Source organism: Triturus cristatus, chromosome 2_1 (genome assembly GCF_964204655.1).
Source record: "Triturus cristatus chromosome 2_1, aTriCri1.1, whole genome shotgun sequence".
Classification (NCBI taxonomy): domain Eukaryota; kingdom Metazoa; phylum Chordata; class Amphibia; order Caudata; family Salamandridae; genus Triturus; species Triturus cristatus.
This window is the reverse complement of record NC_140581.1, coordinates 702,488,785-702,777,142: the sequence shown is the minus strand read 5'-3', so window position 1 is coordinate 702,777,142 and position 288,358 is coordinate 702,488,785.

The following is a 288,358-nucleotide window of genomic DNA, read 5'->3' as shown; positions in this document are numbered from 1 at the left end:
AGAATAGATGACAGCACAGGCAGTCTTTGCATGAAAGGATGACTGCCTGGCTGATTACATCAGCAACATGACAATAGTTTCCAAACAATGTAAAGGATCAACATTATATTAGAAACAAATAATATATAAATAAACTTGAAACTTTTTTCATGTTATCATCCATATTATGTTATGTAATTTACATACATTACTCAGTAGTATTGTGCTAAACAGCATTAAAACTTTTTTCAGACTTCAACAGTAGCTACTATAAACAAGAAGAAAAACTGTTATTTAATGTAATGTATTACAGAAATTATAACAATATATTTTTAAGAACATAAATTTACAGTTTCCCTTTTTTGCTGTTCCCAGATTCCACATAACTTCACCATACACAGTGATTTCAATGTAGTGTCATCATTGAACAGCGGGAAAAAAAACAATCAAATTGATTGTAGAACAACACATCAGCATAGAGCATCATTTTCACTATGTGTAGCTATGTGTTTTTCTATGTACACTTTGTTAATTACTTCCTTCATCTACATTAACTCTATTATTTATGTCAAATACATTTACCAAAATGTAGACTCTCATTTACATCTGGTACAATATACACAACAAATATATAAACTATTTCCTTTTAAACACAATTTTCTAAATGCAGTATCAATTGGCGCAAATAACATTCCAAACACTAATTATAAATACTAACTGTTTGCATTGCTGTCTACTTTCTGTTCACATCTTCCCAATAGGCCGAATGATGGATTCAAAACTAGGCCTGGGCGGTAAATTCCGTTCCGTCGCGGAATTTGCGGAATTTGTGTAATTTCGCGTTCCGCGGAGAACGCGAAATTGCCCAAAAATCTGCATTCCGCGACTTCGTGTAATTTTTTGCTTGTTCGCGTTCTCAATATGCGTGTTCGCGAGATATTTCACCCCGACCACGCAAACAGCGATCGCGAACAGGAAAAAAGTATCGCGAACAAGCAATTCCGCGTGTTCGCGGAATTTCTGCGTGTTCGCGGAGATTTTTTCCCGTTTCGCGGAGATTTGCGTAACGCAATTACGCGAATTCCGCCCACCCCTATTCAAAACCTTGCCTTCAAAAATATCAAATACGAATTTGGTAATTCAGAAGGCAATCTAGGTTAGAATTCGAAGTGGGCATCATTGCAATGTGTCCATCCTTATTACACTTTCAATCAATCATCAATCATAGGCATTTGTATAGCGAACTGCTCACCCGGAGGGTCTCAAGGCGCTGGGGGGGGGTAACGCTACTGCTCGAACAGCCAGGTCTTGAGTTGCTTCCTGAAGGCGAGATGGTCTTGCGTTGTCCGGAGGTGGATGGGGAGGGAGTTCCATGTCTTGGCTGCCAGGTAGGAGAAGGATCTTCCTCCGGCGGTGGCTCTGTGGATGCGGGGGATGGTGGCGAGAGCGAGGCTGGCAGAGCGGAGCTGGCCGGTGGGCTTGTGGAAGGTCAGGCGGCTGTTGAGGAACTTGGGGCCCAGGTCGTGGAGGGCCTTGTGTGCGTGGGTGAGGAGTCGGAACGTGATTCTTTTGTTGACGGGGAGCCAGTGCAGGTCTCTCAGGTGTCCGGAGATGTGGCTGTGTCGGGGGATGTCCAGGATGAGTCGTGCTGAGGCGTTCTGGATCCGTTGGAGTTTTTTTTGGAGTTTGGCGGCGGTGCCGGCATAGAGGGCGTTCCCGTAGTCCAGCCGACTGGTGACGAGGGCCTGGGTGACCGTCTTCCTGGTCTCGGTGGGGATCCACCGGAAGATCTTTCGAAGCATGCGCAGGGTGTTGAAGCATGAAGACGAGACTGTTAAATGGTAGCGGCACTTTCAATCGATAACCTTTCAAGTATTTGCCCGGCGGTTATCGCCTCTCATACCACTCGATAATTTACCAATGAAAGAGGCAGGCGCCGGAGACTGGAAGGCAGGAAACAAAGTTTTATTCCGTCGGAGCAGAACACATCAGATCAGACAGCAAGGTATCGTCACGAGGTGCTCTAACTGCATCTCTGAGACCTGGTCTCTTATACACAGGTTTATTGCTTTATTACACATAGTACATTCTTGAGATTCCCTTGATGCATGAGAGAACATCCCCTGAAGCCCCGGCTCAGATCCGATCCCACATATAGCTACAGTAGAAGTTCCCACCTTACCCGCAGTAGGAGATGGCTATCGCGCAGCAGGGTATTCCGCCAATTCCCGGGGGTGTGTGTGACCGGTCGGGTCTCAGGGGGTAGGGGCTTTGATCTACTGTAATCCCTTTGATGTGGGGTGTTTCCCTTACAGTAGGGGCAATAAACTGCATCCGCAGGGCTAGGTGATGGCCTGGGACCAGTTCGGACAATGGGGCGCAGAGGAAGGGGGTTATCAAAGGAGAGGCATGACCATGTATGGGATGTCGGTCGGATGTGGTTCCGTAGCAGGGTCGCGCAGAAGGAGAGGGTTTACGGCCTGTATGAGAGAGCGGGGGTGGCCGGCGCGCGGGGGATGTTCGCAACGCCAGGGGAAAGCGCTGGCGATCGAGAATGAGCGGGGAGAGAGTGGGGTGCCTAAAATGGCGGCTGTGCATTCGCTGTGCATGGCGCTGGGGAGAGGCAAGATGGCGCAGATAATGTTCAGTTTGCAAGCTAAATTTCCACAGTCCTCCCTTTTAACATATCTCGCCAGCTTGCCTAGTTCGGATCTATCCCCATAATACTCCGAACTTCCACCTCAATGTTCTGCTTGGGTTTTCGGATCAGATAGAACCCGCTCAGCAGAGCCTCTCTAACCCAAACCAGAACGTTACCCCCTCCCTAGGGCCTATTTACACCTAAATAACCACATATATGTACCACCTAAGGACAGGGAATTCCTACTATATATACCAAGACCTACAAGTCACAGCCTCGCGGTCCCAAACGGACCCAGGACTTCCTGCCCAGACGGCAGCCACAGACTTCCTGCCCAGACGGCAGTCACAGCCTCGCGGTCCCAAATGGACCCAGGACTTCCTGCCCAGACGGCAGCCACAGCCTCGCGGTCCCAAACGGACCCAGGACTTCCTGCCCAGACGGCAGCCACAGCCTCGCGGTCCCAAACGGACCCAGGACTTCCTGCCCAGACGGCAGCCACAGACTTCCTGCCCAGACGGCAGTCACAGCCTCGCGGTCCCAAATGGACCCAGGACTTCCTGCCCAGACGGCAGCCACAGCCTCGCGGTCCCAAACGGACCCAGGACTTCCTGCCCAGACGGCAGCCTTAGACAAGTCACAGCCTCGCGGTCCCAAACGGACCCAGGACTTCCTGCCCAGACGGCAGCCACAGACTTCCTGCCCAGACGGCAGTCACAGCCTCGCGGTCCCAAATGGACCCAGGACTTCCTGCCCAGACGGCAGCCTTAGCACGAGTTCATCCTATAATTACCACGACATCAGGGTTACTATATATCAGATCACACAAAGACAGCTAGTTGAGCACAACTTGTTCCCCAGTTCGAAGGGCTCCTTTCTCCCTTATTCAGTTACCACCTACCTGATCAGGATTAACATCTGTTCATGTTAAGTCACAGCTGACTAGAAGAATAGGTTACCCTCTTACACAAGAACACGTAGCACATATTGCTTTACTACAAACTGAATACTTTATTTAGTTATTACATGCACACTCACGGAACATAATACATATCACATAACCTGCAAAGAAAAGTGAAAGAGTAAGTTGTACACTCTAATAGTAAGGGGTTGACATCACCTTGGTCGTATGTAGCCTGCACTCAATGGTCATCTAGGTTCCCTTCTCGTCTGCGCCTCGGCTTCGCCTGGAGGTCACACCTCCGCAATCACGGGTTTACTCCCGTCTCCCTCTCCGAGTCACTGGGACCTCTTCCTCATCGGCTACTCTCTTCTCTTTGGAATATCTATCTCTCGGTTTTTCTCCACCTCCAAGTTTGTCATCTGTCTTCCCTGGAATAAGTAGCAGCTTTACTACTAACGGCCAGGTGCCGCCCATGGACAAGAAGCAAGTGCCAGTATCTGCCTCAAACTTTCACTAATATAGATGTGCATTTCCTCATGGAAAATTCCAGCCCGTAACCTGCCGCCCACCAAATTCTTGTACCTCCCCGTGCCAAGGACACGTTCCCAGCCGGCCGGCCTGATGTAGTGTCTTCGGCATGAAGAAAAATACAATCCTTCGATAAGGGCCGGCCTGAACCGGTTCTCTCCAAGCGAATAACACCTCCTAACTAAAACACTGCCTATGACCTAGAAACATCCCGAGCTGCCAGAGCAGGAGGAAAGATGGAGTCTCTCCCGTTTAAGGCCTACCAGGCCTGAATTCAGCACGGCTCCATGAAATACCCTCACTACAGAACAGATTACCCCTAATGCTAACGAATCTATCCCCTAGGATATATATGCAAACCCTGATCTATGGGGAAGAACACAGGATCATGTCGAAGTGCCTAATAAATAGGCTCTATACACTACTCTAACCCTTAGACTTGAATGGAAAGAGACTGAAGTCACCTAAATCACCCTTCAACACAATAAGACCGGAAAAATCGAGCAGTACATTTCACCCTTGACTTCAGTCTATTATACATTCATTAAATGGAGCTAACATCTGTGGAAGAATAATATGAAACAAAGCTAACTGATCTATGTCTAGTACCAAGTGTGCAGAATTGAAATAATGAAGGAATACACTGAATAAAGCAACAGATAGAAATCAAAACAGCAACAGCAATCAAAATACCACCTAATATTTGGCGTAGCGCGTGTATATCAGGTAGCAATCATGTCCATGTTTAAGCAAAAGATAATCAATGGCTGCTCTATTTTGCAAAATGGCCCTACGTTCACCCTGGGCGTCTAATAGCATGTCAGACAAAATTGTAGAAGTATGATTAATAGATTTCACCATCCAGCAGGCCATTTTCCCAATAGATTTGGCATTATAAACCGCCAAAGCAGGAACACCAATAATTGAAACAGCTAAGCTAAGGTATTCAGACTTGGAATATAAATGCAAAGATGGGTCACAATCCTCCTGTAACATTACAGTATCTCGAAGCACACGAGAGTTGGCATTCGGATGCGATGCGAACATCAACAAACTGAGTCTCGTAATGGCACAAGGGCCTCCGGAAATGTTTGCAGGGACAAATGGCCAGGAAGTATTACCACATGAGAAAAGCCATCCGGCAGGTAGTAACATCGTGCGATAGTGACTGGGGGTAACTACCAAACTATTACAAGTCATATTGTTCTGAACTGAAACACATGTGGTCGGTGTCCTTTGAAAGCACAAAGTCCGTTCGTGAGTTGTAAACGAAGTGGCGCCTTTTAGTTTTAGGCGCAGACATTCAGAGATCGCACTAGGATTACACGTAAGAAAGAAGCACAAATCACCTTGTGTGATATTATAAGTAAGTATTTGGGACTGGATGGGTGTTTGCTCGTTCGGCAATTCAATACATAGAGGGCAATATACATGGGTAGCAAAATCACCCAGGAGAATATTGGGACGGGCCTTCGAGACATTAAAAATATGAGTTAAAGTTTCCAATGAGGCGGGGACAGCAACCAGGCAGGTCGCCAGAATGTCATGTACAGATCTCATCGGTGTCAAACAGAAGTGAGGGGCGTCAGTCACCCTTTTAGCAAGTGCGGTCCAAAAGTTCGATGATGAATCCCATGCAGCGAAGGAACGCAACACTCGGGTTCCCAGTTCATCCCGGGTTGATAGTATCCCTCCTTTCTCGTCGTACCAGTCCGAAAACAGTCCGGCTCCGACACATCCTGCAGCAACAATCCAAAGAATGATCTGAAAGAGAACCAAATAGAGGCATTAATCATTCTCGTAAATAACATTTATCAGCCGGGACCGCTTCCCAGCTATCTTTCCCTGGTCTCATAACCAAAATGATATTATCCTGACCGGTGGCAATGACCTCTGCTTGTTCAGGGGGATTCTTAGGCGACTGCACCCAAACTCTGGCCCCAGGATTATCCGTGGAGCCAAAACCTTTCTGGCCACGTACAGTTAGCAACGTTGGAGCAGTGCCTTTCATTAATACACCACTGAAAACAGGCATTATGAGTAATTGAGCCACTCGGTCAGTGCGATGTATCAGTAAGTCAACCTCACTGCTATTCAGCAGGAGCACCTTAATCTCTCCCTGATAATCACTGTCGATAATTCCTCCAAGCACCTGAATGCCTTTTACAGCCAGCCCCGATCTAGGGGCGATCAATCCGAAATTTCCAGGTGGTATCTGAACACCAACACCTGTCTCTATGATGACTCGATCTCTACTTTTTATAACAATGTCATCCATAGCATGCAAGTCTAAACCTGCCGACCCTGGGGTCGCTCTACATGGAGCCAAAGCTCCGGGAGTAATTTCCCAATACATCACAGTTTCTCTGATTTCATTAGGCATAGCCTCAGCATTCGGGGGAAACAAACGCATGAGTGGAGATTCAGCATTTAAAAAAGGACGATTATTCAAAATCAATAGTGCTTGGGGCAAAAAGTCTCGCCAATTTTTATACTTGTCATCCGTTAACTTACGCAGCTGGTCCTTTAGCAGGCCATTCAATCTCTCCACCAGGCCCGAGGCCTGTGGGTAGTAGGGGATATGGAATATCCATTCAATATTGTTTTCCGCACAGAACTCCTGTACCAATCTTACACGAAAATGGGATGCATTATCAGATTGAATTTGGAATGGCACACCATAGTACATCATAATTAATTCTAATGTTTTAATGGTATTCAATTGGGTAGCTTGCTTACAGGGAAGGGCTACCAGCAGGCCACTGTATGTATCAACAATAGTGCAAACATATTGACAATTCCTACTCATGGGAAGTGGACCAATGTAATCGATCTGCCAAATTTGAGCGGGCAATTTGCCGCGATGTAAATGACCTTTAACAATTTGGGGCACCTTACGCCGTCTGATATGCTGACAAACGGGGCAGTGTAAAATAACATTTTTGATTAAATCTAAGGGAATATAAATTCCTCGATCAGCAGCCCACCTGCTAGTGGCCTTCTCTCCAAAATGTCCTGCCTTCTGGTGTGCCCATTTCGCCAATCCCGCAATATCAGAATCTTGCCTGTCCACCACTGCCTCAGCAATTTTAGACTTCTCATCTGCAATGTTATGAAAAAATTTGTCAAGAGAATCTATCGGGGTGTGAGCGTCCACATGGAAGATTGTAACAGTACTCTGTGGGAGCATCTCCCAAATTTCTTGCCATAACTCTTTTCCCCATAATTCTTTGGAATGTAACTTCCAATTATGGGAATGCCAAGTTGGCAACCAAACAGCCAGTCCATTGGCAGTAGACCAAGAATCAGTGAAAATATGACATGTACCAGGTAACTCTTGTTTCAAAACTTGGTAAACAGCGTAAAGCTCGGCAAATTGGCTGCTTTTACCTTCACCAGTTGTGCTCAATAATTTCTGTGTGATCGGATTATAGGACACCGCCTTCCAGTGCCGTGTCATCCCTATAAACCTCGCTGAACCATCAGTGAACCAAACATGGTTTCTTTCCGCTGCGGACAAATCATCAAAAGGCTTACCCCACTTGACAGGAGACTCCTGTGCTAAAGGTACGGAACATTCACTCTCAGTCTCAGTCGATGGCGCTCGCGCCACCTGCTCATGTAAAGAAGCAATGCCTTTCGGGCCCACACATGCCCTGTCTTGTATGTACCATTTCCATTTAATCACACTCGCCTCTTGAGCGTGTCCAATTCGGTGAGTTTTCGGCGAACTCAGAACCCACTGCATGATAGGAATTTCCGGACGCAGAACTATATCATGTTCCAAAGTCAATTGCTCGGTATCCACCAGAGCCCAATAACAAGCAAGTAACTGTTTCTCAAAGGGTGTGTAACGCTCACCAGCATCAGGTAACTTTTTGGTCCAAAAACCTAACGGTACTTTACTCCTGCCTTGTTTCTGCCACAAACTCCAATTTGCATAAAGGCCCTGTACAGACACATTCAAATCCACGTCACCATCACGTACAGGCCATAAATCCAGAGCATGTTGAATTGCCTCTTTTGCCAGACTAAACGCATCTTGCTGTGGTTTATCCCATTCAAATGCATTCTTTTTACGCGTGACCCGGTACAAGGGGGCCAATATTTGACTCAAATGAGGAATATGCTGGCGCCAAAAGCCAAACAGACCAATGAAGCTCTGGGCTTCTTTCCTATTTCTAGGAACTGCAAAATCAAGAATCTTCTGTTTAACCTGAGGGATCACTTCACGGTGCCCTTCATGCCAATTAATACCCAAAACTTTTACAGCCTGGGACGGACCTTGCAATTTATCTGGGTTGATTTCCCAACCTTTCTCACGCAGGCACTCAATGACTCTGTCTAATTGGGTCTGAACTTCCTCTTGTGTTTCGCCTTGGATCAAAACATCATCAATATAATGACATATCTGAATTTGGGGATGAACCGGTACCTCAGCCAAATGCTCTGCCACCAGCCGGTGACATATCGTAGGACTATGCACATAGCCCTGGGGAAGACTTCTAAACGTCATCTGACGCCCGTTCCACGTAAAACTGAATTGTTCCTGACACTCTGGGGCAATCGGAATTGAAAAGAAAGCATTAGCAATATCAATGGACGCATACCATGTACCTGGATGCTTTTGGATTCTCTCAAAAAGTGTAATAACATCCGGTACTGCAACAGTCAAAGAGGGTGTGTGCTTGTTCAATTCTCGATAATCAACGGTCATGCGCCAAGAGTTATCACTCTTACGCACCGGCCAAACAGGATTATTCCAAGCAGAAGTAACTGGGGTTATGACTCCTGCATCCACTAACTCCTGAATAGTGGTACTAATCTCCTCATGACCACCTGGAATACGATACTGCTTCTGACAAACCACTTTTGTCGCATGGGGAACTTGTATGGGGGCATTCTTAAACGACCAACCCGTATAGGTCTGGACGATATATAATGCGTTGTTCCAAATTGGTAACATCCGTCATCTAGATGCAAAGTCATTCCTCTCAAAATATCAATCCCAATTATGAATTCTAGAAGTGGCACTACTAGTACAGAATACTCTTTTCTAGGAATTCTACCTATTCTCATTTCAAGCAAAGTTTGAACTGCAGGGGTTTCTTTTCCACCTAATCCGGTAATAGTAAAAGGCTGACCTGTAAACTTCTTTGATTTTCCATGAATAAGAGTGGCCTCCGCTCCTGTATCTACCAATGCTCGGGCCCTTTGGATATTACGATGTCTCCAATAAATATCAATATCTACATAGGGTCTATTATCTCTGTGAGCCCATCTGTGTACCGGAGCTTGACCTATTTCCTAGTCATTCTTACTACATTCTGTGTACCAGGATAAATCAGGATAAAGACTCTCACGTTTCTTAGGTATCGGTACCTCCTGTTCATATCCATTCCCAGTACGGAACGGATTCGTATCTTCTGCATTATACTGCGGGTTACGATCGACCAAACTGTGACGATCCTCTCTCCTCCTCAACTCAGGGGATTGATCCCTATCATCTCTACGTCTGCTGTAAACATAGTCAGTTCTCCCCCTTTCTCTTTCCCCCTCTCTCTCCCTGTCTCTCTCTCGACGGGGGGACACATCACGTGCAGAACGTCGATCATCACGACGAACAGAGCGCCCACGGCGGTCGTCATCACCGCTACCGTCAGAACCACCACGATCACACTCAGTGGTCCGAACACGCCGGGCACCCTCCTTTCGATCCAAGCCACGTTTGCGAAACAACTCCCACAAACGAGCGGTAGTCTCACCATCAATGTCCTCCCTCCGCACACCATCAGCCAGAAGACCAGAAAAAATATCACGTCTAGTAAGTTTATTTTCACCAGGAGTACGAGTGTCAGGCCGGGACTGACGTTCAGGTTTAAACCACTCACCCAACTCACCGAGTTGGCGCACCGATTCCAAAACCGTAGATAATACGTTACCAGTCTGATTAATCAATAAAGTCATCATGACCTGCTTATAGGCAACAGGGGAAGATCGAATGATACGGTTCCGCACAGAAGATGTCAATGAACCATCAAGCAACCTGTCAGCAGTACCCAGAAAAATTGCCGTTTTCATCACCTCCTCTTTGAGACGTTGAGCAGCATCACGCAAAGTATACCACGGCTTGTCATTCACAGGCCAGTCAGATTCAGTAGGATATTTTAGATTACAACCCTCAGTCGCCAATTGGAGTAAAGAAATCTGACCAACACCATTATAGTTACGAAAATGATCCTGCACAGTAGAATCCAAACTCAAGGAACAGAACTTTAAACAATCGCCAGTATCCAACATAATACCAGCAGCGCCCAGTTCATAAAGGCGCACCATCCATGTGAGCAAGGACTCACCAGCTCGCTGCCGAAATCGCTGCAAAATATCACTAATTTCCTGCTGAGTAAAGTCTTCTAAACAGTCCAAAGAAATACCCTGCGGAGCATTGGGAGACTGCTGCAACTTCCGACGGAAAACTGGATGCGCAGAAACCGCGGGACGAGCATCACAAGGAGCCCGATCAGTACTCGTAGAGGGACAACCAGTGTAAGAAGCATTGATCCCACTCGAAGAACGAGCGTAATCACGGGGTGCACCATCAAAGGTGCGAGAAGCAGACTTACAATCATGGCGGGAGCGAGAAGACTCGCGCTTGGCAGACTCCTCACCCGAGGAACAAGAATCAGTCGAGTTCCAGATATTACCATCCCATTCATCAGGATTCCAATCCAGCCCGGCTGTCGCCACGACCAGACGCACCTTTCGCGTCGAAACCCGACCGCGCCTGTTCTTGTATTTATAACGAGCAATTCGCACAGCCGCCCGTTCGGCAATAGTTTGGTAAGTCTCAAGTTTATCAGCAAGCAACTTATTTTGACACCGCAACAAAGTATGAGAATTCTGAATCTCAACAAAGTGCGCTTCCACATCTTTAAGAGATATCTGTAACTTCAACAATCTCTCATGCAGAATCCTGTATGCAGACAAAAGAATCCAACCTCTGCGCCCCAAAATGGGAATCTCCTCACCCTTCGATACGGGTGCCTTCTGCAAACAAGCAATCACATCAGCCGGCTCTGCCAGCTCCAAAGAAGAATTCCAATTCTCACTCAAACCAGTGGAATCAGCCCACTCACGGGCCAAGGCTTCATAAGGCGTTGAATCCCATCCGGGAATATCAACGGGCAACTTAAAAGTAGATTTAGACCTTCTAGAAAACATCGTGAAAAAGGAAAAAGAAGAAAAGAAGAAAAAGAAAAGAAGGAAGAAAAATAAAAAGTATACACAGAAATATACAAAAATAAAATGCAAACAAAACCACGCACGCGCCGAAAGCAAACACAAGACAACCACAACGCACACAGGTTTCGTAAACGGTTCGTGACGCCAAATGTTCTGCTTGGGTTTTCGGATCAGATAGAACCCGCTCAGCAGAGCCTCTCTAACCCAAACCAGAACGTTACCCCCTCCCTAGGGCCTATTTACACCTAAATAACCACATATATGTACCACCTAAGGACAGGGAATTCCTACTATATATACCAAGACCTACAAGTCACAGCCTCGCGGTCCCAAACGGACCCAGGACTTCCTGCCCAGACGGCAGCCACAGACTTCCTGCCCAGACGGCAGTCACAGCCTCGCGGTCCCAAATGGACCCAGGACTTCCTGCCCAGACGGCAGCCACAGCCTCGCGGTCCCAAACGGACCCAGGACTTCCTGCCCAGACGGCAGCCACAGCCTCGCGGTCCCAAACGGACCCAGGACTTCCTGCCCAGACGGCAGCCACAGACTTCCTGCCCAGACGGCAGTCACAGCCTCGCGGTCCCAAATGGACCCAGGACTTCCTGCCCAGACGGCAGCCACAGCCTCGCGGTCCCAAACGGACCCAGGACTTCCTGCTCAGACGGCAGCCTTAGACAAGTCACAGCCTCGCGGTCCCAAACGGACCCAGGACTTCCTGCCCAGACGGCAGCCACAGACTTCCTGCCCAGACGGCAGTCACAGCCTCGCGGTCCCAAATGGACCCAGGACTTCCTGCCCAGACGGCAGCCTTAGCACGAGTTCATCCTATAATTACCACGACATCAGGGTTACTATATATCAGATCACACAAAGACAGCTAGTTGAGCACAACTTGTTCCCCAGTTCGAAGGGCTCCTTTCTCCCTTATTCAGTTACCACCTACCTGATCAGGATTAACATCTGTTCATGTTAAGTCACAGCTGACTAGAAGAATAGGTTACCCTCTTACACAAGAACACGTAGCACATATTGCTTTACTACAAACTGAATACTTTATTTAGTTATTACATGCACACTCACGGAACATAATACATATCACATAACCTGCAAAGAAAAGTGAAAGAGTAAGTTGTACACTCTAATAGTAAGGGGTTGACATCACCTTGGTCGTATGTAGCCTGCACTCAATGGTCATCTAGGTTCCCTTCTCGTCTGCGCCTCGGCTTCGCCTGGAGGTCACACCTCCGCAATCACGGGTTTACTCCCGTCTCCCTCTCCGAGTCACTGGGACCTCTTCCTCATCGGCTACTCTCTTCTCTTTGGAATATCTATCTCTCGGTTTTTCTCCACCTCCAAGTTTGTCATCTGTCTTCCCTGGAATAAGTAGCAGCTTTACTACTAACGGCCAGGTGCCGCCCATGGACAAGAAGCAAGTGCCAGTATCTGCCTCAAACTTTCACTAATATAGATGTGCATTTCCTCATGGAAAATTCCAGCCCGTAACCTGCCGCCCACCAAATTCTTGTACCTCCCCATGCCAAGGACACGTTCCCAGCCGGCCGGCCTGATGTAGTGTCTTCGGCATGAAGAAAAATACAATCCTTCGATAAGGGCTGGCCTGAACCGGTTCTCTCCAAGCGAATAACACCTCCTAACTAAAACACTGCCTATGACCTAGAAACATCCCGAGCTGCCAGAGCAGGAGGAAAGATGGAGTCTCTCCCGTTTAAGGCCTACTGAGGAAATATGAATTTTGTGATCAGTTATGTCCCCTATCGTAGACCCCAACGGCTCCATGTGCATGCTATAAGTACATGTATGTTCCCTCCAGTTCCAGCTTTGAAGACGCAAATACATGTGCGTCCACCGTCAACATGTCCTCTTTCAGATCCGCCATGAATGGGTCAGATATTCCATTCCTAAGTATGAAAGGCCACCGACTTTATGTGGTTCACTTTCCACATTTTACAGATTCAGGCGAGTAGGCCCTGAATTCTGCCATCGAGCCTTTTCCTGCCTTCTGCCCCTGAAAGCTCCAGTTCGAGCCTGCATCTGTATCCATGAACTTTGTCCTACTCCCTGCGCGGCTAACGGTGCCTGATCCAGCCTGTTGCCTGCCAAAAACTGTATTTCACCTTCAAGATTATCTGCTCTGCTCCTCATCTGATGCATTCCTGTCTAGTAGTTTAGGTAAACATTCTTCCAGCTACCATGCAAAGGGCCAGGCCTCGCTGTCCTCATGCAAGTAATTCATAGCCCCTGTCACCATGGAAGATTCCTGCCCCCTCGCATCTCATGTAGACACTTAGACGCTTGTACACGCACTAACAGTCAGTATAGAATAGATTCCATCCTAGAGACCTTTCATTTTGGATAACACAGTTCTTTAAACATAGGATATTAGATATGATTTGGGATTAGGTTGACATGACCCCTCAGACTTCTGTCTCCACATGTAGAGCTAAATGTCAAGTCCCCTTCACCCTCTAGTTGCACGTCAATCACACGTCATGCGGCTGCGCGCGCATCTCTGCCAAATATTTCTGCTGACATTGCAGGATTCTCTTATGGATCCACCCACTTGTGACATCATGTATAATGACGTTTTATAAGTTACGCCTATATGTCCGCCTTTTTTAGTTACGTATGCCTATTTTATCTGTATTATCAGCTGTTACTCCTCTTGCATCTGTCTTAATGTAATGCTTTCCATATAAATACCATTACCTGTCAATAATGTATGCCCTTCCTTCCTGAACTCTCGTGGTGATGGAATTTGAAGCCTGCAATTCGAATTGTATTTCCTTTGTAAAGGAATAAAGCCTTTTAGAACCTCTAATACCACGGATTCTGCCTCTTATATTTACTGAGTTATTCTTACTAGACTTTACCGCATAAAAAATAGTACCGGTAATGAAATATTTACCACACTACCAGGCCTGAATTCAGCACGGCTCCATGAAATACCCTCACTACAGAACAGATTACCCCTAATGCTAACGAATCTATCCCCTAGGATATATATGCAAACCCTGATCTATGGGGAAGAACACAGGATCATGTCGAAGTGCCTAATAAATAGGCTCTATACACTACTCTAACCCTTAGACTTGAATGGAAAGAGACTGAAGTCACCTAAATCACCCTTCAACACAATAAGACCGGAAAAATCGAGCAGTACACTCATACAGAGCTTTCATTCGCTCTGTTTCAAAGTCCAAAGTCTTAGGGCAGATGCAGTTCATAAAAAGCGAACATAAAGGTGGCAGACACTGAATCCCCAAGCAACATCCACATAGTATCACAATTGGTATGAGGATAAATGAAAACAGCCTCCATCCCCAACTTTTAATAGTGTCCCAAAACCAACTCCCCAGTGACCATTCTCCTTGCTCTTGATGGACCTCTGCGGACAGTCTGTGGAGGTGTTCAATTGCTTTGTAGACTGAGGGTGAGTTATCCGGTACGTAGGTACAACAGCTGGACCCAATGATGCGGCATGCTCCTCCACGATCAGCCAGAACCACATCTAGAACGAGGCGGTTCTGAAGGGCCACTAAGCGGACGGCCTGGAGCTCGGCGGTGTTGTTGGCGAGGGCGCCAGCCGTAATGTTCATCGCCGTTTCGACTGCCTGGGTTAAGTGGCGGATGGCACGGCTGTTTGCCATTGGACCCCAGAGTGGAACGAGGCCTTTCACTGCGTCCATGAACTGTGCTCCGGCGGAGTCGGCTTGCACAATGTCTTTGGCCCGTTTCTGTCGGTGATGGTTTGCTGGAGCCACATATGTCGGAGGAAGGACAAAGGCGATGTAGCAGGTGCCTCCCCAACCTTTCGGAAGCCAGGTGTAGGCCTTAGTACCACAGACGAAGTACATATTCGGGGAGGCAACAAAGGAGGGTGGGTCAACTGAGTCCAATGTTCGGGTGATGAGGCAGGAGCTGTGGCCCACCAGCTGTGCCCCCAGGCCTTCGAGGCACACAAATCCAGTGATGTTGATGACGGACAGGGCCACTGTTAGGGTGGCGGCCGTCCGTTTCCGGAGGTAAGAGAAGGTGGGTCTGGCTGGGTTATTGAACACTTGCATTTCAACTCGTTCTTTGGCAGGGATGTCCATGTGAAAGGAAGTGTTCGATCTCAGAGGGCAGAAGAGGGCAGAAGTTCTTCCAGTTTTGTTCAGCCAGAACCCATGGTAGAAGTGTGACATGGTTCTGCCGGAAGTGGCATTGTCCTTGTAGCTTTCTTGCAGGAGGATTAGCCAGGCGAGGCAGGAACCATGGACAGAAAAAGGTGAAGGGATGAAAGGGATAGAGTGTCCAGTGGCATGTGGTAGCAATCCACAGATCCAGCAATTAGTGCCGTTGGCAGCAAGATTGTGTTGGTGGAGCAACTGCACAAAAGAGTTATTCCAGAACTCCTTACGCCTTTCTCGGAGTTGGGGTGAAAGTGAGATCAGATGGTGTTCTTTCGTGGTGGTAGGTTGAACGGTGGTCAGCAATATCTTATGAGCGGGTGTGCCTTCCTCCATGATCCAGAAGGTGACCACGAGGAGAAGGCAAAAGAGAAGGGTAATGAAAAGTGCAATAGTCTTTAAGCTGTGCATTCGGTCAGTCTTTGGGTTTTTGTAGTGGGTCTTCGGACGTCCGGTTGCTTCCATCATCTTCATGTCGGGCGCTTCCATCACCTTCAAGAGACTCGGTAGCGGGCAGAACCACAGACTTCGCTTAGTTTCTCTCCTGGTGGCCTTTGAGGTGACTAGGCTACCGCTCTGAGATTTCCACTTAGCCTGCGGTCTGCTTAGCCGAAGTTCTCTCCTTTCGTCGCAAGTTATACCCTTCCTTGGATGGCACGGTGGGATCAGGATATCTTACTAACTCGAGTGTCTCTGTATCTGGGCAGCGGCTCAGGGATGGTCGGTCTTTGTCCAGAAGTTCTTCTTGGGCGGTGATGTTGTCCGTGGTTGTCAGGGTCGGTGATACCTTCTTGCAGTGGTGTGCATGCAGCCAATTGCGTTTCCCCCCCACTCGAAGAGCTGTTCGGGTGGTGATCAGGACTTGCAGGGGGCCCGTCCACCGGGGCTCCAGACTCTTGGTGCGCTGGAAGTTACGCACTAAGACGAAGTCACCGGGTTGGATGTCGTGTCCGGGGCACCTGGAAACATCGGGAATGGCGTGCAGCACCTGCTGATGGATAACAGACAACGTTTTAGTTAGATTGTACAGATAATCAGACATGAGGACGTCCGGGACGTCGTGGATGGATGTTGGTTTTGGTGCAGTCCAAAGGTTCATGGGCTGCCCGAAGACGACCTCGTAGGGGGTTAAGTGGTGTTTGGTGGGGGTGGAACGCATTGATAGCAATGCTAGTGGGAGAGCGTCTGGCCATCTTAGTCCTGTGGTGGCGACTATTTTTGCTATCTTAAGCTTCAATGTGGCATTGTGTCGCTCAACCAGGCCTGCAGATTGGGGATGGAAGACCGCATGGAATTTCTGTTTTACACCCAACCCTTTTAATATGAGTTGGATAACTTCGGCTACGAAGTGGGGGCCGTTGTCGCTCCACAAAATTCGACAAAGGCCGTATCGGGGGAAGAATTCCTTCAGTAGTACTTTTGCGGTAGTCATGGCAGTGTTGTCGTGGGTTGGATAGGCTTCCACCCACTTGCTGAAGGCACACACGACGACAAGTACGTACTTCAAACCTTGGCACCTTTCTAACTGGACATAGTCCATTTGTAGGACTTCAAAAGGGTGATTGGGGACCCCAAACCCTCCCCGGGGTACAGCAGTTCCTTTCCCAGGGTTGTGTTGGAGGCATACTAGGCATTGTTGGACCAGACGTTTGGCTGAGTCTGGGATCTTGTCGTTGTGCCAGACTTTGGAGATGAGTTCGATCATGGGGGCAGACCCTATGTGTGCGGGGGAGTGTGCCATGGTCAGCATGGGGATCAAGTATGAGTCTGGTAGCAACCATTTGTTCGAGTCTTTAGTCCGCCAGCAACCATCATCGTCCTTCAATCCCACCCGTGCCCATTCAGTTAACTCGTGTGGTGTACTGGCTAATTGGATGTCCCTAATCGTTTCCCTAGCATCCTTCCATTTCTCAGCTTGTGACCTGGTCACGTATATACGGGTCGTGGACCTATTCTCGGCTGTGGTTCGGGCAGTAATGTCAGCTAGTGCATTTCCCTGTCCTATAATGTCTGTCACCTTCTTGTGTGCTTGGCATTTGATCACAGCCAGCCGTGTGGGGAGGAGGACCGCTTCGGTCAGGGCAGAGACTAGATCTCCATGCAGGATGGGTGTGCCATGAGAAGTCAAGAATCCCCTCTCTTTCTATAAGAGCCCAAAGTGGTGAACTACCCCGAAGGCGTACTGACTGTCTGTGTAGATGTTTGCGGTTGTCCCTGCTGCCAGGATGCAGGCTCGTGTGAGAGCAATTAGTTCCGCCGCCTGTGCGGATCGCTGTGTGATGCGGGCTGTCTCAACAACTGTTCGGGCCGTGGTGACTGCATAGGCAGCTGAGGTGGTGCCATCGGGGAGCTTGATGCATGAGCCATCCACCCACAGTTCTCCGTCAGGGTCCGGGAAGGCAGTATCTCGGAGGTCGACCCTACTCTTGGTCTGTTCGTCGGTGAGGGTCACACAGTCGTGTATAGGGGACGCATTGGGATCCGTGTCAGGGAGAGGTAGTAGAGTAGCTTGATTCAGAGTGGTGCATCATTTCAATGTGATATGGGGTGCAAGCAGAGTCAGTTCGTAACCGGTCAGTCGTGCGCTAGTCAGGTGTTGAGTCTTGGTTTGGTTCAGGAGGGTGTCAACCGCATGGGGTACCAATACTGTGAGGGGGTTTGAGAGTACGATCCCCTCGCTTTGCCGGATAGAGATAGCCGCGGTGGCTACTGCTCGAAGGCATGCGGGCAAAGCTCTGGCTACAGGGTCAAGAGTGGCAGAGAAGTAGGCACAAGGGCGTTGTTTAGGGCCTATGGACTGGGTTAGGACAGACAACGCACATCCCTCCCTTTCGTGGGTATAGAGGGAGAAAGGTTTAGTGTAGTCTGGGGTTCCAAGGACTGGGGCCGAACAGAGGGCGTCTCGTAATTCTTTGAAGGAGGATTGACATTCGGGTGTCCAGGGGAGGGGGAAGGGGACATCTTTAGCCAGCAGGGAAAGCAGAGGTTTTACGATAAGACTGAAGTTTGGCAACCATTGTCGACAAAAGGAGGTGAGGCCTACTAGGGACCGCACTTGCTTCTGAGTTTTGGGAACAGGGGTTTCTATGATGGTCTGAATTCGGTCAGGGGTAAGTTTCCTCCCGTCTTTGGATAGTAGGTGGCCTAGATACGTTACTTGGGGCTGGCAGAATTGCAATTTCTTTCTGGAGACCTTGTGACCGTTCTCCGCAAGGAAGCGGAGGAGGTGAATGGTGGCTGTGACGGCAAGTGGAGTGGTGTCGGCCGCCAAAAGAATGTCATCGACGTACTGTATCAACACCACTCCATCGGGTAGTTGGACTGCATCTAGCTGCCTCTTGAGGGCTTGGCTATAAATACTGGGACTCTCAGTGTAGCCTTGGGGTGCCCTGCAGAATCTGTACGAACGGGCTTTTAAAGTGAAGCCGAACAGGTAGCGGCTGTCTGGGTGGATGGGGATGGAAAAGAATGCGTTTTTGAGATCAATAACAGTAAAGGTGGTGGCAGTGGATGGAATCAGGGTGAGGATGGTGGTGATGTCTGAGACCACGGGGTACTGGGGTATGACTACTTTGTTAACCTCTCGCAAATCAACAATGAAACGGTAGGCTTTCTCATCTCCCTCGCCTTGCTTCTTTACAATGGGTAGGATAGGGCTGTTACAAACATTACTGACTACTTCTTCCACCACTCCTGCCTCGACTAGGGACTCGATGATTTCCACCAATGCCTTCTCGCCTTCGGGTGATATCCGATACTGTGGAAGCTTTGGGAGCATTGCGTCCGGTCGGACGGTTATGTGTACTGGGTCAATCACCATGCGCCCTACATCTGAGTCGGTTTTAGCCCATAGATGTGAAGGTAATGTGTCGAGTAGGGACATGTCAGCATCGGTTATAGAGAGCATACGCCGTGTGTGACAGGGTCTGGACAGATCTGGGTTATCGTGTAGGATGACTCGAACTCCGTCTGGGGAGCATCTGATGGTAGCTCGAAAATGTTTTAGCAAATCAAGTCCCATAATAGCATCGGGGGTGTTGGAGGAGAGCAGAAAGGTCGTGTCAGTGGTGTTATCTTCTAAGTCAAAGGAGATTGGTGCTGATAAGGGGTTAGTGGAGGGCGTTCCATCGAAGCCTATTGAGGTTACATGTGAGCCAGACAAGGGTGCCCTAGGGATCAGTCGTTTGGATAACGCACTACGTGTCGCCCCAGTGTCTACCAGGAATGGAGATTTTGTGCCCAAGACCTTAGCAGTGACGTAAGGACCTTGCTGGTCAACACGGAGTTCGACTGGATCCCTCCCTTGCCCCTGGCGGTCCTATGCGAAGTCATGGGTGCTTTCGTAGTCGGACTGCTGACACTGGTTTTGTCGGGGGCGATCAAAGGTGTTTGGTCTGCCTGGCCTGTCGTTGATTGCGTCTTTCGTGTGCCCTCGTCCCTGTCCTCTATTTCTGGGGTCATATGCTGTGTCTCTGGGATCCCTATTTTTGTTCAGTTCCAGAAGGACCGGGCACTGGGATTTCCAGTGTCCGAACCCTCTACAGAACGCACATTGGTTCCCATCTAAGTCTCTCCGTCCGTTGTAGGGTGCAGGTGTATGGTCTCTAGGGGGTAGCTTTCTAGGGGCGGTTGGTTGGTAATTCCCTTTTGGGGGTTCCCTTCCTATGGTCACCCCTTGCAACTGTGCTATCATTACCCTCTCCTTCAGTTCCTTTTTCTTCCTCTCTGACGCCCTATCGTTCTCGTTCTTCTGGTTTTCGTAATATTGGGCCATCTGGAGAATTGCTGCGGGTTTGGAGGCTGCCCAACTACTCTCGCTGGTCTGTAGCTTCTGGGAAACTTCTTGTGACAGACCCTTCACATAATTCTGGACAAAGAGGTGATGTCCGGTTGCAGTGGTCATGTCCTGGCCACTATAATCGGAAAACACAGTCTCGAACCGAGAGAAATATTCAGACACATCCTCCTGGGGTTTCTGGCGACAAGCCGTCACTATTGACCAATCTACCTTTCTTTCCGGGATTAGAGTCTTCAACTTAAGTACAATCTTGTCTGGGAGCTCTAATATGGCTTTCGGGGGTTTCTGTCCCGGTTCTCGCTGTTTATCTATGGTATCGAGTTGTACCCAGGTATATCCGAACGGCTCAGCGTGGTCAACTTTCCGGATTTGCTTCCACACATCAGCCGGCAGACATAGCCCAAAGAACAAGTCGATATCTGCTAAAGTCATTATCGTAGAACCCAAGGCTGTACCCAGTTCAGTGTAAAAGGCAGTCGGGTTCTTTCTCAAGTCGGGTAGGGTTTTTCTAAAGGTCAAAATATCTTGTCGGTCCCATGGCTGGTAGACCCAATTATATACAACCCTTCCCTTCGCATCTTGGTGGTTGATGTCGTCATGTGTTCCCTGACCTCGTGGGGGGACCAAGTAGGGGGCAGCCTCTTTGATGGGCATCATGGTATCAGCCCTTCCTTCTTGGGGCTTAGTCGCTATGGGGGTTTCTGCTTTGGTGGTCTGCCTGTGTTCTCTAAGGTGTCGATAGACCTCGAGTGTACGAGTGAAGAGGTTCGTTACATCGCCCTCTCCTTCTTCCCCAATGTCTACCTTCCTATATAGGGTCGCTAAGCCTTCGGGACCTTTATCGCGGTACCTATCCTCATATGCATTTAGGGCATGATAACAAAGTCGTACGACAAAGTGTCGTCTGCGGCTGTCTGCATACGAGTTATATACGTCTGTTATATACTCCTCACTTTCCTTACGCTCCACTAGAGTCTTTACTATTTTGTCGATTCCTGCTCGTTCATCCTTCGTTAGTCGATTCATTCTGGTGGAATCTTTCTTTCTCATCTCAGGGTCATCCAACGTTATTGCCGACGTTGTGTTCAGTACAGGAGGCTCGGCCGGCGCGGAGGCCGTGAGGACCGAGGCCCCTGTACTGCTTTCGTTCGTGTTTGGGGGTTGTGGGTGTTGTACTATTGATTGGGAGGGTGCGTATGGAGGGGGCATGTAAATGATCGGGGGACCTAATAGTAATTCATCATTCGTTCGCTGTTTAGAGGATAACTCAGGGTAGAGCAAAGAAGGGGTCCTAACAGCGTACTGGCCTGATGTTTCGGGCTCCTGTCTTAGTTTAGTTTCCCTTCTCTCCTTTATTTCTTCTTCTAACTTTCTAGCGGCAAGGTGAGCTGCTTTTCGTAATTCCTTTTCTGCTTTTACTTCTTCCCTCTTTTTCCGTTGCGTTGCTTCTTTGCGCCACATGCCGATGCTGTCAAGCATAGTAGGCGTTGTCTTATTGCTACGCAGAGCTATTTCTAGCACTTCTATCTTATGGTCGTCGAAGGATCCCATCAGTGGCCACTGACTCTCGGGGTCCTTCTTGGTATATTTATGCCACAGCTTGCTATAAGCTACGGCGACTAGTCCATATTTAGTGAACATGTCCTTATTAGGGGTGCCCTCCAGTGGAGCCGGATGGTTCACCTCTAATAAGCGGTCCGGGCAGAACCAACTACCAATCAGTGGGGAGAAGATAGGCATGACGGGTTTCAACGGGGACAAAAGTCAGCACTACCTATCTTTTCACTGCTTGCAAAGACTAGACAGAATATCTCTATTCCTCGTTATTTGTAAGCAGAGAATACCTCCAAAAGAACCAATATCGAACAACTAGTGTTCGGACAATCAATCAATCAATCAATGGGGAGATAAAGATAGGCACGACGGGTTACAACGGGGACAAAAGTCTGCGTTACCTACCCTTCACTATTTGCAAAGACTAGACAGAATATTTCTATTCTACGTTATTTGCAAACAGAGAATATCTCAAAGAGCACTATTCTTCAAAACAATCAATGTTCGGACAATCAATCAGTGGGGAGATAAAGATAGGCACGACAGGTTTCAACGGGGACAAAAGTCTGCGTTACCTACCCTTCACTATCTGCAAAGGGAGAGAGAGAGAGTATTTCTACTCCTCCCCATTTGTAGACAGCGAATATCTCAAAGAGAACAATCAATGAGCACAATCAATGAGCAATACTAGTATTCCAAAAGCTTCAAACAATCAATCAATTATTTCGCAATTTGTCGTGTATCACGACCTTACCCGGACCGCGTGGACAGTTTCTCGTCTTCCGCCTCCAGCGCCCGATCATCCTCTACTCTCCGTATTTGCCGCGGCACTCCTGATGGTTCCCAGTCAGGACCGTAGATCACTCGAGAGAGGTCTGCTCGGAACCAGTGAAGTTCGGATGATCGGCTGCCAGACGAGGGTCTATTGGGCAGGAGCTCTCCCGATCGTTGCAGTCGTTCACTCTGTCGTCGGGACCTCTCCCACTGGATCCACGTGTCGCTGATGGGCCCCACGTTTGGGACGCCAATTGTTAAATGGTAGCGGCACTTTCAATCGATAACCTTTCAAGTATTTGCCCGGCGGTAATCGCCTCTCATACCACTCGATAATTTACCAATGAAAGAGGCAGGCGCCGGAGACTGGAAGGCAGGAAACAAAGTTTTATTCCGTCGGAGCAGAACACATCAGATCAGACAGCAAGGTATCGTCACGAGGTGCTCTAACTGCATCTCTGAGACCTGGTCTCTTATACACAGGTTTATTGCTTTATTACACATAGTACATTCTTGAGATTCCCTTGATGCATGAGAGAACATCCCCTGAAGCCCCGGCTCAGATCCGATCCCACACATAGCTACAGTAGAAGTTCCCACCTTACCCGCAGTAGGAGATGGCTATCGCGCAGCAGGGTATTCCGCCAATTCCCGGGGGTGTGTGTGACCGGTCGGGTCTCAGGGGGTAGGGGCTTTGATCTACTGTAATCCCTTTGATGTGGGGTGTTTCCCTTACAGTAGGGGCAATAAACTGCATCCGCAGGGCTAGGTGATGGCCTGGGACCAGTTCAGACAATGGGGCGCAGAGGAAGGGGGTTATCAAAGGAGAGGCATGACCATGTATGGGATGTCGGTCGGATGTGGTTCCGTAGCAGGGTCGCGCAGAAGGAGAGGGTTTACGGCCTGTATGAGAGAGCGGGGGTGGCCGGCGCGCGGGGGGATGCTCGCAGCGCCAGGGGGAAGCGCTGGCGATCGAGAATGAGCGGGGAGAGAGTGGGGTGCCTAAAATGGCGGCCGTGCATTCGCTGTGCGTGGCGCTGGGGAGAGGCAAGATGGCGCAGATAATGTTCAGTTTGCAAGCTAAATTTCCACAAGACGGCGTTGACTTGTCTGGTCATCGAGAGGGAGGAGTCCAGGATGAAGCCTAGGTTGCGTGCGTGGTCCGTTGGCTTGGGGGTGGCTCCCAGGGCGGGGGGCCACCAGGAGTCGTCCCAGGCGTAGGGTGATGATCCCAGGATGAGGACCTCCGTCTTGTCTGAGTTCAGTTTCAGGCGGCTGTTCTTCATCCATTCGGTGACGTCTTTCATCCCTTCGTGTAGGCTGGCTCTGGCGGCGTCCGGGTCGCTGGTGAGGGAGAGGATCAGCTGGGTGTCGTCGGCATAGGTGATGATCTTGAGGTTGTGTTGACGTGCGATGGTTGCGAGGGGGCTCATGTAGACGTTGAAGAGGGTGGGGCTGAGCGATGACCCTTGTGGAACGCCGCAGATGACGTCGGTGGCCGCTGACCGGAACGGGGGGAGGCGGACTCTCTGGGTTCTTCCTGCGAGGAATGAGGTGATCCACTCCAGGGCCTTCTCCTGGAAGCCGGTGTTGTTCAGGCGCTGTACCAGGGTGCAGTGGCAGACAGTGTCGAACGCTGCGGAGAGGTCCAGGAGGATGAGGGCCGCAGTTTCCCCATTGTCCATTAGGGATCTGATGTCGTCTGTGGCTGCGATGAGGGCAGTCTCCATGCGGATTGCGAGTGGTCGAGGGATCCGTTGGTCTCGAGGAAGGCGGCTAGCTGTCTGTTGACGGTCTTCTCGATGACTTTGGCAGGAAACGGGAGGAGCGAGATGGGGCGGTAGTTCTTGAGGTCGGAGGGGTCTGCAGTTGGTTTCTTCAGCAGGGCACTGATCTCGGCGTGTTTCCAGCACTCCAGGAAGGTGGCGGTGTTGAAGGAGGCATTGATGATGTCGCGGAGGTGGAGTGCGATGATGTGGTCGGCCGTGTTGAAGATGTGGTGTGGGCAGGGGTCCGTAGGGGATCCGGAGTGGATGGTGTTCATTGTGCGTGTTGTGTCTTCGGTGCTGACTGGGGTCCAGGTGCGGAGGGTGGCGGTGGGGGGCATCGGTTCGGTGGTGGGGTTCGTGGTTGGTGGGCCGAAGCTGTTGTGAATGTTGGCGATCTTGTCGTGGAAGAAGGCTGCGAGGGAGTCGCAGAGGTTTTGCGAGGGAGTGATGTCATTGTTTCCGGCGTTGGGGTTGGAGAGCTCTTTGACGATGCTGAAGAGTTCCTTGCTGTTGTGGGTGTTGTTGTCCAGTCGTTCCTTGAAGGCTGTCTTCTTTGTGGCGCGGATCAGTTGGTGGTGTTTGCGGGTGGCGTGTTTGAGGGCCGTCATGTTGTCTGTGGTCTGGTTGGTGCGCCAGGTGTTCTCCAGGGAGCGGCAGTTCTTCTTGGAGGTGATGAGCTCTTGGGTGAACCAGGAGGCTTTCTTGCTGCCACGTCTGCTGGGGGGTTCTTCTTCAGTGGTGCGAGGGCGTCTGCGCAGTTGGTGATCCACTGTGTGAGGTTGTTGGCGGCTTCGTTGGGGTCCGTTGAGCTGGTGGGGGGGTTCTGGCTGAGGAAGGTGGTGAGCTGGTCGCCGGTGATCTTGTTCCAGCTCCTGCGGGGGGCTTGTTGAGGGTGGTGGTGGGTCATCGTTTTACTGAAGCTGAAGTGGACGCAGCTGTGGTCAGTCCACTGGAGATTGGTGGAGTGGCTGAAGGTGACGTATTTGCTGGATGAGAAGACTGGGTCAAGCGTGTGGCCGGCGTAGTGGGTGGGGGTGGTTACCAGTTGCTTGAGTCCGAGGTTGTCCAGGTTGTCCAGCAGAGCAGTGGTGTTGCGGTCCTTGTTGTCCTCCAGGTGGAAGTTGAGGTCCCCCAGGAGGATGTAGTCGGTGGAATTGATGGCGTGCGGGCTGACGAAGTCTGTGATGTCTTTGCTGAACTGTGTGCGTGGTCCCGGTGGTCTGTAGACGAGGGTGCCTCTGAGCGTGGTCTTGGGGTCGGTGTGTATCTGGAAGTGGAGGTGTTCGGCGGAGGTGAAGGTGTCATCGGAGTTGGTCGTGATGCGGATGGTGTTCTTGTGGATGATGGCAATGCCTCCTCCTGTCTGGTTGACGCGGTCCTTCCTGGTGATTTTGTAGCCTTCCGGGACGGCGATGGCGACGTCGGGCGCTGAGGAGGCGTTCATCCAGGTTTCCGTCAGGAAGGCGATGTCTGGTGCTTTCGAGTCGAGGAGGTTCCAGATTTCGACGGCATGCCTGTGAACGGAGCGGGTGTTGAGCAGGATGCACATCAGGTGTTTGTTGCTGGGGCTCGGTTTAGCAGGTGCGGTGTTGGGTCGGAGGCTGGTGAAGTGGCAGGTCAGGCAGGAGAAGGGTCCGTGGGTGCGTCTCGGGGTGGCTCGGTAGCAGGCGGTGTTTCGGCCGGCGTTGAGTGCGTGGAGGGTTTTGGCGTCGTAGATGTGCAGGGTGTGCTGGCGAGGGCGAGGACCAGGGGGTCTGGCGCTGGACGCGGTCCAGGCACGGACGGGCGCAGACGGGCTTACCTTTGGCGCACCTTCGGCACTCAATCGGCGCTCTCGCTGCGCGCGTCCGCTGCGCGGTCGCTCTGGGGGCGTCATAAGTAAGGAGCCGGGAGGGAGGAGCAGCTGGGTGGCGGGAGCGGGGCGGCGAATGGAATCACAGGGGGCAGGGCCGCAGGGAGGCAGCGGCGGGAAATTCCAAGAAGCAGCGGGCAGCGGGAAATTCCCAGGAGCAGCGGGAAATTCCCAGGAGCAGCGGGCAGCGAGCGAAGGAATCTGCAGGCAGGAGGCGGCAAGGCAGGCAGGAGCGGCAGCAGTGAGTGGGGCGACCAAGCCCTGTGGAGGGCTGAGTGGTCACACTTTAAATACACAGATGTTGTAGTAGGTCCATCATGGAAAATAACAGCCACTGCTATATAAGTTCTTCATGAAATAGATATTTGACTTCCATTAAAAGTTTTAAATTAGGTTTCCCATTTTCTTCCATTTACTCTACAACGTTGTGGCATTAAAATGAGATATTTTCCAAATCTTTCTATATGTAATGTAGACAACATCTCTGATCTATAATGTGAACATTTCATGTCTGATTGGCTGTTTTTATCAATTTGTTAAAAGGTACTGATTTGCATTCTGGTATTGTCAAGTATATGAATAGTTCTGTTTGTATCACAGTGGTGGAAGTAAATGAACACTCTTCACATTTATGATCCCATCTGTAACTTAGTCCAAATAAGTTTTCAATCTGTATTCCTTCATGTTCTAATACTCCAAGCATAAGCATTAGGAATTGTTGTGCATCTTGTTGTATATTGAGAGTAAATGTCAAAGAACAGGAACATATATTAAAAAGATGCCGAATGCCAGAAGCAGTATGGATTTTACTTCTGTCAGTTACCAACTGTTGAAATACATGATGTAGTAAAGAACATAATCTTTTTTCATGATTTCCCTTGGTTTCACAATGAAGATCTTGTAGATAAAACACAACATTCAGAATCACATTAACATAACAGTTGATACCGGAACATATTTCCAACTGGTTTCCTACAATGTCATCAATAGTTTCTATTTTCTTTTTCTTTACACATTCAAGTTTCTCTTCAAATTATCTTCTTTTTTCCAACCTCAGTTGAATGTTTGACATATTTCTGTTTTGGACACAATCCATGTTTCTGATATATGGCATATTCACCTAAATCAGGTGTATAAAGTCTTCTTAAACAATTATACTCTCTTACAAAATTTTCATCAGCACTAACCTTTTTCTCATCAAAATCTTTCAAACCAGACAATGTTCTTACTCAAGATAATGCTACATATGCCATTCCCTCTTTGAACACTCTTTGAACACTGTACTTCCGATATTTACAAAAGCACTGTCTGTACTTAAACCTTGAGATTTATGAATAGTTACTGCATATGCTAAAGTGAGAGGAAACTGTGTTCTCGAACACACAAATCTTTTACAAGCACAAAATGTACAACAGAACGCCCAATCTGTTTTACCTCTTTAATCTGATCAAATGTAATAATCAAACATTTTATCCATCTTTGTTCTGAATCAACAACTTTTCACATTGCTCCATTTACTAAACCTTCTTCTATATAAAAATTACACCGTACAATTACCTAACAGTTTATACATGCATGTTAAGTCTTTTCTAAGCATGCAGTTTTTTTCTCCAAAGAATGCAATTTAGCCTGTAGTTTCTCTGTGAGACGAATAGTCACTCTCTGGTGTTCAATTTTATCAATAGCTTCAATTTCCACCATTTGTTTTTTTTCCAGTTTCAAAAGTTCTTAATTAAATGTAGAACACTCTTGCACTGTAGGCATTTGGCAAACTATAGACTGCTTTTCTCCAAGCATGTTGTACATTACTTTAGCTGCTGTGTTTCCAATTGTAAACACGTTCCTTAATAGACGACTTTCTAAAGCTTGTTTACCATGTTTCGTCAAGACACCAATTCTTATGCTTCGAAGAATATTTCCGTAATCTTCATCACTTGCTTGTCGCATATTCTTAATAAGCTCTTTATACTCAAAATATAACCAAATGTTCACATTCTCAATACTTCCCAAAGAATTCCTAGTTTCTTCATGGACAAGTGTTTTAAAAACAGGTTGTCCTTTTACAGGAGTTAGTTGTAGTAGATCTCCGAATACAATTAAATGTGTTCCTCCAAACCAGATAATCATAATCTCTTTTTAAAATCTGTTGTATTCTCAAGTGTACGAAGCCGAACTTCAAGTTTAAGACCATGCTCACCTCATCAATGATTAAAAGTTAATTTTCTTCAGTACTCTTGACACTTCATAACAAGCTTTTACGAACAGCTTCTGATATTCCAAATTATTATCATGTTCAACTGGTAGCATAATTAATCTACGTAAAGTAATCTCTTTAATGTTGTTTGCTGCTAATACAGTTTGAGCTGTTACAACACAAGATAAATGTGATTCTGTAGTTTTCTGTAGATAACTGGTCAAAAGTTTAATTAAGAAACATTTTCCTATTCCAGCTTGCCACTGATGTACATTAGAATAGGTTTAAATGCTGAATATTGTCATTCTTTTTTTCATGCAGCAAACCATGTTGTATCTGTTGTGTAACTTATAGACATATTTCTTTTTGTTCAATATTTAGTTCTTCTTCTAACTTTTCCAAAGGGATAATATCCTGTTGTGCTTGTTGCATTGCAGTTTCTACCTCATTCATGGCTACTGCTGCTTCATTTTCAATAATTGGTTGTCCCAGTGGATCTTGACTTAGTGGACCAGAACTTTGACTAACTTGAGAACTGTCTTTAGCTATTTCAGCTGCAATAGTACTTTCTTGTTAAATCTCATCATTTAACATTTGTAGATATGTAGAAAAAATTGTGCATTGAATTGTATCTTTACTTGCATTAAAAGAATCTTCATAGCAGTCGACATCTCCAAGTAATTCTATGTCACTACACCATGGCTTGAACAGTTGCAGAAATGCTAAATAGAAACATTCCCTCTTATCTGGACTTTCACAACTGAGTATTCTGTGGTTAAAAAGATGTCCTTTTCTTTTATATTTTCTGTAACTTTTCTTTTAAAGCTGTAATGTTGAAGTATTTCATACGGACATAGGTTTTCAAGGTATGGATTCCTTTTGGGATAGTATGTATTCAACATATTAGTTTTCACAATATCTGTACTTTTTGGATTATTCAGTGCTAAGTATTCGATTTCTTGTAATGTTTTCAATACTCTATTTCATGTGGAAGCAAGACCTAAACTTACCCAAATGATTCCTCTTGACTTTGAATATAAACTAGCAGAGCTCAAGCGATCCGAACATTCATAGGATCCAATCTCTCGATGGGAAAGCATTTTCAAGCTGAAGCTGGACAATTTCTTGCTAAGACTCTTCTCTTGTGAAATTTCTTCCCACATTTCTTTCATCGCCGTCTTTTCAGACATGGTTATATTTGATGTAGCATAGTGAGCAATAGCAATTGAATTATCTGCAACATATTGAATATCTATGTTTGCATTCCACATTTTCAAAATCACTAGATTGTAGTCAATAACATACTTTGAATCTTCGGTTCTTTTTCACATTGTATGTATTCTTCGGAGATTTCTGAGTTATTGTATGCCTTACTGCTGACAAAAAACTATTTACTCTTCCTTTAGAAATTATTGGACATGGGAATCCAAAACAACATTTTGTATAACATCTCCCTTTAGACTTGTATTTTCATTGACAGTATTTTCCACATCGATGACTTTGAAACTGTAAAACGTATTGCCTCAAGCTCTTCGTTCTTTTGGAATGGCACAGGTAACATACTGTTCGATGAAAGACAAAACACGTTCATCAGTATCAGTTCCAAATTTTGGAGCATTCTCCAAGAGGAAGAATATTTTTATTGCAGATAAATGACATCATACTTTGAAACCTATGGTTAAAATACCTGCAGACATTTACAGGATCCAAGGAACAGAGTTCTCCAGGTGTCTTCAATTCAATATTTTTTACATTTGAATTTGCTTCTCGTAGATATTCAAGTAAATCTTCACACACATATTCAGCACAGCTAAGTGTTACAAACCATGTAGGTGTACCTAAGTTTCTTAACATATATTTTTTAAGTTCACCGTGACGATGAAACCAATATTTATTGGTACCACGTTGGCATGCCATCAAATTAACTGTGATTCAAAATTTTAATCTCTTTTTTGAACTTTTTCCACAAATTCGTTTGCAGAAACATGTGGAAGATGAACTCCTGTTTCTAATATGTGGTTCACTGCATATGAAAGTGCAGACAAATCACTTTCAAACAGAAGATGAAATATGGATGGAATGCACTGTCGAAATCTTGGATATTCAGAGTACAATCTTGTCAAGCGGCATTCTGAAGCTGGAACCCGTACAGCTCGCTCATCAAATCGTCCACCTTCTCCAGTGGGGAACAACTGTGGAAAACAACAAGCTTCTAAACTTTTTTCCCATACAATCATGGGCGTTCCCTTTGCTTCCTTCATTTTAAATAATTCAATGCTATTTCCTATCACTTCTTTTGAATGTAGAGGATGTACAGTATGATGTTCATAAATCTCTTCACTCGTAGACTTATCCACTTTTTCTATTTGGCCAGTTTAATTTTTTGTTTCATCTTCTAAGCATATTACCTGTTCATCATCATTTATATTCTTATAATCAATATTATTCCGTACCAGATATAATGCAGCCTTTTGAAGTTTATTACCATCTACAAACCCTTGCCTTATTTTTTGTCTCATTTTCCTCCCTGTCTACACCAACAGTATCATTATTTTTCTTAAAATCTATAGGTAAGTGCACAACTCTTCCTTTCAGAACTCTTTGCAAATCTGTTGGAGGCAGCTTACCTGTTTTAGGCTCCATACAAACTATAGCCTGAAATGGGTACTAAGATTGAATAAGAATGGACTCATATGCATTCAAATGTGCCAGTTCTGGCTGGAATAGCTACCAACTGTTGTTATGTACTGCTCTAGCTGGCATTTTGTTCTCTTCTAAATTGTTGTAAAAATATTTACAAATAACTTGATCAATAGCCAACTGAAACCGACCTTCGACCAACAAATAAGCACCAAATTTCTGCCACTTATCATTGTTTTCCTTTTCACTTTTTAAATATAATTCTACATTCCTTGTTTGACTTCTATAATGAGTACGTCGACAACAAATACAAACATAGTTCGTTTTTTCACATGAAACTGTCTTAAACTTTGTCATTTCTTCTGAAAACTCATCAACACTGTCTTTCCCATGTTCTTTCTCCACACTCCTCTTGTGAACCAAAAAACTGAAATTGTATATCATCACAAACTTTTTGTACATCAGAAACTGAACCATGAAAAAAATCTGTGTTCATTTCACTTAAACATAAAGCATGAGTTTTTACATAGTAAACTCTCCTTACAAACGTCCGCATTTCTGAGTGGTGTACTGCTAACATTCTTAAATGATGAAAAGTACTTTTACACACTTCTCTTGAAAGACAAGCCAGAGAATTACCCTGCAACTTACTATATTTTCTTATTTTACATCGATCTAGTCAATGTGACATCTTAATCTTCAGTTTAAGACTTTTTTTTGCATACTCTCGTAAAACAATTTGCAATATGTTAATGGATTCCTGTTGAATACTGCAAATACTGCTACAATCCCACTTATATAGAGGACCTTGTGTACGCTTCCCTTGAACTTCTTCAGCTATTACTTCTTCCACACTCCTAACAATCATTTTTCCTTTAGGAATGGGAAAACCATCTTTCATCCCATACCGTTGAACACTAGTTTCAACTGCATGCACTAATGTGTTCTGTTGAAAATAGCTTTCTTCATTAAAGAAAGGCTCAGTAGTGGAAGTGTGCTTCCTTTGACCAGTAAAGGTTTTACAAAAGTTACTTCTATTAACTAGTCTTTTTCATTTGCTTTTCTCCTTCATAAACACCATTGCTTTATCCAATGTTTTCATTCTCTTCAATATGAATATAAATAATTTTTGTTTCAATTAAAACGCATTATCTACTACACTTTCAATCTCTTGCTTCTTCTTATATGCTGCTGATCATTTTTATACTTTTTACAATGTTTTAATACATTTTGAATGACTCTACTTTGAAACCTTCATACACGTATCTCCTTAAATTGCTTTTCTCTTGTTTTTACATGTGTTGTTTTTCCAAAAATTTATGTATTTTTACCATGATATAGGTTCTTCTCCTTCTGCTTTGTTGTAAAACTTTCCTTTTTTCTTTGATTATTTTTCTCTTTCTTGAATCTCTCTGCAACTGTGTTAGGAAACTGTTTAGTGCTCTTACCTGAACAGCCTGAATCCTTGGCACAATTTTTGTCTTTTTCTAATACACGATTTTTACTTTTGTTTAGATAGATCTGTATTTTTGTTGTTTTCTCTTTCCATATTTTCTTGCCATTTTCAATTTGTGACCCAAACAAAATCATTTTCTTATAAATAAAGTACAGTTTCAATGATTTGTTACATGAATTAACAATTTTAAATTAATTTCATATCAATATTCATATTAACTAGTAAACAATCACTTACAATTACATTGCTATTCTCTTTAATGCAAATAAAAAAACTATAGAAACAAGCAAGAGAACTGCAGAAAGAGGGAAAAAGGTGCTAAGGAGAAAGAAAGGTAGAGAAAGAAAAAAAAGTTTAGAAATACCAAAAAGAAATATACAACGAAAAACACAGCTACTAACAAATGTGAGAAATACAGAAAGAGGCAATACAGGTGCTCAAAGAGACAATCAAGGATGCACAATTAAACAACAGAGGTACACAAACATGCAAGAGAAGGGCACAAAGAGACAAGAGAGATGCAGAAACAGGCAAGAGAAGTGCAGAACAGGGAACATGGGTGCACAAAAAGGCAAGGGGGTGCAAAAGGAAGGAAGAGAGCTGCAGAAAGAGGAAAGAGATGCTCAAACAGGCAAGAGAAGTGTAGAAAGAGAGATGAGGGATGCAGAAACAGACCACATGTGTGCAAAAAGAAAGGTGCGGAAAGAGAAGACAAGTGCAGAAAGAACCTACAGACGTGCACAAACAGGCAAGAGAAGTACATATAGATTGAAGAGATGCACAGAAAGGAAACTGAGGTACATAAAGATAGAAGACAAGTGCAGAAACACGTAACAGAGGTCTAGAAGGAGGCAAAAGAGCTGCAGAAAGGGGAAAGAGGGCTGCACAAAGAAGCAAAAGAGGTGCAGAAAGAAACAAGAGAAGTGCACAAAGAAGCAATATTTGTAATGTTACTGCTGTAAGTCTCTGCATGTTCTTGAAAACATACATGCATGCGTCTCTACCTGTTAGTGGTCGCATCATACAAATAATAGTATAGCAGTACTACACATGTATAGCATGTTCAGATGCATAACACATATGAGAATACGTTTGCAAGTAGACACATACCTCAGTCACAAGACCATGCAGTCCTTTCAACTTGACAGACTGCACTTCCCATTTCGAGCAGATACCTACATTTATATGGCGTACTTGAAATGTACCTTTACACAAACTCATACGAAGTATCCTAATCACTAATCCCTCTGCCAGCATGCCTTAAACCTCACTTTTATCTCACAGCTTCACTATTCAGCGACTACTCAAAGCGTTGGGCCTAACCAAATACAAAGCAACAACCCTTCGTATCTATCTGTTGTAAGTCTCACCATATTCCTGAAAGCATGCAGATATGTGTCTGTGCCTTTTGCTAGTGGCATCAAACATAAAAGAAACATACACATAGATGCATACCTGTGTTTTATAGGTCTAGCATCTTCAGGTGCATAACATGTGTGAAAATACATGTACAAGTACAGTCACACCTCACTCACAACTCCATGCAATTCTTTCAACTTGACAGACTGCACTTCCCATTTGAAGCAGATACCTAAATTTATATGGCGTACTTGAAGTGTACCTTTCCACAGACGTGTTTTAAACCTCACTTTTCACTTGCAGCTTCACTATTCAGCGACTACTCAGAGTGTTGGGCCTAGGCAAATATAAAGCAGCAACCCTTAGTATGCCTCTGTTGTAACTCTCACGATATTCCTGAAAGCATGCAGACTAGTGCCATCATATATAAAAGAAACATACAAATAGATGTATACCTGTGTTTTATAGTTCTAGCATTGTTGCAGGTATTCTGCACAAATGCAGAACTCTGCGCAGGAGTATCAATCAATCAATCAATCACTGCATTTGTAAAGCGCGCTACATACCAAGGCGTGGGGGAGGTGGGTGCTACTGGTCGAAGAGCCAGGTCTTGAGGAGTCTTCTGAAGACCAGCAGGTCCTGGGTCTGTCGTAGGATGGTGGGGAGAGTGTCTTGGCGGTGAGGTGCGGTGAGGTAGGAGAAGGATCTGCCACCGCGGTGGTTTTTCGGATGCGGGGGACTGTGGCGAGGGCGAGGTTGGCTGAGCGGAGGCTTCGGGTGGGGGTGTGGAAGCTGAGTCGGTTGTTGAGGTAGGTGGGTCCGGTGTTGTGCAGTGCTTTGTGTGCGTGGATCAGGAGCTTGAAGGTGATCCTTTTGTTGACGGGGAGCCAGTGCAGGCCTCTCAGGTGGAGTGTAATGTGGCTGCGGCGGGGGACGTCGAGGATGAGTCGGGCCGAGGCGTTCTGGATGCGTTGGAGTCATCTCAGGAGCTTGTTTGTAGTTCCTGAGTAGAGGGCGTTCCCGTAGTCGAGTCTATTGGTGATGAGGGCCTGGGTAACGGTTTTTCTTGAGTCGAGGGGGATCCATTTGAAGATCCTGCGGAGCATACGGAGGGTGTTGAAGCAGGACGCGGAGACGGCGTTGACTTGCTTGGTCATGGAGAGAGTGGAGTCGAGGATGACCCCCAGGTTGCGTGCGTAGTCCGTGGGTTCCGGGGCTGTGCCTAGTGACGTGGGCCACCAAGAGTCGTCCCAGGCTGATGGGGTGGGTCCGAGAATGAGGACCTCCGTCTTGTCTGAGTTCAGCTTCAGTCTGCTGTCCATCATCCAGTCAGCTACGGCCTTCATTCCTCTGTGGAGGTTAGCTTTGGCGGTGTGGGGATCTTCAGTGAGGGATATGCTCAGCTGGGTGTCGTCGGCGTAGGAGATGATGTTGAGGTTGTGTTGTCGTGAGACGTGGGCGAGGGGGGGCCATGTAGATATTGAACAGCGTCGGGCTGAGGGAGGATCCCTGTGGGACGCCGCAGATGATCTCGGTGGTTTTGGAGTGGAAGGGTGGGAGGCGGACGCTCTGGGTTCTGCCGGAGAGGAAGGATATGGTCCAGGCCAGGGCCTTCTCTTGGATACCGGCGTCATGGAGGCGTGCTGATAGGGTGCGGTGGCAGACCGTGTCAAAGGCTGCTGCTAGGTCCAGGAGGATGAGGGCGGCTGTTTCTCCTTTGTCCATCAGGGTCCGGATGTCGTCAGTGGCAGGCTATGAGGGCGGCCTCGGTGCTGTGGTTGCTGCGAAAACCGGATTGGGAAGGGTCCAGGATATTGTTAACTTCGAGGTAGCGGGTCAGCTGTTTGTTGACAATCTTCTCGGTCACTTTTGCCGGGAAAGGGAGCAGGGAGATGGGCCGGAAGTTCTTGAGGTCCTTGAGGTCCACCTTGGGCTTCTTCAGAAGGGCGTTGATCTCGGTGTGCTTCCATCTTTCTGGGAAGGTTGCTGTCTCGAAGGAACAGTTGATTGTTTTCCGGAGGTGGGGCGCGATGGTTGCGCTGGCTTTGTTGAAGACGTGGTGAGGGCAGGGGTCCGATGGGGATCTGGAGTGGATGGAGTTCATGGTTTTGATGGTGTCTTCGTCGCTGACGCTGGACCAGACGGTCAGGCGACTGATGCGAGTGGTAGTCGTAGGGGTGGTGCACTCGGTGGTGTGTGCGGGGGGGTCGGAGTTGAAGCTGTCGTGGATGTCGGTGATCTTGCGGTGGAAGAAGGTGGCCAGGGAGTCGCACATCTCTTGAGATGGCAGGATGTCGTTGGTGTTGGAGCTGGGGTTGGAGAGTTCTTTCACGATGCTCAAGAGCTCTTTGGTGTTGTGTGCGTTGTTGTCTAGGCGATCCTTGAAGGCGGTCTTATTGGCGGTCCTGATGAGTTGGTGGTGTCTGCGGGTGGCGCTCTTGAGGGCTGTGTGGTTGTCTGGTGTTCGGTCGTGGAGCCATTTCTTCTCCAGCTTCCGACAGGTGTGCTTGGAGATACGGAGGTCCTCGGTGAACCAGGCGGCTTTCTTGTTGGTGTGGTTGGTTGTAGAGGTATGGAACCTTGGTGTATAGGACTGGGTCTTCCTACCATCTTAGTACCCAGGAACCCAGGATGGACTAGCTATAGTGTCTCACTTGCACTTCTACACAATTCCCAGGGAAACAAATCATTAGACACCTCAGAACCCCACATGCCTAGATCTCTCAGGAATCGCGGTATCAAGGCACACCCTTTCGCTCACACTGTTGTACTTGTCCACTATAAGATCTGACTGAGACACAAAACAGTTTAAACTATTTATGTTAACTAGCGTGCCCTGACATTCAGTATACGTGCCACAACAAGCAGGAACATGCATAATAGAAATATAGTCAGCATACCAGTCCATACATCATGAAGGGAGATGTCATCATAAAAAGACAATGGAGAAAACGACTATGGTGCCTAACCTCCCTCCCCTTGCTAAGAAGAAGTATTATTATATAATACAAGATCTCTGGGCTTCGTCAGCAGGCCCCATGCCTTATCCTATAGATGGTATATGTACGTCATAGGTCTTCTCCCTGGAAAGGTCCCTCTTCAAGTGTGTCTCACCTCTTCATGTACCCTACTAAAATACCCAAGCACGCTGTCCAGACAACAGATCCATTACTATGTTTTCTCTAAGGCCATGACAAAATAACAAGGGGCATTGTTGTTCGACCTTGCACATAATGTTCAGTCAAAATCATAGGCACTTGCAGAGACCGAACACAGCGATGAGTTCCCATGTGAAAGCAGTCATTGAAATATTGCAAAAATAAAGATGTGTAGTAATGTGCGCAAAAGCAGCAGGCAAGCTGCAAAGTGTCCATGCTAACTTAGTGAAAAACTACAATGTCCCTATGGGCCACATGACACCTTACCCTTGGCCAGGGCATTAGCCATATGTGGAATCAGAAATCAGAGATAAGCAGAGGAAAATTGTCTGTTGGAGTTCAATTGAGATTGGCAAAAAGGCCCAAAACTTTTTGTAATTTCAAGAGTATATTGTTTGGAAAGACAACATTTTGCTGATTGGGCGCTCAAAAACCCATCCATTACATCTTGTCGTAAGTGACCAAAACATTGTGAGAAAAGCAGAATGCCGTAAACTCCAGAATGTGGTCTGTCCCTTCTATTGCAAAAAGGTTTGTCATTTAGTTGATGAGATCAAACAAACATACATGCTCCTCATATCCAGAAGCTCTTAGAAGCATTTCAGGGCAACCTGCATCAACTTCGATGAAACTCTGAGAAATGAGGCGCTGCGCATGGGCGCAGTTACTCAAGTCTGCCGTTGTTCCAAACAAAGGATCGCACAACAGGCCTCTACCCATGGCACATTCCTGGTCTTGGGCCTTTAAGGGACCCATTAGCAGATCATAATCCAGGGTGGCTTGTGTGGTACGGAAGAGGCAGACATTCAGGGCCCATTCAAAGGGGCACCAGAGGCAGTGGAACACAGGTTGCACGCTGGTGAAGTAGGCATAGCGGACGGTCAGCCAATAGGCGATGACAAAGGACGTCACCGGCATAGAACCAAAAAGCTGCCACGTCCGATCACTGTACAGCTGCAACTGAACCGGGCCTGGCAGTTCCACAAATTGAGCAGCCATTGCAAAGCAACAGTATAAGAACCAGCATGCCGCAAATCAACAGGAGCAACAGGGAAAACCCTCCGAAGGTGTTGGAAAAAATAGAATGAATAAAGGTTGGTATTACTCCAAAAATAGTCTGAAAGGAAGAAACAAGGCCAGATCCCACAAGTGTAAATAAGTGAGCAAGGCCTTCCATATCAAATGCATTAACTATTTGATGTATTAATTCTCCAAAATGGAGTGGGAGATTCATGTTTAGAATTGAGTTTATTTCACTTGCGTTTCTCCCCACCTGCAATTCGAAGGTCTCTCTAGCTGATCTGAGAGCGACGTCTTGTTGAAATAATAGTGCTTTGAGTCTGTCTAGTTTTTTGTACTCTATTTTCAAAGTTGGAATTGAAGGCCAAATGGAACTATCTAAAATTCCATGTGGGGGCGGAAACAGGATGTTGCTGCAACATGTAACTCGTTCACAAACAGTTACTATATACGGGACACCAGCCCGTAAGCCGCAGCAGTCGTGGCAATTCAAAATAAGATAACTGCCATTACAAAGCAAAGTAAGCGTGGGAATAATAGCTGGGACTGAAATACCTTTCAAAAAACAAAGCAGATTATGAGCCGAAAAGTTACAAGCCCTGTGCAACTTAACTTGTTTGCATACTAGGGAATGTCTTACTGACCAATCGCAGTCCTCCCTTGTAAGAAAGACTTCAGTTTCCTCGTGCTGACATCTATGGGTGAACGTTAGCGACCATAATTCGTGAATATAATTATTGCCAAGGAGTTCATATCTACCAATTGGGTAGTGTTTCATGCAGGGCGTGAACTGAAAAAGTGAGATGGGCAGTGAAATAACCCCATGTATTAACCAAACAGCTGCATCAGTCTCTGCTATGGAAAAAGGTAACTGCTAATTGCCCAATATGTAATAATGTGTAAGTACAGAAATACCTCACTCACAAATCCATGCAATTCAACTTGACAGACGGAACTTCCCATTTCAAAGAGACACCTAAACTTATGCTGTGTACTTCAGCTGTAGCTTTCCACAAACTGATACAAACTACCATAATCACTAGTCCATCTACCAATGTACACATATTACTATGCACAAACTATTTCAATCATCATTTAAGTATAATTAAACAGCCTACAATACAAATCTGTACATTTTCTAATCTATTTCAAACATCACACCTCTCTAATAATTTCAAAACGTTTAAAATAATGCTTTTCAAATCTAAAATTATCACCACAAAGAGTGAAGCACTACTACATAATACATAACAAACCTTCCATATGTGTAACTCACCTCTGTAATAGTTTAGCCAAATATGAAATATCAGAAACTCATAAAAGATTTTCTTTCTCACACAATAAATATAATGCAGCATTCTAAACAAGGTAAAACCAGTAATGGCAAACTTTCCCTCTCTTTCTCCACACAAATAAATGTAAGTAACAAATCAAATTGCTTTCTACATTATTTAAAATTGTGAAGCACATTTCTATTGGTTAGACATATTAACCCTTTCTAAATGTTACCGTGCCAGAGTGTAGCATTCCGATGGAGCCTCAAACCCTTACGGGATTTCAAAAACCTATTTTCCGATAATACTAGTATTATTTTTTTAACATCACACTACTTCTAAACATAGCACTTCTTTTGGAAAACTTACTGTAGCAGCATATCACTTTTATATAAGTTAGCATTTCATATTATAAAACCACAGTTAAGTTTCAACCCTTACCCCATTCTGCATACTCCTAATTTCCACAGTAACACTTTTTGAACAATGAACTCTACCAGAAGGTCGCAAGTTCACCATATTCACACTAGCTTACTAAAGCAAATAGCAGGTGTGGTTGACTTTTGCAAAATATTAGGTTATCCTATCTATCGTGCCTTTCAAACATTTTCCTATAACCAATCAGAAACATGCTTCTTGAGCAAAATAATACGCATCCTATTTTTGAGTGCACAAAGTTAATAAACAGCCAATCACTTATCGGCTTTTTCAAAAACAGCATCTAATCCACCATTTTAGATACCTCTCATTCTACCAACTGACTACCTAAGCTACAGACATCTTTTCATTCCTCTCAGACATCCCTTCAAGATGCTTACAGTATGGATTGTAGGGCACCGCTAAGTTTTCTGGTGCAAAAGGTTGTTGAACACAGAGGTCTTGACAAAGACCTAGGTTTGGAAAATGTGGATATTAAATGGTTTGCACATAGAGGACAAAAGTGACACCAATTGATGCCTTTAGTTAAAACCTTTCTGCATCTCCAACCCTCTGACTTCATGATTGTGCACTGTGGTGGCAATGACCTAGGTACATTGACTGGGGTTGGGCTGGAAATGCTAATGAAGGATACCTTTTCACAATTGATATTGCTTTTTCCTCAAACTGTATTTGCATATTCTAATATATGCCAAAGACAAAAATGAAAGTGGTCAAATCATTTATGTCCACAGATTGAGAAAGCTAGGAAGAATGTCAATAAAGCTGTTTCTGCTTACCTCAGAGATCATAGCATGGGCTCCTTCTATAACAACAATCTACGTTTTGATATGCATGACATCTACAGAAGTGATGGAGTTCATTTCACAAATGAAGGAAACAGAGTTTTTCTCAACAACCTCAAGCTGTGCATCCGCACTTACATGTAGCTCAAATAGAGTCATAATAAAAAATAACGGCTCTTTTTAGAGCCTACCTATAATCCAACAGTGAAACTTATTTATATTTTAACATAATACTTCAAATATTTTCCGAATTCGCAAACCCGGGGCGACTTCAAACAAAAAGCACAAATTCAATCTACTACAACACAAAACACTTTTGAAATGTATCTTTTAGCTTTCAATTTTTTACATTATGTCTAACTCTATCAAATGTGATGTGATTATTAACTTCAATCTCACAAGCTCTATAAAAAAACTACATAAATGCAACAATACCTTCTGAATTATATACTATTATATTATTTATTTAAGGTGGTTCCAAAAATCCACCGCTACGTTACATGGGAGGACCGCATTGAGAGCTGCGATGGGGGTCGCGACTCCTATCACAAAGGAAAAAAATTATGATTACTTCCTTGTTACATTGCCTGATATTGGCCCCGGCGACTACATCCCCCGTGGACCAGCCATTTAAAAAAAAAAAATTAAAACAAAGGAGAGGCCTCCTGAGCCATTTTGGGCCCCGGGGACCCCATCCCCCGGGTCTTGCACAATTCTTAAAAAAAAAAAAGAAAGAATAGGTGGGCCAGAGCATCCCCCCTACCAGGGCCATTTTCGGCCCCAGGGACCCCATCTCCTGGGGTCTGGCCTCTACTTTTAAAAAAAAAAACATTTTGGAGGGGGGCCATGCAGCCCCACTCCTGAGGCCTATATAGCCCCGGGGACCCCATCTGCCAGGGTATGGCCATTACTTTTAAAAAAAATAGGTAGAGGGGCCTGCACGGCCCCCCATCCCGGCCCTTTTGGGCCCCAGGGACCTCATCCCCCGGGGCTTGGCCTCTTAGTGGAGACCAAGGGGGGAGCCCCAATGCCCCTGCGTACCTGCCAGCTCCCCGCCTCCAGCGGGAGCCGAAATTGCTTTTGGGCACAGGCAGCTGCTGACATGCAGCTCCCTTTGCCCAAAAGCAAATCTGCTTCACTTCATGGAAGCAAGGGCAGTTTTCCTGCTCTCGTTTCCATAAATCAAAGAAGAAGTTTGCTATGGGAGGGCGGGAGCACTGCTCCCGCCCTGCCATAGCAAACTGCAATGTCCCGGGGATGGGCACCCCGGGACATTCCTGGGGCTGGCCCTGGGGGGTGGCAGTACGCAGGGCCAAAAACAGCTCCTGAAGGGGTCCGAGTGGCCCCCCCTTCCATCTAGTTTAAAGCCCCGGGGAGGTGGTGGTCCCTGGGGCCGGGTGTCCACAACTAGGTCCTATCTATAACTACCTACTGGTGACCATTGCCATATAAACAAAACATAAACTTATTTCCACTACAACATTTCAGCTTCCACCTTCCTTGGGTAGTACAGACATAACTCTGGAAGAAGTGACTGTTTAGGAATACTGAAAATTTCTGTGTATACCTATCTGTGCCCAAATGCCCTTGCAAAATTGCACCAGTGCATTGGTGAATTTCGGTCTCTCGTTTTTTGACATGTCCACATGTCCTATCAATAGTATGAAAGAGTGTCATGCTGTCTCCTGAGATGTATAACAACACCCTCAGGCATTTTTGAACTTTTAGAATGGTCTAGGGAGTAAAGGACTTTGAACTTCACCCCACCATGGGCTCATTGATGGATCAGCCTCTAAGCTAGCAAGCAAAAACTCCTTCATGCATCTAGTAACAGGAATAAATATAACTGCTTTTAGGTCTAAATCGCTTTCCTGCGATAATTACATTTACATGAGAAATTCTGTTAGTCATTTTCAAAGACACAGACAATAAGTAACTATCTGCGCCCCCGATCTGCACGGTTCCTCTCCTCCCAGCTGCTCTGTTATGGCTATGCTCCCAGTTCCAAAATGAAGACGGTTGGGCTTTCTACAAGCGATTTTTCCCAAGATGTGTTCAAATTGCATGACAAACAACCTCTGATAAATGTACAGCGTTTCTCTCTCCTGCAGTCTTTTTGGCTCTGGTGGTTCTACTTTATTTGAGCTGTCTTCCTTCTGTTTTTGTTTCTTTGTGCATTATTGGTGCAAAGTTCTCACGTTCCTCCTAGTTTTCTTCAGGAAATTATTGCAATCACATGTAATTTTTGGAAAATGACACTTTTTAGCACCTATTGGTTGCTGTTTTTCATTTTCTAGCATAATTGTTCAGCATGATGCTTGGTGTTTTCGCTCTCTCATGGTCTGTGACACCTGAGCCCGCTGGCGACACCTCTTTCCCATCAGCGGTCCAGCAGGGAAGGGAGCAGGTGCTGAAACCTGCTGCCAGTTTCGAGCATGAGGTCAGTTCTGCGCTAGAGTTAATGTCCCGTCCGGCTGGCTGCTCCGGGCACTCTGTTTTCGGTTTCTGTGCAACACAGTGATGAGACGGCTGAATCCTTCCAAATGGAATGTAAGATTCAGCCAAATGTACCAGCGCTGCTAGAATAAATTATCATTTAAATGCAAAACCAAGGGTTTCAGCTGTTGAGTGGCATTAGGTTTAAGATGGTTACGCCTACACAAATCTGAGAAGTCCAGAGTGAAATTGTGCAAAACCAGCAGTCCAGGGAAGGACAAAGCCACTTAGGACACTGCTGCATCATTGGCCTTTATACATAGTGACAGACTGTAGCCGAAAAATGTCATTTTCTCCGCAGTATTATCAACATCTTGGTCTGGCACAATTCACGAACGCTCTCGTATAAGACTATCCCCCATTCACCTCACTTGTAGAACCCATCTTAACAGTACAGGAACATCAGAGCTGGACAGGGTGCTCAAGGGAGCCATGGAGAATAATGGAAACAGCAATGCTAGATTGTACGAAGTGTTGAGTGTAGTGAGCAATGCGGCCCCCAGGGGAAGTGAGGTCGACAGACCAGTCTTCCCCTGGGGAATTTGCGCGAGACCTCAGGACAGGGCTTTAGTTAGTTTGGGGGGTGGGGTCTTAGGAAGGTTTAAAAGGGGGCAGGAGAGGAAGCTCTTCCTCTTCCTGTCCCCAGCGCCTTTAGGGAGGGTTAGGGGAAAGTTTTTGTTGTCCACCCTACTTGTTTTAGGAGTGGGTAAGGGGTGTAATTGAATAAAGCGTGCCAGTTTAGGATGGGTTGAAGTGATTTGCTGGTGGTACTTGGGGGGGGGGAGTCCATGACGGGCATACTCACCCTACCGGGGAGGGGGATACAGGTGCAAGGTGGGGGTGCGTCATGCAGGAGTGCGATGGCTGGAGATGATGGAGGAGGTTGAAAGAGAAGTGAGGAAGCAAATGGGGTAAGTGAAGAGGTCGCTGGGTGATGTGGAAGTGAGTAATTGGAGTGTGGGATCGAATGGAGGGATGAGAGACATGAGGTTGTGGATTGTTAAGGGTTATTGATGTTGTGTTGTATATTTGATTAACCCTGTCCTAATAGATGGCTTTTACGCTAACTAACAGCGTGGAGTGGTTATTGCGCGATACCACTCTATATGGAGGTAGTTGGAAGTACTCTGTCTGGAGTTCATTTGTAATCAAAGAAATGTTGGTAACGTGTCAGTACAATTTATTTTTCATGTTACAGATGATTCCGAAGAGGAACTCATCAAATAGTGCCGTGTTTTAGAGTCTGGTACTGTACCTGGCGCTACTATTTCTCTGCAGCATCAAATCTTGTGTAATCCAAAATAACTATGTGATGCCACTCTCTCTGTGCTACTTTCAGTGCCCAGTGGGTCAAGGATCCCTCATCGTACTCTGCCCTGAAAGCAGCCCACAGAACCCCTGAATTGCCAGCAGGTTCACTTTGTCCCATACAGCCAGTCTGGCACTGGGGAAGAGGAGCTTTATAGATTGTATTTAATGATCCAAATTGCCTCCAGGCATTGGGCGTCATTGAGGCTTTGTGTCAGGAACTACCACCAACGACGCTGTACCCATTGTGCCTCACATTGAGTCCTAGATGAAGGGCAGGGTGGTGTACTAGCATTCATCATTGGTTCACAGGAAGCTTGACAGTATAAAAAGTCCCATTCTCATAGGCTTAATACCTGGCAGGAGTGGTTGGTGGATTTGTTCTTACACTTAACTATGTTTCCACCTGCTCTGGTGTGCCTGTGCATTGATTTTCTTTTCTCTGGTGACATTTCTGTGTTCTTACCTTTCTTCACAGTCCTCAACTCATGTTCAGACTCTTGTTCAATATTTAAACTTACCTCTCCTTCCATGTGGCAGCAGCTGTATTCCACTTCTGAGCTTCCAACTAAAACCCCCTTTCGTTTTGTTTGGTTCTCCAGGTGATTCCAGGTGGATGTGGGACTACTTACAATAACACGTATTTGCTCACGGTGCTGGCAGTGTGTTTCCTTTGCAATCTTGTTATTTACCTCGCTTCCTTTTAGCTCTAGACCGTGATTACTGCTCTTGCGAACCACTCAGACCATTTCTCTACTCCAAAGCTCCTGGGTTGTTTCTATCTCTATTCAATACCTCACCCTCACCAGGGGTACTCCCATGAACTTGATTAAAACAAGCATTGGATTGTTACTTAATCTGGAATGAGTGAGATTACCATTTGTATCAAGAGCTACTCATGGTCTCTATTTCAGATCCCGACACGTTGAAATGCTCTGCAACATCACCTCAGTCTATCCTGAACCATTCAAAGTCTTGGCCTCTTTATATTATCCTACTTATTTTCAACTGCAGTTCTGTGGCACCATTACAGAAAATATTTACTAATATATCACAAGTAATACACCGGAAAAACTACATTATTAGAGAAAAGTAATACCAACTTTTGATATGTCCGAAAAAGCAAAAGGTAGCATGATACAGCTGATAGTGAAAGAAACAAGAGTTGGTTAACAACATTTTGAGGCCTAGGTTTTAAAATGTTAGAAGAAAAGTATAAAACATTTAGGTGCCGATTCCGATCCTGTAAAACCCGGGTACAAATGGTCGTACGGAGCGTTTTCTCCGTACGACTCGTACCCGGGAATTCCACCGTACAAACCAGCAAGTACGATTCGTACAGAAATACCATTTCCGTACGAATCGTAAAAAACACTGTAGGGCTAAAAAATACATACAATTCTGATCCTGGACAGCGCGTACGCGACGTCCGCACGGAGTCAGGCAGCGTTTTATGGACCAGCAAGTATGATTCGTACCCACAGCACTCCGCACGGCTATAATTTTACGGGAGCCAAAAAGTGACGGAAAAGCTAAGTATGCTGCGAAGCATGAGGAAAAGGGGGCCCGCTACGCAACGTACACGCCATCACCCACATCGTACGTGTCATGATGTACGGTGCGTACCCCAACATTGCATATGTACGGCCCGTACCCCCCACACCCGTATGTATGGCACGTACCCCCAGCCCTGTATGTACGGTGCGTACCCCCCACCCCCTGTATGTACGGCGCGTACCCCCACCCCGTATGTATGGCGCGTACCCCCCACCCCCGTATGTACGGCGCGTACCCCCCACCCCATATGTACAGTGCGTACCCCCCACCCCCGTATGTATGGCACGTACCCCCACCCGTGTATGTTCGCACCGTACCCCAGGCGTACCTCCCACCCGCGTATGTTCGCACCGTACCCCAGGCATACCCCAATCGTCGTGTATGTACGGTCCGTACATACGCGAGGATTGGGGTACGCCTGGGGTATGGTGTGGACATATGGGGGTGGGGGGTACGCGCCATACATACGGGGGTGGGGGGTACGCGCTGTACATACGGGGGTGGGGGGTACGGTGCGGACGTATGCGGGAGGGGTGGTAGGCTGGGCGGGGCCGTACGACTCGTACCCCGGGCACAAGTGTACTCGGGGTAGGGCTCGTACAAAGTTCGCTCCGTACGGAGCTTTTTCCATGCGCTTGTGTTTTCGGACGGGCGGTACGGATCGTACTTGCGCACTCGGACTTCAGTTTTATGATTTGTATGTGAAACTGTCCGGGGACGTCTCGTAGACTTTTCCCGAGGTGATTCGTATGTATTTTTCACGTACGAATCGTACTTCGCCATTTGTACGGGACTTGTACGATTCGTACGTAAAAAAATACGGATACGAGTCATACGGGAAAAAAAAAACAGGATCGGAATCGACCCCTTAATGTGGGAGGAAGCTTACAGAGAATGAAGATAGAAAGTAGGAAGAGATTAGGCAAAAGGTATGTCTACAGTTTAAAAGTGAGGTTTTGGGATTCCAACAGGATCCGAATGAAGTGGATGTAAATATCCAAAAAAGAGAAAATGACAAGGACCTTCATTTTCTCAAAGAACGTTTTTAAAATATTTCCCCAAATAAAAAGAAAAGCTTTCACAAACTATTTCATAACACAAGTGTCACAGGGTCAAATTCCTTAATACAAATTCAAAGGTTCTCTGACAATTTTGATTTCCCTTTGTGGAAGCAAGCATTTTCCTTACATAATCATTGTTTTAAATGACAGAAAAAACAGTATCACTTTTGAACCCCCTTTTTTGACACAATCAGCAATAGCTCAAGAATCGGGACTAAGAACTGGTGACTGCTTTAAAGTAGGATGATGCACAGCTTACTTTTTACAGTGATTCTCCCGAAACTGTGACTCAGTGATGTCTTCAAATATTTTTACATAAGCATAATTTTTTCTGGTGTTGCACATCCTTGACGGATTTTACTTATATAACTTCAAAAGATGCAATCATATCTATTGTTGCTAATGCTGTGAAAATTGCGGTATTACTGGCAGGTTAAGTACTTGAGGCCTAACCGCAAAGATTGCGAGCGGCATCTTGAAAAATACATTCGAACAATATCCCCCCAGGCATTATCACAAGAATATACTTCTTTGAGGACAAAGAAGAAACTTATTTGCTCACCAGGAAAGACATAACCAACCAAGGCCAAAACCTTCAGTTTCCAGGAACTATTTGCATCTACTTTCTATAGACGTCACTCTTTCAGAAGCATCACCAATCACCTACAAAATAAAAACATACCAAACCAGTGGCACTATCTGTAATGTCTCATTCTACTGGCAAGACAAAAGGACTATTGTTTGCACTCTGACAGAAGTAACAAAAACCTTGGACCTGGAAGACTCCATAGAGATATAGGAACCTTTGGCCAACAGGTCACACCAAAGACACAGAAAAGAGAAAAATAGCTGGAGGAAAAGCAGCAACTCAACTTATTTGAGAAACCAACCACAGAGGAGGTCGAACAAGGTAAAAGCAATCTATTGCAAAACATATGAGAAAAGGATATTTGGAATACTAAACAAAGCAACAGATACTGACCGGGACTAAGAGAACCGACAAGAGCAAGAATAATCCAAAGTAAAGGGTGATGCACTCAAATGTATAGGACCTCTCCAGTGCTGAGTCAGTAGAATGGGAAAGGCCCTCACAGGTCATAACCCAGACCTCACCACATTGCTTGCGTGTCACTCAAAAGGGAGGGTGAAAAGTGGAAGTTAACTCAAACAGGACCAAACACTATTGGGAATAGTTTGTTACATGTTGAATTTGTTTCAGTTGTATCCGTCCAACATTGCCACCACTAACATCATCCACGATCACCAATGTCAAGAAGAAGCTAGGTATTTTTACATTACTTTGGAAAGCAATGGACAGTTTTATAATGTTAGATAAGCAATGTTAAATAACGTCTTGTTCAAAACTAAGGACTCAATGCCCCAGAGAAAAGTCTAGCAGACCTGAACCTACTATATAGCTCTAAATATGTAAATGTTTACTCCAAGAAATACGCTTATTAAAAAAAAAAAGACAGGCCCACTTAAATCGCAGTGTTTTTTCTACCAAGTTTTATCATCTGGGCCAGCAAAATCAGAGGGGGTGGGAGGGGCAATCCTGATTGCTAACAAAGAACAACACAGAGCCCTTCACACACTAATGCTTCATTGCACTTACGCCAGTGCTGAAGGGCATCACTTTCACAATCTCATTAACTTACACTACTAACTCAATACAGCAGCAGTTTATTAAAGCTACACAGCTAAAATTGTAGAATTTGTAGGGGCAGCTAAAAGGGGGATATTTAAATCTAGTTTCATATGGGGATAAAAATAGCCTGTCCCAAAGAACAGCACAGGTGGGATTCATGTCCCAAACACGGAAAGATTGGCTTAGGGACCCATGCCTAAGAATGATATGGAAATCGAGATGCATTTTATAGTGGAATATACATATTTATTCTGCCTCCCATTAGACATGTGGAAGACGGTATTCAGTCAAAACATCGACTTTGAAATGTCGACTTACTCTAATATCGAGTTTTAAATATTGTGACACAGAAATATCGACACAAGACACACAATTGATGGACGGAATGCAGAACAAATCAATACATTCACCCCCAGTCAACAGATCTGCATTAAATGCATCATTCTTTTGCTCGCTATGCCACCCAAGTTTAGACCTGCCCATATGCAAATCAGTCTTGACCCTGTGCCTTATGGGAACAGTCCAGCCCGAACTGCCAAGCCAGGTCCTCCCTAGACCAGAAACAAGCATCTTAGGACCGGTTTGGGGGTTTCACCCCTCATCAGCCAGGATAACTTGAATCCAGTGGCACAGTGAGGCTGGGACCCACATCTGGGCATACCTGGCGCACTTAGGGCGAGAAAGCAAAAGACACACAATTGATGGACAGGATGCAGAACAAATCAAAACATTCACCCCCAGTCAAGAGATCTGGGTTAAATCCATCATTCCTTTGCTTACCATGCCACCCCAGAAAGGATGGGAAGTAATTTAATTATAATAAATTACTAAATATATATTTATATATATATATATATATATATATATATATATATATATATATATATATATATATATATATATATATATATATATATATATATATATATATATATTTTTTTTTTTAAATTAAGATTTTATCATGTTAATTGTGTTCTTAATTTTACATTTTAGGTGCGGGTTGTGGGGTTTATAGGGGAAAAGGGTGGGAAGTAATTTATTTTTAATTATTAATAATTAGTAGTTCATTAATATTAATTAATTGATTGACATTTAATTATGGTAATTGTGTAATTAATTTTATGTGCTGGTTGTGGGGTTTTTATGGGTAAAGGGTGGGAAGTAATTTAGTTTTATTAAATTAATGATTAGCTGATAATTAATATTAAAAACTTCATTGATAATTCATTAGTGTAATTGTTGATTTTTTGTTTGTGTGGGTTTTGCATTTATAGGGGTGAAGGGTGGGGAGTAAATTAATTGTACTTACTTTATAATTAGTTGTTTAATGCTATTAGTTATTTCATTTACTTTTTTTTCAATTGTGTAAATCATTTTTTTACAGTCTAAGGATATACATTTGTTGTTCCTACCTTGAGTATTGAATGCTAGTAGTTCCTCTCTTGAGTCTACCTTTCTATGATTGGTATGGGGGTAAAAGGGCCAGGGTTTCTGGTGCTCGACGCAATCCAGGCACAAACGGTTGAAGACGGCCTTGCCTTTGGCCCACATAGTGGTTTGTAAATAGTGTTCCCAATTAGGAGAGACAGGAAGGTTACTGGTATTCCCATCGCTAGAGCGCTAGCCTCGCAGCACTCATTGTGCCATCCACTGCAGTGGCAATGTAAGGCATGTCACCAGACATAACATTGTAGCCTGGCTGTGTAGTTTGGTTATAAAACTGTGTATTCAATCTGTCAAAATAACTCCTTTCGGCAGGCCTAAACCTTCCTTTTAAATATTAATAAGTCACACCTAAGTAGGCCTTATTGCCTGTAAGGCAAGGTTCATGGTGTTTAAAAGTAGGGCATGTAAAAATGTAATGTTAAACATGTCCATACAGTGCCTAAAACCTCAAAACTATTTTTACTGCAGCAAGGCTGGTTGATCCATAGGGAAACACAGGGATGCAATATTATATACTAGGCCTGGGTGAAAATTCCGTTTCGCTTGCGGAAATTGCGATAATTTGACATTTTCGCGTTCCGCGGAGAGCGCGAAAATGTCAAAATTTCCCCAATCCGCATCTTACCACAAATTTTTTTCTTGCTCGCGCTGTAAAAAAATACATTCTCGCTTGCGCGTGATAGCCTTACCTGAATCCTTGCGTTCGCCGACAAGTTTTTCCGATCCGGTCGCGTTGTCCACGAGATGTTGGATTGCTGGTAGCCATTTGCGCTGTCTCGCGACAGTTCGCACCCGCATTGACATCATTTGTCGTGCGATCACGTCATTCGTCGTGCGATCACCTCTTTCTTCTCGCGATCATGCACCGCGAGAGTATGAGATGATTGAGATCTCAAACACGTCATTCTCCACCGCGAGCGAGAGCGTGAGGACACGGGCTCGTCATATCGAACGCGAGCGGGCGGGATAAGTGAAAACAAGATGGCCGCGCCCATGAGCAACCGCATGGGTAAGTTGTCGAGCCGCGATCACGCAAAAAATATCGCGAACGGGCGGGAAATAAACTTCCGCGTCTTCTCAATATTTCCGCGTGTTTGCAGAGATTTTTAACATTTTCGGGATAGATCGCGAAAGTGAATTTCAAAAATTCCGCCCACCCCTATTATATACTAATAGGGTGTCTTGAGGATGGGTCTAGCTAGAAAAGTAATTAAGCGTCTAGTTTTTAAAAATTACATAAAAGTAACTTTTAGAAAGTTACCTTTGCCCTGCTTTATTTCCCTGAAAGCTAAATCAGCATTTTTGCTCCCCTACTTCTGCCAGCCAGTAATTAATATTTAAGTTGGTGCGAATGAGGTGTGAAATTGCTCACAGGAACAAATAATAGGCTGACCTTAATAAGAAGAGATGACTCATCTGAACCTGAAAGAATATGCATGGGGGAGGTTTCTTTCTGAGAGACCTGCTTGAATGTCTCATCCATGAGACTTGGTGCACACTTCAAAGAAATCTTCTTTGTCACAGGCAATTGTGTAAGGACCTTCTTTTGTCTACTCAGCCAGTCAGGCCCCAATCACAGTGGGCCTCTTTTTGATATTATAGCGTCACAGCCTATCTGACAGGTCTGACAGGTTTTCATATAACATTTAGGGCGCGCTTCAAAGGAGGAGAAATAGAATGCAAATGCAATTTTAGTTTATCCACTGTTTGTTTGCTGAAATCTCTAGGTTTTCTTTTCAGACTTATGTTTCTGAGTTTGTTGGGGGACACAGAAATTGCCTAAACCTGGATTTTGGTGTTAGAATAGATGTGGGAGTGCATTGGGATTACCATAGTACACTCCCCACACACAGCTCCAACCCCCAGGGCCCATATTTAGTGTGCTTACTTAGGCAATCTTAAAAATGGCCACAGTGAATAGGGTTGGTCCCAGGAACAACTTCACTATTTAGTATTGTGTCCCTAGGGGTCATTCCCGCACACCAACTTGTACTAGCCATAAATATTGCATCTCCAGGTATCTACTTCAGGACCTGGGGAAGGTCAGAAGAGGTCTGAGCCTTCTGTCTGTCACCTGAGAAGAACTTTGAAGGACTGGATCTGCTCTCTCTCTCTCTTGCATCTAGGACAAATAAGTGGAATGCAGGGATCATAAGCCTGATCACCTCTTCATGCTACAGGGACCTGCCCAGATGACCAGTGGAAACTGGACCTGGACTGTACCTTCCGGTACTCCTCTGTCTGCCACTGTGTGAGCCTTTAAGTGCCTCTCCTGAGATACTGAGGGCATTAGAAGCATACTCCTGTGGTGGATTGGGACTTAAAGTACTGAATCAAGAAGGTAAAGTCTTTGACCAGGACAAACTGGTTAGTGTATCCGACCCACGCTCCATTGGGTTCAGAGTCAAATTGTGCCTAGGTCCTGTTCTACCGAGACCATTTGGCTATCATTGGCCCTTTGTGCTCCTTGGTGCTGTTTCCACTCAACAAATGTAAACGTTCATATCTCTGGTTCCCCTGATTGGATCTTTGTTAATTTGGTTCCATTTTGTTTATTGCATTTTCTGTTTTTGGATTTTTATTGTTTTGCATTTCAACCTTATTGCTGTTTTACTACAGCATACATGTGTTACACATTGTCTCCAGGATAAGACCTGAGTGTTCTACGCCATAGCTGCCAGGGAGTTGAGCTCAAGTTAATTTAGGGACTTTAGAGTTCACCCTCACAAGGATTGTGATTATTATTGAGGTAGGTACTCACATCCCTCAACTAATAACCTGTTTTCTTACTGTCACAACATGCCAAATACATATACTAGCAGCAAAGACATGGAATAAGCTACCCTTTCATCTACGGACCTCCCCATCTCATTCAGGGTTCTGAAAGTCCCTAAAAACCTGGTTATTCGACTAATCAACTGGGCCCTGCCAGCGCCTGGATACCCTCACAGGTGACAAATAGCACTCTACAAATCTAAAAAAAGAAAGACACATTATCTCAATCTTGAAACCACTTATATCAACCTTGCAATCATGGTACTTGTTTGTATGGATGTCAACCTTTCTGAAATCTCCATTACCCTAGACTTGAACAAAACAATGGGAGCCAACTACACACCTTTATTAAGAGATATACAGAGCGATCTGCAAATGTGACGTAAAGGATACTTGTCATGGCCTGGAGATTAGCATTGGTACAAATTACTGTTTTGCCTACAATAATCAATCTCTTTCAAACCATCCAACTACCAACGCTGACATTTCTTATTCTAAAAATGCTTAGTTTCGTCTAGAAAGAAACCAGGATTTGCTTGATGGCTGGTTACGCTTGCAAGCATGAGTGGGAGCCTGGGATACACGGGCCTGTTGAAATATTTTCAGGCCACACAGTGAGGACATCTTTGGCAATGGAAAACAAACAATGTCAGGAAAATAATGTTGTTTTATCACAGAAACGATAGACGTGAGTAACACATGTAAGGCCCCATGGCTGCCTAAAAAACACCAAGCTGGGGCTTATACTCTTCTCCAATCAGAGACATAACATTATCAATATGAGGTAAGGTAGCAAAGGAGAAAGATCTGACTACTTTCCCCTTCCCGTTAACTCCAAAAGTGGACAATCCAGACTTCATGCCTGCAATGCTAGACCCATCATTCAAAGGATGAAAAAGGGAATAGAAAGAAAGAATAGGAGGCCTGGTCCCTGAACAGAGCATTAAAACATGTAAAAATAGGAAAACACAAAAATGATCTAATGGAAACTGACTGATTTGAATATCAGCGAATAAACATTGGGTCCTTCAACCCACTATTCAACCATATTACGAGTAGTACCATCTGGATAATGGAGACTACAGACACCAAGATCTGAAATATCTAGAAGGCTGGTAACACCCAAGACATTCAAGGAATACTAGGACAGAAAAGATGGGGCAAAGACTTGGAAAGGACCCTGGGCCAGATGTAGGAACAACTCTAGCTTGCGTAAACGGGTTAGGGACCCGTTTCCGCATGCTAAAATTGTCATGGCCATGTCCCAACACAATTTTGCGAGTTGCAAATGAATTGCCACTCGCAAAAAAGTGTTTAGACACTCGCTATTTGGAAGGGGCATTCCCTTCCAAATAGTGAGTATCAAAACCATGTACTAATGTTTTGCAACCGCAATTGCGGTCTCAAAACACTCGCAATTACCACCTACTTCAAGTAGGTGGTAATGCATTCCTCTTTGCAAATGCATGCCAAATTATTTTTAAGGGCAGGCAGTGGTCCCAGGGACCACTGCCTGCCCTTAAAAAATTTAACGAAAAATGTCTTCTTTTTTTTTAAATGCATCCGTTTTCCTATAAGGAATTTTTATAGGTTTTTTTTTAAAAACTGCTTTATTTGAAAGCAGTCCCAGACATGGTGGTCTGTTGAGCCCAGCAGGCCACCATCCCTAGAAGGGCCTGTCATTCCCAATGGGGTCGCAAATTGCGAGAGGCTCATTAATATTAATGAGACTCGCAACTTGCGACCCCATTGGGAATCGCAAACAGTGTTAAACACATTGTTGTATCTTTGATTTTGTGCCTCGCATTTTGCGACTCACAATTTGACGCAAATAGCGAGGTGCAAAATCAAATGGTCGTACATCTGGCCCCCTATCTGCGGAGAAGTGGAGGAACATCACAATTACAGCACACAAATCAGCAAGGTGGGCCTCTGCAATGGACTACATGTGCAAAACTATTCTTTGTTGATTTTACACTCCAGTCAGACCACAGACCTGGGACTCAGAGAGGGGCAATAAATGCTATAGTGGCTGCGATCAGAGAGGCACTCTAATTCTTCTTTAGTGTCCTTGTCCAAAAGTACACACCTACTGGGAAGAAGTGCTTAAAGCCATAGACATAATGTTTGACACGTATCCCAAGATTTCCTGCATACACAGTTCTGGGCTTGCAAGACAAGCTGACATTTCTGCTGCATTCAATAACTGGGAAGAAAATTGCCACGCCTTTATGTAAGGCAACATGTGCTCTCACCACATTGTGGGGCAAAAACTAAAATGCCAGACTTGGTAGAGTGATACCTCAAGCCGGGCGACAATGGTAGAATGGCATAACTACTGGGTAGAAAAAAGTGCATTATTTATAGAACAAAATGATGACAAATTTATTGAGCTGTGGGCACCGTTCATAAGGCAACTCTGTGAAGAATTCAGATAATTGTTATGCCCACAGAACCTACAGGTTTTATGCATCATCATCGAAGAGAAGTCACAGATGGCAATGAGAGCTCAAAAGGCAGCTTCAAAGAGAATGAAATAGGAAGAATGGAAATAAACTCATTACTGAGAGCTCAGAGAATGAGACTTTCTTGCTGGGAAATACACACTACAAACGATGGCTAGAGGGAGGGAGGTGGTTAAAATTTGGGTTTTCATTTTGCTTTACTCCGCGGCCAATGCATAGAGGTGAGTTATTTGTAGTTTGTTTGAAAAAATAATGAAGAGATTAAAAACACGAAATAAACCAGAGTGGTACTGTTGAGTACATTCCCTAGACAACCAGGGGAGTACTAAAGCTAGAGTGACATGCATGAACTACCTGACTTTCAAAGTGATTGTATAATTGTTGAAACCCAGGAGTCACAGTAATCTTGGTATAGTCTAAAAATTGAGTCCACATAGCAAAATAGTTTACAGCAATAATTATTTAATGATTAATAGAACAACTGGCGTGATTTGCTCAGGCAGCATTCTTCTGAGACTTTTCAAAGTTGGAAAAACATAAATATAGCAATATGGCCATCAAAGATGGGGACTGAGTTTTAGAATCAGAAAATGGCACCAGAACGGCACAGCTATCTATCCACCTTGTAACTAAAAGAGCAGAAGCACATACTAATAAACAAACATTGGCAAAACCAATAGGTCTCGCCTATTTGAGAACTATAGGCTGTGTCAGTATGTTTTAATCATATTGTACAGCGTCATGGCTGCTGTGCAGCATGGTCAAAAGTATAGAAAAAAGCACTATGGTGCGGTCATAGATTTTTTTTCCCTCTTTACTTTTAGTATTGCTGCACAGCAGTCGCTTTGCTGTACAGCATGGTTAAAAAAAATCAACAGCTCTTGTGCTGGCGAGACCTAGAGGCTGAGAAATAACAGCAGAGAGGGAAGGCATTCTTCTGAGCCTCGAGGGAGTGAGGTACCAAGGCATGCCAGGGGGCAAATCAGGCAGCAAGATGATTATAAATTTGGTATGTACATTTTTTTGCAAAAAATCCCGATCGGAAAACAACCTTTTTTTGAAGAAGTTTATTGAAACCATAAAAGAGATACATTCATTGAAATACATGAAGACAACATTGGAAAATGAAGTAGAGAAGAGCAATATCAATCAATTTAAAAATAAGGGAGAAGGAAGAAAAAGGTGAACTTAAGTACATATGAAATATCAATATATAAATGTCTGACTGTAAGCATCATAAAAAAGCATTGAAATATGGTTCAAAACAGTAATAGTTAGGTAAGAAAACCAATGCAAGTAGAAATGTAATCAGGGGAGTTTAGGTACTTCTTGAATTGCAGGTGAGACTATAGAAAATCTTTTGGCTGAATCATCTAAAAACTGAGTAAACTGTGCCCAGAGAGCATGGCGTTTCAAAAACAAGTGATATAGGATGCAAATAGGCAGTATCCAATCTATGGTTGTGACAGACTGCATACCACCATGCTCTTGAGGAGGAAAACAAACTTTACACTAAGGAGAAAGTATTAATGTGGTAAGATTAAGAATACAGGCGCATACCTAGACATGTGGGCTGTGAAGGTTCTAGTACAGGTTATTAAAAAGGCACACAAAAAACATAGTAAACAAGACAAGGGGAGTCCAGCAAAAAGGGGGTAAAGGGCTGACCTTTAAAGCGAGATTACCAAGTGCATGTAGGGAGGCAAGAGTTCCTGTGTGAGACTGCTTGCATGGGTTAGAATATAAGGAAAAACAGATAAATTCCAAAATAAGCAAACATGACATTTATATGTGGCAAAATTAAATGACTGGGTGTGGGATGGCACGTGTGTGGAATTTAGAGTTGTTCTTTTGGGTAAGGAGTTCCAGAGGAGAGAAGTGATGGGAGTACTGGCAGCCAGACAAAGCTGGAAGCAGGAAGAATCAAAACACACACTGAGGCTAGGGATTTGCCCTTGCTAGAGCAGTTGGGCCCTTAGTCCAAATCTCCCTGCATCAGAACTTTGTAGGTGCCTGAAGAATAAAGAGGAGTCAGCATCATCAATAAATTCAATTTACAGTGTAGCCCAATTGACAACACAGTGAGGACTCAAGGTTGGTAGATTGGATTAAGTATAAGCTTTTACAAATTCAGAGCCAAACTGGCATACACAAGGATTAAGAATATGTTAGAAAAATACAAAATCACTACTGTCAGACCAAACCGTCTGACAAAATTAAGCTTTAACAACATGAAACAAGAAATTCCATGATGGCAATACAAAAAATTTGGAACAGAATTCGATGATCAAATTAAGATTTGCATTCTCCTTGCCTATGCATGAGTAAAACCAGATTATCTAAGTCTAACCTAGTTAGTGTGATTGGGGAAACCATACGCAGATCCATTAAAGCAGAATGGAGAGCTTCTGTAGAGGTTTTCTCAATTCAAAGGTATTGTATAGCATAAAGCCATATAACAGTGAAAAAGCAAAGAGGTCTGTACCCCTCGAAGTCTAAAAGGAATCTGTCTGAAGCTAGGATGTGATCATCAATTAAACCCACAAAGAACATTCAAGAATCTCAGACCACGTCTCATGGCTCATCCACCTTCTCACTGTAACATTTTTGGCAAATACACTTGAAACTCCCTTCTTCTGATCTCTGATCCGCATTTAGAACATCCTTGGATTCCTTCAGCCTCCAGATACAACACAGACAGTGGTCCATCCTTTGTTCGTTAGCACTTCTTGTCTTTGTCAATGATTCTCCTTTCAAGCCTGACTATTTCTCATACACAAAAAGAAAAACATTGAAACCAAGCAAGTTTTCAAGTTGAAGACTAAACATTAAAATCCAAATGATTAAGGCCTTTGTTCAAGTTAATGTAGCAATTATTCAGTACACGTTTATATATGGATAAATATAGAGTCATAATGTGAATGCTGATTGCAATTTAAATGAATGCATGACTATACAGAAATTGGCAATATCATTCAAACGACTCCAATGCAGATATATATGAAAACTTAAATTCGGCAATACTGTAAAGAAAACATTACTATGCACACTCATATAAATGTCGAGATTATTCAGTAAATGCACTTTCTGTCTATCTGTTGAAATGCACTACATTATATTGATGAAATTAAATCACACACATACACAAGAGCATGTGTATATGGCATGGTCAAAACAGAAAAGTGTGGAGCCAAAATTACACTGCTCCACCCTTCTGACTGGTTTTCAGAAGGACAGGCTCCAATCTGGTGTTGGAAACAGTGAGAATGGCAGTGGTCATGAGAGTGATGGTACAGGCTTACAAAGCAAACATTTGGCGAAAGAATATGCGGGCTGACAGGGCACAGAGCTACAGGGAGAGGCTTCATGCCAGCAAGCTGGCTGCTTATTGGAGGTGATGGCCTCTTGAGATGGAATGGAAGGGCATTTATAGAGTGTATGGCTACACGGAGGCGTCCCAACGCTGTGGAAGATTGGGGACATATGTCCGATGGAGAGAAACAGAACCAGCCATAAACCAGCAAAAAGTTCCCCGAGCAAGAGAGAGAGAGAAAAGTAGAAGGAGATTAAAAAAGACAGCAAGGATAAAAAACAAGAACAAAAGTGCAAGTGCTATGGAGCTAGCAGTGGAGTGGGGAGAAATAGTACCCAAGTCATATCGGGAGCTACCGACAGGCACTGATTACCTTTAATCAATCTGTGCTTGGTCCCTGCTCCACAAAAAATAACTGGAATTTACGTTTCACATGCACTGGCCAATTACAGAGCTGATAAAGAAGTGTGGCGTGAAGACAACAAATGGTACGTAATGGGCAGGCTCCAAGCACTTTTCTATATACAAGAATGTCTCACAAGCGAGAGGCCTACACTAGCGCATGCACTTGCGGTCTCTACCCTAAAAATTGACTTTTTGGATTGAGAACACATAGAGAGCTATGGGTAATGAGACATAAATAATCAGCACACAATAAAGAGTTTGCTTAATATAATAAAATGTCCACATCACTAGTAAGTAGATCTGTTGCTAATAGCATTTTAAGTTGCTTTAAAAATGTAAATATTCTCTATAGATGGAAGACAGATGCACTAAGTTGGTCATTGTTGACTGGTTCAGTTACCAACAAGTTATCCAATTCTTGTTGGGTGTAGTTTGATTCTGTTCAGTATCTCTAAGTAAGTAGGGTAACTGTAAAGAACAAAATTGCAGAGTGAGATTTGTTCATTGAGCTATTAATTGTAGAAAAGGAATGGGTATGTTAAGCTAGGCATGGGGAAGCAGGTATATTTGCTTACAAAACTGGCATTCGATTCTATTAGTGCTTCACTTTAGAATGCCCTAATGGTGTTCCACTGAAAATCCGAGTTTTTGTAATGGGGAACCATTTTAGCTCACGTGTCATACATCAGCAAACAACAGAGTGGGTCTCTTGTTTCAAAATATGTAAAGCGACTTTGGACAACAAGTCATAAGTTAGAGAACCTCTCTTTCAAACTTACATTTGTAAGTAATGCGGGCGTCAGGTTGAAAACATAACTTTATTGAGACGGTTATAAGGAAATAAATTCTTAATTTCATATGCAGCACATATAGAAAGAGAAAAAAACACTGCAGCACACATAGAAAGAGGAGATGTCTCAGAGGTTTGTTTTATGTGCAGGAAGGTGTCCCTGCCTACGACGCAGGCACCCTTGCACTATGACGTAAGGCACTATGACACAAGGGTGCATGCATTGGCGCTAGGCTGGTAATTGTGCGCCAGCACAGGCAGAGGACAGGAATGGGCCATATCTTGATAGATATGGGACATTCCTGCCCTTCTTCCGTCATGCAGTACAGGTGTCTTGCTGCATTGCACCGCGTGAAAGTTGGATCGATATGACTCTTAGATTTTCTTTTGGTTTATGAGTATATTGATGCTGATTTAACTGACTTATTACCTTTTTAGGTTTCGCCTGCAAGGCATTTGCGTTGTTCTTGTGAAATCTCTTGTGTTTAATATAGCGTTATAGCTCACCGTAGCGGGCTATACTGGCTATTAAAGGCCCGTTCCCACGTTAAAGGCCTGAGCCGAAGATCTCTTCCCATGGAAAAGGCAGACAGCTTCTAATTGTATGCTGGAATGCTTGCTTTTTATTACTTAGTTGTGTAAAGCAGATGCTTTAGCCTTAGAGCGTTTTTGGTATTTCCCATTCATGCCTCTGTACTGTTCTTTGCACTTGGTAGGCATTATCGGATAGATTTTTTCAAATTAATCTATTTGGTCATTATGATCAAATTCTAAATGTTGCAATAAACATTTCATGTTAAAAATAAAGTGAATATACAAGAGCTATGCTGTATTTAACTAGCATCACAAAATAAAATGATGGATGGAGTGTTGAAACTTTTCAAAAACAACCCCTTCCCAGTCACAGATCTGGGTTTAATCCATCATTATTTTGCTCGCCACGTCACCCCAGTTTGGACCCAGCCATATGTAAATCAGCCTTGACCCTGCTCCCCATGGGAATAGTACAGCCCAAACTGCCAGACTAGGTCCTCGCTGGTCCAGAAACAAGCATCCTGGGACTGATTTTGGGGTCTCACCACTCATCAGCCAGGCTAGCTTGAATCCAGTGGTGCAACAAACAAGGGACCCATGTCTAGACATACCCTTAATCACTGAGGGTGCACATAGCAACATCACAAAATTAAGTGATGGACAGTGTGTTGAAATTTTTCAAACACTCATCCCCAGTCACAGATCTGGGTTTAATCCATCGTTATTTTGCTCACCACGTCACCCCAGTTTGGACACAGCCATATGCAAATCAGCCCTAACCCTGCGCCCCATGGGAACAGTCCACTCCACTCCAAACTGTAAGGCAAGTTCTTCCCTGTTCCAGACACAAGCATCCTGGGACTGGTTTCAGGGTGTCCCCCTTCATCAGCCAGGTTAGCGTGAATCCAGTGGTACAGCAAGTAAGGGACCCTCGTCTGGGCATACCCTTAGCCACTTTGAGCGGACATAGCAAAATCACGAAATAAAATGATGGGCAGAGTGTTGAAAATGTTCCATCTATGATTATTATTTTGTGATATTCTACTACTAAACAGGCAGCCACAAGTGCAGTTACCTTGCAGACAACAGGGTCATGATTTGAATAATGCAGCAGGTGCAATAGCACAGGGCCCAAACATTGTCAGAAGTCCTTTAGACACATATTATTGCTATATTTGACTACTAAACATGCAGTCACAATTGTAGTTTTCTTGCTGTTGAAAGGGACTTGATTTAAATCGTGCAGCAGGCGCAGTGGCACAGGGGAAAAAAGTTATCATAACTCGACTAAACAGCAAATCTTCCTATATTTTACTACTAAACAGGCAATCACAAGTGCAGTTATCTTTCAGGCACTAGGGTCATGATTTGAATGGTGCATCAGGTGCAGTGGCATCCGGCCAAAACATTGGCAGAACTCCTCTAAACACCTAATATTGCTATATTTTACTGCTGATCATGCAGTCACTACTGCAGTTACTTGCAATTGAAAGGGGCTTGATTTATATGGTGCAGCACGGGGCCAAAGGTTGTCATAACTCCACTAAACATCAAATATTGCTATATTTTACTGCTAAAATGGAAGTCACAAGTGCAGTTATCTTGCAGGCAACAGGGTCATTATTTGAATACTGCAGCAGGTGCAGTGGCACCGGGTCCAAAAGTTGTCAGAACTCCTCTAAACATATAATATTGCTATATTTGACTACTGAACAGTTAGCTTGCAATTAAAAGAGACTTGATTTGAATGGTGCAGCAGGTGCAGTGGCTCTGGGGCCATAAGTACTAGGGACCGACTAAACCCAGATTATTGCTAAATTTTACTATTTAGCAAGAGAGTCAGAGGTGCATTTATCTAGCAGGCAATAGGGTCATGATTTGAATGGTTCAGCAGGTGCATTAGCACCAGGACTAAAAGTTGTCAGAACTCCATTAAGCACCTAATATTGCTAAATTTTACTAATATACAGGCAAACACAGTTGTAGTTATCTTTCAGTTAAAAGGAGTTTGATTTAAATGGTGCTGCAAATGCAGTGGCACTGGAGTAAAAAAGCTCTAGGGACCCCACTAAACGTGGAATATTGTAAACATTTACTACTATTTAGGCAGTCACAAGTACAGTTATCTAGCAGGCACTAGGGCCATGATTTCAATGGTGCTGCAGGTGCAGTGGCAACGGGGCCAAAAGATGTCAGAACTCCTCTAAACACCGTAGAAGCAGTCACAAGTGCAATGAACTTGGAGGCACTAGGGTCATGATTTCAATGGGTGCAGCAGGCGCAGTGACACTGGGACCTAAAGCTATAGAAACCCCTTTAAACACCAAAGATTGCAATTTTTGACTGCCAAACAGCCACTCACAAGTGCAGTTACCTTACAGGCAATAGAATCATGATCTGAATGGTGCAGCAGGTGCAGTAGCACCCAGGCCAAAAGTTGTCATAAATCCTCTAAGCACCAAATATTGCTACTGGCTATTATTTCCCTCTTTCATTGAATTTTTCAAAATGTTGCTATTACTTACCCGAACTTTACCACTAGTAAAAGCACAATATATTGTTTTTTTTTACATAAACAAGTATTAACACTTTAACAGACTTTCTGTAACTTATATTGCACAACTACTCCGCAAGCTACAACTTAGAACAAAAACAGCTTATAATTACCCACATAGGCGAAACCTAATGCATTTACCAATGCTTGTTTCGCTCTTCAATGATTCTTAAGTTTGAATAAGTCTTCATGGTTTTGATATTGAGTACTGTCCTGCATTGTTTTTTTATATTTGCTTTGAGCTATAGTCCTTTGGGACTCGCACGGCCCCGGTCCTAAGTATCAGCCCTTTGAAACTTATAGGTGGGAAGTTGTGACATGTACATCATTACCAAACTACAGGGACTCACCTTGAGTCTGCGGCAACTGTGTTAACATGCAGGTGTAATTTTAATCTGGCACGGTGGCAAAGCAAATACTTGGCTGTACATTTTTTTATCAGGGGACTGGCAGATCGGCCACAGGAAAAATAAACAAATGTGAGCCAGGTGCTCTACAAATGTCATATCTGCAAAATAATCACACCGTCTAGCAGTTGAGATTTCTAATTTCGATGGCAATTACTTTGCAATGGCTGGCTTAGCTTTTTCGTTTTCTTTAATGATACCCACAAATGGTTGACTGTTTTCAGCCGAAGATGGAACACAAATACCTCTGCGTTTTACCACCATGGCAAACATTTTGTACAATGTACTTTACTATCTATGTGATGAGTTGTTCATTTTCTATGAAGCTAATAAAATGCAATTCCAACCATTTCTAAACTTACTAAAAGGTTGTATTAAGGCTTGGGCCGTGGCCATTTTCCAAGTTTTCTGTTCCTGGAAGCCTGTTATCTTTGCAAAGACAAAATAGCAGTCAAGTAAATAATTACTGTCAGATGCCATCTCCCCATCAAATTACTGTGTAAATGGAACAGGGAAATGCCAGCATGCTTTTTTTAGGACTTCCTGTCTTTGTCAGCGTCATGTGTTACCTAGCAACGGCCTGGCAGAGAATCAAAGAGTGCATCTGATGTTAAACAGTACATATTTTTTTACATACTTTGTTTGGTAAATGAAATAAATGAAATAACTGTTTGGAGTTTGAAATATACATATCTATCTATCTATCTATCTATCTATCTATCTATCTATCTATCTATCTATCTATCTATCTATCTATCTATCTATCTATCTATCTATCTATCTATCTATCTATCTATCTATCTGTCTGTCTGTCTGTCTGTCTGTCTGTCTGTCTGTCTGTCTGTCTGCCTAGACAGACAGACAGACAGACAGACAGACAGATAGATAGATAGATAGATAGATGGATGGTTTAAAATATGGTAATTAAATATTACTTAATGTTAAAAAAAACTATAAATTCACTGAAAAAACAAAGGTTAGGGGGAGGTTATAGTTAGGAAATAGATTAAATAATATGGAAATTCATTAAAAAAACAAAGGTTACAGGGACATTATAATTAGGAAATAAATACATTTTAAACTTAGAAATTCACTAAAAAACAAAGATTACAGGCATGTTATAGTTAAGGTCAGATTTTACACACTAAACCATAGAAATGTACCAGCTATAGTTTAATTGTAGTTATCGCAAGTAACTATAACTCTTGCCCTATGGTAACTATGACTCTCACCATGCACTACACATTACCTCGCATATTACATCACTCATCACTTCTTCTATGACATCTATACTATCTCTGCAACATTTGCAGTGAAATTATTGATGAGAAAACTGTGCATTGCGGGGGAACAAGTTACAGTTACCTTAGGGTACGAGTTATTGTTACTTGAGATAACTATAATATAACTGTCAAACGTATATGGTTTTGTGGGTGTAAAATTTGAACCTCACTATATCATCCCTCGAATCTTATATATACACAAAACAAAACCAGTGTGTCAAATCCTCGCACCAGAATACGACAGAGCAATCCAAGGTAGATTTCTCCAAATTAGTTTATTGCAGATTAAGGGCTATGGCGTGTTTCGGCAGGATCCCCTGTCTTGATCACATGTAGAGCCAAACTCCCAACATGAATTTAAGTGCTTTCCTACCACCATGTGATACAAAAAGACATAGACAAAACACTACACAACATCGTTAACTTTCGCTTTAAAGTTCATTGTTACACAACTCATTTTTTTAGTTTTTCAGTTTAATTCAGTTAAAACATGCTGGAGTGTACTAATGCTTTTGTTGATCTCAGTGCATTTCAATGTCTGTTGTTTCAATTTCTGCTCATAAATTCTCTCTCCATGCTCATTTACTTTTTTTTGTAAATTAAAGTCTATGAACTTTATTGTTCCTGAAAGACAAGCCCTTCCTGAGTGTTTAACTACCAAGTATCCAAATAATGCACAGATAATGCACGATGGACCGGGTATAGGCATTTAAATATATATATATATGCATTATATTGATTCCAATCCGGTCTCGATGGCAGCACGCTTAAGTAAGTGGTGCTACTATGGAACACAGACTGAGTGTTCCAAAATATTTTTACCCAAAGAAAGCTGCTGCACTCCGTGGGCTTGTTGAGGTAAAACACATTTAATTGGGGCACACAGTGACAACAAAATGTTTCAAACACAAATGGGCTCCATCAAAACCATTTTGGTCGAAACGGGTTGATGTCACTATATATATATATATATATATATATATATATATATGAAACACCACACTTTCTAATCCAAACGTATTCACGGACACCAAGGAGATTTGCAGTTTAGAGTTGGTTTATTGAACTGCAAACACAACGCGTTTCAGCTTTCGCCTTGTTCACGCTTAACGCAAAGTTTTTTTGTTAAAGTTAAATACACTTCAATATCCACAAAACAAACAACAGACTCATCAAAACACAATAGTGAATGAAGGAGAAAGGAAATTGGAAAAATGGCGGCCATCTTAGCACTGTACTTGATTCAATACAATGGCTCATAATACTGAGCAGCACATAGTTTGAAACTTGAAAATCAAGGCATAATAACGTTCCTCTGATCAATTATCCAAGGTTACTTAAGTATTCAGTACAAAAATACTCCAAACCTGTGCTTGCACGATTATACCAACGAAGATTCGCTGCACACATTTGTGATAATGATACAAACTTGAATAGTAATACAAAATTGCGTATGGCGTGTGATTCATCGTAACCTCCACAAAAATATATCAAATATATCACAATAATGCCCTAGTGGGCAAATGTAATAAAGTCCGGTCTTACTTAATCAATGTGCACGGACATAAAAATTACAAATCATGCAAAGCAACAAGCCCATAATAAAGCCCCAGTGGGCATTATGGAAAACTGTACGAAACTGTAACAAATTAACGACGTAATATAGTTTACACATAGCTCAACTGTTCAAGTTCATCAATGGCCACTGCAAAAATCTTTTTCTCGATACCAATCCCTGAAAAATACAATAAAATCTAATTTTAGTGCAAAGTATGTCAGATTCACAACAGCAACAATGTGCACAACACACAACAAATTAACTCAATTATGTACAGATAGTTCTTCACTGGAATTTAGCCCTTTGGGGAACCTTGTTTCAAAGTCGACAATATATCTTGACTCCAATTGTCTAAGGTGGAGCAATTTATTACCTCCACATGCATTCTCAATGACAGCATCAATTACCACCATCTTCAACAGCCTTTCATTCTGCGCATGCTGTTCAAAGAAGTGTCTTGCAACAGGATATTGTCTATTGTTATGGCGTATTGCCCTAACATGTTCCAGCACTCTTTTTTTGGCACGATGAATTGTGCTGCCAATATATGCCTTATTGCATGGACAAATCAGTGCATAGACGCAGTACATAGTATAGCAGGTAAGGGCTTTTTTGATAATAAACTCTTTACTCATGCTTAAAAAATGTACCGCAGTGCAATCCACACTATTTCTGCAAGCTTTGCAGTTTTTGCAACAACGAAAACCGGATCGACGACCACTTTTGAGAGTTATCGAGCTAGTTACCATATTGGGACTTAACTCGTCTCTTAACGAGTTACTCCTCTTAAAGGTAATTTGTGGATGATTGGTCAAATATTTCAGCAAATTACTGTCGGTCAGCAGAACATGCCAATGTTTCTCCAGAACACGGCGCAAATCATGCGCCTGTCCTAAATACATGGTGATGAACCGCAGACCCTCCGCTTCCGATACTCGTTGCACAGGATGCAGCAGCTTATTGCGTGCAACCTCATCTACTTTTCTGCATGCTTCTTTGATGGTACTCTGATGGTAACCCCTATCTCTGAACCGTTGCACCATGTTTTCCTTTTCTCTTACATAGCTACTCTCAGTGCTACAATTGCGTTTGGCGCGTAGTAATTCCCCATATGGGATACTCCACACCAGTTTGCGTGGATGAGAACTGGAAGCGCTCAAAATGCTGTTACCGGCGGTCTTTTTTTTTTAATAAGTGTGTATGCATAGATTGATCTTTGATCTCCACGGTAATATCAAGAAACTCAACAGCGGTCCTGCTGACGTGTTCCGTGAACACCAAATTGTATGAGTTGTCATTCAACTTATTGACAAATGCACTGGCAGAGTCCATGTCACCATTCCAAATTAGAAAGATGTCGTCGATATATCGGAGCCACAGGACACAGTTAGAAAATTCCTCCAGCTGAGAGGCCACCTGCTCCTCCCACCAGCCCACAACTAGATTGGCATAACTGGGGGCGAAGCAGGTGCCCATCGCAGTGCCCTGTTACTGCCGATAGACGACATCATCAAATAGGAAAAAATTATTAGTCAAACAGAATTCGATCATAGCAATGATCATTTCTGAATGATGCAGGAGAGAAATGGAACGGGTCTTGAGAAAATGCTGCACAGCCCTTAAACCTAGCTGATGTTGTATGCTGGTATACAGGCTGCCAACATCAAGAGTGACCAAAGTGTATTCTGATTCCCAGTGGATCCCATCAATACTTGTTAGAAAATGGGTAGTGTCCCGTAAGTATGCTGGCAAGTCAGCTACAAAACGTCGTAAATAATGATCAATATAACGGGACGTATTCTCCAACAAAGACCCAATAGATGAAACTATAGGTCTACCGGGCGGGTTGACTGGGTCCTTATGTAGTTTCGGAAGCAAGTATAAGAGATGTCCTCACCCCAGGATACCTGTGTTATACTTGCTTCCGAAACTACGATCATTATTTACGACCTTTTGTAGCTGGCTTGCCAGCATACTTACGGGACACTACCCATTTTCTAACAAGTATTGATGGGATCCACTGGGAATCAGAATACACTTTGGTCACTCTTGATGTTGGCAGCCTGTATACCAGCATACAACATCAGCTAGGTTTAAGGGCTGTGCAGCATTTTCTCAAGACCCGTTCCATTTCTCTCCTGCATCATTCAGAAATGATCATTGCTATGATCGAATTCTGTTTGACTAATAATTTTTTCCTATTTGATGATGTCGTCTATCGGCAGTCACAGGGCACTGCGATGGGCACCTGCTTCGCCCCCAGTTATGCCAATCTAGTCATGGGCTGGTGGGAGGAGCAGGTGGCCTCTCAGCTGGAGGAATTTTCTAACTGTGTTCTGTGACTCCGATATATTGACGACATCTTTCTAATTTGGAATGGTGACATGGACTCTGCCAGTGCATTTGTCAATAAGTTGAATGACAACTGATACAATTTGGTCTTCACGGAACACGTCAGCAGGACCTCTGTTGAGTTTCTTGATATTACCGTGGAGATCAAAGATCAATCTATGCATACACACTTATTCCGGAAAAAGACCGCCGGTAATAGCATTTTGAGCGCTTCCATTTCTCATCCTCGCAAACTGGTGTGTAGTATCCCATATGGGGAATTACTATGCGCCAAATGCAATTGTAGCACTGAGAGTAGCTATGTAAGAGAAAAGGAAAACATGGTGCAACGCTTCAGAGATAGGGGTTACCATCAGAGTACCATCAAAGAAGCATGCAGAAAAGTAGATGAGGTTGCACGCAATGAGCTACTGCATCCTGTGCAACGAGTATCGGAAGCGGAGGGTCTGCGGTTCATCACCATGTATTCAGGACAGGCGCATGATTTGCGCCGTGTTCTGGAGAAACATTGGCATGTTCTGCTGACCGACAGTAATTTGCTCAAATATTTGACCAATCATCCGCAAATTACCTTTAAGAGGAGTAACTCGTTAAGAGACGAGTTAAGTCCCAATATGGTAACTAGCTCGATAACTCTCAAAAGTGGTGGCCGATCCGGTTTTCGTTGTTGCAAAAACTGCAAAGCTTGCAGAAATAGTGTGGATTGCACTGCGGTACATTTTTTAAGCATGAGTAAAGAGTTTATTATCAAAAAAGCCCTTACCTGCAATACTATGTACTGCGTCTATGCACTGATTTGTCCATGCAATAAGGCATATATTGGCAGCACAATTCATCGTGCCAAAAAAAGAGTGCTGGAACATGTTAGGGCAATACGCCATAACAATAGACAATATCCTGTTGCAAGACACTTCTTTGAACAGCATGCGCAGAATGAAAGGCTGTTGAAGATGGTGGTAATTGATGCTGTCATTGAGAATGCACGTGGAGGTAATAAATTGCTCCACCTTAGACAATTGGAGTCAAGATATATTGTCGACTTTGAAACAAGGTTCCCCAAAGGGCTAAACTCCAGTGAAGAACTATCTGTACACTTACATAATTGAGTTAATTTGTTGTGTGTTGTGCACATTGTTGCTGTTGTGAATCTGACATACTTTGCACTAAAATTAGATTTTATTGTATTTTTCAGGGATTGGTATCGAGAAAAAGATTTTTGCAGTGGCCATTGATGTACTTGAACAGTTGAGCTATGTGTAAACTATATTACTTGGTTAATTTGTTACAGTTTCGTACAGTTTTCCATAATGCCCACTGGGGCTTAATTATGGGCTTGTTGCTTTGCATGATTTATAATTTTTATGTCTGTGCACATTGATTAAGTAAGACCGGACTTTATTACATTTGCCCACTAGGGCATTACTGTGATATATTTTTGTGGAGGTTACGATGAATCACACGCCATACGCAATTTTGTATTACTATGCAAGTTTGTATCATGATCACGAATGTGTGCAGCGAATCTTCGTTGGTATAATCGTGCAAGCACAGGTTTGGAGTATTTTTGTACTGAATACTTAAGTAACCTTGGATAATTGATCAGAGGAATGTTATTATGCCTTTATTTTCAAGTTTCAAACTATGTGCTGCTCAGTATTATGAGCCATTGAATTGAATCAAGTACAGTGCTAAGATGGCCGCCATTTTTCCAATTTCCTTTCTCCTTCATTCACTATTGTGTTTTGATGAGTCTGTTGTTTGTTTTGTGGATATTGAAGTGTATTTAAGTTTAACCAAAAAAACTTTGCGTTAAGCGTGAATAAGGCGAAAGCTGAAACGCGTTGTGTTTGCGGTTCAATAAACCAACTCTAAACTGCAAATCTCCTTGGTGTCCGTGAATACTTTTGGATTGGAAAGTGTGGTGTTTCATATTTGGGGCTACCGATTACCCCAGAACGGACCGTCCTGGCAGACAGCCTTCATTTTCATCGGGATTGTGCTGTATATATATATATATATATATATATATATATACATATATATATTTATTGATTTATTTAATGCACAGTCCTTGGTATTCAATTAGTTCCTGGTAAACTTTGTTTACAGGGGCAAGCTAGAAATGCCATGACCTTCGATATTACTTTTGGGTCGGAGGGAATGCATTTCCGCAAAATTTCTGTCTGCATGAACACACTTGAATTGTAAGCCTACTACAATGCACAAAATATGCAATGCTCATAACAATGACAGGCTGCCAATCAACAGGTAAACTCACATTTGGAGGCTAATGTGTGGTTGTTTGAGTTATAGTTGTCCAACAGTGTTATTTGCATCAGAATAAAGGATTTAGCACAATTTAAACAGCAGCACACTAAAACTTAAATACGTTTAATTTAAATACTTCCCTTCCACCTAACACCCACAGACATCCAGCCAGGGACACCCCTGTTATGACCCACTTTTTAATATGATGCACAACATGCATAATATGTGCAACATAAATGTACTCTCCTTAAACATGAAGGGATTATAGCATCCAACTAAGTGTAAAAAAATCCTAGACCTCACCCACAAACTTAAGGATGACCTTATACTACTGCAGGAAAGTAAAAATAATGTTTAAAGAAGCCAATCTCCTAAAGAAAGCATGGGTTAGAGACTTGGCATGTGTACCAACCACCAAAAGAAAAGGCTTAATTTCTCCCATCTCCAAAACCTCTGACCTTACCATATCAGCCTCAGAAGCAAAACCCGAAGGTAGGTGATTGTTCACTAAGATACAGAAAGACAATACTAAAATTACAGTAATGAACCTCCATATACCGAATAACAATGACCCGGTGTTTTGGGGGACCCTTAATAAAAACTATCAAACCTGTCTCCCCACTGTGGACTCATCTAAGGATGGGACTTTAACTTGGGACGCCATCCTGGACAGAAGTTTGGACAGCAAGTTCAAACCCAACACATCTCCCTAACAGATGCTAAATATGTGCAGCTCACATAAACTAAAAGACATTTGGAGACTAATCAACCCTATGTGCAAAGACTATTTGTTCATCTCCCACCCACACAACTCTTCCTCCCAAATAGACATCATTCTAGTTGAACGACAACAGGTCCCAGCCACTTCCTCCCCTACTATTGAACCAATAATTGTTTCGAATCATGCTTGTATTTCCCTCCTATATGATACTTCATGCAACACAGCAAGTACTAAAACATGGAGAATGAAGGAACTCCATATAGAGGACCCTAGCTTTAGAGAAGTAGTTAGAAACAAAATTGATAATTAGATAGAATTCAATAGGGTCTCCTGCCCTAATCCCCAAATCCTCTGGGATGCTCTGAAATTCACAGCCCAGGGTCCCATGATTAAACGTATGGCAATGAAAAACAAACTTGATATTAAAACCCTCAACCAACTAGATCTCAGTAAAAAAATGTTGGAAAAAGACCTTAAAAAATCCAAAGACAAGATACAGTTAAACAGTCTTAACAAACTAAAATATGAATATAATAAGATTTTGAGCAATGAAACCCACCTAACAGTCCAAAGATATAAAGACATCAACTTTTTCGTACGGTACAAAGTCGGTAGAATTCTAACCTCTTATTTATAACAAAACTATAAAAAAAAAGAAGAACCTCTATAACTAACACACAAGGCATCCCTTCAATGACTCAGAAAGACATCTTGAACACTTACAAACAATTCTACCCCACCCTATACTTCAAAAGCAATAACACGCCCTATGATGCGCGCCTGGAATACCTCCACAAAATTAATATTACCAAGCTAGATGAAGTAACAAAACAATCTTCAGAAAACTCAATCTCCCGCTACGAAATCTTAAATGCTATTAAGAAGCTGAAAGCCAGGAAGTGCCTACCCTGAATGACATCCCAGCTTCCTTTTACCAGAACTGGAGTTCATCCCTCATTACTCCCCTAGATGACCTTTTCACACACATTTGTTCCACAGGTACCGTCAGAGGCCTCACCGCTAAGGCAACTATAATAGTTATACTCAAAGAAGGGAAAGACCCATCCAACCCCAAAAACTATTTTCCCATATTCCTCATAAACATTTACTGAAAAATATATGCACAAATTTGAGCACTCAGACTAGATCCCATCCTCAAAAAGGTTATACACCCTTCACAATTTGGCTTCATTAAGGGGATATTCAGTGCTGACAAAATCAGACTTTTTTGTCACGTCATTCCAAAAGCCCACTATTTTACCCATCTCGCCTGAGCGATAGCCTTGGATGCAGAGAAGGCCTTCAACAAGGTTTTGTGGGCCTATCTCTAAGCAACGCTCACCTCATTCAACTTAGGCCCCTCTCTATCTATAATGATCCTCGACTTATATAAATATCCTAAAGCTAGAATTTTAGTGGCCAATTAACCAACAGCTTTAGCCTTCAAGAAGGGTGGCCCTCTCTGTTCCCTGTTATTCTTACTAACCCTAGAACCTATGTTCATACTAATTACAAACAATCCACTCATCCCCTTCTGTGTAGGCCCGCAGAAACTGGCTGCTTCTGCCAGCGACATACTCCTCTTCACCACCAAAGAAGATCTGGCTCTCACTCATGTCATGACCACTGTCAACAAATACTCTGAAGTCTCAGGATACTGTCTTAACAAAGAAAAAACAGAAGTACTCCCACTCAATGTCCATTTCAATAGTTCCTTGATCAGTGCTTCTGGACATAAATGGGCCCCATATATGATAAAGTTCATAGTAATATGGTTCACCCAAAACTTCAAAGACTCCATGGACTTAAACGAACAAAAGACACCAGACAAAATTAAGGACAGCTTAGACAAGTGGTTAACGCAGATTCATCCCATGGTGAGGAGGAATAGATCCATCAAAATGGTGATCAAACCCCTTATCAATTTTCTAATCAGCATTTCCCATTTATACCTCTCTGATACCTTCTTTGCGAAAATAGATGTAATACTTACTGAGTTACTATGAATTCCAAAAAACAACAGCATTGCTCTAAAGAAAGTAGGACTATCTAAAAATCTTGGGGGCCTAAACCTACCAGACTACAGGAGATACCAACAAACTTTCTTAGCGTAACAGGGAAGCCAATGGTTTCTACCAACTCCCCCTCCTGGCTCAGCATTGAAAAAGAAATTGTTAAACCATTAATCCTTGCATCCCTTATAACTATCAAGAAAATCAGAAAAGAGCATTCCGCTAACATATTTTCGTGCACAGTGCAGGACCTATGCAAAATTAACAACAGACTACCCAACAAAATGCGATACTCACACTTAGCCTCCCTATGGCACAACGAAAACCTGAAAGTAGATGGTAGAACGCTATTGATAGAGAAATGGGTGCAAAGGGGCATACTATCGGTAGGTGATATTTGTACCTCCTCAGAACCCATACCCTTTTTCCAATTCAAAGCAGACTTCGACCTCAATGATCTGGACTACTTCCACTTCTTAAAGATTAAATCACTTATAGCTAGATTAAATCATCAAGCTCTCCCAGCCTACCTAAAACACCTAATGCAAACAGCACACAGAAAAGGGGGACACCTGGCATCCAAACCATGGGCCAGATGTACAACGAGATTTTGCATGCGCGGGCAATACAGTCCTCGCCTAGTAAAGAATCTCACCTTCCTACCATGCTAACATTAGCCAACCAAACCTCACACCAATATACTCACACCTCCCCACCACAAATATGTAACACTCATTGATTATGAGATATACTGTTGTTTTTCACACAGCTTGTCGGCATCACCCTTTATGTAGCTTTAGCTGTACTTTCTTACCTGTATTTCCTGTCTGTATACATTTGATTGAGTAACATGAAATTAAAGCAGAGGGGGTATACCCCTGTAGTAGTTCCCGTGTATCAGTTACAAAGGCATTAATTTGTGGCACATGGATGTGATAATTAAACTGCATATAGCCACTGAAAAAAGGGGCCACTTGGTTAAGTAAAATAATTATTCCAACTGAACCAAGAGACATCATTAGTCACAAATGAGCTGTCCTATGTGCTCTAGGAATGAGTTGTAGTAGTCACCATAATTGTTCTGTAGTTATCCAAAACCTCATTTGGCAGTAAATGAAGACATTATAAACCACTTACTAATTTTTTGTGATAGTATTATAAGGTTATCTGCTGAAAAGGGGTCTGGTGCTATGTCAGGTTATAGGTTAAAGTCCTATTAGTTAAAGTCCTTTAAAACCCTTATTAATCTAGTTGTGTATGAACAAATCTGGGTAGGGTTGTTTATTCTTTTATACACAAGGATAAATACAGCCATTCTAAGAGTAGTTTACCACTGGGTGAGAAGTGTATTGGTGTAGTTAGAAGCACTTTAGGTGCTATTCCCTTTCTGTGGTGAGTTTGATTTTCCATCCCATATGCTGCTAGGCAGACAAAGGTTTTATTTGTTTTTGTTTTATGTATTGCGTATCAGGTCTCATTTAGAAATCATATTTGTGATTAGATTACAATAGGTGAACTTTTGAATTAGCCTGTGATTCCCTCTAAAAGATTAGCCACTCCACCTCCCAGTTAGTAGCCCTCGCCATGAAATGCTCTTAGACCATGGATTACCCATGCTTGTGGCTTAAAGAATGAAACAGTAATACTGCTGACAATAAAAACTTAAAATTTCCTTTGCATGGTAAATTTGAATTGAGGAAGAGTGAGAATTTGAGATGTGTAATGTTTAAGATGAAGAAGCTGCCTAAACCTACCTAGTTTGAAGCCTTGAATGATTAGGTCCATGTAGCGAATAAAAAAGCACATGTTGACGGGACAAATTGGAAAACCTGTCAAAAATTGGATAAATGTAAGATTGTGTTCACAGAAGAAAGCATGGAGAGAGGAAGTGTTAGAAACTATAGATGTGTTCCCTACGATTATTGACAAAACAGACCAAATAAAATAAAAGATAGCCAAAATGAAAACAGAAATGAGAACGAAATTGAGATGGAAAAGACTAAGAGTGATTCTGAATTAGAGGATAAGTGTATGGACAGATTGTTGACTGAGATGAGACCGCCTCCATATAACAAGGCTCATGAGCAACTGCAGGTGGAAGAGATAGCAGCAAGTGTGAGGAGAGATGAGACAGAGTCTAGTTCATCTTCACGAAGTGAGACCAAAGTGATAGGAGATTACTACTTTCAAACATAAGGGAGATTTGGAAATTATGGCACAATGGGAACTTATAGAGACTAATTTCAATGTATTATAAAACTGAATTGCCATTTTTAGATGCAGGAGCAGAATGTGCCCATCATGCATTTGAGAAGCTTGAAGGATTGGCTAGTAGATATAAAACAAATGAGAATATGCGAGTCATATAATATAAGGTTGAATTCAAATGAATTAATGGATCAGAATCCCAGAATGTTGCAAGAAAATCTAATAGAATTATTAGACACAATTAGAACATAGGAAGATGTGAGGAACTGTTGAGAATAGAGAACCAACTAATAAGATTGGGATGCCGAAGAATAGAATGAAGACAATGTGAGTGTGAGTGATTCTGAATGTGAAGTAGTTGTTGAAAATAGTATCAGTTGAGAGAATTGCAGGGAGGAGCATATGATTATGTACCTTCAACAAGGAGTGTGAGTTATTCTGAATGTAAAGTCATTGTTAAAAAATTGTTTATGTTGAGAGAAGTGCCGGGAGAAGCATGTGTGTATTTACCTTTGTCAAGCACTGAGCTTTACACATTACAAGGAATTATCAGAATCTCGGATAGGAGCTCAAAAAGTGGTATTCAGAAGTAGTGTTGCAGGAATTCTGCACAAAAACAGAATATGCGCAATAAATGGGACCTTAGTGGAACAACAAGAAATTGGATAAAGCAGTAGAACGGTAGCACAAAACCGGGTCAGAAAGATAAACAAAACCTTCTAAATCTCAAGCTTGAAAAACCTATAAAACACAAATATAGGAGGGTAAGCCCCCCCCACCACGGACATCTCTGCCAACCGGTAAGAGGGAATTGTGAACAAGCACAAGCGCTACTCAGGGGTCTCGTGAATAAGTACCAGACCAAACTTTGGTGGCGCCATGTTGCAGAGATTCAGCACAAATACAGAACTATGCGTAGGAAATGGGACCTTGGTGTATAGAGACTGTGTCTTCCTACCACCATAATATCCACAAACCCAGGACCGACTAACTATCCTGTCTCACTTGCTCTAATACTCACTCCCAGAGAAACAAATGATTAGACACCGCAGAACACAACACTCTCAGATCTCTAAGGAATCGCGGTAAAAAGACACACCTTTTCGCTCACGCTCTTGTACTCGTCCACAATAAGATCTGATGGAGACACGAAACAGTTTAAAATATTTATTTGAACTAAAGTGCCCTAAAATGCAGTGTACGGGCCACAACAAGGAGGTAAATGCATAGTACAAATATTGTCAGCATAGCAGTCAGTCCATAAATCATGAAGGGAGATGTCATTGTAAAAAGACAATAGAGAAAGGACTATAGTGCCTAACCTCCCTCCCCTTGCTAAGAGGAAGTATTATCATATAATAGAAGATCTCTAGGCTTTGTCAGCAGACCCCATACCTTAGCCTATAGATGGTAGGTCTACATCACGGGTGCTCTTCTCCCTGAAAAGGTCCCTCTCCAAGTGTGTGTTACCTATTCGTGCACCCCACTAAAAACCCAGGTACGTTGTCCAGCTGCAACTGTATGTTTTGTCTAAGGGCTAAGGACTGGCCCGAACAAAATAACAAGGGGCATTGTTGTTCGAACTTGCACATAATGTTCAGTCAAAATCCCAGGAACATGCAGAGAGCGAACACAGCGATGAGTTCTTATGTGAAAGCAGTCTTTGAAAATATTGCAAAAAATAACATGTGTAACGTGTGCAAAGCAGCGGGCAAGCTGCAACGAGCTCATGCTAAGTTAGTGAAAAACGAAACTGTCCCTATGAGCCACGTGACACCCTCCCCTTGGCCAGGGCGTTAGCCATATAAAAAAAAAAAAAAAACAGAGCTAAGCATAGGCAAAGCATTCTTGCTGTAGGCCAATTTGTGTAATTATTGGGGAAAAAAGGTAAAAATTGTACTGCCAGGTTCTAATATTTCTAATTTTTGCCAATTTGGGTGCTCAAAAAATGCTAACTATTGATAGTCTTCAAATTCAAAAATGTTGGGTGAAAAGCGGAATGCCATGAGCTCCAGGACGTTGTCTATTCCTTCAATCATAAAAATGCATGCCATCCAGTTTAGTAGGTCGAACGAGCACACATGCTCCTCGTATCCAGAAGCCATTAGGAGCATCTCAGGGCAACCGTCGTTAACCTTGATGAAACTGCGGTCTATGAGGCACTGCGCAAGAGCACAGGTACTCAAGTCTGCCGTTAGTCCGAGTACAGGATCACACACCAAACGTATACCCCTGACACATACCCGGTCATGGGCCTTTAATGGACCCATTAGCAGATCATAATCCAGGGCAGCATGTGAGGTATTGGACAAGCAGACATCCATGGCCCATTGAAAAGGGCACCGGAGGCAGTGAAACACAGGTTGCATGCAGGTGAAGTAGGCATAACGGAATGTCAGCCAGTAGTCGATGGCAAAGGACTCCACTGGCATAGAACCAAAACGTTGCCACATTCGATCACGGTACAGCTGCAACTGGACCAGATTTGGCAGCTCCACAGATTGACATCTATTGCAAAGCAATTATAGGAGAACCAGCATGCCGCAAACCAACAGGAGCACCGGAGGAAACCCTCCGAAGGTGCTAGAAAAAATAGAATGAATAAAGGCTGGAATTACTCCAAAAATAGTCTGAAAAGAAGAAACAAGGCTGGATCCCACAAGTTTAAAAAAGTGAGCAAGGCCTTCTGTATCAGACGCATTAAATATTTGGTGTATTAATTCACCAAAATGGAGTAGGAGATTTGTGTTTAGCAGTGAGTGTATCTCGCTTGTGGTTCTTGCCACCTGCAGTTCGAAGGTCTCTCGAGCCGATGTTAGAGCGACTTCTTGTTGAAACAATAGCGCTTTGAGTCTGCTTAGTTTAATGAAATCTGTTTTCAAAGTCAGAATGGAAGGCTAAAGCGAACTATCTACAATCCCATGTGGGGTGGAAATAGGACATTGCTGCAACATGTAACTTTTTGAGAAACTGTTGTTATATACGGGATGCCAGCTCTCAAGCCGCTGCAATCGTGGTTATTCAAAATAAGATAACTACTGTTAGAAAGCAATATGGGAACAATAGCCAGGACAGGGGTACCGTTAAAAAAACAAGCTAAATTAGAGGCCAAAACGGTATAGGCTCCGTCTAGCTTAACTTGTTTACAGACTAGGCAATGTCCTACTGTGGAATCACAGTTCGCCCCTGTAGGGAAAACTTCCTTTTCTGCATGTTGACATCTGTAAGCGAAAAGGTAAAGACCACAATTCGTGAATAAAATTATTGCCGAGGAGCTCAAACCTCCCAACTGGTTGATGTTTCATACATGCCGCGACTGAAAAAGTGAGATAGGCAGTTAAATAACTCCATGTGTTAACCATACAGCTGAATCAGTCTCGGCTACGGAAAACCGGAACTGTTCTAATTGTTCAATATGTAATAATGTGTATGTGGCATCTTTCATGGACATTCATTTATGTTTATCAGTCAAATTAATTCAATGTCTGGCACAAACATTTTAATTCCAAAGAGCATTTCATATGGGGTCCCTCCACCCAGAGATCTTCTAGGGAGATTATTTAGTGCACGTTGGACTCCATGTGCAACGCCCTCATGTGCTGCAATGATCAAAGAAAGTCTGCGGTCCTCGTTGGGAATCAGCTGATCCCCAACGGACGGAATATCACCGTAAGCACCATCCAGAAATACGTCCAGGGTGGGACCAAGTAAGTCTTCTTGAACCAGGAGATGAAGACACTGGGACGGGTCGGGGTCTCCTGCACAGAAGATGACGAGGAAGATGTGCCATAGGAGAAGCTATTACCATCCATATAATAACCACTGGACCCCAGCTGAAACAACGGTAGATGTGCTGCATCAGATGTTTCAGGTATGGTACTCTCAGGAATGTCAATTATGACTTTAACTGGAGGAGAATCATACTCAATCTCTGCAGATGTGGATGTGGAAGGAAAAGCTTGTAATAAATTAATTGAGGTTTCCATCTCCCTTTGTAATTTCTGGGGAGTAGTTGAAGAAACAGAAACCATTGGGTTCAGTGAACGGTCTCGACGTGGAACATTTTGAGGCATACTATTCAGTATTGGCCATATGGTGTAACTTGGCATGTTCGATTGAAATGTAACGATTCTCCTTACGACCAGGTAAAGGAGGCAGGATCACATTGCGGGTGCCTTTTAAACCAAGGACTCTGACCGGTACACGGTAGGATGCACCGAATTATTTTTCGTGCTCCACCTTTTCATGGACCATATCTCCAACTTTGGGAAGCCAGCCAGAAACAGGAATCAGCACCACTGGATCTGCTGAAGGGGGCAACTGTGTTCTCGCTTGCGAATCACAAGCTTTTTGTAGATCCTGTTACATAGAACGATGGTTATCTACATCAAAGGTTGCGGCAGCCGCCACATTGTCTAGACCATCAAGGTCTGGCACAAACATTTTAATTTCAAAGAGCATTTCGTATGGGGTCCCTCTACCCAGAGATCTTTTAGGGAGAATATTTAGTGCACGTTGGACTCCATACAAATGAGTCAGCCAACCTCTGCCAGTATCTAAGACTCTAGCCGCCAAAGATTGCTTTAAGTCACTGTTCATCCACTCCAAAACTAAATTTCCCTCGGGCTGGTATGGAGAGGAATATTGCACCTGCACCCCCAGAGACTTCATCGCCTCTTGGTAAGCTTTAGAGGCAAATGCAGGACCTTGGTCAGAATGGAAGGTGTCACAAGCAAATGTCCCGATAAAGACACGCAAATATTTAATGACAGTTTGAGCATCAGCACTACTTTGAGGCCAAACCCAAAGGAATCTAGTGCACGAATCCACTGCAACTAAGATGTTTTAAAAGCAGTGTCAGAAGTCAAAGAACTGCAGTGATCAAGATTAATACAGCCAAACGGCTGATTAGAGATGTAAAGCTGAGTATGTGGTGGGCGTGCAACAGTAGAAGGCTTTAATTTGTTGACAAATGTCACAAGAAAGTACATATTTACGCGCCTGTTGATATAAACCACGCCACCAAAAACACTGCTCTAGAAGAGAAACAGTTGAATTCACACCAGCATGTGCAGAAGCAACACCGTCATGTGCATGCAATGATCAAAGAAAGTCAGCGGTCCTCGTTGGGAATCAGCCGATCCCCAACGGATGGAATAGTAGCAAATGGAATTTGATCTGTCAACAAGTGGTATGTATAACGTGAAGGAAAAACTTGGGGAAACTCTGTTCCCTTCTTCATAGCAGCAATAGCTGCTAAGATATCATCAATTTTAGTCATGGACCTAGTGGCTGCTGCTACAGAACAAGTGGCAACTGCAGATTTGGCTGCCTCATCAGCCAGTGAGTTACCAACAGCATGTGCTCCCACACGTTGATGGCCCAAAGTATGGATAACATGTGTGAGCGGCAATGGCTCCTTAAGAGCGACCACCCGGACCAAAAGCATCTTATGCTTAGTTGCGCTACCTTTAGAATCACGGAAATCATTTTGTTTCCAAAAGAATAAGTTGTCATTGAAGGATTGTACACAGTAAAACGAATCGCACACTATAGGTGTAGCAACCTCTGGATCAGCAAATTCAAAACCCAAAACCAAAGCACATAGCTCCGCCAATTGAGCCTTGCAGTCACCAAGAGATTGTGTGTGCACCAAGGAGGATTTATAATCCCTATATACAATTTTTCCTACCACAATCGCCCATGCCGCTGAATAAGCATGATTAGAACCAACGACCGGCTGCGCAGATCCATCAGTGTAAACAATACATTCATACTGATCAAGAGGAAGCAATGACAGAGGAGGTGGGTGAACATGTTCATATTGTAAAAACTCCTGCGTCTGCAAAGACAGGTCAAAGATAAAATTGACATCAGCCGATGTCAAAGAACTAGCCCATTGTATCCAAAGTGGATGCAAGGCTTTAGAGCTCGGGACACTAACCTTTGTAACTGCCTCTAAAGCAGGTACTGGAGAGACCATGAAAATGTGTTTACCCTGAGGCAGAGAGTGTTCTTTCAGAATAGCCATCTGGACAGCCATCAAAACTTTTTCTGTAGGAGAGAAACGCATCTCAGTCGCAGTGTACAAATGAGATTTATATGCAATGGGGACCGTGTCCCCCTCATTGAACGTCAAGTAAGTTAAACCCTACGGGCCTGGTAAAATCCTTATGACCAAATTTATAGAATTGTCATGTGTTGACAAGAAGTTGGTCGCAAGCAGATCAGACTGCAAAGACTGTAAAATTGTGGTATGTTCCTTAAGCCTACAGGAATCAGAGAAAGGAGCTTGTATCAAAGAATAATGTGGTTTGATAAGCTGGGCATAATCAGAAATGTATGTTCTCCCAAAATTCAAAAAACCCAGCAAATATTGTAATTTTTTAAGAGTAGCAGGAGGTTTCAACTGAGCACATTTCTCCAGAAAGTGGGGGGCCAAACCCCTACCTTCATTGGTGAGTTCATAACCGAGAAAAAGAACTGTCAAACAGGCAACATGCGACTTGGAAAAATAGAATTTGTATCCCAAGTCTGCAAAAGACATTATGATGCGGTTCACACGTACAAGATGGGGTAGCAATTCATCATGCATCAAGTAGATGTAATCGATGTACAAGACTGTAATAGGGTCAATTTCATGCAAAACCGACATTATGCATGCCGCAAAAGCACCAGAACTATTCTTATACCCCATAGGCAAACAAGTATACCTTTTGTGATTGCCAAGGGCTCTAAATGAGGTTAGGTCACGGCTTTCAGGAGCCACATTATGACTGAAAAAAAACATTTGAGATATTAAGAGTCGTTTTATATTTTTGAACGATGGTATCAACTAACGCAGAGTTGTATGTGTTCTGTTCAGCAAAGCTACGAACATGACTGTTCAAATGACGGTAATCCAAAACTATGCCATATGAACCATCCGGTTTCAATATCGGAAAAAGAGGATTATTCATTGACGAAACACCGGGTTCAGTTACACCCTGATATTCCAATTGGGTCAAGATTTCACTGACCGAACCTCTCGCTTCACGTTTAATTGGATATTGTGGTTGGGGTTGTGACATTGATCGCAAAGGAATTTCATGTGCCGGGGACTCCATATCCCACCCCACCTGATTACTATACCTAGCCGGGGCAAGCGCCCACTCTAACACGTACGCATGTTTAGCCTCCTCAGAGACATAATGGGAAAAACTCTGGAAAATAATATCTTCCCCTGTAGAAGAAGCTAGAACAAATGGGGGAGGTCAAACTACTTCCGCCAACAAAATACCATTGGAAGAAGTAAAGTTGTCCCAAAAGACCGCCTTAATTGTGCGTTTAATATCACAGGCAGGCCTATTTCATAAAGCCTATCAGGGGTGCAACTCGTGTGTCTGCTGTTTCCACTGTAATGAACATGTCAATTGCTTTCGCCTCCAGACAATGGTGAAGTGCATCCTGCACTATGATAATTTCCGCTGTGCTGTCGAGAAGTGTTACCTCCCATCTCCAGTCGAGGAGCAGGGTTCTCACCGTCTGAGGCATACTTTGCAGTCCAAGCGGCAACTTTTTTCTTCTGGAATGGGGCACGGAATGGAGGTGGTCTCTCTCCGGTTTGGCTTTTACGTCAAACTGGCGCTGCGGGTCACGTCTTGGTTGTGCAGACTCGCCTTCTCTGCGATCCTGACATCCTCCCCCACCGATTTGTTGATCTGACGATTCCTGAAAAGAATGAGGAGAACGAGGATCAGGAACCTGAAACCTCTCTGGTGTTTTAATTTTAGAGCGGTCACGCAAATCATGTCTACCGTCAGAAGCATCGGGTGTTGGTGAACCAGCACGAGAACTAGGCTTCGCCGATTTTTATTCCATGCCTTTTTAGGAGAGACTAGATGATCCTCCTTATCCTGAGGGGGGATATTTTGTACCTGAGTATAAGGTCTTACTCCCAAACTCATGCGACCTAATGATGTATAGACATCCGCAATAATGATCGGTAACTGCCGCTGCCAATCAACATCCGCCACCCCCAAAAGGAATTGACGTACTTGCAAGCTAACTGCTTCACCTTTTACATTGGCCAGAATCATATCGGAGACAATAGGGAACATGCCCACTAATCTCATCCCCAATTCCAGGGCTGGACAAGCCCTGTGTTCATATTGAACCTTCTTTAGAACGCTCGGTAGAATGCTCATGGAGGGAGTGCCAAAGCACAGTGTATATACCGCAGCAAACACCGTCCCCCAGTTAAAGTGGGAACGATACCACTCAGTAAACTCATTGTAAAGATCCTGTATTTCTCAACAGGTGTAGTATGGGGAAAAACAGCCTTGAGTTGCTCAAATTTTTCTGCAAGCCAGTAAGGTAAAGCATCCCTATTGGCGGGTTCTTTAAATAGAGTTTTTATTTTTTTTAAAACAAGGTTATTCTTTAAGGAAGATCCATTAAATTGACAAACAGCTGTTTGTTGTCTTGCATAACATAACATTCCAACAGAACTTTCTTTTAAAGGAATGCTACAGTGTAATTGGTATGTTATAGTATGTGTTTTGTTGTGTCCTCAATCTTATTTTGTACCACCAGCATGTGACAATGAAGTAGGCATCCCCTACACTTTGCCATAGAACTCGTTATGACTAGGGTAAGTGACAACGCCTCTCTGCGTGCGCACAAAGCAGGAACCATATGGTGTCAGCCATTTCCACAAGGAGAATTCAAATCCATTTCACCTATATTCCTTTTCCTGCTTTCTCTTCTTCTCCATTAAAAATGCTACTGTCAATCATTATACAATGCTACTGCTAGTGATGTTATGAGAACAAGGTGATTCCACCAAAGACCCTTACAGACCACTATGAACAAATAAGCTTTCACGATTTTTAAACAACTATCATATTAGCCTCGATTCACAATAAGTCTTAGGATGGGTAAGTGTCTATGATACTATTAAAATAACATGTCCCTCCAGGCCACAATCATGGGTCAGGAGTTGAAGGGGCCATATTGAATATAACCTGCCCCTTTTCTTCCTTGTCCTCTTAGGTTCTACAGGTTTTACAGAGGGACTGGTAGGGTACGATTGTTTACCTGAGTGCATAGTCTGAATGTACACTATGCCTTAGATTAAATTACCCTGAAGAAGACCCTATACCTTCTTAGGCTTTTTTAGTGGTCCGCATGTTGGTAATTATAGATCATAGGTCCAGTGATTCACTGTTTTTCCCTATATGACTAATTATTTTGCGTGTTTTTAAACATACCAGTAGTACTCACTGAATAAAAATGTCTTGAGTATAACCCTGTGTATATTTTATACTTTTTCTCACCCCCAAAAAACAGGTCACTGTGCATTTGTCCTGAGCATAGAATTATAAGAGCTCCCAGGGATAGACTAGCTTCCCTTGGTCGAGTCTGCCCGGACAGCATTATTCCTACCCCGCTGTGAGAGATCATCAAATAATTAAGCATGCCTCAATAAGTTGCGGGTGAGACGATATCTCAAAAATCTTTTGATGACCCACATCTTGGATAAGTGAAAAAAACAGAATGGGTTCATTTTGACTTCAGTAACCTTAAGTGATTTTTTTTTGTGTTTTGCAGAGGACGAGGCTGTAACAACAGCATGCCTAATCAAAATACTAACAATGTACAGATGAGAAGTGGCCCTTGCCACATCTGTGAGAAAAATTGAGAATAGAAATAGGATTGTAGGTTTAATACAAATACATTTGATTCCACAAATACAGAAGAATATGAATCAGATGGTACAGAATGGGTTGATGCAGTCAATTGTGCCAGTCCTACTAGCCTCTATGCAGAACATGCAGAATCCAAGCCAGTTCAATGTGAATATGACTTTAATTTCAGTCATGCAACAGCCAGTGTAGAATAATATGCAGAGATTACAACATAGTTTCAGACTTCAGCAAAAACCTTCAGAGATTAATGATGATTTTCCACCATTTTTCAGGTACACTCGGAGTTCCTATAGGACCGAGTTAGGCACAATGATGGTGTCTGACAGGGGAGGAGAATTGCATGCTTGGTGCAGCCCTCGTGGTAGACCAGAATGTCCCTCTGGTGGAAAGAGAAGTACATGACCATGCAGTATCATATTTGTCTTAGTTGCAGATATTTCAAATAAACACTTGACTAATAAGTTGTCAGCAAATTTCTAAGTGAAAACTGTTTCAATTTCAAATAATCATGAATGGATAGGACCTGGCTTGGCAGTTCAGGCTTGACTGTTCCCATGAGGAACAGAGTAAGACTGATTTGCAAATGGCTGGGTCTGAACTGGGGTGGCGAAGTGAGCTAAAGAACAATGATGATTCAACCCGAATCTGTGACTGGGGGTGAGTGTCTGAAAAGTTTCAGCTCTCCATTCATCATCTCCTTGTGTTTGCTTTGTTTGCCCTAAGTCGGCCGGGTATGCCCAGACTTGGGTCTCGTGATCACTTTGCCACTGGATTCAAGCTCGCCTTACCATGAAACCGGTCCCACGATGCTTGCTTCTGGTCCTGGTAGGACCTGAATTGGCATTTAAGGCTGGATTGTTCCCATGAGGAACAGGGTCAAGACTGATTTGCATATGACTTGATCTGAACTGGGATTGCGAAGTGAGCTAAAGAACGATGATGGATTCAACCCAGATCTTTGACTGGGGGTGAGTGTCTGAAAAGTTTCACAAGAATCAAAATGTTCTAAGTTCTCACAGCAGAAAACTCCCCTCCAGATTTAATACATACTGTTAACACGTTTTGGGATTTTTATAGAAAAGAATTTCATTTGATCATACGTGCAGAGCCAGTGCAGATTACCATAAAACCTAAGGCAGTGTATCCCCACACTCCTCAATACAAGCTGACTCATGAAGAAGAGGACGGGATTTCAACTGCTATTGCTAAAATGGTTGAGGAGGCCATTCTAAAAGAAATCCTCAGGAGCCCATGTGCATCTCCAATCATTGGTTTAAAGAAGCCTAGTGGAAAATGGAGGCTAGTGCAGGACCTTTGGTGCAGTGATTGCTAGAAATTGGGTTACTTGTCGACTGGGGTGAGAGCCCTGGTCCAACAGCAACCACAGTCCTAGTCAAGGCAATGCACAAGCAAGCCTCAAATTAACCAGTACTCAACCCCCTGGCAGCTTAGCACAGAGCTGTCAGGCTTAACTAAGAGGCAATACGTAAAGTATTCTTGCAGCACTTCAAACAGTTGAACAGTGAAAACATCACACTAAAAGATCACCATGTTAGAAAAATAGAGCAGAATTTAATAAATGAAATAAGACCAAAATGAAAAAAATTCAATCAGTAGAACCGGAGTTATGCATTGTTAAAGAATAAATAGTAATATAGTGCCCAAAAGCATAAAGTGCCGACCACTGCTATCTGGACACTCTAGACCAGGTCAAATTCAACACCGATGGAGTGTTTGTCAGTTACAGTTCCCTATTAGTCCCATTGAATAATTAACTTCTCAAGTTTTATACCAAAAGTTCCGTTCACGTGGAAGAAGATTGCTTGGAGCAAGGATAGCTTCGCTGGCGGTGGTCATTGTGGGGCAGGGAGCAGGCCAGGCATCATGGACAGGCAGGCTGGAACTTTGGATTGGCAGTCCTCACGGGCGATCATTGCTTGCTCTGAGAGGAGGCTGACGTGCTATGGCTTGTGCTGATTTTCCATTCGAGTGGCACAATTCTGGAGCAAACAGACCTGTTCTTGTTCTTTAAGAGCCCAAAAGCTTGGATTTAAGAACTTGAGACCCACACCAAGGGCAGAGGACCAGAGGGGCACCTCTTGGGGGACAAGAACTTGCCGAAAACAGGTCCAGGAGCTAGTGGGGAGCCTTTTAGTCCCGAGAGGTTCAGCTCAAGAGGCCAACAGACTAGCCCTTGGAGTCACTCTTGCGTCATGGGTTTAAGATGGAGGTGTAGGTCCAGTTTCTCTTCCCCAGGCACACAGGCAAGAGGTTAGCACAGCAATACAGCAGCTCCTTCAGAGTAGCAGCCCAGTAGAGTAGCATTCCTTGTAGCAGCACAGCAGTCCTTCTTCCTGACAGAGTATCCACAGGTCCAGAAGTGTACTGAAGAGGTGGTGTCACAGTTTTGTCTTTAAAGTGAGGAGAAGCTTCCAGAGGCATGCCTTTGAATGCACAGATGCACTCCCTCCCCTGGCTTCAACCTGGCTGGAGTGACAATGCGAGGTTGTAAGGCCCTTTGTGTGCAGATTGGACAAAGCCTATTAAGGTGGAAGTGAGGCTGGGCCCAGCTCCCCCCCACCAATCCTGCCAGCGATGGCCCATCCAGTCACACCTAAACTCCTATTGTGTGTGGATGTCTAAAAGGAATATACAAAGCTAAATTGCTAACTACACCCAGTCATGTGACCAGAGACTGGCTGCAGGCACCAAGGGCCAGACGTATAACCATTGCATTTTGCGATTCTGTAATAGCGAATATTACTGATTCGCTATTATAGAATCGCAAAATGCAATGTATGTAGGTTTTGCAAAATAAATAGCGATTCCTACATATTCCTTAATAGTGAATCACAATTTGCGATTCTCTATTAAGGAATGCCTTCCCATTTATTCCTATGGGCCTAGAGGCCCAGAGAAATAAATGGAAAGGCATTCGCAATTTGCGATTACCAAATTGGTAATCGCAAATTGCGAATGCAATTCGAGGGTGCTAGGGTGCCAAAAGGCCACCCTAATGCACCCCCAAAAATGTCATGTGTGCACATTTGGCACACACACATGCCCTAAAGGCATGTGTATGCGCCACATGGCACTAGAAAAAATGCAAGTTGTTGCATTTTAAAAAGGATTTGCAAATTACCACCAACTCAAAGTTGGAAGTATTTTGCGATTCCTTAAAACAAGGTCGCAATTTTTAAATGCTTCCTGCATTGCATTTAGGAAATCGCAAATTGCGGTTCCCTGAATGCATTTGCAAAATAGATAATCTCAGAAATTACGATTCCCTATTTTGCAAATGCCGTTTGGGATGATACATTCCAAAAGACTTTTTCTCATTCGCAAACGGACCGATTCGAAGAATCAGCCCGTTTGTGACCGGTAAAAGGCTTGATACATATGGCCCCAAATGGGTAAGGCAAGAAAATTCCAACTTTCTAAAAGTGACATTTTCAGAATTGTAATTTGAATCCAACTTCACCATAAATTAGGATTTTGAATTAGGATTCCAGAGATACCAAACATGGACCAGTCATCTCTTCCCATATGGAAATTATACTTAGAAAATGTAATAAGGCAACTCCAATGTTATACTATGGGAGTGATAGACCTTGCAGTACTGATAAATGAATTTAAGCGTTTTTTTCACTACCAGGACATATGTATGTGTCTTGTAAAGCGCACTGCTGCCCTGAGGCGTCGTGGCACTGTAGACCGCTGGGGAACCCGTCCTGGCTATCCCTGTGAGATGGTCCCTCCAGGGTATCTCCAAGGTGAAACCAGGCATCCCTGGCGAATGTGGGGGGCCGTTGTGGAGATGAGGCAAGCGAATGCCCAGAGTTGCCGAGTGTGATCCCTGGTTAGAGTAGGCACTGAAGCGAAAATTATCGAGTCCGCTGGCCCTGGTCCACGACCCTGCCGCGTCGGGAATTGAACCCTGGTCCCAGGCCGTCCTCTGCTTCCGGGTCTGCTGCCTCTAACCAGTGAGCCACACCACTTCACCATATAAAACTAGTACGTGTCCAACCTTTAAAATACACTGCACTCTGCCCTTGAGGCTGTCTAAGGCCTACCTTACAGGTGACATATCTATTAAAAAGTTAGGGTGAGGCCTGGCAAAAGGTTTATTTTTCCAGGTCAGTATTGCAGTTTAAAACTGCATGCACATACTCTGCAATGATAGGCCTGAGAAATGTTTAATCAGCTTCCTAGTGGGTGGCACAATCAATGTAGCAGACCCACTAGTAGCATTTAATTTACAGATCCTGGGCACATGTAGTTCCACTTTACTAGGGACTTACAAGTAAATTAAATGTACCAATTGGGTATAAACCAATGTTACCATGTTTTAAGGAGAGCGCACATGTGCTTTAGCACTAGTCAGCAGTGATACAGGGCATAGGGTCTTAAGGCCAGCAAAAACAAGAGATCTGAAGGCAAAATGGTACGGGAAAGCCACGCCCAGGGTGCCACATGTCCCCTCTAGCTGAAATTGGGGAGAATTACCCAACCCTCTGGGACCTCTCTGCACTAAGGTGGAAGAACCTGGAGAGACCATCAGCATTGATGTGGTCTATTCCAGAATGGTGTTCCACCTTGAAGCCCCATCACTGTAGGGAGATAAACCACCTCAACAGTTTAGGATTCTCAGCCGCCAACTGCATTACCCATCTGAGTGGTCTGTGGTTTGTCTGAAAGTGAGCACAAACCTGGTATGGTCTCAGCTTCTTCAGTGCCCAGACCTCAGCAAATGCTTCCCTCTCTATTGCACTCCACCTCTGCTCCCTGGGAAGTAACCTCCTACTGATGTAGGCTACAGATTGATGCAGTCCCTCTTTGTTTTGCCATGCTCTGAGGCATCTGTCTGCACAATGAATTCTTGGGAAAAGTCATGGGGCTTGCGCATGGGTGCTGTGCACAGAGCCTCATTCAGGGTGTCAAAAGGTTCCTGGCACGCCTCTGTTCACATCACCTGACGTGGCTGCTCTTGGAAGTCAGCTCTGTCAAGGGGCCAAAAATGGTGCCATACCTCTTGAAAAATCTTCTGTAGTAGCCAGTGAGGCCTAAGAAGGCATTCACCTTTGTCTGGGTCTTAGGAGATTTCTAAGCCAGAATGGTTTAAATTTTGAGCCGGAAGGGCTGAACCTTGCCTCCTCTCACTTGGTGACGTTAGTAGACCACTGATTCCTGACCTTTCTGGCCTTGAAAGTCAGGTCTGCCTTCTGCAGAGGTTGAAGCACTTCTCTGAGGTGGCACAGGTGATCCTCCCAGCTAGAACTGAAGACCGCATTGTCATCCAGATTGGCAGCACTGAAGTTCTCCAACCCAATCAGGACCTGGTTGATCAACGTCTGGAAGGTGGCAGGGGCGTTCTTCAACCTGAATAGCATGATCCGGAACTGGAAGTGCCCTTCTGGGGTAGAGAATGCAGATCTCTCTTTGTGTCATGAACCCACATTCATCAAAACATATTCACAGTAAAAAAGCCACCCCTATCCCGTGCATCCTGCACTCCAAGGAACTATGTGATGTTTATGTTTAATGATTGTGCAAACAATAGATGTCGTAGGTATCTCAATTATGGATGGGCAGTGTATTATACGTTGGTTTTGTCAATGTTTGTTTACTAGGCAGTTCAGATCACTGTTTGGGCTCCGCTCGCCGCTCACGGGCTGAGTGCAAGAACACATTGCGAGACTCATGCAAGGAGCAAAGAAACACTCGTTTTGCAGTGTTGCTTTACCCATGATCAAAGGAAACCATTGCCCGTCTTTCAGCTTGCCTCGCGTTGTGTGTTTCAGAACACGGCGTGAGCACATACACGCGCTCCTACTTACGGATGACTCTGGGTGTGGCTGAAGTATTTAAAGCCACACCCAGACTCTGGAAGGTGCTTAGCCTTCCAACTCTTCAACAGGAAACATCGCGCTGAACTTGCTCTTCTACAGAACTTCACTTACCTTCACTTCGTCTCTCCAGCTCCTTGATTCTTCATGTCTTCGCTCCTGCTTCCTGCAACTTCATTCCTCGTGCTTCCTGCATCTTAATCCCTCAGCGTGAAGCGACCTGAAAAGAGAGCAAGGAAAATTAAGCTAAGTGTATTTTTCTTTATACTTCTGGCGCCCATCGCAAGAAAGACTTGTTAAAGAATATAATAATTTTTGGACACACCTTTGTGAAATAAGAAAAAAAGAGTATAACGCTACAGAAAGAAATGTAACGAATGTGTAGACCACAAGGAAACTTATTTTAGAATGTTATGTATACATATTGCTATGTTTTATCCTTTCTTATTTTAGAAAAGCTTATTGTGAAAACGAAAGAACTGGAAGGTTACAAAAGTAAGTGAACAGGGACATAGGGTACTTAAAGAGGTTAGAAGCAGCTCAGTTGTTTTAATGTGCAAAATTATTAACAGTAATTATATTGTTACTCGTAGATTTCCCACGTCTTACTGCTTAACTAACATACATCTAGCAGAGAACAGGGGAAGAACATCGGACTCCCATCACCTCACAACAACTTCCTGGATGCGAAGCCCTACCCTGTAGAATCGCAGGTAGGAATCTTGTAGCAATAAGTACACTAACCAAACTGACAAGAAAGATCCTTGTACAAAAGTAGAGTATATGTCTGAAGAATCATTCGCTAAGGAATCTTCTTGTTGCCTCGCAGGTCGACTACAGGAACTTCATTAGCGTCGATTCCGGCCCTCCTCCCTCAATCCTATAATCAACCCGAAGTGTGCATTTGATATCTTGGGTTGTCGAATAGAGTTATAGGGAGTTTGGCCCATAGCGTCTCTGCGAAACACCACCAAGCACCTTACAGCTAAGGGTTTGGAGAACTCAGGTAAGAGTGCTTGGTATACCTGACACTTTGGCCCCCTAGGTCAAGGCAATCTCCCAGTACCAGGCATCAAGTCAAACATGCTGAGGTACTTGGCAGCTCTTTGAGCGAATCAGCTCTGGGGATGGGGTAAGCATCAGTTTTTGTGACCACATTGAGCCCACAGTAATCTACACAGAATCTAAATTCTGAAGTGACACCTGGGGGGGCAGACTTGGAGATCAACACAACTGTGCTGGACCAAGGGCAGTTTAAGGGCTCAATAACCCCAAACTTCAGAATCTTGGAAACCTCCTCCTTAATGCTGGCTCTCACATTATCAGAGGCTATAGATTTTACTCTTCACAGGCATACTGCCCCAGTGTCAATATCATGGGCACACCATGTAGAGAGTCCTGGGATAAGGGAGAGGACTAAGGCAAACTGCCCCAGATATTGGAAGCAGTCTCTCTGTTGCTCTAGGGTCAGTGTAGAGGAGAGGCTGACACCCTCCAGTGACCGGTCAGTGTAGGGGAGAGGCTGACACCCTCCACTTACCCATCCTGCTCCTTTGAACAGATGAAGTCGAGGAGAGGTTCACTCTTATCTTCCACGCCATTGTCCATTACTAGGAATATGGTATGACCTTTTAAAGTGGGGCTTTATGTGATTGACATGCAGGACCCTTAAAAGGTTTCAGGGAGTCTTGAGGTCCGCCAGGTAGGTGACATCACTCTTGTGCTCCTTCACCTCATAAGTCCCAGACCAGTAGTTTTGTAGGGCCCTGGGCTCCACAGGCTCAATGTCCCACACTTTTTGGTAAGGCTGAAACTCGACCAGAGTGGCAGTCTGGTCATAACTCCATTTCATGTCCTCCAAGCTGGTTTCTACATTCTCCTGCGCTCGCTTCCAGAAGAGCTTCATCTGGTTATGGAGTGAAAGCATGTAGCTGACCACATCCTGGGGGGCAGCGGCTACAGCCACGTATTAGCAGCAATGGGGTGGGGTGGGGGCATCATTTTATTTTCCCTTTTTTTACACTGCAGAAAGCAGTGGGGCGATGCTGCTCCGCATTAGCGGAGGATCTGCCACTGCTGGGGGGCCTTCCTGTGAGCTTGCTCCAAGCCCTCCTTCACCCGACTGAGAGGTGGTCTCACAGAGTGCCTGTAGAGAAGTTCAAAGGGGCTGAAGCAAACCCCCTTCTGCGGTACCTCCCTGTAGGCAAATAAGAGTCATGACAGGAGGATGTCCTACTTCCTCCTCATGGGAACTAATAGTCCCATTATTAAGCATTTCAGGGTCTTGATAAATTTCTCAACAAGTCCATTAGTTTGAAGATGGTAAGGAGGGGAGAACTTGTAGGTTACCCCAGACTCCTTCCATGTGGACTTCATGTACCCTTACCCTTACTTGCACTTGGTAGCCTGGTCGGGCACCACCTCCTTGGGGAACACCACATGGGTAAAGATCCCCATCAGTGCCCTGACCACTGCAGGTGCAGCCACTGTTCTCGGGGGATAGCCTCTGGGTATCGGGTGGCGCAATCCACCAATACCAGGATGTACCTGCTGCCCATGGCTGTCTTGGAGTCCAAGGGCCCAATAATGTTGATGCCCACCCTTTTAAAGGGGGTTCCAGCATCAAGAAATGGTTGCAGGGGAGCATTGCACTTCTCTCCTGACTTGCCACTGCCCCAGACAGGTAGGACAGGACCTGCAGATCGCATCTGAGGCCCTCCTCATTTGAGGCCAGTAAAGGTGGGCAACCAGCCTCTTAAATGTCTTGTTCTGACACAAATGACCTGCCAGTGGCACATCATGAACCAGCTCCAGTAGAAATGTCCTGTAGCACTGGCGAACCACCAACACACTGGTAGCGCCAGGCTCAGGAACCTTAGGCTCACTGTACAGGAGACCATTCTCCCAGTAAATCAGATGATCACCAGAGGTGTTTTCAACTTCCTGGTCTTTGACCTAGTGCTGTAGACCAACAAGAGTAGAGCATTTTCTCGGCACCTTGCAGAACTCCTCCCGATTGTAAACCCCCTCCTTTCACCAATTGGCCAGCTCAGGTAGGTTCCCCAGGTTGGCAACATCCTCCCCTGTAGGCTTTGGGGCCTCCCCCTCAGGATCAGCCTTCTTTCGTACTGTGGGAGATTCAGGAGCAGTTTTTGCACACCCCTTTCCTTCCCTCAACTTTTCAGCAGGCAACACGGCCATCCTGTCAGGCTCTAGGTCCTAATGTCTACCCTATCGGGCGGCCATAGATGATGTGGTCAGGGACACCCCCACAGGCAACACCAACATCTTTAAGTGGAACCTGAGCTCCACCTCATTCCAGATGGTGTGCTCCACATCATTGCCAAGCAGAGAATCCACAGGCAACTATGAGCTCACAGCTACCCTCAATGAACCTGAGATCCCCCCACTCAAAGGGAACCAGAGGCACTGGATAGTGCCTTTTGTGGTTGTCAGCTGCAATGCCTTTGTGGAATGCATTAGGGACTAGCTGCTCTGAGGTCACCAGATGATATCTGACAGTTGTCATGTTGGCTCCAGTGTCTCTCAGAGTCTCCACCCTCTGCCCATTGATGGTGACCCACTACCTGTAATTCCTAGTAGTACTGGCATGTGATTCATTTGCACTATCTCTCCATCACCCGGAGACAATAGGGTAACCTCTTATCTGTCCCCTACACTATCTGCGACAATCTCCTCATCAAGCGCTACCCTAGCCAGCCCCAGTGACTGCACACCGGTGGGGGGCTGGGCCCGCTTGGGACACCTGGCATCCCTTTCACATCCCTTTGAAGTGTCCTTCCCACTCATAGCACTTGTGGGGTGCCTTCCATGAAGACTTACTATCTGGGAACCATCTCTCCTGTTTCCCAGTTGGAGAATGGGAGTCCTGACCCATGGAATTAGTTTGTGGCCCTTTAGAAAATTCTTTGTTTTTATGTTTGTCCCCCCTTCTTCTTTCTAATGGGGACTCTGACCACCCTTGTGGTAATTCTTCCCAGATATCTTCTTATGGACCCTGGTGCTGATCCAGCGTTCTGCCTCCTTAGTAATCTTACTATCAATCAGGTGTTGGAGCAGATCAAGAAAACAAAGACTTAACACTTGCGACTTTGTAATCAAATTGTACTGCCCCTGATTACTTCACCTCCCTTCACCCAACCATCCAGTGCCTTGCAAAAGGATTCCAAACAATCCAACCGGGTCTGCTTGACCAGCTTCTGGCTGTCCCTAAACATCTGTTTGTACTTCTCTGTGGTCAGACCATACTTCCTGACAAGGGCTTCCTTCATGGGGGATACCTCATCCTGTCTCCTGTTTCTAGGGCCAGTAGGGTGTCCCTCTCTTCAATCGGGATTTGCCTCCACAGACTAGCCCCCAATCCTCCTAAAGTATCCTCTGCATCTGTAAAGCAACCTCATAAGCCTCAAAACACTTGTCAATATCACCCCCTAGAAACAAAGTCTGGCACCAGATCTTTAGGAATATGGACCCTCTGTCTGAAGAGGGCACTGATTAAATGCTGCAGCAATCACTGCTGGATTCTCTCTGCCTCAGTCTTAAGAAGGTTCAGCTTCTTAAGACTCAGTTGATGAGCCAACATCAATTTCCACCCTGTCCATCTCATCCTCTCCTTCTGTTGTTGTAGCCAATGACTGATGGACCTCTGCCAAGTCCCTCAGCACCTTCTGTAGCTCCAGCTTCTTGGTGGTGTTCTTTACTGGAATTTGACTCTCCTTATATTGCTCCTTGAACTGGGCTGTGTTAGCAATCTCAGGCTCCATGCTGGTAAAGGTGGGTCCAGTCACAGTAGTAAGAGAGAGAATTTAGGAAAAGTAAAAAGGCCAATCAAGGAAAGATTTGAACTCAAATTGATCTCAAATATGAGATAGTAGTGTACACCAATCACTGTATGGCATTGCCACAAATCGTATATTCACCGCTGACCAGTCTCAAAATGGGGTGGTAGTGTACACCAATTACTGTATGGCACTGCACAAACACAAATCCTATACTCACCGCCGATCACCAATGTTAGACATTGGCTTACTGGTTGATTGGAATTTGAACCCTGGTCAAGCAGTCACCACAATCCTAGTAAGAGCAAGGCACAAGCAAACCCCAAATTAACCTGTGCACAACCCCCTGGTAGCTTGGCACAGAGCAGCCATGCTAAAATTAGCAGAAATGTGTAAAATATTTGTGCAACACTTCAAACAGTAAAACAGTGAAAATGCCACACAATAAGATCACCATGTTAGAAAAGTAGAGCAGAATTTAGGAAATAAAACTAGATCAAAATGACAAAAATTCAACAGTAGAACTGGTGTTATGCATTTTTAAAGAATAAATTGTAATATAGTGCCTAAAAGCATAAATCACCAAACATGGCTATCTAGTCGAGCTGGACCAGGTCAAATAAAAAAGTTCAGAATGACCACAATGGAGCATGGGTTGGACATAGTCCCAGAATAGTCCCCCTGAAAGTTTACCTTCTCAAGTTTTGTGCCAAGAGTTGCATTCACATTGAAGAAGATCGCCGGGAGCAGGGACAGTGTCTCAGGCCAGCACAGCATGAGGAGCAGGCTCAGCATCGTGGGCATGTAGGCTGGAGCTTCGCATAGGCGGTCCACACAGGCAAGTGATGCTTTCTGTGCAAGAATATGGACTTGCTGTGGCTTGTGCTGATTTTACGTGCAACTGTCATGGTTCCAGTGTGTAAGGGGCCCGTTTGCAGATGCAAAGAGCACAAATGCATGAATGTAAGCACTCAAGAGGCAAACTAAGGGCCCCGGACCTGAGAGGTGCTTCTTGGGGGTCAGGAATGTACCGAAGAGGGGTTCACGAGCTGTTGGGAGCCTGTTATGTCCCTGAGGCTCAGATCAGGAGGCTAGCAGACTAGCCCTTCAAGTTACTCTAGGGTCCTTTTTCAGGATGGAGGTGCATCTCCAGTTTTGTTCTTTCCCAGGCAAGAGGGGAGCAGGCAGCAGGTCAGCGCAGCAAGGCAGCAGCTACTTCAGAGTGGCAGTCCAGCAGAGTGGCAGTCCTTGGAGCAGCACAGCAGCCCTTCTTCCTGGCAGGGTATCCACAGGTCCAGAAGTGTACCGAAGTGGTGGTGTCTGACATCCTTCTTTTATACCTGGTTGTGCCATTGAAGTGGGGAGAAATTTCTAGAGGCATACCTTTGATGTGCACTGATGCCCTGCATCCCCTGCCCTGACTCCAAGCTGGCTGACGTGATAATGGAGGGTCGTTTGGCCCTTTGCATGGAGATAGGATACAGCCTATTCACATGCAAGTGAGGCTGGGCCCGGCTCCTCCCTCCCATCCTGCCAGCGATGGTCAATCAAGTCACACCTAAGCTCCTATTTTATGTGGCTGTATACCGAGTCATATGAACAGAGACAGGCTGAAGGCACCAAATGGCTAAGGCAAGAAAAGGCCAACTTTCTAAAAGCGGCATTGTAATTTAAAATCGGACTTCACCATAAGTTAGAATTTCAAATTAGGATTCCAAACATGAACCAATTATCTCTTCCCATTTGCAAAATTACACTTATAAAATGTAATAAGGTAACTCCAAAGTTATCCTATGAGGAAGATGGGTGTCAGGACTGCAGCACCAATCCTCTTCACGGAGGCAGAATGACGCTTAATTCCCTTGCCCCTTCTCCGGAACACACTGCATGTGAGCAGCTGCTCCAGATGGGGGAAAGGGGAATGGGACAGAGAAGAGACACTCGTGCTGGCCTGGACTCCCTCCTCAGTCAGGTGAAGATTTCCGAAGGATACCTAATGCACAGAAGGGAACAACATAACAATTCTATACCTCAACTTACCCCAAAATCTCTAGTGGTTCTTATTCTCCCCTTTTCTGCCTACCAGGTTTCTGCAGGAGCTTCTGCCTCTCTTCTTATGACCAGTGGTCCACTTCTGATTATACTGAGTGGATGACCTAATGCACAGAGGGATAAATTTACAGGTAAAGTGATCCTATTCTAGCTCTCACACTCTCTTCTAACTGTGCTATTCTATCTCTTCTCTCTCTTACCTATTCTCTGGTCTTTCTATCATTTACCTCTTTCCTGTTAGTACTTTGATGTAGTCCAAAAGATGAGTGCTCAGTTCAGAAGGTTTCTCTATTGGTCTATGACCAACTGTTCCACAATTGCACTGCTTCACTGTTAGATAACGCGCAAAAAGGGACAGGGAAAGGAAAACAGTAAGGAAAGAATAGGAAAAGCGCAAGGGAAGCAAGGAGTTCAGTGAAAGCAGGCTTGAATGCTTCTCAGTCACGCAATCCTAGATTGAAGCAAAGAGCAAGGTATACGCTGCCACCAACAGTCTTGTGCTTACTTGCTTCTTGTTATAACCTGGTCTGCAGATATACTTCAGTCTCCTTCTCTCGACGGTAAGCCTACCGGAGTAAAGGAGACACTAAGTTACCTTGTCCGCTGTAGTTTCGTGTTCAGACGAATTTCAGTATTTCAGGACTCAGCTTATCAACTTCTGCGAATGCCACTTCCAACTGAAAGCAGCGATAGGTCTTCTCAGCCAGCTAGAGGGACTGACTGAGTTCTCTGACTGGAAACTCTCTTACACTACGATGCGTCAATTCACAACTTAATGCAACTCGGAGTGTAAGGCAGGGAAACTTGAGTACCTACCGTGTGAATACACACGAAGGTACAAAACAGGCGCTTCGACCAGAATTACTAGGAGCATCCAGAATACACAACCTCTCTCAGACTTAGGCGAATGGAAGTGCGTGGTGGAACGCTCTTCCACTGCGCGCGAAGTCTCACTTCCCGCGAGACTTAAAACTCTCACAGTACTGGGGTAAACTAGGCGGCCATCTTGGAACGGTCGACCTAAAAGGAACGGTAGACCAACAATTGAAAAGAGAAGGCTTCACTATGACTCAATGTCTTTTCTGAGAATGATTAATTAGAGTAATGGCGTTCACATAGTTCCTGACAATGGGCCTTGTGGTAGTGAAAACACATTTAAGAGTTTTCATTGCCAGGACATGTAAAACTTGAAAGTGCATGTCTAATGTTTTAAATACACCGCACCTTGCCCTTGAGGTTGTCCAGGGCCTGCCTTAGGGTTTACTTATATGAATTAAAAAGGAAGTTTTGGGCTTGGGAAAAAGTTTTATTTTGTCAGTTTGACATGGCAGGTTAAAACTTCACACACAGGCTCTGCATGGGCAGGCCTGAGACATGTTTAACGGTCTACTTAATTGGGTGGCACAATCAGTGCTGCAGGTCCACTAGTAGCATTTAATTAATAGGCCCTGGGAACATGTAGTGCCACTTTACTGGGAACCTAGAAGTAAATAAAATATGCCAATTGGATATAAGCCTATGTTACTATGTTTTAAGGAGAGAGCACATGTACTGTAGCACTGGTTAACAGTGGTAAAGTGTCCAAAGTTCTACGACCAGCAAAAATGAAATCATGTAGTGCCACTTTACTGGGAACCTGCAAAAACAGGAGGTCTGAAGTTAAAAGTTATGGGGAACCCATGCCAAGGATGCCAGGTCTAAAACTGATCCTATGTTGTTGTGTGGTACCGTATCCTGAAGTGAGATGAGAAGTTTACTGTCATAGATTTCTGTCAAACATTTTCCTCAAATGCTCTACATAAATGTTAGACTTGGCCTTTTTTGCAGGGTTATCCCCAAACTGTATTTTTTTCTAACCTGTTTTTGTTGGCTTTTGGACTCTGGGCACTTTGCCACTGCTAGTCAGTGCTAACGTGCATGCACTCTATCCTCTATCCTGTAAACATGGTATGATTGGTCTACACCTGTTTACCATATTTAATTTACTTGCAGGACACCAGGAAGTGGGGAAACTCTTTTTAGCAACCCGCCATCTTTGGCAAGGCGCGGTCTAGTGGTTATGTCGACGGAACTGGTAAAACGGGACGCTGTGCGAGCGCGCAGGGGAGGCGCGCAGTGGGCGCGACGCTGGCGTGCCAAATGCGCGCCTAAGGCAAGCCCGTCTGCGCCCTTCCGCGTCCTGGATGCAGCAGATGGCGACTGGTCTGGCTTCTTGGGTGTGAGGACCAGATGTCAAAGTGCTAAACGCATTTGCTATAATAGTAGCGACCTCCGGGATTTCGGTAGGTGTGAAAATTGTCGCCCTCATACCTTTTCTGTCGGAAACATGAGTGAACTGAGTTGTGGGATGTGTAATTGGACTCTCCCCTTCCCCACTGCTGTAGCTAATAAATCATTGCTTGGAGAGCATACCCCTGGCCCTTCGGTATTAACTAACCTATCGGATAATAGTGATTTAATGTTGATTCTCCTTAACACCCGCTCAATGAAGCAGCATGAATTCCAAATTTTCGATTTACTTTCTGAGCTAAAACCTGATGTGTGGTTTTTAACAGACACATGGCTTCATGAAGGATCTAATCCAACCATTGCCAACGCCATCCCCCCTAACTACCTTATTTTAAGGAAAGATCGACTAGGGGTATGAGGCGGAGGAGTTGCGATTATTTATAAAAATACACTTACCTGTACTATTTTATCTAACCTTGCCTTGGCAGACGCTGAAAGCCTAGGTTTTCTGTTAAAGGTGTCGTCCTATTAGTCAATCGCAGGTATATTAGTTTACCGACCCCCTGGTCAGGCAAAAAGCTTTCTAGATATGCTAGACAAGGCCATTGCTCCTCTGACTGCAAAATATAAACAGTGTTTAGTATTAGGAGATTTTAATATTCATATGGATTTGTGCCTTGATCACGATTCTCTGAAATGTTATGAATCTTTGAACATGTTATAGCTTACTCCCTACGTCTCCTCTCCCACCCATGAAATGGGCCACATTTTTGATCAGGTTTTTTCTTCTGACAAGATTGAAATGGTTCTGCCCCGTCCTCTGGTATGGTCTGATCACCATTTACTTACTTTTAAAATAAAGAAAACACTTGCCCAGTCTCCTAAGCATTATACGGAGCGTACCAGTAGTTTCAGATCTTTTAACCTAATGACTTCGGCAGCCCAAGGAGTTTTTCTTAAGACACATCCGCTCTGCTTTAAGGACAGCCTTACGCATGATGCTCTCGCTTTAGAGAGCTGGCTGGAATTCTGCGTAAATGAGCTTGCCCCTCCTAAACTCCGTGTGGCAAATGGAGGCAGAGCATCCGCCCCCTGGTTCACGGAGGCTCTTAGGAAGAGCAGGAGCCTTTGTAAACGTTTAGAGAGAATCTGGAGGAAGGATTTTAGTTCCATGGATAAGCAAACGTATAAGCTGGCATTAAAAGCATATTATGCCAAAGTTCGCCTGGAAAAAAAGAACTTTCTAAACGCAAAAGTTGAGAAGGCAGGCAACAAAAGTAAAGAACTTTTTTAAATTGTTAAAGATTTTACGGCCCCCTGTGCAATAAAGAATCCTTTTATTCCAACAGAGGAATGGACAGAGAGTATAGCACAATATTTCTTTATGAAAATTTCCTCAATACAAGCTTCTTTCGGAGCTGTATCTTCAGGCTCCTTGGTCAACTCGGATAAGACCCTATTTTTGCCACCTAAGGCCGAGAAATGTCTGCTGCAATTTCCTACGATTGCTTTAGATCATTCTCTAAAAATCCTACGCTCTCTTAAATCAGGTTCTCCTGCTGATCCCTGTCCTGCGAAGGTCCTTGCGTCTATTGCCGAGGTGATAAACCCGGCTTTTAATAAGGTTCTGAACCTGTCACTAATTGAAGGAACGGTGCCTGATAGCTGAAACATGGGAAAATTCTCCCACTTTTAAAAAAACCATCTGCTGACCCCTCGATAGCAAGCAGTTACAGACCTATCTCGCTGCTCCCGGTTTTCTCCAAGGCTCTGGAGAAATGTGTGAATCAGGTCGTGGGGGAGTTTGTTGAATCCAGTGGTATCTTACATCCGAGCCAATCTGGGTTCCACGCTAATTTTAGCACTGAAACAGCTCTCCTTGAGATATCTGAATCGATAAAGTCCACATTGGACAAAGGTGGGAAGGCAGTCCTGATACTGCTCGACCTGTCTGCGGCTTTCGATACTGTCCCGCATGACCTTCTTCTTGATCGCCTAGGTGGATGCGGTATCGGCGGCACTATCCTGCAGTGGTTCAGGTCCTATTTAGAAAACCGTCAGCAAACAGTCTGGTCCCCCCCTTTTGCGGCACCTAGTCTATCTATGAATGTCGGTGTCCCTCAGGGATCCATTTTGAGCCCGACCCTGTTCAATGTGTTTATGGCCCCTTTGGCATTACTGGTTGAACCTTTCGGCGCTAAGATTGTCTCTTACGCCGATGATACACAACTATTGTTTACCTGCGGTAAGAGCGAAGTTCTTGATGGGAAAATGATAAATCTTTGCCTATCCGCAGTATTTGGATGGTTTAATCAGAACCAACTTCTCTGCAGCTCTGAAAAATCTGAAATTATTTTCTTTGGCTGTAACCCTGGGGTTGAAATGCGAAAATGGTGGACATCCAATATGTCTCCTCCCACTACCTTGGCCACCATGGTCAAAAATGTAGGGGTCAAACTGGATAAAGATATGTCCATGAAATCCCAGGTCCAGTCGGTGGTTGGCACTTGTTTTGGTCTCCTGAGGATGATGCGCAACTTTCTTCCATTTCTCTCAGCTTCCAACAGGAAGATAGTTGTGCAAGCCTTGATACTGTCACGTCTTGATTATGTTAACGTCCTCTATCTTGGCCTACCAGACTATCTGATTAACACCTTCAGGTGGTTCAGAATGCTGCAGCTAGAGCCATACTTATGGTCGATTATATGACCCATATGACCCCACATCTTAGATCTTTGCACTGGCTCCCAGTACGCAATAGGGTGATCTTTAAAGCCCTGGTATTGGCTTTCAAGGCATTCCACAATATTGGGGCTCCGTATTTGAGAAACAGATGTCAGCTCTATGTTCCATCTTGTAATTTACGGTCCTCAACCTCATGTTTGTCACGGATCCCAAGGTTCTCTCGGTCCCGTCTGGGTGGTCGCTCCTTCCAGGTGGTAGCCTCCGGGCTTTGGAACAATTTACCGCTTGAGCTGCGTCTGGAGGAGGATCTTTTGTGTTTTCGTCACAAGCTTAAAACTTGGCTGTTTGCATGATCGGCGGCTTTGAGACGCCACAGATGTGTTTCTGTCACTGGTCCTTCTTGTCGCTAGCGCCAGGACACTCCTGGGAATAGCCGTGCACTCTACAAATACCCAGTAACATTAACATTAACATTAACACAACGCAGCCTCCCTCCCACTAGCCTACGCTGCGCGACAGGGAAGGAGCAGAAGAACGCCATATTTTCAAAGATATGGCTCTCTCCTCCCCTTGCGCCAGCGCTGATTACATCTGCTGTGCGCCACAAACCACCTTAGCGCCATAGCCCTAGGGTGTGTGTGTGTGAGTCAAGCTAAGGTTTTGTACAGGAAGGGTAAACTTCCTGTACAAAATACTATGCTCAGACACGAGGGAAAGCTTTTCCCACTGTGTCTGCATTCTGCACAGTGCAGCACGCATGCAAAGTCAGAAAAGGAAGGAGAAATGAAAGCATTTCTCCTTCCTTGCACCTAGTTTAAAAGGGCACAGTTTTCTCTTGCTTAACCCAATCTACTGTGTTTAGTAAATTGGGTTTAGCATGTGAAACCATGGGTGGTTGCATGGAAATGCCCATGCACCACCCTTGGCATGCCCCATGACGTAAAGTAATGTGAAGCAGTGCTACGTGCTGCTTCGCATTACTTTTACATTATTTCCAGCGCTAAATAAGTTTAGTGCTGGAAAGTAAATGAGGAAAAAAAGATTTTGCGTCACTTTTGTGACACAAACAAGGCGCAAAATCTCAGTAAATCTCACCCTTTGAGTATAAGTACAGGGGCTCTAACCCCCATGTTTTTAGACATTGTATGGACTTGTAGCCAGACGCTGCTGGCTGTACAGACTGCACCTTGCCAGAAGGAACTGCTATGCTGCTAGGAAGAACTGTCTTTGGACTTACTTGCTTGTTGGACTGACCTGTGGCCTGCAGGGCTTCAAGAAGGACTACAAATTTGCTACAAGGACCCTGTGTGCTGGCCTGCTTCCTGCATTCCTGCTTGTGTTCCCCCAGTGATCTCCAAGGGCATGTTGGCTTGTCTCCTGGTTGTCTGCTAATCCAGGGTCATCAAACGTTGCATCAGTACACCTCTGCAGTGGGACTTTTGTGGTGTGCGAATCCTGCAGCAGTGTGCATTACCATAGGAGCTGTGCTGAAGTGCTCCCTTTCTTGCTGCACCATTTCCAGGTCGTTGTGAGCGCTGCATACTACTAACTTGTGTGCTTCTAGAGCACGGGTACTCATAGTACGGCCCGCGGGCCGCCAGCGGCCCGGCAAGCCTTCCTTGGCGGCCCGCGGACCTTGCAAACATAGTGCCTGTGCTGGTCAGCGAACACCGCCGGTTGCAGCAGCGTGGAGCTGTGAGGCCGGGCAATTCTTTTAAAGGCCATTTACTTGTTAATGAGGCTTTGTTGTATTTCACCTCTTCTTAGCGCCCCTGCATCTCCACTCTGATTGAGTGGAGATGCAGGGGCGCTAAGAAGAGGTGAAATACAACAAAGTCTCATTAAAAAGTGAATGGTCTTTAAAAGACCTGTGAAGTACTTGGGTGCGGCGGCCGTGTGCGTTCCCTGGAACCCGTCTCAGCGCGGGGTGAGGTGACAGAGGACAGCAGGGTGAGGTGATGGAGGTCAGCAGGGAGTGAGAGCAGGGGGGTGAGGTGACAGCGGGAGGAAGAGGGAGGGAGAGAGAGGGAGAGGAGGAAGACAGGGAGAGGAGGAAGACAGAGAGAGGGGGAAGACAGAGAGAGGGAGAGAGAGAGGGAGGGAGAGGGAGGGAGGGAGAGGGAGGGAGACAGAGGGAGAACGGAGGAGGGAGGGAGGGAGACAGAGGGAGGGAGACAGAGTGAGGGAGACAGAGAGAAACGGAGACAACAGTGAGTGAGACAAAGGGAGCGAGAGGGAGACACAGAATGAGTGAGACAGAGTGAGTGAGACAGAGAGGGAGGGAGACAGAGAGAAAGGGAGACAAACAGAGTGATGGAGGGAGAGAGAGATAGAGAGAGGGAGGGAGACGGAGCGAGAGAGAGGGAGAGTAATAGAGAGAGGGAGAGAGAGAGGGAGGGAAACAGAGAGAGGGCGGGAGGGAGACAGAGTGAGAGATAGATAGATAGATAGATAGATAGATAGATAGATAGATAGATAGATAGATAGATAGATAGATAGATAGATAGATAGATAGATAGATAGATAGATAGATAGATAGATAGATAGATATATAGATAGATAGATAGATAGATAGATAGATAGATAGATAGATAGATAGATAGATAGATAGATAGATAGATAGATAGATAGATAGATAGATAGATAGATAGATGTGCATACCGGGTCTGGTGGCTCAGTGGATGAAGGCGTCCGCTGCAGTGGCCTGTGTTCAACCTCATGGTCATAGTTTTTTTTTGCTCTAGCCCCGCCCCCTCCCCGACTGGCCCCTCCCCCACCGGTGCGGCCCTCAGCCAGAAACCACACTGTAAATTTGGCCCCCGAGAGAAAGTTTGTGAGTACCAATGTTCTAGAGCATGGTGAGCATTTCATTTTTGTGCCCCGGTAACCTTAAGCAGGTCATAGTGAGTGCTGCCCATTTTTCCAGGCTTTTCTCGCTTGTGCCATGACATGGGGCTCAGGAAGGATCTGGAGTTCCTTCTTTTTGTCCAAATCGCACTGCACAGATAGGACGACACGTGCTGATGAGCCACCCTTGCCAGGAGGAACATTGCTGAGGTACGGCGTGCCCCACTTCCTTCCTTGCCAGCAGGAGGTACTCAGACTGGCTGGACCAGCATGAGGGAGCTTGGTACAGATTCCACTAGCCTCACTCCCCATGTCCACCAACGCCTACTGCATGGCTCCCCACAGTCCCTTGTGGTCTACGGTGCTACTCCCACCCCCGAGAAGGCACTAGGGGCGAGTGGGGCCAGGCGAAGTGCTGAAACTGCACCACATCCCAATGCTGGTGTGGCTCAGGGGACAATATTAATTATTTTGCAGAGGTCCACGAGGCCCTGGAGGGCTCCAGACTTGCGTCACATTGCCCTCAATTTTGCTGTAAGGCTGCCTTGCCCTGCAGTAGCTCTGCATGTTCGCTGGCTTATTCTCGATATATGCGAGGTACCCAGCGAGGTCTGCCCACAGACCACGGAAGTGTGTGCACCCCCATGTTGGTGCATACCTTGGGGGTGCATCGTTGCTGGGGAGGTAGCAGGACAGGGTAAAACCTTCCACAGTGGTCCTGAGCCTGTTGAGGTTACAAACTACCGTAATATCACTAGAAGGAGCACAAAGGGCCCTGTATCATACCAAGAATCTCTAAATACCTCATAATGTGTAGTAGGAGGGCAGGTACACTGTTTCCTATGCTCTTATAATTATTTCTTGTGATCTAGGTACTGCTAGTGATATTGGGCGATTTATGTTGCATATCATGCCCTGATGGTAAATGTATACTGTTTTGAACTCACCTTTTATGCATAGTATTCATTATTCATGCTTTATATTCCTAAGTTACTGCATCTCATCAACAAAGTTCTCCAGGCACACAGAAATGCAAAGTTGAGGTTGTGGTTTCAATAGTTCTTCATTTCCTTGTTCATTTCCTTGTTCTCATATAAATGTATTTCGTATATGGCTGTTGCAGACACAGCAGACTTCTTCAGATCTCTATGTTCAGTTCCAAATGCCTACGGCTGGTAGATATTTTATATAAGAAGCTCTCATGAGTACGCAATAATATTAATCTCAAATTGTCCTAATCCTGTGTATGGGACTCTAGATTATGCTGTGAGGGTGGTAATTTGTTAATTCATTTCTTGACGGTGCTATTCTGTGCTGCATCTGGTCCCATATTGTGAGCAGGCTTGATCGGGCCAATGTGCAACAAATTACTCTACATTTTCAAGATGGCTAGACTGAATACCAACAATGTAGATCTCTTACAAGGAACTTAGCAGTCACACCAACTATAAATGTTCACCATTTATCTTCACAATATTATTGTATATCTTATTACCCTTATGTTTGCCACAGCACAACTCATTCACAATGTTAAAAATTATGACAAATCAAAAATGTGTCTGTTTTATTTGTATATTTTTTTTGCTAACTCTAGCTAAATGTAACTCTTAATATCATCCTAAATGTTCATCTTTATTCCACTTGATGAAGGGTACTTATATGACATCATTCTGGAATCTGGAATGCATGTACATTCCAAAAATTAGGACCAAAACATTACTTGTACTCTGTGATGTCAAATGCCGTCATACTTGCCATATCCACCATATTGTTGAACAATGACACTGCAATCTAATTTTTCCTTCAAACCCTCACTTTGAATATGAAGGCAATATATCCAAAACTGTTAAATCTGCTTTTATTTTCTAACAGTTCCACATCCTCATTTCCTGAGTAGGATATTTATGATCATTATTTTTCTATGAGTCCACATTCCACATAGTGTTGAGTTACAGGAGCTGTGAGTTTCTTTGGCTTGACTAATCATTTAAAGTCATAAAACCTTGTATTCATTTCTTTCCTTGCTTCCTTTCCATATGCTATTCAACAAAAAATGCTGTAAATAAATAAATAAAACTTTTGTACAACAATGTCTCTTTTCTTGCAGGGTATGGATTATATATATATATATATTCACTGAAAAAAAACATAGGTTTCAGAGACGTTATAGTTAGAAATTAGCATTTAAAAAACCTTAGAAATTCACAGAAAAAAACATAGGTTTCAGGGGTGTTATAGTTAGCTGCCCATTTCACTCGTACAAAACCATAGAAATTCCTCCGTTATAGTTAGTTCTGCTAACTATAACTCACGCGACCGCAATGCACTGCTGATGATGTCACATATTGCATCGTCCATGACATGGTCAGTGACATCACTGATGACATCACTGATGACATCTCAAATGACATCACTGATGACATCATCCACTGAATGTGGTTTAGTTTGAAATTTAAATATGTATTATATATATATACCAATCTGTATTGAAGATTGAGTGGATATATAACTGTCTGGATGGAGGATTTAGTAGCTGACTGTCTTTTTAAGTGAGTAATTAAAAGTGTCTCACTTAATACATGGATTAGTACTAAACTATGTGAATGTGTGCAGCACTGCCTCTGTTGATGTATAACATGCTGCCTCAGTTGGTCATTAACTACATGAGTGTGTATATTAGTTATTGATTAGTTGGGTGAGTATTTGTATGGGACACTGAGTTTGTGTGTGGTTGGATGGGGTGTGTGTAACTATGCATAGATGTGTGAATGGTTGATTGACTAGGTGTATGGGTTTAAGAGTGCATGTGGAAACAGTTGTTTGGGTGACTAGTGTATTTATTTGTGTGTTGGTGAGCGAATATATGTTTTAGTTGTACATCTTCAACAAAGTAAAAAAATAAAAGGCATTGTATGTGAGAGTTGGTGTATATAATTAAGTTTGTGTAACAGTCAGTGATTGTGAGAGTAAATATATAAATGAGTGTATAATTGTAATGGTGCTTTTTTAACATATTAACGATGAGTTACTATGTGTTTGAATAAATGAGGTGTCGTTGCATAATTGTGTAAGTGAGTAGATTTAAGTGCGATACATTTTTTTCATGAGTGAGTAGGATGACTGCATAACCGACTAAGATGACTGCTGATGTGTCAATGTCTATATATGTGTATAAGTGCATTTGATAGTGTTCTATTAATTAATGACTGCATGTATAAATGATTCTGTTGTTGAATGGGTAGTTGTGTGTGTAGACTTAGGAATCAGTGAGTGGGTATGTAGTAACTGGTATTGGTGTGTCAATGGTTTCAAATATGGTACTCTGTATTTTACAGTGAGTGATGAAAGGTTATACTAGTGTATGATGTGGTGTATCGGATTGTCAAGTGGATGATGTCATCAGTGATGTCATTTGAGATGTCATCAGTGATGTCATCAGTGATGTCACTGACCATGTCATGAATGATGCAATATGTGACATCATCAGCAGTGCATTGCGGGCGCGTGAGTTATAGTTAGCAGAACTAACTATAACGGAGGAATTTCTATGGTTTTGTACGAGTGAAATGGGCAGCTAACTATAACACCCCTGAAACCTATGTTTTTTTCTGTGAATTTCTAAGGTTTTTTAAATGCTAATTTCTAACTATAACGTCTCTGAAACCTATGTTTTTTTTCAGTGAATTTCAAAGGTTTTTTAAATGCTAACTTTTAAGTGTGATAGTAGTTATATCTATTTTTTTGTACTGATTTTCTACAGTTTTTTAACTGTTTATTTATAAATATTTTATTCATTAAATAACATATATTTTTCTGAAAATTGCAAAAAAACTTTTTTTAATTAAAACTGAAATATTAATTAATTTTCTTGTTTTCATTTTTTATTTTAATATATTTATATCATTTTCTTTAAAAAAAATCTAATTTTTTTCGCAGAAGTGCACTCAAAGTGTACACATCACGGTGGGTGCGCGCATTCTAGCCGCCATTTTAGAAAAGTCATGAAGCATCCGCGTATGGTGTGCGACGGCTGCGTGTTTTTCAGTTACATCATATACATTTAATATCACGTGATATGCGCGATTGGTATGCGACCAGTCTGCGACTCCTGCTCCCGTGCATTCGCGACATATGCGCATTACGGTACGAGATGTTTGCGCGCTTGCGGGTCCCGCGTGACATCATATAGATGCTGGGGCGCGCTGGTTGCGCGACTCCCGCAAAAAAAAATTGTGTTCCACAATGATATGTATGTGTCTTTAATATACATATTAAGGCAAGAGATTATGTAAGATATTCATCAAAATAATATATTTGTACTTATAAGAAACTTATATTATTTTTAAATATATTTTCGCGAAGTCGGGTGCGTGTGTCGTGAGTGCAGAAAACCAGGTCAGCGGAGCTGCTGTAGAGCCAGAGAACCAGGTCAGCAGAGCTGCTCTAGAGCCTAAGAACTAGGTCAGCAGAGCTGCTCTAGAGTCAGAGAACAAGGTCAGCAGAGCTGCTGTAGAGCCAGAGAAACCAGGTCAGCAGAGCTGCTTTAGAGGGAGAGAACCAGGTCAGCAGAGCTGCTTTAGAGCCAGAGAACCAGGCCAGCAGAGCTGCTTTAGAGCCAGAGAACCAGGTTAGCAGAGCTGCTTTAGAGCCAGAGAACCAGGTCATCAGAGCTACTCTAGAGCCAGAGAACCAAATCAGCAGAGCTGCTTTAGAGCCATAGAACCAGGTCAGCAGAGCTGCTTTAGAGCCAGAGAACCAGGTCAGTAGAGCTGGTCTAGAGCCTAAGAACCAGGTCAACAGAGCTGCTCTAGAGCCAGAGAACCAGGTCAGCAGAGCTGCTGCAGAGCCAGAGAAACCAGGTCAGTAGAACTGCTTTAGAGGGAGAGATCCAGGTCAGCAGAGCTTCTATAGAGCCAGAAAACCATGTCAGCAGAACTGCTTCAGAGCCATAGAACTAGGTCAACGGAGCTGCTTTACAGCCAGAGAACCAGGTCTGCAGAGCTGTTGTAGAGCCAGAGAACTAGATCAGCAGAGCTGCTCTGTAGCATAAGAGCTAGGTCAGCAGAGCTGCTCTAGAGCCAGAGAACCAGGCCAGCAGACCTGCTGTAGAGCCAGAGAAACCAGGTCAGCAGAGCTGCTTTAGAGAGAGAGAACCAGGTCAGCAGAGCTGCTTTAGAGCCAGAGAACCAGGTCAGCAGAGCTGCACTAGCTGACACTGTCTGACTGACACTGACTGACTGACACTGACTGACTGACACTGACTGACACTGATTGACACTGACTGACACTGATTGACTGACACTGACTGACTGACACTGATTGACTGACACTGACTGACTGACACTGATTGACTGACACTGACTGACACTGATTGACTGACACTGACAGACTGACTGACACTGACTGACTGACATTGACTGACATTGACTGACACTAACTGACTACTCTCTACTACTCTACTACTGACTCTCTACTACTCTCTACTACTCTCTCTCTACTACTCACTCTCTACTACTCACTCTCTACTACTCTCTACTACTCACTCTCTACTACTCTACTACTCTCTACTACTCACTCTCTACTACTCACTCTCAACTACTCACTCTCTACTACTCTACTACTCACTCTCTACTACTCACTCGCAACTACTCTCTACTACTCACTCTCTACTACTCACTCTACTACTTTCTACTACTCTCTACCACTCACTCTCTACTACTCTACTACTCACTCTCTACCACTCTCTACTACTCACTCGCTACTACTCTCTACTACTCACTCTCTACTACACTCTCTACTACTCTCTCTCTCTACTACTCTCTACAACTACTCTCTACTATTCACTCTCTACTACTCACTCTACTACTCTCTGCTGCTCTCTAGCACTCACTCTCTACTACTCTACTACTCTCTCTCTACTACTCACTCTCTACTACTCTCTCTCTACTACTCACTCTCTACTATTCACTCTCTACTACTCACTCTCTACTACTCCCTCTATACTACTCACTCTCCACTACTCACTCTCTACTACTTGCTCTCTACTACTCTCTACTACTCACTCTCTACTACTCACTCTCTACTACTCTACTACTCTCTACTACTTGCTCTACTACTCACTCTCTACTATTCTCTACTACTCACTCTACTACTCTCTCCTACTCTCTACAACTCACTCTCTAGTACTCTACTACTCACTCTCTACTACTCTCTCTCTACTACTCACTCTCTACTACTCACTCTACTACTCTATACTACTCACTCTGTACTACTCTCTACTACTCACTCTGTACTACTCACTCTCTACTACGCACTCTCTACTACTCTCTACTGCTCACTCTCCACTACTGATTCTCTACTACTCGCTCTCAACTACTCTCTACTACTCACTCTACTACTCACTCTCTACTACTCTACTACTCTCTCTACTTCTCACTCTCTACTACTCTCTCTACTACTCACTCTCTACTACTCACTCTCTACTACACACTCTCTACTACTTGCTCTCTGCTACTCGCTCTCTACTACTCTCTAGTACTCACTCTAATACGCACTCTCTACTACTCTCTACTACTCACTCTCTACTACTCCACTACTCTCTACTACTCACTCTCTACTACTCACGCTCTACTACTCTACTACTCTCTACTACTCACTCTCTACTACTCACTCTCTACTACTCACTCTCTACCACTCTCTACTACTCACTCTCTACTACTCTCTACTACTCACTCTCTACTACTCTCTCTCAACTACTCTCTACTACTCACTCTGCTACTCACTCTCTACTACTCTCTACTACTCACTCTCAACTACTCACTCTCTACTACTCTCTACTACTCACTCTCTACTACTCTCTACTACTTTCTACTACTCACTTTACTACTCACTCTCTACTACTCTCTACTACTCACTCTCTACTACTCACTCTCTACTACTCACTCTCTACTACTCACACTACTACTCTCTACTACTCACTCTCTGATACTTTCTCTACTACTCTCTACTACTCACTCTCTACTCTCTATTACTCGCTCTCTACTCTCTACCTCTCTACCTCTCTCTCTACTACTCTCTACCTCTCTACCTCTACCCCTCTACCTCTACACCTCTACCTCTCTACCTCTCTGTACATGCACACATATGCACATATATATGCATTTATATATATGTATGTGTATATATATATACCTATATAAACATATAATCTGCATATCTATATAAATATAAATTCATGCAAACATATACATATACATATATGCATACATATGCATGGTATGTATATGGAATTTTGAAAAACACTAATAAAAGCAAAGCTAAAAATCCACCTAATTACAAACAGAATTACTTTAACTTAAACGAGGGCGAGACCTATTGCATTTTCAATGCTTGTTTACTTTGGTTCCATCAAGAACCCATTCAGATGTGACACATTTGCCATAAATTCTGAATGGTAGCACTCTAGTTCCTCATTAGATCACTGTAGCAAAGCTACTGCTCACCAGCAAAGTCTGCTGCTGGTATTCAAAATGCATGTTTCAGTCTGCATGTCAGAACGTTTTAATGAAATAGAAGAGGATTTGAGAAGTCAAAATGTGCCCTAAGTTTTCTTTCTGCAGCACTAATCATAATTTAAATGGCAAAATGAACCCCCTCATTTTGTTCCTTTGCAAATTAAATGTTTTAAATGTTACCACTTTATTCCAATCAAGATGGCTTCAGGTGTGCCATACCTTTGTCATAAGTAAGACTGTTAGCGCTGGGATTTCTGTCATTGGGCTATACTTGGGCTACATCTCGGTGATATTTGTGCTACATTTGGGCTCTTTTGTCTCTGGTGGCCATCTTGGGAACCTTGTTATGAAGATTCCTAATTTCCTCATTTACTGCAGTCTCCTCAGTAGGCATACTGTCAATTTTTTACTTTGATTCAATGAAGAAGGCATTCAGATGTGTCACACATTTGCCATAAATTCAGAATGTTAGCACTCGAGTTGCTCATTAGATCACTGTAGTAAAGCTACTGCTCACCAGGGAAGTCTGCTGCTGGTATTGAAAGTGCATGTTTCAGTCTGCATGTCAGAATTATTTAATGAAATAGAAGAGGATTTGAGAAGTCACTCAAAATGTGCCCTAATTTTTCTTTCTGCAGCACTAATCATACATTCTATGGCAAAATGAACCCTCTCATTTTGTTCCTTTTTAAATTAAATGTTTTAAATGTTACCACTTTATTCCAATCAAGATGGCTTCAGGTGTGCCATACCTTTGTCATAAGTAAGACTGTTAGCGCTCTAGTTGTTCTTTGGAACACTCTGGGAAGCTGCAGTAGAACACAAAGGAATCAACTGACAGTCTCTGCCCTTGTTGGATGTACATGTTTTACTGAGAATGTCAGACTTCATTCTCACATGACTGAGAAAGATAATGTGAATTTACAGAAAATATGCTCTCAGTTTAGCTTATAGATCACCTTCCAAACCTCTGTGGGAAAAGCATGTGAAAATAGTTTTCTCTCAAACATGATTCATGATATCCCAGCAGAAGGCTTTTTCACATGGTAAAATCACCTTAGAACACACCACAATTCCTAAAATGAGTATGGTACCATCAACAAATGATTTATAATGTAACTAAAGTCTTAAAACATTCTATTAACTGCAATTCTTTTTAATGAGGCGCTATCGTGTATATTGGTCCCAAGATGGCTGCCAACACTTCTTGGATGAAGTGCTGACAGCCAATCAGATCTCACAATGAGATGTGTGGTTAGGCTCCGCCCAGATATATATATGATTTTACTTTTGATTTACTCAGGAACTACTGAATGGATTTACACCATATATGCAAAAGGCACATGCCTGACCTGAGGACTACCTCTTTGCCAAATTTCAAGTAATTCTGTTCAGCCGTTCGGGCTGTACCTTCGACTAAAGATCCTATGGGAAAATGCATGGGAAAAACGCGTTTTGGGACCCCCCTTTTTTCTCAGCCCCCGCTTGACGAATCACCCCGAGACTTTCAGGGTAGGAGCTGAGCGGAGCGCCCCATTAGTTTTGAAAATTTCACGAACATAAGTCAACCGGCGCCAAAGTTATTCAAAATAGAATTTTCAGATTTCCTATGGGAACTCGGTCCTAACTATAACTATCTACTGGCGACCGCCAGTAGATAATATATATATATATATATATATATATATATATATATATATATAATCTACTGGCGGTCGCCAGTAGATAGTTATAGTTAGGATCGTGTTTCCATAGGAAATCCGCAACATTCTATTTGGAATAACTTTGGCGCCGATTGACGAATCCTCGCGAAATTTTCAAAATAGGTGGGGCGCTCCGCTCCGCTCCTTCCCTGAAAGTCTTGGGGGGATTTGTCAAGCGGGGGCTGAGAAAAAGGGGGGGTCCCAAAACACGTTTTTCCCATGCATTTTTCCATAGGACCTTTAGTCCAAGCTACAGCCCGAACGGCTGAACAGAATTACTTGAAATTTGGCAGAGAGGTAGTCCTCAGGTCAGGGATGTGCCTTTTGCAGGTCTGGTGTAAATCTGTTCAGTATTTCCTGAGAAAATAGCATTTAAAAGCATATATATATCTGTAAGCGCGCACCGTGCGCGTACGGTAATACTTACCGTACGCGCACGCTGCCGTGCGCGAGCGCGATTCTGATTGGTTGTTAGATCTTAGTAAACATTTGAATCGGTCGAAACTAGGAAGTGTCGGCCGCCATTTTGTCTCTCGCAGTCTGAGGGGGTGAAAAACAAAGGTGGAGAACGTGAAAAGGGGGCAGGGTGGACAGTTCCTGACCCCCTAGCCTTTGTCAGGGGGTCCCACAAGGACCCCCAAGGGCCAAAATTTCCTTTAATTTTTTTGCAAAAAATCGCAGAGTACGCGTAGCGTGCGCGTACGGTAGAAACGGAAAAATTCCGCGAACTGCGTAATGTGGGCGCGCTGTGTGCAAAGCGCACCTCGCGCCCAAAGTGCGCGCACGGTGCGCGAAGCGCACCGTGCACGTACGGTACGCGCACGGTGAAAAACCTTAAAAAAAAAAAAAAAAAAATACATAACTTAGCATTTAAAAAACCGTACAAATTCACTGAAAAAACCATAGGTTTCACACACGTTATAGTTAGGAATTAGCATTTAAAAAACCTTGGAAATTCACTTAAAAAACCATAGGTTTCACACATGTTATAGTTAGCTGTACATTTCACTCGTGAAAAACCATTGAAATTCCCCCGTTATAGTTAGTGCAGGTAACTATAACTCACGCGACCGCAATCCTCTGCTGATGACGTCAGATATTACATCACTGATGACATATGTGTCTTTCTGAAAAAAAAATATTTGTAATATATGTATAGCTAAAAATTAATGGAAGAAGACATCGGTAAATAAGTGTCTAAATACAGTGATGTAATATCTGACGTCATCAGCAGAGGATTGCGGTCGCGTGATTTATAGTTGCCTGCACTAACTATAACGGGGGAATTTCAAGGGTTTTTCACGAGTGAAATGTCCAGCTAACTATAACATGTGTGAAACCTATGGTTTTTTTAAGTGAATATATATATATATATATATATATATATATATATATATATATATATATATATATATATTCAAAAGTGGGTTTCTAGTCCTTTGGTTTTTGGACTAGAAAAGGATTGCACTCACTCGTAGTAGTTAGATGGAAAGGTCTTTATTCTTGCCAATAAACCCAACGCGTTTCACCTCGTCACGGAGGCTTGATCACGGGATATGGTTACATTGTATGTCTGTCTTTTATGTTTGACATACTGGCATTTCCTGTTCAATTAACAGTTGCATTGTGGTAAGTGTGGTTTATATACAGTGTAAAATTATTTTAAACAGTGCTCAAAAAATAAATTCTAAATTAGTCTAATTTATGCATATGCGGACTCATGATAAAACGAGGTTTATTCATGATACTTAAAGTTTTTTGGTTGGTTTTTCTGCTCTCTGGTGAGCATGAATTTCCTCATCCCTTCGATTTTCATTATTATATTGTAATAATGAATATGATGATTTGTTGCAGTTCTATACTCTCCAGTGAGTATATTTTACAGTTCAACGAGATTTTCTAGGTGTTGGGTGAAGGTCATGCAGTCACACTTAATTTTAGTTCTTGATGTCAGACGAGGATTTACTTGAGATGAGTTGTGTTATTTACAAATGGGTGTATAATTCTTCATTTTGATTTAGGCCTCTTGGATCCAAAGTTCTGAACATGAGGATGTGTTTTGATTCCTTTTGGCGTAGTTTTTTGAGACGATCGCCTCCTCTTTCAGAGATTGGTATTTGTTCCAAGACCCAAAATCCTATTGTTTCCCAGTCGCTGTTGTGATATCTTTCCATGTGTTTGGCGACTGTGTTTGTCCGATCTTTATGGATTATTGCACGCATGTGTTCCAAAATGCGTTTTTTGGCTTCAAATATGGTGCTGCCAATATATCGTTTTTGGCAACCAACCAAAAAACTTTAAGTATCATGAATAAACCTCGTTTTATCATGAGTCCGCATATGCATAAATTAGACTAATTTAGAATTTATTTTTTGAGCACTGTTTAAAATAATTTTACACTGTATATAAACCACACTTACCACAATGCAACTGTTAATTGAACAGGAAATGCCAGTATGTCAAACATAAAAGACAGACATACAATGTAACCATATCCCGTGATCAAGCCTCCGTGACGAGGTGAAACGCGTTGGGTTTATTGGCAAGAATAAAGACCTTTCCATCTAACTACTACGAGAGAGTGCAATCCTTTTCTAGTCCAAAAACCAAAGGACTAGAAACCCACTTTTGAATATTTAACGACTGGATCCTGTCGTATGGATTTTGCACCGCGCAGAAACTGAGCGCCGGCGTCACAAAGGGATCCATCCCGTGTACTCCTATCTTCAAGACGCAAGGCAGCCCTCGTTCAAATAAAATTAACTACTGGATTTGCGTTATATCGGACATAAGGAGCAAGCAACTGAGACGGCACGGAAAGCTGGAAGCTTAGATATACCGGGAAAGCAGCGGTAACCAGCCTCAATCGCAGCGGAGAGAAACTGAATGGCAACAAAGTATCAAGCCAAATTCCAAACCGTGGAAGCGAACAGGCAATACACCGAACCATCAAAGAACCGGGTAAGAAATCTAACCATGTCTTTCCGTCTGCACGTCTCCATCTAAATTATGTCTGTCTTCAAACACGCAATGCCAACTGTCTAGAGCGAGCAAAAGCGCACCCGATCAAATGTTAACAATACATTGTATCATCCCAAAGTAAACTGCGCGAAATACTCACGGAGAGATCAAACGCTGAATCAGACCAAAACAGCAAATCTCCAGTGTAGAGGCTAGCGCGCAGCAAGGGATTCTGGGACTCGTAGTTAGGGAAGGTGAAGAACAACCAAACCAACAAATTAACTTGCCATGGAAAGCAGAGAAGCAAAAAGAATAGCGGACATGCCCAATCTTTTCACATCCCTGCCACAACAACGAATAGAAAGGGGTGAAATAACTGCAACAAACACTAATAAAGACAAACTAAGACATTGGGAAAGACTCTCCAAAAGAGAAATCAACAAATGGTGGGAACTACTAACACTACAGAAATATGTGGAAGTGAAACGAATCCCACGAGGATTACGCCTAACACTAATGCCCAGTCATCAGGACACAAGTGGAGAACTCCTCCAAGAATGGGGTGAACACCTCTTGGAATCCTCAACTGGCCTAATCATCATTCTAATCAAACACATCGACAAATCCCTCAAAATAATAAGAGACGAATTAAAAAATGTGGAAGAAGAAATTGGCAAACTTGTACTAACGGAGGAACAACAAAAACTTAAATCAGACATCCTAAAAAATTTGGATAAACATGAGGCAAGAGTCAAACTGAGAAAACAGATCAAATTTCAACGCGACAAAGCGGATTTTGAGGAAGGTAGAATATTCACCTTCAATAAGGTACATCAAGAAAAAAAGAGAAAACCACAAGCAGAGGCAAACACTCAAGAGACATCCAGTTTTGATTCCTCATCAAGCGCGGACATCAGCGAAGGGGAAATGAACACTCCCCCCACTGCAGAAACCGGAAAAAAGACCAATTTTTTTACGGAGATGCGTCTAGCCTTAGAACAGCAAAACGCAAGCAACAAACAAACAAAAAGAGGGAGAGGAAGAGGCTGGAACAGAGGAGGAAGAGGCAGACCCGAAGAGGCCAGAGAGGACAGGGGAGAGGGAAAAACAAACACATGGTCAAGAGACAGAATGAGACCGCTACGGAAATAATGAACACAGAGGATACAAATAAAGAACTAAACATCATAAATTTATCCTCACGCGTCATGACTCCCACACAAAATGAAGTCCTGAAAAAAGGCCTAAATTTCTGCCCTACATCTCATTTGAACATAGCTGAAACTAGAATAGATCTGTTCAAATATACCAGGAAGTTAAAACTGGCCAAAATCTACGCAGAAAAACGTAAAGGGACTGACTCTACAAATAATGATCAAACAGACAATCCTTTACTGGCAGAAGACATCCACGGAATGGAAACATTAATGACAATATCGACCACCACACTCTCGCAAGAAAGAGAAGCCCTAATCAATCTACACCAAGCTTTACCAAAGGCAGGGGCAGGTGAAAGTGGATTAAAACTAAAATCTAAATTCAATCCAATTCTACCACCTGGCAACAAAATAGATCTCTTCCATGAGACTGTAGTGGAAGAACTCTACAAACTGACACCAAACATACTTAAAAATAATCTCAACACGCAACAAAAGGAAATACTAAAAGACCTACAAAATGATCAATTGATCGAAATTAAACCGGCAGACAAAGGCGGTAACATCGTCATCTTGAATAAGACTGAATATGTGGAGGAGGTCCAGAGACAATTGTCAGACACGAAATGTTACACACGTCTGAAGAAGGACCCGACAACGGAGCTACAGGATAGATTGAACAAATCACTTCAAACCTGGCAAGAGAAGGGTCTAATTGACAAAGATGAACAAAAATATCTGGACAAAAAACATCCCACGTTACCCACGTTTTACTGTCTACCAAAGATTCATAAAAATAAGGAAAAACCGCCGGGGAGACCAATTGTTTCTGCAAATAATTCCTTACTGGAACCCACTTCCAATTATATTGATTACTTCCTGTCACCTCTAGTGAAAGAATTACCATCCTACCTGAAAGATACAACGGATCTACTCCAAAAACTGGAGAACATAGAATGGCAATCAGGTTACAAACTGATCACAATGGATGTAACGTCGCTATACACAAACATCAAACACTCCATAGGCACCACAGCCTGCAAATACTATCTAGGCAAAAGGAACATCAAATACAGAGAACACAACGAAATGCTCAATGAAATGATCTCACTATGCATCAATAACAACGTCTTTCTGTTTAACAAACAGATATACAAACAAATTCAGGGATGCGCCATGGGATTTTCGTTCTCACCAAACTATGCTAATTTAACGATGGGCTGGTTTGAAAAACACATAGCATGGAACACACAAAACTATGAATGGAGAACCAAAATTGTTTCCTGGCTGAGATTCATTGATGATCTCATAATAATTTGGAATGGTACAAAGGAAGATTTTGCAAAATACTTTGAGATACTAAACAACTCTCCCATGAATCTCAAATTCACCTATGAAATAAGTGAGGAAAAAATAACATTCCTGGACATTGAGATCTACATAGAAAATAACAAGATTGAAACCACCCTGCACAGAAAAAGCACGGCGACAAACGCCATACTACACGGGCAAAGCTTTCATGATACAAATCTCAAATGGAGCATCCCATATGGGGAATTTTTGAGACTGAGACGGAACTGTTCCAAAACACAAGACTTCACCAAAAATAGTAACATCACCAGCAGTCGCTTTATGGCACGACAATACCCCAAAAAAGTGGTAACAAAATGTCTAGATAGAGTTCTGAATCTAGACAGAAAAATGATACTTCATCAAACAAAAGCAAAAGAAACAGATGAAAAAATCAGACTAATAACAACATACAGTGCAGAAAACAAAACACTGAATAAGATCATCAGGAAACACTGGGGTATCTTACGAATGGACACCACACTGGCAGAGATCATAGGAGATCACCCAGAAATCACATATAGGAGATCGAAAAACATTGGGGACCAACTAGTCCACAGCCACTTCCAAGATACCAAGAAACTAACATGGCTACAGAGAGAGGGATTCTGGCCGTGTAAGCAATGTAAAATCTGTAAAATAGCAACACCACTGAAAGAAGTGCAAATTCAAAATGGTAGAACATGGAAGATAAGGCAACATCTAACGTGCAAAAGCTCCTACGTGATTTACATGATCGAATGCCCATGCCAAAAACGATATATTGGCAGCACCATATTTGAAGCCAAAAAACGCATTTTGGAACACATGCGTGCAATAATCCATAAAGATCGGACAAACACAGTCGCCAAACACATGGAAAGATATCACAACAGCGACTGGGAAACAATAAGATTTTGGGTCTTGGAACAAATACCAATCTCTGAAAGAGGAGGCGATCGTCTCAAAAAACTACGCCAAAAGGAATCAAAACACATCCTCATGTTCAGAACTTTGGATCCAAGAGGCCTAAATCAAAATGAAGAATTATACACCCATTTGTAAATAACACAACTCATCTCAAGTAAATCCTCGTCTGACATCAAGAACTAAAATTAAGTGTGACTGCATGACCTTCACCCAACACCTAGAAAATCTCGTTGAACTGTAAAATATACTCACTGGAGAGTATAGAACTGCAACAAATCATCATATTCATTATTACAATATAATAATGAAAATCGAAGGGATGAGGAAATTCATGCTCACCAGAGAGCAGAAAAACCAACCAAAAAACTTTAAGTATCATGAATAAACCTCGTTTTATCATGAGTCCGCATATGCATAAATTAGACTAATTTAGAATTTATTTTTTGAGCACTGTTTAAAATAATTTTACACTGTATATAAACCACACTTACCACAATGCAACTGTTAATTGAACAGGAAATGCCAGTATGTCAAACATAAAAGACAGACATACAATGTAACCATATCCCGTGATCAAGCCTCCGTGACGAGGTGAAACGCGTTGGGTTTATTGGCAAGAATAAAGACCTTTCCATCTAACTACTACGAGTGAGTGCAATCCTTTTCTAGTCCAAAAACCAAAGGACTAGAAACCCACTTTTGAATATTTAACGACTGGATCCTGTCGTATGGATTTTGCACCGCGCAGAAACTGAGCGCCGGCGTCACAAAGGGATCCATCCCGTGTACTCATATATATATATATATATATATATATATATATACATATTACCTACTGGCGGTCGCCAGTAGGTAGTTATAGTTAGGACCCTCTTACCATAGGAAATCCGCAACATTCTATTTTGAATAACTTTGGCGCCGGTCGACGAATCCTCGCCAAATTTTCAAAATAGGTGGGGCGCTGCGCTCCGCTCCTACCCTGAAAGTCTCGGGGGGATTCGTCAAGCGGGGGCTGAGATAAAAGGGGGGTCCCAAAACGCGTTTTTCCCATGCATTTTTCCATAGGACCTTTAGACACAGCTACAGCCCGAACGGCTGAACAGAGTTAAATGAAATTTGGCAGAGAGGTAGTCCTCAGGTCAAGGAAGTGCCTTTTGTAGGTTTGGTGTAAATCTGTTCAGTAGATTCTGAGAAAATAGCCTTTAAATCAATATATATATCTGAGCCAGCTTACGGTGCGCTTACGGTGCGCTTACCGTACGCGTACGGTGACGTGCGCGAGTGCGATTCTGATTGGCTGTTCGATCTAAGTAAACATTCGAATCGGTCGAAACCAGGAAGCGGCGGCCGCCATTTTCTCTCTCGCACTCTGAGGGGGGCATCAAAAACAAAGACAAAAACCATCTAAAGGGGCAGTATATTCAGTTCTTAACCACCCAGCATCGATATAGGTGTCCCCAAACAACCCCCAAGGCCAAAAAAACAATTTTATTTTTTTTCGAAAAATCGCCGATTACGCTTACTGTACGCGTACGGTCAAAATTATAAAAAAAAAAACATTATCCACACTCTCCCCACCCCGTGTGCAAAAGGTGCCCGAAGGGCACCATTTGTGCATGGCATCCCAAATTTAAGAAAAGTACAAATGAATACCTTTTCACAACGAAGCGCATAATATGTCCCCCATGTGCGCACGGTGCGCGAAGCGCATCGTGCGTACATGGCCCATCCCGCATAACGTGGGCACGCGGTGCGCACAGCGCACCGCATGACCACCGTGCGTGCGCGGCACTAACTGCGTAAAGTGGGCGCGCGGTGCGCGAAGCGCACCGCGTGCTCACTGTGCGCGCACGGTGCGCGAAGCGCACGGTGCGCGCACGGAACGAACTGCGTTAACTGGGCGCGCACGCCACGAATGGCGTAAAGTAACTTAGCATTTAAAAAACCGTACAAATTCACTGAAAAAACCATAGGTTTCACACAAGTTATAGTTAGCTGTACATTTCACTCGTAAAAAACCAATGAAATTCCCCCGTTATAGTTAGTGCAGGCAACTATAACTCACGCGACCGCAATCCTCTGCTGATGACATATGTGTCTTTATGAAAAAAAAATATTTGTAATATATGTATAGCTAAAATTTAATGGAAGAAGACATGGGCAAATAAGTGTCTAAATACAGTATTAGCATCAGCAGAGGATTGCGGTCGCGTGAGTTATAGTTGCCTGCACTAACTATAACGGGGGAATTTCATTGGTTTTTTACGAGTGAAATGTACAGCTAACTATAACTTGTGTGAAACCTATGGTTTTTTCAGTGAATATATATATATATATATATGTATTACTACTATGTGTATTACTACTTTGGTAACTAAAGCAGCTTAGCTAAAACTGCAGTCACCTCATTCGACAACACAGATGGAAGGTTTCACACTCCCTGCTGGTTTATCTCTTTCTGTGGATGCTGATAGGTATTAACTATCTTGATCCTGTTATTAATTCATTGTAAGGCAAAAAAAGATTTTCCTAATGTAGACACTTCATTTGCTTTCTAATTGTGTCATTTATATTAATCAAGTTTTGTTTTACCAGTTACTAAGTCTTGTCTTGGAGTTTACACTTGCTAATAGTTTCTTCCTTGGCTTTTCAGCATGTTTCCGATAGTCATTCACTATGGAACAATTACTCTTAAACTGGAGTCTTTGTCCAAAAAAGAGATTATCCCTTTAGGCTTTTGGACTGATATAATTGTGAAAATAAAATGTAATATTATTATCTGTGGGATTTGAATTAAAAGTAAAAGGGTATATGATCATTGAGTTTTGAATACAATTTAATGAGATGGCCTTCTGTATTTATTATCTGTGTATTAAGAAATGTTACTTTAATATTACACACTTGTTCTGTACATCTCAGGTTTACATACAAATGTTTAAGGAATCTGAGACCATATTGTGGTGATCTGTCTTTCTCCACCATATGAAAAGTATATGGTCAGTATAGCGAGGGTCGTAGATACATGTGGGACCCATGCTTGTCCTTTTACATCAAGCAAACAACTGATTCTCATACAAGATCCACACATCTGAAAATAAAATCTGCTGATGCGCTTCCTCCAATAAGATGTTGTCTAAAAATATCTCTCATGACATTTAGAGCCCGCCATTGGGTACTAGAAGTATAGGGGGCTTTAATTGAATTTCAATTGTGAGAGTCCTTTGACAAACTGTCCAGGCCCCAGACACATAAAACTCTAGAGAGACCTCCCAGAATTAAACGCAATTCCCCTTCACACTGTCATACTGCAAAATAATACCCCTCATGGCAAAGGGATTGGGATAATGCACATCTTTTTATTGGAACAATTCAGCTTTGGTACAGCGTGAAGCTAGGTAGCCCTCAACTCCCTGAGAAATTCTCCCAATCCCAAAGTTCCTGTGTCTCAGAATGTCTTTTTCTATGAGCTGTATTTTATTTCTTAATATGGGTGTTTTCACATTCTGTCGTAGGCCAACAATCCTTTTCTACAGGGAGCATTTTCAAGAGTCTGTTTCATTCCCAGGTCCTTTGTTTAATCAATAAAGCAGTCTTAAAAGCCGCAATTCTTTTTCGTACTTTTGTTCTCAAGAGGAGTATGATTTACATTTTTATGAGGTCCATGACACATGCTTCAGTCACCTGCAAGGAATAAAGGAATGTAAAGGAAACTTCTGGAGAGTGCCAGTACTCCAACCCAACTCCCACCCTGCTTGAAGACCTCCCACCACGATTTCCTGCCTCTTCCTTGCCTACAAGGAATGCTGAGGAGGCAGCCGGAGGGTGCACTGTTAGCTAGTTCAACTTGGTAAGACTTGAAATATTGTATTTATGTGGAGCTTTAATCCACCCCCTTTGTCATCCTTCGCGAAGGCTGGTAGGATTGGCCTGTCTCAGTGAATTCCCATCAATAGGAAGCTTCCTATCTCTGTAGTCACCCTGCTACTATAGGAAGAAGGAACCTCCTCACTTTTGACATTTTCCCTTGCTTCTGTGTCATGGCAGCCCCTAGTTTGTGTTCCTCTTCCTATGACAGCACCTCGCTGCTCATTGTTGACACTCAAGTAATCTGCGGCTCTGCAGGCATCAGCCTGTTGCAAACTTAAGGAGCAAAATACTCTGGGACAAGGCAGTAAGCGTGGCGGTGGTAATGGAACTAACAAGCTAGTAACTACTGGTGTACCATAGGGTACTGTAGCAAGGAGCATGTGCAAATCATGACAAACAGGTAGGACACCTGGAGCATCCTGGATCCCCAGAACAGAGTCCACCAGCTCACATGAGACAGTTCAAAGTATGCACCACGCAAGAGTAATATGCTACATGAAAAAATACAGAAACACAACATTCTGAAAATGGCTAGCACTGTTAGGGAATACAAAATCAAGTAAAACGTGTCAACTACAAACAGGACTAAATCGCTGATATTAACGTTTTTTTACATTTGATATTCAGGAATCAATCAGTGTTTTGCAATTGGATTTAAGAACATGAATATAGTGCCCGATGGTGACCCATTTTAGTTTCTGTTTTAAATTACTACCAGTCTGAGACCCGGAGGCACCCGGCCCACTTAAAGCCCTGGAAAAAACCTTTAAAGTTCAGGTATTCCATCACTATCCACAAAGTAAAGCCCTCGTATCTGCAGATACATCCATCACACACCAGGCGCGATCATCTTATGGCAAGAAATAGCCAAAAATACCGAGGCAAAGCCTCCAATGCTCAGGAACAGCTTCAAATGCCTGCATACAGGTGCATGTGCCCATTGTATAGGAGTATAAGGCAATACAGAGCCTTATGTGATCTGGGACAGCGTCCCATGTTGTATATTAACAAAACCCAGTGTTGTCAGTGGAATGTTCAGGGTCAGAAGATCTCACCTTTCAGTTGGAGGATATCTTATGTTTATCGCATGCTACACTCTAAGAGTCCTGCCATATTTTAGTTCTGAGTATGGCTTGGTGAGTCAATGGATTTAACAGTAGCTGTCCTGCTCTGCCACAGCGCTGGGGATCTAGGGTTTGCAGTGGTTGGGAAAGCAGAAGTCGGGCTTAATGTCCCAGATGGTATGGGGTCATCTTGGGGTCATCTGGTCGAGATAGGCAGCTAGTTGGACCAGAATCGACCTTCTTAGCCTATAATCTGTAATGCATTTGCTGACGGACCAGTGTTATCCTCACTTTTATTTGTTGCCCTGTGCAGCCTTCGCTCACCAATAGCAGCAGGTTCTGTCTTATGGTATCATTACCTCCATTGTGGTTAGTTTGGGAATGGGTGGAGGGTGTTTCTGGTGTACTTATCTATGCCTCTAAACTTTGCCAATTCTTTGCACTTGTTTATCTTCTGTACAAGGTCGTGGTGCCATTCCACGGCGCTAAGTAACTCTACCTGGATAGAGTAAGGAGGCACATTTCTGCTTCTGAGTGGTGCTCATGGGTCTTTGGGCTGTAAGGGCCAGGTTATGCCCACTGGGCCTCTTTGCAAACATTAGTGTGTATCTGGTGCAACAGAATGCAGTGTCGATGACTTCTCAGCTGATTGCCTCTAATGTTGGCATTTCTTTGTGCTGCCCTTGTTCCAATGCAGTGTATGTCTGGAATTTATGGGTGATGGTTGCATGGAAAGCAGCAGACACTGCAGCGGAGAGGTAGACCTGTGATAATGCTCTGTTGTGTCTGTCATCGCCATCCATCCACATCCCGGTGAATAAACACTGTACAAGCAGAGTGAGGACAACAATTGAAGCGAAGCCAACTCTCAACGCGCCAACGAGAACTGTTGCGTTTACCATTCAAGAAACCGAGGTAGAGCAGGTAACATTCAAAGACTTACATTTAAACTCGCCTTGTTGTCACATTGTGTCATAATAACTCGTGTTTACCGAGGCACAGACCGGCAGAGTCACGCAAGGCAGGCAGGCGGCTCCCTCAGAGAATTCTGCAGGGAATACAAGTCTCCCCGTCAATATTTCATCGGAATATGGTAAAAAAAAATGTAGCTGCTTTTCCGACTCAGTTAGCGCAATCGGTGCACGTGGTTCATACCGACATATGCAGGTTTGGTAACAATGCGCCCAGTCGCTAAGAGAATATATTGTTGCACCTTTGAAAAATGCGACTTCTAAGGCAACGTTTTGTTAATAAAGTAAAGACTCCTGCAAGGATAAGTCGACTGATTGGTTTTTAATGGAGTGCAGCACGTAATCCAGTTAAAAAAAGTAAATTCCACTCCACATAAATTAAATTAGAGTCCCTCTGGCTTACTTTGTCCTTCTGGTTTACAAAAGCATCAGAGAGAGGCTCATTTCTTATTGGTTTCCCGGAGCAGCTGCTTTATTAAAAGTCTCACAATGGAATACATTTCTAAAGCAGTTCTCCAGTGGTAAGAAACAATGCTCGGGTTTTTCTGGCAATCGCAACATATGAGTGATCGCATTGAAACATAAATGAATCCCCACTGAAGTGCCTTTTAAACAGAAACAGGGTTTACAATTTCCGTCCTATTGCATTAGCTTTCGATCACAGGCAGAGCTCGTCAACAACCTGCAGCGCTCAATGAATATCTTCAACAAGCGGCGCGACCTAAAATGGTGGCCGCCTACAACACTTACAGAGTGAACCCCAACATCCCAGAAACTCTCTGTGCTCCAAAGACAGAGCAAGGGGCCTATGGGGGATAGCAGGGGCATATGATAAGTAGGGTTAGGCGGAATTTGCGAAATTAACTTTCGCAAATTATCGCGAAAATGTTTAAAATTATCGCAAACAAGCGGAAATATCGCGAAGATGCGGAAGTTTTTTTCCGGCATGTTCGCGAGATTTTCTGCATGGTTGCGGGTCGCCAACTTACCCAAGTGGTTGCTTGCGGGCGCGGCCATCTTGTTTTGAGTTGTCTCGCGGTGCATGATCGCGAGAAGAAAGACGTGATCGCGCGACGCATGACGTCACTGCGGGCGTGAACTGTCGCGAGACAGCGCAAATGGCTAAAAACAATACAACATCTCATGGAGAACCCGACCGGATCAAGAAAACTTGTCGGCGAACGCAGGGATTCAGGTAAGGCGATCGCGCGCGCGCGAGAATGTATTATTTTACAGCGCTAGCAAGAAACAAATTATCGCCAAGCTGCGGAAACCGGAATTTTTGACATTTTCGCGCTCTCCACGGAGCGCGAAAATGTCAAATTATCGCAATTTCCACGAACGGAACTAAATTTTCGCCCAGGCCTAATGATAAGCACACATGCTCGCTAATAATTTGGGCTTGGCTTGCTGTCTGTGCGCCATTTGCAAAGATGTCATCCAAGGCACGAAAGGTATCTGTCTTTAGCCAATATTTTGCACACGATCTGCCATGGGAACTAATTTTGCTGTTAAATGATTTGGCACCCTTTGTGCACCATGCAATAACAATTTGCACCAGGCAGTATCATTTCTAATGTTAAATAAGGATGAAAACACTTTGATGAGTGCATTATTAGAGAGAAATAAACATTGCTGCAAAATAGTTTTTGCATGTTCTGCAGCACAAATTTTATCAACTCTACTATCATGCATTTTTCTTCTGTGAAGGTCAACCACAGTATAGAAAAATCTTTAAATTCCAAGATCACGCCCACCCATGCTTGTTATGCAGTTAACAAAAAAATCAGAACCATTCTGTGCAGCCATAACACACCAGTATGGGTAAATGTCAAATCCGTTTGACACCAAAGCAGTGTATTTCGACATAATACATATATGACACAGGGTTCGCATCACTCCTGGTTCTAAATATCCGGAAATGAGCATATTTTTCATATGTATGGGTATCTCATGAACAAACACTTTTACCCATCAGCATGGCATGCATGGGGCGCTATGCAAACACCAAAGGAAATGTTCAATCGATAGAATGTCTTTGTTCCTCTGCTCTGGCCGCGTCATCCCTTGCTGATTGACTATGCATGTCTGCCCTGCATTCAGCCTCCCTGTCCTTGGGCCGCGTCCGCCAAAATGGATTATCAATTTTTAAGATTGAAAAGAACCCGTTCGTTTCATCTTTTTCATAGAGAAATTCATCTTAGAACTTTCTGTTCCGGATGGGCAAGACCGTCTGCGCCTCTTCTTCCTGGAAAACGTTAAAAGGCGAGTAAGTGGGCAACCTTAATGAAGAGATATGATGGCAATCTGAGTTCATTTGACTTGATTTTAAGCACCACGTGCTTCTGCAGCAGTTCCGGGAGGCTCGAGGTTTTATTTTTATCACGCTACAGAGAATGTGATCCGCGATAAAAAAAAAGCAAACTTTACTGGCTGTTTCCATTCCAAACCTTGCAAAGTGGGCGAAAGACCTGCTCAGGTACGGGGTAGGGAGGGGGCAGCAGTGGTACTGTCCTACCAACATTTAACCAGTGCTTTAAATGGGAAAAAATAAGTGCAGGTACTCATCAAATTGAGCTAGGGGGTGGGGCAAGGGGCGGAGCTGAGGGCAGGGCATGATTATATAAAGAAACTTCTGCCATCTATCAAGTAATGATTTTGCCCTTGAATTACACTGATCAATAGTCTCAAATTGCCTGTATGTGCAAATTACCTCTGCACATGTGGACATGGCATATGTAGACAATTAATAACCTGTCTCCTACTCTGCCCCTTTCAACTGTGTAAGCCGCCCATTGCATTTCAGGGGACATGTTAGTTACAGCAGTTTCAGCACACACACGATAAATGTATGAACATAAAGTGGTTAACTCCTCACCAAAAATTAAATGAAGGCCAAAAATGTGTAATGCTTTAGTTTCTGCGTTTCTATTTTATGTTTGCAGCTTCAGTTCTTATTTGTTTTATTATACATTCGCTTGCCCATGAGTAAGCACTCACACACAGGCACAAGAACAAGCAGAGATGCACACACAGAACTTTCCTCACATTTTCTTTAAAATACCTTTGCATACTGTCCCGATGCTCTCTCTGTCGCTTCCGCACTCTCACACAAAAGCAGACATTCACTGGCACAAAAGGCTCACAACAGAATTAAAGACGTTGTTTGCAATTCTTACCTCCCACGGCTTTCTTCTTGCAGACTCTCAGCAAGTTGTCTGGATCTTGAGTGCCTGCACAATTTCACACCTGTGATTTACAGTGCAGGGTCTGATCGGACCCTGTCACTCACAGCGTGATACCGAGCTTGCTCCCCTGCTACACTAACAAAATGTAATGCGCTGCTGCTGAATGATTCAGCAGCGGCTCGGCACAGGGCTACGTTGCGCTTTGGCTGAGAGTGGCGTTCAGACAGCCTCATTCTCAGCAGCACATGTACCACTGAGCCTACCAGTCATGAGTACCGATACGCTCCATGGCAATCAAAAAGTGCCGGTACTCAGGAGGTTAAAAAGAAAAAGTGCCGGTACTCAATACCGGTGAGTACCGGCCCATTTAAAGCACTGCATTTAACCTACTCCGATCATGTGCCATACTACCAGCCACAGAAATGGCATTCTGCTTGTCTTGCTGAAGTTTTATTTGGTTCCGATGAACAATATTTTAGGTGGTACTCTCATTTTGCTTCTAACAATATGGATGGTGATTGGAGGTGGGGAATAATTTCCACTCTGCCAGCAGAGTTCATGGAGTTTTGCCTCACTCTGTGTTACGCTTGTAACGTGGAGTTCCTGCTAAACTCCGCCAACTGCCGCATGGTGGAGTTTTTTCTCATGACTGACTTGCCAACGGTAAGATGGCGAGAGCAAGTGAGAATTGAGGTCCCCTAGCGAGACATTCTCAACGTGGACGGTTGCAACCGTTCGTTGTTACAAAGTTGTTGCTCGAGTAGAAAATCCACTCTAGCACCCGCAAAGAAGCAGCGCCCTCTGTCCAGAGTCGGCTCCTCCGCTATGGCAAAAGAGCACCACCCCCATCCCCCCAAAATGTCAGGAAAGGAAAAATAAAAAAAACACTTGTTTTATTTCTCTTATCCTGCTGAGTTTTTGGGGTCAGGGCACGGGGAGTGAAAGCACTGATGGGAGTGGTAGTGCCAGTGCTTAATTTGTAAAATATTAAGTGTCGGGGCTCAAAGTTTTGCTCAGAAGCCGCCACTAGCACTGCAGAACGTTGTGGTGCCAAAGACCAAGACCAGGTAGGCTTGAGCACCCTTCATGCACATTTATCCCACCACCAGACACTCCGTGCCCTCTTTCTCTCACTCCTGCACATTCTTTGTCGTCTCTGCTTCCACCCTTTGTAACTGTTCCATCTTTTTCTTTGTTACCCCTTTTGTGTTTTTCTCTCTCTTGTCTTGGGTCAAAGTGTGATAGGAACAATAAGTGCTAGTGCCCAAAAATAAGTGCTGGTGGCCCACCTGCAGCCACCGGCTCAAAGTAAGCACTGATATTACTTTATGGTTCACATCCAGAGGCATGGCATGGATTCCAGTGGCCCTGGTCAAACAAGAAAAATGGGTCCTTGCAGAGCAACGGGTGATGGCGGGTGACTGGTGGTCCCTGGTATCGAATATCAGCGAGGCTTACAACCATTCTGTAAGCTACCAGAATGCCAGTCCTGTACACTCGTCTTCACCTTTCGTTTCTCCAGTAGGAGGCACATTTTGATTAACATGTTCTTTCTTTCTGACCTTAGGACTTCTTTGATCTCCCAATCACACAAGATGAAACAGTGTTATTCTGCCCCGCCAACGGTCAGACAGTCACCCAGCGAATTATTTTTATTTTTGAACAGTTATCAGGCAATCCAACCGCAAGTAAAGAAATGTATAGTCCCGGCCCTGTGAAATACGTGCCGGTGCTAAGCACCAGAAAGCACCAGCACAAATTAAGCACTGGGTAGTGCTTTCCCTACACTGTGCATGACTGTTTGGCCAGTCATCTCAGGCCGGCCAAACCGCCTTGGTCAGTGAAACTCTCTCCAACCCCAGCTGCATTGCTGGGGTTGGAGAGAGCAGGCACAGACTCCCAGTCTGGCCTGGAGCACTAATCGAGGGCGCTCATGCCTTTCCTGAAGCTGCTCTCATGGGAGAGCAGCTTCAGGATTGGCCGCAGGGCATTCTGGGAGCCTGTGCCGAAGAAGAAGAGCAGAGGAGCACAACGTGGCCAGCTGAAGATAAGTTTTTAAAAATAATTATTTTTTGTTTTGCCCCCTCCCTTCGGTAGCCCTATGCCCCCTCTCACCCCTCTGACTGGCTGCCTCTCAGGATTTTATTGGTTCAGGAAGGTGCCCCTTGCTGCACAAAACAAATGCTGCATGTAACATAGGCACCCTGCCTGCATTGGCGCTAGGCAGCCCATTGTGCGCCAGCATAGGGGAAAGGACAGGAATGCACTGTTTTGCTTTAAATACGGGACGTTCCTGTTCTTTCCTGTAACACAGGGCAACTTACCACAGCAAGGTGACTTGTTGTACTGCATTGCATTAGTGTCCCATAAATATGGGTCTCTAATGTTTCAAAATGAAGTCAGAAATGTTCTTGCTGAATTCTAAAATGTTCTTACTTTCATCAGGTATGTAGGAACAGCAATGCTAAGACTTCAACATCTTGCAAATGCTGCCTATTTCTGTGAGTAAAATGTATAATGCTAAATGATTTTGTAAACCCATTGATCTAATAGCTACAAATTCTGTATTTACAACTAATTAAGCTCAAGAAGTACTGGTTGCCAGTTTGTCAACAACTGTTGACGGTTTTCATATTTCTCATCATTTAAAATAACTCCTGCTGGTGGAATTATTGCTTCAAAAATATCTCCAACTAGTTGAGCTCCATCATGTGTACTACGTGGGTATCTGTGTGCAAGTGTCATTGTCAAAGCATCTATACTATATACGTGATACATCTACAGGACCACTATTGCTAAATAGCAAATCCTCTCTCAATCAGCTGGCAACTGAAAGTAACCATCTTGTCCACAAACTAAATAAACTCCAAGGATGACTGTTTCTTCTCCTTTTAAAATTTGCCGTTCACCTCCCATGATTTCAAATGTGTGTCCACAGCTAGTAATTTCTACATGTCTACTTCTACTTTGGGTTCTTATTTTGTACACACATATTTTTTCTTTTTGTCTTCGGTCTAATTTTAACTTGGGGTAAACCATGGGTAAATCATTTTCTTTTTAAACTCATGTTTTCTTCCAAACATTTTTCAAAATATCTTCTTTTCTATGTTTACTGTATGAAATGTTTGTGCTTCTTCCCTCTAATGTTATGATGAATACTTTCTCCAAGGGTTTCATTAAGCAGGTTAAATTGTTTTCATAAGCCTTAACACTATCTATAGGCCTAGATGATCTAAAATAATACCTAGCAGGTTACATCCTTGATGGGGTTTTCTCTAATGATCTAAGACTCTCCAGCGGCACACCTTTACCGTTGGTGTGGACAGATCATCTTGCGGTTCCTCTGCAGTTAGCCTTTTCTACTTCTCATTCGACTAAGAAAGGGACTACCCCTTTCGTTTCTAGAAGAAATTTTAGAAACCTTACGAATGAGGCTTTTGCTCCTTTTGTTCCTACACCAGATGCTCTCTCCCTAAAAGACGCGGATGAGGCAGCACAAGATCTGCAGGATTCCATCACTAATGCAGTAGAAAAACTTGCCCCTGCATCCCTGCGATATGTAGCCCGGCGGAAACCATCAGCGCCATGGTTCTCGGACCATCTTAGAGTATTAAGACAGGGTTGCAGAAGCAGTGAGAGGAGATGGAGGAAATCCTGGGATCCCATGGATAGGGAGGCCCACAAGTCTGCTCTACGGGAGTATAAGCAGAAAGTGATAATGGAGAAGCAGGAATACTTCTCCAACCTTACCAGTTCACTCACCTCCTCCAGGGAGCTTTTTAAAATTGCTGACTCGCTGTGCTCCCTCCAACTTCCAGATCCCGTAGTCAGCTCTCAACGTCTTTGTGACGACATTGCAGACTTTTTTCATACAAAAATCCTTGATATTCATACTTCCTTGGAAGTACAACGTCTCTCCTTGGCTGAAAATCTCCCTCCAGGCATAAGTTCTTTTGAGACACTGGATATAGTCCCTTCCAGCCTCCTTTCTGTTTTTCCTTCTATGTCTCTGGAGGGATTGAATCTTCTTCTAGACAAGACGAAATCCTCCTCTCCACTAGATCCATTGCCTCTCAAAAAGTTAAAAGAGTGTAGGAACAGCCTCTTTCCTCCCCTACTTGAGGTGATGAACAAGGCAATTGTTCAAGGTACTTTTCCATCAATATGGAAGAAGGCCATTGTGAAGCCGCTCCTTAAGAAGCCTTCACTCGATCCCGGCCTCTTGAAAAATTTTAGACCCATCTCTCTGCTCCCTGCACCTGCTAAAATTCTAGAAGCACACCTGAATCGCCATTTATCCTCTTTTCTTGAAGCTTCGGAGTATCTTGACATTACCCAGCATGGATTTCGAAAACATCATAGCACAGAATCTGCCCTCACCTCTGTAGTCGACAACATCCGACGCAAGGTTGATGCTGGACAAACTACTGTTCTTGTGCTATTGGACCTCACAGCCGCATTCGACACTCTGTCTCCTGCCATTCTAACATCTCGGCTTAGGGAGGCAGGTGTCACTGGCTCGGCCCTGAGTCTCCTCAACTCCTTTCTCCTTGATAGGGAACAGAGAGTGATGTTCGGCAACCACCTCTCCCCAGCAAAGTCTTTGCAATGTGAGGTGCCACAGGGGTCGGCATTAAGTCCGACCCTGTTCAACATCTACGTGGCCCCCCTTGCTAGGCTAGTAAAATCGCAGGGGATGGAGGTGGTATCATACGCCGATGACACCCAGATCATGGTCTCACTCACTCAGTCCTCTGTCATAACATCTGCCTTTAGCTTCAGGTCCTGTATGCAACACGTTGCAGATTGGATGGTTACCAACTCCCTGAAGCTAAATGGCGACAAGACTGAGGTCTTGATCTTTGGGAAGGACCAAGATATCTGGTCGAGTGAGTGGTGGCCCTCCTCTCTTGGCACCTGCCCCACTCCCTCTCAATCTGCCAGAAATCTGGGTGTAGTGTTCGATACTTCACTCTCGATGTCCTTACAGGTGAATCGGACTGTTTCGACCTGCTGGGGCGTGATCAGGACGCTCAACAGAATTCGCAGCTATCTGTCTCTTCAAGCACGCAAGCAGATTGCAGTCGCCCTTGTTGGTTCCAGGTTGGACTATTGCAACTCTCTCTACATGGAATCCAGCAAGGGCCTCATACATCGACTGCAAATCGTGCAGAACGCTGCTGCACGTTTTGTCCTGGATCTTTCCAGGGCTTCTTCTGCTACTGCTGCGAGGAGAGACCTCCATTGGCTGCCTATTCAGCACAGAATTTATTTCAAAATTCTGTGTCTGACCTATAGAGCACTCGAGGATGGATCTAAAGGCGCTATCAGCTCCCTGCTTACCCGTTACCACCCCACAAGGTGTTTGCGCTCTTCGGGACTATTCCAACTTGTTGTCCCTCGTTTTAAGCTCACCAGATGGGGAGCCAGGGCTTTTTCAGTCGTTGCCCCACAACTCTGGAACATCTTGCCGATGGAGATGAAGACCTTACCCTCTCTAGCGCTGTTTAAAAAGGCCCTAAAAACGTGGTGCTTTTCTAGAGCTTACACAGGTTGAGCTGCAGGGGCTTTGTTATGAGCTGGATTTGGAATTAGGCGCCTTGACGCCCATTGGGCTATGTTTGCGCATGATAAGATCCCTTTTATTATTATTATTATTATTAGCAGTATCCATGTTTTTTGCCTGTGGATGTAAATTCATGCTCTTCTGTAATGAAAGAATCAGATCATAATTTGAGTGAAAATATTCAAAATCCTTTCGCCTATACACTAATATAAGCAAAACACTACACGTTCTTGCATATGACAAAGGAATACGCTGATAAATCACTTTTTCAGCAGCTGATGAAGGCAAATGGGCACGTGCATACCAGTCTTTTGTTTCCATTGCTTTTGTGTATTATTATTTTTTTTTTTTTTTTTTTGAAACCGTTTATTGCAATCTCAAATATATACAAGTATGGGCCTACAACCTTCCGGCCGGCCGCTAAAGTGACAAAAGCAAATGACATACATACGATAAGGCACTTGGCTTTGCATAGACGATAAAGCAGGAGATATCAACAACGTGGGCCACATAACTCTGAACCCACAATACGGTTTCGTTTTCTACAACACAACAACATAAAACCACACCCGCAAGGCAACCCACGATCAAAAATGACGACATGTGCTCCTCAAGTGGGGAACCCCAACCATCTAAAGAAATCCAGAGGGGGGGAGGGAAACTGATCCAGGACTGGGAGAACAATGTGCCCAGGGCTGAGGGAGGGGGTCAACTATGGGGATGGAGCTGGTGAAGCGGGAGGCAACAACGGCGGCTCGCAAATACCCCCGCGGTAAGCGTTCCAGGGGCCCCATATCTTCACCCATGCCCCAGGCTTACCCCGCGCCACATATACCACCTTTTCTCAGAACATGCACCAATCCATATGTTCTTTCCAAGCCGACACCGCCGGGGGTCTCTGAGATCCCCACAGCTGAGCAATGTCACGTTTAGCTATCATATATCCCAGAGTCACCCATCGTGTCTGCGGAACCGAGTAATCAGTCGGTTCCCACACATTCAGCAGGCATCTCCTCGCTTCAGGCAACAGCGCGACATGTGTAACCGCTCGCAGGACCTCATGTACACCACGCCAGAATCGCTCCACCCTCGGACATTCCCACAGAATGTGTAAAAAAGTCGCCAAAGCACCACACCCACGCTTACACAATCCATCCTCGGCATAGCCCATACGCTGAAGCCTTGGCCCCGTCATATACACCCGGTGGAGTATCTTAAGCTGGACGAAGCGAAGGCGAGCCGGGATGGCCACCTCCTTCGGAGAGGCCACCGCGGAAATCCAGTCCTCGTCGTCCAACTCCAGCCCATCGGCAACCCAAGCCTCGCGGAGGCCAGTCAGTAAGCCCGAGCGGTCATTTATCAATTTCTTATAAATGAGGGAGATCGTGCTGTCCGGAACGTGGCCATCTAGCACTCTATCCTCCAGGGGGGAGGACTCCGGTATGGAGGCCACGTCTGGGAAGACGGAACCCAGTGCGTGACGGACCTGCAGGTAGCGAAAGTATTCACTGCCCTGCAGCTGAAACTCCGCCTGCAGCGTCTCGAATGTCTTGAATCCTCCCCTCGTCCAGAGATCTCCCACTGTACTGATGCCTATCATGTCCCACCTCTCGAAGCCCTTCGAGGTCCACAAAGAGCCAAGCCTCTCCGACGCATACAACGGTGACGCCCGGGTCAAACGGTCCTTCCATCCCATAGCTGCATTAGCCGCGTGCCATACTCGCACCATGACACGCGTGGGTCCCGTCAAGCGGGAATCGGGCACGCTAGTGTAGAGCGCTCGATTGTAGTCGCCACCGGGCAGGAGCATTTTGTCCATTTCAAATGCCGGGTTTAGGGCGGGCCCATAGAAGCCGTGATTAATTGCAGCTAACTGGGAGGCCCAGTAATACCGCTTAATATCCGGGAGGGCAATCCCTCCGTCGTACCACGGGAGCGTCAATTTTGCCAGGGCTATACGCGGCCTCCCGTCCCAAAACAGACGGCGCTGTAAGCTTTCCACCTCACGGAAGTAGCGCGCCGGGACCAAGTCCATAGTGTTCTGGAGAGCGTACAAAAAGCGCGGCAATGACATCATCTTGAACAATGCCGCCCGGCCGAGCGGCGAAAGCGGCAAGCGCCGCCAGCGCGCGACGTCCTCCTTCAAGCGCTGGAGGGGGGGAAGCAAGTTTCGCTCGTAGCGGGCCACCGGGTCCAGCGTAATATAGACCCCAGGTATCGAAATCCCTGCGAGGCAATCTGGATCGGACAGCCGCGAGGGAGGACAGGAGCCTCCCCGGAAAGCACATAGACACAGGATTTAGCCCAGTTGATGACAAGGCCTGAATTACGGCCAAAGGAGCGCAGAACATGGACCAGGACAATCAGTGATTTGCGCGGGGAGGCTAGGTACAAAAGGATATCGTCAGCGTAGAGGGACACGCGGTCCTCATACTCGGGGGTCCAACGGAGACCTCGGATAGAAGGGTGCCACCGCAGCCACTCCGCCAGGGGTTCCAGGGCCAATGCAAAAAGGAGCGGCGACAGGGGACAACCCTGTCGCGTGCCCCGTCCCAGCACGAATGGGGCCGAGACTCGACCATTCACCACCACCTGTGCCAATGGGTCCGAGTACAACAATTTGACCCAACTGATGAATCCCGGGCCAAATCCAAATTTCGCCAACATCGCCCAGATGTAGGGCCATTCGAGCGTGTCGAACGCCATGGTGGCGTCCAGGGACGCCAAGATGGCCGGCTCCCGCACGAACGGAACACGCGCGAGCAACCCGTGCAAGCGCCGCAGATTAAGGGCCGTATTGCGATGGGGAATGAAGCCGGACTGGTCTTGGTGGACCAAATCGCCCACCACGCCGACCAGCCGGTTAGTGAGCACCTTGGCGAGGATTTTAGGCTCCGCGTTTAAGAGCGAGATAGGCCGGTAGGATGTAACCCGGTCCCGCGGTCTGCCCTCCTTGTGGATAACCACGATGGTAGCCAGACGCTGGTCCGGCGGGAGGGAGCCCCGCGAGTGAGCCGCAAGGAACATAGCGCGGAGGTGGGGTGCCAGTACGTCCGGTCGCAATTTATACAACTCGATAGGAATGCCGTTCGGGCCCATGGCCTTGCCAGAAGCGACCGAGCGGATGGCGAGGGCAATTTCGTCCGAGGTGGGGGCGGCATCCATCAACTCCCTGTCCTCCATTGAGAGGGAGGGCAGCGCGATGTCACGCAGCAGGGCATGGGAATCCTCCTCCGGGCAGGGAGAAACCGGGGAATATACCTCGCGGAAATAATCCGCGAAGCAAGAGACAATGCCTTCCGGCTCAGTGACACGTACACCATCCATTCTTTCAATCAGCGGGACCACACGACTAGCTCTCTCCTTCTTATCCAACCACGCAATCAACTTACCAGCCTTATCACCCACATCATACAATCGCCCCTGTTGCTCTCTGCTGAGGCCCCTGGCCGCCTCCGTGACGAGGGACCTATAGGCCGCCTGCTTAAGGTGTAGAACGTGCAGCGCAGCGTCAGTCACCCCACTCCCCAGACCACCCTCCAGTTCAGTGATTTCGGCCTCCACCCGGGTCACCTCCTCCTGTGCGCGCCTCCGGGCATGGGAAATAAGGGAGAGGGCCTCCCCTCTAAGCACAGTCTTGAAAGCCTCCCACAGGGAAATGGCAGACGGGACAGACCCCACATTCTCCTCAAAATACCGTTGCAAGGATTTAATCAAGTCAGCACGAATAGTGGGGTCGCGCAGGTACCAGGCATTGATTGGAGCTACCCTGCCCTCCCCCCTCGGGAAGACATCAAAGTGCAACAGGAGTGGGGAATGATCTGAAATACCCCGCGCCAGGTGGCGCACCTCCCCCACTCTCCCGGCATAGGCCGCAGGGACAAGGACATAATCAAGCCGCGAAAGGCTACCATGGGCCCCCGAATGGAAGGTGTACTGCAGCTGAGTGGGATGCTTTAGACGCCAACAGTCCACCAATCCCAGCGTGTCCAAAAGGCCAGACAGCCACGCTTGTGCCCGGGGGAGGTCCCTAGGGGGATAGCGATCCAGAGTCCCAGAAGCCACCGCATTGAAGTCCCCCCCAACCACCAGAAGCCCCCCCGGAAGGTCAAGCAGGAGGCGTCCCAGGTCCGCAAAGGTGGTGGACTGTAACCCCGGTGGGACGTACACTGAGACAAAGACGACTACCTTGCCCTCCATTCTCCCCACCAAGACAGTGTAGCGTCCCCTCTCATCATGGCGCACCTCGTCTATTTCTAGCAGGAGCGAGGTCTTGACCATAATGCCCACCCCTCGCGAGCCCGATGTGAAGCCCGAGTGGGCCACCAAACGATAACCACGTCGGTTCATGGCACAATAGGAATTACCAATGAGGTGTGTCTCCTGCAAAAAGACCACATCAGGCAAAATCCGTTTCAGATATTGCAGGACCACACCCCGCTTAATCCTATCACCCAGTCCGTTAACGTTCCAGGACAACAAAGTCAGGTCCCTACCCCCCATCACATACAGAAGCCATCATTTGTCCCCCCGAGAGCATCTCAAAAAATCCAATACAATAAAGGGTTTGCCTTGCGGTAGAAACGAACCACACCCCACCCCAACCCACCCATCCCAACAGAACTCCCCCCACCCTGCACCCCTGCATGAGCCCAAACAGCCCCCCCAAAGTGCAGTGTGCCTGTCGCCCCATGGAAAGAAAACTAACTAGTCCCCCAGAGGAGGAGGGAGATCCCCCAAGAGACCCCACACGACCTCCGCAGGAGGGGAACTTACCCTAACAGTCAATGGTGACAATAACACAGTCCAGAGCAAGGCCTACCATTAGTCCCTCAGTCCTGATCCGGCGGGCCCTCCCCACCAACCGCTCCCCCCCCCCACCCCCCCGGCCCCGATCTCCGGGCAGAGTGTCCAGCCAGTCCCCGGCCGCCTCGGGACGATCAAAAAAGTGCGTGCGGCCATCCACCTCCACCCTCAGCTTAGCCGGAAAAAGCATTGCATATTTGAGATTCAGGTCCCGTAGGCGACGTTTGACACCGAGAAAACTCAGTCGCTGCTTTTGGACCGCCGGAGTAAAGTCAGGATAGAAATTGATATCCATATTGTCAAGTCTGACCGGCCCTTGTAGCCTGGAGGTCTGCAGGATAGCGTCCCTGTCCCGAAAATTGAAAATCCGGGCGATGAGAGGCCTCGGAGGGGCTCCGACCTTAGGCCTACCCCCGGGGACCCTGTGGGCACGTTCCACTGCAAAGAATTTACTCAGCCCCCGAGGCTGGAGATGGGTGAGGACCAAGTCCTCCACAAACAGATCCGCTGCCTCTGCCTCGCGTCCCTCCGGCACCCCGATAATGCGGACATTATTCCTCCGGGCCCGACCCTCGGAATCCTCCAGTCGACGATGCATCAGGGCGCTCGCCTGGCCAAGCCTGCGCACCTCCTGTTGGAGGGCCGCCACGTCGGATGTGAGGCCCGAAGTAGAGTGGGCCAAAGAATCGACCCGGGCATTTGTTTTTGAGAGATCGGCTCTCACGAGGCCCACGTCCACGAGGACCGAGTCGATCTTCTGCGCCAGAGTGTCAAAGCGCTGGTCCACCGAGGCCTTCATCTCGGCGATGGCGCCCATGACGTTTCGGAGGGTCAGGTCCGTGGGCAGAGCAGGAGCGTCAGTCGGGCCCGTAGGGGATCTACGCAGCACCTCTGGAGATCCCTTCTGGAGGGTGTAGCGGTCCATATTGTTGGATTGATGGGCCGCGCCACGACGGGTCGACTTCACCTTAGCCCGGTCGCCATCTTGTTTTGTGGCCATGGTCGTGGTCCCAAATCGAGCCAATCTCCTCAAAAAGGGGGTAGACAATCCCGTTCAAGGGCTCCGGGGGGGGGGCGACCACCGCTCCGCAGGACGGACCGCAGCCGGCGGGCCGGCAGGGCACCCCAACGAGGCCACACCACCGCACACCGCTTCGCGACCCTACCTCGCCTGGCAGCAAGGAGGGTGCAAAAGCGAAAGTGAAAGTGCGGGGTGCGCGAGTCGCCCAGCCTTGCCCGCCGCTGTTATTCACTTTGTCGCCGGATCGCCCCACAACTCCAGTACGGGGGGCCGGCGTGGAGAAGGCCGCAAACCTTAATCGGTGCTCCCGCCGGTGTCCGAGGTCCGAATTGAAAACGGAAAACGGGCGTCACCTCAACTCGGGTTCACAAACACAGTCCCCTCATCTAGGACAGGATTCGGTCAGGATTTATGCAGGAGGTCGCGGAGGTCCTCGGGAGCCTCGCACCTACGCGGCCATCTTGGGTGCGCGCTAGGCTCCTCCTCGCTTTTGTGTATTATTGAACTAATCTATAACAAACATTTGCAGAATAATCTTGCTTGTAATGTATGATTGATGCCTTCAACTTTGTCTCATCTATTGTGTGTGTTGCAGTCGCAGGAGCAAGTGTTTAACTAATCTCCTTATTTGGTGTGAAATGATATCCCACCGAGACTATACAATCACTAATACGGTTATTAAAAATGTAATACCCATTATAATCTTGCATCTATTTCTATTTAGGCTCCACATTTATTTGCAATCAAATTGGTAAATAAAAATACAACATCAAATTTCAGCAATTCAGTTCTGATTATTTCAAGCAGTTTCTTTTTTGCATTTAGTTTTCTTTAAAGTCTTTTCATAAAGCAATTAGTTATCTTAGTTCTTTTACAGCAATCTTCGTTTAGGCATCATTAACCCTACTCCATCTTCTTCAGCAATCTTGGCCCTAGGGAAATCTACTTAAAACTATAAAATATTTTTTGTCAGTGTCTTTGCAAATCTTTCACCTAATAATGTCTCTCAAACCTTTAGTTTCTTTTCAGAAACCTTTTCAAAGAGCTTTTTGTCCCAAATTGTCTTTCAGCGTGATGTCTTGCGGTTTCATACAGTTCTGATCTTAGGTCACGCAAATCTGTTATTGGTCTGTTTAACACTTGATTACATAGTAAGTCAATTCAAGTGCAGTATACCTTATAAAAGGCACTTGTGCTCTTTTTGATCTCCTTAGTGTTCGCTGTTCTTCAGTGTCACTTATACCGCTTGATTTTGTCTCCTCAGCAATTGTTTGCGGTATGCGATCAACTGACACACGCAATCTCAGTTTTCTATGACCATAATTCCGTGCCTATTCAGCATTGCAGGTGACTCTTCTTTTTCAAATACTCGTACCTTCACCTGGATCTTCTTGTTGTTCAGGTGCTGTCTTAACTGTTACTTTACACTCGTAAAGAAAAAGTACATTCATTTTTTTTTACTGTCGGCTGTCCTCTTGGTTGTTCCAGAATCCAGCTTTGGATGTGTCCTGTTATGTCACACGCTGCATGAAGAGCCAGGGAAAAATATACACAAGAGACATTTATAGTGTGTTTACATGTTTTAGCGCTATTTGGGGGTTATAGTCACTACTGGCATGGGTACTTGTGATGTCAAAGTATTACATGTGTTTACAATGTATTAACAAGTTCCACGTGGGGTGCACTGTACCAGTGTGTGCCCAGAGTAGCACTACTCAGGTGAGATGTCGCTCACCGGTGATTGGTTACAGTTAAGAAATGTACAAATGGCAAAGGAAAAGTTATTGTATGACTTATGTTTTGTTGTTCTTCTCTAGCATATTGTCCTAGTGATACAGTTTAGGCTTTCTTACACAACGGATGTTCTTATTGCTAAGTGGGTGGTGGTCACATTGCACTCCCTTACATGAGGGATGGATATGGTTCTAGGTTCCATTTTACATTGCACTCCCTTATGCAAGGGTGGTCTTAAATTTTGTGGGTGGTTTCCCATTTCTCTGAGTTGTACTTACGTTACTTATTGTGTTTTGTGATGTGTGTAAGTCGTCATGCGCTACACGTCTCTTCTTGTCAGTGTATAAGTCGCCTTGCGCTTCACCTCTAGCCTGTCTAGTGTGCAAGTCACCATGCGCTACACTTCCAATTTGTCTTGTGTGTAAGTCACCCTGCTCCTCACGTGTTGTTATCTTGGGTGTAATTTGCCCTGCGCCTCATGTGTTCTTTTGTGTGTGTAATTCACCTCATGCTTTATTTCCTGTACACTTTGTGTTTAAGTCAGCTTGTGCCACACGTGTACATTAGTTTCACACCCTTACACAAGGTTGGTCTTTTGGGTCTTGTCCCTTACACATTTGGTTTCACCCGATAGTTGTGGTTATGGGTGTTTGTCTAAGGGTGGGTTTACCCTTTTCTTCTTATGTTTTTCAGAAGTGTTTTGTTGGGGAGGACGGGTTTATTATTGCTTGCCAATATGTTTACCTTTCCTTTTTGATTTCTTAGTGTTCAGACTTTTGTGAAGTTGTATTTTAGTTTGATTCCCTGAGTCTTGAACTTTTTTCTCCGCTTATGTATATGCTTGTTTATACTTCCTCCCATGTTTATCATTCTTTTTATTTTTCATTTAAATGGAGGGGTATATGTTATATCCTGATTGTATTAGTATTTGTTTCCCAGCCTAGCTGTCTCCCTGCTGCTCAACCAGAGTGAGATTTGGTATTGGAATGTTGGTATGACTGTGATGCATTGAATGCTTGGGTGCCTGTGTGGATGAGTGGTGACAGCTGAAGATGGGCTGAGCAGCAGGCAGGCAGGCAGTTCCTGGTGGGGCTGGTGTATGATTTGGAGAGGTTGGAGTATAAGGATACCAGACTTGTAGACAGATGTATATATTTGCAATCCTGCAACCAAGAAGTTAATAAAGTTATTCTTGAAAGACAACTCGGCTACGTCTGGTAAGACACAACAAACTGTGTTTATACAAGGACTAGACACTTCTTTCTGTGTTTTTCTGATGAACAATAATGCCTTGAGAACTATCCTCAGATCACTTGACTCATGTATGAACCCTGTACCATGATTCTATGTTTCGATTTTATCCTTGGGAGTGTCATTAACTCCAATCTATGTTTTGAGTGTTTCTTTGGAAGGGCCAGTAACTTCAATCTGGATTTCAAGTTATTACTTTACTTGAGGGAGTATAGCTCCAATCCATGGTTCTGTTTCCACGAAGATTAGGTAGAGGCTGCCACCCTCTATGGTCACCGTTTTCCAATACAGGAGTTGGAGCCTAAAGATTTGATCTATAGTATACGTCCCTAAAGCTGGCTTGAAATGGACTCAGGATTTTGTGCTCTTCCATCAAGGTCTGAAGTCGATCCAGCAGTACACGGGCAAACATTTTCTGGCTGACATCAATTAGACTTATAGGTCTGTAGTTTGTGGGAAGGAGAGGTGAGCCCTTTTTATGAATCGGGAGGCTTTCAGCTCCAGCCCAGGTTGCAGGGATCGCCATTCCGTGCAGTATAGCATTGTAGAGGGTCCACAGATAAGGGCCCCAGATGGTAAGTTCGCTCCAAAAGAGGTCCCCTTGGAATCTTGTCTAGCTTTGCAGCTTTAGACAGAGCTACTTTACTTATGGCAATAGTCATTTCTTTAAGAGTTATCTAGGGGGCCTCGATACAGGATTTCTTTAGAGGGGAGGTTCTCATTAGCTGTAGTGACGCCCTTCACCTCAAACCTTGTATAAAGAGCCTCAAAATGTATCTTCCAGACATCAGCCGCAATCTTGGGTTCTATAGGCTGTTTCCCTTCAACGTGGCCCGTGTTTCCTATATTCCAGAAAGCCTTCATGTCATGATTGGATAAGGCTCTTCTCAGAGAGTCCCACTAGTAATCTCTCACGTTTTCTTGGCTTCGACGATGGTGTTTTTGTATAGCGCCTCTTTTCTCTGATTGAGGGCCTGGCCTTGATTTTGATTGCGTCAATGAGAGCTAGCTTGGCCATTCAACAGCTAATGCTGAACCAGGAGTGTAAGGCCTTATGCTTTTTTATTCTGCTGAGTGGCAAAAATATATCGGCTAGGGTGGATGTCAATGCTTTATGTGTCTCGGCGACTTGCTTATGGTAGATGAATATGCCATCATTAAAGATAGAGTGTTCCGCTGCAATTAAAGACGGGGATAATTGATTCGTATAAAGTGGCCAACCTATCAGGAGATTGGCATATAGCTGTCCACCGGACTTTTCTCCTGCAATTGGTAAATGTTAGTCTTTTATCTGGCATAGATTTTGGACCAGGGGCAGCCTTACAAGTCAGCATCGCCGCATCCCGGATCAGGGCATTGTGATTGCTGTTGTGTGGGGGCACAACCACAAAGTCATCCACCCTGTGGCACAACCTCATGTCTACCAGGATGTAATCTAGAATGGAGGAGTGCCCTGTTCTATTAAAGGTGTGATTCCCAGGTGAATCCGATTTTGTACGGCCATTACATTTATTTATTTATGTGTTTTATAGAGCGCGAACTTGACCCGTTAGGATATCAGAGCGCTTTACAGGATTAAAACTTGTATACAAAAGAACTTAGTAAGGGGGTGGAACATTTGGGAAAAGAAAACAAATATATACATTTTACAAGAGCGAGAGGTCCAAGAGTCTAAGGGAGGGATGCCCGGGTGGATACCATCTGGTGAATCCAAGGTGTGGCAGTAGTAAGGTATAGAACAAGTCGCTGAGGTGAGTGCAGTGGAGGACTTAGGCAAGGAATTTGCCCATTAGGAAGTTTTTGGCCTCCTTTTAAAAGCATGCCAGTGACGGAATGTTTCTGATGGCGGGCGGGAGTGAGTTCCATATTATTGGTGCAACCCCTGAGAAAGCCTGATTGTAAGTTTTTTTCTTTCACAACTGCGGAGGCTGGAGCAGGAGGTCTCTGGCGGACCGGGAGTTTCTGGTTCCTCCGGATACCACAAGTTTCTGGGCGAGAAATGCAGGGGAATTAGTGTATAGAGCTTTGTGAATGATACATTTGAGTTTAAGCTGGATTCTGGCCTCGAGAGGAAGCCAGTTAAGAGCTTTCAGGTGTGGTGAAATGTGATTGAATTTCTTTGAGCCTGTTAGGAGTCTGGCGGCAGCGTTAAGGCAGGCTTTTAAGGGGGCCAGGGAGAGTAGAGCAGCCATATTCGAGTCTGGAGATGACTAGTGCCTGGACTGCCATTTTGAGGTCGGGAGCATCGAGGAAGGGTTTCAACTTTCTTAGATAGCTCAGGTGAATTCTGGTGGTTTTGGCCATCGAGTTGATGTGGCTACGCATATTTAAACTGTAATTTAGGGTTATTCCAAGGGATGGTTGGAGTGCAGTTTAAGGCAGTGATAGCTTTGGTCCATTCCTAAATGTGGTGGTTGTTTTTGGGTGGGGAGATTAGAAGAAATTCAGTTTTTTGTGCGTTAAGTTTGAGCTGGTTAGCTGTGAGCCATTGGACAGTCGACTTCAAGGCCTCGTTCAGGTAGGGGATCTCTTTGGGAGAAGAGATTCTGATGTAGATCTGGGTGTCGTCGGCATACATGTGGTAGGAGATATTGGCGGTGCGTAGTACTTCTGCTAGTGGTTCAAGGTAAAGATTAAAGAGGGTAGGGGACAAGGTTAATCCTTGGGGGACTCCAACCGCGATTGGAGAGGGAGCGGACAGTTTACCATTGATTAGGAATCTCTGAGAGAGGTTCTGTAGGAAGGACCTAAACCATTCAAGAACAGGGCCGTCCAGTCCCATCCTGAGTTTGAGGCGTTTGAGGAGTATTTCGTGGTGGACCGTATCGAGGATAGGTCTAAGAGGATTAGGAGACAGGTTTTACCTTGGTCAAGGGCTTGGAGGGCCTCATCCACGATATGGAGAATGGTGGTTTGAGTGCTGTGCCCTTAGGGAATGATTCAGAGTGAAAGATTTAATCTTGAGCACCAATGGAGTCCAGACCCTGGTTGGTGGGATGTTTGGCTTAGGGATTGCCCAGTGAAGGTCCTCTTCACTGGGAGTTCCTCCATTGTGGCTATTCAGGGGCTCAAACTGGCAGTTGAAGTGACCACCAATAATCATTAAAAAGTTTTCTAGAATGGTGGATTTAAAGGTTGTCAATTGGTTAAAGGTTAGCGATTCATGACTATTGCTTACAGGCCTGGAGTAAACATTAACCAGAGCGATTCTGACCCTTGGTGTGAAAGTGAGGCGAATACACAAGATATCATTTGAAGAGGACTCTAGCTGCTCAGCTGTGCCATTCAAGTGAGAGCTGACCCATGTGTAGAGCCCACCTGAATGGCTACCGTTTCCCCTAGTGGTGACATCTATTCTAAATGACGCATAGCCCAGTAGCTGCAGGTTCTCTCTGGCCCAAGTTTCCTGGAACATGCAAATGTCATGGTGGTCTACAAATACCACCATCAGGATTAACCAGTTTGGAGCTAAATCCTGCGACATTCCATGACAGAACCGGCATCATGGTTGGATCTGGGTGTCTGCCTGTATTTGGGGACTGGGTGTCTGCTTCAGGTAGTCTAACTTCCCTCCGAAGGACTCTTACCCTCTTCACCATGGATCTGATTCTATCATAACTCTTTTCAGCTGTAGGTGTTGGGGAATATGGGACCTCTATAGTAGCTGAATCATTGGCCTGCATTACCACGTGGGGTGATCTCACTGGTGTTTTCTTTTTTGCAACATTAGGCGACTGCCCCCTGTCAATTCCTCCCTGCATTGCGTCGGGGTTTGCCTTCCCTCCACCAGCCCCCAACCCTGGTGTGGCACTAGGATAGTGGAGCTCCCTAGCTGTGTAACGGCCCTCTCCCAGGATTCCTCTTGACAGGTGAATTTCTCTTCCTGACGACGCAGTATTTTGAGTCAGGCAACCACTTCTAGGAAGCCAAATCTGTTCGCTGTTGGTATATTAAATGACATGGGTCTAGGGGATTCCTGCCACAGACTAGTTAACTGGCAATTCTGGTTCCACAGCCCTAGCCCCTCTCTTGTTTCTCTCTCTGATTGCTGGAGCTTGACCTGGGGTTTAAAAGTAGCCTAGCGGTAGAGACCTGATGCCCACATCCTGCCTACAGTGATTCAAACTGAAGAGGCTTAGGACAGCCGTTGGACACATATTTCGGTCTGTTACCCACCCAGCTAACCCTACGTGTCATAAGAATCTCACCTGCATCTTTATAGGCGAATTACCTCTGCCTGGCCAGCCAGAACATGCACTTGTTCCTGAGTTCAAGGAGAGTTTCTCTTTGCCCATTTTAAGCTCAGGTACATCTGCTAGAACAATTACATACAGGCGGTACATGCAATCTCGCTCAATTAGCGTATTAAGGTGTACCATATCTCTGCTCTTTGCCTCATAGTGGGCCAGGTTGGTATCGGTGAGGGGGCTCGGGACTTGTTCTAGAGGTTACCGGTACAATATCTGCCTGGCAGCTAGCATCCAGTCCCCCGCTGAGATTGTTGCTGGGCTACCTACACTTGCTTCCAGCAGTTCAGCCAGCTTGTCAACCCGTTCTACCAAGGAACTAAGCTCATCCTTTACAATAGACCTAAACTGGACCTGTAGATCCATTACCAAGTTCGTCACCCAAACTAGGTAGTCCAGGGCTACTAGTGCACTGCTTGCAGATCCCCTGTTCAAGTCCTGGTCCTCCAGGGGGTCTGCATTGTCAAGTGTCCCATCGTCACGCTTCTTCTGTTTGGCCCCCGTCCTGACAACTTGCTTGGTTTTCCCATTTTTGGCAGGGCCTGGGATAGCATCCCCTTTCCGTGAGTGAACGTTGGATGCTTCACAGACTATTGCATGGTCCGTGCGCTGGGACATGGGAGGATTAGTGTCTGGGGCAAAGGTGGTACAGGGGAATCCAAGCCCATCGGAGAGGAATGTAAGACAGGAGTTAGAGATAACCGCCTTTCAATGACTTCAATTTCGGTTGCATCCACACCTAAAGCCCTCTGTAGCTTCCTATCAATGGAGGCTGGGGGCAATAATGATGCGAGTTGCGGGGGCGGCGCTTCCTTTTTGTCAATGCAATTTTTTTCCCCATTATTACTAATTTGCTCAGGGTTAGCAGTAACCGCTGTGTCAGAACAGTGCTAACCAGCGACAATGTAACCCCCACTGATGCCCACTCCCAGCGGTAGAGCCAGACACGGCCCAAGTACTAACTTGGCTTGTAGTGCCTGGCAGTATCACACAGCAAAGCGCTGTACCTTATAGGTCCTTGGCCTGGTCCATGTCCAGCCCCCTAGGCTCCGATCGCTGGTCTTCAGGCAGTACATGTCGGGGGGTGGCCCAGCCTTGTTCGGGGGCAGACAGGAGCAGATGGGCCCGCTCTTGGCCTGTTCTTGGCCGGCACAGCGTGAACACTGGCCCAGATTTGCACATGCCTCCTGGAGCAGAGCAGCGGTGGCATCATTGGTGGCAAAGCTGCAGGTCCTCACTGGGCGTGTATTCCTGCCCGCACCAGCACCATGGCAATCTCGGCATCCTGCGCATTGGGAGCCCTGGCCCTGATTTGTACCCGCATCCTGGCGCAGAGCAGTTGCAGCATCATTGGTGGCAAAGCCGTGGGCCCTCACATGGCATGTAGTCCTGCACCCACCAGCACCACAGCAATCTTGGCGTCCCACACAGCAAGAGCCCTGGCCCCAATTTGTACGTGCCTCCTTGTGCAGAGCAGCTGTGGCATCGTTGGCGGCGAAGCCATGGGTCCACACATGGCATGTAGTCCTGCCCCCACCAGCACAACAGCAATCTTGGCGTCCCTAAGATTGCGTTGGATTTCATTTCAGTCATCTTTGCCCATTTAATCTCCAATTTATCAAAATCACTCAATCTATGAATGCATTTTACTAGTTCAGTGATGTGTAATATCATTCCTGATGAATGCATGGTCTCATTATACTCATCATCCAATTGTACTCTGAAGCTTTTCTGAAATGGAAGACTTTTTGAAACATCAACTTCATATTTTTGGGTCAAATCTGCCAATTTACCATGTGTGACTGCTGCAAGTCTGGTAATTTCTTTACAGAGATATATCAGTTATTTCTCTTGGTACTGGTTCACATGTTTAAGTTCCAAATTCCCTCAAATTATTTCTTCTAATTCTATTTGTAATCTCGGGACATTCAATGGTCTCTTTTTCTCTGTTTGCCGTGTGATGAAAAACGGATTTTCAGCCTTTTCTTCACTGCCATTTCTTCAAATCATGGGGGCAAATCCTATCTTCAAATAAGTTGATCTCACCCTGTTGCATTGGTGCTTTAAGCTAAATCCTTCTCCCTTCTCCCAAAGACTGAACTGCTTGCGGTGGTGTCTAAGTATCAATCTGTGAGTTCCGTGATGTTGGGATAAGCCCTGTCACAGGTGCTCCTCCAACAGCTCCTTGAGCTACAGTATCCGGAACAATATTAATCAGAGCAATCGGTGCGCAAATCTGTAATGGCTTTGTTGTAACAACCCTAGTTATGGTTGCTGGTACAGTTACAATTGAAGCAGGAACACCTGGAGGCATTATTGTAGTAGCACTCTGAATTCATGAAGGCACAATACTTGATATAACAAGTTGTACAATAGGCTGCGTCATTTGTAATGGTCTTTCAATTTGAACCATATTAGGGTCAACAGGGGCTGTAGTCACTGTCAATGTACCCTCGGCATTTGTTACAGGAGTCACATAAGGTGGTGGACACGCGGCTAACAATGCACCCCTGAATTACTCTCAGTATCTAATTTCTTTTCAGCTCCTTCATCATCTGTTCCCTGTGTCTTATTCTTTTTTGGCTTCTCAGGTTTCTCAGGAGTAATAGCTGGACACAGTCTAGTCCCTTCGACTATAGCTTTCCTCCATCTCCGTTGCTCCTCATCCCATTGAGCATCTGCATAATTATGTACTGCTCTTCTAGTTTTATTCTTGTATTTCTCTCTCACTTTAACATGTGCTGTTTCCTCCCAGATGTTTAATGCCTCATATTGTGTGGGCCTCGGTGGTGGTTTTATCTCATTCAGCTTGCCCCTCAATCTTTCCATAATTCTCAGTTCAAATGTACCATATTTTGGAAAACTGAAAAGACCCTCATTTTTAGTCATGTTGCACCATTGACAAAGCCACAAACATGTATGTAACCCTACATTCATATCTCATACAATGTGCTGGATTACACTCGAGAGGTGCCGCATCACCTTTCCATACTGGAATTGTCATATCACCTCTTACAAGGCTCTTAAATACTTTTAAAAAAAATGCAGATTTTGAATTAATGAACAAATATCAAACAAAGTAATTCGAATTCTCAGATGTCTTGATTCTATTCTGTAAACATCAGATTTATTTTCTACAATCATGTTAAAGCTTTAATATGTGGAGACTCGTTAACCAATCTCAATGCAACATTTACAACAACAATTGACCTATGGCTGAGCGGCACTCTGTTTTGTCATCAACCAATAGCAGCGCAACAGTACACCAACAAAACAATCACAGCATGGCACACTATAATATGTGTTCTCACACCTCGAAGCAGTTCACGCTCCTTTACAATTTCTCTCATACACAATTCCACAACACTAAAGGAGTACAAAATCAACAAATCTTTGTCTGCTCCTCTAAAGACATTGATACAATTCAATAATCAGAATATTAAGGCTTTAACACCCTCTGACTTTTTGACACAAAAAGAGTTTCCACACAAGTGAATGAAATCTCAACCATCGGGAAATCACATAAATCAATGCAGCTTCACCTTTGCGCATGTAGGTTTCACTAACATCAATCAGTATTAGTACAATCACAACAAATTGTTACTGTCCGTCCCTATCTCAATTGGTTAGTCGATGGTATCTCACGGTCTACACTACAAATCTCTAGAAGATAAGAAAACCATATAGCGTATGCTACACTAATCTCAATTTCATTTATCTATCCTGGGATAATAGGCTACAACGAGCCCAATATCTTTTTCAACATCTTCATACTAAGCACATAAACTTCACCAATTCATTCAACAAGCGTACACCAATATCTCACAAAATGAAACACAATGATCAATATTCATGAAGCATAACCCTATTGATACTTACACCTGCAATACAGCAACTGCTTTCCAAATCACACCTTGTCCGTCTTCGAACCTGGGCTTTGGACAATGGGATTTGGGCATTACTCTAACTCTGAGTAATTCTTTATAGCTCCTTTTCTCAGTGTAAACCGTCCATCTCCTTCCACGTTTTGTTGGATCGAGAATCAATTTAAATTAAGAGTTGTTGGTTTACCAATCGCATGAAAAAACAGTGACAAAAAGAACAGGTGTCTACAATTTTCTGAATGTCGGCAGGGAACCCTGGTTACTAGTGATGGCACACTTCTATAGCAGATACATACAATGGGAGAAGACAGAAGAAGAGTAGGTATCACATCAAGATTCAGCTTTTGGAAAAAAGCAAAGGCGGGACATGAAAATGCATTGGATGGGGGATAAATATAAATGTGAGATTCTGGTGAATCTGGAGCAATTGATGAAGGCACAAACTAAATTCTTCTAGCAAGCAGGCCAAGGAAAGTGAAGGATAGCAGAAGTTCTTAGAAAGATTAATGAGATAGTAGGCCAAGTTGTCACATGGTACCACTTCAACCAGTGACTGTGATTCAAATTCCTAGATGCAGAATGGTTCACAGTGATTGATTTATGTTTTGCATTCTTCTCTAGTCTTCTACATGAGGATAGCAAGTATTTCTTTGCATTCAGATGTACAGATAAGGCATTTGTTTGGCCAGGAATCCCATAAGGGTATACCAAATACCCATTTACCTTTTCTAATGTGTTTAACAAGGATTTGGAATCTTTGGTGTTACCCTGTGAGTCAATTTTGGTGCATCACATTGATGATTTGATGATTGCAGAGAAACCAAAAGAAGCATTTAAGTTGGACACCATTGTATTGTTAAATCATTTAGCTGTCAATGGACATAAGATTTCACTCACAAAGATACTGTATTTTCTGACAAAAGTTACTTATCGAGGACATCAGTTTCAAAATGGAGTTAGGAAAATATCAAAAAATCATATTTCTGCGATTCTGATACTGAATCTACCCACTACAAAGAGAGAAGTAAGAGCTACTATCGTCAGTGGAGTTTCAGCTTTTCCTTATTTGCAATACCTTTACAAAGATTGACTTATGGTGATGTAACAGAGCCTGTACCCTTGGATGAAGAATGTATGCAAGCATTCCTGGAGCTAAGACATGCTTTGTGTATGGCACCCACTCTCAAAATGCTTGATTATGAAAATAAGTTTTATTTATTCTGTCTGCCCTACTCTGAAATCAACTCCCAGACACACTGAGACTCTCCACCTATTTACTGCATTTCAGGAAGAATCTTAGATGTTTCCCTGCAACATTTGATGCTTGTTTGTATAGTTAAGAATTTTGCCCTACTATACGAAACTTGAAGAAGGGTGCTCAGTTTCCGTTATTACAACAACATGGCACTGGAAATGTTCTGTGGCATATGTTTCTAGAACTCTAAATCCTGTTGCTTCTGCTTTGCCTGGATGCTTAAGATTAGAGCCAGCTAATTCGATTGCATTACTCTGAGTGATTCAGTTATTATGGGTCACACATTAATTGTACTGGTAACTCATTCCGTGGAGACACTTCCGACCCGAACAAGAAATCAATATTTGATGAATGTTAGGATTACTAAATATGAATAGGCAATTCTAGCTGATCTAAATGTGTCAATAAAAAGAAGTGGTATTTTTAAAAAGTATTTGGGGCACATCAGCAAGGCGAGGCGATAGAATTATTTCAACCGAAAAGCGGCGCCTAATTAGCAAGCTCACGCTAACGCGTGAAAACTTGCGTTAGTGCAGGAATTCCTAATGCCCAGCTTTGCATCTCTAATGAGATGCAAAATGGGCATTCCTGACCTGACATGACAGGAGAAATGTCGCTAAGCGACATTTCTCTTATCATCAAGCCCCACGCTATGAAGCATAGTGGCAAGAAAAGTAGCGATAACCCCTGTTATCGCTACTTTCCCTACGCCTGCTTCAGGACTGACTTAGCCATGATATCCTATGGAAGGTGGATATCATGGCTAAGTTTGTGGGGCCCTATCAACAAGCTAACGCGACATTGCATGAGATTATCACTGGGTTTCCACCGATAATCTCACGTTAGACAGCTAGCGCAAGGATTTTTATCGCTATTGAGATAAGCTTTGCTAATAGCACGATATCTCAGCGATAAAAATCCACGCTAGCCGGCGATAATTATCCTAGCGCTATGTGTGCTTAGCGATAATTATCGCCGGTTGTTGCTGATATGCCCCTTTATTTGTTAAATCAATTACAAGTATAATCCAAATCACGAGTACAAGATCAATTGTGCTCATCAATTCTCAGATAAGTATATGTCACAACTAAATCACAGGAGCAGGTGAAACATGAGCATGCTAGCATAGAGGGTTCTCGTCCAAAGGTGTCCATACAGCGACAAGCAAGGGGGAGAACAAAAACAATGATACATATGTCATTTATATGAAATTGTGGTCAGCATTGCAAGAGTCCATAAGAAACTTGTGAATCAATATCGCAGGCAACAATGTCCCATTGAACCTTTAGTGGTACTGCAGGCTGTCTCAGTCAGCTAAAACTAAAGCAACACAGACAAATAAGAAAACCTCAAGTGTTAAAAGAGACCATGTGACAGAAAACACAAGGAAAACCCAGGAAACAGTGGCTAGCCCATGACCTGTACTGGTCTGGCTTGAATCAAGCGGTAGATGTCGAAAAACGCTTTCGGAGTTGCAGGGTGCGGAAGGGAAGAGAGTGGCTTGCCAAAATGTGACTATTAATAGTCAACTGCACCACATGTGCTTAGATTCAGTATTTTGAATCCTGCAGCACTTTTGGCACATCGAAACGGTGACAGTGATGAGGGTTTACACGAGGAGCATGACTGCCTTCATGTAATAGAATTGTGCACTAAACCAAGAGCAGATATTCAAAATGTACTACTTGATTGGGCTAATTTGGTTTTATGTGTGGATGGCTCATGTTTGAGAAACATCCAAGGAAATTTACAAGAAAAATTTGCAGTTTTCCAGTTGACATGCTTTTGAAGACATCATGCTTGTTTAATGTAACTTCTGCATAAGTTGCTGAATTAGTTGCCATTACCAGAGCTTTTGGAGCTGTGAATGATTTTGGCAAATTGTGGTTTCAACGTGGCTTCATGACTTCAGCTGGGATCCCAGTACACAATGGACCCTGCACTCTTGATTTGTTGTATGCTCTGAAATTGCAGTCAAAGTTAGCAGTGGTAAATGATGCTGCTCATGGACATGTTGAGCAACGATTACTGCATTTTGCATGGTGACAGATGTACAATCAGAACTTATTGAACTGTGTGTACTTCTGTATCAGTCCAAACATTTCAAAAAGTGAGAGATTGACAAAATGAGTTGTTAGATAAATAGAAGAATATAAAGGAAAATATAAGATGTAAATAGAATGAGTAAGACCTTTGGAAATATACTGATGGGAGGTTTGCTTTGCAAGATTTACTGCTACCGCAGATGGTGAGAGTTACCACAGACACACACTTGTGGGACGTGATGGGATGTTAGGCTATTTAACACTTACTGGTTCAATCCCCATTTCAGAGAAAAGGCGGAAAACCATTGTCAGAGATGTATTGTGTGTCAGCAAAACAATGTTGTGAAGAAAACGTGTTTAACAATGTGTCACATACGGAAAACAGCTAATCCCTTCCCTGGGCTACAGATTGATTTTGTAGAGATGGCAACATGTAATGGTTTGAGGTAAGTATTGGTTATCAATATCATTTGTCTGTTTTCAAAGTGGAGTGAATCATATCCATCAAAGAGGTGTGATGCACTGACAGTTGTAAATTTATTTTTGAGAGAGGTGGTCCCTAGATTTGGAAAGACAAAATCAATTGAGTCAGGCAAGGGAACACACTTAAAAAATGAAGTTATCTCGTGCTTTGATGTTTCATTGAAAGTATCATCCAGACTCATCAGACTTTGTCGATTGATACAATAGTACACCTAAAAACAAGCTGGCAAATCTGTGTTATTCAACTTCTCTGAAAGAGTCAGGTACACTTCCTTTGCTGTTGCTAAGCTTGAGGCAGATGTACTCCAAATAAGAAAATGGGATTGGGTTCCCCTGAGGTGCTCATGGGAAGGCAAATGACACTTCTGGGCATACCTTCTGAAGACATACTTACTATTATTTATGAGTTGATCTTGGACTACTGCAAGTACTTATTTGATACAGTATGTTCTACCTCTCACCAGGTGCAACTTGCTACACCTTCTGTGTCTACAGAATTGTGTCATGATCTGCAACCAGAAGAGTGGGTCCTCATCAAAAAGCAAATGAGGGGAGCACATTGGAAAGCCACCTTCCAAGTGATCTTGGTGACAAACATTGTTGTGAAGTGTGGAGGTTTGACTGTTGGATCCATGCATGAGTGTGTGTGTTGCTGATTAAGAAATGGTGAGACAAGTTGTTGAGCCACAAAGTCAAATGTAAGTTTAATACGTAGATCCAAGAGTGAGGGAAACAAACCAGAGGAAAAGAAGAAGGAACAAATCAAAGAGGAGCAAATTAAGGAGATGGAATCTTGAATCAAACTCATCTGTCTGATATTCCTCTGTCTGAAAGTGAGAGAGAAATAAACAGAACAGTATAAGAAACTACCGAACAAGGTTGTGGGAACTAAGCTGAAACATTTAAAGGAGGCATCGATAAAGTATCTTGAGTGAATACTAGAGAATCATCTGGGGTACAACAACAGCTGGTGCAATGAGAAAATCAACAAGAAAGAAAATTCCAAACAGTTCCAGGAGTATATAGCTCCTGGATTAGTGTATCAGAAAAAGATTCAACTGAATTGAAGAGACATTGATTTGGAAGGTTTTTAATTTTTGTTTGGAGATTCCCAAGAACACAGTGAAAAGTAAATGGACTGAGACATTATCAATGATGAATAAGTTCTTGTTGGACCTGAAATATTTGGTGTGGTATTCCATTAACTTTATTCCTTCCATCCTTATGTTTATGCTGACTCCGTTTTCACTGGTTTTGGGACTCTGCAAACTTTACCACAGCGAACTGGTGCTAAAGTGCTTGTGTTCTCTCCTTTAAACATGGTAAGATTGGCTTATACCCAATTAGCACATTTAATTTACTTTTAAATCACTAGTAAAGTGTTACTATGTGTACCAATGGCCTGTAAATTAAATGCTACTAGTGTGCCTGAAGCACTAATGTTTCCACCCACTTAAGTAGCCTATTAAGCAGGTCTCAGACCTGCAATGGCAGCCTGTATGTGCAAATTTAAACTACCATTTTGACTTCCCAAATGAACCTTTTGTCTGGCCTGAACCTTCCTTTTTAATACATACCAGTCACCCCTAGAGTAGACCCTAAGCAGCCCAGAGGACAGGATGCAGTGCATTAAAAAAGTTAGACATATACTTTTAAGTTTACATGTCCTGGTAGTGAAAAACTCTTAAATTCGTTTTTCACTACTACAGAGGCCTACCAAGTAGGAATGTCAAGTTAGGCGTCTGAAGAATTGCAATTTAAAACCCTTGTTAAAGGTAAAGTTAGATTTAAGTCACAATTCTGAAAATGCCACTTTTAGGAAGTTGAGTTATGTACAGCTTGCATGCACTTGCTTCAACAAATTTTAATCAATATAAACACAGTATACAAACACTGTAATAAATCAAGTGTGCACCTAGTAGGGGGCTCCGCCTGAGGCCTGATTCAAAAGGAAAAAACCAAACCCGGATGAATATACGGGATGCTATGTGCACTACTATGGGTCACTGTAAAAGTGTACAAAATGTCAGAAACACAATGTTAGACAAGTGTTGCAGAGTCAAATCAGTCCATCAACAGTGAGAACAACAAATAAATCTGTGAGTCCATTCATCAGTCCAACCGAAGAGAGAGGTTGGTTGTTGCTCAATCTGCTTTTATTTCCAAATGTTGCAGATTAAATGAAGTTCATTGAAAAAACTCGGATTACAAGATAACAAAAGTTTCCAAAATGAAGACGGTTACTCCCAATACATTTCGGGCATTACAGCAGCCCTTCGTCAGGGTTCTGGAATGTCAATATCATAAAATGAGTTGAACAATTTACTCATGGTGACATACTGAAGAGAATAGTAAAGAGAATAGAGCAGTGAAAATGGTCTCAAATGGGGGGGCCATATGCATGTAACGCTATTGTGTGGAGGAACTCTACGAAATCACCAGAATGCACTATAGTGAAAGCTACAGAGACTTCTAGCGATGTAGAAAAGAAACCAATGAAGAAGCCGCAATGTGTTCGCTCTGTGTAATTATGCAAAAAACTGAAAGGATCAATTCGCAACCACATGTGCAACAGTAAAAGAAAAAGGAAAAGAAAGGAACCTGTTGGACAGGCCTCACAGACGGCTCGCGCCCTCCCCGCTCGACAAGGCCAGGACTCCGGGCCACCTGGCATAACCCCGCGACCAGCACCTGTACCCTGTCCCCCGACGGACCCTCTGCCCTCGGACCCCTACTCATCACGGGGTCCAGCCCCACCGGCTTTCCCGGCCGGGTCAAGCCGCCATCTTGGACCCTGTACCACGCGGCCGCCTGGCCTCCCCTCGACCCTAACCCCGGGCCTGGCCGGCCCCGACATCCCGGCACCACTATCCACCCAGGAGGTGAGCGGACCACTTGGCAGGTCAATGGGAGACCGAAGTGTCAAGGGCTCTCCCCCGCCAGGTGCCGATCACCCCCAGCTCCCCCGGGCACTGGCTCCACCCCCTGCTGGGTGTCTGGACACCTTCATCCCGGACCCTCCGACCTCCAAGTGCGAGGGTCCGGACATCAAAGGGCACCAGCCCTATAACTGAGGCAGCTCCGGAGCAGGAAGGCAGTTGTATCCTGGAGTCGAGAGACACCGAGTGAACTCAACCCTGACGGTCTACTGGCGCTGCCGTAGCCCGCTCTTGTGAACCATCGTCCTGCCTGCTGGCGCTGCCGCGGCCTTCTGCAACCTTCATCTTCCTGGGACCTGCTGGCGCTGCCGCGGCCCGTTGTACCGACCATCCTCACCGGGACCTGCTGGCGCTGCCGCGGCCCTCTGCAACCTTCATCTTCCTGGGACCTGCTGGCGCTGCCGCGGCCCGTTGTAACGACCATCCTCACCGGGACCTGCTGGCGCTGCCGCGGACCGTTCATCTTCCAGGGACCTGCTGGCGCTGCCGCGGCCCGTTGTATCGACCTTCCGCACCGGGACCTGCTGGCGCTGCCGCGGCCCATACCACCTAACCACCACGCTCGAGGATTGTGAGCTCATCACCATCTCATCCGAATTACCTGATTGGTAAATAGACTGTCCCGCTACCCCCTTCCCTACCTTACGAGACTCTAATCGAGGGGACCCCTGAGTCCAGACCTCCTTGTACCATTTTACCGTACCTTAAATAAGTGCCTATAAAGATCACTGAACCTTATCCGTGTGTGATATCTGTCTGTGGGGGGGAAGTTACTTGTCTGTACGATCGCTGGAGACGGCTCTCCCCGGAGACCTCTCCTCCTGACCCCGGCCGACCCTCCCGGTCCATCTACCTTTTCTAACATTGGTGGCCAGCGGCGCGATCCGAATCAACGCGTAATCGTACAGAGAGTAGCTCACCCCACGACAAAGCACGATGTCGACCAAAGATAGCAGCTCCACCGAGAAGTTCCAAATGGAGAAACTAGAGGAGTACAACCACCGCGAACTGAGACAATTTTGCATAGAACTTGGCATTGCTACCACCGGCCTGAGTACCAAGGATGACCTAAAGCACGCCCTTGAGTCGTGGACAGAAACGGGGGTCGCAAGACCCTCCGACCAAGGCAGCGTCACACCAGACCAAAACAGCGTTACACCAGAGGGGAACGCCACGACTCCCGAGGAACGGGGAACGGGCCTCTCACCGGAGGAAATACGAGAAAGAGACAGAGTCAGACTGCACGAATTAGAGATGGCACGACTCAAGATGGATGGGGAGCTCAAGTTGGCTGAACAGAAACTCAACCTCGAGCATATGCGGATTCGAGAGGAGCGAGAAGAAAAACAGAGACAGAGAGAGCTGGAAGAGAAAAAGATAACGCTCGAGCACGAGCGCCAATTGGCAGAGATAGAACTGCGCAAACAGCATAAGGACTTGGGGGTGCCTGAAAGACCACACACCCCGGGACCAACTGAGAAAAAAGTTCACATCCCCAAGGATGTGGTCCGCGAGTATGTCCGAGAAGACGACATACAACAATGGTTTAAGGCCTATGAGATCGCAATGACCTCCCACCGGATCGACCGGAGTGATTGGGGAGCCGGACTTTGGGGGAGATTTATCAACGAGGGTCGCGATGCCCTGCTGCAGCTCCCCGATCACCAAATGTCGTCCTACGACCACATGAAGGCTGCCCTCCTCACCCGCTACGGCCTCACGCCCGAGATGTACCGCCAGAGGTTCAGGGATTGCACCCGGATCCCAGGTACCACTTGGGTGGAATACGTGAACTATTTCAGCCGGGCCTTCGAGGGTTGGATCAAGGGAAGTCAGGTCACCACCTACGAACAGCTCTTCAACCTCATGGTATGGGAACACCTGTCAAACAACTGCTTCGTCGAGCTCCGGCAGCACCTACTCGACAGTAAGCTGACTGACCCCCGGCAGCTCGCCGCCGAAGCTGACCGGTGGGAGAGCACCCGAGTGGGCCGGAAAGGGCCACACGACCAGAACAGAAGCAACCAAGGCCAGCACCGTCCTCGAGGAGGAGGAGGCCAGGGGCGGGGGAGAGACGCCTTGCCAGCAACAACCGTGGCCAGCACCCCGCCGCCGGCCGGCCGGGGCAACCCCCCGTTGCGGCCTGGGTACCGAGCCAACGTCACGTGCCACAGATGCCAGCGACTAGGCCACTACGCCAACGATCCGAACTGCCCGCTGAACCACACGCCCAAACCCCGCCAGGTAGCTGCCGCTGCCCTGGGGGAGGAGCAGTCGTTGGAGGGTCCCGAGGAGTGTGAGCCGGACCAGCAAGGGTGGGAACCGGCCGCCATGGTCCTGGCATGCTTAGGGGGAAGAGACATGGTTCCGCGGGCTCCCCTACCCGCCAACACCAGGAAATACGGTCAGTGGGTGACCATTAATGGACAGAGAGCTGAGGCCTTGCGCGACACCGGCGCCAGCGTGACGGCCGTCCGCTGTCACCTGGTGAAGCCCGAGCAGATCTTGCCGAACATTCTCTGCCCCGTCCGCTCGGCAGATAACTCTGAAAGCATGTGCAAGATGGCCTGCGTCCCGTTTGAATGGGGAGGGGTCTCCGGCCTACTGAAAGTGACGGTCCGGGACGATGCCCCCGTGGACTGCCTCCTGGGGAATGACCTCGAGAGTTCCCCGTGGGCCACCGTCGAGAGAAGAGAGCACTTGGGGATGCTGGGCCTCCCGGACTGGGCCTGCATAACCACCCGATCCATGGCCGGCCGGGCCGCCCCCCGATCAGAAGAAACCGAATGGCCGGCACCTCCGCCCCCGGTTGCCCCCGTAGAGGACAACGGCGAGGCCGACCTCCCAGACCCGGCCCCCGAAGAAAACGCGCAACCCCAGGACCTTCCGGATCTGGCTCAGTGGCGGCAAGAAGGGGGGCCCACCCAAGAACAGTTCCGCCAGGAGCAAAAGACCTGTCCCTCCCTCGAGGGACTTCGCCAACAAGCCAGCACCCAAGCCGCCGGGGACACCACCGGAACCCACTGGGTCTACTGGGATAACGACCTGCTCTACAGCGAGCAAAGAATCGCCGAGCTGGGGGCCAGTCGAGTTCTGGTGGTACCGCTCCGCTTCCGAGACTTTCTACTCAACCTAGCCCACGATGTCCCCCTGGCTGGGCACCTGGGCCAAGATAAAACGTACAGTCGACTGGTGACCCACTTTTTCTGGCCAAAAATGAGGAATGACGTCCTGAACCACTGCCGATCGTGCCCCACATGCCAAGAAAGCGGGAAGAGTGGCCGGAAGCTTAAGGCCCCTCTACAACCCTTCCCGGTGGTCACCACCCCGTTCGAGAGGGTGGGGATAGACATTGTGGGGCCGCTGGACCCTCGCACGGCACAAGGACACAGGTTCATCTTGGTACTAGTGGACCATGCCACCCGCTATCCCGAGGCGGTGCCCCTACGGACCGTGACCGCTCCAGTGGTTGGCCGGGCCCTGATGGGGATCTTCTCCCGGGTAGGCTTCCCCCGAGAAGTCGTCAGCGACCGAGGTACGAACTTCATATCGAAGTACATGAAGTCCCTCTGGCAACAATGCGGGGTCACATACAGATTCACGACCCCCTATCACCCCCAAGGAAACGGACTAGTGGAGCGGTTCAACCGCACTCTCAAAGGGATGATTGGGGGATTGGAAGAGCCTCTCCGTCGCCAGTGGGATGTACTGCTCCCGTGCCTCCTCTTCGCCTACCGAGAAGTACCCCAGAAGTCCCTCGGCTTTAGCCCCTTTGAACTCCTATACGGACACCCTGTGCGAGGGCCCCTCAGTCTCGTGAAGGAGGGCTGGGAGTTGGCCCCCCTAACGACCCCTCCAGACGTCTTCAAATACCTCCTGGCCTTACGAAACCAGACCCGGCGCTTCAGGGAGATTGCCAAGGCGAACCTCGAGGCCAGCCAGGAAGACATGAAGAGGTGGTATGACCACAATGCCTCCTCCGTGGAATTCGAGCCGGGGCAGCAAGTATGGGTAATGTCCCCCACCGAACCGTGTGCCCTGCAAGATAAGTGGACGGGGCCCTTCAAAGTGGTCGAGCGCAAAAGCCCCGTCACTTATCTCATCGATCTGGGGACCTCCCGGAACCCCCTTCGGGTCCTCCACACCAACCGGCTCAAACCGCACTTTGTGCGCTCCGAACTAAGCCTCTTGATGGCTACGGACAGTGGCACAGAAGAAGACTCCGAGCCCCTCCCGGATCTCCTGAAGACTCAAGAGAAGGACGGGTCCGTAGATGGGGTCCGGCTCTCTGACGCCCTCACTACGGAGCAACGACAGGACTGCCGGGACCTCCTGCTGCAGTACGCTGCCCTGTTCTCCCTCACCCCCGGGGTCACCCCCTGGTGTTTGCACGACGTAGACACCGGGGACAGTCCCCCTGTCCGGCACCGGGCCTACCGCGTACCAGATCGGGTACGGGCCTGCATACAGGAGGAAGTGGCCAAGATGCTCACGATCGGGGTCATCGAGCCCTCGGACAGTCCCTGGGCCAGCCCGGTCGTACTAGTCCCCAAAGCCGCTGCCCCCGGCACCGCTCCTGAACTGAGATTCTGCGTCGACTACCGGGGCTTGAACGCTGTCACCCGGACCGACGCTCATCCCATCCCCCGAGCAGACGAGCTGATCGACCGGCTGGGGGCCGCCCGCTACCTTAGTATCTTCGACCTAACGGCGGGCTACTGGCAAATCGGCCTCACACCCAGGGCTCAGGAACGGTCGGCCTTCTCCACCCCCGATGGCCACTATCAATTTAAGGTCATGCCCTTTGGCATGAAGAATGCCCCCGCCACGTTCCCACGCCTTGTGAACCAGGTCTTGACGGGGCTTGAAGAATTCAGCGCTGCCTACCTGGACGATATCGCTGTGTACAGCCGCCACTGGTCCGACCACCTCCGTCACCTCCAAGAGGTCCTACAAGCCCTCCAGCGGGCCGGCCTCACCATTAAGGCCGGCAAGTGCCAGATTGGCCAAGGGTCTGTGACCTACCTTGGGCACCAAGTGGGGAGCGGGCTGGTGGCCCCCCTACAACTCAAGATTGCTGCCATCCAGGCCTGGCAGCCCCCCGTCACCCAGACCGAGGTCCGAGCCTTCTTGGGGCTCACCGGCTACTACCGGCGGTTCGTGAAGGAATACGGCAGCATCGTGGGGCCCCTCACGGGTCTCACATCCAAGAACCAGCCAAAGCGGGTCAATTGGACTCCGGACTGTCAAGCGGCCTTCGAGGAGCTGAAGGCCGCCCTGTGCACCGCCCCGGTGCTCCAGGCCCCCGATTACAGTCGGGAGTTTGTGGTGCAGACCGACGCCTCCGACCACGGCATCGGAGCCGTCCTCTCTCAGTTGAACCCCGAAGGTCAGGACCAGCCGGTGGCCTTCATCAGTCGACGTCTCCTGGCCCGAGAACAGCGTTGGAGCACCATCGAGAGGGAAGCCTTCGCAGTGGTGTGGGCCCTCAAAAAGCTCCGGCCCTATCTCTTCGGTACCCACTTCCGGGTACAGACCGACCATCGACCCCTGCAATGGCTGATGCAGATGCGGGGGGAGAACCCAAAACTCTTGCGCTGGTCCATTTCCCTGCAGGGAATGGACTTCACTGTGGAGCACCGACCGGGCCGAGACCACGCCAACGCGGATGGCCTGTCCCGCTTTTTCCGCCTCGACGAAGAGAGTCCCCAAGGGGATGGGTGACTCTCCCCGCCTTCAGCTGGGGGGGACGCATGTTGGACAGGCCTCACAGACGGCTCGCGCCCTCCCCGCTCGACAAGGCCAGGACTCCGGGCCACCTGGCATAACCCCGCGACCAGCACCTGTACCCTGTCCCCCGACGGACCCTCTGCCCTCGGACCCCTACTCATCACGGGGTCCAGCCCCACCGGCTTTCCCGGCCGGGTCAAGCCGCCATCTTGGACCCTGTACCACGCGGCCGCCTGGCCTCCCCTCGACCCTAACCCCGGGCCTGGCCGGCCCCGACATCCCGGCACCACTATCCACCCAGGAGGTGAGCGGACCACTTGGCAGGTCAATGGGAGACCGAAGTGTCAAGGGCTCTCCCCCGCCAGGTGCCGATCACCCCCAGCTCCCCCGGGCACTGGCTCCACCCCCTGCTGGGTGTCTGGACACCTTCATCCCGGACCCTCCGACCTCCAAGTGCGAGGGTCCGGACATCAAAGGGCACCAGCCCTATAACTGAGGCAGCTCCGGAGCAGGAAGGCAGTTGTATCCTGGAGTCAAGAGACACCGAGTGAACTCAACCCTGACGGTCTACTGGCGCTGCCGTAGCCCGCTCTTGTGAACCATCGTCCTGCCTGCTGGCGCTGCCGCGGCCTTCTGCAACCTTCATCTTCCTGGGACCTGCTGGCGCTGCCGCGGCCCGTTGTACCGACCATCCTCACCGGGACCTGCTGGCGCTGCCGCGGCCCTCTGCAACCTTCATCTTCCTGGGACCTGCTGGCGCTGCCGCGGCCCGTTGTAACGACCATCCTCACCGGGACCTGCTGGCGCTGCCGCGGACCGTTCATCTTCCAGGGACCTGCTGGCGCTGCCGCGGCCCGTTGTATCGACCTTCCGCACCGGGACCTGCTGGCGCTGCCGCGGCCCATACCACCTAACCACCACGCTCGAGGATTGTGAGCTCATCACCATCTCATCCGAATTACCTGATTGGTAAATAGACTGTCCCGCTACCCCCTTCCCTACCTTACGAGACTCTAATCGAGGGGACCCCTGAGTCCAGACCTCCTTGTACCATTTTACCGTACCTTAAATAAGTGCCTATAAAGATCACTGAACCTTATCCGTGTGTGATATCTGTCTGTGGGGGGGAAGTTACTTGTCTGTACGATCGCTGGAGACGGCTCTCCCCGGAGACCTCTCCTCCTGACCCCGGCCGACCCTCCCGGTCCATCTACCTTTTCTAACAGAACCCAAAAGACGTGCACACCCTCATGAGACAAATGAAAGCAGCGAATAGCCAAGAGCGTACCTCAAAAAAACATAATTGTCAACGAGTAACAAATAAAGGGTCCAAACAGACACCAGCTAAAAATAAACCAAAAGATCAGAAAAGGAACTACAACAACTAATGTGACCATGCTCTACAAACTACTTGAAGCTCACTGTGTGGAAAAGCAAAAGTGAATATCCAGAACAGCCAGTGCGAGGGTTATCCCCAGAGCAAGTATATGAAAAGATCCGCGTATGCTGAATCATTATCGCGGTACACGGCTGCCGACCATAACGTAACTGAAATGCACCATGTCCATAGAAATAGGACTAATGAGAGAAGACAAATGATCGTTGTGAATAAGATAGTGAAAAAAAACTGCATGCTGGTAAAAGTCAAGGTTAAAAAAAAAAATTATGAATATAATCATATGATCCAAGCGATAGAACAGAAAAATACGATACGCCATGGTGTGGGAAAACGTATGTGACAGGACTCGTGGCAAAAAGTTCTGTCAATGAAATAGCCACCTGATAAACGAGTACAAACTGGCATGGAAACACAGACAAAAGTAAAAATACATGACGAGTGAAAGCTTTTGACATATGAACTGTGACACGTGCTGCATAGTGGGTACAAATTAATACAACTAGGTGAGAAACAAACAATAAAACAGACATCCCATGTATGAGGGGATGATACAAAACAATATTGTAAAGTCACCATGTGAAAGTGAATAAACCTAAACAAATACATGCTAGACTACAGGCTGCTAGATATTATAGTTTAAGCCTATTTTCACTACTCTATTCTCTTTACTATTCTCTTCTGTATGTCACTATGAGTAAATTGTTCAACTCATTTTATGATATTGACGTTCCAGATTACCCTGATGCAGGGCTGTTGTAATGCCCGAAATGCATTGGGAGTAACCATCTTCGTTTTGGGAACTTTTGTTATCTTGTAATCTGAGTTTTTTCAATAAACTTCATTTCATCTGCAACCTTTGGAAATTAAAGCAGATTGAGCAACATTCAACGTCTCTCTCCTGTTGGATCGACGAATGGACTCACAGATTAATTTGTTGTTCTCATTATTGAAGGACTGATTTCACTCTGCAACACTTATCTAACATTGTGTTTGTGACATTTTGTACACTTTTACAGTGACCCATAGTAGTGCACAGAGCATCCTGGTATTCATCCTGCTCTAAGAAGAAGTAATACTATGCTGCCCTGCTACTCTGCTGCCCTGTTGTCTGAGTGAAAAGGACTGGACCTGTATTCTGTACCCAGGACCACCAAACAAACTCCAATAACTAGTTGGCTGTCCTACTGATCAGAGCCTCATGGACAGAATAGGCTACAACCACATTGAGCCCAGTACCTTAGCTCAGTCAGCTGTGAGGTTTAGCCCCAAGTGGTGCCACAGCAGTCCTGGACCCTTGGAAGGGGGCCCTGATGGTGCTCTGCCCGCCTAGCTGTGGTCCTGTGGGCAGAACCAACGCAGTGAGACACATCTTTTCACAGCCAGCATCGGAACCGCTGATGCTTGATGCATCAGCGATGAAGGACCTCGCATCGCAGCCTCTCGGTACTTTCACTGCACGTCTCATCCTTGATGCCAGGCTTTACAACGCATGCCCCTCATTGACGGCACCCTCAATGATGACACAGAACATCTCCTTGCAACCCACAACTCCTTTGGTCCACCTTGGTGTGACACATCCTCGATGCAGGACTTCACATTGAAAGTGCCCCATTGGTGGTATCCTCAATGATCACGCAGGACCTTGCATCGCTGCCCCACTGCTTCATTGGAACTGCCACTGCGCAACGTATCCTTGATGCGGGACCTCACAATGCTGCGCAAAACCAAGATATAAGTACTTGTCCAGCGGGCCTAACTCGGTCCCTGTATCCAGCCCTCACTCTATCGCAGTCAGCCTGTACTTGTGACTCCTTACCAGCCGACAAGATAATCACAGTTGGGGCTTTGTGTTGTTAGGCACTATTCACATTTCCATCTATAAAATTCCATATCCCATATTCTACTGATTGGATTTGAGTTGTTTTGATCTCAAATAATTTATTAATTTATACCTTTTGAAAGTTTGATATTTTGCTTTGAAGATTGAACTTTTGAAAAAGACCATTTATAGAAATAAACAAGAAACAAGAGCATACTCATGGCTTTCCAATTCATTTGAATAAATCTTACTTCAGCTGCACCTGTTACTGGGTTACTGTTTACACATCATTTTTGTTGGTAGCTCGATATTTTTGAATACTACTACAAGATAGAAATAGTTGTGACAAAGATTTTGAAGAGAAATCATATAGATTTGTTGAAAAACTGTAGAGCCATAATTAATTTGGCTGATTGTTATATGTTTACCCATTTTCCAACTTTTGTTTCATAAGTTGTGTATTACATACAGAATGTGTATAGCTTGATGTTAAGTGTAACTTTATTAAAAATGTAACAAAAATAAACATTGAGATTTGTTGAAGGGTACAAAAAAAGAAATTTGATTTGAGAGAAGAGACTGTAATGGAAGATCCACAAATAGATCTAAGTCTTAGAATTTCGAAAGAAAAAGAAGAAAATGTGTGTCTAATGTGAATTAAGCATATTGAGTATGATAAACTTGGTATGGTATAGAATAGTGTGTGTATGTGATGATAATTAGATTACAGATAAATTTCATATAATATGTATTATTGATCTTATGTTTAGAGGCATTTATCAGATTTGCAACAGCCCCACGTATTTTACCCTTACACAAGGTTGGGCAGGTTCTTGTCATTTATCTTTAGTTTTTCCTAAAATGTATCATGTAAATAGTTTGAGTGATGTGCATCTTATCAATCACTTAGCAGCTCCCAAATTTATTTTAAGCTAATAACATTTAGCATGTTACTATGTTAAAATTAGGGATCTGTTAAGTGACTGATAAGGAAACTGTTAAGTGACTGAGAAGATGGGTAGGCTGAGAGAACAGGTGTGAAAAAGGGATGATGTACTTATGAAGAAATCTCTCTCTTTAACTAATTGTACCCCCTTTACAAATAAATTATGCCACAAATTACTAAAATTCCACATCTCCCATCACATCTGTAAATCTCTTGTTTCATACCTGCATTAACATCTCAATGCTCATTTACTTCAGTCTGATCTTTTGGGAAAAACTTTCATTCAAGCTTCTATTTTAACAAAATGGTGTTAAGGACTGCCCTGTTAAGCACATGTTTGACTGTATGTCAGAAAATTTTACTGAAAAGGATGAGTAAGATATTTGAGAACTCACAGAAAATTTGACCTAATTTTAGCTTTCTAGAGCACTAACCATAACTGTTATGACAAAGAGAAACCCCAAATATTTTCATTTACAGCATTTGATTCCATCAAGATGCCACTAAGGTGTGCCATACTTTTGCCAAAAGTTCAGAAAGTTAGCACTCTAGCTGATCATTAGAAGCTTGATCTAAAGCTGCAGTTTATCACAAGGAAGTTAATTGACAGACTACTGGTGGTGTTAAAAGGACAAGTTAAAACCTGCATGTCAGAATGTTTTACTGAAATGGATGAGGAAGATATTTGAGAACCAATGTAAAAGTTGCCTCATTTTAGCCTTTTTAGAGCGCTTATCATCATTTCTATGACAAAAAAGTCCACCTTCATTTTGTTCATTTCTAAAGGAAAGGCTTTACATTTTACAGCTTTGATTCTGTAAAGACACTCCAAACGCAGTTCATGTGTATCTTCTTTATTTATTAAGCAGAAAGTTTCCCAATTACACTTGGGCAGGAACAGCATGAACAACTGACCTCCTCGCACCCCAGCTCTCCGGGCTCTCCCGCACATTCCAGAATCTCCATCTCTCTTAAATACCTTGCACGCTATGCCCTGTATTGTGTTCGGTGACATGAACACAACCCAGGTAGAATCCTCCACTACACACCTCCCCTTTCAATACATAAAAACACTTTCCCCCTTACATATATATAAAATAGCATTTCATGAAAACAATATAAACAGGGTTAAAGAAAATACCTCTTAATGACTATACTATCTAAACATAAAGTGCATACTACCATTTTTAATTCCATATAGTTCACATCACCCTGTATAACAAAAATGGCACTATGAGAGTGCACTAGAGATTGTGTTACATCAATTACTCACAAATATAATACTGCAACCTTTTAGGTTTAACTATAGGGCGACCAGTCCAAGTTGTTTTTATCACTCACAATAGTACCTTCATCCTGTTGTATTCCATCCCTACTCAAGGAATCTCCCCCATCCTGTACTACTCTATCCCTTCTCAGGAACGCTCTCAAATTGCTCTAGCTCTCACACCGATACAGCTGTTTAGCCTCACTGTCATACAACCAATCAAAACTTTGCACCTGGGGTTTTCTCTCAATACATCACTTAAGGGTCTGGAGGTTTCTCCTGATACATCAGACTGTTGAAACGCATCCTTCTCATCACTCCTGCCCTTACAAAAGGAAAGAGAAGAAAAAATCAACACTTTACAGTTATTCAACAATGCAGAGTTGCAAAAAATCCTTACCACAATTAAAGGTCCAGAAAAACAGTTTTGGCCTTTACCCAACATTCCAACTTTTCTGACTCGTACTATGTCACCCATTTTCAGGTGCACCTGCTTAGTCTTGTGCTTCAAATCATAATGTTTCTTGTGCTCATCTTGCATTTGTATCAATCTCTTCCTTACTTCTTCTGGTGACCAGTTGACTCTTTTTGGAGCCTGCACCCAACCCACAATATCCTTTACCATAGGTGTTCTTCCTCTCACCTGTTTGAATGGACTGGACTGAGTACTCTCACTAGGGGTAATTCTATATGCCTACACTGTCCTGAGCACTTCTCTTCACCACTTCAGATCATTATTGCTAGCCTGCTGAATAACCTCTTTTATCACTCGACTGAACCTTTCCACAGCATCATTCCCTGTACGGTGATAAACTGAAGTAAGTTTATGTTTAATACCATTTGTATGCAAATAAGTATCAAAACACTCAATTGGGGTCCATTGTCATGTAGGATGCACTTAGGTGAACCCTCTTTTAGGAACACCTTATTTGACTGCATTAGTGACATCAGCTTTCTGTACTACCTCTATCTCAGGCCACTTAGAGAAGTGATTGACCATCACTATCATATACACTTCTTTCCCATGTTTCCATATGGGTCATGTGATGTCTATTCACACCCTTTCTCACTGCATCTTTGGGATGGAAATGGGAGGCAAAGGTGGTTGGAGAGCTGTATGAGTCTTGTCCTGTCACATTGCTGGTTTAGGCCTGGGGAGAAACACTGCCATTTTACATGAACATGTTTCTAAAGTTGACTTATTTTCTACACGTTGACTTTTGACACGCATTTGCTTGCATGACTGTGCAGAATATGGTTCTTAGAAATCATATTTGCTCACATTTCAACTTCATTTGCATATTATCACAGTATCTTGAACATCTAGTACAAAGGATAAAGTTAATTGTGCAAATGATGTTGTTTGTTCATCGTCATAGCTATCATAAGAGGGTAAACAATGACAGTCTGGCTGAGGTCTCGGCATGGTAGCATGGATCTGTTTATTATATATACATGAGCAATTCCGTGGTCAGATCAGAGGCGCAGTCATTGCAAGGTCGCTGCTTGTTGAAATTCAAGCCCATCTGTTCCTGTTTCCCTCTGCGAGGAGGGATGTCCAAATTGTGACCAAGAAGGGCTCCTGGAGACACTTACCCTTAGGTAATGGGGAGTCAGATCATCCAGTAGGGGATTTTGGCAGATCACCGGCCCTACGCAACTAGGTTAGGGAGCGCATAGCAGGAGTACACTAAACACAATACTTATATACCAGTATATATACACTGCAATAGCACAATGATGGAATGGTTTATCCTTTTCACTGTTTTTGTGATGCTAATAACTCTCATTTGTTTCTGTCTATTAATTGTTGGAGCACATATATTTTATGCAAGCATCGCAATGCTTCAATATATATTGAAACACCTTGGCATGTACTTCTTGTATAACTTCTTTGGGTATGCATAACTGATTGAGCGAAACGATTCTAGCTCTGTTATCATGATTCCTTGGGGAGTCAGGGGAGTCATGTTCTGAGGTTGCACAATTCATTTATTACCTTCCTAGGTCCCAGCATACCTATGCTTGCACTGTGAGCAAGCAGGTCTATAGTCAACGTATCCTGAGGGGGTGTATAGAATCAGTCAGGCACCATCCCAATGGTTTTGTTGTTCAACAAACCTACAGTTCCTACACACGGGTGAAACACAGGGCTGCACCATACTTACAAGAATACAGTGCAGCCCTGCATTTCCCCCTGTACTGGCGCTAATTTAGCTGCCTAGCGCCAACACAGGCACCCTTGCACCATAGTGCAAGAGTGTCTGTGTTGCAGTGGAATGATTGTTTATGTGCAGGAAGGTGTCCCTACCTGCACATAAGCAATCAGTAATGGTACTTTGTAACTTCTGTGAGTGCTGCTTAATGCAGCACACATACAAGTTGCAAAACGTCATTTTTTTCAATGATGGTTTATGTGCTGGAAGGGACATCTTCCGGCACATAATCAATCAATGGTGTTTTGTTGTTTCTATGTATGCTGTGCAATGCAGCACATATACAAACAGCAAAAATGTGGAGAAATAATGCATTACTCGTCATTTCGCCTGTTTAAGACTGGGTCTTCACTGCTCTTAATTTTGGCGCTGCCTCCTATTTATGCCACGCTTGTAAATAGGGGGCAGCATCAAAATCAATGGGTGTTGTGGTGTAACACCCACCTCAACACCCATTGTCCTTCCCTTTCATGCTAAGTCTAGCATGAAAGGGTGCCTTGTAAATAGTGTGAAGCCCCTATCGCCACCACAACGTCTGAAAAAGTGACGTTGTGGTGGCGATAGGGGCTTGTAAATATGCACATCAATTTCTTATTTTCCCCTTGATTTCCAGAATCAATCCTGGCCACCCATACCAATTTTGTACTCTGCTCTTCGTCTTACCAATACCCAGGTGACCTTTCTGACAGATCTCCAGAAATATAGTTCTCAGAATTCCTGGAGGAATAACCTCCCATTTCTCAACACCAGATGTCCCTCCAATGACAACTCATGTCTTACCTCCCAGTAAGTTGCCACTTTTTTCTTTTCAGGCCAACCTTTTCTAATCATTTTACACAAAAACTTTACATTTTTGTCTTGTTCCAGCGCATTCATCCAATCTTCTTTAGATGTACCAGGAAATTCCTTAAAAAATGTTTGCAACACGAAACTTCGCTAGCTCATTCTCATTGATGTCTAGCACAAGTAACGGCATTTGACTGAGAAAGCCAACACATTTTAATTACCAGGGACGTACTGTATATCATAGTTGAAATCAAGCAACATGACATACTAGCTAGAAGCAGTGAAACCTTTGGTCGTCAATACCTTTCTGAGGGGTTTATGGTCCCAGTTCAATGTACCGCATTCCAGAATCCCCATCTCTCTTACATACTTCACTCAACCCTGTGCCGTGTTCTATGAGATGAACAATGCCCAGGTAGAACCCTCCACTACAGGTTCCATTAAAGATGGGTTCAGGTGATCACAATTTTGTCATAAATACAGGAGGTTAGCTCTCTAGTTGTTCAATGGAAAACTCTGAAAAGCTGCAGTACAATGCTGGGAAATCAACTGAAAGGCTGCTGCTGGTATTACAAGTACATATTTTACTCAGAATATCATACTTTCTTATTACATGGCTGAGGAAGATAGTGTGAGCGTATAGAAAATGTGCTCTCATGCTAGCTTCTGGAGCACCTTACGTGAGCTCTATGAGAAAATCATGAGAGAAAACAGTTTTCTTTCAAACAAGAATCATCAAATCCCAGCAGATGAGCAACATATTTCACTGGGTAAAATCCCCCTAGAACATACCACAATTACTAAATATTAGTATGGTACCACCAACAAATGATTAATATTGTGACTGAAATCTGTTATCCCCTTTTATATATCCTCCTTTTTTGTGATCCTCAAACAGGCTTTGACTACGTGCTTCCTATGGGGACCATGTTCCTGAGTCCTGCAATGGCTGGAAGAAAAAGTTGTCCATGTTGTGACCAGACAATCAACGAGGTAGGGGGGGTCCTATGAGACATGCTGCCATATGCTGCTTGCGTTCAGGATGTACTCACCCTGTCCCCTTATACCCTTATATTTTTTCTAGTTCATTTTTAGGACGCTGGGACCATGTCCATGAGCTCTGTAATGGCTACCACAAAATATTGTTGAGGTTGTGGCCAGAATTGACTAGTCCCCTTTTAAATGGTCAATCAGATTATATGTGGACAACAACAGTGCAAATATAGCTATTTTTGTACCCCTTCATGTCCACCCGAGCAACTCTTCAAATACAAATTTCTCAAAAACAGCTGAGCTGATTCACATCAAATAATGAAAAGCACGCTTTGTGAGTAAAGTTTTAACTTTTTGTCAAATTTGCATCCTGTATGCACTGTGGCACTAAACTATACCTGGCTGATGAGCCTTAACTAGGGTAAAACCGGTCCTGGTTTGCTTATGTTCCAGTTCATCTGATGGTCCTAGAAGATATATATATATATGTATATTTATATACATATGTATATATATAAATCTTCTAAGACCATCAGATGTTGAATATCCGGCTACAACTAGATAACCTGCTGTCTTTTTCTGAACCTGTTGTCTTTGATTATACACTCGACCGCGACATCTGAGGTAGGTCAGACTAGTAAATCAGGTTGTAGGAAACCAACAATAGTTTTCTTCATGTCTCTAAATGAGAAATATCTTGCTTTGCTTTGAAATTTAAAGGTTACATTCAGATATATGGGAAGGAAACTACATCCTTCCAAAAAGGGAAATTTCTGGGAAATCTTTGACCCTAAAGAATGGAAACGATACGAAGGTACATTATTTGAAGATGCTCTATGACTAGGCATCCTTATGTTGGGTCTCTACCATTGTTTTTGGTCCATAATAGTCCTCTGAGATTGTGAGGGGGGTACAATTCTTTTTCTCCCCTTCCTCTCCCCCCTTTTTGGTAATACAAGCCCACAAAGGGGGTATTACATTATTCGCTGGGGAAATGATACGCCACTCAATATACATAGATATGAAATAAAAGGAAAAAATTGTCTATTATAATTTCTCCTTGCCAATAATTTATAATATGCAGAGTATGAGTGAGATTAGTTTATACTGGATGATGTTTAAGACCTGAATGTGTTGAGTATTTTGGGAATATTTTTAGATACAGAGGTTGGTATGAGTTATGTGTTATGTGAGTAACATTGAGGCCCTAAAAAACGGTTATAAATTGCAACAATGAACTGTATTTTAGAAATGTTCTCTTACAAAAATGAATAGGTTTTATTGCTAGATAATTAATAATTGTTTGAAATGTTATCCATATCAATTGTTATAATGGATGTACTTTTTGTTCTTTAAACAGGCATTCATAAAGATTGTGTCTTGTACAAGAGATACAATATAATTAGAAAGTCTTGAAGAAGGTGGTTTTAATTTTGTAGTTCACCGAAATGCGTCAACTCCCTGTGTTTTTATTTTTAAATTTGAGGAACATTTGAGACTAATTGTACAACAACAGATAGACTCAGCCAAATGATTCAAATCGAATTAACATATTGGAATGACATCAAGCGAAAGACCAAGGAGAAACTCGCTGCCAACCAGAAGGCAGCAATGCAGACTGGAGGTGGGGACCCAGCACCACAGCTCGTGCTGGATGACATGGAGGAGCTGGTGTTGACAGTCATCTGTGTGGATACTGTGGCCGGAGTCGGGGGACCGGACACTGCTCAACAAGACACAACACAACCGTAACAGGGTGAGTGACCACCAGGTACTGGGGGGACGGGTGGAGATGGCTACGATGACACACATGCACAATCAAGCAGAGCACAGTGCACACCCTCAATGACTCTGGGTCATCGCCCAGATCTATAGACTGTCACAATGTACAATGCCATGCTGCCTAAATGTCAACATGTACCATGCAGCTACATACATGTGGACACATTGCAATACACCATCTCCCCTTCACATTGCAGGGCCACTGTCAACACCCCCTGCAGAGCAGTCCCAGCCACGCTTCACTGATGATGAGGAGGACAACCCCAGCATCGATGCACAAGCCCTCCTAGACATCATTGACATCATCGACAGGGTCGACTCACCGCAAGGATCAGGGCTGCCCAGCTGCATCAAGGAGACCCCACCCACCACCCAAACAACCCAGCAGGATTCACCCACGGCCCCGGCAGTCTCCCAAGACCCCCAGGAACAGCACACAGCCTTCCAGCGCCTTGTGCTGGAGGGCCAGAGGGAGACGGCTGAGCAGGTCTGGGATGATATCAGGTACAGGCCCACTGGGGGGAGAGTGTCGACGTTTCGACCCTGATGCAATGAGGGTAATTTATATCCTCTGCAGGCGGGAACCACGACCAGTTTTACTAAAGATACCAGAATGTGTAATTGATTGGTTATTGAATTTGCCTTTTGCATTCCCCTTCTTTATATCTGTCCTACCTCACAAGCACTTTCCTTTTTTCACACTCCCCTTGGAGCAATCTCTTTCTTTATTTGGAGCACTGAATATGGTGATCTGTTATAAAAGTAACTAAATAATAAACAGTCACGATTGGAGTGATATTTTGTGCCTTTGTGTCTTTTGAGGATATACTTGTTTGCATTGTAAAGAAAATGGTGGTACATTAATGATACAATGCTAATTCCATATGTACCGGATGCCCTTTGACTAATGAATGTTTTTCATAACTGAATTGTAGCTTTAAATAAGTCTAGGACCATTGTTTCCTATACCAATGGTGAGCATCCATGGCATATGACTGTAATACCTGGAAATTCAAAGTAGTCTATCCATATGAGGCATTTGTACATGGGAGTACATGATGATAATGACAAGCTGATGTTTTGAGACTGTACATTTCTCAAAAACTGAAAACTGATATTTTAAAGGCAGTTTTAGTTTTCAAAAATGGTGTTTCTTCTGCAAAATTGAGTTTGTTTGCCCACAGTGGAAAGTAGTATTAGATAGAAAAATGAGCATTTTCAGAAACTGGTGAATGATAATTCAAGCTGAGCTGGGGAGATGTACTGCTGTGCTTATGTGCTTTGTGCCACTGGGCATGTCAAGATTTGAATGTTACTTCATAAGTCCAGGGGAGGCATTTAATATTAACAAACTTTTTCCCAGCATTTCTGCTGGTGACCGCACTTGGTATACTTGGGTGGTATCTACTGAAAATCTTGCTTTGGGTGGTCATAGTGTAGTCACTATTTTACTGGTATAAAATTTGCTAGTAGCTCGGGAAGACTTTCCTTGTGCAGAAGTAGCTCTCACTACAGAAAAGGTTGGGGACCCCTGACCTATAGTAAGCAGCAGGTGGGATTACAGTCGGTATACTGACTACAACAGGTCTTGCAGACAGTGCATAAGCACTGATGCTCGACCTAAAAAATTGTAAATGTGCGTGTGTGTGTGTGTGAAAGAGATAGGGTGAGTGAGAGTAAGTGAGTGAATGAGAGAGTGAGTGATGGAAGGAGTGAGTCACTATGCATGAGAGTGAGTGTGTGTGAGAGTTACTGGATGACTGGGAAAGTGAGTGACTGAGAGAGTGCCAGAAAGTAAGTTTGTGGCTGAGAGAGTGAGTGAGACAAAACCGCTGGCAAGTATTTATTGAAAGCAAATACTAGTAAGGTAACATATGGAAACGTGACTAAAAGTCTTACAATTTTATGCTTCACCCTATGCTTAAGCATAACCACAAGTTTGCAGTGATACATTGGGAGCAGCTCTTCAGGCCTCACACTTTTTCCACATAAACCAAACCATAAGCAGCCATGCAAAAAAACAGTAGTAGCTTTAACTTCAAAATGGTAAGAAGTCACTAAGGAGAATAGACTTCTCTCATTTTGGCTTCACTTCACACTGAAACAAAGTAAAACATTTTCAAAATACTGAAACACCTCGCACACAGGTCACACTATGAGCCCCACCATACCAATTACAGACAACAAATGGAATAGCTACTATTTCTCCATCTTAAGTGCATTGGTGCCTCGTAAGTGGTACGAGGCCCTGCACAAATATTGAGGTACAATTAATAACAGGTCTTTAGAGCTCTCAGGCACCTTTACAGAACGGACAATATTTCTATTTAAGGACAGAATGCCAATTGAGGGTCGCTCATTGGGTAAGCTACTGTCACAGCTTGACCATCTCCGTTAAGCACAGAAGTCATAAATTTATATCCGTAGCAACAAGTCTTTTGTCTGATTGTAAAGCAAATCCTCTCACAAAAGCTGCAGCCGAGAGTTCTGCATTGGAAAAAACACACAAAAGCCTCCACTAGAATTCACTGGTTTGAGTGAATAAAATAGGGCAGATCAATGTGGGAGACAGACCATAGGCGGCACTTTGTGTGGAGCTGCTCACGTGGAATTTCTGTAGGTCTGTATTTTTTTATTTACAATTAAATAAGCCCAACCGTCTATGGTATCCGGAGCGGCTTTCACTGAGAATTCATCCTGCAGTAGCATCATACATCACTCATTGTGCAACCTAGAATAACTGGGCCAGGCCTGGCGTGGCAGAGAGTCGAAGGAACCACCCATTAAGAAGTCCATGCCTCCTTTGCCAGAGCTTGTCTAAAAGGTTCAGCCTACAAAATAAGCTTGCTCATAGATGGGGACACGTGCAAGGCTTTCCCCTATGATGTGCTTCCAGCAGTCCACTGCAGATTTTGGCACCAGCAGATTAAACACATTAGTCACGCTGGTTTGCATCAGTCAAAGATTCCTGAATCTACTGCAAATGGCACCAGTATTAAAGAAAACATAAGCTGTCTTCTATGATCTTGGACAGACAACATATACCAATGTCAGGCACAATCATTCAAACTCTTCTGGAAGCTGTGCTTTGAACAGGCAGGTACTGTCAGGCACTTAGTGCCTGCACTTCTTTAATTTGAAAGGTAAATGCTTTTAACAGTAGAGTACCAGCACTTGTCTGTAGCACACAGGTGCTCTGTGGCGAAATTACTGAAGTGCCCTAAGGACGCAGCGGGCTTTTGCGGCTCTTTGAGCGCCACCGGGGCACTTTGGTATTACAAAAGGGGCCACAGACGCTTATGTGTCCCCTTCTGTAATACCAATAGCGCTGGCACACACAAACCACCAGCGCTATCATCAGAGGGCGTTCCCCATTTGAATGGGGGTGTGGCCCGTGCAAATGAGGGCATCCCTTTTCCTCTCTGCCCGTGCTGTATTATAGATGCAAGCGCAGAGTCCCCACTGATGTCAGCTCTCTGGAGGGGACCCCCCCCAGACATGCCCTTGCATGTAGGTGCAGTCACTCGCTGCACCCACCAGCAAGGGGCTCTCCAATCGCCCTTCAAAGTGCAGGCGGTTTCCCGTGAAACACAGAGCGACTTCAAATCAGCTCCTCTGTTTTGCCCATGAATGCACTGTATCCACAGAAGCGCGAGTTTGTGCCTACCCTGGGGTCAGCACATTCATCCTAATACAGCGCTAATTCCTTGTTTGCTCCGGGCGCACCTTTTAAAAGATGCGCCGGCGCAAACAAGGAAAATGCGCTTTGACTGTGATAGGGCCGCTGGTATCGTAAGTATCTGCACTTTTAGATTTCCTTTTCTAGCACTGCCTTAAACTCATGGGTCATGGTGGGTAGAGGTGGCAGAAAATTACAGCTACTGGCCACACAAGTCCCTCCAGATCCTAGAAATCCACAAGTCTTAGGTAGAGGTGGAAGAAAGTCGACACAGGCCATGCACTCACCTCATGCATGCTATCCATCAAGCCAAGGTAGTGGTGGATACAGAAGGCAGGAAAATCACTGAGGATTGGGGTACTCATACAGCAAGAAGAGCACTGGGAAGCAGAAAACTAGGGGCAACGCAGCCTTCTGCCCAAACAAGTGTGAATGAGACGCCTGGACACCCAAGGTAGAGGGCATCAGCTGTGAGGGGACTTCAGGGCCATCGTTCTAGATGATTGATACAAAAAGGACATGCAACAGCTGATCTTACAGAGGTTTTTTTATAGGGCTGTATTACCATAAGCATGGCATTACAACGCAGTCAGGTTTTCGGTAGTCTCTAGGCCTGGTCCTGGGGATTCCACCACAGGCATCCCGACTGAATCACCAGTGCAGTTCGTACATTAAATATGAGCAGATTTCTTTTAATGAGATTCAGTGTTGAGCAGAGACAGAGACAGTTTTGTAACTTGTAAAGAAACGCTATACAGGCTTTTTGCAAGTTGTGGGAAACTGCATGTGTTTGTGTTTACTGCAGGCAATGTGTATGACAATATATCGGAAATCAACAGTAAAAGGTGGCCCACTAGCCCATAGAATAGGCCCACAAACAGACAAAAAACAGCCCTCGCACTGTTCTGGCAGATTTGCCCACCAGGCACTGCCTGATTGCTCTATGGTCTAGTCCAACACTGATTAGATAGCTACATGTCTTACCATGCCTGTACTACCATCACTATGAGCATTTACCTTTGTGCATAAGGCCTGTGCTAGCCAGCAACCAGCATGTGCCAACAGATACTGTTCCACCTCACCATCGAAGCACAGCTGGGGCAGTATTACAGATTATCACTGTTTGCACCTTTCAAAACGTGCGCTGGGCGCAAACAGTGATAATGCGCCCCATTATGGTGTATGTGCTGCCCCAGAAGCAGCGCATTCATGTGAAAACACAGAGCATCCGCTCCGTGTTTTCACAGTGCACCGGCACTTTCAAAGGGGTTTAGACATCCCCTTGCAGGCGGGTGCAGTCAGTGACTGCCCCCGCCTGTAAGGGGATGTCTGGAGGGTCCATGGGACCCCCTTTCCCCCTGCAAAGGGCTGCTGTCAGGCCGCCTTTTAAATGGTACACTGTCAGTGTGCTTCCTGAGGGATTCTTTGACTCTGCGCCCATGTCTCTAATATGGCGCAGGCGCAGAGTCAAAGGAATTCCCTCATTTGCATAGGGCATGCCCCTATGCAAATGAGGGAGCACCCTCTGTTGATAGCGCTTTTGCTTTAATTGTGCCACAGCTATCAGTATTATAGAAGGGGACGCACAAGCGTCTGCATCCCCTTCTATAATACCAAAGTGCCCCGGTGGTGTGCCATGTGGGTGCAAATGGCTGTTGCGCCCCCGGGGCACAATCTGTAATACGGCCTGCGGTCTGCGCTTGCTGCCACTCAGCTGCTTTGTGAATGGGCGAACACTCGCTGTGGTATACAGAGACTCTGAATTCGGCACTGGTGCTTTCCTAGGGGTCTGTCTACTGCTTTCCTCTCCGTGCCTCCTCCTGCTGTCAGCAGTACATACAACAAGGCCCCAGACAAGAAAATTGGAGCCGCAGCTGAAAAAAACAAACATTTTCGATGCAATAGGTCTTGCATATGCGAGTGTTTAAGCTATTGGCATTGAAAATGACAATGCCTTTTATTTATGTGTTTTACAAGGGACACATATATAAAAGGCATTGTTGTATTTATTGTCAAGAGCTCAAACTCTCGCAAATGTGAGAACACTATAATGGTAGCCACGCCCCTTTTTTACCATGACCAGCATCTAAACAAAGGGACGCGGGCAACATTAGAGTGAAAGAACGTAATTTCAAAAGGTTCTGTGGTACGCCCGCTAAAGTGCAAGCTGCCCACGCTGGTAATGAAATAATTGAAAAGTGAAAGCGGTCTGCGTCGTATAGTAAATGATTAAATAAGCGCGGCTTCTATAAAGCGGGTCGCACTGTAATTCAAATAAAAATACATTACTATTAAAAATAAAAGAGGGCAGGTGCTGCGATGTCGTGGGTAGAATAGGGGATCGTGTAACAACCGCAATAAAAGGGCTAGTCCTCATGGGAGGTTACAAATGAAGACAAGGCGGTAATAAGGAGGGACTAACAAGCCTATGTATAAATCAGAAGCCAGCATTTACGAAGGGCAATGACATAAGCCAAAAGCAAATATGAGTGGAGAGTGGGCGGTGGCTCAAGTGCATACTCCAATACAGCATGCGGCGGAGCAGCGCATGCGTTTCCCAGGCTCGACCTAATAAGTGTCGCAAAGCCCTTCTGCGTCCCACTGCCATTGCAGATAGCTATGCCTCTAAGAGCAGCTACATGACGTACGTGGCAGGATCATCATGCCGAAGAGCGGGCACTCTGATGCCGTGGGCAGAGGATATGTATTCAAGAACATCTTTAGATAGTCATTTCTGAAACTGCTCACATTCTCAAAGTCTGCACTTTTCCCTTGAGCTCTTGGTTTTATCATTTTTGAAAGTTCAGTTCTTCAAGGTCATATAACCTCCAGAAACAAATCCAAGAGCGAAATGGGCTAGTTATCTACTTTTTGCACAATTCGACCACATCCTGGCCTTCAAAACCCCTTTTTCTGAAATCCTCTTTAATTGCAGTTTTTAATGGGTAATGATTGCCTTTATAATCTGCACCAAATTAAACTCCCTGTTTTTTTCCATAATGATTGGTGAGGTGGCATAGTAAAGGGAGGATGACAATCTGTCCACACAGAATACAGTTCACTATATTACCCACAGCACGTTGTAATCTCATCAGTTACATGAGAATTACATTTAAGTAAATTAAAACTAAGCACTTAGCAAACCTGGCATGTCTAAAGGCATTTTAGCCGGTAACATGTTCTGGGTTGCAATATTAAATCTGGTAGCTTTGATTTTAACTGTGTAAGTGTGGCATACACACCCACAGTCACATGAGTCGGTAGCAATGTGATAGTGCACTAGTCTCTAATTCAAGATAGATGAAAATAACATTATTCCAATCAATGCCTGAATCTATAGATGTAACTACCGATTCTCCTTAAATGTGTCTCTTAAATGGCCATTTGGTGAAGTACTACTGATTGCAATTGTTATGATAGCAGAATGCACCATGAAAACTGTTGTAATCTACTACTTGGTACGTTCCTTTCCCCCCGTGTTATATTTTCAAACTCTACATCTTCATGCCTGCCACTTAAAGGCAAACAAATTATTCTGCATCATGAATGCAAAACCAGATCTGCAAGCTAAATGTTCTTGACCCTACTGTTCATTGCCACGTTGTTCACTCACAATGCCTTTTATTATATACAATTCACTACTTAAAAAACACCAACAAAGGGAGAATTCATGAAAGACCCAGGATAAGACATTTTGGACAAGTGTAGAACCTAGGCTTGAGATGTAGGACTCTCATGCTGCCTATTCACTAGACCACATAATCCATTGCCTTGTCCTCATTCATGCCTTTTAGGTCTCGGCTGTGAAGGCTGCGCTTGCGCAGTCTCGCTCCGAGATTTAATGTTTTTCAGAAGAGGGGCTTGAACCCGCCCCTCTTCTCCCCTCTTCTCCATTGGCTGGCCTTTTAAATGCTGGTCAGCCATTGGAGAAGAGCTTTGTCTCGCCAAACAAGCCCCGTCATTTTCGGATTCGGGGCGTGTTTTTTACTTTCTTTCTCTCCTCTGGAATGTAAACATTCCAGCCAATGGCAAGAGGAGAGAAAGAAAAACACGCCCCCGAATCTGAAAATGCTGCTGCGTTTCTCCGAGGCATTTCTGCTTGACCTCGGATAAACATGGTGGTGTTCAGGGCGATTCCCTCAAAGACTGGCAGCTGGGCTCGCTCACCGCGGCAGCACGTAAGACTTGTTCACAGAAGCTTCAGGTACGTATACAAGGCAGCACCGCTACACGGAGAAGTTAGTGAGGTCACTGCCAGCGCCCCCAATGGCAGCAGGATAGCACGAAGTGCCTTATTCCGGGCGGCAGGCTGGGCAGTATAAACCGAATGGCGTGAAGTGCTTCGATGCCAGACAAAATCGCAAAGCACGTGAGAATTCCCCTTTTATTTAAAGGTGGAGACGCCTTTTTTGCAACGTGTACTGAAATGTCCAAGTTCCACATTGTGCCTCATAATTCGCCTTTGTGCTGCTTCGGCTTTCTTTTGGTGATTACTCCTACCGCATAAGGTGGTCATCTGCCGCCCCATAATTCCAGTGGTCCTGCCCGCAGCCCAGTGGGGAGAGCGCGGTGATCTGCCGGGGGTGGCATCAGCACTGACGACCCTTCAGTGGCGAGTCGGAATATGCAGCATCTCGCCCTGCCTAGTGGCTGGCCAGTGTACATATCTGCACTGTTGTAAGCCAGTGAACTTCACCGTCTGGAGCCTTCCCTGGTGGCCGGGCTCACTGGCACCAGTGACGCCCTGGACGACAAGCGGAGGTTTCCTTCGGGGCACCTCTACTTGCGTGTCTCCTTCGTGCACTTCTCACTGTTTCCCCGTTTTACCCGGTTTTACTTTCCAATGTCTTCCATTCAAGTGAAGTCAAATAGTTTTTCGCCTTTACTTTATCTTCTATTTTTACTTTCTTTTTTTAATTTACTTTCTCGTTGTTTCCTTTCCCTTTTCCCGTTTCTCTCTTCCTCTTTCTCTTTTACACTCGATTTTCTCCTTTTCCGCTTCGGGTGGCTTGCTTTTGGTCCTGGCTGATGCACTGTGTGACCGTAGGAACGTCCCTTTCCTGTCCGCTCTTGAATCGTATTTAGCATCATTTTCCAAGTTAGGCTCGATGAGTTTCGTGCCCTTATTCTCATCTAACCCTGACCGCAGACATTTCCCAAAGGCAAGATGTAAGCAGCAAGCTGCACAGCTATATAAATAAGCTGGGCACAACCAGGCTTGCTGTTAACTGAGGCGGCGGAGGAGCGAGGGGGCGACAGTAACAGTCCCCGACGGCCGCCCCCGCCGCCTCCTGCCCACGTCCAGGTTAAGGATTTCACGGGTTCCTCGGTGCCGTCCACTCTTACAGCAGCCGAGGCAAATGAAGGCGAGGAGAGAAAAAGTCGCTCCAGACGGCTCCCAATCTCGCCCTAATATACCTGTGTAATAGACTAGCAGAGGGTATCGCCACGAGTCCCCGAGGTGCTTCACTGGAATGCGCAGGCTTGCTCGGCTTCTCCAGACGGGCTGGGGGAGGAGAGGTCTGTGAGCCACTCAGGTCGTCTACGTTAATGCAGCGCTTCTCCAGCTGGACAGAATGACACATACACCAGGGATGGACATTCACGGCTCTCCTGTGCGGCAGGGCTGCACTGAAGTATGTTTACAAAAGGTATGCGAGACCTATTGCATTGCAAATTGATATTCTTAAATGGCTTCTAAAATGGCGAAGGCAAAGTAACCTCGAGTCCCATCTAGATGTTGAGCATATATATAATTGTTCTTCTCTGTCTAAAATCTTTTAAATTGTGCGGGCTGGTGTAGCACCTCCTGTGCCCCGTGTTGCAGGCCGCTGTGTCACATACAGATGGTTAACAAGTATTAATTCTAGATTTCGTCAGTGTTTTGGCAAAGTCTGTCCCCAGACCAGTTAAAGCGCTTTCATTGTTTACACTTCTTAAAATTGTTGGGGAACTGCGGGTGGGCAGCACTTTGATTCCTTGCCTCATGCACGAGTGTCCCCAGAGCCGCCCCTCCCCCCCTTCACTGAGAGGGTGTGTCTTGTGTCGTGTCTTACCACACGCTAACACTTGCACAGCTGCACCAGCCATTATTAGAGCCCCAGTGAGTGGCTGAAAACACGACTGAGAGTAGACATCGCACGGGTTTAGGACAGAGATCTATGCACACATAAAATGACGCTCCAGTGAGTCTCACCCGAACACACATACTTTCCTTCTCTTTCCTTCTCTCCCTTCTTCTTATCCTCTCTTCTCATATATTATTCTTATTTCTTTTTCTTTCCCACTTCATTTTCTTTCATCCTCTCAATTCCTTTCCATTCTTGTAGATATTTATTTCCTTCTCTATGAGTGTCGCACACAGACGCACACTTTTCTTTCCTTTTTATTTTGCTGCTTCAAAAATCATAAATCTCAAAACGTCTTTTCCACCTTTCAGATAATCTGTCAATTTTTATTGGTCGTTTTTTTTTTTAAATGCTTAATTTTTTGTGATAAATGCAAAGATCTAGAAACAACGGTGCCACTTCTGCTTTGGCTCCCAAGATCAATGTGTATGTGTCTAGATCTATGTGTGTGTGTGTGGTTCTGTATGTGTGCGTGTGGCTGTGTGTGTATGTGTATGTGGCTCTGTGTATGTATGCATGGCTCTGTGTGTGTGGCTTTGTGTGTGTGGCTCTGTGTAAGTGTGGGTGGCTCTATGTGTGTGTGTGTGTGTGTGTGTATGTGTGTGCCTCTGTGTGTGTGGCTCTGTGTGGGTGGCTTTTTTGTAGGTGGCTCTATGCGTGGGTGGCTCTGTCTGTGTGTGTGTAGGTGGCTCTGTGTGGGTGGCTCTATTTGTGTGTAGGTGGCTCTATGTAAATAGCTGTATAGGTGGCTCGTGTGGGTGGCTCTGTGTGGGTGGGTGGCTTTGTGTGTGTGGCTCTGTGTGTGGGTGCAAATGTAATAGGTCTCGCATTTGAGAGAGATTAAGCTATTGACATTGTAAATAACAATGCCGTTTCTTTAAATGTTTTAAAAACAAAAACATAAACAAAAATAATGTCATGAGCAATGCCAATAGCTATAACTTTAACAATGCCGAGACCATTGCATTGTAAATGCTTGTTTTCTGATGAGTTCGAAAAGATTAACAAAACGATTCCGTCTTTACTTGAGATGCAAGCAAATGCTAACTTCCATCAATGCGCATGTGAAGGTGAGTTCATGTGTGGTAAGTCCATGAGATATAGTAGCCGCGTGCTCATCTGCTATGTTAGCAAGTCCTGGATTTTTAACCAAGAGCACATTGCATTCTGGGATGCACATTTGCTAGGTGCAGAGTGGGCATTCACTTCAGATAATAGCCTATTTGGCTGGTTGCAATAAAGACTGTATGGCTCCCCACCTACTGGTTTGGCGCTCTTTCATGTGATGTAATCACATTAGTCGTTTGTAGTAGTATAACCTGTACATGTTTAATTATGACACCACAAATATTTCCAGGAAGATCATTAGAAAATAGAAATAGGTCTGTGATTTTGTATGAGCATTCAAGGACTAGAGGTGGTTTTAAGGCCACCTCTATACTACTGCATTACACAAAGTGGCAGTTTCTGATATTTGTAGCTTTACATAGACATACCAGCTTTGTTCTACTCGAGATAAAGTGTCAGTCCAAATGTCATACATAACACACTGAAAAGTCACACAGAGGTACACTCAAAACAAGAGAAAGTCACACATGAGCAGGCAGAATACCTGGCAGCTATGGCTCTATCTTTATGGATCTCCCTGACAATAGTAAGTTGAGCATTGACTGAAAGACTGGCAGTGAGTGTTGTCACTAAAATCAGACTATTTGCAGTTTCATGCAACAGTTGATGAGCTGCTTTTTGCCTTTGCACCAAGAATGTATTGGTTGCACGTGCAGCTTATTTAATTGACAATACAAGTGACTTTTGCAAATTGTCAATTTGTGCATTTTGTGCAAATTCACACATACTCCTATTTTTTTTATTTCGAGCTCAATTGTTTAAATGAAGGACCCAATGAGTAAATGAAGCACTAAAGAAAAGTCGTTTGTTTCAGAGTGAATGCAGCCTGTGATCAAGTTCAGAGTCAGTGTTGTTGTACTTCCTTTCCTATTACTAACTAACTATGTCCTGTTCTTAAGGATAATATACTTGGGGCATATTTTCAAAACTTTAACGCTGGCGCTCGTGTGACACAAATCAGTGCAAAAGCACTCATACATTTTTATTAGGCGCAAAGTCAGTATTTGCGCCAGACTTTAATGTTAGCGTGACGTGCAAATGTTTTAGCGTATGTCTGCGCTAAAGTAGAATTAATGTATGCAAAGTGGAATTGTCAGGGTGTTACTCATGCAAAAAGCTCCAAAAACCTGCTGCACAAGTATTTACAAGAGTCACACAAAGTGACGCTAAATAGCGCAGAAAAGATAAGCACAAAAAAATAGTGCAGGTACAAAACAGGGGCAAAAAGAGTGGAGCCATTCACTGGAAGATCTACCAGCAGAAGCACAACATATATGTACAGTCTGTGGGAACCATGGAGATTGTTATTGTCCAACACCATTAGCGGATATTTGCCTTGGAAAAAACGGAAAACACAGAGAAGGAAAGAATCTACAAGCAGAGAATATCACTCATCCACGTGAGGGCAGAAGAGGAAATAAAAACATTCAAGCTTACCCGGGACATGATAATCACTCTCGTTCATCAAACTGGACCATCCCTTGAGGCAAAAACTTTAAGATCACATGCAAAAACCCCACATGAGAAGGTACTGGCAGGACTACACCTGCTTGCTACTGGCTCCTTTCAGACTACATGTGCTACATTGGCTGTTGTGTCTCAGGCCGCCCTCTCTTCAATTTTACCAAATGTGTTGGAAGGTATAATGAAACTAACACCACAACACCTAAGCTTTCCTAAAACAGGATGGGATCAGAGATAAGTAAAGCAAGGATTCTACCAAATTGTCGAATTTCCACATGTCCTTGATGAAGTTGACTGCATGCATGTCAACTTGCTTCCACTTGCAGAAACAGCACACCTGTGTAGGAATAGGAAGCATACATATTCAATAAATGTTCAAGCTGTATGTGTTGACAAGCACTGCTTCACAAATGTTGTTGCAAAATATCCAGGGAGTGCCCATGATTTGTACATATTCCATCATAGTATCATCCATCAACCTTTTGAAAGTGGAATGTATGGAGATGGCTTATTGACCGGTAAGTACATTTTCATCACACCATACAAAAAGGATGCATACATAAAACTATAAAAAAATATACAGTAACATAATCAGAGATATATTTTCACATGGACTGTACATATAACACTTGTACATTTTGTATTCATCCATTGTAGGTGACATGGGATATGCACTCAGACCCTGGTTGTTGACCAGCAGAAGAAGCATTTAATAATGCTCATCATAGGTAGTGTGGTATAACTGAGCATACCTTTGGGGTACTTAAATCCAGATTTAGATGTCTTGACTTGTTTGGAGGTAGACAGTTGTATAAAGCCCACTGTTGTGTGCTGTATATTACATAAAATTGCTGTGAAGGGGTCACTTGAAATAGAAGAAAACATATGCCACCAAGATGATGTTGATGAAGATACCAGGACTGCTCATGAACATAGTGAATCAGAATTTGTAGTAGGGGCCAGGCGTAGGAAATGATGTTATAATGAATGTATTTAACACATAAACAAACAATCTCAATTAACTCATGTATGCTTTTGTGTGTCAATATAGTTTGACGTTTGAAACAAGAATGTTCACAACAGTTAATCTCAGTAAAACAATGTATCATATCATTGGATGACACAATGTTTCTCAATTAAAACGTAGCCTATGTTTTGTCAAATGATGATAGGGTGATGAAAGGAATAACAAATGGAGGAGGAAAAGTACAAGTAGTACACAGAAATGTAATTACTTGGAAAATGAAAAAGTAAACAATGTCAGCATATAGTGACATGAATAAATATTAGACAAAATGCCATTTATAGTAGTAAAATGTAAATCTCACATGTGGAAGAAATCAGGCTACTCCAAAATGTGATTTAAACCAATCATACAACACAATGTGTGTATGTGTTATTATAAGACATTGATAATGCTTAGGCATGGTAATTAGTGAACATATATTGGCTTAATGTCTCACTAAATAATTCAAATTTCTCAATTGCCACTCTGCTGACATACAGACAGTTGTTATTGAAGGTCTCCTATTGCTTCACATTACAAACCCTCTGAGGACAATATGATGTACAGTCTGCCATGTACAAATGCAACTTATACATGGCTTAGACACTGCTTTATTGTAACTTCACTGTTTTCAGTAGTGATAACTAGCTGTTTACCAACAAATTCATACTTAAGTGTGACATACACATGTAATATCAATTCAAACAGTATCATATGTAGGTCAAAAGAGTTACGTATGCTCACATCATGTCTGCCTGTGTATGGTGAAGAAATCTATTTTCAAAGCAGGACATGTAACAAATGATGGACTACAATCAATTAATTCAAACTTGTCTGTGAAATAGCTCTGAGCAAGAATTCCTGTAGTATTGTGTGTGTGTGTGCAAATGACCATTGCAACCTAATTTACTACCCAGATAGCATTGTAAAGTAAGTGTACGGGGCAACGTATACGTTGTACATTCTCATTTTCCTCCACATCAAATCCATGTATCACCACAGCTAGGTTTCCAAAAATGTGTGAGCCTGGCAAATGTGGAGGTGAAATAGATGCAGAGAATCATCCCACAGGAGACGTGGTTCCTGGGCGCGGGCTTCATATATTTTACCATTTAACAAGAAACCCAAACAGTACAATCTTTGCAAGGTCTCAATTGTCACCATGTATGCATGGGCTTCGTCCCATGTAAATCTGAAATATCTGGGGATCTACAATGCCTTAGAGGGGTGAGGTGTACCATTGCATGCCTGCATAATGATGGTTAACAGACGTGGATTGCCTCACAACATTTTGTAAGGCAAATGAAAGTGTTAGCACAAACAAAATGTCTGTGAATAAGGTGGTATATGGTGGTTCAAAACAGTGGCTAAAGCGCACTCACACAATGTGCTGAGGTGATGTTGACGAGGAAAACCAAATGGAGTGTAACTATCCCCTATGGACAGCTGTGAAGTTGCTCATAGTAAGTATATAGAATATATGGGCCCGATTCACATAAGTAATCTGAGACAAAATCCTAACTTTACGACTTTCGGTATTCACAAAAGGCATTTAGGAGTAATAAAGTTAGGATTCCTATATTGGTTCAATATGTCGATGCTGTTGCCATCTGTTACTTTAGATCAGTGCAAGGTGAACTCAATCAATCTCTTCACCGAATTGGCTTAAAAGGGACATGGGGCATTAAAAGAGGTGCCTTGCTCTTCCTTGAGTATGGCACCTTGAACATGAAACCGATGCAAGTCAATGCCATCCATCTCCCTGACTGTGTTGAAGTCATTCGTAAATTGCCCCATCCAGCGACCGTTTCCGATATTTTTTTAAATATGGCTGGATACTGTAAACAACAGATTCTGGCCAGCGCTGTTACAGCAAAGCCCTTCCAAGATTCTGAAAAGACACTCCTGAAGCCTTGCAATGTTCTAAAAAAGGCCACAGAATGCAGTGGTTCAAATAATTCCCGTATTGACTTTTGTGCCTGCTGTAGGCCTTCCTGATTATGCTACACTCTCTATTCTGTCCTGTAACAAAGGAAGGGTTTTGTCTTTGGGGCATTCATTCAGGATCATGTGGGTCTGAAAATGTCCATAGTCTGCTATTCCTCAGCCTTGGACACAGTGGCAATTGGGCTCCGACCATGTCTCCCCTCTGTGGCTGCTGAAGCACATTTTTGCTGAAGCCTCTGAAGACATTGTATTGAGTTCCTCTTTTTTTGTCTTTGTATCCCCACTGCTGTTGCCCTCCCTTCCTCTTGCCACCAAAACACAGCATCTCACTACAGCCAGATTATCTGGGGCTATGAGATTTTATCGATGTCCACTCACACATCACTCTTGTCCATTCCCCCACTCTGACCCTCGCTCCCCTGATGCCCAACCTTTGAAGGGGTATTTGAACATAATTTCAAGTTATTAGTATCGAGCTACACAAATATCGGGTTTTTAATATTGTGACGCAATAATATCATGATGTAGAAATGAAATGAAATTATATGAAATACCAGCATTTGTAAAGCGCACAGCTACCTCCGGAGAGGTGTCACAGCTCTGGGGGCCCTCGGGAAGATTAAGCAAGCTATTGCCCAGAGTCACATGGTGCTGGGCCAACCTGCCGCCGACGATCGAACCGTGAACCCCGTTTGCACGAATATCTGCATTTTTAATATCGTTTGCAATAATATCATTGTAAAAAAATATTGTTTTTTAATTATTGTGTTAGTTCATATTTTAATTGAATATGTTATATATTGTTTGTACAATTATTATTTGTAAAAATAGTTTTTAAAATGTAGCTGCTTATAAGTTTTTTAAATTAATTGTTAATAGTAGTTTATCATGTTGTAGCAATATGTGAGGTTTGCAGGGGTACTGGGTGAGAAGTTAATTAAGTATAATTACTAATAATTAATTTGTAATTAATATTCATTATTTGATTGATAATTAAGTGTGTAAATTGTGTAGTTATTTTTTTGTGATATTTTAGGTGCAGGTTTTGCTTTCAGGGGTATAGATTGGGAAGCGAATCAGGTAATAATTGATTAGTTATTAATCAATTATGTATTATTAATTAGTAACGTGATAATTATTTAAGCAATGTAATTATTTCGTATTTTTAGTGATATTTTAGGTGTGTGTTGTGTTTGTAGGGGTATAGGATCTGAAGTTAATTAAGTAATAATTAATTATTAAGTATTCATTTAAGATTAATTATTTAGTTTATAATTAATTAGGTAAATTGTGTAAATATAATTTGTTTTCTAAGTTTTTAGGTGCAGGTTGTTGAGTTTCTAGGGGTATAGGATGGGACGATAAATAGGAAATAATCAATTAATTATTAATTAAATATTTATTGTATTAATAGTTATGTAGATTTTAGATTTTGTGTTGTGTTTTTAGGGGAATAAGGTGGGAAAGTATTGAATTATTATTAATTACCAAATAAATAATCATTTATTAATAATTAGTTTATATATTACTTAATATGTTAATTGTGTTCTTTTATTTTACTTATTTTGTCTTATGTATATATATATATAGAGAGAGAGAAATAAATATATATATGTGTATATATATATATATATTTTTTTCGTATATTAGCAAATTAAAAAACCCACAGAAAAAAGATATAGAATGTAAAATATATATATTTAATAGTAGTTGTTTTTCTTTATAGATATCTATATATAAACATACACACATATTTTTATGAGTTTCTTTTTATATAAGTATATTTGTATTTTTATTTTTAAATGTTACTTACATTTATGTCATATATATTATGTTATAGTTTTGACGTAATATTTGTGTGGTCGATATTCTGTCACTGATCCCTTGGAAGGGATATCCCCATGACTGTATAATTGTCACCACCCATGTCACAAAACCCCATGCTGATCTAACTAACATGCCTACTCTGAATTGCGAGTTGATATTCTTTGTTGATGGATTTTGTCTCAGAAATTAGGACGGTGCCCTAGCTGCAGGGTACGCTTATGTACTGAAGACCAAGTTGTTGAAATTTGCTAATTAACAAATGTGTAATCTGCCCGAGTGGCAGAGCTTGTTGCACTAACCTGCGCATGCATTCTGGCTGACAAATCTTTTGTGACTGTTTACACGGACTCAGAGAACATGTTTGTAATAACTCATGACTTGGAGCTTCTTTGGATGCAACGGAAATTGGAATTCTATAGAGCATATTATCAAGCCCATTATCGCCGTTTCAGCGATAATTTTATCGCCTGTCTTGATAATATGCCCCATAGTGTTTAATTTTGCCTAAGTGTTTAGCTGTGTTCAAGTGTGCTGCCCATCAATACCCTCATGCTGAGGTATCGAAAGAAAACGCTCTGGCTGATTCAGCCTCTTGAAAAGCTGAGAAGTCTGAAAAGCCTGATGTTGTTGTGTATGTTGTACGAACTGATTTATTTCCTGTACCTTTTCTGAAAGATTTGCCCCTGTTGCAGGTTCAAGCATCTGAAAGTGAGAAACAGTATTGCAAACAGTATTGCATTAAGCAGAAATGAAAAAGGGACCATTAGGGGGTGTGGATAGTGTGGTTGCATAGAAATGACTACTCCCCCGCCAATCTAGCACTGCTGTATCACGGAGCAGCCAATGTCAGTGGGGATGGCATGTTATGTGCCGTAACAAATCACCTGTATTTACCTTATTTTCTTCTAATACCAAAATCCATTGTTACTCCTGTGTCACTTGCCAGACACAGAATGCTGGGAATGGAATTATGACCACGCCTGCAGCTCACCTTTGTCCTTGAGGCCCGTATGTGCACCTGGAAATCTATGTTATCCAGAGGTGTACTGCATCATACTCATATGTCCTGGTTATAGTCTGCATGTTTTTTTTGCGCGGGTAGAAGTTTACCTCTGTGCAAAAGCAGATGTTATCACGGACAAAAGAGGTTACTTACAGATTGCATTCCCTGTTTTGAAATCCAGAATCAATTACCAAGTGACAGAGGTCCACACTTCATCTCGACTGTAGTACAGGAGGTTTGCTGCGCCTGAGGAAAAGATCAGCATTTCCACTACAGTCTCCACCCAGAGTTATCCAGCAAAGAAGAGAGGAATAATGGTACCCTTAAGAATAAAATAGCACAGCTATATTCTGAAACAAAACTGAAGGGGAACGATGCTCTACCATTAACTTTATGGTCTATTAGAGCAATACTGAATCGGAAAACTAAATTAAGATGAAATAATGATGGGACGACCTATGATGCTGCCCTTAAACCCCCCAATCTCTACTGGTATGTTAAACTTACAACTGAATGATGATGTGCTTTTGCAAAAATGCATGCATTTATGTTGTTTTACAGCTCCCGTGGTCAGGTCCAATCTGCCTTACTTGCCCGAGGGCTGCCTCTCTCTAAAGTCCAGGGATCAAATCTTTATACGTGTGTATCAGAAGAAGATCCCCCATCAACCTCACTGATGGGGCCCTACCAGATCCTGCTAATCCACAGCACAGTTGTTAACTGTTATGGTCTGGTGATGCAGATTCACTCTTCTCAGTGCAAACATGCTGTATCCTGGAGACAACAGGCACCATCATCCCCCTAAGGACCTGCATCAAGCCCCAGGCCCGGCCCCCTGCCAGAGGTGATCTGGTTGCTGCCTTGCCTTCTGACAGAGGGCCATGGCACTAGTATCCACCTATTTCAGCTGCCCCTCCACAGCCATACAGACTGAAATAATCTGACTTTATGCAAACGAATTGCTATAAGGAGTATTGCTTCCCGACAAAAAAGGGGTTATTGAGAAAGTAAAATTATTTGTTTATGTGCCATAACACCATGTACACATGCTAATGCTACGTATGCTTTAACATATAGTGATACATGTATTTACTGAATTACTATGCTGTTTTTACATCAGCCTGTGGGCCACTAAATCATATTATGTTTACGTTACACGTATTTCCAATGTACTGCAGCTATTTCATGTGGTGTTGTACAGTTGTAAATTTTCTACACTGTGTAGTATCTGTAGCTTCATTTTGAGAACTGGCACCATGAAGCAAGGATTTTAGAACTAGTAGAGTCAGCCCTTGTTTGTGCCTTCTGCATCTGTTCTTCACTCACATTGATACAGGTGAAAATATTCAGGCACGCCCCATTATTATTTAGTATCAGTTACTTGCAGTATTGATCACGTGCTCTTGTTTCTATTTATTTGTAGCGAGAAGAAACTGTATAGACTGTTTACTGAATTTATGGATTTTAGCTTTCTATGCTCCGACTGATTTACGGCTAAAGAACCAGGGGGATATTCTCTAAAATGTGCGATAATCATCGCCAAAATTGGTTAACGCAATGTCTCATAGCACCGTCTATCGCGAGAAAATAACTCCATGTTAACGTCCTATTCAAAAAACGGCGGTAACATGTGATAGTCTCCCGATAATGCATCAAATGTCCGCAATAAAGTCACTGAGAGAGCGATAAAAATCTAAACCCAACATGAAAAAAGTTGCGATGTGCCCAACCGCGATAAAAAGAATCAGCGTTAAGCTGCGCCAGGCCTGCAATTCACACACGTCAGGTGGGAAAAATCACTATAAAAGTGGAAAAGAAATATACAAACAAAAGCAAAACAACTGCGAAGCACAATGAAGGTAGCTGGAGCAAGTACAGAGGACAACCAGCACCCTTCAAGTCCCCGGATGCCCAGGCCGGGACCTCGGGTCAGGGAAAGGCAAGGACAAGAAGAAGAGGAAGACACGGTTCAGTCCGCAGGAAAACAGGATTCTGATAACGGAGGTGATAGAACACCATCAACTACTGTTCGTCACCTGCACTGTGTCATAGGCAACAAAAAATGGGATATGGCAGTCCATCGTGGACAAGGTGAATGCAGTCGGAGTGCTGAGGAGGAGAATGGAAGAGGTCAAGAGGCGCTGGAATGATGTGAAGTGCAAAACCAAGCAGAAACTCGCAAACAACCAGAAGGGAGCAATGCAGACTGGAGGTGGAAGTCCAGCACCACAGGAGGAGCTAAATGAGATGGAGGAAATGGTGTCCACAGTCATCAGTGGGGAGACGGTGGCAGGAGTTGGGGGATCGAACACTGCTCAACATGACCTGACACAACAGCAACAGGGTGAGCAACGACGAGAACTGGGGAGTACGGGGGGAGATGGGCACAATGACACACATGCATAATTAAGTAGAGCACACTGCACACCCACAATGACTCTGGAGCATGTCCCTGATCCCCTTGGCATACTGCAGCACACCTAGAAACAGCAAGTAGGCCCCTGTTGACTATGTGCCCAGAGAGGGCCCTTCCAACACACCACCAATCTCACAACCAACCCATGAGTCAAACCCAGCAATGCGGCGTGTCTGTGAGCAACACTGACAATGGAAGTGACACTGCATGACGAATAACATTGCTGCAGTCAATATACCATGAAATGTTGCTTGCAATGACACTGAGGTGGCTGAGTGTGGACCACATCCATGAAGGAGCAGGTCACACTCTGACACATCCATGTGCACAAACAACCCCTGACGTCAACAACACAAACCATGCCCCGGACCCCCAACTCCCACCAAGAGACCAATGTACCCAAGTATGCAACATCTCAGCACCGTATAAGCACAGAAGTCAAAGGCACACCGCATGAAAGGGATAAGGGGCAGCAAAATCAGAGCTGCAGGGGTGAATCTCCCAAAATGCAACACACACACACATAACATGCAGAGCAAATCAACATTGACAACAATGTGGTACAAACCGCAACACGCCCACAACAGAACAAGAGACACAACTGGTGCCGCTTGCCTGTAAAAACTGGCCAATCACATTTGGCATAGCAGGGAAATGTGAGTCGATAATGTACAAGTACAAACACACATCCTTGAAGTTGTCAAAATGTCCACTGTCCCTCATCAAATAGGCAGCTCCTCCCAAACAGTCACAATGTACATTGTCATGCAGTCTGTATGTAAACATGTACAATGCGTCAACATACATGTGAACACAATGTTAAACTGCATCTCCCCTTCACATTGCAGAGGGAAAACCAACACCTCCTGCTGAGCAGGCCGAACCTCTCTTCTCTGATGACAAAGAGGACTTCCACACCTTCGACACTGACGCCCTCCAAGAGTTCATTAACAGCTACATCAACTCACCTCCAGGAGCAGGGCAGCCCAGCTGCATCGAAGAGACCCCACCCCCTGCACCAACCACACAGCAGGCAGCACCCACCACCACGGCTGCCCCCCAGGATCCCCACAAACAACACATGGCCTTCCAACGCCGTGTGTTGGGATGCCAGGAGAAGATAGCTGAACAGGTGCGGGTGGGGTTTGACTGCATGACAGCCAAACTAGATGCCATATGTGGGTGTCTAAGTCCCATCAGGGACCACTAACAGTCCTTAACGGACACCCACAGTCCGCTCCATGCTCTCCAACGATCCATGGCTGACATCGCTGGAGTCCTGACTCTGAGTCAGAGTGGCTCCAGTGAAGTCACCCGGGAGTTGGGACACATGCGTAGGATCATGGAGAACATGGAGTGGATGCAGGCAGAAAGAGCGGCTGCCACGGCTTCACACCAGTGAGAGGTAGCTGGGTTCCTCAATGCCCTGCAGCCCCTCCTCATGGCATTGCTGCCACAAGGCCTGGCGTGGATGAATGCTGCTGCTACCACACAATCCACATCTCTGCCCCCTGAAGCGTCAGTGCCACATAGTGCGTCAGACATTCCACCTCCAGTCACTGCCACACAGTGCTGGAGACAGAACACCTCCACCTACATGTGAGGCACATGAAACGACAGAGGACGAAGATGCAGATGATTCTGCCTTAGTGGTAAGAAGGAAGCGGTAGCATTCATCTCTGCCATATGGACTGTTTCTGATTAGTTCTGCCCTCTCCATCATCACCTTCCACTGTCCCCCCATACACTCTGCGAGACTCACCTTGGACCTCGACATGGACTGCCATATTCTGTTTGGTTACCAATGACACAGCAATCAGACTGCGGACTGAACTTTTCCTCTTCCGATGAACTTGTCATTCCCTAAAGGACTCTGGCTGGCCCTCCATGGGCCAACAATGTAAAGTGGGGTTTGCATGGCCCTGTACTGCTCCAGCTACAACACTCCACTGAATGTGCATTAAAAATTCATTTTCACAGAGATGGGTCATGTCTATGATCATTCAAGTGTGGAAGTATGGACGAATGTACGGTCAGTGAGTCCCCCTTACGTCCATGTTGCTCATGTTGTGGGACTTGAGTCACAGGGTGCAACTTTACCAATTGCAGTCCGGGTGGCGCCGACACTAAAACAGAGACACACGCATTCGTTACTTCCTTGTTCAGGCCAGGACGGAAACACGCCCAGTGCCCCGGGGTCATTGTTCACACCCCTACGCTGGACTGGCATACGCCAGGCCAGAACCAAAGGAAATGATGGACGGAGTGTTGAACATTGCAAGCACTCACCCCCAGTCAACTGATCTGGGTTTAATCCATCACCGTTCTTTAGCCCACTCTGCCACCCCAGTTCAGACATGGCCATATGCAAATCAGTCTGACCCTGTGCCTCATGGGAACAGTCCAGCCCGAACTGCCAAGCCATGTCTTCCCTGGACCGGAAACAAGCTTCCTAGGACCGGTTTCTGGCATTTCAGCCGTCTTCAGCCAGGCTTGCTTGAATCCAGTGGCAAAGTGAGCAAGGGACTCACGTCTGAGCATACCCTGCCAACTTATGGCGAACAAAGCAAAAACCAGGCCAGCCCACTCTGCTTACGCTCACAGGGGGGGATGACAATGCTACATGTTCCAGGTCTTCCCTGTAGTGATCTGCTGATCACAGATCTAGTTGTCAGCATGCCACAGCCACTCCCTCACGGCTGGATCACACCCACGCCACACCCATCCAGCACACGCATCAGAGGACATGTGACCCGGCCAATAAAAAGGGCCGGGCGCACGTGTTTGCCGCCATTTCCACTCTCTAACTGGGTGTATGCGTGTGGTTTTTATTTATGCATGAGGGCCTAGGGCACTACCACATCACATTCCCACTGCCGGAGGTGACTTTCTGGCGTCCACACCACGAGACTCAATCATAAAGACCCATGACTTGCGCAGACTTGGTGGCACAGAATACACTGTGTCTGGCACGGGCCTACCGCCACTGGACGGTGACTTTCGGTGCACGGAGGTAGGGGTACCTTAAGTGCTGAGTGGGTGTGCAGCCTGCGATGATGCGCCGTCCTGGCGGTCTGGACAGGTAAGGATTTGTGTGTGCCCTGCTGGTCCGCAGTGTAGGCCTGAGCCAGCGGGTTGTGCGGGCCGACCGCCAGGTGGTGTGGCCTCGCGGTTCACAGAGTTAGTGGCACCTATAGAGCTGAGTGGGTGTGCAGCCTGCGATGATGCTGTGTGCACTGATTTGTTCTCTGCCATTGTGAAATCAAGACCCAGAATCACGTGTGTGACCTTGTGGCCCGCGGCGCGGGGCTGCATGATGTGGATGCTGCCAAGGTCACGGGCCCCGGGCTTGGAGCTTGCACCGGCACATGGTGGGCCCTCATGGAGACACACCGGTGGCGGAAGGTGAGCAGTGAGGCCTGTGTGTGCAGGGACGGGCAATCCCCGCTAGGTGGCGGGAGGGGTTGGGGTGCAGCAGCCTGTGTGCGCAGGTCGGGCAAGCGATGATGGCGTGTGCAATTATGTAAACTCTGCCATTCATAAATCTGGACTCTGTTTCAAGTAATGGACCTTTTGGACTGCAGTTTATACCGGCACGTGGTTGGAGACACACCGGTGGCAGCAGGTGAGCAGTGGGGCCTGGGTCCCCAGTGTCGCACTCTCTCTCCCTGTCTCTCTCTCTCTTTCTTTCTCCCTTTCTTTCTTTCTCTCTCTCTTTCTCTTTCTCTCTCCCTCTCTTCCTTTCACTCTCTCTCTCCCCTTCTTTCTCCCTTTCATTCTCTCTCTCTTTCTCTCTCTATTTCTCTTTCTCTCTCTCTTTCTCTCTCCCTCTCTTCCTTTCACTCTTTCTCTCTCTCCCTTTCTTTCTCTCTCTCTTTCTCACTCTCTCTGTCCTTTGATGGGCGCATGACACACCTTCTTATCTTGGATTTTGTCTTGCAGGCTGTGACCTACAGATTGTCCAGAGAAGACCCGCCATGAGTCTTTCATATATTTGTTTTGAGTTTAATTTGAATAAAATTAATTGTATGGAAATTCAAAGATGAATGAATGGTTCTCCTTTTTCTGGCTACACATGAATGTTGATTGTTGTGATTGTGCGACATCATGCGAATTGTTTTGTTCATGATTTTGTAAAATTGATGTGAAATATCTTCGTCTGGGGGGGGGCGTGCCCGGGGTAGGGCCCCGGGGGTGAGGGTCCTAGGGGTGGTGGCGGTGGGTGCCCTTTTGGGTGTCTGAGCTGCATGATCAGTAGCTCCATGGCATCTGTTGTTATTCAAGTGTGGCTCTGGGTTTGGCTCCCTTTCATGGTGCAGTTTGTCGTCTGACTTTACAGCAGGTAAGAGCAGGTGTTAAATCCCTGCTGCTAACGCGCCTTATCGCCTGTTTTGGGGTCTTATCGCCAATCTGGCTGCTCGTTGAGAATGTTACGAAGTGGTGTTGTTGCAGCTTTTTGCACGGGAACGCCTACTCTGCATCTCATTAGTGTTAGTTGCCGGTGTCATCTGTGGCGATGTTTTTTGCAGCTGCTATCGAGGGAAAACTGGTGATATCAGCTGTTAGCACCGGCTTGTGAATGGGGCGATACTTTTATCGCCACTTTGGCTGCGATAAAGTGCCGATAACTCGGTGATAAGTCCTTGAGAATTTGTCCCCCAGTCTGTTGAAATGGAAAATTCCTCGCCTATTTTGTTTGCATATTAGCTATTTTTATATTGTACATGTTAGACTTTATAGGCTATCCTGACTATTTTTGTTTTCTTTTACAGAAATTCTTTAGTCAAAGCAAGCTTGAAGCTGACAGTAGGGCTCCTTTGCTGAAGAGACTACATTAACAGAGTTAAGATATACCCTCAAAGAAAAGTATTCTAAAAAGGATATGAAATATGAATTTTAGGTTGAAGTAAGTTGTAAGGTATCCCTTCCTGCACACAAACAATTTTTAAATGACGTTTTGTCACTTCTATGTGTGCTGATTAATGCAGCACACATGGAAGTTTACAAAATGTGATTTTTTTAAAAGATTGTTAATATACAGGAAGGGACACCTGGCCTGAATGGCTCACAGGATTTCTTGGAGGGTAAAACACAGCAGAAGAGCCCCAGAGACATTTCCCCGATCCTAGGTTCTCAAGGCTTGATCGTCCAGCCTTGTGCTGGAGTGGGCGTATATATTAGAAAAATGTTCAACCACTGTTGGGGTTGGATTGTTAATTCTATGGGACTGTTGCAACTTTCCCATTGTTGCGGTTTGCCTCCACTAGAGCGTGCCAATTTGAGACTACCCAGCTCTGTTTGGTACTTGTTGTCAACCGCTTGTAATTTATTCGGGCAGCCCTAATTTACTCCTGTACTCCCTTCCTAACGGCCTCAATGAGCAGGCCCTTTGCCTGGGGCACTCCTTATTATATCACGTGAAAGACTGCACAGATGGGAATTTTTTGCCACCTTGAGTATTAGTACTGTGTAGTTTTAGGGCAGCAAACAGAGCGGAGTGATAATCTGGTAAAAGAGACACTTCCCCTTGGTAGTCAGTTAGTGGTTTAAGGATATCGTTGAGATTGTCATGAATGCCTGCTAAGGTATCCAAAGCAAGATATCATTTCGACCATCTAATCGATTTCCTGTTGTTAATCAGCTTAATTTTTGTTTCTGATTTTTCACCGGGTTCTGTGGAGTTCCGCAGGAAAGAACCATCCAGCTTCAGCCTAAAGGCGTTCTGATCGCTGTCTATTCATGGGAAATTTGAAAGTCAACTGCCAGGTGCCATAAATCAATGTCCAAAAAAACATAATCAATTCTGCTATAGCAGGGACAACTAGAGAATGTGCGGGCACACTTACGGAAACCTCCCATTACATGCACGGATGCTATGATTCAAAGTTAAAGTAAAGAGTTGCGTAGCTACCACGTGCCATGAGGGTAAAGGTTCACTTTTGAGTAGAAGGATGCCTTGAGCTTCTTCTTCCGAACCAAAGGCAGAGGAAAAGCCATCCAGCGGATCAAAGGTAGCATCAGAGTCCCCCGTGAGTAATAGTGGGAAACTAGCTGTTCTCGTAACTAGGTGGTGGGCAAAATGGTGTAATGTGGGAGACTCCTTACAGCGTGAGGTCGCGTGATTATAGACATTAGAAAGATCAACATGACATCCCTTACTAGCTCTCACAGGCAAACCCAGGATATCATTACTATGAGTTTCCAACTTATTTACAATCAAATCCGGCGTGTTTTCAACCCATACGAGGAGGCCATCGGATGTGCGGCCAGCTTTAGAAGGGCCAGCTTCTGTTGTGTAGTTCCTAATAATACATAGGATCTGCATGTTTAGACAACATAAACTAAGGGATTAGTATCCAGACAGATTCCAGACACCCACAAAGGATATGTTAGCCTTTAGACCAGCTAGCTCACAGTGCCACTGTAAGCCCCCTAACCTTACCAAGGAGCCAATAGTTCTCGCAACTATTGAACATGTCAACCCTTGATCCTTCAGGGAGCGTGGAAACAGTACAGTACTTTTTCAACTGTCACTTGTGCTCATTTCTTCTCAGAGAGATATGCAGAATAAACTGTGGGGATGTTTTTGAATAAGCATTTCTTGAACCAGCGTCATTGTAGTATAAAATACATGGGCTGCGACAACCATTAGACAGAAACACATATATACGATTGCAAGCACCAACAGAATAAATAAGAGGTAGAACCCTCCCATGGTACTAAAACAGTATATATATGAAGGCACATAAATGCATGGCAATAATCACGCATACTCCTAAGATGCGAAACCTAGCTAAGTGTACCTAAGTCTACCTAGCATGTATGTAGGTGTGAAGCCAAGAATCCCCCTAGGAAAGTGCCAACCCCATTACCTGATGGGAAAGAATGAAGGACCCCATCTTGGTCTCGGGTGGACACCCCGCAAGAGATGTCAGACCACTGCGTGCTGGAGTTTCTGCGTGAAGGGACTCCAGCGTCTCGTGTTAGCATGGAAGCTTCTCCTCTGGTTTAACCAGCAAAGATGTGATGCTTATATACCCGAAAGGTACCCTCAGGGATTCTACATAAAATGGTACTGTGGGCCTGTTATTCAAGGATGACGATAGCTGTGACTTTTCTGCAGAGTTATCACACAGAAGATAGTAATCTTGCTGTGTGATATTAGGAATCCTCCTGCATAATAAATTAGGCTAGTTTCCAAAGAAAACCACATTTATACGACACATAACTAAGTAAAATGTCAGCGCCAAAGCCATTATGTAGTCTAAGGTAGGACAAATGTAGGTAAAAGGTCATGCATCTACCCAGGCTTAAATAATGGGGTTTATTGTGTCATATCTTTGAAATAAGGGACTAGACCCACGTTCGGGCACAACCTTCTTTATTGAAAACTTTCCCCTGTCTGCCCGCACCTCCCTCCGCCTCCTCCCTTCCGGTACCTCCTCCTCCTCCTCCTCCTCCTAGCCTCGCGTCCTGCCTGGTCCTAGTGCCACGCGCTGGAGCCAGGCATGACGACATTACATCTTTGGGCTCATAACACTTCAATACTAAAGTTGAAGTACTCTAATCTGAAAGTTTTTTCCACCGCCCATGTTTCCTAAAGAATGATTATGTTGTGTGTGATATTAAACATCCCCCACTCAGGATCCATGATTTTTTCCACGAGGCCTGCAATGTTCTATGATGACACTACAAAAGGATATTCTAGCTCTTTAAATGCAACAGTAGGCGGAAGTATTGAGTAGGAGAGGCTACATTAAAGTAAAATCAGAGGAATGTGAATAAACTCAGAAGTTCGTACACATAAAATGCAAGACAGTAGTGGTGGCAGTGTGAATAGGAATAAGGGGAAAGAGGGTCATTCTCCTATAATAATGTAATTATCGAAGTTTCAACACCCAACTGCCCATCACATGTTTGGAAAGGCTCTACATGAGCTACCTCTGCATGGATGTTCTCACCGGGAAGTCAATCGTTGCTATCAAATGCTGAAATTGGGTGGAACCTATAGCTGACTGGACAGGTGATTTTACTCAGTTCCATTGCCCAGTTTTGGTCAAACCTTCCACCAAATAAAATATGTGAGTGGGGAGAAGTAGGATGTTTATAAACAGACAACAGAGGATCAATATCTATACCTGTTTCAGCCCCCAACCAGCAAAGGTTAGTACTGCAGTTGGTCAATCATCTGCCAGCTTTCGATTATTGCACTTTATTACCAGTCAGTCTCCACTTTTATTTTTGTGCGATGTTACCCAGTGGTTCCTCATAGTCAGAGCCACGGTACGGGACATTAGTCAATATGGCCACATGCGGGCAACAATCAGGGGAAGGTTAAGATGATCCTGATTAGGGCAAAGTTGTAGGTTCACTATAGATTTAGCCAATTTACTGGATACAGTTCTATAACCCCTCAAGGTGCACTCGCATAGGAGCCCCCTTGCCACACCAACAGTCCCCCTTTTGTTGATGGAAGTGAAGGAAGATGGAATATTGTTTTGGAGGTGCCAGGAAGGCAGGGTGTAGATCGATCAGACTGTTGTTGGCCATAGGCTGTTTCATGGGGAAGGTGCAAACTGTGAGGTGGGGCAACAGCCCCAGCTGGGTCATCATTGTAATCACTATGATCTTTCAGGCAGTTGTGTAAAATTAAATGTTAGGACACAGTGTCTTCCAATTTAGTGATTTTGTCCAAAATTAGAGATAAACTGGCAGACAATATTCCTTGAAATTTGCCCAGATCGTGGTCCAAGTTCAGGTTAGGGGCAGGCTCTGTATGCCGGAAATTGAAAGGTATGGCAGAGTTGGGCAAAGATGATGAATTAGACGATTTGGATGGGGCACTTGATGTTTAACATTTATTTTAATGGCCCTAGTTGATCTCAAGGCTTTGTGTTGCCCTGCTTGCTTGGCTCCTTTTGTTCTCTTTGTCGGGGGCCCACCCTTAATGGTAAGTGAAGAATCAAGTGCAAGGGTTGGATTTGCTTGGAGGGCAGCGAGCTGCAAGTTGGGGACCGCAACCACAATCGTAGGATTGGAGGGAGTGACGCCTCGCTGTTGTGCATCCCTCTGGTTGGGGGTTCAAAAGGGGCTCGCCCAGCTCCCCATCCCCAAAGACAAATGTTGTACCACCAGAATATTTTCTTTATCGATGACTCCCACAGCTCACACCAAAAACGAATCAATGGTGGTGCCCTGGGCTGCTTTTGAAGGAGCTTCCATCTCACCTGGGAGCTTGCGTTAGGCCATTTTCTATAGAACAAGGTCTCTAGCATGCTTATCCCTCTCAAAGAACAGTCACCGCTTGCAGATGAAAGAACTAAAAGCCAATGGGGATTGCCCAGCTTCCTCCCGGCGATGAAGGGTGCAAGACCATCTCGCCCTTGGCCCAGGCTTTACCTGGGGGCGTCCCGCACCTCGGAACACAAGGTGCGCTTTAATAGCGCTGTTAGGCCAGCAGGGGTGGCTCGTTGCAGGGCTCACTTGCCCTGATGGATAGAAGGACTGGCATTCTCCCCATTGACAGTAAATGTGGCTCCCACACCGCGGAACACAAGGTGTGCTTTAACAGCGCTGTTAGAGCTGGCAGGTGAGGCTCATTGCAGGGCAAGGGTAGTAAAGTAATTTACACCCACCCAGAACCCCTTTGTGAATTCCAGGCAAGCATAAATGAGGTACTTGCAGCCACAAACGTATGTTTGTGTCCATAAATACATTTGGGTATAGGCCACGTTCATTTCCATTGGCTGCTGGAACACCACCGGACTACTGCATCATAGGAGCATCACAACAGTCTTGAAAGAGCTTCGTTTTGGAATGAACTATAGGGCAATGTAAGAATCCAACCTCATAGTGTGGTAAGGCAACTATAGTATTGACACGCAGAAACCACAGGACTCATTTAAAAACAAAATTTAAAGAGACAAAATCGGGAAGACAAATCACTAGGTTAAAACATACTGTAAAATACTCAGGGCCCCATGCATCAATGAAAAAACCGGTCGCAAACGAGCAGATTCTCAGAATCTGCCCCTTTGCGACTGGTATTTTTGCATTTGGGATGTATCATCCCAAATGCAAAAATCACAATTTGAGTAATCGCAGAATTTGCGATTACTTAAATTGTGATTGCATTTAAGGAATCGCAAATCGCGATTCCTTAAATGCAATGCATGATGCAAATTGAAATAGCGATTTCGCTAATAGGGGTCGCAAATTACCGTCAAATGAAACTGGACAGTAATTTGCAAAAACTTTGAAAAATGCACTAAAGTTCATTTTTCAAAGTTACATGTTACACACACACATGCCCTTGGGGCATGTGAGTGTGCAACATGTGGTCACATGGCAATTTTAGGGGTGCAACAGGCTGTCCTTTTGGCACCCTTGTCCCCTTGAAATTTCCATTGATTCCTATGGGCCTCTAGGCATAGGAATTAATGGGTAGCAATTCCTTAATTGCGACTGGCAATTTGCGAGTCACAATTAAGGAATGTATAGGAATCGCAACATTTTTTGCGATTCCTACATGCATAGACAATTGCGATTCTTTAATTGCGATTCTTTAAAAATCACAATTAAAGAATCACAATTGCCTATTTTGATGCATGTGCACCTCAATGAGATAAAGACCTATATAAAAGAAAGATCTGAACAACAGAAAATATGTACTAAAAGTACTCTTTGTGTGCCAATTGGCCCCCAGCACTATGGCAGTTCGAATTAAGGCAAAATTGGAATTAAAATATAAGAAATCTCATTGACATTTTTTCATCCGTCCATGTCAATGCAACAGAAGTGCTGATGGATTACACCTGACATTTAAAGTGACAACAAACCATCTGGAGGCATTGCATTTTTTAAACAATGATATTAGCAACTCATTGAACACAAAGAGAGGCACTTTATTAAGTCACAGAAGTGAGTACATTTTAATAAAGCGCTGTATCTTCAGTCCCTATTAAAGGTTTTACCAAAGGGTCGGATATGGTGCTTTAAGGGGGCTTCAAGATGACGGAAAGTCTTTAAAACGTGACTGTTCCCCATTTTCAACATGTCCCTTTCTGTCTCCTGTGCTTGAAGCCGAACATGCACCACTGCCTATGGAACAAGGCACCCTGGCAGACACGCAGAACCAGAAGACAGAGAATCTGTCCTTTATGGTAAATGTAAGCACCTCGTTTGGCAGGTCTGGGGGTCAGCAAGCACCCCTTGAGTTTTTAGTCCACTGGGGTTTGGGGAAACTCTCAGAACTTTGCCTAGCTGATAATTAATTTTGAGACTGGGCACTCCAGTCAGGCATGGGGTTAGTTCTGGGTCCGGCCACTTTGCCCAGAACCCTAGCACGCATCCCATTGCACTCAGAGATTGGGGTGGGCAATACACCATTATCATGGAGGGATTTATGGCAACCCCCATGCTTCTCGAGGGTCCAAACCAAATATTTCTCCTAAGTTGAAGGAAGGAAAAACTTTACAGCAAAGGATAGAGAGATGTTTGCAGAGCACCTCAATTTCACAAGTCCATGTATGAGTAGCTGTTTCAGGTCAGCTATTATCTTTGACTTATGGGGGTTGTAGTTTGATTTTATCCCGTAAATACAGACTACAAATTCCAAAATGCAAAGCAGACTGGGTGAGCTACTCATGCTTGAACCTTGAAAACTTGAAAGTTCTGTCCTTGTCATTCATTGCATAGGGTTCCAAATAGGTCGGCATGGAAAATCATCAGGACAAAGAAGACACTACTTCACTATCTCATGATTCTATACAATTCGGTGTAGGTTCCTTGCCAGAAAAATATTGAGGTGAACTCATACAACTAGCGGGCCCCAATAAAATGTACATGCCCAGATAAATCCTGGGATCTGTGAAAGAGGTGCAGAGTCAAACCAGGGAATTATTCCCATCACACAGTGAATGCACCAATCCTAAACCTGCATTCCTTTACAATTCGATGAAACTCAACACATGTAACGTTCTATTATTTTGTGAGCTGTTTCTAAATTTGTTTTATCTTTTTATTTAAGGAACAAGTGGCATCATTTGAGGTCAATCTGGAAGCTCTTCTTGGGTACTCACAAAAGCAGAAATATTGTCATGAGATAAAAAACAGACGATGTGGTTTCATGCACACAGCAATCGGAAAATATGATGAGGTCAGGGGCTTAACACAGGCCCCCGCATCCCCCGCCGTGCGGGGGGGGGGGCCTCCCAGCTGCAGGGCTCCCCCTCAGCACAGCGCTTGGTTCTGAGCGCTCCGGATAAAATCCGGAGCAGGGGCCCCTCTGTGTACATTGCAGGGGGGCCCCTTAAACTTTCGTTACGCCACTGGATGAAGTCCAGATGAAGGGAACTTTTGGAAGGGAAAACTAAAAGAAGAAATGACAACTGGAGTGTCCAGCACATGCACAGAAAATCTTGAGTGACCATGTGGGATAGTGTCAAAGGAAAAATGGTGGAAGTCATGTAAGAGCAAGGGGGCATATTTACAAGCCCATATCACCACAGGGACGTCACTTGTATTGACGTTCCTGTGGCGTTTGGGGCTTCTCCTTAAATACAAGGCAGCGTTAAGCCGCTTAACATGGTTTAACACCGCCTTGTAAATAAGGCACTCTTTCACGCAATCCTTAGTGTGAAAGGGGCAGGCAATGGGTGCTGTAGTGGGCATACTGCCGCAACACCCATTGATTTTGACGCTGCCCCTATTTACAAGGATGGCTTAAATAGGAGGTAGAGCCAAAATTAAGACCTGGGAAAACTTGGTCTTCACATGGCAAAACCTGGAGAAATGCTCTATTTCTCCTCACTTTTGCTGTTTCTGTGTGGGCGGCATTGTGTAGCACACATAGAAACAGCACAACGCCATTAATGATTGTTTAAGTGCAGGAAGGTGTCCATTCCTGCACATAAAAAATCATTTAAACATGACGATTTGCAACTTATACGGGTGCTGCAGAAGGGACACCTTCCTGCACATACAAAATCATTGCCTCAACACAGGCACTCTTGCACTATGGTGCAAGGGTGCCTGCGTTGGCGCTAGTCAGCTTAATTTAGCGCCAGCGCAGGGAGAAATGCAGTGGTGCACCGTATTATTGTAAATACGGTGCATCCCTGCATTTCTGAAGTGATGGTTATTATAAATACTTTCAGCATTTCGCACTCTAGTTTGGAAGACATTCCTTTGTTTACTTTAGCAAACCTACCAGTAAACATTTGTTAACTAGATCACAATGTTCCAGCAGTCGTGGAACACCAAGACCTCGTATATGGGGTGGTAAACAAGAGCATATATTTTAAGTATTACCAACCTATACACTTTCCATTCCCAGGAAACAATGCTTGGATTGTGATACTCTCTAATGCAGTTCCCAGTGTGTTTCAAGTGTATTAATTTGACTTTCACTCATTTCTATAGTAGTCCCAAGTGTTATAATAATAAAATTAATAATAAGACAGCCACCTGAAACAGAGGTGTCATGGCGCTAAGCGACTATTGCAGCAGAGATATGGCCAATCAGTGGAGCTAGCCTTGACTAAAGAGCTAAGTTTTTAATGTCTTCCTGAACTCATGTTCTGACTCAACTTGGTGCAGACGGGAGGGCAAAGAGTTCCACATTTCAGCAGTCCTGACTGCGAAAGACCTCCCTCCCAGTCGGGACTTTGCATAGTGAGGAACACAGAGCAGGTGCTGGAAGTTAGATCTCAGAGTGCGCTTCTGTCGGTATGGCCTGAGCCTAAGCCTAAGTTATGCAGGGCCCCTTTCATGGATGGCTTGAAAGGCTAAGGTCAGAGCCTTGAACTCTATCCTTTTTGCTACCGGGAGCCAACGTAGCTGCCTAATGTGAGGGGAAATGTGATGGCAGAAAGGAACCTGTCGAATTAAACTTGCTGCCGAATTCTGCACCATCTGTAATCTATTAATCAGATAGGCAGGCAACCCCAGATACCGACTGTTGGCATAGTCCAACTGGGAGGTCACCATCACATGGATTATAATCCTGTGGCACTCTCCCGGCAGTAGGTACAGGAATTTTCTTATGCTTCTCAGCTTCCCTAAGCAAGATCAGGAAATATGACGAACTTGAGCCGCGAAGGATAAATTTGTTTTTCATTTGATACCCAGGTAATGAAAGCATGGAGGCTTTTCTGCCAGACTACTTGAGATTCCCCACTCCCCCACACAACCTGCGTACAGCAGAGGATAAATTCATTCATTCATTTAAGATGCCATTCCTAGTGTCTCCTCATGTATGTTTGATATTACTTAAGAATGTTTTTACAGGTGACATCTATTTTCAAACAGATCTGTCGAGCTGGGATGTCCCCATAATGGCTTACAGTTATGTTGTCTGCCCTGAATACCCGAACTCGTTTCCCGGTTTCTGTTTTTTGAGCCCCAGCATCATGCTGATGTAGCATATACGCTACATCCTAAGCCTGTTTTTGATAAAGAGTCTAGTCCTGGACGGGCCCAGGACCTGGAGGGGTGCACATAGCGTGTGTTCCACTGTGGAAGATAATAGCAGTTCCTGTCACTGGTTTATGCATGAAGAGTGGTTGAGGCAGCATGCCTTAGTTTTTAAAAATCTTAGCATGGCCAGATGGTTTAATTGTGTCACAAGGGTGAAGCCCTACTGGTACACTCATGTAAAGTTCTGCAATTACTGATAAACCTGGATCCTAACATTGAGATTCTGAGAGTGTGGATAGGTATAAGAAGTTTGAAGTAAGCATGGTACACATCGAATGACTGAGTGAACTAGAGTGGACATAGGCCTACAAATTCCATTTTGGAAGTCCCTGGCCTGTTCATGTGCACATATTGGAGGTGAGTTTGCTTTCCCAGATAGTGGGTGTGTATTGCTGAAATGCATGAAACTGGTGAGTGGAAACTTAGACAGTGAAGTGGGTAAAGAAGAAACAGGGTTCCCATTAGAGGTTTGATCAGATCATTTTGTCACAGCAGGCTATAAAGTAGTCTTCCTGAAGACTGCCATTTTCTAGATGGTGGGAGTTAAGGGTGGGGACTGTGGTTCCTCGTGTCAAATTGTGAGGGCTTCATCAAATGGGAGTGAGCCTTTTGTCTCTCTATCTGGACACTGCCAGGTGTTGATAATCAAGTGCAGACTGCTCACACCTCTTTGAGCACTTGCTTGTGTGCCTGAAGTGACACACCAATGTAGAGGTGGCACTGGCCCACTGGTGCCTGGACAATTTGTGCCACAGAAAAAGAAATCTGTGAAGCCATGACTCCTGCCCAAATGTGCCAAATAAAATGACTAGCCCGAGGATGTGTTAATTGAGTGCCCATGCGGACTTCACCACAGAAAGCAAAAGCTGCTACTTCGAATCGCTTGCAAGGGTGCCAAAGCGACTGAGTAGCTGCCCATTGCCCTTTCCTCAAGTGTACCCAATTGTATAAAGCGGCCTCTGCCCTGAAGTATCTTGAAGCAGCAAGGCCATCAACCCCACACCTGTGTCTGAAAGAGAAGCACTCTACTGTCACTGCGCGGTCGCAGCTTGTCGGAATTCCAGCCCAGCTGCTCCTGTTTCCCTCTGAGAGGAGGGATGTCCAACTTATGTCCAACCCCTGTAGACACTTACCCTTAGGTAATGGGGAGTCAGCTCATCCAGTAGGGGATTTTGGCAGATAACCTGCCCTTGGTAACTTGATTAGGGAGCGCATAGTAGGAGTACACTATACATAGATTTTATATGCCAGCATATATAGACAGCTATAGCACAATGATGGAATTGTTTATTCTTTTCACTGTTCTTGTGATGCGAATAACTCTCATTTGTTCTGTCTATTAATCATTGCAACACATACATTTTATACAAGAACCACAATGCTTCAATAAATATTAAAACATTTTCTTGTGTACTTCTTGTATATCCCTTTTTGTGTGCACAAGTGACTGAGTGAAAGGATTCTAGATCTGTTACCATGATTCCTTGGGGAGTCAGAGTAATCTTGTTCTGAGGTTGCACAATCCATTTGTTATCTTCTTAGATTCGGGGGTACTTATAGTTACACTGTGAGTTAGCAGGAGTATAGGTCAACATATCCTGAGGGGGTGCATAGAATCAGTCTGGCACCATCCAAACGTTTATGTTGTCCAACAAACGCACAGTTCCTTCTGAGAAAGTAGTAGCAGTACAACAAAGGAGCCCTCTGCTGTCACTGCGAGGTCACTACTTGTCGGAATTCCAGCCCAGCTATTTCTGTTTCCCTCTATGAGGAGAGATGTCCAACATGTAACCAAAATGGGCTCCTGAAGACACATACCATGCCACCTCCTACGGTTTCTACTAAGGACAATAAGAAAAATAAAGAAAAGGCTAAATTGAGGGGTCGGTCCCATATTTAGCAGCAGAGACCACACACATATTCAAGTGCTATAGCTGCAATGGAAGTGTCGGTAGGCAGATCTGCTCAAGCACATTGCAGTGTTGCCGGTAATCCTCTGCTTTGGCATCAGTGACACACCAGAATTTATCTTATCCTGCGGGGATGACTTTCTCTGGGCCATTTCTTCCAGGAAGGACTCTACACTCATTCCAGGACAGGTAAAACAGTTCTTATTCTAGATCAGATGCCACATGGTCTCCCCTCACCTCTGGGAGCTGGCTGTCAGGCAGACACCAGCTCTGGTTGCGTAGTAGTCCTCTGGGTACTCTTTGGAGCACCCGTTCCTTGGTCAAAGAGAACTTGGAAATGGAACAAGAAGTGGGTCAACAGCTCCCACATTTATGTAAGAATGACAGATAGGGGATGTATATTTTCTTTGTCTGTGTGTGGTCTTGCAGAAGTGGTTTGGGTTGGTTCTTCTTTCATGTGTCTGTCTAAGGCTGTCTTCCAGACTCATCCTTTGTATCGAGTGATGCTCTTAACAGCAGGGTTGTTTCTAGGCTGGAGCACCCACAACAGAGGCTTAAAGAGAACTGCATCAAGCCTCATTCTAGAGGGGCCATAGCGACTGACTGCAATATTCACCCACCCAGAAGGAGATCCAACTGCTGCTGACACCATCCACCCAGAAGATGGCTACCATCTGAAGACAGTAGCGAACCGCCATGGCCTCTGGGACAAAGCAGGGTGGCCCACAGGTGCTCACAAGGAGGGGTGACTCCATAACAAGAATGAGTGACTGAGTGCTATTACTGTAAAAAACTGGAAACTCAATCAGTCAATCAAGTAGTGTTTGTATCGTACGGCTAATCACCCGGGGGGGGGGGGAGGGTAATCCAGTCACTGTGCTGCAGGTGTCAATTGAAGAGCCAGGTCTTGAGTCCCTTCCTGAAGTGGTTCAGCGAAGGTGACGTGTGGAGGGGGAGGGTGTTCCAAGCTTATTTGGCGAGGTGGGAGAAGGAGCATCCTCCAGAGCAGCTACGGCAGATCCATGGTGTCTGAGCAAGGGTGCGGTGTACCCTCTTGGGCAGGATGAGGATCAGTCTGGCTGCTGCGTTCTGGATTGGTTGGAGTCCTTTAATGGGTTTGGTGGAGGTGCCGGCATAGAGTGTGTTGCCATAGATGAGTCCGCTGCTGATGAGGGGCTACATCACCATTTTCCTTGTGCGGATGGTGAGCCATCCGAAGATTTTGTGGAGCATGTAGATCATGTGGAAGCAGACTGAGGTGACAGCGTTTGCCTGACATTTCATGGAGAGTATGCTGTCCAGTACGATTCCTTGGTTACGGGCATTGTCTTTCAGCATTGGGGTGAGTCTGAGCTCTGCTGGCCACTCACCAGGAGTCATTCCACAGGGTGGTATGTCTTCATGCAGCTGTGGAGGCTGTTTTTAATCGGGTTGGCTGAGAGTGAGAGGACGGGCTGAGTGTCGTTGGTGTAGGACTATGGTGGAAAAGAGCTGCACCTGCACTTCCACCGAAACAAGTGCAATCCTAGAGTAAAAAGAGAAGGGTAAAAGGTGCCAGAGTGAGAAAGGATGACAGCCTCATTTGGATGTATTAGCCTCATACCTGTAACTTGGGTACTTGACGCTTTTCTGTTAGTATGTAGTATTGAGTTTTAACCAATAATGAAGTACTTTCTTGTTATATAAATAAACACTGGGATGGACATTAACATTATTGTGCTGTTAGTTGTCAGTTGTGTATTGAGCCTGTTGTACCCCTACACTAACCTCCATGAATGAGAAATCTGTGACTCCTCAACATCACTACCACTAAGGGTTAAGAGCTTAAGGGTCATACTTGGCCCAGTTTGCAGAGCCATAGTAGGATGGATCCCTGGACATCACAGGCAAAGGATGCCCAACCTCCACAGCTGGTACCCATGGCCTCTCCTTGCCCCCATGGTCCCTCAAACAGGGTCTGACATGGACGTTTCATTTTCCAGGATCTAAATCTAATAATTCATACGTCCAAAACCCTTTCTCGTTGAGCCAAGATGTCCTCATGGTCTCCCTCTTGGTTTAGTTTGTTGACTAACTCCAAAATTTGGAAACAAATGATTGCTATTTGGTCCATATTTGGTAAAGCTTTATGGTCATTCTAACAGCATATCATAACCTACATGGATCCTTAATATAATGTATTCAAAATGCAGAATCACATGTTTTGTAATCTCAATGGAACTCCTGTGTTTGGTTAAGAAAGTATTCTTTTATTACATTTAACCAATGAGTACAGTACAAATAAGGAAATACTCCTTTCTTAGGGGCTGTAAGGGCATCTGTGTTTGTTTTATCATCGGTTTCTCTCCTGCTACAAGTGCATCTTTTAAGTTATTGCTGTATCTATATGCAAATACTGTATCTGCCCAATAAATTGCTTTCATTCTTTACCTTTTGAGATTAATATACAATTATTTTTTATAACGTGACTTTAAAATGTAAAGTATATATCGAAGAAAATACCAATTACTGTTACAAAAATTTTTAGGATGCATTAATCTAGCTTTGCTGCATTTAAATACATGCCATGAGAGGATTTACTTTAATGATACTTGTGCAGTTTTGGTATATAATGGTTTCTTGAAAATATAATACATGGATAAAAACATTATACACAAAGCCAATTTAATAATAATTGATTGCACCGGAATAGTTTTCATTCAATAGCATGATCGGAATTTTATCATATTGTCAGCAGCCGAGGGCCTGATTTCAGGTCAGGTGGAGCTGCGCCTGTTACTTTTCGCCCGATCACGAGAGGTCAGGTGTCCCCACAACCGTCTCTAGGCACAAGCGCTGCCTGGCCTGCACTAAACCCCCTCAAATGGCGCAGGGGGCCACAGAGGCTCCCTCTCGTGAGATGCCCCACTCCTACACACCAGCTGCCTGCAGCACAGGACATATGAGAGTGGAGGTGCCCCCACACGGGGAATCCGCATGCGGAAAGGGACCCAGTGGTTCTGCAAAGTTATTCTTCACTCCAGCCACAATAACTCATTACTGCAAGGTGCAGGTGTCACATTGCTGGACTCGATCCATTGATTCCAGGGCTAGCAATTTATCTACCTGTGAACGCGTATCTGGATCCTAACAGCAACATCTAGCGACGAGAAATATTTAATACATCAAAAAAGAAGGCACGATGATTCAGAAAATGACGGCATTTGGGAACGCTCCGTCCATCATCTCAATGTGTTTGCTCAAAACTCAATTAAGTGCACACAAAAATATTGCATGGCACGCATTATATATACAGTGATAGTTAAACCAGTAAAGTCAGAGTAGGAATGGGGCCATACTATCATGACTTCTGCAGACCTGCATGAGGCCTGACTCTGGGTCCCCCCCAGCCTGGAATGGGCTGGTCCATCGACTGTGATCTGGAAATGTCCTGCCATGGTGCACACCTACTGCATTTCAACTTCAGTTCAGAGCCAAAACAGGGCCCATGCATCGGGAACATCACTCACGGGGACCTGCTCTGTACTTGAAAGCTCTTAACCCCACATGCATCTAACCATTGGGGGTTTGCGTTTCCAACCATTGATCCCTGAGCAGCTCTGCTTGCAATAAAGTAATAGACATGGGTAAACCCAGCATCGTTTCAGAAATTTGTTTACAGCAAGTAACACCAGGATAGTGGCTAAAATATAATTCCCTACAATTAAAAAAAAAACTGTAAGCTGCATGTTAGGTGAATATAATAAAACCAGGAACTCAATAAGATAATTTTCTCTAAAGAAAAATGAGTAGAACATATTACATCCCCTTTTGGCATGCAGGGAGGTAATACGAAGCTGTTTTTCTCTTCCTACTAATGTTTTCAGTTAGAATCAGCTGCTTGCTCTAGTTAGTATTTCCAAGAGTTGACAAATAGGGCATGGTAGAGCAGCATCTGTGGCTTATCACTACCATCAATGGGCTCTGTAGTAATACATGGGTGAAGGTAAGACTGATTAAAACAGGTTCCCTGTCAAGAGTCCTTTTGTGTGACTGGGGAAAGAGACAAATCTGCATGTTCACTTCTCTTGTGCTTTGGATTTCCTTGTGAAATGTGATAGTGGATGCAACGTCTGATAAATCATTTCCACCATAACAGGAAGGCGTACACCTTTTTTGTTGTGCTCAAAGTCAAAATGTATGACCTTAGAGAGTCACTTGCAAATTACAGTCAATTGACAATTCAGCAGATACTCGGATCCTTCTGTGTTGTATGTGGTATTCAAACATTGTGACTATGGTGGAACATTAGAGGACCAATTCTCCTCACATTTTCTTCCAATGTATTAGAAAACTTCTACAAAAACAATTATCAATAGTCTTAAATATTTGAATGACAGCTATGGTGGTCTGTCAACATTGGCAATGATGAAGCATGTCGTACAAAAAAAATCCTATTTTAACCCTCATGCCAGAATGTGGTTTGCAGGCAATAAACTGTGCTGTGTCTCTTTAGAAGGTCTAATATGGTGGAATCTTCGGGGATTGGGATTCTCTGTTCTAATCAAGGCAATCAAGGGTCAGGACAGTTGTTGGAATGAGTCACTGGCACTTTCACCTGTGTTTCAGTATAATTTGGCACTCTTTTTGCACTAATAATCGGTCAAATGCTGGAGAGTGATATGGAGGACTCCAAATTGTGTTCAGAATCACAGATAAATTGGGAGTTTCTAACCAGATCTGAAACGTAAAACGTTCAAAATCTCCCTCAAAATACATTGCTGTTTGTGTCTCAAGCACCATTCAAGTGCATCGTATTTGTTAATATTGTCTAAAAACAAATTTATCACATCTATTGCAATTTGTGTGGGATCAGACTGCTCACCAACATCGGAGATTGTCCTCTAACCAGCAGAGAGGAGTACATGCATTTTCAAGTATTTTATTTCTCCTGCTTTAATGATTTGGACATTGGTATGGACTCCAAACAGTATACGTGATTTGTCTTTTGTCTAGAACCTAGCACACCTGTAGGGTGCACTCATCTCAGAGGGATCCAGATAGGAGTTTAAATATGGGTGACGTAATGATAGGTGACGATATGTGAGGTTCAAAACATTAATGAATTTGAATAATGTTTGAGAATGTCTTGCAATCACTGAATATTTTGAGAGCTGTACGCGTTAAGCTTTATTTTAATCACAATTGCAATGTTTAATTGTTTACAACTGAGCAGTGTACATGTAATTCATGAAAATGCCAGGGGTAGTGGAAGTGACATCACAAGCTTCCTGACTCCTGATGACATCACATGAACTAATCTATTCAGGATCAAAGTTCATGTAATCTCACTTCCTTTGATGTAACATGACCTTTGATCCTGATGACATAACAAAAAGTTATGTCATCAGGATTAACAACAAACAGTTATAATTAAGAGAGGTGCATCTATCAACTACTCCTGCACAGCCTCTAACATCCAGACACAGCCCCGAATGCTCAATTGTAGCTTCAAAAGCACTATGACAAAGTACAGCAACAAATTCCTAAGTAAAGTCAATGCATAATTTGTGAAATAAAGAGTGCCGGTGCCCGAAACTCTGCTCAGAAGTCTGCAGCCTGTGGAACGAAATGTCGGCACACGGAATACGAAGGTTGGTAGTTTTAAATCCACCTCATACCTCTTTAATTCACTACCAGACAATCCATCTCCCTTTATCTCACTCCAGCAGGTTCCTGCTTTCTCCTTTTGTGACGGTTTTGCCGTCTTTCTCATCCGCCATGTTTCCAATCTGTGTAATTTACCCCTCTTACACTCAGTAAAAAAAAAGATGTGGAAAAGTAAGTGCTGGTCCATAAAAAGACAAGTACCCTGCTCTGGCAACCACCAGCTCAAATTAAGCTATAAGTATGGCACCAAATGCTCAGGAAGCTTTCTAACTCTAATGCCAAGGCAGCGCAATCAAATGCTCTGGCACCACCTCAAATATCCAATAAGAACCATAAAAGCCAAATCAAAGCACCAAAGGCTCAAGCACAGTCCAAAGACACATGCATAGCAATCAACTAGCAAGGAACAAACAGCATTTGCAAATGCACAGCACAACGTGCCTAGAGCCAGCCTCCAAGTAAATAAGCAGACAATCAGATATGCCGCCCACTGCCACATGCTCAGGTGCCATTGCACAATCATTATAGGCCTGGACAAACTCTCATATTTGCAGTAATAATAGCCATCGCATACCCAGGACAATCAAGATAAACAAGAGCCGGGGCGAAGTTTATATTCGGAGGATCTTCAAAGCCTAGCGCTCAGTCGTTCGTTCCCTGTGAAGCTTCACTGTGTATGGGCAGATGCCTCTTCCACAACTGTATCCTCAGACTGTCCATCAGTCTGCCCCTTAATGCAGTGCAGATTTTGAAATCTGAATTTGGGGATATTTTGTAAGACAAAAAAGAGAATGGTTTGAAAAGGTGTAGTTTGAGCTCACACAAGCGGAAAGGTACTCAAAAGACTTATAGTTTGCAGACATCTATTTCCCCCACAGAATCACCATTTTCCTTTTTACAAACACGTTTCCATCTGTTTGAAAGAGAAGTAGGTGAGAAATCCTTCTTATTACAAGGGATAAAAATAAAGGTACTAATCATTTTTGGGCAGTTGGTAAAGTACATGAAAAAGTGGAATATTGTAATCGTTCAGTCAAACGCGTACTTGTGTGGGTGGGCCACAAAGAAAAGAAGACAAGGCATAGGGAAGGAAAAATGGCGTCCCCCTGTGCAAGCATTGCAGAACAGTCTCAGTGTTCTGTACTGTGCGGTGCACGTTGGGCTCCTATTTGTAGCATTTTGCCCATTATTTAACCTTGCCACAGTGTGTTGTTTAGCACTGTCACCAGGCAGAATTTATAGCTGCATACCTATCAGCAATGAATAAATAATACAATATGTGCTTGCATGACTTTGTAATAGGAAAATGCACATTGCAAGAACACCTGCCGCACAGCATCTAACTTTTCATTTCACCTGCTAGCCCCTACCAACGTGTAAAATATTTTCAGCAGTAGGTTAAATAATACTGCTTAATAATTACAATTTAAAATCAATTTCTTGAAAATGCAATCTGTTTACACAATGAAGGTGATTTTCACAGATGAACTAATAAAGACATATACCACTAGCCAGTAGTAGGAGTTGGGGGTTCACCTTAATGTACAACACAAACAAGCCCCAGTTTATTCTGTGGAGTCATCTGGCTGCATTTAACCAGGAGGTAGGACACTGATCTGTGCCTGTGGCTGTAGTTGGTGTGCACCAGCCCCCATTTTTGGGATTAGGGATTTATTTTTCATCATCGAACCAGAGCAAGGGAGAGAAAGGCAGCAGGGCGAGAAAGAAGGAGGGAAAGGTAGGACAGCAGCACCCAAGAGAGAAGGCAAGTATATAAATCAACACAAAAAAGAGTGCGATGAAGGTGCAGGAACTGGAGGTTGTTAGAAGAAAGAGGCAGGAGGTGGAATCAAAATTAGGCAGCATTGTTTTTCAGCAACCCAGGAAATCAGAATTGCCTGCTGTGAGCAACTCAGAAAATATTTGGGCCCCTTTAGCTTATAAATTTGTTACAATTTAAGCTCTGGAAAGGTGTCCTTTCAACAACACTGAATCCTAGGCTGCCACACTCTACAGGAAGAGTAAAACACTCACATCAGACTCTTGCTGCTTGGAGAGCAGACTTGATAGGGCCCGGGCTTTTCTTTTTCTTTCTCTAAGGTGAAAGAGCGAGGGCAAGTGACTGCTAACCTTCTCAGAAGCAGGCAGAAGTCTCCAGAGGAAGCTAGAGAAAGAACAAGGGGTAGAATTTACCATCCTTTGTCCCACACCGTGCCCCTCAACTGGCTCATATATGCTGTTGAGGACCTAGCCATCGGACCATGGGCTAGGAACCACAGAAAAATTGGCTTCTTGAGCCCCATTTACTTTTTTTTTGTAGCTACCGCTAGTTGTGAAGTCAGGAGTTGTGAGATGGACCAGTCATTACATCCCAGGTGTTACCCTGCATGCCATTACAACGCAAGTGTTACAGCGCATGCGTTGTAACAACGCATGACCATCACAACGCAATTTTTTACAATTCATAGGCCTTTACAACGCATGCCTTTACAACGAATTTCTCTGTAAAGGCAAGAATGGTAAAGGGATATGCCTTTCAAATGTAAGTATTAGGTTAGTATGGGTTTTGGGGTGGTATGGGTAATTTTAGGGTTTAGGGTGGGTATTAGGAGCGGGCGGAGAGCTCCACTCCGCCCCCGGAGTATCCGGAGATTTGCCTACTATGCGTTCGATGGGGAAGTGGAGTAGGCAACTCTCCTCACACTCCACGGAGAACGCGGAGTAGGCAACTCTCCGCACACTCCGCAGCAGAACGGAGTTGACCCGCCTCCCGCATCCACCACCCCTGGAAAAAATTAAATAAAAAGGGCATTAAATGGAAAATAATAAAAACTTACCTTGACTGCGGCGTCCCCAGGCTGCCGTCCACCTCTTCCTCGCATTTCACTGTGATCTGCGCATGTGCACACGCCCGGGCATGAGCATTTCTTGCAAGGAATGTGCATTGTTACAACCACGTTGTAAAGGCACGCAATGTAATGGCATGTGTTGTGGAGACATACAACCGTTGCGAAGACAGTGCACTTGGAGTATCAAGGTGTAGTCTTGGGCTATCAACTGCTACATCTTGCGACCCCTAAGTTAAACTTGCACTACTTTTGATAAAAACTGGGATTATACTGGGTTCAATACTTTTAGAAGTCATGGAAGCTTTGTTAGCATTTTTAATTTTTCTGGATGGAAACTGTATTTCTAAACTTGACTTGTTATAGAGACCTGTAAATTGCAATTATAATTATATTATATTTTCCTGGGATATGAATTTAATTATTTGGAGACCAACAGTTATAAGCTGTTATAGCGTTTTCAAAAATATGCCAAATGTGCAAATTTTGTGAGAAAATTATTTCTCATACTTAGTGATTTTAATGACGGTTAGAGTCATTACAGATGAACTAATGATGTTGCACTTGAAATGCGTTACCTAGGTCATTCAGAAGAGTAGATAATGAGATAAAAAGTGTTGCCACATTTTCGTGCAAGATGCCATTATTTCTAATATGGATCTAGTTTCTGGTGCTCTGTTCAACTTGCTCCTCATTTCCTCTCCTAACCTATGTCCCACTGCAAGTCATCAACGGAAGCGGAGCATCAAGGGAATAACGTCAATGTAATAGTCAGCCAGATAAGAATGCCAACCAGGGATTCACTCAAGGACAGTGGGGCTGATTATGATGGAGGTCGGACTAGCATCCGACCACCCTCTTGTCGGGAACAAGACCGGCCAACATGGAGTTGGCGGTCCTACCAGGCAAATTATGATCCGACGGCTGTGAAGGCAGTTGGAAACATGCCTCTTAGCATTGAGGCTTGTGCTGCAGCCCGAAAAAGGGCTGCAGCACAAGCCTCAGTGCTAAGAGGCATGTTTTGAAACATCCCTGCACCTTGTGACAGGCACCATGCGGGGCCTGCCACATGTTGCAGGGATGTTTAAGGGGGCACCGTAGGTGCCCCCTGGATCCCATAGCAGAGGGCCAGGAGGAAAGGGTGTCCGCTAGGGGCACCAAAGTCACTTTCCTCCTGCCATTTCATGGAGGGCAGACCGCCATAAAAGGGCAAGTAGAAAGGGACAATGTAATCCTTACACGGTGCCTGAGCAGGCACTGCCCCTTTTGTAGGGAATACTGTCCCTCCAAGGAGCCCGTCGGATGTACGGCAGACGGTGTTTCTGCCAGATGCCTCCACCCGCTGCATCCTAATGTGGTGGGCGGACCTGCTGGGGCAGATGGCAGTGGGATCGACGGCCTGATGGTGGAGATTCCACCGCCATTGTAATCAGACCCAATTTTACAAATAAACATATTAATTTTTCAAGATGTCTAAACATAACATCTCAACTAAATTGAAAGTTATTTAACTTGGTACAATAGTATAAACTGAGAAAATAAACCTCAGATGCGGCTGTATATATTATCAAATATTTATTGAGGGGGTTCAGAATATAAATTTCATCATACATTGACAATGTTCATTGCAGTACATTTCAAGATTTATATACCATATGTCAATGTATTTTATGCCCACTTTCTAGATATACAGCAAGAGCCTGTTTTTAAAAAAATGCTAGGTTCTTAGATTGCACTAACAATTTCTTAAAGAAAGTTAAGTTATGCATCAATGTTTCAGTCTTGGTCATTGCACATCTGTGAGACCATCTTCAGGACTGTATGTTTTCATGATGATGAAGGACCCTTTATAAGGCCAAAAGGATTATGAATGGTTGGGACTAATGAGGCACACTGCCGAAGAGTCACGTGGTATAGACGCCTGGAAAGCTGTATAGTAAAATGTGGTCCCACTAAGAGGTTTGACTGTACAAGGCATTTATTGCTGGTAGTACAGCATATGAATAAAATCTTTATTGAAAATGTCTAAACTCAAACTGGGAAAATGTGTCCCAGAGGGACAGCGGTTGCACCATCTGTACTCCTTCAACATTCACTGCTTGTTTGGTGCAGTATGGTGAATTTCAATAAAAATTTTGATTTTTAACAATTAATGTTTATTTGTAACATTGTTCTTGAATGAGTACCTTGTTGGCATTCTTACCTACCTGATTATAGTTACCCAAGTACACAAAGGAATATTAAGTTACCTTTTGTGTTCAATAAGTCAATGTAATAGTGGCATACAACATTGTTAGAAAGCTTGTATTGAGAATGAAGCTTGGGTTAGTGTTAGAACTTTAGAAAATTATGTATTTGATTCTCAATAGCCATGATCATACTCTGCTAATTTCTCTGATTAATAGAAAGTGTGATTTGTGTATAAATACTCTTGGGCTTTATTCATTCTAGCTCCTTTGGGGTCCTTCCTTTTGAGGTCTGTCAACATTGGCAATGATGAAGCATGTCGTACAAAAAAAATCCTATTTTAACCCTCATGCCAGAATGTGGTTTGCAGGCAATAAACTGTGCTGTGTCTCTTTAGAAGGTCTAATATGGTGGAATCTTCGGGGATTGGGATTCTCTGTTCTAATCAAGGCAATCAAGGGTCAGGACAGTTGTTGGAATGAGTCACTGGCACTTTCACCTGTGTTTCAGTATAATTTGGCACTCTTTTTGCACTAATAATCGGTCAAATGCTGGAGAGTGATATGGAGGACTCCAAATTGTGTTCAGAATCACAGATAAATTGGGAGTTTATAACCAGATCTGAAACGTAAAACGTTCAAAATCTCCCTCAAAATACATTGCTGTTTGTGTCTCAAGCACCATTCAAGTGCATCGTATTTGTTAATATTGTCTAAAAACAAATTTATCACATCTATTGCAATTTGTGTGGGATCAGACTGCTCACCAACATTGGAGATTGTCCTCTAACCAGCAGAGAGGAGTACATGCATTTACAAGTATTTTATTTCTCCTGCTTTAATGATTTGGACATTGGTATGGACTTCAAACAGTATACGTGATTTGTCTTTTGTCTAGAACCTAGCACACCTGTAGGGTGCACTCATCTCAGAGGGATCCAGATAGGAGTTTAAATATGGGTGACGTAATGATAGGTGACGATATGTGAGGTTCAAAACATTAATGAATTTGAATAATGTTTGAGAATGTCTTGCAATCACTGAATATTTTGAGAGCTGTACGCGTTAAGCTTTATTTTAATCACAATTGCAATGTTTAATTGTTTACAACTGAGCAGTGTACATGTAATTCATGAAAATGCCAGGGGTAGTGGAAGTGACATCACAAGCTTCCTGACTCCTGATGACATCACATGAACTAATCTATTCAGGATCAAAGTTCATGTAATCTCACTTCCTTTGATGTAACATGACCTTTGATCCTGATGACATAACAAAAAGTTATGTCATCAGGATTAACAACAAATAGTTATAATTAAGAGAGGTGCATCTATCAACTACTCCTGCACAGCCTCTAACATCCAGACACAGCCCCGAATGCTCAATTGTAGCTTCAAAAGCACTATGACAAAGTACAGCAACAAATTCCTAAGTAAAGTCAATGCATAATTTGTGAAAAAAAGAGTGCCGGTGCCCGAAACTCTGCTCAGAAGTCTGCAGCCTGTGGAACGAAATGTCGGCACACGGAATACGAAGGTTGGTAGTTTTAAATCCACCTCATACCTCTTTAATTCACTACCAGACAATCCATCTCCCTTTATCTCACTCCAGCAGGTTCCTGCTTTCTCCTTTTGTGACGGTTTTGCCGTCTTTCTCATCCGCCATGTTTCCAATCTGTGTAATTTACCCCTCTTGCACTCAGTAAAAAAAAAGATGTGGAAAAGTAAGTGCTGGTCCATAAAAAGACAAGTACCCTGCTCTGGCAACCACCAGCTCAAATTAAGCTATAAGTATGGCACCAAATGCTCAGGAAGCTTTCTAACTCTAATGCCAAGGCAGCGCAATCAAATGCTCTGGCACCACCTCAAATATCCAATAAGAACCATAAAAGCCAAATCAAAGCACCAAAGGCTCAAGCACAGTCCAAAGACACATGCATAGCAATCAACTAGCAAGGAACAAACAGCATTTGCAAATGCACAGCACAACGTGCCTAGAGCCAGCCTCCAAGTAAATAAGCAGACAATCAGATATGCCGCCCACTGCCACATGCTCAGGTGCCATTGCACAATCATTATAGGCCTGGACAAACTCTCATATTTGCAGTAATAATAGCCATCGCATACCCAGGACAATCAAGATAAACAAGAGCCGGGGCGAAGTTTATATTCGGAGGATCTTCAAAGCCTAGCGCTCAGTCGTTCGTTCCCTGTGAAGCTTCACTGTGTATGGGCAGATGCCTCTTCCACAACTGTATCCTCAGACTGTCCATCAGTCTGCCCCTTAATGCAGTGCAGATTTTGAAATCTGAATTTGGGGATATTTTGTAAGACAAAAAAGAGAATGGTTTGAAAAGGTGTAGTTTGAGCTCACACAAGCGGAAAGGTACTCAAAAGACTTATAGTTTGCAGACATCTATTTCCCCCACAGAATCACCATTTTCCTTTTTACAAACACGTTTCCATCTGTTTGAAAGAGAAGTAGGTGAGAAATCCTTCTTATTACAAGGGATAAAAATAAAGGTACTAATCATTTTTGGGCAGTGGGTAAAGTACATGAAAAAGTGGAATATTGTAATCGTTCAGTCAAACGCGTACTTGTGTGGGTGGGCCACAAAGAAAAGAAGACAAGGCATAGGGAAGGAAAAATGGCGTCCCCCTGTGCAAGCATTGCAGAACAGTCTCAGTGTTCTGTACTGTGCGGTGCACGTTGGGCTCCTATTTGTAGCATTTTGCCCATTATTTAACCTTGCCACAGTGTGTTGTTTAGCACTGTCACCAGGCAGAATTTATAGCTGCATACCTATCAGCAATGAATAAATAATACAATATGTGCTTGCATGACTTTGTAATAGGAAAATGCACATTGCAAGAACACCTGCCGCACAGCATCTAACTTTTCATTTCACCTGCTAGCCCCTACCAACGTGTAAAATATTTTCAGCAGTAGGTTAAATAATACTGCTTAATAATTACAATTTAAAATCAATTTCTTGAAAATGCAATCTGTTTACACAATGAAGGTGATTTTCACAGATGAACTAATAAAGACATATACCACTAGCCAGTAGTAGGAGTTGGGGGTTCACCTTAATGTACAACACAAACAAGCCCCAGTTTATTCTGTGGAGTCATCTGGCTGCATTTAACCAGGAGGTAGGACACTGATCTGTGCCTGTGGCTGTAGTTGGTGTGCACCAGCCCCCATTTTTGGGATTAGGGATTTATTTTTCATCATCGAACCAGAGCAAGGGAGAGAAAGGCAGCAGGGCGAGAAAGAAGGAGGGAAAGGTAGGACAGCAGCACCCAAGAGAGAAGGCAAGTATATAAATCAACACAAAAAAGAGTGCGATGAAGGTGCAGGAACTGGAGGTTGTTAGAAGAAAGAGGCAGGAGGTGGAATCAAAATTAGGCAGCATTGTTTTTCAGCAACCCAGGAAATCAGAATTGCCTGCTGTGAGCAACTCAGAAAATATTTGGGCCCCTTTAGTTTATAAATTTGTTACAAATTAAGCTCTGGAAAGGTGTCCTTCCAACAACACTGAATCCTAGGCTGCCACACTCTACAGGAAGAGTAAAACACTCACATCAGACTCTTGCTGCTTGGAGAGCAGACTTGATAGGGCCCGGGCTTTTCTTTTTCTTTCTCTAAGGTGAAAGAGCGAGGGCAAGTGACTGCTAACCTTCTCAGAAGCAGGCAGAAGTCTCCAGAGGAAGCTAGAGAAAGAACAAGGGGTAGAATTTACCATCCTTTGTCCCACACCGTGCCCCTCAACTGGCTCATATATGCTGTTGAGGACCTAGCCATCGGACCATGGGCTAGGAACCACAGAAAAATTGGCTTCTTGAGCCCCATTTACTTTTTTTTTGTAGCTACCGCTAGTTGTGAAGTCAGGAGTTGTGAGATGGACCAGTCATTACATCCCAGGTGTTACCCTGCATGCCATTACAACGCAAGTGTTACAGCGCATGCGTTGTAACAACGCATGACCATCACAACGCAATTTTTTACAATGCATAGGCCTTTACAACGCATGCCTTTACAACAAATTTCTCTGTAAAGGCAAGAATGGTAAAGGGATATGCCTTTCAAATGTAAGTATTAGGTTAGTATGGGTTTTGGGGTGGTATGGGTAATTTTAGGGTTTAGGGTGGGTATTAGGAGCGGGCGGAGAGCTCCACTCCGCCCCCGGAGTATCCGGAGATTTGCCTACTATGCGTTCGATGGGGAAGTGGAGTAGGCAACTCTCCTCACACTCCACGGAGAACGCGGAGTAGGCAACTCTCCGCACACTCCGCAGCAGAACGGAGTTGACCCGCCTCCCGCATCCACCACCCCTGGTAAAAATTAAATAAAAAGGGCATTAAATGGAAAATAATAAAAACTTACCTTGACTGCGGCGTCCCCAGGCTGCCGTCCACCTCTTCCTCGCATTTCACTGTGATCTGCGCATGTGCACACGCCCGGGCATGAGCATTTCTTGCAAGGAATGTGCATTGTTACAACCATGTTGTAAAGGCACGCAATGTAATGGCATGTGTTGTGGAGACATACAACCGTTGCGAAGACAGTGCACTTGGAGTATCAAGGTGTAGTCTTGGGCTATCAACTGCTACATCTAAGTTAAACTTGCACTACTTTTGATAAAAACTGGGATTATACTGGGTTCAATACTTTTAGAAGTCATGGAAGCTTTGTTAGCATTTTTATTTTTTCTGGATGGAAACTGTATTTCTAAACTTGACTTGTTATAGAGAACTGTAAATTGCAATTATAATTATATTATATTTTCCTGGGATATGAATTTAATTATTTGGAGACCAACAGTTATAAGCTGTTATAGCGTTTTCAAAAATATGCCAAATGTGCAAATTTTGTGAGAAAATTATTTCTCATACTTAGTGATTTTAATGACGGTTAGAGTCATTACAGATGAACTAATGATGTTGCACTTGAAATGCGTTACCTAGGTCATTCAGAAGAGTAGATAATGAGATAAAAAGTGTTGCCACATTTTCGTGCAAGATGCCATTATTTCTAATATGGATCTAGTTTCTGGTGCTCTGTTCAACTTGCTCCTCATTTCCTCTCCTAACCTATGTCCCACTGCAAGTCATCAACGGAAGCGGAGCATCAAGGGAATAACGTCAATGTAATAGTCAGCCAGATAAGAATGCCAACCAGGGATTCACTCAAGGACAGTGGGGCTGATTATGATGGAGGTCGGACTAGCATCCGACCACCCTCTTGTCGGGAACAAGACCGGCCAACATGGAGTTGGCGGTCCTACCAGGCAAATTATGATCCGACGGCTGTGAAGGCAGTCGGAAACATGCCTCTTAGCATTGAGGCTTGTGCTGCAGCCCGAAAAAGGGCTGCAGCACAAGCCTCAGTGCTAAGAGGCATGTTTTGAAACATCCCTGCACCTTGTGACAGGCACCATGCGGGGCCTGCCACATGTTGCAGGGATGTTTAAGGGGGCACCGTAGGTGCCCCCTGGATCCCATAGCAGAGGGCCAGGAGGAAAGGGTGTCCGCTAGGGGCCCCAAAGTCACTTTCCTCCTGCCATTTCATGGAGGGCAGACCGCCATAAAAGGGCAAGTAGAAAGGGACAATGTAATCCTTACACGGTGCCTGAGCAGGCACTGCCCCTTTTGTAGGGAATACTGTCCCTCCAAGGAGCCCGTCGGATGTACGGCAGACGGTGTTTCTGCCAGATGCCTCCACCCGCTGCATCCTAATGTGGTGGGCGGACCTGCTGGGGCAGATGGCAGTGGGATCGACGGCCTGACGGTGGAGATTCCACCGCCATTGTAATCAGACCCAATTTTACAAATAAACATATTAATTTTTCAAGATGTCTAAACATAACATCTCAACTAAATTGAAAGTTATTTAACTTGGTACAATAGTATAAACTGAGAAAATAAACCTCAGATGCGGCTGTATATATTATCAAATATTTATTGAGGGGGTTCAGAATATAAATTTCATCATACATTGACAATGTTCATTGCAGTACATTTCAAGATTTATATACCATATGTCAATGTATTTTATGCCCACTTTCTAGATATACAGCAAGAGCCTGTTTTTTAAAAAATGCTAGGTTCTTAGATTGCACTAACAATTTCTTAAAGAAAGTTAAGTTATGCATCAATGTTTCAGTCTTGGTCATTGCACATCTGTGAGACCATCTTCAGGACTGTATGTTTTCATGATGATGAAGGACCCTTTATAAGGCCAAAAGGATTATGAATGGTTGGGACTAATGAGGCACACTGCCGAAGAGTCACGTGGTATAGACGCCTGGAAAGCTGTATAGTAAAATGTGGTCCCACTAAGAGGTTTGACTGTACAAGGCATTTATTGCTGGTAGTACAGCATATGAATAAAATCTTTATTGAAAATGTCTAAACTCAAACTGGGAAAATGTGTCCCAGAGGGACAGCGGTTGCACCATCTGTACTCCTTCAACATTCACTGCTTGTTTGGTGCAGTATGGTGAATTTCAATAAAAATTTTGATTTTTAACAATTAATGTTTATTTGTAACATTGTTCTTGAATGAGTACCTTGTTGGCATTCTTACCTACCTGATTATAGTTACCCAAGTACACAAAGGAATATTAAGTTACCTTTTGTGTTCAATAAGTCAATGTAATAGTGGCATACAACATTGTTAGAAAGCTTGTATTGAGAATGAAGCTTGGGTTAGTGTTAGAACTTTAGAAAATTATGTATTTGATTCTCAATAGCCATGATCATACTCTGCTAATTTCTCTGATTAATAGAAAGTGTGATTTGTGTATAAATACTCTTGGGCTTTATTCATTCTAGCTCCTTTGGGGTCCTTCCTTTTGGGATTCTATTGAATTTTACAGCTGTTGTTAGCAGTGGTAGCTGATGACTTTTGAAAGCGGTGCGTCAAAAAAGTTGTGTATGACTATCATGTAGCAAGCAAGCAAGCTCAATGGTCAAACATGAGGTTCGGAGGGGTCCTCCTCCCAAGAAACATTTGAAAAAAGATTGACAAATGGTGCATTTTATACTAATTTTAATAAAGAATTTAGTGAGAAAGGAATAAGGTTTATAATGTAATTGTGAACAAGTAGTCTAGGAATATTCAAACACATTAAAAACTGCCCTATATCTTAAAGCATTAATATAAAAAAAAGTTACGGTATTTCTCAAATTGTATAGCGCGACAACTTTGGGCCCTTTAAAGTGTGTGCTTGCCCAGTGTCTTACTCCTGAGTGGCATGCGTCAACAAATTTGGCTATGGGAAGCACCCACTGGTGCGACTGCAATTAGGCATAATGAAATATGTGTATACTGGTCTGTAAATGTCGGGGGTCTCTAAAAAGGAAAATGTAAAGCATGTTTCTGTAATTCCCATAGTGTGCCATTAAACCGGTATTTTGGTTTCTCACTGAGCTCTTATTGCATCCAGATTTATAACACAATAACTGACAAACACCTAGAAATGATTTGTTGTAAATAATTTCCATCGAAATTTTAAAATTCTGAAATTGTGATACTATGAATTAAATATTATCGAGTGTTGTGGAAGAACTATTGGTCTTCAGTTATGTACACTTTATGTTAGACATGTATGCATTTGTTCTATCTACATCTCAACCATCTGCACATCTTAAACCTCATCTGTTTTCTTTTCAGCACCCTTTTTTCACGCTTCCCCAATGTACTTCCTTGCATCTCTCTCACTTCACTGCCCCCAAATGTACACTGCACTCACTCACATGTAAGCACTTTGTGTTATTTTTACCTTGTAAACATTTTGACAACTGTGTACCCTCTTCACACACAATTACACAGCATTTCAATTGCAGCTGGAATGTGACCATTGCTCTGTATGATCTGCAGAGAGGCCAACCCACTGACAGGCTCTGTGAGAAGCTCGCACTGCCATCAACTTCAGAACCAGGGCTCTCAATCATGACCCCTCATGCTCTATACAAGTGTAATAAGAGTCACACAAAAAAACACAGACACACAACATGATGAAAATAGCTAACACTCTTGGGGAGTGCAATATTAAGTGAAACACATGAAATAAAAGAGGAACTAAATTGCTGGCATGCATTACCTTAAAATTTAATGTTAAGGGCATGAAGATAGTGCCAGTTTTAACACCATGTGGCAGAACGAGATCCCCAGACAAGCGCAACCACAAACATCAAGCACATTAAAACTTGTAACTGTCTAGACTGGGTATAAAACATTCTAGAACCATTGTGCTAATCAATCTAAATACAAAAGGACCCTAATAAAGCAGCAAGTGTGCGCACCATATTCGAAGCATGACATTTTCAGTTATTCCACAAATTATTAGCACATATTTCTCTCTTTGCGCTTGTATTGGATATCGGCAACAAAAGTCCTGCTTGTCTTTTGGATTAGATTTGCTGGGGAACAAATACAGCAGCTCCACTTCTAAAAGGGCCAGCAACCTTCAGCCACTGCCTGGGGTGTTACAGTGGGGAAAGTAAGCATGACCAGGCATCTCAGCGCAGTATTCCTAATATGAGGTTAGCATTATAAAACTTACCATTACCGAGGACAAGGCTCCAAATCTTATGTACGGCGCTTGCATCTAGTCCTACCCACTGACGAATATGAAAGGGTGGGATCTATACGTGTGAATATCGGATGTCTGGCCTCACACAACCATACAGCCTGCAATGCTCAAACCCATGGTGCTGAAAGCGTCAGTGGCCTACAGTGGGTACCATCATAGACTACGATAGCACAGGAGCTTTAGAAAGGGTAGCCCTGCGTCCTGCATCACACTGCAGAAAGTTGATTTACTGCCTGGCTTCTGGCTCATTGTTCAGAGCGAGGCAGTGCAGGCAGCCTGGGACAGGCAGCCCAGAATTAAATATATTGATTTGTTTAGAGATACAATTGTATCTCTAAATAAATTGATCTATTTAATATTTTTTGCACTAAAAATATAGGCTTTTCAGAGGGGCACAGCCCTAGAGCCCTAATGGAGAAATCGCCCCTTATTGTTAGGAATGCTGTTGCTCGAGAGTTTGGGCCTGATTTAGATTTTGTCGAATGGATTACTCCATCATAACGGTGACAGTTATACCGTTCAAAGAAATATAAATCCCATAGGATATAATGAGATTTATTTTTCAGCGGACGGGATATCCGTTACCATTGTGACGAAGTAACCCATCCACCAAGATCTAAATCAGGCCCTTTCTGTGTTTTTATGCCCATTTGACTTAGATTCTTTATGGGATGTGTCAGTACTCTTTATGAGTTTGATACTTAGAATTTTTGCTTAGATTCAGCCTAACTAGGGATTAATGAGTTTTATGATTTTGTCTTATTTGTAGTTCTGTATTAGAGCCGTAATGGCATTTCATGCATTTTTCTCTGTACAGTATTTTGACTATTCTGTATTAAAATTCACTTTTTTGCCCTATTTTTGGCCAAGGACTCAGTCTTTTTTGCTTCAAATATTTATTTTTCTTTGACTCTGCTAATTATGTTATTTTGATGAGAAGTGTAGTCTCAAACTGCTAGACCATCGGGAGACCTTGGAACCGAATTACTTAGATACATTTTAGGGAGTTCAAATATTGCTGTTTAGATGATTATTGGGGTTTGGCTCTCACAATGTTGAATTTCAGGCTATCATTCAAACAGATAAAAAATTCAGATAAATAAAAATGTACGTCATTACGCAACATCCTAAAAAAATTGTCGCTACATATTGTGACAGGATTAATGCCTCCTGATTCATTGATTAGTTAATCACAATTCAACACAATGCAATAGAAATCAATACTGTAGTGCCTCATAATTAAAGCCTCCGATGAGAATCAGAGGTCTATATTGATTGTGTCTTATACTACTATATGCTGCTAGTTCATGATTTCCTATTATAGAAGCTAAGGTGCCATTTAATGCAAGCCGCACTTATCCCATAGCATTATTAATCTCCATCAACCGCAGAGACACCTAGAAGAAAATCTCTTTCCTCCTCTTCTATACCCAGATTTACAGCTTCTCCTCCATTTTTGTTAACAAATTGAAAAACACACCGCAAAGTCTGTGCTAATTTTGTTTATCTGTATGGGGATAATGTTCCACAGCTGGTGTTCTTGTAGACTACCTGTGAGCTGTAAAAATAGCATTTTACCAGATTTAGTATAATACTGGATCCATAGGCTGAAGTTTGCTTTCTTTGACAGTCTCCCCATCATGTCTCCTCTAGAGTACCTGTGTACTTTTTTGTATTAGCCCGTCTTGTTTACTAATCTTTGCACCTTACTTCCTAAGCACCAAATCCATCCACGTGCACGATCTATCCACAAGTCACCACTCTCTTTTCACAATCAAGAGAAACCAGGCACTCTTCATCTTCACAAGAGCAGTATTCACACTTATATCTTTGATGCAACTGTATGGAGACCACCTTGATGCACTTGATGGGGGTAGAGACCAGCAAAGTAGGTTGATTGAGATAGACCAGCAAAGTTGGTTGATTAATATAAGTCATTGGGCCTGGTTCACAAAGGTAAAATTAGATGAAAGTCTAACTTTACAACTTTCGTTATCCACAAAGGGCATTTAATTCTCGTAAATGCCCTTTTTGAATATGGAAAGCCATAAAGTTCAACTTTTGGTATTCACAAATGGCATTTACTACTCGTAAATGCCCTTTGTGAATACCAAAAGTCGTAAAGTTTGTCTCAGTTTACCTTTGTGAATCTGGCCCATTGTATGTTTTTGCTTTTAAAACACGCTGTGTCATGTTTTGAGGGCACTAGGACCCTGCAGAAAGAAGTCCTCACATGTTCATAAACAGGACAGTGGACATAACTTCCTGCGCCAGGGCAAGGGAGGCAGTGTGGTGAGGAGCCGGACATTTCAGTGGCGACAGATTATGGACTGTACTGATGGGGACAAGCTTGCGCCCTCCAGGAGTAAATATAAAGAACAGATTGGTGACATAGTTGAGCCTGAGTCGTCAATCTATCCTGCATACAGAATACAATACAGAGGAGATCTTTTATAATGGCCGCTGTAAAATATTTTAGCACAGCACGGAATGTGTCCTGAAAAATGCACATTTAACAAAAATCAGTTGCCAGTGGGAAATCACGCGTGCAGCAATACATTAAATGCCTCATTCGGCAATGCCCACCAGTTTTGTTAAACTGTCATATATATCTCAGTTCACGCCACCTCATATGTTACATGTTAAGCACAGGTATCCCGTGGGACCTCTTCCCTAAAACACCTAAAAGGCCATCGTTAGGAGTAAAACTGGTCAAGGAGAAACTGTTTTCCAAAGCTCAAATGCTCGTGGATGTTGTGCAGATAAAAACAAACTTATCACATCCACTGATCAAGTGTTTACATTTGAATTAATAGCAATCAGCGACTACACAAAGGGAGCTGAAAATATACCATTTGCCATCTATGGTGCACCAATCGTTCCCCACACTCTAGAATACTGTATTGTACTTTACATTATAAACATCAACCGACAATACAAAAAACAAATTAATTAAATTCAAGGTATCATGTCGCCATACGATTAGCCTGAGGAAAGAACTGCTGGTTAAACCAGTTAGCTGGCAGCTCTCAACTGCTGTTATATTTAGGCCTGGGCAAAGCACTACGCTACGCTCGCGAAGTTTGCGAAGTTCGCGCTACTTCGCACTACGCGAATTGCACGTAGCACAGTGCGAACACGCGTAGCGTAGTCTTGCGTAGTGCTGCGGTCATTTTTTGCTTGCTCGTGGTCCTCAACGTCAAGTTGGCGACCGCGAGCAAGCAAAATGACATCCCGGCGAGACTTTTTCCTTGTTCGCGATCAGCAACATCAAGTTGGCGATCGCGAACAAGGAAAATAAACCTCCCGGCGAGATTCTCAACGCGAAGAGGTCAGGTTTCTCATTGCGAGGGGTCGCGTATGCTCGCGACCGCTCGCGATGAGAAACTACCAGTTCGCGTTGAGAAAGCTGCCGCTCGAGTAAAAATCTCCTTGAGCAGCAGAAAACTACAGCTCGCACTGTGCAAGATGCCATTTTCAATGATTGCACAGTGCCGGTTGCTTGTCCGCACTATGCAATCATTGAAAACAACATCTTGCACAGTGCGAACATGTTACTACGCAGTTCGCGAAGTGCTACGCGAAGCTCGCGTATTGCGAACTGCACTTTGCGTAGCTTCGCGAAGTGCTACTTCGCGAACTACGCCCACCCTTAGTTATATTACATAGGTAATGTCGTGCTGGCGGGATACATAAAGTCACCTTACACTAATGTTTCCTCAGGGCTGGAAATGGTAAAATATGTATTCAGGAAGTCAGGAAGGGCAAAGTCACCAGACGGAGTCAATTGTAGTGAATCTATCGTCTACTAGAACATATTCGTTATTTTACACAGCCTACCCCAAAGAAATTGACAAAGAAAAAAATGTGACAACAGTGCTGTTCTGACTTTATTGTTTACAAACGTTCAGATATCTCAAAGGATTCAGACACCAAGGGGCAGATTGACTAACGTTTCACGCAGCACAGCGAGGCAACTTGCTGAGTTGTGTAAAAGTGAGACATCAGAAATGCCTCCGCGTCTACAAATTGATGGCACATTTTTGCTGCTGTAGTGTAGTTCCTATTTCCCTTATAGGCTCTGCGCATTGGAATAATATACACTATAGTGGCATAGGACTGAGGTCAGTATGCCTCTATCGAGTGCATTAAACTTAATTACTTTGTGTGCCAGCTAACTCAGAGGCCACTAGAAACTTCTTGAATAAACAAGAAGGGAGTAGTTTCTGACAACCGCATAAACATGACAACTTTGTTTCCCTTAGAATCGGAACATGTCTCAGAATCATAGTAACAACAGATAACAGTTTCACTCACTCAATCGTGCATGCTTAGTTTCTTCAGAGTTACACAGAAATAGGTAGACGGGCGTTTCAATAAAAAGGATTTATTGAACAGCCTTGTTTCTCGTGTAAGAGATATAAGCTGTTACAATCGCAAGACAGTGTGCGAGATATAATATGTACATCGTAAGCACTAAGAAGAAATAATACTGCAATAGCATTGTCTTCTAGCTATGACATATATTCATATACACAAATAACATAGACTAAAAAGTGGATACTTGTCTGATGCTTCTACCCCAGTGCACCTAACCTAAGTGTAGCACAAGGTAAGGAGTAGGTGCTGTATTCTATTGTATGGTATGCTATAGTTTTCCATATGCCAAGAGTCCCTCTAGGTTCTAGTCAGCTCCATACCTTAGAATGAGAGAGGTGGGAATCTCTTTCCGGGTCTCAAACTCTAAAACCCCGCGAAGGGAGTCAGAACACTGGAAGCTGGATTCTCTGCGAGCAGGGATGACAGCGTCTGGTCAGTGCGTCAGGCAGGGACTCAAATTCTTCCAAACTTGCCCTGGCTAGCCGTATCGAGCTGTGCAGCCGAGCCGTGGTTTGCCATGGTATGGGAAGGTATATTTATACCTGGAAAGTGCTTAGGAATGTTAGCATTGACGTAAAGTCGGGCAGAGGAAGACGTCATGAATGAACCCCTAAGGAATAGTAGTTCATGCATAATAGATGAGTTCTTGGAGAAATCAATAATCCTAGCTAGGGAAAGTCCCAAAGGCTTAAGGGTCTGGTTTCTAAAAACTCGTTGTGACGTTGGGATGTTCAGATGTAGGTGACCATGCCTGTATTTGGATAGCATGGCTAATGCCTAAATAAGGACTGGGAGTCTATGCCTAAATAAGGGCAATACGAATTATACCTATATAAGGACATGATTTAGAAAAACCTGTATACGGACAACTAAATCGAAACACTACACTGCATCCTTGTGCTGGCGCACTGAGTGCTGCCTAGCGCCAACACACGCACCCTTGCGACATACTTGAAGGGTGGCTGTGTTACGAGCAGGATTGTTTTTGTGCAAGAAGGGACACCTTCCTGCACAAAAACAATCCTTAAAGGCATTTTCCTTTTTCTATGTGTGATGCGGAATGCATCGCACATAGCAAAAGGAAGTTATAAGGGAAAATAAAGATATTTCTCTTCGTTACGCCTGGGTCTGGGAGGCATACCATTTTGGTGCATTCTCAGGTTTCCAACTTTTTGTAAATTTGGGAGTGCACAAAACTTCATAGGTGGATGAGTGGGAACACCACACGTCTTCCATGGCGCACAGTAACGCAAGTCAGCGAAATGCACTGCCTTGCATTACCTTCTATTTACTAAAGCACGCAGATCCATGGGTAGTGGCTTTGCGCGGTTTAGTAAATCCCACTTAAGAGCTTGCGTGATGCAAGAGCAGCATAAGCTCTTTGTAAATCAGGCCCCAAAGGTAGACCTATACTTGTATGATGGCTCAGGCGGCTAATGGACTGGCTACGGAGATCTATCTCACTGTTATCTGTACCACAGGCAGGGCAACGGGCATCTCACCAGTGGGGAGTCGGTTTTGGGCCTCTTGAGTGCCGTTTTTGTTACAGGGCTGATTTTGCAGCATAGCTGCAATATAGGCCTCTGTAACAAATTCGGCCCTGGCAAACAGCTTGGCTGCACCCCCAAAGCCCCAGGGGGGCAGGCCGAGCACTTTGAGAGGGCCAGTTTAGGTTCCCAGTCTGGCCCTGGCCACAGGTTACAATATTTATCAATAGCTCTGTGAATCAATATACCTGCAGCATACCCTTGTGTCAGTTAACGTGTGTGGTGCAGAGATCATTAAGTAATCTGCCAATAACACGTTTCAGTGCTGGTAGCATAGCTCAGAGGGTTATGCTATGCACCTGCTGCAACCAGATACATGTGAACTACAAGCCATATATTTAAACCATTGACGTTGTTCTTTCAGTGCTTTATTCATGCAACGTTGACACGAATGGGGAGTCAACAAGCCTGGCAGTCCTGAAAAATACTTAGCAAGTTCCAAATACACCTATATTTGTATTTTGTCTTACGAAACCTTTAACTATGATCAGTGTAAATACACATACATAGCACTAAATAACTTACCCAGATGCAAAACTGGAGAAAGTAAATTGTTCTCTCGGATAATATTTTATCAATCCGATTCACAAAATTGTTATTATAGAAATAAACTAAATAAAAAAACAAATTATACCTTCCTTTGATAGAAACTAACTGAATGTCAGTGCTCTTTGTTGCCATAACTTTTACTACTACATTGAAAGTCAAATTTACCCAAAATGCCAGGCCCCCTTGGCCGGCCAGAAAAAGAAGGGGTAGCAGGAATGGAGTAACAAGTGTAACCGTCTCAAAATAACGGGGAAATGTTTCTGAAGGAATCATACTAATTAATCGAGGATACTCAATAAGGTAAAGACAGCCTGGAGCTAAGCCCAGCATCATTCTAGCTCATTATATGAACAAAAGACAGTATCAATAGCATCTACTCCAATATGTCTGTTAGTAAACCCTGATTTTGTCACGTTTCAAGGTCTACCATCTGTGATAGGGTGCATAAGTCAGTCATTTGTCACAAGGTTTGATAGAATCTCATTCTGTTTCCAAGTGGCAAACTTACTATTGGCAAGGATTGGTGCGTTGTCAAAGGTTGGGCTCTCGCCCAATGCAATCACCTGTTCCACACATATAGGGAAGGTAGTTTATTAAAGTAACGCAGAGGTAAAATACTAATGCATCCCTGTTTAGTTTCAATGGAATTGGAAAAGAAGTGTACCATTGCTTAAGTACATGAGCTGCTGAGTTTTGCAGCCAGGTGCGGGTGCCCAGATAGACTCCCTTTGACTTTTTAAACATTCTCAGAGCCAGGACACAACTCAAACAAGAGAATTTACTGACTGTCCTTTACGCAAGGAATTTTGAGCTGAGCATTAGAGGTGTAACAGCCTCCACTACAATCAGCATTCTGGACTGGGATTGTAAGGAAATGCCTCTTTTTTGCATGCTCACCCCTACATTCTTTGACTAATGTTGCTGTTTTTTTGACCCGGAGAGTGAACAGAGGTCTGCTAACCAAACCTCAGTGTCAGTGTTCTAACCCTATACCAAAGATAAGTTGAATTGCATACATCCAATTGGCAAGGAATGACATAATTATAAGGGTATATGGTACCCTGGGCATGAAAGGCAGAGTGTTCACATGGGCCTGCAGCACTAGAACTAGTGGCAAAGGCCCCACTACCCTTAATATTATCTGTAAGCCTCCCCTAAAGAAAGCCTATGGAGTCCTATGGCAAATATTTTTCATATGTCTTAACAGCAACTCTTCCAAATTGTGGTTTTGCAGTGGAACGTTTAGTAGCCCCATTGGCTAACACAGGGTCACCAACTGACATCCACGCCTGGCTTACCCCTGAATGGTACTACCTAAGTGGGTGAAGTAAGGTATCAAATTAATTGTGGCATTAAACCCGACCTGATGCCCAGGTTGAATTTTAATGTCATTATTAAGGAAGGCAAATTTTAGAAAGTTGCCCCTCTGCACTCCAGCTAGTCCAGTATCCTCACAAAGGCCCTGACACACAGACACATTTCTGACCACCTGGGGAGATGTGTGAATGACTCCCTGGCCCAGTAACAAAGGCAGTCGCTGCAGAACGAGATGTTACCTCTTATTCCAGGATGGCCACTCAGGATGTTAGCCCAAAAGGAGATCTTTAAAGGGGAAGCTGCTTTTATGAGTCGACTGAAACAACACCCCTTAGCAGGATGCAATTTGTTCCTGTAGACAATTAGGAGACAGAGCCAGAGAGGGAAAGCCCGACCCCAAACTGATTTTCCCGTGGGTATGTAGCCCACTGACAGCCACACCTCTAGCGTGGGCTATTGTGCTCCTGATGACAGATGAAGGATTATGCCGTTTTGAATGGGGCAAGAATGGGGCCCTCTGGGATAGCTAGATGCTACACATTGCAGGAAATACGTCACACAGTAGGAGGGGACGCAGTAGCCCCTTGGGGCTCTTTCCATGATAACTGTGGCACCCGGCACCCTACCCCTCAGAACACGCTGGAATTAAAGGGAAGACTGAAGAAAGATTGCCCTGCTGCCCTTAACCTACGTAAAGAGAAGTTGCATCATCAAGAGGACTGCACCTGCTGCACTTCTGGTCTTGTGATATTAGAGCTATGCCTGCTGCTCCTGACTCAGGGAAAAGTTGATTTTCCACCCTTCACCCACAGCAGTGACTCCAAGGAGCCAGCTCCAGGGACACAAGAGCTGGAAGAGCCCAAGCCTACAAGTTGGTGTCACCCCAGATGTTTTGCCGGTCGTACAAAAAGAGAAATCTGAGATAGCCAAATGCTGCACCTGTGTCTGCCGTACCCGGGAGTGCTATCAAAGTCTAGATTCATCATATTTAGGGGACACTAGCCCCCACCCAAGGAGTAGCATTGGCTGGCCAGCTAGTGCAACGCAGAGGACTTCGAGGGACCCCGATCACTATGGCCTAAGTCTCCCCTCATCACCCGTGGACCTAGAAACCACCACAGAGAGACCTCCATTGACGGCACCACAACTGGAGCATCCTTTGAGCATCTTTTACCTGTATCCTCAGCATCAAGACCACTCCATTGATGTCTATAGCGGTCACCCTGTAAAGTTTTAAACTTACTTTAAAAATGCTCTGGTGGCCAGGTAAGTGTTCAAAGTATCCTTTCTGGCCCCCTAGTCTAGATCTTTCCCCTGCCAGATTTGGTAACCCAACCCAGGCTGGAGTATCCACACTAACCCCTTCAAACTTTTATGAAGCTCACAAACTTTTTGTGACCAATGCTTGTTTGTGGTTGTATTTAAAAGTGATAAAAAGCTTCTAAAATCTGTATTTCCGGAACCCTCTGGTGGATTTTGATGATCAAGGTCTCTAAAAGTTCATAACAATATGCTCTATTTTTATAAATTGCTGATGTGTCTTTTTATTGGTGTGTGACTTTCTTATTCTGTTGTTTGGTTCTTTTAAATGCTTTACACTAAGTTCCTTTTCCAAGCCTTATTTCTCACAGCTACCCAGTGTTGAGCTAAGGTTAAGTAAAAGATACTGACTGGACCCAGGATGGTATTTGCGAGTATAATCCACATTAAGTCCCCACAGCCATATCTTATAATACACCCAAAGCCTTACAGGGACACAGTCAGGTTGATTCTCTGTTACCAGCACCAATTGTGAATCTATCAAAATAATAGCTGTTGTAACTGGAATTCATCTGATTGCCACTGTCTACAAGTACCAAATTTGATGAACATGCTACCAGTCACATTAGTTAGCACTTTAACTTTGTCTCTGACTGTAGCACTGGCTCTTTAGTTGGTCAATGTCTTACATGACCAGATCAAAAAAGAGGTTTCTGTTTATGAAATATCATCTATATTGACTAAAACCAATTTTACATTGTAAGACTACGACTGGAAGATGACTCGGTGAGTAAAACTCCCACCTAGCAAATCTTTGGGCCTGAAACACAAAGGTAAACTTACACTTTTGTGTACGTTTACTATTTTTTTAATTCAGAAACTACACATTTAATTTGACTAATAGTAATTTTATTATCGTGGAAACTCCACACTTGTGGCGGGAAACTGCACGCATAAACAGATGGGCCTGTCCTAACTTTAAATGTGTGGAATTCTCCCACCTCAACTACAGATTCACCATAAAATTACTACTAGTAAAATTAAACTTGTAGTTTGTGAATATCAAAAGTATAATAAACCTACACAAAAGTGTAAGTTTACCTTTGTGAATCAGACCCTGTGTGATGAGCTTTACTCTCATCAAGGCCAACTCAGCCTTCCTTACATGGTTGGTAAAAAAAGAGTGCCATTTAATCAATAATTTGTAACAAGTGTAATTTAAAATGCTTATTAATGACTGAACTGCAGTCTGTGAATGCCTACATAAAAATGTAACTATTTATGTTATGATGTATTTGGACATTTGCAGAACATGCACACTTTCAGAGACTACTGCTTAGGAGAATCCATTCGCAAAAGTCCAATTTCTGGCAGGACCAACTCATTTCTCAAAGGATTGGAATTTCCTGGAGAATGATCTCCATGAGGTAAGGTATTCCTGATGTTCATACTTTTTTTTCTGCCTCCGAACTCACTTCTCTGACTTGTCCACAATCACCCTTTCAATCTTTCTTTGACTCTCTCTCTTTTTGTGACATTATGAATCCATTATCATCAACCAACTACTACAACCCTCCTCATCATCCTCCACTATCTTTTCTTCCAAAACTCCTCCTCCTGCTTTTTGATATACTTCAATCTTTCTCCAGTTCAATCACTGCCCATTTTCTCGAATTCTACCCAACCTTGAAAATTCTCCTCAACTTGATGGGGCCGTTGAACTTGGTAAACCTTCAAATTCCTTGCTCATATCTCACTTTCACTCAATCTCCCCACTGAGAAGTAGACTCCTTTCCTCCCTGTCCTCTTCCACCCTCTTTTGCTCACTGCACAACCCAAATCCTGAAGTGACAATGAAATCTGGTGTAGCAACTTCTTGGAATCATTACAGCACTAAGCTCATTCCTGCAACTCTGCCACTCATGAGTTGAAAAGGAAAACACCCTGAGGTGCTATGTTTACACATGCAATATGCCCCCACAAAAGTATCCAAGGCATTATCCAGGTCTATCCTACACTTAAAACACCATCTCAATTATCCCTTAAACATTTGATTTGCTGTCACCACCATTCCATTTGACTAAGGATTGTAAACCGTAGTTCTAATGTGTTGCAGGCCAAACTCACTGAAATGCTTCATCATCTTGGAATACCTTCCGCGGCAAACAATTTCTGAGGAACTCTTATGGTACCTGAATGATGTTCTCCTTAACCTATCGCACATCAATCCAATAGCTGCACATTTCAACCAATACAATGGGGAAAATACTTCCTTTCCAGCAAGGTCCACATGAGACAAATCAAATCCTTTGCTATCCTTACCCAATGTGCCCCTGGATTCTGCAACTGATGCCTCTCATCCATCACAACTCTCAAATTATTTCCACTTTCTCTACATACTCAAATTTCTTTCTCAAATTCCACTATGTTGTTGTGGATACCTGGCTACTAAAAATACTGTTGGGCTCTCATCAATGTAAGTTTCTTGCTTAGGTCTCCTTCATGTGCCAGTCCGATCACTCTCAATGGGACATCCACATCCTACATCAACTTCTGAAAGAACAGCAAACTTTCTTGACATTCCTGGGACTACAGGCACCCACCAAGAAAGAATCATCCAGATAATGTGTCATTATCCTTTTTCCAGCCACATGTGTGAAAAGCTTCTGCAAGAAGGAACTGAATACCTCAAACAATGATCATGAAATTGAACACCCCATTGGCAAAGCTTGTCCACCAAAAACGTTTCTCCAAAGTGCATGCCTAATAACTCATAGTCCTCATGGTGAACTGGCAACCACAGAAACGTTGATTTCACATCACATTTTGCCTTCAAAGCACCCAAGACAATTTTATTCACCAACTGAACAACTGTGTCCATGGATGCATAATGCACCCTGCTACATGCCTCAGGAATGAAATCATTGACAGGCAGGCCCTCCTGCCATGACAGATGCTGAATCAGATGGAACTCCCCCGGCTCCTTCTAAGGGCCCACCCCAATTGGGGAAATCTTCAAATTCCACAGAGGCCAACCATTGAACGGCCCTTCCATCCTCCCTTCTCTCACCTCCTTTAACAATTTTTTCCAGACCAATTCCTTATGGCCTTTCACTGACTTCAAATTATTTGCCCATTGTTGCACCCAGGTAACTTCATAGCACAAACGAAACCCAAACTGAAAACCTGGAAACAACAACTCCTTTTCCCCTCCCCCCCCCAGCCACCCAACCCAATGCCACAGCCGTCCCAACTCAACTGGCATATGCACTCTTTCCCATGGGGTTCTGTCCCCTTTGTCTCTACAGCGCTCACAGCAAGCTGTCGTCAGACCACCACTTCCACCCAGCTACAGGAATGCACTCCCTTAAGGCTCACACTGTGTGAGCATGTGCTTCTTTCTGCTGCATTTAGAGCATTCCTGTCTATCCTTACAGTACTACCACAAGCATTGGCCCCTGTTGTATGACAAGCACGCTCCCTGCCTATCCCCTTCCTGCTCCACCCACCCTTGCCTGGGTAGGAAGTACTTGAATGGGCTTGTAGATAACCATCCACCCACTTGCCATATAAGATGATGGGTGGGATCGTTCTAGCGTCATCATTTGAAGGAACAGCTCATTGTCCATTTGCCCCCAAATACTATCCACGTCATCCACAACATGGGTGCGAATCTCCTCGTCATACCACACCCAGGCCCACCCCCAAACATAATGTGTGCTTTTAACACTACACTGAGGTACTTAAACAATGCCACATACCTTTCTGGATATTTCTCGCAGTACATGCTTGCATAAATAAGAAAGGCTTCTGTCCAGTGCTCAATATTTACTGACACATTGGGCCTGCTGGATAGCTCGTAGTCTTCCTGCTTGGAGCCCTCATTTGGCTACACCTCCCTATGTAGGAGTTTAAGAATTTCCATGTACTCCCCTTTTTAGTGGACAACATTAAGTGGACACCCAAAGGCTTCGTTGTCCCCATGTATTGGCGCTTTTTCCGCTTCACCTCCGTGCTCTTTTTTTTTGTTGCAGTTTTTTATATAGCGCAAACTAGACCTGAATCCAATCAGGTATCAGAGCGCGTTACATAGCACCAGTTATGTTACATGAGGACACACATTCCTTTTTTTGTTAGGCACGGGGAGATTAAGTGATTTGCCCAGAATCACAGGATGTTCAGCGTCATTACCGAGACTCTAACCCCGTTCCCCAGGTCCGAGGTCGAGCGCCCTAGCCATTAGGCCAACTCCTCTCTTGTACCCCCACTTCCGCCCCCCAGCAGCAGTGCCTGCCATGCAAAGCTCCTTACCTGTCCACAATGCCGGTACTAAAGCCGTCCGTCCCGATGCCAGTCTTGTCTCTGTTTGGATGGACACTACCCTCGCTGATGGCGAAGCCGTAAAAGACTTCAGTAAAACACCAATACTGCCCCTTTGGTTATTTTCACTGCGTCCCCAATGCACATCCTCAGGCGCCGCCCACCATGAACTCTTACACGCCCTGAACCTTGCCCTGTCTTTTCATATGAGTGTGTGTATGTGTACCTCATGTATGATAGTAATGTGTGGCATGGGTCTGAAAGTAGGGGCTAGTGAGATCCATGTTGGATGGCCTGAGTTCAGCAACACACATGATAGAGGGTGATTTAACTCCACCTTGACAGTGAAAGTGCATTGAATGCATTCATATGGCTGGATGGTGGAGATACAGAAACTGAGGTGTGGAAGGATGGAGACAAGGCTGACTTTAAAGTTCTTTGAGTACCTTGTTAAAAAAAAGGTTGCTGACTAGCTCTCCCTGAGCCCTGCCATTTGGAAGGTGGAAGGAGTGGGACTATAGTTGTTTTTGTTCAAGATGAGGACGTTTGTAGGCTGGGTCTCCTCTTCTTCTGTACCTGATTAGTGGATAAGGAAGGCGGATGACAGCCAGGTGGAGAGATCTCACGCTTCATTTTGCCCTTGTTTTGCTTACTTCTGCTTAAAGCCATTGCCATTGCTAACTGTTGTGAGAGCCATCGCCTTGCAGAAAGGCTGTGGCTGAGCCAGAAAATGACATTTAAAAAAAGCCATTCAAAATTGGTTCTGCCATGTGACAAGTGCAGGTGTTTTCTGGACAACCAATCTTCCAGAGGTGAGAAAAATCATTTGAAGTCTGCACAACTTGCTTGAGAAGCTGAAGAGATGTTTAGCGCATAGAACCATGACTTCCTGCTCAGAGAGGAAAGGAGAGGGCAATCCAAGAGGAGAAACAAGCTGTGTGTTCGAAAGCAGAAAACCCAGAAGCGGCTAATTTCCCATGGGAGTGAGGACGGATTTGACCCATGTTGTGAGGGGTCTGCCTACTCCCCTCATGGCTCCAACAGTGAACCCCATACAGAAAGCCTGAGAAGTAACCACATGCTGTCCGGCATCCCTGTAATACCCAAAGGCCTGATGCTCCTTCCTCACTCCAAGTCAATAGAGTGAAGAAGCTGCCGTCGCCACCGAGCAAAAACCTGAAAACACACATGCCAGGCAAGCACCTCTTGTCATCCCAGCCCAGAGGGTGGTGCAACTCCCACAATGAGGACATGTCATGTCCAGAAGCTGCATCAGCCAGAATGAGTCCCCAACCAGCAGACTTGCCATGCTGCTCACAGGCCACGGCTCAAGGTCTGAGTCAAGCCGCCACCAAAGTCCTGTATCAACAGATTAACCTCTGAAAGTACAGAACAGGGGAACCTTTCAACTCTGCACGGCCACAGCGACATGAGCCGGTAATGAAGCCACACTGCAGTAATCTCCCTGGCTGGACTCTTGATGAAGTTACTTGTGGATTTCACAGTCTCACTGGCTGTTTCCTGGAGGAACCTCCTATTACACGTCCATCAGTATGCCCGAGTATTTTAGGGGCTGTATGCATTGAAGGAAATTCAATGCAGAATTTACTTATGTCACATACTTCCAAAATCATAAATGACAGAGTTGATGATGGAATTCAATGGTCATTATACCAGTGAACCATCGAGCATGAGGAAAAACATAAGAGTGAGTTGGGTGCGAATTAAGCATCCATGGTAACTGAAGCACACAGTTGCCAGGCATCTCCGAGTCCACTTCACAGACTTAAATGCTGCATCTGGCTTCCGTCAACTGGGACTTGTTGTCTGCCATGTTGAAAGGGGACAGCAATGCTTAGATGTATGTATTGGGGCCTATTTTTCTTTGAGATCGATGCCAAAGGAGATGACCCTTCCCACATTTCCAGGCTCGGAATGCCAATTTCACCAGTCTCCTGCACCATCAGAGTAAAGGGACCAACCGTTTGCACTGAAGTGCTTTTGAGCTTCTGGCATTACGAATCCATTGTGAACATGTAAGCTCTTCTCTGTAAGAATTGACACTTAGAGGCGCCGCCTCCACCTTTTCACGGTGGCAGCAGGGGATCTTTGGAGGCGGTGGGTCGTAAACAGCCACCACAAACTGCACAGATGGAGTGAGTAAAGTAAGTCTGCTTGACTTCGGCCTGGGTGATTAGGGGTTTTCTTCTCAACCTGAGAACGCTATGAAATAATTGGGCATAGTCAAGCATTTTACAGCACAATTTTCGGATATATTTAGTGCAAGCCATAAGCTCTGAAAGTTCCTTTGTGGAATATTCCAGTAGGTTCATTGTGTTACACGGTGTTTGCAGTGGAGGAGCCCCCGTGACTACAGCATTGGAAAGACATCTCCCACATTTAAATAAGACAAGACGATCCAGAGCTGGGGCAGGACGTCTGCCAATTCCTAGCAGGTGCCCCATTGCCCCCCAGCTTTAAATGCACCTCTTAGTACTTAATGGGAAGGTCACTGTACAGAGGAGAATGCACTGGGGGCCAGTCCCTCCCAGACCATGGAACAGCACCAACCAGTCACTACCACCTAGGGGCAGAACAAGTCAATAAATACTGATTAGTTACATTTAAGCAAACATTAGATATATAGCTACTGGTGATCATTCTACTTTTCAGTGAAAAGTTTCTAATCATCACAGTCCCCTTAGGAAATCTGTTCCATCATTAATGAATCCAACGGTCCTTGAACACAGACTTCTGTCTTCAGATAGGAAACGTCTTCCAGCTGTGAAGAAAGGATGCGTTTTAAAACCATGAGGCCATGAATGGTCCATGGCTGATGATGTTTCCTCCTCTCCAGGCATCCTGATACGTTGATGTGATATTGACGTGAGCTTCACTCCGACTCATGAAGCTGGCTGACCCATCATCTTCACATTGTCTTCTCTATGTGCTTTAATGTATTTATTCATTCAACACTGGCTTCGTTTTGGCAAAGTGGGTTTCTACCTAGAAGGTTATTTTCCTTCCCTATTTACTGCTTGGATCTACGTTAGCTGCAGGGGCTGTTTTCAAAGTGGAATGACACTTGGAGTTAGCCACAGTTTATTTAGTCAGGATCTGAATGTACAGAAAGAAACTGGCTGAGGTTCTTTTTAACTCGACTAACAAAAATGAAGAAGTAATGACCGTCGGATAAATGTTCAATAATGCACCATTATAACCCGCTGACTGGAGGTATACAGTCCATTAAAGGCCCTTTTCCTAAGCCACAGAGGACAGCCTATGATGAGGTATAGGGCCTTTAATAACTGGCACAGGTATGATGAGGTGGGGGCCTTTAATGACTGGCACAGGTATGATGAGGTAGAGGGCCTTTAATGACTGTTACAGGTAAGATGAGGTAGGGGGCCTTTAATGACTGGCACATGTATGATGAGATAAGGGGTCTTTAATGACTGGCACAGGTATGATGAGGTAGGGGGCCTTTAATGACTGGCACAGGTATGATGAGGTAGCAGGCCTTTAATGACTGGCTTAGGTATGATGAGGCAGGGGGCCTTTAATGACTGGCACAGGTATGATGAGGTAGCGGGCCTTTAATGACTGGCTTAGGTATGATGAGGTAGGGGGCCTTTAATGACTGGCACAGGTATGATGAGGTAGGGGGCCTTTAATGACTGGCACAGGTATGATGAGGTAGCAGGCCTTTAATGATTGGCTTAGGTATGATGAGGTAGGGGGCCTTTAATGACTGGCACTGGTATGATGAGATAGAGGTCCTTTATAGGCTGGCATAGGTATGATGAGGTAGAGGGCCTGTGATGTTAGCGAAGCTCCTGATTTACCATGTCCTAATATATTTTGGTGCTCAGAGTTATTGAAGGGCGCCTGATCATACACTGTATGCGACAGTCGCATCATGCATTATACAAAGGTTTCTCTCCTTCAGTTGTGAAACTTCTTTTTTTAATTCCTGTAAAATTAAACAAACAATTAGATGAAGGTTAAACATGTTGGATTTAATGTCCTTTTCCAACAAAACGTGCAGCGCGATACTTCAACAGCAGCCTGCGCCATCTGTGCTGGCAGCCCGGGCAGGCGCATCGGTTTTTATTTTCACTGCCTCGCCAGTTCGATTGAGGCCTTCCTGCTGACTGGCATTGGATGTGTGGCAGAACATTAGCCAGCGATAAGCATGTATCTCCCTTCCACAGGCGGCATTCTTTTTTGTTTACCTAGAACAGTTTTACAAAATCTCAATATCTTCTTTTAGAGGAATAAAATTACCATTAATCATTTCCACTGAGGGGATCAGACTAGACTTTGATGTGCAGAACTGGGAGTTCCACTGAAGGCAAAAAGTAGTGGCTGAGGTCCAGTGCTGGCTGCTGCAGGCTTTCTGCTCTAACATTCCAACGTGTGTCCTTCTGTTCCTCCTGGTTCGTGTCTCTATGTCATACATTTGTGAGATCAATAAGCTCTTTTTGATCACATTTGAAATGTAGTGCATCCTTTTTTATATTTTTAACCACTCCCATCCCCATTAGTGACATCTATTGCCTCAGTTAAGATGTCAATAACCTCATAATTCAGAAGGTTGATGTTTTCTTCCAAGGGTTGTTGCCTTCTTGTAGTGTTTGGCTTCAAAAGAAAAGTCAAGAAACAAAGGCCCACATTTACTAATGCTATGCATCTCATTAGCGTTACTTTTGTAATCTGGATTTGTGTTGATTAGTATCCCAAAGTAATTCAAAGTTACAGAATGTGCTTCCTTGCCTTACTTTGCGTTAAGGGGACATTCCATTGGTAGTTCATGGTTGTTCCAATGCAACCACCTATCGGTTTTCACACAAATCTCGATCCACAAAGAATCGTAAACTGGGGATTTGGACCAGAATCCTACTCCTCCTCGAAGTAGGTCCAACAAAGAGAAATTCTTTCATGTCTTCTAGTTTTTCCTACTTTTGCATTGTACAGTACTCATGCAAAGTTGAAAAATCCGTACAGCCAGGTTCGCTGGCATTATGCATTTGTGCAACTGCCGCGGTTTTCACATAATTAAAGATTTGCCTCATTTGCCACATAATCCATCACCAGCTGCATAATCTACGGTTTTTCACCCCCAAAAATTCATTCTATCTCCAATGGTTCAAAAGTTAGTAAAAACGCCGCAAAACATGTTTCCACACAGTGGACGGCCCTTTGGAAAGCTCGACTGGGCACCTTTCTGTAGCTTATTGCCATATTTGGATGTTAAACTGATACTAATGAGGTACAACTACTGCCCAGGAAGTGCTGACAAGTGTAGAAATGTCAAAATAAGGAAGTAATTCAATAAAAAAAAAATGCCGCATAATGCTGCATAATTGGTAGTTTCTTGCTGTATAATTTACTCAACCCTGCCACATAGTTTGGCCCTCCCTTGCTGCATAATTCCAGTTGCCCTGCTTCGAGCATAGCTTTTGTGCTGCAAAGGACCCCTTCCAGTATAAAACCTATCCTTTAGAGAGCGCAGATAACGTTACATTATGGTGCAAGGATGTCTGCATTGGCATTTGGGTGCCAAAAGTGCAGCGGCACAGGGAGCGAGGAGAACAATGCCACATCTTACTAGATTTTGAGCTGTTCTTGACTCTCCCTTTCATGAAATGTGTCTTGCTGTGCTGTATTGTGTGACTTCCTAGTAAATCTGTTTTAAGAAGAGGCAATCGCAGTTATCTTCTTCAAGAAAGGGGTTTATTAAGTATAGGAACAGTAACCCCCAGCAGCCGTTCCTCCTGAAGAAAGTCCACCACTGCCCCTGGATTCTACAATCCAGAATCCAGTGACAGAAGCAAGCAGTTGCTAAGATCTGGTTGCTAGGAGCATGGAACTAAACATTACACGTATTTAGTTAATAGGATGTAACAAATATCCTCTATCTTTAAATAACAATAAGCAAAAGAACATATAGATTTTCAATGAAGAAACAATATAAATTAATCACATATATAATGTTGAAACTTTTTCGGTGGCACCCTTGACCGAGTACTGAGATTTCTTATACACTTACACATTTGGTCATCTGCAACAGAATTAATTTTTTACCAGTTCTGAACTTCCACATCGCTGCAAATAGTAACACGTTTGGAATTCCACCATCTTCCATCAGAAAGTTTAAGGGAATCACCTTTTACTACAGATTTTTTTTTATATCAGATAACCTGGAATTGCCCCTGCCAGAAGAAGTTCCTATGTGTATTCTCACATGCATCCCTTCTTTGAACACTTTTGTTTTTTTAACTAACTTGTCGTTGTGTCTCCGCTTGTATGCTAGTTGGTAATTTTCCACCTTGTTCCGTACAGCTCTCTCATCCACAATTTATTTTTACCACATTACCACATCTCTCCATCTACGCAGGCACAGCAATGGTACAAGGAACTCTATCCTTTAATAGACAAAAAGGTGTTTCACCTGCCACAGAATGTGGAGTGGTTCTTTAATTCCACAACATTATTTTTACACAACTCCTCCAACACAAATTATCACGAACTGCCATTTGAATGCACTCACCTAATACTCGGTTAAACGCTCAACTAAACCATTTACCCTTGGATGATAAAGGGATGTTTTGAAATGTTTGATGCCCCATCTTTTCAGAAAATCACTGAACTCACTAGATGTAAATTGGGGGCCATTATTTCTTGGAGAAGATAACTGCGATTGCCTCTTCTTAAAGATGGCGACAAGGACAGGATACACCCTGTGACGAAGAAGAGGAGGAGGACATTCTTATCAGTAGTTTCATTTTTTTTCAACGTATCTGATCGGGGCTGATCTGGCTAAGTTTGTATACTTTGCTGCTTGGGAAGCTTTGGAAACCCCTGGCAGCATGCGTGTAAGCACTGTAATTTCAGAACTGCATGCTTTCAAGAAACGTATGAAAGTAGCTAAACTTACATTTCGGTTGCTCTGCGGTTGCTGGTGGAGCCGCTGTGTGCATCTGTGCCATTCAAATCATCACAGCTCTGCGCGAGTAGCCTTGGTGAGTCCTTTGTTTTCATCATCATCCTTGATGTTCGTGCCACAGAACTCCGATCCTGGCTTTGTTTGTGCGATATTACATTAGTTGGGGTCACGTGGTACGTGCCGCCAGCTTGAAAGAATAAAGTGTTCCTGTTTTCCCTGAATACGTCTTTGTGTGACCCACGTCGGTCGAGGTCACGTTATACGTGCCGCCATTTTAAAGGAAAGGAATTCATTCTTCGGTATCGCTATTTTGCAAGTTCGCCCACATTTTCGTCATTGGCGATAGGCAACATATCTGCTTAACGGCTGTTGTGTGATTGAAGAGTTGTGGCAATTGGTAAGACTATATCTTCGTAATTAATGACAATTGCTTATCATTTTAATTTCCCGGAGCTTTCATTTCCTATTTCATGGCAAGCACACCACTTGTTAGTTGATTGCTCTTATCTCTACGAGGTTCACTTTCTCACTATACTTATTACTACAGTATATGATTTTGGGAGAATATCTACTTCTGGAAATTAACTTCAGTGATAGACACGTTGTCTATCTGTACAACTCATTTTGACTGCCTCATTCAAACCTTTTAAAGTAATTGCTTTACCATGACAACCAAGTCTATCCCTCAACCTCCTGTATTTTTGGAAGAACCTGGTCCTACGTGTATGTATTGGGAAAACTGGCTAGAATCTTTCATAACGTATCTGGAAGATATTGGTGCGGAGGTGTATGTTGATAGTAGAAAATTAGCAATTTTGAAACTAAGCTTAGGTGTAGAAGGAAGGAAGGAAGGTTTTGAAAACTCTTCCCAAACCTGTTATTAACGTGAGGAGTACTGGTGAAGATGCAACAGAAGAGAGTGAGGATATCTATGAATTAGCTATTGCAGCTCTAACTGAGAACTATGGAAATAAACTAAGCATAGTTGTAGAAAGACACAAATTATTTCACTGCAATCAATTACAAGGGGAAAAGATTGAACAATAGGTAGCAGCGTAAAGAAGGTTATCTATAACATGTAAATTTAGAGATCTCAGGGATGAGATAATCAGAAATCAATTGATAAATGCTACTAACAATATAAAAAAAATCAAGAAAAGTTGCTGGATTTAAAGGATCCCACATTAGAAAAGTCTTTAGAAATTGCCAAACGCATTGAGAATACATCGCAGTATGTGAAAGAGTTATAAAAAACAGAGTCTAATGTTGTTGCTAATACACCTAAGGTGTGCAATGTAAGTAGCAACAAGAAAGCTGGGCCTCCGGAAGATAACAAAAACAACAGCGATAAGAAACAATTTTCTAATTTTAAGGGGGTATGTTACAGATGTGGGAGCAATAGGCACACTGCTGATGCTACTCATTGTCCTGGACTTAAGAGCAGATGTTACAAGTGTAAAAGAATAGGTCACTTTTCTAGAGTTTGTAAGCCGAGTGACACTTCTCGTACCAAACAAGTGGTGAATATCATAAGAGATAAATCATTTGTCAATTCAGGAAGTGAAAGTGACATAGAGGTTTTAGTGATCAATTAAATAGATGATATTACATAGCAACATATATTGTCCACCCAAAGCATTATTTGTATTGACAATAAGAAATTAGCCATGTTGGCCGATTCATGCTCACCTATCACTTTAATTGCTAAGCAAGTATGGATGGATTTAGGTTCTAAAGATTACAAACAGCTGATGTAAATCCTGTAGGATATTGTGGTCAAAAACTACCTGTACTTGACTATTTTGTAGCAAAAATTATGCTTCACAAAAGAGAAGCCACAGCTAAAATATATGTTGTAAAAAAAGGTAAGCCAATGTTGGGGCGGATAGATCAAAAAGCTTTAAATATTATACTTGATCCCAATGATCCTTTACCAGTGTTTATTACTGAACCACAATGTATTAAAGAATGGGTATCCAGCTTTCCCAATCTTTTAAAAAAAGATTTAGTTTGTTTAAAAAAAAATTAGACATCGCATAATTCTCAAAGATGGGTCCTCTCCTAAAGTATACAAAGTTTGGAATGTTCCTTTGACTCTGAGAGAACCCCTCAAAAATGAATTGAACAGGTTATGTGAAGAAGGCATCATAGAACCAATAGAAGCATCTGAGTCCCATAGTAATCGCACGCAAACCCAATGGCAGTATCCGCATGTGTGTGGACTTAAGGGATTTAAATGAATGCATATGGGTGGACCGCCATCCATTGCTACACATAAATGAGATGCTTGCCAGTGCAGACAATGGGAAGGTTTTCTCAACCTTAGACCTATCAAGCGCATATCATCAGGTTTTATTACAACCTGAATCCAGACATTTGACATCCTTCATAACTCCTGAAGGTGCATTCCAATTCATTTGCATGCCATTTGGACTGGCATCTGCTTCGGCAGTTTTCCAAAGGGTGATGCAAGGAGTTTTGAAGGATGTCTCTAATGTGTTAGTCTTCCAAGATGATGTTTTAATATGGGGTAAGGACAAGCTTCAGCATGATAAGATTTTAAGAATTGTACTTAGCAAATTAGAAGAGGCTGGTTTAACTATAAGTTTACAAAAATGCAAATTCTGTAAATCAGAAGTAGATTATTTGGATCATACACTATTTCAAGATGGTATCAAACCTAAACTCAAACTTGTGGAGGATTTAGAGAGGGCTCCTATTCCTCAAGATAAGGACCAGTTAAGATAATTTCTTGGGCTGGCCGACTATTATTCAAGATTCATCTGCAATTTTTCTGACCGTGTTCTTCCTTTACGTGAACTAATGAAAAAGAATGCAACGTATGTGTGGACTGATGAGCGTCAAAGGGCTTTTGATAATGTCAAGGTAGCTGTTGCAAAAGCCACTGCTTTAAATCTTTCAATCCCACCCTCGTTGCCATTTTTAAGAAGAGGCAATCGCAGTTATCTTCTTCAAGAAAGGGGTTTATTAAGTATAGGAACAGTAACCCCCAGCCGCCGTTCCTCCTGAAGCAAGTCCACCATTGCCCCTGAAAAATACAATCCAGAATCCAGTGACAGAAGCAAGCAGTTGCTAAGATCCGGTTGCTAGGAGCATTGAACTAAGCATTACACTTATTTAGTTAATAGGATGTAACATATAGCCGTAAGACTGTGGTGAATTGATCTCACATGACGTAAGGCAAACATTAGCAAAGCATAATTCAAACCAGAATCTATCTGCACATTGTGACTGAAGAGCCAAGTTTTCCATTTTTACTGATTTTTATACATAAGCATAGACAGACAACAATATATTTTCATGTCTGTATTTGGTTTTTTTTTTTTTAAACAAACTATGGAAATGGAAATTAGGACTTCTGTTGAGAGACTCATCATGTTTTAAGTCATACGTGTCCTGCCAGTAGCTGTAAATAGTTATCACAAAAGCAGTTAGACAAGCATTTACAGTGCAATAGGATTAGCATTACTGATAGTTTGAGGTATTGGTGTTGCAAATAATAATGCAATGCCAATAGCTCATACTTTCAATAATGCAAGACCTAGTGATTGCAAATGCTTGCGTAGTGAGCCAGGAACCAGCATTGTATGTCTCAGTGCAGTACCGCATGCTGCTCCTAGAGGTCCCGAGTGAGCAAGACACCAGCACTGTTTGTCTAGGTGCAGTACCGCAAGCTGCTCCTAGAGGTCCCTAGTGAGCAAGGCACCAGCTCTGCATGTCTAGGTGCAGTACCACAAGCTGCTCCTAGAGGTCCCTAGTGAGCAAGGAACCAGCATTGCTTGTCTAGGTGCAGTTCTGCAAGCTGCTCCTAGAGGTCCCTAGTGTGCAAGGCACCAGCACTGCGTGTCTAGGTGCAGCACCACAAGCTGCTCCTAGAGGTGCTATAGTGAGCATCATAAACTTTTGGTCACATATGGTACTGCACCCGGCAGAAGCTATGGTAAATTCACCCTACTCATAATGCATTGCACGCAAGATAGTGCCACAAGTACATTCAAATAGCTATGTCTATATATACATCTAGTAGCTTTGAAATGTGACAAAATAATAATTATATTATTCCGGTTTAGGTTGTACTCTATGTGGAGCTGATGAAGGGAAATTTATAGAAGGCCTAATATAAATGTAAGATGTACTAGCGAGTAAAGTAACCACTGCCAACCTAGTGTTGGACCTAGACAGTGTCATGTCTGAAGGCCTTTAAGAAAATAGTGCCTTGAGGCTGTAATTAATACCTAGGGCGTAACAACACATGTAACAGGGGGTGTCCTCATAGGAAGTTACAAGAAGAGACAAGGCTGTACTAAGGAGGGAAGACTAAGCCTAATGACCAATGAAAATTCACCATTTACAAAGGACAGGGACAGGAGCCAATTAGAAAGATGGGCGGAAAGTAGACGGAGCTTTATGCCAATATCCTGAATACTGCATGCCTCGAAGAGACAGCGCAAGCACTGCGAGGTCCTTACAGGCAGGTCTAAGATCTTGGGTGCAAACTGTGTGCTTACATTTTTCAATATCCCAATAATTTTCTGTGACCCATTGTACTAACAGGATACATCACGATATTGCAAATTCTCCTAGCCACCTTGTGAAGAGTCCTTGTTTTACTAAGTACAAGAATTTCCTGCAGCCTGGCTCCAGCTCAAACGGGTTTTGAAGCTATGACCTCCTGGGCGGACTGAGCCCTGAAATGTCCTTTACCCACCTCTGCCACAGTCATTATCCCTTTAAACCATCTACTTAAAGTAGTTAAAGTTAATGGAGCAAAGGTTTTATGCAAAGAGATTAATAACTGGGAGTGGATGTTCTCACATTTTCTGTTACTTGCACATAGTGATTGACACATCTCACCACACACAATTTAGGAACAGTGGACACATTCTTAGCATGCCTTGTGATTGTAACGTGGGCCCCTCCTAGGGAAAAATGCTTCAAGATCTAATATCTGACACTTGCCTAAAGGTCACCAAAAATAATAACCTAGTCAACTTGGCCGATAACAATTCAAATGAAAGCTTGTCATAATCCTCTCACTCTTTAAAACCATATTAATTTCCCACAATTTAGAGTCTATATGGTTTAGGAGGATTTAGTATTTGATCCCCTTTGACGGTCTACATACTAAGGAATGTTCCATTACTGGTTTATCTTTGATCTTTTGATGCCCAGCCGATATTGCTGACTTTTATCCATTGAAAATCCTTAGGATTTCTGACCAGAAGCCAATAAAACGAAAACATTCAGAATCCCTGTGACATCTAAACGAGTGAGATCAATACCCCATTCCACACACTAGCTACTCCAGACAACCCATGCCCATTTATTGGCTCCAATTGTACCCTGTGCCCAAAAAGCCTTGACGTAGCCGGAAGGTGATTCTGAAAGTCTTGGCATATCTGTACGTGACCTGAAAAGTTGTACACCACCAGGGTCTGCTTTCTCTCCAGAACAAAGATAAGATATTGTATGTAAGGTTTCAGATTAACTGGGGAAAGATAAGTTGAAGAAATGGATAGTTCACTGATAATTCCACAAGGGAGGGATAACAAGGCTGCACTTACCAGAGGGGTGCTACCAAGACTACCATTGCTGATTGTCTATGAATCTCTATCACACGCTTGGGTAACATGATGAAAGGCACAAAAGAATAATCATTTCCACAGGACGAATTCTGAAGAAAACCATCCATTGCTAATGTTTCCAGATCTGATCTACAACTGAACTACATCTGTAACTGAGATGTCAAATGGGAAGCATAAAGGTCTACGTCAAATGTCCCCAAACTCTGTTTAGAGCTTTGACAACATTACAGTTCATGCACAAAACTCCCACAGGAATGTGATCAATTCTACAAAGAGTTTAGATTTCGTCTCCAAGTCTATTTATGTACTTGACCACGATCAGATTGTCCATACTTAGAAATGCTGCACATCTCACCCTCCTTTTACACAACGTTAGACTGCAATGGAGCCTGCAAGAATTTCTAAACAATGTATGTGTCTGTATTCTTGAGCCATCTTCGACTGGTCAAGAAGTTGCCACATCCCTGGGGCCCAGCCCCAGTCCCAGAGACTTGAATCTGATTCTAATACCAGATCTGGGGACCTAGGAAAAATGGCTAGACTATTCCAGGCGTCTATGCGACTTAACCACCAGTTAATTTCTTCTATCACCTCTAATCAAACAAAATAATCACTGAATATTGCAAGTCTCTTTGTAAGTGTCTTGTGTTAGGTGTTGAAGAGTGCTATAAGAAAGAGGTTCCAGAAAAAATTGAATGAAAGATGTAGGAATGCTGGCATGTCTCGCCAAGTGCTGAAGAGAAATTTGCTGTTGGGCTCAAGCCATCCACAGCTCTTTCTTGATGACTTTTAGTTTTAAGTCCAAAAGTAAAAGAACTCCTGTCTGAATCCATGAGAAACCCTAGAAATTACATTCTTCTGGAAGGAATAAGATCTGACTGCTCTTTATTTACAACGAAACCCAGATTTTGCATCAGTTTTATGACTCATTGTACCCGTTTCGAAAAAATCTATTTTCCCCTGTCCTGTAAATACCGTATCATTCAGGTATACCACCATCCTCAGCCCCTGGCATCTGAGAGATACCACAAAGCAGTTATGACAGCTTGGTGAAACACCAAGGAGTGGAGGATAAGCCAAATGGTAGACACATGAACAGAATTCCTGCCCCTGCCAGAGGAAATGTAGACATTTCTTGTGATATTGAACCATTGGCCTGTTAGATAGGTGTCCTTCATATCTAAACACATCATCCAGTACCCTGGAAGAATACCTCTGAGAGTGATTATTGTCTTCATTTTTGTAATGAGAAAACTGAATGAGATCTTTTAGATTTATTACTGGTAGAAATGTTCTGTTCTTTTTCTGAGCAAATATTTATTGCTCACAAACCCTTTATGGTGGAACACACAAGGTCCCTTCTAGAGTAACTACTGTGCCCCCAATGAAATTAAATCTATGTCCTCCTCAGAATACTGTATTGAAGAGTAAGAAACCTGGTTTGCACTGGCATGGCATAGAAATGTATTTATAACCCCTAGACTGTTTCAAAAGCCCATGCATTGCTTGGAATCGCTAATTCTTGAATAAAAAAAGAGTAACCTGTCCACCACTTTTACAAGGGGAGAGGAGATCACGCTTAGTTTGTATTTCCCCTACCCCCTCCTTGTTTTATCTATTGATGATACAATGCTCTCCCTTCTTCTTTGCAAAAAGATTATCGGTTGGGAATATCTATATTGCTTGCAGTTGAAGTAGGGTCTGAAGTAGACTTAATGGCCAGCAAAGCTTTTCCTTATCTACTGGTCCAGTAGAGTTCTGGTCCCAGGAGAGACCTGACCAAATATCCTCATCATCTAAAGAATCCAGCTTTTGAACATAACAGCAAATTTCTCCAATAAAGCCATAAACAATCCGAGATCTCTGGTAGATCAATCTAACCTCAGAGCCAGCAAGCTCCCCAAGCTTGAAGTCTCTCCTTAATGGATGTTCTTTACATATTTCAAACGAAACGCTGGTATTTAATTCCTCAAGAAACACATCGCCCTTTGTGCTCAGTTAGAAATTACCTCTGGGTCAAGAGATTTTCCTGTGATCTTTGCCTGCTCTGTGAGACGCAATATCTTTGTGATCACTTCTGGGTCTTTCCACCATCTTTCTCAAATTCGGGGCAATTTGTGGATCCAGACCAGAGCTCATGGGTGTCTTATCTGCAATAATTGGCCTCAGGCATTCTGCCCTCATTTTGGACCTGGTGGCCCTCTCCCAAAAAGCACTTAACTCACATAGCAATAAGAAAAGAGGAGGTGTATTATATTGTACACATATTTATTCCGTATGGCATCCTTTGTTGTTCACTTACGACCCAGAAGAACAGGATATCTAGATTTACTTTGAATGTGCTCAATAAACATACAGCGACAAAAGCGACTGCATAATAGAGCCTTCTGTCTTGTAATAGAATTTTCATTCACAAGGGGTCGCAAAACGACCTGCCAAATGAATAGTAATTAAGCAGGTCTCAATTTGCAACTGCCTCTGATTGCCTGCAATTGCATGGACACAGACCTTCAATGTACAGCAGGCTTCCATAACTGCATTTGCATTTCGAAATGGAAACAATTTTTCAAAGTAGCGAATATCCATTAAAAAGAGAGGTGCTGCTTTACAAAAACTGAATCTTTTTTGGGGATACAGGAAAGAGAGGAGACTGTGGTTGTGGCGACCACAGCCTGGAATCTACATCCCTTCACACCTGGGGCTGCTGTTACGATTTTCGAAGGGGAAGCTGCCCCCTATTATCACTCCAATTTGCAGTTCGGGTATTCATTCACCAATGGTTTGAGACCATAACTGCAATAACAAACAATTAATACATACCTTGCCTACTCATCAATAGAAAGGGACCCCACTTTCACTCCTCCTCCCATTTGCGATTTAGAAAAGGTTGCAAAAACTATGTTATGAGTCAAAAATACTTTTCTGACATATAAGGGCTTTAGTATTTTGAAAAGTCCTTCGACAGGCGTAAATCGTATGATTATGTGAATCATAACGTTTGCGACAGCAAAAGGGCTTTCTACATCAGGCACAATGGGGGATATATACAACAGAAGTTACAGAGTGAGGCGTTAGCCGTCATGGCTTAACGCCACACTCCGCCACTTCAGGAAACGCAAGGCTGCACCATATTTACAACAATATGGTGCATGCAGCCTTGCGTTTCCCCGTACGTTGGTGCTACATTTAGCAGTGTAGCGCCAACACAGGCCCGCTTGCACGATAGTGCAAGGGTGTCTGTGGGCAGGGGAAAGATTGTTTCTGTACAGGAAGGGGGACCTTCCTGTACATAAAACAATCTTGAAATGCCATTTTGTCGCTTCCGCGTGAGCTTCTTAATGCAGTACACATAGAAGTCACAAAATGTCGTTTTTTTAAAGATTGTTTATGTGCAGGAAGGGGGACCTTCCTGTACATAAACAAAAAAAATGCATTTTGCTTTTTCTATGTGTGCATCACAAGGTAGCGCACATGGAAGAAGAAAACACGAGGAGAAATATAGCATTTCTACTCATTTTGCCAACTTAAAAATACCACGTTTTCCCTGGTCTTAATTTTGGCGCTGCCTCCTATGGGAAACAGCCATCACATTGCATGTCTTAAAACGCATGCTATTACAACACGGTTGTTACAAGGACCACGTTGTTACATTGCAGTACCATTACAAAGCAAGTCGTAACAAAGACTTGGTCCAGGGGGCGCTCTAAACTGAGGAAAAGTATAATTTACTATTCCAACACCTTTCCTACTGTTGCACACACTGGAGTTGGAATAGTAGATTATACTATACCTAAATCCAGCATGCCCCTAGAGCGTTGTAACGACCGCGTTGTAATCGCATGCGTTGTAAACAACTATAATCCCTTCTATTTACTCTGCCCTTGTAAATAGGGTGCAGCGTCTAAATCAATGGGTGTGGTGGTGGAACGCCCACTGCAACACCCACTGCCCACTCCTTTCACGCTAAGCATAGAGTGAAAGGGGGCCTTATTTACAAGGCAGCGTTAAGCCACGTTAAGTGGCTTCACGCCGCCTTGTAAATAAAGCGAAGCCCCTATTGCCACAGAAATGTCACTATCATCAATAGTGACGTTCCCCTGGCGATAGGGGCTTGTACATATGCCCCAATATTTCCAAATGAATCTTCCTTATCTGCAATCATAATGTTTTCAAGTTAATATATATTTTATATGGTTTTTGCCTATAACGGCTTGAACACAACATTGATAGGCATGCCAGGGTGATTGTACATCGAACTGTAGGTTAATTAAATTGAGAAATAAAATGGCCCCATGTCGTTTTTAACTTAAAATAAATATGGACATACAGCGAAGAGAAGAGCAGAATCTAAACATGGATTTATGCAAACAGAAATGTAAAAACATAACATAGCTATGATATACTATCACCTATCTGGAATGCAGAGCATAGCCCTGCTAGCTGGATATCCTAGAATGCTGACATTAACTGCTGTAAATTCTACTTTAAACACACCCACGCACACGTAAGCACACACACAAACCAACTTTATGGAGCTGGCAAAGTGTATGAAGGCTTACAAGAAATTCATTAAGTTGATTAAAAACAATTTTTCAATCCCCTAATTCTAAATTCAGAGGGAATGTGAAGCAGGAATATGAAGCAAACAGGGTCAAGGGGCTTAATGCAGTAAAGCCGTGAGAGCTAATTTGATCATGCCATTGAACCTTCAGGCTATGCTGATTACTCTGCTTACTTACAAGCAGGGCGCTAACTGTCAATAAAGGCCTGCTTTCTACAAATTTGTGATTGAGATGTAATAATTCCCCATCAAAGATATAATCACAAAGGTTTCCTTTGGACTCCACTATACAGTCAACCATATATATTATACACAAAAAGAGTCTTCCACCATATCACTCAATCCAATTCATTACAGTCAGGATAGGAGAGTAAATCTGTATACCCAAAGCTATTAGTAAATGCAAGACTAATGGCAAAAAGTTTAAAAGATTTTATTCATTCCAAAACACACAATTGGTTGTTGGTTCGACTGCACTTGATTGGTTTAGGTCGTTTCTCACTGACCGATCCTTTCAGGTGTCTACTCCGCCTTTTGTCTCCACCTCCCATTCCATACTGCAGGGTGTCCCTCAGGGGTCGGCCCTCAGCCCGACTTTGTTTAATCTGTACGTCCAACCCCTGGCAGAGGTTGCCCAGAGATACGGCCTGACCATGGTGTCGTACGCCGACGACACCCAGTTAGTGGTGGCGCTGAATGGCGAGTCCGATTTAGACGCTTCTGCCTTTCAGGTCGCTCTGCGAGGGATCATGGAATGGATGTCGGACAACAAGTTGCAGCTAAATGCCTCTAAAACCGAGGTCTTAATCTTTGGAAGAAATACTGACCTCTGGGGTAACCAGTGGTGGCCTCCGGAGCTTGGCCCTGCCCCTACGCCCGCTGAGGAAGTCAGGAATCTTGGGGTCTGGTTCGACAATAAGTTGTCCTACATCCCCCACACCAAAAGACTGGCCGGGATTTGCTTTGGCACCTTACAGTGTCTTAGACCTATTTTTAAGTTCTTTGACCCCACAACCAGGCAAATTATAGTTCAGGCTATGGTCCTAAGTAGACTGGACTATGCTAGTTCACTTCTATTGGGACTGAATAAAGCCGATCTTCTCCGCCTTCAGCGTATCCAAAACGCGGCGGCTAGGATGTTGGTCGGATTGCCTCGCTTCTGTTCCGCCCGTCAAACTATCCATAATTTGCACTGGCTTCCGGTGGAACAGAGAATCAAATTTAAGGCACTCTGCATTACCTTTAAAATCTTAAAGCTGTCTACTCCCCCTATCCTTGCCCAGACTATATCCTCTTATCTCCCTAACAGAGCGCTCCGCTCTGCAGGATCAAATCTGGCAGTTGTTCCCCGTTTTAAAAGAGCCAGAATGGGTGGTCGCTCTTTTTCGGTGTTGGCTGCCTCGCTCTGGAACGCCCTCCCCCTTTCGCTTCGTTCTATCACCAGTCTTCTTCCTTTTAGGAAATCTTTGAAAACCTTTCTGTTTGCCACGACTTAGTTCCTTTTAGTTTACTCTGATTAGCATTTCTTTCTGTTATGTTTTACCGTCTCCTCAGCGCCAGGACGCCACTTTGCTGCGGCAGCTGTGCGCTATACAAAATAAAATAACATAACATAACATAACAATGCTACACAATAAATGACACTGTGTCATGAGATAAAAGAAACAATACAAATTAATTACATTTAATTTAAAAAATACAAAAATATCAAACAACATAGATTTTAAAATATGAGCGAGAGTTCAAAAAACAGACCAAACACTTTGTCTTAAATTGATCACATCCGTAATACTTGTTTCTTAAGAACTGAGACTGGGTGCTGTGTTCTGTTGGCACTCAAGTTTCAGTGATAATACAGAGTGTGGTCCTAATAAATCAGGTGTCGACGCGTTTCGGTGGAGAAATTATAATGCCACCTTTTTCAAGACAAACTGTATTATGACTCACGAAAATTGTTAAAAACAGGAACAATAAAATTCACCTCTTTTATGATAAAAGTTTGGGGGCATATAGATATATCTTGAGCAGCAAATTATTAATATGTCTGAGCTTCAGGGGCAAACACCTCCTATTTTCAGCACTGCCTGGCCAAGGACTGCCTAAAGGATGTACCCAAAGCGAAAAATATAAGGTCTAGGACTAGCAGTTCAAGAAATCCTGTCGAAAGAAGAGACTATAATCCTCGCATTCATTGCACGAAATAGTTTTATTTTCCTTTTATAATGAACAAAGTAGGGGTCAATGAGCCTCTTGCAATAATCCTGTGATAATATGAATCTTGCTCGTACGCGGGCAGCAGCCTCAGGACCTCCGTTCCCGTAACTAAAGAATAACTCCCCATCAGACTTTTTCTGCTGATGCTTAGGTCCTCACAAGTTGCTCATTATGATGTGAGGTCCCAATGCCCGTCCAGAGACAAATACATAACACAAAGGCATGATATTCACGTTTGCTTTTTACAAATAGGTGTATTCTAGTGCTCTGCAGCTCTCAGCTCTGGCATGTTTATTGACATTAATGATTTATCTAGAGAGCGTATTCATTGAGATAATTGCCCTTTATCCTCATTCTGCTCATAACTTGGGTGTTATCTCGTAATTCTCACTACAATTATTAAGGCTGTATTTAACCATACTAAGAGTGCTGGCACCATTGCTTGGGATAATGTGTGGGTGCGGCCACAACCTGCAATTGCAATACAAGGCAGCAATGTGGATTGCATAAGAGGAATTCTTTGCTTGATTTCCTGAGTGGAAATTGGGAAAAGCATATTTTGACGAGTGTGAATAACTGGTTACCTCCCAACTATTTGAATTTGGAATTGATGCTTTGCCGCCTCTTTTCTATACCTTTTCTTATTCATTTATTTATTGTTTTATTTATTTATTTAGCGCAACTAATACCCTGGGGCGTCTAGGCGCTTGTCATCCCACATCAAGCCATCACTGAGATTATAGTAAAGGCTAGAGTCTGAAAAGACAGAAATTATGCAGTAAATAACCAGGTCTTCAAGCCTTTCCTAAAAGAAATCAAGTCAGGTGAGTTTTTAAGTTTGTAAGGCATGTTCTGTCCCACATTCTGCGATACAAATACGGAGATTCAACACATGCCATCATTGCAGAGAGTGACCTGGAAGCATGCATGTCTTCCCATATTAGAGGAAGGGTTGTCAAATCCCTTCTATGATGGGGCTGATGCACGGGAGAAGGAGTGCGCCCTCATTTGCAGGGAGGCATGCTCACATGCATGAGGGATCATGTCCTGGGCCCTGTCAACCCTGGAAGCAGAGACAGAAGGTATGAAAACGAGGAAGTCTAAATATTGCTCCTCTGAGATATATTGGCCATTTGGAGGGAGTGGTGGGTGTCTCATAGATCATCTACCTACACACCCCACCACAAAAGGGCAGATCCTGGAGCTATTCCATGCCCGCCCTGGTATTCCAGGAGATGGCTGTAGCCATCTGGTACTCATACACTCCATTAGTGAGGGCCATACCCTGCAGAGTGAAAATTGGCTACTTATTTATGTATGTATTTGGTCTTGCTCTGCTGCATAAAGTCTCAGAGCAGTTTGTGGACCATGACATAAATGAGCACGTCATATGGTACAGCAGCCAAGCCCAAAGTTGCTGGTGTGGGTTTGACATACAAGGGCATATGTACAAGCCCCTATCGCCACCTATAGTGATGTTGTGGTGGCGATAGGGGCTGCACCTTATGTATAGGCAGGTTTAAGTCACTTAATGTGGCTTAACGTTGCCTTGTACATAAGGCTCCGTTTCACGCTATGGTTAACTTGAAAGGGGTGGGCTGTGGGTGTTGCGGTGGCCATTCATTTTTACGCTGCCTCCTATGTACAAGGGTGGCGTGCATAGGAGGCAGCGCCAAAAATAAGACCAGGTAAAAACTGGTTTTAAGATGGCAAAACGAGGGGAAATGCATTATCTTGCCTCGTTTTTGCTTTTTCCATGTGTGCTGTCTTGTGCAGCACACATGGAAAAAGCAAAATGCTATTGTTTGTTTATGTACAGGAAGGTGTACCTTCCTGTACATAAACAAACTTTTTTTTTTAAATGCCATTTTGTCACTTTCATGTGTGCTGCATGAAGCAGCACACATGAACGTGAAAGAATGGCATTTTAGGATTGTTTATGTGCAGGAAGGGACACCTTCCTACACATAAAAAATGCTCCCCTGCACACAGATACCCTTGCACTTTGGTGCAAGGGTGCCTGCGTTGGCGCTAAGTTGTTAAACTTAGCGCCATCGCAGGGGGAAATGCAAGGCTGCACCACATTCTTGTAAATATGGTGCAGCCTTGCGATTCAGAAGTGGCGGAGAGAGGCGTTAAGCCCAAGAGGCTAACGTCACTGTACATATGTCCTACAGTTTAAATTTTAGAGCAGCTTTAGAGCTGACCAAGTGGGAAAGTTTGAGAAGTTAATCAAGCAGTAAGACAGATCCAGGCTGAATCAGAAGAGGTTCTGAGCGACTCTTATCTGACGTCTCTTGACAGAAGACATCTAGATGACTGAGCCTTGGGTCCAGGTCCTAGATTTTCAGTGTGCTGCCAGCACATTGGCAGGTGTTTATATTTGGTCTTAGGCATCTGACTAGACCTTGATGGGCAGTGATAAGAGTGAAGTTTGTGTGCCTGAGTGCTAGGAGGATGAATGGATATGAAAGGTTGATGTGCCATCTGCCATTTTGTAAAGGTGCATTACCAGAGGCCGAGGAGGCCTCCTTCTGGATTCAAATGTGCAGGACGTGTTCCATGTGGAAGAACCCTGCACATGAAGGGATCGCCCTCCATATCTTTTACATCTCTCTGGAAATATGGTGAATTTGATTTACACAGCAAAAGTCAGATGTCTGTGCGGTTGATAACGGTGCACACTTTTGGAATATATGCTGGGGTATGACGAGAGTAAAGCACAAAGCTCTCCGCCGCGCTGTTTCCTATGTTGGAAGCCAGCACTGGGGGAAGCAAGGGTTGGACGACGTGGCAGCTGCAGGCCACAGAAACACAGGTATACACCGTTGTCCACCTTCAGCATCATGCAACACTGCCACGTCATTGGTTAAACTGTTTACTACATACTAGAAACGTTTGGCTGCTGTATTTTATACAAGCTCCGAGGCATGCAGCGGTATCAGTTTTTAGGTTGTTTGAATCGATGCATTGACTTAAAACAGTACACTTTGGAGAGCGCGCGGCGCGACGATCTAAGATGGCCGCCGGGTGAGAAGCTCCGCTCGGAAAGCGCCGATTCAAGCATGAAGGCACCTTTTCCAGGCAACGAAGCTCCGCTTTGATCATGGATTCGGCTGTGGGACATTGCAGGGACTGCCTTGGCAAGTTTTGTTGACCGAAATGCGGTCTTTTTGTTAACATAATTGCGTTCTTTCTGCTTCCCTCAGATGACGGCCGCCATTTTGTTTTTGTTTTTTCTTCAGCGTTTCAGCGTTTTTCTTCTATTTTTTCGCTGCCACTGAATCTTTAAGCCAGATTCTTGATGTTTTTTGGTGGTTTTGCGGCGGTGGCTGCGTTAGCTCACCTTCTGCCTTCTTTCTGAGCAATTATCTGTTGGCGCCTGGTCTCTCTGGTGGCTTCTGTGGTTCCTCAGATTGTCTCTCCTAGTAATTAATCTAAGTGGGAATCATCGTCTGCAACGCCTCCTCTTGCTGCTGACTACTCAATTTTTCTGCAGTACTGCCTGTATTCCGCCATTGTTTATCTTTGCTATAATTGGTTGCGGCACTGTCAGTATGGAGGGCGTACACTCTACCAAGCCTCACGGAGGCTCTACTGGGGGAAGGAAGGACTCAAGCAACCCTTCGGTTAAACGCACCAAAAAGGACCCGCCTTCCCCAAATAAATCTCCACTACCTCTTACTCTTGAGGATATTATGGAGGAGTTGCGCCTTATTCGTCCTTTTATCACGGACACTGCTGCCACGCTTCAGAGGTTAGATGACAAGTGGTCTAGTATGGATACAAGATTGTCTGAGGTGGAGCAGAGGATCAGTGATGCTCAGGATGTTGTTACTAAAGTTGACACTCTCACCAAAGAAGTTGGCCAGCTCAAGAAAGTGGCGGAAGATTTGGAAAATCGCAATAGGCGCAACAACCTGCGCATTTATGGTATTCCTGAAGGATCAGAGGGGTCGGACATGATTCAATTTCTTAAATCCCAAGTTCTTCAAATTGTTGGCCTCCCGAAATCCTCAGATTTTAATATACAACGTGCCCATCGTCTGGGGCCAAGAAATGCATCTTCTGCATCTAAACCTCGTGGAATCATATCATATTTCCTCCTCTACTCAGATCTTATGATGATTCTCCAGGCCGCCAAGCAACATAAGCAAATGATCTGGTCTGGGCACAAGGTCTTTTTCACTCAGGATGTCTCCAAGCCTACGGCTTCCCGCCGAAAGGAATTCTTGGACCTCAGACCGGCTTTGAGATCTATGAACGCACGCTATGGTTTAATACACCCCTGTTTTTTCAAAGTGACCTATAAGGAAAGAACTTATAGCTTTGAGGATCCTGCTGACCTGCGGAAGTTTATTCATACTCACAAGGGAGAACTTATGGAACTGAGCAAATCCTAGCTGTTTATCTTTCTTTTTAAAAGTGTAGAATTATCCTGTTTTGCTTAGAAGTTGGATAGTCCCTATACTTCCTGTGCTCATTCCTTGTTTTTCCTTTGTTTTGCAGGACTCCCCTTTGTGGTGCTCTTGTCATGGTCATCCTTTTGTCCCATCCTGCTGTTTACAGCGTCTACCCCTTCTGTTGCCGTCTCTTTCCCTAGATGTTTGGTAAGTTCCTTCGCTTGTCCTATTTGATTTTTATATTGTTCTAGTCTTCCGATTTATAGTCTTTTGTCTATCAGTGTCTTTTTTTCTTTTTTTTACTTCTATGGTGGTTTGTTCTCTTATATGCTTCTCTTGCGCGGCTGTTTTGGTCTTCATCGCCCCCCTCTCACAGTAATGTTTTTTGTTCAACTGTTTTCCGTGGCTAATGTCTATTGGCTTTTTGCCACCCTCCTTCTGATGCCTTTTGGGGGTTTTTGTACCCCTGCACCCTTCTCCCTATCCGGTCCCTTCTCCTTTTCGCTTTTTCCCTCTTTTTGCTGTTTGCCCTCCCATTCCTCATACCTCTTATTCCTGTCATCTCTACTCTTCTGGCAACCTCTTCACTACCTGATACACATCATATTTTCCTTTTCTCTCTTTCTGTTCACGGTACTTCTTTGTCCTTCTTCTCTTTTATATCTTCATCAACGTATTTGCGGCTGTTGTCTGCTTCAATTTTTTCTGTCACTTACTATTTATTCAGGCACCTGTGCATTTCATTTTTATTTTCCGTTTGCTCCTCTTTCTCTTTCCTGTCCTAAATTCCATATTCCTTTCGGCTTATCCTTATTTTCTTTACACAAATGAATGGTCTTCGTGTCATTTCTTGGAATGTTAAAGGAGTTCGCAACCCTGTAAAAAAGCAACGTGTCTTATCTCACTTAGCAAGGTTGAAATGTTATGTTGCACTGTTACAAGAGACCCACCTTAATTCTCAAGATTTATCGTCGTTGCGTAGACAATGGGTTGGAGAGGCATTTTGTTCTCCAGCAGCTAATGGTAAAAATGGTGTTCTTATTTTGTTTCATAAGTCATTATCTGTTCAATTGCACAATGAATTCCATGATACTTGTGGTAGGTGGCTATTTTTAGATGTTACTGTTAATAATACACAATTTTCCTTTTGTAACGTTTATGGCCCTAACGGGGTGGATCTGACCTTTTGGAGGGACTTCTCTAAGCTTCTATCCTCGCATGCAAGTGATAATTTGATTGTAGGAGGTGATTGTAACCAACTAATGGACCCATTTTTAGACCGCAAATCACACACTAGATATGTCCCCAACAAAATGCAAAAGTCCTTTTTTAATGCTGTCTCCTCCACAGGTCTTATTGACTCATGAAGACTTTCCCATCCCGATACCTTAGAATTTTCCTTTTTTTCTCCAGTACACTCCTCACATTCCCGTATTGACTATATTTTTCTCACACAACATTCATTCCAATTTATGACTAATTCAGAAATAGGCTCAATTCTTATATCTGACCATGCTCCGGTTATTACTGACCTGGACTTTCCCTCACCTACTCCCACCTCTAGGCAATGGCGCTTCAATAACTCGCTCCTCCTAGATACACAGTTTGTCGAGCAATTTACATTTTTTGCACAGGATTTCTTCATTAATAATCTTCACTCCACTCCTCACTTTCACTCTATTTGGGACTCCTTCAAGGCTGCTGCTAGAGGTTTTACTATTGCTTTTGTCTCACGAAAAAAGAAAGCAGCTCTTTCAAAGTCGGCCCAAATTCTTAAACAAATTAAAGATCTAGAGCATCTCTATTTCACCACTAATTCCTCGGAATCGCTCTCTTCCCTTATCAAAGCAAAAATGCAGTTTAACAAGCACTCTTGGGACTCTGCGAGTACCACCCTCCTCAATTTTCACTCCAAAATGTATGGCGGGCGCAACAAAGCTGGTAAGTCTCTCGCTAACTATCTAAAAATTAAAAAACAAAAATCTAAAATAATTACTATAACCGATTCGCATGGAGTTCCTCAGCATACTGATGACAAAATTCTCGATTGTTTTGTTCAATATTATTCTACACTTTATACGCCCGAATCTGTCCCCTCGCCTTCTCAAATAGACTCTTTCTTTCAGTCCCTCCCCTGGCCTTCGGATAGGTCTGTGGATCTCTCTTCACTCGACGTTCCTCCTTCAGAAAAGGAGCTACTTACTGCTATTACTCTTCTTCCCAAGGATAAAACCCCGGGCCCAGATGGTTTCACGGTTCGTTTTTATCTCCACTTTAAGGATCTCCTTTTACCCCATTTATTTTCTTTGATTACTTCCTTTGTGGCTCAAGGGAGGTCTCAAGGTTCTTTCACTCAGGCTATGCTATGCTTAATCCCCAAAAAAGATAAAGATCCCTCCCTCTGCAAAAATTATCGACCCATCTCCTTGATTAATACGGACTGTAAAATGTATGCTAAAGTTTTGGCCTCTCGCATCAACAAAGTTATCCCTGATCTTATCAACATTTATCAATCTGGGTTTGTTAAAGGTAGATCCATCACTGACAACTCGAGAACCTTCCTTAACATTATTCACCTGGCCTCAAAGATGGACTCCCCAATCGCTGCCATTACCTTAGATGCTGAGAAAGCGTTCGATAGAGTCTGTTGGGATTTTATGTTTGGTGCTTTGCGTTGGCATGGCTTTAGTCCTCCCTTTATTCGTTATGTTAAGTTACTATATTCTGCTCCCTCCACCTCCATTTGGGTTAACGGGTCTCAATCCTCTTATTTTTCTTTGCATAGAGGCACTAGACAAGGTTGTCCTCTCTCTCCTCTTCTTTTCATTCTTGCTCTAGAGCCCTTTTTAGAAAAGATTCGCCGTTCATCATTGTATGCTGGCTTCAAATTTCAAAACATGGATATTAAGTTTACGGCCTATGCTGACGATATTTTGCTTTATATTTCTAACCCGTCCACCTCTTTGCCCGCACTCTTTTCTTTGTTACAAGAGTACTCTCTGGTTTCTGGGTATAAACTTAATATAGATAAATCTGAGGTTTTGCCACTTAATAAATTTTGCCTTCCTCATATGTTTCAGGGTTCGGGTTTTGGATGGAACTCAGGTAATATTAAATGTCTAGGTATTCTGTATGCCAGCACCATTAGAGATACGATAAAGCTTAACCAGAAGGATATTGTTAAAAAACTCTCTTCCCTTATAGAACGTTGGTCCCCCCTTTTTTTATCCTGGTGGGGAAGGCTCGCCACCATTAAAATGATGCTCCTCCCTATAGTCAATTTTTACCTTTCAATGCTCCCAATCTCCCTTCCACTCTATTTTTTTTAAAACTATAAACCGTATTTTTACCTCCTTTTTATGGAATAAACGTAAGGCAAGGATTTCTCTCTCTCGTCTTCAACAACCTAAAGATTTGGGCGGAGTGAATTTCCCCAACATTGTTCGGTTTCACTCAGCTTTTACTCTGAAACAGATTTGGCCTTTTCTATCTGATTTGTCTGACCCCCCTCTAACAGCCTGGAGCGCTATAGAACTTGCCCAGCTCTCGCCTTTTTCTTTCGTTACGGCTGCCCGGTTATCTCATCCTCCACAACGTTTTCTTACTCCAATCTTTAGACACTCTAAGGCACTCGCCCTCTCTGTCTTTCGCTCTTCTCTTTCGCAGTTGGAATTCCATTCCTCAATCCCAATCTGGTACAACAAATCCATTAAGATTAATCACAGAGCACTTTTTTGGAAAGAATGGATAGATAAAGGCATCATTACTTTCGATTCCTTACTTAGTAAAAACTCCCTGCGCGACTTTTCTGATATTCGAGATTCTTTTCACCTCTCCAATGTTCATTCCTCTCAGTATCCCTTGCTCAAGAACTCTTTAGATCTTTTTATTTCTCAGGACGCTTTACTTTCCACTGCTGACTCAACCATTTTCCCCCTCCCGGACTTCTCTATTCCCCTTAAAGCTGCTGCTATTTACAAGTTACTTTCTTGTTCTCCTGCAGCAAGAATTAAGTCCAAGCTTGAACTCTCCTGGGAATTGGACCTAGCCCAAGAGTTTCCTCTCCAAATTTGGAACTCTTTATGGTTAAAGTTGCACACTGCTTCACGTTCTGCCAGTACCACACAGACTCTGTATTTTTTTTATAATAAACTTTTTTTTACTCCTTCTGATTTATATAGCTTTAAATTGATTGACTCTAAAAAATGTTGGTCTTGCCCCTCTGAGAATAGTGACTTTTTGCATATGTTTTTTCACTGCCCGTTGGTTAAATCCCTCTGGTCCCGTGTTTGGTCTAAACTGAACGATATCTTAGCTACTGACCACACTTTTGAGATTGTTCATATTTTTTTAGGTGGTATGGCTCCTATATGGAATGTTTCTGCTAATGTTCGTAAATTCATTGACTTGTATATAGCCATTACTCTACAGATAATTACGACCAACTGGAAAGAAGCTTCCAAGATCTCATATAATGCATGGTGGAATCTATTATGTCATCACCACCGAATGGACCGTGCTTTTGCCACCACTGTACCCCTTTTGATCAAAAAGGATTTGTTATGGTTGCCATTAACCAATTTTCTTTCCCGATCTGTTTCTTAAACAGCTGTTTTTATGTTATAGATACAGCTTCTCTTAATATGTTTATTCATTTATTAACTTCTATACTTATATGATGTTTATTCTGTATAATGGTTACATTTTTCCCCCTTCCCCCTCCCTTTTTTCCTCTTCTCTTCTCTACCCTCCCTACCCATTACTCAAAACCTTAAAATGCTTTTTACATATGTATATTCTCTATCTTTCTATGGCACTTTTTTCAGATTGTACGATTTAGTTTTTTTTCCATTGACCTATTACATTGCCTTGGTCTTTCTTTTGTATTGATGTTTTACTTGGATTATGATATTTAATAAAGCTTTCTAAACTAAAAAAAAAAAACAGTACACTTTCTTTACTATACGCAGAAATGCTCGACTGACTGCGAAGCACTATTAACAGAGATAATGCAAATGTGTGGAAGGGACGAGGAGATATTTTACGGTACATGGTATGCATTCTAAGGGAGGAAGGCATTGCATACAGGTAGCTGGCCATTATCTGAGTAAATGTACAGCAGAACCGGCCCTTCCTACTGCAAATTGCAGGACTTATTGACTAGCAGGAGGGCTGTAACCAGCGATGGAGGGCAGTGTTGTTTTTCATCGCTGCCCTTTCCACTAAACGAGCATTTTTCACATTAATCTCTAGAAGGCCTTAATTGTGCTGCATTCCCTTCACAAATCAAGCCAGAGACGTCAGAGGCCTGAAATGCCATCGAGATACTGAAACTCGTGTGTGGCAGTACCAGGCCGAGGAGCGGGCAGACCATAATAAGCATGATAGAGATTCTCTGAGACCCGAACAGAAGACAGAAGAGGGCAAGAAGGAGGCTTTGAGAAGCAGCCATGCCCGCATCTGCAAATAAGGACAGCTGCACAGCGGCGCTCGGCCAAAACCGCCATTTCACGATCAGGAGGTGAGGCGCATCTGTCACCTGGGGCAAGACCAGAGCACTGCATATGTGCTTTACATAGTCTTACATTAACACTGATGACACGGGAAAAATCTACATTCACACTGACCAACCTGTGTAATAGAGCAGTTTGCATTAACCAGCTAGTTAAAAAATGAAATTTGAACCAAACCACCAGTTCAGTAAGCATTGACAAAACTAGGTCTCACGTTTGGGCCCTAATGGATTGCCAATGGGTTTAGAAATATGTTACTGTATACAAACAGCATATTTTATGTAAGTGAAGACTTTGTATTTGTTAACATTTGAAAACTCTCCCTGCTTGTATTGTAATTGGAATTGACTTTACTAAGTGTTGTTGTATCCTAGACGTCTCCGCTCTAAATGACTGAGTTGTTGGGTTTTCCAGTGGTTGTACGTACGAGCGAGCTGAGTTGCATTAAGGTGTCTGGGTGAGTTCTTGCTGTGGGAGTGTGTTTGTGATGGGGCACACCTGAGGGTGAAGCAGTGTGAGTCCGTGGGCCATAATAGTTTTCAAATACATGCTCATTCAATCGTTGGCCTCTCTCTAGCGTGAGTGATGGTCACATATGTCACATCTGTAATTACTAATTATAATGCTTTACTACAAAACTATTGTTATTACTCATTTATATCAAACTGTTAACAAGAACTCACAAAGCCAATGAGCCTGGTTTGTTTTATGCATACATTTATTAATGCATCATATGAATGCAATTGCATAAAACGCAAAAAGAAACACATAATGCTGGCAGAATGATGTGTAAAGCACAGGATTTCAGTCTGAATGTTTTAAACTACTCCCTTAATTACTTAGGCCACACCCCTTTCAGAGACCCTCCCACCCCCCACATATTTTTCATCCCACTTAAAGCACTGTGGTCCACAACAGGCTTTTACCTACAAAAAGACCTACACATTGTGATGTTTTAAAACTGTGGAGTCCTTGGAGTCAAATCTAAAACTTGCAGAACAGAAAGAAGAGTGAATACTTTTCCCCTCTGCTTCACTCACGATGCAGTGTCTCGGGGTGGGGTGCACAGCTGGTGTTATGTGTCAGAGAGGGGAGTCATGAAGTCAGTGAAAGAAAGCGTGTGACCTAAACTCCTCATCTGTGACATTCCAGGCCATAACAGAAGCCCCTGGGGCTGCTGGTGCCACTGCTTCCCTTTAGAAGTGGAGCTGCAGAATTTGTTCCCCAGCAAAGTTGATCCAAAAGTTGTGCAGGTCCTTTGCTCCAATGCAAAGCAGATCCAAATATCCTCAGCCTCTGTGGCAGGGATGGCAGACAAAATGAGTGCAAAGCAGAGGATTGAACACAAGGTCTTGAGAAAGAGTGCACGCTCTGTCACCACGCTCATGTCCTGCACTAAGTTTGCTCTCTCAAAAGACATCCATAAAGAAAAAAAATGCATGGATTTCACTGACTGTGAAAGGAGTATGTTCTTCTTCAGCAGGTCTGTGTGTGTGCAGCAGCTGGGCTAGGAAATGCTTGCTGTCATTCGCAGTAGTGAAACGAGATGAAAGGTGGGGGAGAAGCAACATGACAGAAAGAACATGGACAAAAGGGAGAAGCAAGAGTGAGAGGCAGTAACGTGGAGCGTAGGAGGATAAGGAGTACACAGGATGGAGGTTGAAGCAACAGGGGGTGCAACAAGAAAAGCAAATTAACGGGGAGAGAGAGCAACATGGAGCTTGAGGGGAGTAAAAGTAAAGAGCAACCTGGAGCTAGGTATTAAGCGCAAGGGCAAGAAATGAGGGGGGAAAAGCACATGAGAGTGAGTGCCTCATGGATGGAGCGGTGAGAAGCACTCAATGAGAGAGAGTAACACGGAGTGCAGCAGAAGACCACAAGGGAGACAGCTGGAAAGCACGTGCACTTTTGTGGTGTGATTAAATGCAAAGAAAAAAATATTGCCTGAAAAATGAGAAGTGGAGGGACACAAATGATGTCCATGCTCAAAGAGAGGGACAGGCACAAGAAGAGGAAGTAATGCCCACAAAAGCTGACAACGAAGATGCAAGGAAACTAATGTGTTAATAAAGCCAACTAATGATAATCAAGAGGTGGGCTCCATGCCCACTGTAGGCTAACAATACATCTTGCAACAGTCAATACTTAAAAACTACATTTGCACCAATAAACTGGCTTAGAAAATGCTAATTTGTTTGCCATAGTTGGTCAATGCTAATGTCATTTTCATCCTGGTTAGTTAGAGCAAATGTTGGTTCAAAATTGTTATTTTGAGCTATGTGACCTACTCTATGTTTCTTTCCATGGACTATTAAATAATCTGAGTCTGACAGACGCCTTCACTCTGAAACACAGTTGAAAACAAGTGCCCCCGAAAGCAGTGCTTTAGGTGGGAAGAAAAAGGTGGATTGCCTCTAAAAAAGGGAGTGACCGGAAAGCATGATTAGGAATGCTATCCAAGAGGAGCGCCCTATGCCATTAATAAAATGGTTCAGAACAGAAATATATACTGCTGTGCTTCACAATGCATGTAACTTGACCAGTTATTAAGTGCCTCCCTGTACGTTTTGTGTTATTTTTATAAAGACATAAACACAAAAAAAGATGCAGGCCTAAAAATGTCAGACCTTTTGGATTTGCCAATGCTTATTAGCAGTATCAAATAAGCAAATAACTACCATGATTAAAAATGAAAGTGTTTCAGTTGTAAAGCAAGGAGTGTGGTGTCTGGTAACTTCTACCTGCCTAGAGGTCTCCTAGGGTTTATGTGTAACTTCATACCTGCCTAAGTTCTGGAAATTACAGAGAGACTTTGGGAGCGTGCAGTTTGAGGAGGCTGATGACTGTGGTGAAATAAAACAACCTGCCTGAACTTACCCATATCTGCCCAGTGTTCTTCAGGAAGACTGTCAGTTAAACATTACTAACGTCTGTAGAAAGGGTAGTTAACTTCGGATTGTCGCAGTCACTCTCGTTGTCTCCATTCATACCACTTTCCTCTGCAGTCTCTCACTCTGTTAGACACTTATGTCTCCAGCATCTTTCTGAAATTCTCTGCCTGCATATCTCACACATCAGTATACCTGTTTAGCACTTCACTTTCTCCTTATACTTGTTCTTCCGTTCAACTCCTCCATTTCACCATCCTCCTACACACACACCAAACATACACACTTACCAGTAAACAATGCTTTTCTCATTTTCTCTGGCATTGTCAATATATTAACAGCTGTGTACCACCTTCTCTAACACACTTTCCATAGACCCACAATCACAGTAGGCAGATAAGTGACCATCGCCTTCTGCAGAGAGGCACAAGATTGAATGTGCATGACTTCTGAACACCTTTATAACCTACTGACATGCACTGTGAGTAACTCGCACTGCCTTCAGTCTCAGCTCCAAAACTCTCAGTCGGGCTTCTTGTTTATGATTGAACATGATTGAGAGCCCTGCACCTGAGGATGTAAGCCACTCTGGACCCATCTAGACATCTGGAGGAGACCTAGTTCACAGTACGCACTATACAACAAAAAGGATGGGACATGTTGGGGGTGTGGAAATGTGGATTTTCTTGATCAGTTATGTCCCCTATCTTGGACCCCAACGGTTCTATATGCATGTTACAAGTACATGTATGTTCCCTCCAGTTCCAGTTTCTAAGACGCGAACATATGTGTGTCTACCGTCAACATGTTCTCTGTCAGATCCGCCATCTATGGGCTGGATATTCGATTCCTAAGCATGAAAGGCCACCGACTTTATATGGCTAAGTTACTCCATTTTTACAGTTCAGGCAAATAGGCCCGATTCTGTCCTCAAGCCTTTCCCTGCTCTCTGCCTCTGACAGCTTCAGCTTGAGCTTGCATCTGTATCCATGAACTTTGTCCTACTCCCTGTGCAGCTAACGGTGCCTGCCTCGGCTAGTTTTCGCCTGCCTGCCAAGAAGCTGTATTTCACCTTCGAATTATCTATTTTGCTCTTCAGCCGATGCATTCCTGTCTAGTGATTTAAGTAAACATTTCCTCTGCTCACAAGCAAGGGACTCAGCCTTTCCGTCCTCCTGCAAGTGATTCATAGCCCTGCTGCCATGGAAAGTTTTCTGCCCCTCGCATCTCATATAGACACTTAGACGCTTGTACACGCACACACAGTTAGTATAGAATAGATTCTGTCCGAGAGCCCTTCCTTGTGGATAACATAGTTCTCTAAACATAGGATGTTAGATATGATTTGGGATTAGGTTGACTTGACCCCTCAGACTTTTCGTCTCCATATGTAGAGTTAATGTCAAGTCCCCTTCACCCCCTAGTTGCACGTCAATTACACGTCATACTGCTGCGCGCGCATCTATGCCAAGTATTATCTTATAGATCCACCTATGTCTGATAATCCTAACCAATCATGTTTCTTTTATTCCTTATTACGCCTAGTTTCGATCACGTACCTGTCATATCACTTTTCTTATCAAATGTTACGCCTTCTACATTCGTTTCATTGTAATGTGCTTATTATAAAAATGCATGTCTGTCAATAAAGTATTGTACTTCACTTCCTGAACCCTCGTGGTGACGGAACCTGAAGGCCGTGACTCGAGTCGGCCATTTTGAATGGAATAAAGCCCATTTAGAAAACCTCTTATACCACGGATTCTGCCTCTTGTTATTTTGAGCTATTTTACTTTATTTTAAGATTCCGTATGAAATTCAGTCCGGTATTTTATTTACCACATAATGGCGCCCGAACAGGGACACTTTCTCATCTCACGCGCCGGCGGTGCGTTGCAGGCCCGGTCTCCTGCCACAGCTGGACGGACCATAAACGCGTACCAGCAGGATTTCCTGTAAGCTCCTTCCGGTCAAGCGGGGGCGACTGAGGCTGCGATCAACCCAGACGAGGCGGTGAGAAGTGCGAAGTATCCCGACCAGAGCCTAGCTGAGAGAGCAAGATCCGAGGTATACCGAGGCCCACCAGGTTTTTCGAAATCCCGACGTCCAGAGGGTCCGCTGTCAGCAGTCATCAAGTCCTGTCCATTCTCTGAGGCCTTCCGTTTCAAGGAGCTACTCGGTGAGTACCATCGCCGGGGAGGCGTGTTGACGCGCACATAGGTTGTGCCGGTCAAGACGGATTTGGGTACACAAATCCGGTCTGCACTGTTTAGCAGTGTATATGTACTGTTTAGCAGTATATCAAGTATTCCGAAGTATTCAGTTAGTGTCAAGAATTCAGCATGGTGATTAGTTAGGCAGACTATCATCATTGTCGGTCGTTGTTAAAATGTTTAATGTTTAATGTTTAAAGTATTCAGAAATGTCTTGCATATTGTGGTATGAATGATTGTTCATTGTTCACTGTTCATTATTGTGTTTTTTTCGTATTAAGTAAGTTCAAGAGTAAGTATCAGATCAGTTGGCAATATGCCGCTCTTCTCTAAGTTAAGACAGATTACTACCAGAAAAGGGGTGCTTGAAGAAGCAGTTCCTATTCCTCCTAGGGACACTCCAGGACATTTTATGTACCATAAGCATGGCTTAGATGCCATATTGTTTCTTGATCTATGGGTAGATTATACCAAAGGATTACCAGAAAGTCAAAAGTGGCCCGCAGCGGGAACCTGGGATGCAGAGTGCATCATGAAAGTGGAGGAAGAGTTATGGAAAAGAAAGGTCAGACAGTCACAGAAAGACGCTGTTGAGTTATGGCGTAAAGAATCTCATAGACGAACAGAAAAAGCACGTAGACAAGAAGAGAGGAGTAAAGAAAGTTCAAATAAAGTTCAAGAAAATCTATTAATTGAGGAAGGTATCCGAGTGAAATCAGAACAAATAAATAGACAAAGAAATGCTCTTATGAATGGTATGTATCCCCTTCTAGCCGAAGGACTACCTAAGGCTGCTCCGGAGATGCCAAAAGACTTGCCACCCCCATTATTTCCAATTAAGGTACATCCAAAAGGGCATCCCAGAACCGCAGAAGATGTTTTTCTCTCCTCATATCTAGACGACGCAGCTCCCGAGTATGCTAACGCCGCACCACATAGACCGTCTGGCGGAAGGGTTCAACGTCAGGATCAGGTATCTGTTCCCGTGCAACAGCAAGTCCCGACACAAGCTTCGGCAAGCACATTTGTTTCTGCATCTGTCTCCGCAGTCGACTCTACAGAGGTATCGACACCAATAGTTGCTGTGTCACGTTCAACGAACCCATTCACACCCGACGCCCCAGATGGGGCCACGGGAGGTGCTAACAGTACCTTTACACCACCTAGAATAAATAAACTTGTCTTTCAAGAGTCAGCACATTCACGTACACCAAAATTCGTAAGTGAACGTACGCTTAAGGAACTCCTTGTTAATTGTAGATATGACCCGGTGGTTGGTAAAGAGGACGAAATGGTCCTGGCATCATTACGTATCAGGCGAGCCGCAGAGTATTTAGCAAGGTTACCAGGAATGACTACGCATCTAGATAACATATATCATTTTGTTCAAACAGGACGAGATCCAGGATGTATTAACAGAGCTATGGAATTCCAGAAAGTAGAAATACAGGGGGAACTGTTACGTTTCCTCATAAACTGTGTAATCAGAAATCAAGATCGTCCGGGGGTAGACCCGAATGCAATGCTTATTCTTACAAGATGGAGTCAGAATATATCAGAAGGGAGACACGATAAACAAAATTGTATAATAGCCATGTGCCGAAAAATACGTAAAGAAATAGAGCGCATGCATGAAGAAAGATTGGGAACAGACGAGTTTGAGCAAGATGAAGTGTCCGAATCAGGGAATTCCGCAAGACAGTCAGAGACCATAGCTTATGTAGGCAGAGGAAGATCCTGTGAAAATACTAGATGTTTTTCTGATCCAATACACTCTGTATGTCCAAATAATAGCAGAACGTATCCGACGCCTGTAATAAAACTGAAGTCTCCTGAACATTCGTTTCAAGCCGCAGATAAAATACTACGAGAACGAAGGGGTTACCACCTCCTCGATTCCATGGATGAGCAAGAATTAGCCAGATCAGCCGTTCACTGGATTGACAGTCCTGAACAATACGGTGATGAGACCGTAGCACACACATTTTTTAATCTCAGTACAGATGAACAACGTTTAGCTGGAATCTATATGATTCAGCAACTCCTTATATTATATAAAAGCCAACATGCTGACCCTGGTCCTTTACCTGATATATTAACGGAACTGCTCACGAACAGATGGAGAGGTTCTAGTAACAAGCTAATTAAAGAGATATTAGTGTCACGTAAGCAGTATGTCCTTTTTGTAAGTCCGGATTCTCTCTCGCTGCCCCGCAGAGAAAGAGCGCCGTACTATATGGATAGACAAAATCCTTTACGAGAAGTGCACCCAATAAAAGGCGAAGACAATGAGTTTCACCGTGTATTTGTTTACACACCCATATCAAAAATGGAATTATTAGAAATGAAGAAAGTAGTACCTAGTCATGACAAAGACCCAGCGGGTTTCCACCGAGAAATTAAAGATATGTTACTGATGGGAGAGTACACCTTTCCTGATATTATGACGATATTAAAGGTGCTTTTGCCTGCTGGCATTTATGAAAAACTGAAAGAAAAAGAGTGGGAAGTGGGAGACCAAAAGATAGACTGGACAGCATTAGCAGAGGAAGAAAGGGGCCGAACTGCAGGTTCAGGGCTCGGGGATAAAGTTAAACTGTTACCAGGTTTACTAGTACAGGTACTGCCACGTTTATTAACTACAAAAAAAGAAGATTGGGGTGCAATTACAGCCTGCAAACAAAAGCAAGATGAAGACACAAGCGATTATTATGCTCGATTTGAAAAATGTTTTGGTATAAATAGTGGTATAAAAGCAAGTAGTGACTCATATCCACATTTATTTGTGACTAAATTAGTGGAAAATGCATTGCCTCCAGTAAAGAATAGAATATTGAAATTCGAGAGTACCTGGCAAAGTAACACTCCGTCGCAAATGCTACAAATGTTACAGTATCATCACAATAGAATTAGGGATGAACAAGAACACGAGCATAGACGCATGAAGGATACAAAAATGAAAATGCTAGTTTCTCAGACAGTACCAGGAGATGGTCACAAAAAGGGTGTGACACATTCTGGTGATTCCGCAGTTCCTGTAAAAGGAACCTGCAATTACTGTAAACAACTAGGCCATTATGTACACGATTGTCCTGTCCTGAAACGTAATATAGCTACAGGTATTTCAAAAGAGAGACCACGATTAGTTAGACAAGATCAGAATGAACAAGGAGCTATGCAGCATGGACAGTCCATGCCAGTTCAGCAACAGTCCATGCCGGCCTCACAGCAACCCATACAGTTTGTGCCAGCTGCACCACCGTTGCCTGCTACTGCCACACAAACCACAACACGACAAATGTATCAGACCGCACAGTATGAATACCCTGAGTATCAGCGTTACGCATGAAACAGCCTAGAGAGGGAAGTTGACTTACCGCTTATCGAGATTCCTGTAGATCAAGAAGGACCTTATGTGCATAGTGAATTATTAGGTCAAGATAGAAAATTCTTACTCGATACAGGGGCAAGTCGAACAACCATAAAACGTAGTGAAGTTCCAGGGGCACCCCTCTCAGGCTCTCAAAATGTTTCCCTTGGTTTTTCAGGAAAACCTATTATTAATGAAGTATCACAGCCTCTACCACTTACGATAGGACCTTTGACACGAACTACAGATTTATTGCTTACTAAATCATGCCCAGAAAATCTGTTAGGAATTAAAACTCTGAAAGCACTAGGAGCCATAATATGTTGTTCTCCGGAAGGAGTAAGGTTGTTTTTACGTGATTTTAAAGGTCACTATGTGTCCAGAGACATGGATCCCCGACTACAGACTTTACCAGTACATCTATGGGCACAAGGCCCTACGGATGTTGGCTGCATGAACATTACACCCTATCGAGTCACACTGAAAGCAGGAGTGGTACTACCACGAATGCGACAATACAAGTTACCGCATGATGCTGTAGTGGCTTTGCTGAAAATCATTGATGAGCTAATTGCCCAGGGAGTGGTTGTAGAAACAGACTCAAATATATGTAATTCACCGATAATTCCGATTCTTAAACGAACTGATCCTACTGCCTCACCAGTGTACCGATTGGTTATTGATTTGCGTGAACTAAACAAGTGTATTGTACCACAATTCCCTGTGGTCCCTGATATATCATCATTGTTGACAGCAATTGATTCCGAAGCAACATTCTTTACTGTAATCGATCTCAAGAATGCCTTTTTCAGCGTCCCAATAGATCCGGAAAGCCAATACTTGTTCGGATTCAGTTTAAATGGGCGCAGCTTTAAATTCTCACGCGCTCCCCAAGGATTCACAGAAAGCCCCAGCATCTACAGTCAAGCACTGAAACGAGAACTTGACAGTATCCACATGCCAGTCAATACTGCACTGCTTCAATATGTCGATGATCTGCTGATCACCGCGAGAAGCGAGCCAGCATGTGAAAAAGCTTCTCTGACAGTTTTACATTTCCTAGCCGACAAGGGGCACAAGGTGTCCCCTTCTAAGCTGCAATTCTGTGTTCAGCGAGTTATTTATCTTGGTCACTCGCTGTCCAAGGAGGGAAGGCAGCTTACACCAGATCGCATCCAGTTAATTGCTAACATGTCAATACCCCAGACACAAAAGGAGGTGCGAGCTTTCATAGGCCTCACTTCATATTGTAGGCAGTGGATCCCTCAGTACGCATTTCTAGCAAAACCACTCATTCAGTTAACCACACAGGAGGCAGCCACATCGACTGTTCTCCCTTGGACTCAGGAACATACACAAGCTTTTGAAAGCTTAAAGAAAGCTTTATGTCAAGCACCTGTTTTAGCAACACCATGTTATAGCAAACATTTTACACTCTTTGTTACAGAACGCGAAGGTACTGCCTTGTCAGTACTCACTCAGGATCAAGCAGGATCACGCAAGCCATGTGCTTACTTTTCCAGTACATTAGATCCCGTAGCTCAGGCTTTGCCTGCATGTCTGAAATCAGTGGCAGCGACAGCTTTAGCAATCAGACAAAGCGATGCCATAGTATTAGGACACCCATTGACAGTACAAGTACCACATGCAGTAGAGGTTCTTGTGAACCGAACACAAACACAACACTTGACCATAGCAAGACTTACCGGTTATGAACTGACATTGTTTCAACCACACATAGAGATCCGACGGTGTAATACATTGAATCCTGCTACACTATTACCTGTAAAAGGAACAGACCCACTAGCTCATGATTGTGTTGAAATCATTGAAATAAAGACGAGACCTAGACAAGACTTGACAGACGTTCCATTGTTAGATCCAGACCTGACGTTGTATGTAGACGGATCGTGCATGAGAACAAGTACAGGAGATTTAGTGGCCGCGTATGCAGTCACAACAGACACTGAAGTTATTGAGACAAATTGTATAGATACTTTGTCAGCCCAAGCAGCAGAACTTATTGCTCTAACACAAGCCTGTATTCAAGCCACAAATAAGAAAGTTAATGTATACACTGACTCACGTTATGCATTCGGAGTTGTACACGACTTCGGCGTGCTGTGGCGAGAGAGAGGTTATTTAACCTCCCATGGTGCCCACATTCAGCACGGACCCCTCATTCATGCTTTGTTAGACGCAATACATCTACCCACTGCTATATCGATTATGAAATGTAAAGCACACACGAAGGTTACTGATACCATTTCTCAAGGCAATGATTTAGCTGACAGAACAGCTAAACAGACTGCTCAGAATCGCACATTAGACATGACAAAGCCAATAGTTCAGACACCAACACAGTGTATGACAATTAAGGATCCCGCACTTGACGTAATTGACATACAGACACATGCCACAGCAGAAGAAATGAAGAAGTGGACTGAACTAGGAGGGATCCAGACAGATCAAGGATGGATGACGAAGGAGAAATCTGTATGGTTTCTCCCTGATTCCATGGTTCAAGCCATTATAGCTACAGTTCACAGTCCAGCACATTTAGGAGAGAAGGCTATGCTAGACAGCATTCAGCACATTTGGTTCAACAAACATTTACGAGCAGCAGCTAAACAAAAAGTTCGTACCTGTATGATATGTTGTCAGTTTAATCCAGGAAAGAGTGTTCCCGTAGAGCAGGGTGGATTTCAGCCTCCTGACCATCCTTTTGAAGTCCTCCAGATGGATTATATTCAGATGGAACGTTGTCGAGGATTCAAATATGTTCTCGTAGTTGTCTGCGCTCTCTCCCGTTGGACAGAGGCGTATCCCGTATCAGATTACACTGCCCCGACTACTGCCAAGCAGCTAGTTCGAGAATTCTTCCCACGGTACGGGTTACCACGTGTTGTATATTCAGATAACGGCCAGCCTTTCTCATCTGAATTAATGAAACATGTCTCACTTTTGTTGGGATATCAGTGGAAATTCCACTGTGTCCGACACCCCGAGGCAGCAGGTCTCGTGGAACGACACAATCAGCTTTTAAAAATCAGATTGTCTAAAATATGTCAGGAAAAGGGTGTGGACTGGATAGTAGCCTTACCAGTTGCACTATTTTACATGAGGATGGTAGCACACTCTCGAACAGGGCTATCCCCTTATGAAGTGATCTTTGGTAGACCACCGAATATGTGGGGGACGCCTATACCCCGTAAAATAACTGATGTTGACTGTAATATGCTGACAGATTACCTGGCTTCTTTGATGTCTGCACTACAATCTTGTCGTTCACAGGTAGTCGCAGCTTTTCCCGACAACACCGAGGTGAAACCTCATGACGTAATCCCCGGTGATTATGTTCTCGTCAGGAATTTTGATCGGAAAACCCAACTGGAGCCAAGGTGGAGGCTTCCTAAGTTGGTCCTGCTAACGACCAGAACAGCTGTGAAGATCGAGGGGAGGAAAGGCTGGGTGCATTCCAGCCATATCAAGAAATTTCATGGACTTCCTCCTGACACAGACAGTACTGCCCGTGTGTCTTCCCCCATTGACTCAAAGCTAACCTTGGCTGAGGCCAGTAGCACCGAACTCTATAAGCAGAAACTCAGGTCCAGATCTAAACTGTCGGACGATTTGATTGTTTAAGTCCTCTCCAAGGTGAAGCGGTTGAATCTGTCCCGACATGTACCCCTTAGGTCTGAATCACGTAGAGTCCAGAATCATAATGAAACGACATGCTTATTGTAAATTACTGCGTAACCACTGTATTGTGACTTTATTAATTTTGTTTTCCTTGAGTTTTTTAATAGTTACTACAAGTATATTGTTGCATATGTATTATCCTGTTTCTAAACGTGTTTTCAATATAACTGATGAACATTCTTTTAGTGACCTACCCCCACATGAGTTGTCCTATAGACTTGCGCTGCGCAATAACACCTTCATTAGTATGTTACATCATTCCCATCAGACTAGTAATGCCACCAATTGTTGGGTGTGTGGCCGACTCCCTCCCTATCAGAATACCAAAGGAGTTCTGCCATTCTTTCCACATCCGTTCACACACAATGGCTCCTGTGGAGCATGGTTTAGTTTATTAAATTCCATAGACCCAGACACAGCAGTTTATCAACAACATTGGATATGGGGAAATCTGAATCTAGTTTTATTCAAAGTCTGTCACCCCAATAAGGAGGGTCACCCCAGTAGAACAGGAACTGATTTAGAAAATGAAGTGTATAAATTAGGTAATTTTACGCCTAATCTTATGATTTTGAATG